Genomic DNA, 217,129 nt, shown 5'->3' on the forward strand with positions numbered 1-217,129 from the left:
CAAGTCCCCACTTCCCATGTGAACAGTGACTTCCATCCAAGCCGCCATCCTGTGTAGTGCAGGAAAGGAGGGGCAGAGGGGTGGAGGGGGGTCACCCTTGGTTTGTGCCCCTTACCTCTCCCAGATGGACCGAGGAGAACCAATCTGGGGCCAGCTGTCCTCTTCCTTCTTCCTCGCCCTCGATGTTCCTGAGAGAGGAGAGGAGAGAGAAAAGCTGCTCCAAGAACTTTCCTGTTGGAGATGGCAGCCAGCTGAAGAAGAACATGGGCACCCAAAGAGATGCTAAGCAAGGATCTCGCCTCCCTTGGGAGGTGGCTGGCAGGGGAACTTCATCAGGCCAGAGATCTCCCAAGTCCAGCCTTTCGTTCCCCACTGAGAAGCCCTGGGAAGTGTTCAAAGGGGGCTTCGAGACAGGAGCCCTCCCCTGCTCCTTCTCCCCAACACCCGCTCATGCCAACAGCATGGGGGTCTCGGAGCTCCCTCTGTTAATAGCCAGCAATAGACTTGCTGGTGTCTGTCTTGCACCTGCTGTCAATCGGCTTCCTTGGGTGAACTCCCCCTCCAGAGTCCTCAGGGAGCAAGTTGGAGGAAACATCCCTCTATGGGGCTCAGACATGGGGGAGCTGCCCCTGTCCCCTGCAGTCTTCTGCTGGCTACGCTAAAAGCCCCCCAGCTCCCTACTGGCTCCTCAGCTGAGAGGAGGGTACCTACCTGGCCGAACTGGGGGTCGGTGGAGAGTCCCACACCTCGTCCTCGATGCTGCTCATATCATGCATCGTGTCGTCCTCGTCTGTCGAGGAGCACTGGGGAGAAGAGAAACGGGAGCGTTCCAGGGCTTGCATTGGCCTTGCGAGGCTTCTGAGAGGAACCAAGCCCAAGGGACACATTGAGTCCAGGCAGCACCCTGTTCCTGCTGAGCAGGGCTTGACCACACTTTCCAGAGGAACAGGTGGTTTGGGGTCATCCATCGTGCTGTAAGGGGCGTTAATGGTTCCAATGAACGGATGACCCTCTAAAACAGGGCTGCACAACTTCGGCCCTCCAGCCATTGTTGGACTACAACTCCCATCATCCCCAGCCACAGTGGCCCATAGTCAGGGATTATGGAAGTTGTAGGCCAGCATCTGCAGGAGGGCCAAGGTTGTGCAGCTGTGCTCTAAAATAAGACAAAGGCATTTGGCATCTCTGCCCGGAAGAGCCTTCAACCGCATTTTCAACCCCATCCCAGTGCCTCAACTGGAGCCCTGAATTTTCTTCACACCCCACCCATCAAAATCCATCCCACCCTGCGGCATCTAGAACTGGAAATGTTCCAGGTTCTGTCTCCTATTGGGGAACAGGGGACACACACACAACCCAGAGCCCGTCCACGTGAAGAAATGGATGATCTTTCCTGACCTCTGCCGAGGACGAGTCTGCCACTTGAGATTTGGCGTCTGGTATCAAAGTGTGTTTATACACACACACACGTATGTAATAGTCTTCAACTGGCTTCTCCTCCATGAACATGTCTAATCATTTGCTGAACCTAGTGGCCATCACCACATCCTGTGGTTGTGAATTCCTTCGCTTTCAATATGTGAGGAGAAAATGCCTTTTCTGGGCTCTGTGCTGCACCTAATGCCAATCGACTCCTTGTGTTGAACTCCTGTCCTTGTGCAGTGAATGGGCAGGGAAATATCCCTCCAGGGTGCTCAGCCTTTTCAGAAATGCTCATCTTCCCCTGCAGGCTTCTTTGGGCTAAACTAAGAAGCCCCCGACCCAACCCCAACGCCCAAGGCTCCCAGGGAAGGTGATCCGCCTCTATGATCCCTGGAGCGGCACTTCAGCTGAGAAAGGTACCTGGGTAAACTGGTGTCACAGTCCCCTTCTGACCCCTCGTCCTCCACACTGGCATGTGGAGTCTCGGCCCCCAGGAAGGAAGAACTCTGTGAAGGAGAGAAGGGGGAGAAATGGCTGCTCTGGCCCTCGTGTTGAGCTTCCCAGGCTTCAGCAGGGAAAAGGCCAGCCTGGCACCTCCCAGCGGTCATCACCGGGTGAGCTGAATGCAGGAAGTGGGCCAGAAATGGACATTTTATGTCCCTGAAGAGCTACAGGGGAGGCCGATTCTGCACGACAGCATGACCGTTTCAGAGGTTTAAGCAAATGGCTGTCAGAAGGTGGCTGCCCACCCGGTAGCTTCTCAAACCAGAGCCATTCCACATTCTCTCTGCTCCTGGGCAACGCGGGGGACCCACACGCCCAACCCACAGTCCTTCCAAGGGAGGGACTAGATGTTCCTTCCTGACCTCTCCAAGGGATGGCTCTTCATCAGCAGCAGTGTTGTGTAGCCTCCTCTGAACGGTGCTTGGCCTCTGGACGCTAAGAAAAGAAAGAAAGAAAGAAGACACATGAGATTGGAACATGAGTGCTTAGAAAGAGCTCTGCTTGATGAGATGAATGAGACATGCAGCTCAGCACCCTGTTTCCAGGAGTGGACAGCCAGATGCCTGCAGGAAGCCCACAGGCTGGGCATGGAGACACCTGCCCCCCTCCCCAGCATTTCTCTAGGCAACTCAGAGATGTGGTGGTTCCACTGATATTGTGGCTAAAACCCTTGAATGGCCCTCTTCTCCAAGAGGATCCCTTCTAAATATTTTTTGAAGTTAGTGTGGCCATCAGCATATCTTGTGGCAATGAATTCCCTAAACTTTGTTATGGCTTGTCATAATGAGGGCCTGCTCTCCTCTGTCCTTGACCTGCTGCCTATCAAGTCCAGCAGGTAAATTTCACTTCCAGTATTGTGGAAGGAGGAGGAGAAAAACAACCCTCCATGCTGCTCAGAGCTTCTGCCCAACCCCGGCTTCTTGCTAAACTAACCACCTCCCCCCGCACCCCGGCATGGGCTCTTAAGGAAGGCTTCTGCTTCCATGAGCTCTGGAGTGGCCCCTCCAGCTGAGAAAAGAGTACCTCGGGGAACTGATGAAGCTCTCGATGTCCAGCTCCTGATCCCTCGTGTTGACCTCTGGGATCTCAGCCTCTTGGATGTCAGGACCCTGAAAATGAGGCAAAGGAGAGCAATGCGTGAACTTGTGCTCACTCTGATCTTCCTAGGGCCTTGGATTTTTAGGGTGGTTTCCCCCTTCATTTTCTTTCAGTTCATTTTTATTTCTTTAAATTATTTTGATGTTTTTTTAAAAATCTTATAAAAAAAAGAAACAGTGTGTTCTAACTTTAACTGTGTGCCAGGGCACAGCCAACACATGCTTTTGGTCGTTTTGTTTCATGGTATGTTCAGCAATGAACCTCCATTGTGATATGATCCATTGTGGTCAACAAAATGGCCACCATCCTTCAAAATGGCCATTGGAACAGCATGCCAAGTAGGTCTCCGAGTTTTCTTTCTTTACCAAAAGAAAAACCGTTATTAAGAGAAATGCCAGTGCATAGGAGCTCCAGAATTGAGTGCTTATTCCTGGTTGTCATTTCTTCTGCATTCCTTTCATGGGGAATGGAAACAAATACGAATGGGATCTACTGGCATCTATTCCCATTGGCTCAAGAAAGGAGGGCACATGCCTGCAAATGTGCCGTTTGGCCCTGAGAGGAACCCAACCCCATCAGTCTTCTTCCTCCAGACATCCTCTCCTCTCCTCTCCCCAGGGAGCAGGGTTAGCTCACCCTTCCAAAGGGAGAGACAAGGTGGGCCCCAGAGTCAGGAGCGAGGGCCATCCCTCCTGCTGTGGAGTCTCTGGGCTGTTTTTACCTGAGGTGACCATAATTGTCTCTAAAGAAATGCCTCTTCAGTCAAGAGACATTGAGTATCTATGCCAGGAAGACCCTCTCATCTCCTGATCCATGTCAGGGTCTTGGAAACATTTGATGCCTCACATCCAAACTACATGAACCCAGAAAGGTGGCCATTTGAAGGAGAGGCAAAGGGGTGCAGAATCCTTCCCCAACCATGACTTCCCCACTGTAATTATCTGGCTAACATGCAGCCACTGGATTGCTTTCCCTTTCTGAATCCGTCCCAACCTCTGTCTGCTGCAGGCGGAGATGCAATCTCCCCTCACTCCTCAACCATCCCATCCACAAAAGTGACAGGAATTGTGTCCTTGCCTCACAAGACCATTCGGTGGCAATGGTCTGCAGGAACCACCCATCATCCTCAACCGTGAAGACACTGCAGGAAGAAATACAATGGCATGAGTACCTCGGAAGAGCCTTGCTGGATCAGACCAAAGATGCATCTAGCCCAGAACTCTGCTTCCAATAGGGGACAGACAGATACCTCCAGGAAGCTATCCTCTGTGACCGTAAATCTAGTGGACATCACCACCACATCTCGTAGGACTGAATTGTTCTACAAAATGTATGAAGATGTCATTTTTGTCTGTCTTGCACCTCTTGCCAGTCAGTTGCACTGGATCCATCCAAGATCCAGACTGGCAGGAGGACAGAAAACCTTCCCTACACAACTTTTCAAGTAGAAACTCTACCTCCTCCGGGAACTGATGGCAACCGCTTCATCCAGGATCTCATTCCCATTGGTCACACTGCGAATCCTGGAGCCGTCCAAGAATGACTTCTGTGAAGGAGAGAGGAGAGAGGAATGAGTCCTCTGATGGCCACTTGATCTTTCCAGGGCGTCTGGGGGCCAAACTCAGAAATCAGTCGTCCCACCCCAATTCCTGGGGAGTCAGGTGAGATCATAGGTATTAGACCAGTCAGGCCTCCTGCTGTATGGGACACTGTGGTTTCACAGTCAAGGGTGGTGCTTTTAAATAAGAAAAGCCTAGCTAAGTTCTTCACTTTGCTGGGAAGAGCTACTGGCCACCTGATGCAGCCTCATGTTTTGAGGGCCCTTCTGATGCTCAACTACATGCTAAGCGAAGCCAGAAAGGGGGCCATGTGGAGCCGAGAAGTGGCAGAGGGGAAGGAGTGCCCAATCTGCCCCAAGGAAGACTTTCCCATTCTAGTTCCCCTCCAGACTGCTCCCTTCCTGGATGTGTTCTGTGCTTGGTAGTCCAGAACAAAAGAGAACTTCCGGACTTGGTAGTCCGGAACCCTGGAGGGAGAAAGCGATTTGGGGCAGGAAAGAGGAATGAAGAAGCAAGGTTGGAAGACAGGTAGAAACACCCCTCTTCCCATCCCAAAAGTTCCCATGCTGCTTCCTCCATAGGGAGGGTCTCCCACCTTTGCATGAGTCACTTGTAGTCGAGCCCGGATTGTCACTCATCCCACCCACCCAATTCACTGCTACTACCACTGCAAATATCGATGCAGATGGCTTTTCCAGACAAGTTCTCTAAACGTTCCTCCAACCTGCTGAGACTGGGTCTCCCACACTCCCTGTATACTAGCTTCAAATGGGGTCTCTCCCGCCCCCTCCCAACCCTGCCCTGTACGGACTGGGTTTCCATCCCTTACCAGTGACCATTTGCTGGTTTCGGCCACGGAGCGCTCTTCATTAGTCTCCTGTGGCTGGAAGTCACTAAGAGGAGAAACAAGACAAAAGACACAAGTGAGTGAGTGTGTCGAAGGAACGCTGAGTACCCAGTTTCCAACAATGGACAGCCAGATGCCTCATGGCAGGGCGTGGAGGCAAGAACCCTCCCCCTCCCTGCAACATTAATGGAATTTAATTTAATTTAATTTAATTTAATTTAATTTAATTTATATATCACCTAGTGTAAAAACCTCTAAAACATCTCAGCTCCCTGGTTGGGGCTTGGAGAGTGGCTGCCGGTCAGAGTAGACCACCATGAACCGAGTAGAGCAATGGTCTGACTCAGCACCACCTGTTCTGAGGGACTGCCATGACCCCCTCCTCTGCCCCCCAGAGGGGTTTCCACTGCTTCCTTTCCCCTGCTACCACTCAAGGAGGCACCAGGGGATCCAGCCCTGAAGAAGCAGCCAGCCACACCCTGGCTCCAGCCTCCCGCTCTGGGTGGCTGCAGGGCTCACCTGGAATCCAGGGGCTGAGAAATGCTGGGCCAGGCACACCAGCCCATGGAGCCTCTCAGCCCCCCAGCCCTCAGAGAGCAGACTAGGGGACCGATCCCCCCACCCCGCCCATCCTCCTTTGAAACCCTAGAAGAGAGCTCAGTGTGCATGAGAACCCTCCCTGGCCTCCTGTGCCTGAACCCCTGGAGCCTCCCCCAAAGCCCAGCTAGCTCAGACTGATGGGCTTTGGAGATCCCTTTGCCTGCCCTTGCTGCCTTTCCTTTCTGTCTGGTGCTTCTTGTGAACAGGGACCTCTTTGGGGGGGGCAGCTTATGAAACCCTGGCAGGGGGCATGCTTCTTGAGAGGGTCCCAAGTGGTCTTCAAATCCAAGGTGCCATAAATCAAGACTGGGCCCAGATAACCCAGGAGGATGTACCTGAGAGGAGCCACAGGAGTAGCCCCATCAAGGCTGCCCACGCCGCGGAGTAAGGGGCATCCTTCTCCCATGTCCTGCCAAGGAGAGAGGAGAGCAGGAGTGAGGATGGGCTGGGCCAGTTTGTTCAGACCCACCGGGGTCATCCCAAAGGGACCAGGAGGGACTCACTTCCTAGATTTCCCACCGTGACTCAAACCGCTTTGAGAACTTTGGTGGTCTTTCCCCCCCATTGAACCTCTTTGGGGCAGAGTGGTGAACCCTCCCTTTGAGCTCCTTGCCAGAGGAGGCCATGTTCAGTGTTCCCGCGTGGCCCAAAATGGACAAAATTTTTGCCAGTGAAGCAGTTTCCCATCTTTTTAGGCTAGAAATGGCTTCACCTGCTCAATCTGGCCAAGCTTTTTCCCAAAGCAGAGGAGCCAGAGGAGCACAAACAGGGCTTTTCCAGGGAAGGGAGAGAAGCAAAAATCACTTCCCTTACTCCCCCACATTTCAGCATTCATTGTGTTGTCCACTGTTTTGGAACAGTTGTCAACTGAAAATGGCAACTGGAGACTGCATTTGGGCTGGACACTCATTGGGTAGAGTTGCACAGTTAACTTCAGAGCTCTACCTGATGAATGGCCAGGCAGCTGGTTCCCCTGAGTCTGAATCATAATAGGTCCATTGAAATCAGTTGAAATCAGAAATCGAATGAATGAATGAATGAATGAATGAAGAGAAGTACAGCTAAAGCTGATTGGTGCATTATTGCTGGTTTCTGCCTTGGAATTGGTTCACCTTCTCTCCCAATGGCTAAGCTTTATTCTGCTTCTGAGAGACTCTCTACTCAATCCTAGAGCCTGTATCGAGTCCTTCCCAAGGACCTAGGATGACTGAATTTTATTGTCAGTGTTGTTGCTGTTGTTATAGATATCATCGCAAAATATAGGCTGTTCCCAGTAAAGTTGCTTTTTGTAATTGTTTATTATTATTATTATTTATTTACACAGTCAGACAGGTGTTATTGACTGGTTTGTTTTATCCAGACATCGAGTCCTTCCCAAGGACCTGGGATGACTGAATTTTATTGTCAATGTTGTTGCTGTTGTTATAGATATCATCGCAGAATATAGGCTGTTCCCCCTAGAGCTGCTTTTTGTAATTGGCTGATGGTGATTTCTGTGGCCCCGATGGTGTTGAGGTGCTCTTCAAGGTCTTTTGGAACTGCACCCAGGGCGCCAGTTACCACTGGGATTATTTTGGACTTCTTCTGCCACAGCCTTTCAATTTCAATTTGTATATCTTTGTATTTGGTGATTTTTTCTATTTCTTTTTCTTCTATTCTGCTATCCCCTGGCATTGCTATGTCGATTATTTTAACTTGTTTTTCTTTCTTCTCGACTACAGTTATATCTGGTGTATTGTGTGGCAGATGTTTGTCTGTTTGAAGTCGGAAGTCCCATAATATTTTTACATTATCATTTTCTTCAACTTTTTCAATTTTATGGTCCCACCAATGTTTGGCTACAGGTAGCTTGTATTTTTTGCAGATGTTCCAGTGTATCATCCCTGCTACCTTGTCATGCCTTTGTTTGTAGTCAGTCTGTGCGATCTTTTTACAACAGCTGATTAGGTTTCTTCTTTATTTGGTGTTTCTAGGTTTCTTGCAGTTTCTCCTTCTATGCTTTGATAGAAAAGTCTCTGATTCGACAGGAATTAGAGATTCTGCCTGTATTGTGTAATTCTGGCTTCATATCTGCTAATCTTCTTGGACACTGCTGTTATTTGCTGCTTTATTATTTCCAGGACTTCTCTAATTTTCCTTGAATCTAGGTGGTATTTTTGGATCAGATATTGTTTGGTGTTTTCATTCTTCAGCTTCTTGTCTTTCATATCTTTCAATTTACTAGCATCTGATCTAAGCCTGGAGATTTTATTTTCTAATCTAATCTTCCATTTAGGTGATGTACTGCTTTCTTTTTTGACAGGTCCACTGATCTTATATCCGAGCTCTTGTGTTGTTATTGTTGCTGCACTGTACATGAGTTGGTTTGTTTCTTGCAAATTCTTGGTTGTTATTTCTGCAAGTGCAGCATTGACATCTTTTAATGCCTGAGCGAGTTGTTTTTTGGCAACTGTTTTTAGAGCTGGAAGTCAAACCCTGGTGGTGGTTTGGTTCATGTGCTCAGTTATTTTTTTGCTTTAGTTCTTGTTGCTTTTCTGTTAAACGGCTTTTGGGTTTTTGAGGTGAAGGCAAAGGGGTGGTTGCCTGGTTTTGATTTTGAAACAGTTCAGTAACAGTGGCATCCTCGATTTCCAACACCTCCTCCACCTGCGCCTGAGCAACTTCTTCAATTGGTGGTAATTCTTCTTCCATATATTGAGCCTGTGTTGCTCTTTCCAGTTCTTCCAGCTCAACTCCTGTGAATACTTTATTTCTTATTATGTATCTTCTCTGGTCTGCTAGCCTTTGTTCTGTTATTTCTGTATCTGGATGCTTCTCTTTTCAAATTTGGTACATTCTTTTTAAATAACTTCTTCTAGTTGGACTAGACTTGTAATAGCAGATCATTATTTCCTTGTTGGCATTTTTCGTATATTTTTTTCGGTTAAGCGGCGTTTTTTCCAGTAACTTTGCTGTCTTCAGCCCTGGTTGCTCAACTGAAGATCCTGAGTCCTGTTGCCCACTTGCCACCAGATGTCCAGGGACTATAGCACCTGGCGCGGTCCTTGTTGACCTGGGCAACGACCAATCCGGTATAGATTTATTAAAGTTACGTCTTACCATATTTTTGATGGGAGAGGCACTCTTTGTCTGGCTCCTCTGGTGAGACCTGTCCAGTATGGTTGGACCTCTGGCATAGCTCTCACCTTCCTCAGAGCACACAAGCCCCACAACCACGCCAAGGTAGTGCTATTATTATTATTATTATTATTATTATTATTATTATTATTATTATTATCTGTAAGTAAGTAATAATTTATTACCATCAATGACCAGTCAGCATACACACCAAAATATAAACCAGCATAAAAACAAAATCAAAGCAGTAAAACTTGATAACACCGTATCAGGTTATGCAAAAATCTCATTTACAACTAAGTTGTTCCCGTCTGAGTTTACAGGCTGATGCCAGAATCTTGCTGTCCCTGCTGTGACAGCTGCATGTTGATCCGCCAAAAGATAGGAGATGATTGACCAGGCCTGTTTTTTAAACATGGTTCGATCCAGATAGTACAAATGCCCCTATAATAGGCACAGTGTAAAAGAACATGTAAGGCAGACTCAATGTCACCTGAACCACATGGACATAATTAGTTCCTTAGGGTATCCCCTTAAATCTGCCATCCAAAATGGCAGAAGGCAAAGCATTAAACCATGCCAGTGAAAAGGCTCTCCTCTTAAGGTGGTCAAGGTATGCAGCTGGCTGGGGGTGGTTTGAAAAACCACCAGGGGCGTAGCTAGGGGAAAGGGGCCATGTTCATCCCTCTCCCTGGCAGCCCCCCAGAGTGAGGGAGATAATGAAGAAAATAGGGAGGGGTGGAGCTGGAGGGCCCTCAGGAGCTGGGGCCCCGTGTTCTTTGAACCCTTTCGCTCAATTATAGCTACGCCCCTGAAAACCACCTAAAGTGCTACTGGTGGTAACCAGACTTAAATCCAATTGCTTCTCCATATCTGCCACACGCTGTTTAATAATTTCTGTGGCAGCACCATGACCCAAAGCCAATAAATGTTGCGATGAGAAGCCATATCTGCCCAAATTGTCATAGAGGCTCTTGCACCAGGATGAGTGAAACTCCTCTTTCAGAACCAAGGAGGCAAGGCCCTGGGGGCAGGCATTAAATGTACGAAGCCACACCTGTGCCTCAACTCTGGTCAACCCTGTTTCTAGATGCAAGATAGCATTTGATATGTATCTGGGGACTTGAAAAATGGCACAAAGAAATCAAGATTGAACCACTTCTAAGGGCTTAAAATTACTGGTGGGACAACATTTGTGCCAGTACAACATTTGTGCCAGTATTTTAGCCTGATCCACCCTAACTGCTGCAGGAATGTAACGTCCCCCATTAGTGTGAAAGAGTTTGAGTACAGAAGATGCACTCCTCTGCGCACTTGCTGCCGCGTATTCACATTGTGGGGCCCACGAACCTTTTGCATGGAAAACTAGACCCAGGTACTTATAGGTCTTCACCTGCTCGACCCTGCACCCATTAATTTGCCATTTATGTTCTTTTGGTCTCTTGGCAAATACCATGACCTTGGTCTTTTGTGTGTTTATAACAAGCGACTCATCTTCACAGAACTGTGTGAGTTTTCATAGGGCCCTCCTCATACCAACTAGCATTTTTGATAGTAAGGCCGCGTCATCGGCATAAAGTAAAACCGAGATGAGTCTACCAGCTAGCTTAGGCTGATGGATGTCAGGGTTGTCTAAGAAGGGGATTAAGAAATTAATGTAAAAATTAAACAGAAAGGGAGCTAAAATACATCTTTGCTTAAACCCCTTCTGCATAGCAACAGGTGGCCTTTATTATTATACTTTACTCTCAATGAGGTGTTTTCGTATAGCATACAGATGAAGAAGAGTAATCGTTGGTCTATGGAGGTACTGGCCAATTTGCTTCCGAGTCGAGATCTACAGATAGGATCAAAAGCAGCTTTGAAATCAATAAATGTCACATATAAGGAGGAGGAATTGCTGGTATACTTTCCCACTAAGTGTCTTAGAACCAGGGCCTGATCCAGTGTAGATCGGCCAACACGAAAGCCAGCCTGTTCATCTCTAAGGATGTTATCTTGCTCTGCCCAATCAATAAGCTTGTTACAAAGATGTCTAGCTTACACTTTGCTAACTATGCTCCGCAAGCTTATTGGGTGATAATTAGATGGGTTGGAGTGCTGACCATTCTTATGAATAGGGGCAATAACAGCTGTGTTCCATTCTTCCGGTATACAACCTACCCGATAGGAGAAGAGATTTGCCAAAACTGGGGCCACCAATCAAGATCTGTTTTTAATAACTCATGACTGGCATGAGACTGGCACATGGGGCTGGCACATGAGCAATCAATTGCTCTGCCAGATTGTCGGGGGTTTCCCCCCTGCAAAAGTCCAAGAATTAAACACACACACGGCTGTGGAACTATAACATTTTTACACTGCTTTATTGCAAACTGCCTCCCCTACACACAAATTACCCCTTGCATTAACCAGCTTAGCTCCCCAACTACCACCTAAATTCTAGCCCTCCTGTTGCTGCTGTGTTCATCATGGTCTTCCTACCGGTAAAAACCATCTTTCTTCTACAGTCAGTTCTTGACATTTTGCTGCAGCCTGTGAACAGCTTTTAGTGGGTCTCTAGCACCACCGTCTGGACAACACCATGACTGTGCAATGGTCTAATCTGCAGCAGCCCAGAGAGGCTTCCTTCCTGCTGAGGTGTTATGCCAGAACAGCCACTGTTTGCCCTCTTTTTGAGGGGCATCTCTATGACATTGTGGACATCACGTGGCTAGCCTGTATATTCCCTGTACTCCAGTTGTGTCTGTTCAGATCACAGGGAATCTCTCTCTTTTTTCGTAAAAGCACATCCAACTTCCCCCCTTTTTAATAACAGTAGCACGGGGATTCTCACCCTTGGGTCCCCAGATGTTGCTGGACTACAGCTCCCATCATCCCCAGCCACAATGGCCTTTGCAGCACAATCTCCCGAGATGCAGATTGATTTAGTGCTACTATTCCACCTTTTTGGAGAGGCAGGGTTTTTGATCAGTATTCCCTGTAATAAGGATTCCCAGGGAGTTGTTGACTACAGTGGCCATCATCCCAAGCTGCAAAGCCATTGCAGCTGGGGAAGATGGGAGTTATAGTCAACAACATCTGGGAATCCCTGTTATAGGGAATACTGGTTTTAATGTGTGCTGTGACAGGTAGCGTATCACCTGGGATCTATAGTTCTGCACCCCTTCACAATTACATTTCTAGTTGGCAGTATTATTTTCTCAGTATGGTTTTTAAAATGATCTTTTAATTGCCACTAATTGTCTGCTTCTCTCTCTCTCTCTCTCACACACACACACACACACACACACACACCACATCTGAATGACAAAGCACTTCTGTGCAAATCAAATCCATTATTAAAGTTTGAAAACCAAATGATTGCATGTGCCATTCCAGTCAGGAGCATGGACCATTAGCCCTGACTAAGCTGCACTTAAATCAAAGTGACAAGCTCAAGGGGTGTGTTGGATGGCAAGGCAGAGCGGGCTTTGGAGTGCCCCCACCCCGGCCGCCTGTCAAACCCGGACTGTGCTCAGGCAAGAAGCGCATCCGCTTTTCCTTTGCTCCAGCTTTGAGTGATTTGTATTGCTGGCTGCGTCTTTTAGTCTCTTGCTATTTTATCGGGTTAATCTTTTATGGTTTAAACGGGTTTGTTTTAGAATGCTGTTTGCCGCCTCAAGGGTCTCTGCCTAAGCGCTGGGATAAAAATATCTTACTACAATCAATCAATTAAGCATTTTGGACTTTATTTTAGCGTGCAGCCAGACACAAAGCATGCAGTTCTAATAATAACTCTTGTGCCATTCAAAAATTCAAGTTAGGGAAAAGTGATGTTAGATGATATAAAAGGCCATGAGAAACAAACTAACCATGAGAAACATTGAGTAGGCATTCCTGGATCCTCTAGAATCCAGACCCTGATCAAGCGGACCCATTTCTCCTCCTCCTGCCAAAAGATGCTTCCATGCCCATTTCTAGTCATCTTTCAGGCCATCCATCCATCCCTTCTTCCTCTTTCCACTTGATCTTCTTCCTGCTAGCTTTCCTTCTAGCATTAGTTATGGTATTTGATATTTTACTCCTCTGAGGCCTACTACTCCAGTTTACGTCTCATGATCGTCTGTATTATTTGTTTGTGTGTTTTTGCTTTCCAAAGCACTTCTTCATTTGTCGTTCTGCTGGTCCATTTAATCTTGAGTATTCTTCTGAGGCACTGCATCTCAAAGGCTTCCAGTTTTTTATGTGCTTCTTTCTTGATGGTCCAGGTTTCACATCCATACAGCAGAAGAGACCAGATATAGTTGTTCTGCCATAGTGCTGTCCAATTCCCAGTTCTGAGGATTATTGCTATTTGAAAACTTTTCCCACTCTGTGGGAACTTGACTTCTATATATCATGGAATCTGACAGTCGGCAACCGAGTCTTTGTGCACAGACGAGGGAAATGCACAGGTGTGTGTGTGTGTGTGTTGTAGCAGTGCACACTGTGTGCCCGAATTGCACTCACCTTCTACTGTGCAGTTCTGAATTTTTCTTTTTGAAATGCCCAGACAGAAGGGCTTTGGCCAAAGTGGAATAGCACCCTTGCAGAGCCTACATTTGGTCCTAGGTTACTCTCCAACGTTTGACAGATGAAAGTAGGGATATGCTCATATGTTGGCTAGGATTATAATGCCTGAACCACCCCCTCCCCAAATACATACATGGGAGTGGACTGTTCTCAGAATGCTTTTTGTTTTTTTGTTTACTCTGCAGTTTATCAATCAATCAAAATATTTGGGAAGCATATTTGCCTGCAGGATATGGACAAAAGTTCAAAGATGCCTCTCCTGCCTCTTAACAGCAGGTCTGCCTGTATGGTGTGATGCCTGGGTCCCAAAAAGGATGCAGCACATTATTCTGGGAGCAAACCCAGCCACACAAGAACCTTCCATGAGGGGATGGGAATCTATTGCCTCTAGCATCCTCTCCTCACACTCCTGGAGAAGCTTGCAAGAAGCACAAGGAAAGAAGAAGAGGAGGCACCTGGCACCCTTCCCTCCTCCCTACCCCCGCCCGGGGCATGCCTGTGGCAGCATTTGACACCTTGCCTCAGACACTGCAATAGCTTTGGCCACTCCCGCCGAGAACGCCTTTGGAAGTCTAAAAACAAGTTACTAGTCCTGATGGTCAGTGGCAGCTCAAGACCTCTGTGCCTGAGGCAGGGAGCCAAATGTTGTACCCCCCCCCTTCTTTCCACAAACCCTCCTCCCCTGCTAACAGAGCAGAGCAAATCCCCTGCTAACAGAGCAAAGAGGCATTAAAATGGTGATCCTCTTTATTTAGCAGGGGGAGAGCAACTGGCCCTCTCTATCCCCAGCACAGCAACCCTCCAGTGGCTGTTGCTGGTGTCTATCTCAAGTTTCTTTTTTAGACTGTGAGCTCTTTGGGGAAAGGGAGCTTTATCTATCTATCTATCTATCTATCTATCTATCTATCTATCTATCTATCTGTAAACCGCTTAGTGAACTTTGGTTGAAAAGTGGTATATAAATATTTGTTGTATTCGTATTTCTCCCTCTCTTGCCCTTTTTGAAAAGGTGGGGGTAGGAGGGCATCAAAGTTGCTGCCTCACTGGCAGCCTCATAATTGACTGCCTGAGGGGTCTGTCTCACCCGGCCTCATGGAAGGGCCGCCCCACCAATTGTTATGAAGGCATGTATGGAGGAGAGGTCTATCAATGGCTACCAGTCGGAGGGCTGTGGGTCACCTCCAGCCTCAAAGGCAGGATGCCTCTGAGTACCAGTTGCAGGGGAGTAGAGAAGGCATGCCCTGAACTCCTGCCTGTAGGCTTCCAGCGGCATCTGGTGGCCCACTGTGTGAAACAGGATGCTGGACTAGTTGGGCCTTCTTGGGCCTGATCCAGCAGCAGGGCTGTACTTATGTTCTTACGTTTGCCAGCATGTGGGTCATGCTGGCTGGAATGTCTGAAGCCAGACTGGGGGGCAGGGCAGGCTGAGTGCGATTTTCTGTGGCCTGGAAGTTTTACGCACAGCAGTTTTACCGCAAGGTTTTTGCTTTTAGCTCGCATCTTCTCCAGAATGGAGAGTGCAAGTGCACATCTCGGCCAGATTTTCCCTGAAGTCCCTACAAGTTATCGGGGAGCAGTCCACATGTATAATTCAGGTTTTCAACGCGCCTGAGTGTAGCCCGATCTATCTCCGGAGTTTAAAAAAAAACCCACTATTTTCAGCGTTTTTTTGAGACAGCTTTAAATTTGCAGTAAAGCCTCCTGGTAAACCCGCAGTAAAATCTGCTGTGCATAAAACCTCCAGGAGGTGGACCTTCAGCACCAGGCATAACTCCTGGCCTTTCCTCATGACTAGTGGAAGCCAAATAATGCAGAGGGGGGAAATAATAAGGTATGTTAAATGAGAGATACTGGGCAAATATCCATTTGTGTCATTTATAGATATTGCAAAGTTCAGCACTTTGTACTGGATTTGAATGACACAGGAGAGCTGGTCTTGTGGTAGCAAGCATGACTTGTCCCCTTAGCACCCTGGTTGCATATGAATGAGAGACTAGGAGTGTGAGCACTGTAAGATATTCCCCTCAGGAGGTGGAGCCGCTCTGGGAAGAGCAGAAGGTTCCCAGTTCCCTCCCTGGCAGCATCTCCAAGATAGGACAAGATTTTATTTTATTTTAGGGCTGAGAGAGATTCCTGCCTGCAACCTTGGAGAAGCCGCTGCCAGTCTGTGAAGACAATACTGAGCTAGATGGACCAATGGTCTGACTCAGTATATGGCAGCTTCCTATGTTCCTGGAATTTTTATTTTATTTTTTAAATGGGCTGCAAACACACCCTCCTGATGGCACAAGGAGGTCAGTCCTCACTTCGGGAGTCTTGCATTTGTATGTTGACACCAAAGGGTGGCACTCTTTCCTTACTCCCATGAATGCAGGGTGTAGAGGAAAGGTGACAGGGAACTGAAATCCAAGGCATAGGCTTGTGTGTGTGTATTTGCAAGTGTGTGTTTACGCGCGCGCGCGCGCGCACACACACACACACACACACACACACACACACACACACACACACACACCCCTAACCTAGCATGACATTTGTGACCATTCCAGGGCCTACTCAGGAAAAACACAAAAACATTCGCAGCAAGTAAAACTATTTTTAAAATAAGATTAGATACATTTCCCGTTGGGGGAGGGGGTAGCGGGTCTCCATGTAGGCCTCATTTATGCAGAAATCGTCAAATGATGTACGTGTTGTGTTGCTTCAGTTTGCGGATAGGAACCCTTGTGACTGAATGCCTTGCTTTAAAAGTCCCTGCACGTAGGAAACTAGCATAGCAGGAGGGAAAGGACTGCAGTCTAGCCTGCTAGATGTCCAGGGGTGGAGATTTTTCACCTACTTTCCTTAAGGAAGGTAAGCCTATGAAATCACCGGACATTGTACGTGTGCGTGTTTGTGTATCCCCCCACCTTTGCGATGCCTGGACCTATATGAACCAAACTGAGTACAGTTGTAGGGATATCTCAGCGTAGTTTGTGATGATGTCATCCACCCCAAGATGGTGGACGCATGAATGTTTGTGCAAGTGGGCTAACTTTTGAACCGCCTGACTGATTTGAACCAAATTTGCTACAGCAGTAGGGGCACATAGAGACACTTCAATGGTGTCATTCGTGATGATGTCATTCACCCTGATCCAAGATGGCGGACATGTGAACGTTGGAGGTGCAAGTGGGAACCGATTCAGACCAGATTTGGTGCAGTTGTAGTGAGTGACACCAAGGAACACCTCAAAGGCATACTTTGTGGTGATGTCATCCACCCCAGTTCAAGATGGTGGACATGAAAATGTTTGAAGCGCAAGTGGGCTAACTTGTGAGCTGTCTAACCGATTTCAACCAAATTTAGTCCAGTTGTAGGGATAGTGAAAGGAAAGAAGGCAGACTTGTTTTTACTATGTTTACCCTGCAAACAGTAGCAGCTCTTCCTAGTGACCAAGTTTGCTCCTCTTTCTTTCTGTGTGCAGACCACACAACTCGGCCAGCCTGCAGCCAGCACAGATCTCAGGCAGGTTGCGAGGGATAGGAGCAGCTTGAGTTGCCAGGAAGCAGACGTAGCTTCACCTCCTTTGGTGGCCCCCGGCTCCTTAGGACAAGTCACTCCTGTGTACAAAGGAGCTTCCCGTGTGAGCTCCCAGCTGCAGCCTGGCATGGTAGAGACACTGGCTTATCACTTCTCTTAAATGCTTTCTAACTATTTTAATTTTTAATTGTGTTTAATCGTTTGTTTAGCTTGTTTTTATTATTTTTATCCATGCGTACTGGCTAGGGCAGGCCTGCAGAACATACGACCCAGGGGCCAGATCCGGCCTGTAGGGACATTTTTGCTGGCCCACAAGTAGCCAGCAACAGCTGGAGCCACAAAGAACTGGCATTTGTGTGGGGCCAGCAGAGTTGGGTACCCCACTGACTGAGCAGGGCAGAGCTTATTTTCTGGCCACTTGGTTAAAATTGTGGGCCCTGGGGGCTGGGGGAGGGACCCACAAGTAAGCAATAATTGCTTTAATTAATACTGATTGATTGACTGTGCCTTCAAGTTTGTTGTCGACTCCTAGCGACCACATAGATAGATTCTCTCCAGGATGATGTCTTCAGCTTGGCCTTTAAGTTCTCTTAGTGGTGGTGCATTCATCACTGTCGTAATTGAGTCCATCCACCTTGCTGCTGGTTGTCCTCTTCTTCTCTTTCCTTCAACTTTCCCCAGCATTATAGACTTCTCAAGGGAGCTGAGTCTTCGCATAATGTGTCCTAAGTTTTAATTATTTTTAATCCTAACTTGGTTTTCAGGGTTTTAATTGTTCTGGTAGTTTAATTGTTTTTTAAGATGTGTTTTAATTGGTGTTCATATTTATATTTCTGTTTTAATTGTTATTGGTTTTAATGTTTTCTGTTTTTAATTGTAAACCGCCCTGAGCCATTTTGGAAGGGCGGTATAAAAATCAAAGAAAGAAAGAAAGAAAGAAAGAGTTTGAGCCTGGTCATTTAATAATAACACCTGTCTGACTGTGTAAACAAGAAATAATAATAATTCGATTTCTATACCACCCTTCCAAAAATGGCTCAGGGTGGTTTACACAGAGAAATACAAACACATAAGATGGACCCCTGTCCCCAAAGGGCTCACAATCTAAAAGGAAACACAAGATAGACACCAGCAACAGTCACTGGAGGGGTGCTGTGCTGGGGTGGAAAGGGCCAATTACTCTCCCCCTGCTAAATAAAGAGAATAACCACGGTAAAAGGTGCCTCGCAGGAGTAACTTGGCATTTGTGCCTCAAGCTTCCCACACATCAAGTCATGGCTGTTTCCATCCCACTGGGGCATTTGAATGGCACACCTCTAACCGAGGACCTCTGGGTGAGGCGATATAGAAATTTCATAAAGAGAATAAATAAATAACAAATAACAAACATGCTGCAGGTTGTCTGCTTCTGTTGGCTCTGGGTTAGGGTTGCCAAAATCCCACTGCCCGAATAAGGGACATGAGGTGGGGAATATGTGGGAATCATTGGGAACCTGGGTGCTGTTTTATTTATTTATTTGTTTGTTTAATGGATTTTTATACCGCCCCAAACCAAAGTCTCGCTGTATATGTATTTACCACTTTCAACTTAATCGACGGAGGTTCGAATCCTCACTGATGTGTTTCCCAGACTATGGGAAACACCTCTATCGGGCAGCAGCGATATAGGAAAGATGCTGAAAGGCATCATCTCATACTGCATGGGAGAAGGCCATGGTCACCCCCTCCTGAATTCTACCCAAGACAACCACAGGGCTCTGTGAGTGCCAGGAGTCGACACCGACTTGATGGCACGCTTTGTCTTTATAAGTTACAACTTGGATTGCGACTCCTCTGCTTATTGCTATAACCATGGTTAGATGGTTGCCTTGAGCCTTTTTGCTGGGATGAAAGAAAGGAGTTTCATTTGCTTGGGCTTCCCCACTCTGCCAGACTGTTGCTGGGCTCTGGCTTCATTAGCAGGGATTTCTCTGCTGTCCCTGCTTCAATGGCATGATGGATTGGGGGGGGGGGATGGTGTCGGTGAGGCAGGGGCTGTGTCCGGTAGATGGGCAGAGCTTGAGAGAGATGCTGCTAGCTGGTCTCCATCTTGGCTCCGCCCAATTCTACTTTTACTACTGATTTCTAGAGTCCTTTATCGTTTTTGTAATTCAATAGCAATCGTTTTATTTTCTCTTCCCATGTGATTGCATTGTGTGACTCACCTCCAGGCTTCTAGTATGTCACTTCTAGTATGACACCGGGAGGCTAAACAAACAAACAAATAAAATGGCTCCCTGTCTCCAAAGGGCTCAAACTCTTGAAAAGGAACAGAAGACAGACACCAGCAACAGCCACTGGAGGGATGCTGTGCTAGGGATGGATAGGGCCAGTTGCTCTCCTCCTGCTCAATAAAGAGAGCACTATCTAACAGCCATCGCTTGCGTGATTTTCATGATCCTGCTACCTGAATAACGTGAAGGTAGCAGGGGCGTAGCAAGGTTGGAGTGGGCCCAGAGACAAGATTTTAAAATGCCCCCCCCCCAAAGTCCAGGGCCTCCGCACACCCCAGGCCCCCAAGGATTTAAGTCTGATATTCCAAAATAAGTATGCTGCCTGCAAATACATTTCACTGAATACACACACACACGTCACAATATATAGTGATATACATTGAGTACTATACATTTGCATTACTTTTAATGCCTAGAACACACTAGAAAGATGAATGATTAAAATGGGCCCCTCGCTGCAGATTAGCAAAGGAGACTTTCAACCATGCAGGGTGAGCCTATGTTTGTTTTCCCAGAATTCTGAACAAATTCAGTCAAGTTTGATTGCAGGAGGTTTTTCACAGGAGGCTTTTAAAGCCCTTTAAGACACATCTCCTCTGGAATGGAGGTGCTGCATTCACATGTTGGCCAGATTGACCCTCAAGTCCCTGCAAGTTATTGGGGAGCAGTTCACACACAAGAAAAATAAAATAAAATAAAAGCACAAGACATGCTTCACAGTTCTCACTCAGACCTTCTGGGTTGCAAAACAACTTGAACATAAGTGCATTTATAAATGAATGAATGAATGAATAAATAAAATTAATAAAATACTGTTCCAGAAGTTTTTGCAATTTTCTGCCATGAAACAAGCCACTTATAGGACTTTTTAGATAGTTTTTTTTAAGCCAGCATATTTTCCAAGCTGTTTCAAAATAAATATTCAGAGACTTCTCGGTCCCTCCCCCCCCCCATATCCAAGCCCTATGGCAAGCAGATCCCTATATATGGGGGGGGGGGGGGCGGGAAAGGTAACCACAAAAAGGAGTTCACACTCTACCTGGCAAATGCTGGTCTGGGTTAGGCAGGGCTTAAGCAGGTCTTCTGCTGCAGAGAACACTCTGGCTGCCTCCTCCTTCCTGGCTTGCTTGGGCCCTACTCGAGTTCAGGCTTCACTGCGGCCTACACGGAGGCCTCCGTGGAAGCCCCGCCCACCCGCCGATCAGCTGAGAGGCGGGAGAAAAGGAGCTCTTGGCAGCCTGCCTGCTGCTTCCATTGCGGGCCAGCAGAACAAGCAGGAGAGACGGCGAAGAGGGCAAGTGGCTGAGAGGCTATGGGGCTGGGCAGGGGGCAATGGGGAGCCACGTGAGGTGCCTCTGGGGGGCCCCTCCAGGCACTGGGGCCCCCAGACAACTGTCTCCCTTGCCCTATCATTGTTACACGCCTGGAAGGTAGCCAATCACTGCTGGCTGTCAATGTTTTTGTTATTATCTGCAATATGGGACAGTTGGCCACACTAAGCCTGGAGCCCATCAGAACCACGGAAGGTACCCTGGAAGGGAGCGAGACAGAAAAGGAGTTGGGGCTCACGAATTGTTTGTTACTTGTGAAAATAAGTGGCTCGATCTGAGCCATAGGCAGGGGCGTCGCTAGGGGAGGGGTGGTGGTCTGTGTTTGCCCCTTTCCCTGTTTGTCCCTCGGAGCGAGCGAGATAATAAAGAAAATAGGGAGGGAATGTACCGGGGGGGGGGACGGCTTCAGAAGTTGGGGGTCCTGGGTTCTTTGAACCCATCTGCTCAATTATCGCTACACCCCTGGCCCGAAGTTTTTCCCATTAGCTGAAAATAAGGGCCACATGGCATCCCGTAAGGGGCAGGCAATTTGGGGCTGAAATAAGGGACCCTTGTTACCTTATTAGCCTTACTCTGGGGTGTCCCCGCCAAGGCGCGAAGGGGCCAAGCCAGCACTCTCTTGCAGAAGACAGGACTTCCTGCAGCGTTGCCTGGAACCTCAGGCCGAGGAGGGAGGAGAGGAAGATACAGCCCGCCTGAGGCCAAACCTGCCCCCCCGCCCAACTCACATCCCTAACTGTTCTTTCCTGCGGAGAGGCTGTCCAAAGGTTACCCTGTCCCAGCACAACAGGAAGCAAGACAATGGCAGAGGCCCTTATCTCCACTGCGCAGCCCTTCCAGGTGCTGCTGACCTCCTCCCGCCGCCTTGGAAGTGGGGGAGCCAGCCACTGGGGTGTGCGGGGAGGGGGTTCGGGGCAGCCGGCAGACACCTCCGAGCACAGCCTCCCAAGGCCAGCGGTACTGCGGTGGGCGGGGAAGGAGGCTGGCCAAATTGGCCTGAAGCTATTCCTGGACATTTCCCTTCCCAATCCTTTCCACGAAATCTCCGCGACTGCTATTGATAGTGGTCTGGACGTGGATGCCGATTGCTGGGGGAAATCAGCCAGTGGGAGGAGAAAGCAGAAGACACAACAAGTGTCCTCATTTGCACTGTCCTTATTTTCTGGTCCTTGTCCCCTGAAAACTACGGCCCCTATTTGTAGCCTACTTTGTGCACGAAAGCAGGCTTAGCTGGGCTGCATGCGCACGCATGCAGGTGTGCACACTCGGCACCAGCTTGCTTGTCTTAAGGAGACGCCGGGGGGGGGGGCAGCTCCAAATGAGGCATAGCTGCCTCTGGTTCCTGGCAGCCCGGCTGCACCTGTTTCTTTCATCCCACCCGGCCTTGCATTAATAAGAGCCATGCTGCCTGCAGGCTGACCATTCATCAGGTAAAGCTGTGGACTGGCCCACAGGGCAACAGGGCATATTCCCGGTGCGCCCCACGGTACTCAGCAGCAGTGGATACTCCCACCCTTAAGTACCCGTTCTGCTCAAAACCCAGCGCCCTCCCCACAGACATTCCACTGCCATCTCAGTGCCCCCAGTCCGCCCTGGAGCTGTGCAGGTGCAATCGGGTTGCCGGGAACCAGAAGCCGCTGAGCCTCATTTAGCCCCCCCCCCCCGCTTGTTAAGACCACCCCCAGCACAGGACCTCCAGTGACTTGCTGGTGTCTGTCTGATGTTTCTTTTTAGATTGTGAGCCCTTTGGGGGACAGGGAGCCATCTTACTTATTTATTATTTCTCTGTGTAAACCACCCTGAGCCATTTTTGGAATGGCGGTATAGAAATCGAATAAATGATGATGATGATGATGATGATGATGATGATGTCTGTGTTGACAGAAGAACACATGCTAAAGTTGCGGTCCAGGGGAGGAGGTCCTAGAGGATCCTGCTTTCGTTTCAATCCACCATCATGAAACAATACGGCAGCCACGCACATTACAAGGACCAGCTCTTAAGAACGTACCAGAATAGTCCCCAATACCTACCCACCTCACAGCACATGGGAGGGAGACTGGAGAGTTCTGATGGGGGCCCTTTTCATAGCAGTCGACCACCTTGAAAACAAACAGGAACATAGGAAGCTGCCATATACTGTACTGAGTCAGACCATTGGTCTATCTAGCTCAGTATTGTCTTCCCAGACTGGCAGCTCCAAGGTTGCAGGCAGGAATCTCTCAGAGATTCTTGGAGATGCTGCCAAGGAGGGAACTTGGAACCTAGATGCTCTTCCCAGAGCAGCTCCACCCCCTGAGGGGAATATCTTGCAGTGCTCACACATCAAGTCTCCCTTTCATATGCAACCAGAGCAGATCATGCTTGCTACCACAAGACCAGCTTTCCTCTCTAAGACAACAGAAGTCCTGTGGTTTGGATGTTGAAAGAAACAGAAAGCAGGCTCAGTTTACTTTCCTTAGAACTTATTTTCAAATTATTTGTTCTTCTTGTATCTTGAGTCTTTGCAATGTAAGCCACTTTGAGAGTTTTTACTTAGACCTTATTTTCACATTATTTGTTTATCTTGTATCTTTGCCATGTAAACTACTTCGAGAGTTTGTTTGTTGGAAAGTGGTGTATAAATACTTTTAATAACATTACAGGGGGATCCTGCTGGAGTTGTCTTGGGGTTTCAGCCTCTTCCTTGGGTCCCTGGGCAGGAAAGAGGCAACTGCAGCCCGACAATAGAGCATCAGTAAGTAAATTGAGAGCCACTGTGGTGTAGTGGTTAGAGTGTTGGACTAGGACCAGGGAGACCTGAGTTCAAATCCCCATTCAGCCATGAAACTCACTGGGTGACTCTGGGCCAGTCACTTCTCTCTCAGTCTAACCTACCTCACAGGGCTGTTGTGAGGATAAACATAACCATGTACACCATTCTGGGCTTCTTGGAGAAAGAGCAAGAAATGTGAAAGCAAACAAATTCATGTGTGTTAACACTATGGCCCTCTGGTGCCCTGCCTGCCAATTCACACGCTGGTAAGGTGAACTACTACTACTATTACGAAGAATATTTTATATTCCACCTTTCAACAAAAGTTCCCAAAGCAGTTTAAAGGTAAAGTGTGCTGTCAAGTCGGTGTTGACTCCTGGCACCCACAGAGTGCTGTGGTTGTCTTTGGTAGAATACAGGAGGGGTTGACCATTGCCTCCTCCCGCGCAGTATGAGATGAAGCCTTTCAGCATCTTTCCTGTATTGCTGCTGCTGGATATAATAGCAGCGGGGATTCAAACCGGCAACCTTCTGCTTGTTAGTCAAGCATTTCCCCACTGCTCCACTTAGGGGGTCTTTAACAGCATCAAAAATGCTAATTTCTTAGCCCTGCAAGAGTGGCTTTGTGAAACCTGGAATCTGGCACCTGTGTTGAAATTAACTGCATTTGTTGGGCTTTGTGATAATGCATTTGGCTTTTTGCTTATTTTCCATACTTCAAACCAGCGTTTTGTTTGTGAATGTCTTTGTCATTCAGAGGTCTCTTTTCTTCCTGATTTGACTTCTAACTCCCTTTGTAATTTAATGAAATGCCTTTGGGAAAAGCTTGCTGCTCTGCAGAGACCAATAGATAAGCTCTCCCATCGCCCTAAACTTGTTGCCACCAGGTCCAGAAACTTTAAATTTCCAATTTGATAATCTCCATTAAAGATGAGGATAGGAGGGTGATGCTAAAATTCAGCCTGTGGTCTAGAAATTGGGTGGGAGGAGAGGCTAAGAAACCAGCCCCAGATAAAAAGAAACCAGCCACGGATAGTTCTCACCAGATGCTTTGATGCATTTTATTTACAAATAATAAAAAGCAACAATAAATATAAAAAGGCTTGCAGAAACACAAAACCCTAGACACGGTAAGGTAGACTGCTCTTGTCTTTAGATACAGACTTTGGAATGTAGGTTGTAATTTGGGGCTGTGTGTGTGTATTTTTTTCCCTTGTCAAGTTTTGTTCCTGTGCGCAAAGTGTCGGCTATTATAGGGAGGGGGAGATGTCCTAGACAGAAACCAAGCCCAGCATAGAGGCTCCACGGGCCTCTGGTCTGGCTCAAGAGATCTGTCCACATAAGCAAGCTTGCCTACATGTGTAAATCAGATGCACGCCCAGGTGCCACGCACAACTGGCCTCCAGGCGTGGATGCTGGCAATCCACGCTGTGTTCACACAGAGTCGGACCCTTTTCCATCTAACACAGTAGCTGATATATCACACAACGCTCTATAAGTATTTAGGGCAATGAGGATGTTGCTGCGACTTAATACTAATGATACATTTAAAGTCTTTTTAATGCAGGTTGCGAAATTGCAACTTGCATAAATGCTGCTATTGCATAAAGAGAGCTGCCCAGTTGCACGGCCATTGGAAATCAGGGCCATGCGGTTGTGCAAGTCTCTTGGGAAATTCTGACACGTCTGCACATGTGCACTTTCGCAACCCACATTAGGAAGACCTACATTGCGCTAAAGGTGCATAAAGCATTGCATGGTATGTCAGTCCATTGTCGACACTGACTGGAAGCAGGATTTCAGGCGGAGAACCCCTGTTTTATGGGGCTACATTGGGTTTCTCAACCTTGGGCCCCCAGATGTTGTTGGACTACAACTCCCAGAATCCCCAGCCACAAAGGCCATGTCTGGGGATTCTGAGAGTTGTAGTCCAACAACATCTGGGGGCCCAAGGTTAAGAAACCCTGAATGATATTATTCTGCACGAAATGTATCTAAGCAGCTTCAAAACCAGTTCAAAGTGCCTGTAACAATTACCGGCCAACTTTTTAAAAGTTAGTGTCCAAACCAGAACTGATCCAGAGTGTTACAAAAAAGATGATGAATCCAAACTCGCATGTGTAATGGTTCCCCCAGCCCACACACACACATACTGGATGGGAGGCTGACTGTATCCTATGGTACGTCTCCATCCTCACTTCAAAACTGGCCAGTGGATGCCCCGGAGTCCTCCTTTCACACACAGACTAAGGCCTTGTTCACTCTGAAGCAGTAGCCAGTGGCCCATCCGAATGAGCCGGGGGGGGGCACCAAAGGAGGTGCAGATGCCTCTGCTTCCCAGCAGCAGCTCCATTTGGCCTCTCTCCCCCCATCCCGACCTGCGCCGGCATTAACGAGAACTGTGCTGCCTGCAGGCTGGCCATTCATCAGGTTAACCCTGCAGCTCTACCTGACAAATGGCCAGCCTGCAGGCAGCTCAGTTCTCATTAACGCCGGGGCAGGACGGGATGGGGGAGAGAGTCCGAGACAGGCCCGGCGGTTGCCATAGCCTGGCTTCCCAAATGCGGGTGCCTGATTTGCACATTATGTACATTGGCTTGAAAGTATTTTTGGAGCCAAATAACCACTGTGCTTTTTGCTCCATAACTCCACTTCTGCAAGGTGGAGTTGTAGATTTATTTGTTTTTTAATGAAAGCTGAAATGAGGTGAATCGGAGTGAGCTAAGCAATCTGGGTGAGATGCTTAAAATCCAGGTGAACCCTGGAATTTCAGGGGAACTGGCAACTCTAGATACGGCCCCAGCCCAGACAGAATTTTGCTGCCTCCGTGAGAACTAAGCCAGCGGCTGGCCGCCACATCAACTCCCCCCTCCCATCCTCCCCCCCTTCCCGGGATCTGCTTTGATCTGTGGCGGGGAGACAAGCATGGCAGCCGGCACTTTCCGGCTCCCCCAATTTGTCCAGGACCTTCCCGGCTCCCCCTCCAAGACTTTGGGGCCTGCTGGTGCTGCAGTCACTTATGCTCAGCCTTGCTCTCTCGCTCAGGCGTGAACGTGCTCTCCGCTTTCCATGCATGTTTTCTCTCTCTGCTTCCTTAACATGAATGGGGTGTTTACACAGCAGCTTATGAAGCCTGAAAAAGTGACGGAACCGGCCGCGACGTCCGGCTAAAGCCCGCTCTCAGCAGCATGGTCCGGCTCCTGACAATGGCCCTGTTAAGCCAGGCTGGGATTAAGCACCCAAAAGGCCCCCCGCAGCATATGAGCTCAGGGGCAGGCGTTAAAACCCCAAAGAAAGGGACAGGGATAACGGAGGGGGCAGAGTGAAGCCAGTGGGCTGGGCTGGGTGGGGGGAGTCTTTCAGTGTGGATCATATACACGCTGGTGCACCCTCCATGTCAGCAGAATTCCATATCTGTAATGGGGCTCATGAGGGTGAATGAGAGAAAGCGCAAAGGGAGAGCAAGCAGTTGAGGAGCAGGGGGTGGCAGCATGCGGGGAAAGCAGGAGAACAGGGTTTTCATCATCATCCCCAGTTTGGAAGAGAAGAAATGGCCCCGGGGAAGGGGAAGGAGGAACCGCGGCCGGGTAGGAGGCTTGCTTGGGCTGGAGGCTGCCTGCAGCTCTTCTCTGGGACTGCCAGGTTCCAACTGTGCCTTCACTTAGAAAAACTTCTTAATCGATCTGAAGTTCTGAACAGAGGGCTAGGCCAGAAGATGACCTCCAAAATCCCTTCCAAGTCTGAAGCTAGAGGGACTAGAAATATGTCCCTGTTAATAAGACTGCAGGTGTAATAAAGTGTTTTAAATAAACAGCTTTTAAATACACATCCTTATAAAGCCTCCACAGGGCGACCCCTCTCTCAGAAGAGGCATGCCCACTCTTCCCTCTCGCAGGAGAGAATGCCTCTTCTATGACACAGCCTGCAAGGACACACATGGCCATCACTGGAGAAGAGAGGACAAAATGGACACTTTTTGCTTCGAAGCTTTTCACACCTATGCAAATACCTGTAATAATTTAGCCAACCAATGAATCGATTCATTGATCAACATTTATTTAATTGGGTGACTGCCCTACTTTCCTCAGATAGCCAGAGGCGATATGATACACAGTCACCCCACTGAGATTTCTATGCAGAGCTGCATGTTATCTAAAAGACAGGAGCCCCATATCAAGACAGGAGCCCCATATCAAATTCCTCCCTCCACCTCCATAACAAGTGGCACAACCTCTCCCCTGCCCCCCAAATTTCCCCATCAGTTCCAATGGACTGCTCCAAATCATTGGCTGCTGTCACCAGGAACCGGGAAGCATCCCACACAGGGATAGCAAACCCCAGGATAAGTGACAGAGAATTCAGAGCAGGGCTGCTGTTTTCAGCAGTGGCCCTGAGTGTCTCGTGTATTGTTTCACAGGGTTTCCAGGGTTCCATCCCGCTTGATCAGAGATGACAGCAGGACCAAGGAAATGAATGTGCATATCATGGACAATATTGACAATATGGCAAGGAGAAAGGGGGTGTTGAACAGAATGGCTTTGGTATACTAGCAGAAAAGATGGAGCTAAATAGGATGCAATGATCTAAGTACTTTGTGCCCCTGTTGGTGATCTCCAAGACAGATGGGGGGAAATATCAAAGCAAAATGTTTTTTCCTTGAAGTTTACAACACTCGCTGAAGAGGCAACCCACCTGAAAATTTAAACTGAAAAGAGGCTTGCCTCTTCAGCGTTAAACACCTTTTACCTCCATGCCACTTTCCTGATGAAAATCTTTCCAAAGGATGCCTAATATAATCTCCCAAATGTGCCATTTTCTTTTAAGCCCAGCAGTTTGCTCCACAAGTCAGGCATGGTATTAGAGATATCTCCCAAGATAAGATGAACTCTACACATGCTTGAGCAAACTTGTCAAGAAAAGCCCACAGCCTTGGATATATTTCTGGATTTGCCCAACAGCTATGGTGTGCTCAGCCAAGCAGTTCTAGAAATGCTTGTCTAAACTGCAACAGACATTTCTCTTTTGTGTTCTCTGTGAGTTTAGATGACTCTTAAAGAGTCAAGCTGACATAAGAACAGCCCTGTTGGATCAGGCCCAAGGCCTATCTCGTCCAGCATCTTGTTTCCCATAGTGGACCACCTGATGCCTCTGAGAAGCCCACAGGCAAGAGGTGAGGGCATGCCCTCTCTCCTGCTGTTGCTCCCCTGCAACTGGTATTTAGAGGCATTGCCTCTGAGGCTGGAGGTGGCCTATAGCCACCAGACTAGTAGCCATGTATAGACCTGACCTCCATGAATTTGTCTAAGCCCCTTTTAAAGCCATCCAAGCTAGTGGCCATCACCGCATCCCATGGCAGAGAATTCCATAGATTAATTATGCACTGTATGAAAAAATACTCCCTCTTGTCAGCCCTAAATTTCCTGGCATTCAGTTTCAGACTTAAAGTTCCAGACTCTTCCATTGCCTGGGTGAGATTCAGCATCCACTCTGCTAAGTTGGATAGGCTGAGGAACAGACATCCAGGAAAGAAGCAGACTTTGGAGTGCTTGAAACATATTTCAAGTTGTGAGGCCTGGTTGCTGCTGCTGCTTCTTTAGTTCTCCACAGGGACTAGAATGCTGACATGTGCAAAGGAGAGCAGCGAGTAAAAGATCCACGCTACCTGAGGTCTGAAGGGGTTTGAGGTGAGAAGCTGCGAACTCTTGGTTTTACAGTGGCCACCACTGACAACACCTGCCCAAACATCTGGAAAAGGACAGGCCAGAGGGGGAAACACTTCCAAAATGTCTCCAGAAACATGGCATGTGAGGGAGAACTTGGATTCCACAGAAGTGTCTCGTCTGCCCTCTGCAGCAGCACGAGGCTTGTCTCGCTTGCCCGAGCTGCCTGACGCTATCCGCCCTCTAGGCAATCTTGGCGTGTTGGTTGGCCATCTGCTCCCAGTTTTTCTGTGGGGAAGGTTCTGGTCTTGAGTGCATGGTGGGCGAACGGGCAGAGAATCCTGCTTTGGCGGGGGGGGGAGGCCCGAGTCGATGGCCTCCCTTGGTCCTTCTTAACTTTTGAAAGACTTTCTTCTGGGCAGCAATTTCATGAATTCTTAAGGGACTTCCAAAGCTCTGCGGCAGGACGACTATCCCAAGCCCCTTACCAGCCCAAGGCCTCTAGGCATCACCCAGCCTTCCAGAGACCCCCGCTGAGCACCATTTTGTTTGGGGATGGACGCAGTCAGCTGCGTGCTGTCCTGTAATGGAGCCAGATCCCAGACATTTGTTTTTTTTTTTCCAGAGAAGAAGAGGGCGGGGGCTACAGAAGGAAGAACGTTCTCTGGTGACCCGGCGTGAGGTGCCCCCTACAACCTCTTCACTTCTTGTGGTGCATGTCTTCCATGCCAACCCGGCCCCAGACGCCCACCACAAAGGTCTCTATCTCGCATTCATTGGACCCACGGGCAATGCGGAAGTAGCCGTCCTCACCCCAGTGCCTGCCCCAGGAGTTGGCAGCGATCTGAAGCCGGAGGGAGAGAGAGAGAGAGAGAGAGAGAGAGATGCAATGAGACTGCTAACTTTAAAGGGCTTCCAACAGAATGCCGCTTAGCATTTATCCAACAAATCTGGGCCAATCAGGGCTGCGAGTGTGGGCCAGAAACGCCCCCCACCCCCTGCGTCTGATGTCAGACACGGGGGGCATTATTTCGGCCCCAGATGGGGCTACACGGCCCCGTTTGGAGCCAAAATCAGCCCGTGCTGCATTGGCAGCGCGGGCCGAGTGACTCCTCCTGCCTTAAAGGCAGGGAGAGCTGCTCCTAGCCAATCAATCTCCCTCCCAAATGGGGCCACGTGGCCCTGTTTTGGAGACAGATGGGCCCACGCTGCATTGGAAGTGTGCCTGAAATGGCTCGGAGAGTCACTCCGGCCCACGTTGCCCAATACAGCGCGGGCCGATCTCCCTTCCAAACGGGACACCTGCATCTGATGTCAGAGGCAGGGGTGGGGTCAGGGGGCTGTGGCAGTGGCCGCACACGGGCCACTGCCAGCCATCCTACGCTGCGGCATCACACAGAACCAGAGTTCAAGCCGGGTTCCATGCAACAGGCCTGGGGGGGGGGCATGCTCTTCCCCCCCACCCTCCCATGTCAATGCAAGCCTTGGGAGAATTCTACTTCTGAATGATTTAGGTTTAAAACAAACGAAGAGCAGTTGTGAGAGCTGATCTGACGGACTAATTGTGGCCATTCACATGGGCGGAGAGCAACTGCCCACCCAACCTGCCAGGGCCCTCCTTTCATCATCTGAGGCCCTGTGAACAGAGACCCGTTGGGCAGGGACTAGAAACAGGGCCTTTTCAGTCATGGCCCCTCGGTTTTGGAACACCCTCCCGGAGGAGCTTCTTCATGCTCCCTCCTTTAGGTCTTTAAAAACACAGCTGAAGACCCAGCTTTTTAGAAAGGGGTTTTAATTTATCTGCAGCTCATATCTGGCGGGTTTTTCACTTGCAACTTTTTAATTTGGTTGTAACGGGTTCTTGTTTTTAGTTAATTCCTATTAGTATTATTAATTTTATCTTGTTTTGTATGCTTGTTTGACTAATTTTGCAAGCTGCCCCAAGTAGTATAAATATTTAAGATAGATCAATAAATAAATTCTATCTATCTTCCCTAAAATAAACCCAGGTATGAAGGCTACTTCAAACCTTGGCTTCGGATCCCAGTGTATTTTAGGGAAGTTGGTTAGAATAAACCAAGATCAGTTGGAGGAGGGGTCACGGCTGATCTTGGTTTGTTTCTAAACTAAAGTGAAAGGAGAATTCTTTGGAGACTCGTTCGCATGAGCAGGGGAAGTGCACACAGCTCAGCTGCATGCTGCGTGCTGGCCACAATCCAACCCAAAGCTATGTATCACACCCCCCATGGGAGGATTGTGCCCACAGCCAGGGGTAACTTTGACATTTCCTGTGCAGTAAACCATGCAGCTCTTCCTTTGGTGCTCCCCTGGATTGTTAGGATGAGCCGCTACTGAAAGTACCACAAGGGAACTTTAGACCATACTTATCTCTTTCTTCTCCATCAATATACCCCAGGCATTTCTGTTATATTAAGCCTCCACCCCAAACCATACCACTGGTCCCCAATTTTGATGGAGTCCCTCTGTATCAGAAGGAGGGCCATGTTTCCAAGAGACAGGGCTCAAGCTTCCTTTAAGCAGGGATCCATTGGGCAGAATGGTCATAATTTTGTGATGCCCAAAAGAATAAGGAGCAATTCTCCTAGAATACGGAGCAATGCTTAAAAACAAGGGATTTATGCTGCACCCAACAAAGTTCTCTGAAAAATCCAGCTAACAAGCAGGCAGCACTCACCCAGTATTTCTGGACTTGTCCACCAGGTGTTCCTTCTTCTCCCCACCTGTGGCAGGAGAGAAAAGGGGCAGTGTTGTTGAGCAGGCCTGCGTTTATCCAAGGGGATCCCAAGGCCAAAATGCTGAGCCTTTAGCAACCTTTCTAGGAGCAATAAACCCACCCTCCTTGCAAGATCAACCCTTCTGTGCCTTGGAACTTCACACTGGAGAGCCCCCAGAGAACTGTTAAATGCCCTCATTTTTTGGAAGAATTCAAGGCAACAATTTCTACAAAATGCGTCCAGGGGAGGAGAGCTGGTCTTGTGGTAGCGAGCAGGAATGGTCCCCTTTGCTAAGCAGGATCTCCCTGGTTTGCATTTGGATGGGACACTACATAGGAGCTCTGTCGGCTATAGGATCAATGGTAAAGCATTTGCTTGCATGCAGGAGGACTCCTGCCTGAAACCTTGGAGAGCTTCTGCCAGTAGGAGAGGAGAGCTGGTCTTTAAAAAAACAACAACAACAGAGAAAAAAGAAATTCCATCTCTTGAAATCAAAGCATACAAAGTTTTACATCAAGAATCAATAGTCAGAATAAAGTAAAAAGAGAAATTAAAAAATAACAAGAAAGACAACTTCCACCAACTGGATTTCAATCACGAAATCATAGATCACAAATCAAAACCAGATCTCAGAAACAAACAATGACCTTGTTGAATATTATATTTTATGAAAGGTTCCTAAATTAATAGAAAGGATTCTGATGGAGAGTTATTCACATAAGCCGAAACTTTGGAAACAGAGGCATAGTCCCATAATTTAATAAACCAATCAGCTAAAGAGGGGATTATAGAAGAACGCCAATTGGATGCGTAAATTGGATGCTGCCGTGATCATATATAGAAACAATTCAGTATACAATTCAGTATACTTTGACAAAATATAAGATTTTGTCAAACTTAAAAGAAAGATTTCTGGTAGGAAAGGAAAGTTGAGCGGAGTGGGATGGATGGATGGATGATAGAAACAGCAAGATCTGCCAAGTGGGAATTACAAGTTATGGAGGATGGGTCTTGTGGTTGGTCGTCTTGTGGTAGCAAGCATGTCTTGTCCCCTTAGCTAAGCAGGGTCTGCCCTGGTTGCATTTGAAGGGGAGACTTGATGTGTGAGCACTGGAAGAGATTCCCCTTAGTGGAGCTGCTCTGGGAAGAGCAACTAGGCTCCAAGTTCCCTCCCTGGCAGCATCTCCAAGATCGGGCTGAGAGAGATTCCCACCTGCAACCTTGGAGAAGCCATTGCCAGTCTGTGAAGACAATACTGAGCTAGATGGACCCATGGCCTGACTCAGTATATGGCAGCTTCCTATGTTTTTATGTAGAACTGTCATTATTTCCTTATCTTACAAGTGAAACTCTCCACACATACTTTGCTTGGCATTTTACTGTTAAGAAGCAGCCAGACTGCAGCCTGTATCCATTAGGACTGTGCTGGGTGGGCGGCTTTAACTCTAGCCCCCTCCCCTGGCTATGACTCCAGGCTGGATCAGGCCCCCAAGCGGCTGCTTGCCACGAGAATAAAAGCTATTATTGGTGCAAATTCCACTCCTGCAGCAAAACGTTAAAGCTGGGTCACTTCTCAGGTGTGTGTGTGTGTGTGCCAAAATCAAACTCCACCTAGGGCGCCAACAATCCTAGGGCCAGCACTGACAGTGGCAGCACCCAAAAACATTTGAAGGGGGGCACAGAAGGGGCAAAGTGCATTTATGGGTAAGCAAACTGTGTCCCACATAATAGATTTCTGAAACATAAATGGGGGCAGGTTGGGGGGGGCGCCAACTACTTGCCCAGGGGGCACTCCCCCCACCACAGCCACCTTGATGGGCGGTCAGGCCCATCTCCATGGGGCTGACCTTTCCGGGTCTGGAAGCAGACTCAGAGGTTGGCAAAGCAAACCTCTTTGCGAGTCTCGAAGGGGTTCCCATTTTGTTCTCCACCGATAAGCTTGGAATCCATCCTGTCATTTCCATTGCTCTCCCCGCCACAAGTGTCCCGAGGAGATAGCATGAGTGGAAAATCCAGCAGCAACTCCCTGGCTGGGGGCCCTCCTGTTGTTTTCTCTCGGCTTGCCCCGCAGTTCTGTTTGTTCCTTCATTCCAGAGGATGCCGGGCGGGAGGGGGTGTCATTGCCCATCGAGTAACTGTAGCAACACGCTGTTTACTTTCAGTTCACGAGTTGAAGGTAACAAGCTCAAAGGGCCACTGGGTGCCAAGTTTCTGTTTAGATTGGTGATGTTTTCCAAGACGGAGTGCATTCCTTAGCCCATGAAGTCACATGTCCCACCCAAAGGGCTCCGAAACTGGTATTTTAAGATTGTCTTTAAAAGGCAGGTGAGTGGGACCAAAGGAGGAGAGCTGGTCTTGTGGTCGCAAGCATGACTTGTCCCCTTAGCTAAGCAGGGTCTGCCCTGGTTGCATTTGAATGGGAGACTAGAAGTGTGAGCACTGGAAGAGATTCCCCTCAGGGGATGGAGCCGCTCTGGGAAGAGCAGAAGGTTCCATGTTCCCTCCCTGGCAGCATCTCCAAGATAAGGCTAAGAGAGAGACTCCTGCCTGCAACCTCAGAAGCCACTGCCAGTCTGTGAAGACAATACTGAGCTAGATAGACCAATGGTCTGACTCAGTATATGGCAGCTTCCGATGTTCCTAGGAACTATAGACAGTGAGATGGGCTGATGCAGGGAAACACAGGATGGGGAAAGATGGGATCCATTCTCCAGAGCATGGGTTCCTCCCAGATGTTGCTGGATCACAGCCACAGGCCTTTAGCCATTGTGGCTGGGGATGATGGGAGTTGTAGTCCAATAGCATCTTTTGTTGTTAAATATCTACAAGAGTAGTTGCTCCTTTCATATCCAAAACAACTGAAAATTTTTCACACCTAGCTTTTAGCTTGCATCTCCACCCAAAGTCTCTGCAAGCTATCAGGGAGCACTTCACACACAATTCAGTTTTTTCGTTGTGCGTTACAGAGTGTAGCGCGATTTATATCCGGGGGGGGGTGTCGCTCCACTTTTTGTGTCAGTTTTTTTAGGCAACTTTGAACTTGCAGTAAATCCTTGTAGGAAAACCACAGTAAAGCCTGCTGTCTGAGAAAGCTTCCGGGACTTTTACACACCGCAGGGCACTTTCCTCATTACATACTGCAACAGTTTTGCAACATATCACTAAGTGTGCTTCCGTACTGCCCGTGATCCGACATCACTTGCAACGAGGTGCCATCCATATGCCCCTGCTCACTGGGCTAAGAGGCACCTTTTAACATGGTGATTCTCTTTATTTAGCAAGGGGAGAGCAACTGGCCCTCTCCACCCCCAGCACAGCATCCCTCCAGTGACTGTTGCTGGTGTCTATCTTATGTTTCTTTTTAGACTGTGAGCCCTTTGGGGACAGGGAGCCATCTTACCTTATTTATTCATTATTTCTCTATGTAAGCCGTTTTGAAAACTTTTGTTGGAAAGTGGTATATAAATATTGGTTGTTGTTCTGATGCCCTAATGTGGATTTTATTGCTGTGTTGCAACACTACAACATTGCATTGGCATTGCAGGAAAGTAGCAGGGTTTTTCCTTTGTAGGAGGGTTACAACGATGTTGCAATCTGTCCATATCGCCCCTTCCCGCTTCAATTTTATTTGTCTCTTTTTATTTTATCTCTCCCCACCCCTAATTTTTTCTTATTTTTACACTGTGCGAAGGGGGAGCAGCATGTGGATAGTCTCTGCCCGGGGCTTGCTTTGCTCACCACATTTCGGGAGCAAAGCAAGGGGGGTTAGCCACACTGCTGTGCCAAAAATCTTTTAGGCCAGGCCCTCTGCCAGGGGCGTGGCCACCACTGGGCAAGGGGAGAGACAAATGTCCCTGGGCCGCCAGGGTCTGGGACACCCCCTTGCCCTGCTCCCACACCCAGCTGCCAAACAAAGCTCTCACCGGCGGAGTGTTTTCTCTCCCTCACTCCAAGGACAACAAATATTTATCTACCGCTTTTCAACAAAAGCTTCCAAAGCGATTTCCATAGAGAAATAATAAATAAAGCGGGATCCAGGTGGGGGAGAGAATGAAAGCCCCAGCCAGTGAATGACCTGCTTTGTGCTGGGAGAGCCAGATGCAGCAGCCCAACGGCCCCTTCCAGCCGGTGAGAGCTTTGTTCACAGGCTGGGTGCTTTTGCTTTCTCTCCTTGCTCAGAGAGACGGATGAAGCACTGGCACTGGCTGCGAAGGCCGGAAGGTCCACGTGCCCCCACCCCCAGTGCCAGCCATACGCCCTGCATCAGTCGACATCAGTTGCCAGCGCAGGGGGTGTGGCTGGCACAGGTGAGCCGGGCCACCCACCTGGTGACGTGCTGCCTCATTCAGCATTGGTGATGTCTTTGGCACCATGATTCAGAGACCAGAGCAGCAGCAGCCAGGCCAAGTAGCTATTGCAGAGCAGCTGATCAATACAGCCCATAGACAGCAGGGAAGACACTCTAGGGAAAGCCGGAGGATCAAGGCAAGGCAGTGAGAATCGGGGCGGGCGGGGGGCGGTTTCTAAGCCACCCAGAGTCTCCTTATTTTCGTCGGCAGACGGGTGGAGCATTTGCAGCTCGGAAGCTGTTCCAAGTTTGCAGGCAGACTCTGTTCACGCTGAGGTCTGAGGCTGAGCACCAGCCTTGGCCCTGCCAGACCTCCTCACCTGGCTAGTGGGTGTCTGACGTCAGAAGACAAATCCCCGCTCTCCCCAGAGAGGCCAGCCGGCCTGATCTGGCAGAAGCTGGCTCTAAGCTGCCGCTCTCCCCGCCCAGGGCCTCACGCCGCAGTTTCCATTCCTCAGTCTACAAGCAGCCGCCGCAGCGAGCTGGCACGGCCCACAGCTGCTCACAGCTGCCCAGTCGGTGCCCATGGAGCCGGGGCGAGATGAGAGACGGCCTCCCCCGAGGCACCGCAGGGATGAAACATACCGCCACGACACAGATACTCCTCCGCTCCAGAAGATGGAGAGGTCAGCCAAAAATTAAAAAAAGCCCCAAATGCTACTATTCTTGCATTTCACAAAACAAGGGAGGAGAGCTGGTCTTGTGATAGCAAGGATGGATGGTCTCATTTGCTAAGCAGAGTCCACTCTGATTTGTATATGAATGAGAGATCCCCATGTGCCCACACTGTAAGATCTGCCCCTTTGGGGATGGGGCCGCTCTGGGAAGAGCACCTGCCTGCTTGCGGGCAGAAGGCTCCAAGTTCCTTCTCTAGTGGCATCTCCAAGATAGGGCTGAGAGAGAGAGACTCCTGCCTGCAGCCCTGGAGAAACTGCTGCTGCCAGTCTGGGTAGACAATACTGAGCTGGATGGACCAAGGGTCTGACTCAGTGTATGGCAGCTTTCTATGTTTCTCTTTCCAAAGGGCCAGAGGAATGCATTGAATTTCCAAATGGTCATTCAGAAATTCGATGTATTCCATGCTCATTTGGAAGGAACCAGGGCTTTTCAGCAGGCATTCCCTGTCATTTATTTTAGTACATTCCCTTCAGCCTCTGCTTTCCAAGTTCCCTCCTTGGCAGCATCTGAGAGAGACTCCTACCTGCAACCTTGGAGAAGCTGCTGCCAGTCTGGGTAGACAATACTGAGCTAGATGGACCAAGGGTTTGACTCAGTGTATGGCAGCTTCCTATGTTCCTAAAGCAGGCAAGGAGAGGGACATCCTCAGAAAAATATTTCTTCCCCACAACACTTACATGCTGGTTATTTGAGAAAACAATTTAGGCCAGGAAGTCATGGTGGGCAACCCAGTGCCAGCAACCCATAGGAACATAAGAAGCTGCAATATACTGAGTCAGACTCTTGGTCCATCTAGCTCAGTACTGTCTACACAGACTGGCAGCAACTTCTCCACGGTTACAGGCAGGAGTCTCTCTCAGCCCTAACTGGAGATGCTGCCAGGGAGGGAGCTTGGAACCTTCTGCATGGAAGCACACAGGCGCTCTTCCCAGAGTGGCCCCATCCCCTTAGCGGAATATCTCACAGTGCTCATATGTAGTCTCTTCCCATCCAAACACAAACCAGGGCTGGCCCTGCTTAGGAAAGGGGACAATTCACCACCAGACCAGCTCTCCTCAACCCCAAACACAACTGCAGGTCTGCATCTCCTACCCAGCACCCAGCATTGCCACCCTTCCCTCCCAATCTCCTCTTACCCTGTGATTTTGACGGAATGGGTGCCGTGCCGTCGGTACTGTTCCGGCTTCCCTGCTGCTACAGGCGCGTGCCGATAAATGCCGCTTCTATACATGAAGAAGTCTTCATGCACCTCCATGATGGCTGTAGGAAAAGAAGGAGGAGACGGCATGAGCCCCACGCCCAGGATGAACAGAGCCATGATGCACCTGGATGCAGCCACAGGTCCCAACCCGCCAAGGAGGCTCCAAAGGATGCCCCAACAGCCTCTCCTCCCCAGAGCTCCGTTTGCTCCTCTCTCTCCCCCATTCCCTCCAGCCCCAGCATTAATGAGAGCCAGGCTGCCTGCAGGCTGGCCATTCGTCAGGTGGAGCTGTGGGGTGAATGCTGGGGTGCAACAGGATGGAAGAGAGGAGAGAAACAGAGCAAAGAGTGAAGCATGCCACTGTACCTGATGAATGGCTGGCTTGCAGACAGCAGAGCCCTCATTGATGCTGTCATGGGGCGGGATGGATGCTGGCGCCTCAGAAAGCCACCCCCTGAGAGGACTCTCTTGCCTTGCCACATGAAACGGCCACCCCGGGCCCCACACCTTCCCTTGTTGCCCGATGGCCCCACAGCAAGACCATCGCAGCTCGTTCTAACAAGCCAGGGGGGCATCCAAGGAGGCACGGCGGCCTCTGCTTCCCAGCAGCGGCTCGGCTTGCTCCTCTCTCACCCACCCCGTCAGAGAGCCACGCTGCCTGCAGGCTGGCCATCCGTCAGGTAGAGCAGTGTGGTTAACCGCACCGCTCTACCTGACGGATGGCCAGCCTGCAGGCAGCGTGGCTCTCGGAAGGGTTGGGTGAGAGAAAAGCAACTCCAGCTGCTTCCTTTGGTGACCCCCCACACCAGCTTTTTAGGAGTAGTCGCTACTGCAGGAAGAGAGAGACCTGCGCGATTTGGCCCCCTCTGTTTGGCCCAGCCAGTCACACATTGCTGCGGGCCCTCAAGCCAGAGTCCAGTACCCTTGAGGTTAATCATTGACACGCTGCTCGTGAAGGCTCAGCCCGCAGTGTGCCAAAACCAGCACCTGCAAACTGGCTTCTATCCGGTGTTTCCGGGAGTTGATCTTTACTGATTATAAACCTGGGGGGGATTTGAAGCATAGCTTCCCTCTGGAGGTCACAAGAACAATGCAGTTTCGTTCTTTAGTTTGCAGTTTAGTGATGCAGAGGTGTGTTTATTGTTCCTACCAGGGAAGGAACTGTGCATCCGGCATGTGTGGGGCACCATAAACAGCTATGTGAATACCCAGGGGAGGCTGCCAAGGCCCTCCTGTTGTGTGAAAACCAAGCAGACTTCTGCTGTTCAACATCACACACTTCCAGCTCCTCCCTCCCTCCCCGGCTGTATTCAGTGACGGAATGTGCTGTACTGTGCTAGGTTTCAGGCAAAGGCCCAATGAGAAACAGTAAAGGTGCCGCTCTGCCTGGCCTGCTGCCCTCACTGAGCCTCTCAGGGAGTTATTCGCACTTGGCTTCATGCTGCGGGGTAAATGTCGAGCAAAGCCACGTCGAATCACACTTGTGGCATTGAGGGAAGCAGCCCCTCCCCTCGGTTCTCAGGTTTTGTTTTGGTGCAAGTTCACATGGTATGCCTCTGTTTTCCTTCTAGCCAATGGAGAGGGGAGAGAGAGAGCACATTTCTAAAGAGAGTGTCCCTCTTATCATGTAAATGATTCTACGTCAGTGCCTCTCCCTATTTGCTCCGGTGTTTTTAAAAAAACCCTCACTTAACACCAGCATTTTAAAAACCCAGAAATACACCGAGATAAGCTAGAAATCGGAAGACATAGGAACATAGGAAGCTGCCATATACAGAGTCAGACCATTGGTCTATCTAGCTCAGTATTGTCTTCACAGACTGGCAGTGGGCTCTCCAAGGTGGCAGGCAGGAATCTCTCTCAGCCCTATCTTGGAGATGCTGCCAGGGAAGGAACTTGGAATGTTCTGCTTTTCCCAGAGCGGCTCCATCCCCTGAGGGGAATATCTTACAGTGCTCACACTTCCAGTCTCCCATTCATATGCAACCAGGGTGGACCCTGCTTAGCTAAGGGGACAAGTCATGCTTGCTACCACAAGATCAGCTCTCTTCCCGACTTGTGTGTGGGGTGGGTCCAAGGACCTCGAAGGGACTTTGGGGTAAGTTTGGCTGGTGTGTGAACACACATACTCTCTTCTGAAGGAGATTCGGGTCAAGAGCCCCATCTGCAAAGCCTCCAGCAGGCTGATCTCTGGCTTTTAATCAACATTACCCATTCATAAGGCTGCAGCCTAGGCTGAGGCCTCTATTACCCCTCCCTACTGACTGACATAAAGACAAGAGGAACCAGTTAACAGCATGTCCACCCACTGCCTTCCCAGTCCACCTCCACCGTCCTTTCCTCCTTTCTCCACACAAGCCTCAGCGCAGATGTAAGTTCTAAAATGGACGGATTGGAGGACTCACCTTGCACCGGCCCGTTCTCCATTAACTCTTTCATAATCTCTTTCTCCTGAAAGCAAAGGACAGAGTTTAGTCCAAGGTGGTGCTTTCCCCTCTCCCCGAAGCCCTTCCACAGGCTTGAAGTGGCCAACTTTTGAATTCCAGCGGGCGCCCCCGCCCCCGGCCCCTTTCATTCTCCAATCTGGGAGCCAGAATCACACAATCCTGCTGGAAGGTCCGGATCCAGGATGAGGAAATTGCCACCAGCCCGCAACAGGGCCTCCCAATAAGGTTCGGGGGGGCATCATGTGCTTGAATCCAGTAGAGATGCTGATAAAAATGGCTTCAAAGGCCAGTTCCAGGAGAGGGGACCACCAGGTACCCATTCCTGAAACAGGAGCTGAATAGGTCTGTCTCAGTTCATTACACTCTCACTGTCCCAGCACAGATGCAACTTGGATGCCAGGCGGTGGCATGGCAAAATTGGTGGTGGCCCATGGCTTGTCGTTTTGGTGAACACCCTGCTGCTCACCAGCACTGTTGCCACCATCTTGCCTCTTTTTGCTGGCCACAACATAGTATTGTGACATCACCACTCCGGCCCCTATTATCGCTGCTGGGATGGGCTCACACCAGGGCTGTGACATCAGCAAAGGGAGGGCGGGTAAGCAGGGTCTGCAGAGGCCAGTGGCAGTTAAGCACAGTGGTGGGCCCCCATCCCTGGTCACAGCAGGTGGCGGCCCGTGTGCAAAGCCCATGTTTGCTCAGCCATAGACCGGCCTCTGATGTTGGGTGAGGTGCAAGATGGGACCAGGTGCAAGACGGGACCAGTGTTCCCTCAGACAGGGAGTCCCAGATGTTGTTGACTACAACTCCCAGAATCTGCAGCTGCAACGGCTTTTGCTTGGGGGTTCTGGGAGTTGTAGTCAACAACATCTAGGAATCCCTGTCTAAGGGGACACTGATTGGGACCTTCTATCGCTAACAGCTGGGCAGAAGGAAGGATGGAAGGGTGTTTTGGAAGAGTGAGGAAAGCTGCTGTTAGTGAAATCTTTTCTCCTGTGTAGTTAGCCACCTAATGGTGCAGCAGGGAAATGACTCGACTAGCATGCCAGAGGTTGACGGTTTGGATCCCCGCTGGTGTGTTTCCCAGACTATGGGAAACTCCTCTATTGGGCAGCAGCGGTATAGAAAGATGCTGGAAGGCATCATCTCAGACTGCACGGCGGGAGGCAATGGTCAACCAGCCTGCATTCTACCAAAGACAACCTCCTGGCTCTGTGGGTGCCAGGAGTCGAAATCAACTCGACGGCACACTTTACTTTAGTGAGCTATTAAAAGGGAAAGCAAGCTAGCCTTCCAATCACCCTGTGAAGGTGACCAACGCCAAGGAAGAACTGAGCTGATCCAGTCTGAGCTGCCGGGGACTTGCTTCTCCTTCCCCCCTCCCCCCTCCCCCCCCACGCTTTCTCCCTCCCCCTCTCTTTCTCCTTCTCACACACCCCACCTCACCCCAGACCCACAAATTGTCCTCGGCAGGCCCATGAAGCGTAACGAGAACTCACGCTGGAGGAGAGGCGGTAGGCAGGAGTGGACTGGTAGATCTCGTTGGAGTGCACCTGCGGATTGGGGCAGCGTTGCATGGCCTGTCTCTTCCCCCTGCCTGTGGACCGGCTGTGCATCATGCAGGGAGGGGAAGGGGGCAGGCTGTCCTTCTGCTGGTTGTTGAAGGGGTAGCATTCATCTGTCACCACCCTGGAAGGCCAAACGGGAGAGGGGGGGGGGAAGATCGTTATTTTGGCAATATCGGGGCAGGGTGTTTGGGGACCTGCCTCCTTGTTAGCTCTTCCAAGGCCCAGACGCATAGGTTCTTTCTTTCTTTGTGTATGTATGTATTTACTTACTTACTTACTTATTTAAAATATTTCTATAATGCCCGAAACTTGTGTCTCTGGGTGGTTTACAATGAAAATCATTTTTAAAATTAAATCAATTAACAATTAAAATCATTTAAAACATTAAAATAGTTCAAACCCAATGTTTAAAATATTAAAACTATAGGTTCTAGTCTCCAGTTTTCATCCCCATCAGCTCCACTGATTCCTCTTGCACTTGCCCCATAGTTTTCTAGTCACCAAGTACTGCAGGAGTCACCCAATATCTAGGCCTGTGTCATATCAACAAGGCTAGAAAGATATCCAGGCTTCATTTCCTACTCCAGGGGTGCTCATACTTGGATCCTCAAATATTGCTGGACTACAACTCCCATCATCCCCAGCTACAAGGGCCAAAGTGAGGCAGCCTCACTTTGGTGATGGGAGTTGTAGTCTCGCAACATCTGGGGGCCGTTTTGAGACACGCACTGGACTAGTCACTTTCAAACTATGTTCATAGAATCATAGAATGTCAGAGTTGGAAGGAACCATGGAGGTCTTCTCTTTGGGGGGAACCTGGGGTTGTTTGGAAGTTTATCATGGATTCCTTAATGGCATTGGTTTGGTTGGTTGGTTGATATAATTTGCATCCTGCTTTTCTACGTCAAATTATATTCAAAGTGGTCTACAGCATTTAAGAACAACAACAGCAGCAGAAATAATGCATGATCTAAACACAGAACAATATTATTAATCAAAAGAACCCAGACTTCAGATTAGCAGCTGAACACAAGCACAATTAAAATGGCCAAACCTCTTAAAAGCCTGTTGGGACAGAACTGGTTTCAGAGCCCACCTCACAGGAGGGGCCGGGCATCCCTCTTTCGGGAGGCCATTCCTCCTTCTAGGAGCCACAACCAAAAAGGCCCCGTCTCTTGGCCTCCCTCTCCATGGGCAATGAGACCGAGAGAAGCCCACAGCACTCACCCAAACCAAGCCCCAGCCTCCATTCCAGCCTCCATTCCAGCATGGAGTGGACCAGAATGGGCGCTTCTGCCCCGACTCACCCTCTCCTCCGCAGAAACCACCAGGCCCCGTCAACTCGGCCCCCCTGGCAGCCTTGCTGGTGGCGGGTGTTGCAGGAGAGAAGGTTCTGCGGGGACAAAGCCGGCTTCAGGTGTCCCATGGAGTGGATGGAAATCCGGTCTGAGGCCACCGCTGGGGAGAAGGCAGGGGGGTCAGATAGGGGTAGATCCCTGCAGAACCAGCACTGATGAAATAAACCCAGGGTCCTGTGACCCGCCCCTGCCTCACCGGAAGACAAGCCCTGTAGCAAGACAATACTTTTGGGCAGGGGTGGGCCATCCAGTTGTCACCGAACTACAACTCCCATCACCCCCAGCCACAATTTATTGTGGCTGAGGATCATGGGAGTTGTAGTTCAACAACAGCTGGTGAGCCCAGGTGGCCCATCCCTGCTTTAGGGTATTCAATGTCCCTCACAAATATCACCTTCTTGTAATGCATACACCAGACCCTGTAAGAGTTAAACTACTTTAACAGGCATTCTCAGCAGGGGCGTAGCTATAATTGAACAAGGCAGGGGTGGGGTGTCCCTGAGTCCCTGAAGGAGGAGGGCTGGACAAGCTGGCTGACCGTTCGCTCTTCACTCTTGATGGTGCAGGAATATAGGAGGCGACTGTAGTTGTGCTTGTTTAAGTTTTTTGTAAACTGCTTTGGGAGGTTTGCCTGAAAAGCGGTATATAAATGCAAAAATAGATAGATAGATAGATAGATAGATAGATAGATAGATAGATAGATAGATAGATAGATAGATAGATAGGAAACATAGGAACATAGGAAACTGCCATATACTGAGTCAGATCATTGGTCTATCTAGCTCAGTATTGTCTTCACAGACTGGCAGCAGCTTCTCCAAGGTTGCAGGCAGGAATCTCTCTCAGCCCTATCTTGGAGAAGCCAGGGAGGGAACTTGAAACCTTCTGCTCTTCCCAGAGCGGCTTCATCCCCTGAAGGGAATATCTTGCACTGCTCACACATCAAGTCTCCCATTCAGATGCAAGCAGGGCAGACCCTGCTTAGCTATGGGGACAAGTCATGCTTGCTACCACAAGACCAGTTCTCCTAGATAGATAGATAGATAGATAGATAGATAGATAGATAGATAGATAGATAGATAGATAGATAGATAGATAGATAGATAGATGGATGTTTCTGAGCCGGGGAAAGCACATGCACAAGTGTGTATGTGAGAAAGTATCTGTATGCTTGTGAGGTAGGGGTGTGTGTGTGTGTGTGTGTGTGTGTGTGTGTGTGTGTGTGTGTGTGTGTGTGTGAGAGAGAGAGAGAGAGAGAGAGAGAGAGAGAGAGAGAGAGAGAGAGAGATTGTTTGCATAGGAGTGAGAGAATATGCTGAGCATATTTTGTTTTCCACCGTGCTTTCACACAGCAAAGATACGAGGTCGAGGGGTGGGCATCTTTCGTTCTTGTCCCAGAGCCCAACCCAAGTTCTGCTATGGTGGCTCTGATTCTCAGGGAATTTGGGGGTTGTAGTTCCAGGAGGAGGGCAGGTTAGGGATTGCTAAAAGCAGATTCTCGGCACCCTCATCCAGCTATTCCCCCTTGTGGGTACCTGCAGTGGAGAAGGCCCAGGAGCCGGCACAGTTGCCCTGGTCCAGTGGCTCGTGGATCATCCCGGCCCATTTTTGTGCAGCATTGAAAGAAGAGGGCAGCACCTCGTTGGCATCCATGTTCATCTATTTAAAAACAAACACACACCAGGGGAAATTAGTCAGTTAGGGAGCCCAAACCATTCCAGGGATCACAGAAGAAGCAGCATCATACACCAAGCCTGCCCCTCACTGCGCCCAGCTTCATTATCACCTCCTTCTGTCCAAGAAAGCTGCTGCACATTCAGTGGTGAGGATGCCAGACCATCTTGTCTCTGCAGCGTCTCCAGGACTCTAATGTCCTCTTCTTGTTTCCGCTTCTTCCCCCTTCTCACTATCAGTCCAGCAGCAAATGAGGGAGGAGGCAGCGGAGCAGGGCTTGACTGATAGTGAGAAGGGGGAAGAAGCAGAAATGAGAAGAGGACATTACAGTACTGGAGATGCTTGTAGAGAGCATCTCTTGTACTTGAATGTCCTTTCCTCGTTTCCTTTCCCACTTCTTCCTTCTCACTTTCAACAAATGAGGGAGGAAACAGTCATGGAGAAGAGGAGGAGGACAGGAGGAGAAAAGCAGCTCCTTGCCAGAAGGAGGCAGATGAGGCATCATGGGACATCTTGCCACCACACTTGCCCCCCAATAATTTGCTGTCTGAGCAAATGGGAATCACCTCACCTTGCCTCTTAGAAGTACGAATCACAGACTCTCCTTTAGATCCTTCCACCATTGGACATACAGTTTGTGGATACTCCAGAGAGGGTTCTCTCAGCGGTGGCATCCAAGATCTGGAGTGGCCTCCCAAGGGAGGTATGCCTGCCCCATCATTACCTGTCTCGACAGGCATACAGACAGGTAGTGCGATTCCTAGAGGCGCATCTGTCCCCCCAAAAGTGACAGCAAACCTTTGCTGCCCCTAAAGGTGGCTTCTTGCCAGCTCCCTCCCAATTCAAACCATGGTTCTCACTTTCTGGCAGCTTCAAAAACTGCAAAATGGGAAGAGAGCTGGACTTGTGGTAGCAAGCAAGAATGGTCCCCTTTGCTAAGCAGGGTCCACTTTGGTTTGCATTTAGATGGGCGATGGCATGTGCATACATTTAGCGGATAGGGCTGTAGCTCAGTCGTAGAGCATCTGATGCCATGCAGAAGGTCCCAGGTTCACTCCCTGGCAGCATCTACAGGGATTTTTACACACAGCAAGCTTTACCACGGGTTTACTGGGAGGCTTTACTGCGAACTCGAAGTTTAAAAAAAACAACGGAACAAATGGTGGATTCTTTTTACCCCAGATATAAATCAGGCTACACTCTTAACATGCTGTGAAAAACCCGAATTGTGTGTGAACTTTTCCCCGATAACTTACAGAGACTTTGGGGTAAATCTGGCCGATACGTGAACCCACCCCCTCCATTCCGGAGGAGATGTGAGTTAAAGGGCCTGATGTGTAAAACCTCCAGGTAGGGCTGGGAGAGACTCCTGCCTGGAAACCTTGGAGAGCCGATGCCAGAGCTGGATGAACGAGGGCTCCAACTTGGTTTAATGGAATGAGAAGGGAACTGGCGTATTCGGGCTGCCTGGGAACCAGCTGCGCCTTGTTTGGTGACCCTCAGATTCATTGGGATGAGCCCCTGCTGCCTCACGCTTCAGCCAAACAAGGCCCTGATGATGGCCCCATCCAGACCTCCCCTCCCTTTGTCTTAAAAAAGGAGCCGAGATCTGGTGCTCTTCCCCACTTGCTTCCTATAGAATTGCGCTCGGTTGTCTTTGTTGGCCTGGTGTTTGCTTTAGGGGGGCAGATTACATCCAGGGTGATGCACCCGTCGTGTTCGTGGCATCCTGGTTCTGCTGAATCAGCGGCCCTGCCAATGTCCGGAGGGGCTGCAGCCTTCCCAGCCCCACCTCCCCCACAACTGCTCTCTAGTGGGAAAAAACAACACGGCCCATAGAAAGAACATACCCCAGGGGCCGACACTGCTGAAGCTGCTGAGGTAGTGTCTGTTTGCGAGCCCCCCCCCTCTTAACAAAAGCACCTGTCTCCCTGCAACGGTCCAAGCGGCCTGTCTTTGATCATGGAGCTCATATGCTCTCCTAACTGGATAAAGGCCTTACGCAGGAGAGCCAGGCAATGATCCAAGGGAAGAGAGCGGCTTGGGGGCGACCACAATGGCAGTAGGGAATGACTCGACTAGCAAGCCAGAGGTTGCCAGTTCAAATCCCCGCGGGTGTGTTTCCCGGACTATGGGAAACACCTATACTGGGCAGCAGCGATCTAGGAAGATGCTGAAAGGCATCATCTCATACTGCGCAGGAGGAGGCAATGGTCAACCCCTCCTGTATCCTACCAAAGACAACCACAGGGCTCTGTGGGTGCCAGGAATCGACACCAACCCGACGGCACACTTTACCTTTACCTTTAATGAGCTAAGCCTAAAGGTGTGGATTTCTGCATGCATCCCAGCAATATAATATTAATATTATAATCTATTATAATCAACTGAGCAAAGAGGCTCCTTTTTAAAGTGGCGATTCTCTTCATTCAGCAGGGGGAGAGCAACTAGCCCTATCCAGCCCCAGCACAGCATCCCTCCAGTGGCTGTTGCTCGTGTCTACCTTCTGTTTCTTTTTTTAGATTGTGAGCCCTTTGGGGACAAGCAGCCATCTTTATTTATATCTATGTAAACTGCTTTGGGGGCTTTTGTTGAAATGCGGTATATAAATATCTGTCGTATCATAGTCATATAATTCACGGTCTGCACATTTATTATACTATTGATCCATAACTATTCTTAGCATTTATGTCGCACTTAAACACAGGAGTTCCCAAACTTGTGTCCCCAGTTGGTGGACTACAAATCCCATCATCCCCAGCACTCAGAGAAGGGGCTTAGCTTTCCTCAGCAGCAGCAAAGTCCTCTTGACCAGGGAGCCGTCATTTTATTTACAAAACCGCCTGGCTACAATCCAGGGAAGAAAACTGAAACAAATGTAATGGAAGTAACAGAAATAATGCCCCAAACGTGTGTGGGCCTAAGTAAAGAACTTTTTAAAATGATGTTTTTAGAAAACAACATGAATGGATTAACAAAAAGACATGAAAACAAACAAACATATGGAAATAATTCACACCCATATGAATGAGGAGAGCTGGTCTTGTAGTAGCAAGCATGACCCCTTTGCTAAGCAGGGCCTGTCCTGGTTTGCATTTGGATGGGAGACTCCATGTGTGAGCACTGTAAGATATTCCCCTTAGGGGATGAGGCCGCTCAGGGAAGAGCATCTGCCTGCTTGCCTGCAGAAAGTCCCAAGTTCCCTCCCTGGCAGCATCTCCAAGATAGGGCTGAGAGAGACTCCAGCCTGTAACCTTGGAGAAGCCGCTGCCAGTCTGTGTAGACAATACTGAGCTAGACGGACCAATGGTCTGACTCGGTAGAAGGTGGTTTTCTATGTTCCTATGTCATTACTTCCAGATGGTAGCAAAAACAGAATTGTCCACAGCTAAGGGAGAACCGAATCCCGGTCCATTCTCAGAAGCCAAAGGGGTGTCAGGATGGGACCAGAGCTTTGGTGCCTGGCATAGCTCCTTGCCCCTCCCGACAACTAGGACAATCATGCAAATGGGCACAATTTATTCAGTGTCAAGAGATGCCCCCAATATATGCATAATGCATGACGCATATAATTGGTACATTCCTCCAGACTGCAGACATTATGTGCAGAATGTACTCAGTCCTACGCGCATTAAGGGTTCTGGGCGATGCCAAGAGAGACTCACATGCAGCTCGTTCATATTCATGACGGCGGTGGGAGGCTTGATGGTGCCCAGCCGGTACTGGATCCCCTCCTCCAGCGTCATGCCCCACAGCTGGCTGTAGTTGGACGCTCTCCAGCTAGAGAGGGTCAGAAGAGAAGCCCTTGAGAAGTCAGAACCTGCTCCGCCTCCCTGCTCACCAAGTGTCTCTTCTCCATCAGGGCAGAAATTCAGAAGCAATTGTCTTTCTTCTCAGCTTGTAATGCTGGAGGCATGATGAGGTGAGCAAGAGTGCAAACTACAATCGATTGGGTGGTGGGTGGGGGGCAAATGTCCCTAGACTGACCCCTAAGAAATGGGCCTCACTGCATAGGTGACAGCTCACTCTTTGCTTTCCCTCTCTGGCCTCCCCGACAACATAAATCTTGTGGGTGATTCATCTTGGCTTCAAGGAAGAGGAGTTCTCTCGAGGAGGGGAAGGGGAGGAGTGTCAGGCAGCACCCCTCCCTCCTTCTTTCCTCCTGACTGGCTGAGTAGTGCTCAGGTTCAGCCGATCCCTCCCTCAACATGACAGGAGGAGGAAGGAGGAGGAGATGGGGCCTGGTGGCAGAGGTCCATCTTCACCTCTTGTCCCAGGTCCCAATCCAGCCTTGCTATGTCCCTGAAGATGAGCTCCCTCTCCTGGTGACCTTCTTCCGCTTGGAGTTGCCTCAAGACCAGGGGTTCCCAACCTTGGGTCACCAGATATCGTTGGGCTCCAACTCCCATGATCCCCAGCTGAATGCACAAATTAGCAGGTCATAAGGTCGACTTAAAAGACATGGGGAATAAAGCCATGTATGAAGGCAAGGGCGCCTCGTAGAGAACAGCATCAGTTGCAGGTTTTAATACTGACTGTGAAGCTTCACATGGGAGAAAGTGGGGCTCAGGCTTCCTCTTGGCTCAAGTCATTGTGGGCCTTACCACAGCTACAAAATGGCGGGCGTGTGGGTCTACTCTGCAAGGCTACTCTGCAGCATTCGGGCCACCCCAGCCACCCCTTCCTCCCCCAGGCGCTGTTCCCCAACAGCAGCTCATCTCTGAGTCTCCTCCGCAACATCCGCCCAATCAAGATGGTGGCTCTTACCCATAATTCCCTCTGTTGATGGCATCAATCATATCGCCATTGATGAGGCAGGCGTGGTTTTCACAGGCCCACTGCCCGTTGCCAGTACAGGTGCTGAGAAGAGAAGAAACGGAAAGAATCAGGAATGGAACCAGAGAAGGTTAGCGATGTAGTAGCAAGAAGGTCTTCCAGAAGCTGGATCTGTCAATCTTAAACTCAGTAGGTGGCCTCAGTGAGATCATCGGAGCTGATTTCCCACATAGCATGCATAATGCATTTCCTTGCATTCAAATTTCTTCACAAACAGACTGTAAGGTAGGTTTGCAAAGGAGCTGGAGACATTTGCAAAGGAGCTGGAGACATTACGATTTTTATGGGTGGAGAACAGGGTGACCTGCAGATACATTGGTTTCACAAACACCTGAAGAAGAAGAAAAAACCTACGGGGGCCAAAAACAAAACAAAACAAAACCACCAAGCTACCACCATGTTAGGCACTGGGACAGAATGTTCATGAGCTCAGACAGTTAAGACAATCAAGTGGACCAAATTAATGGAACTCAAGCAACATAATGCGTACATAGGGCTAGTGCTTTCACACAACCACATCTATGGGCATATGCTTGCATGCAGGCTCTGTTCCACTGTTTTGATGAATGCATGGTGGCCATGAGGCAAGGTCAAAAGATGCCACCATGCTCTCCTTACACATGTTCAGATGCTGCTCTGTTGACTCCCTCTTGGTGATAGCCCTGCCTGGGCTTGGTGACCCCCCCCCCCACAGCCCCACTATAATTCCTTGTCCACTCAAACATGTGTGAAGTGCATTTTTATTAAGACACCGAAATGCGCTCCAGAGTTTCCTATTTACTAGAGACAGACTCAATTCTTTTGGTCTAGGGACAAAGGATTGCCCCCATCTTCAGCTTTTGGAGATTCACATTTGTTTAGGGCAAGTTGCTAGCACTGCAACCGTTCAGGAATGAGCTCCCTCCCCAGGGTCTCTGGGAGTTAACTATCTGAGAAAATAGTGGCTTTTAATGCATTTGATCTGTTGCGCATATGCACAGCAACGTGTGCGCACGAACAGCGGTCCTGTTGACCGACTTTATGCAGCAAGGAATGCTGGATTCTGCAACTTGTCTAAGTGATGCCAGTCAAGAAAGCGGACATAATTTCCCTTCCTGTGCATTTTTGATTCTGCAGTTGTATCCTGTGGTAGCAAGCCTTTGTTGAATTGCCCCCTTTGCTAAGCAGGGTCTGTACTGGTTTGCATTTGGATGGGAGACTCATGTGTGAGCACTGTGAGATATCCCCCTTAGGGGATGGGGCCGCTCTGGGAAGAGCACCTGCACGCTTGCATGCAGAAGATCCCAAGTTCCCTCCCTGGCAGCATCTCTGAGATCGGGCAGAGAGAGACTTCTGCCTGCAACCTCAGAGAAGCCGCTGCCAGTCTGTGTAGACTCTACTAAGCTAGATGGACCAGTGGTCTGACTCAGTATATGGCAGCTTCCTGTGTTCCTATGACTGCCTCCTGCTGATAGTCATGCGGAGAGGCAAGGAGCCATCCACAACGTTGGAGCCCATCCACTGAAAAATTATGTCAATAACACCTTGGCCCTCCGAGATTTAGCCAGGCATAGCCCACACACGATAGCTGTTTGCAGAGGTGAAACGTTACGCTCTTTGTATACATGTACGCACTGTTCAGAAATTATGCTTAACATTTGAGGGGCAGGGCAGTCAATGCTATCCTACTTCTATCCCATCCTTGCATTTAGTCCACCCACATGCAATGGAATCTACATAGGGAACATTGGAAGCTGCCGTATACTGAGTCAGACCCTTGGCCTATCTAGTTTAGTAATATCTGCACAGACTGGCAGCAGCTCTCCCAGGTTTCAGGCAGGATTCTCTCCCTGCCCTACCTGGAGATGCTGCCAGGGATTGAACCTGGGGCTTGTAGGGGAAGAGTGGGGGTTCCGTTCCCCAAATAGCAAAGCAAAATCAGTTTGGTGAGAAAGCAGCAAAGCAAGAGGTCTTGAGACAGTTCTGTAGGACTGAAGAACTGCATGGATTTATTTAAAGAAAAGGTTACAAACAAACGTGAAAAAGCCTGCAGCTTAATTTCAGCAGTAGCTCATGGCTGAAGAGAGAGAGCAAAACAAACAGCCATCTCTGGAGAGACAAAATGGAGACTAACACTGGAAGAACAAAGGCGGTGAAGCCCAGTACTTTTATCCATGATCTTAACCCCTCCCCCACCAATGGTCACTATTTATTTATTTATTTATTTATTTATTTATTTATTTATTTATTTGACATATTTTAATACCTCCCAAAACTTGCATCTCTGGGCAGTTTGCAATTAAAATCATTTAAACCACAAAAACAATTAAAACCATTTAAACATTAAAAGCATTAACATTAAAATCATGTAAAACCGACACTAAAACCGTAAATCTCGTATGGTTAGATTTACAATAATAGATAACAGATAACAGCCACTTTGAGGCATTGCAGCTGAGAGCGGATGCTGCCAGGGTCCGAGCTCCAACAGGACTTTCTGCATGAACAGCAGATTCTCCACCACTGAGCTTAGGCCTCACAATCCCCCCCAAATAGGAGACTGCTGCCTACGGAGTCAGATTATTGTTCCATCTAGCTCCGTGGGCACTAACTGGCAGCAACTCTCCAAGGCTCTTTCCCAGGGACTGAACCTCAGATCTCCTATGCAGGGCATTGACACATTTCTTTGCAGTTCCAAGGACTAGAAACTTGATTTTTCTAGGGCTAGTTCTCAGGAAGCTGAATTGGTCCCCTTTTCTGTGCTTAAGCACCATCCCCTGCTCTGCCCAGAGGGTACCACATAATCCCTTTCATGGAGCCTTCAGGAAACATTGGCCTTGCTGACAGGGAGCCCAGCTCCAACATTAGCTACACTTCATACAATGCTTGGCATTTTCTCTTGGCCAACAACAAAAAAGAAATCCTCTCCCTCCCCCCCACTTCCCATCCCAAAGGCAGAAACAACTTCTCCTTTTACGGATCCTTTGCACTGAAGAGTCAGACTTAGAAAAAAGAATCCATTCTCCGTGGAGCAATGGCATCCTACCATTTAAATTAAGCTTCCTTTCAGTTAGGGCTTGTCTGGAAAAGACCAGATCCACAGCAGAATTGCTGCCAGTACTGCCTCCGACTGGAGGATCAGGACCGGTTAGGTAGGGGGCTGATCTCATTAGGGTGCTGTTCACATGCAGCACCCAGTTCCAGGGACTATACCCCCAAAGGCACCAGCCATAATAGGGCTGACTTGGGTATGCATTTGCTAGTTGTCGATATTTTGGCACCGGAAGCAAACCCCTTTGTTAAGCAGGGCCAGCCCTGGTTTGCGTTTGAAGGGGAGCTTAGACGGTAGACACCAGCAACAGCCACTGGAGGGATGCTGTGCTGGGTTAGATGTGTGCTTTGTTGATCACTGTGCACACACACACAAGCACACAGGTGCGTTAGGGAAGAAAATGACATTCCCCTGTAGGATCAATGCCAGCGGCCCTTTTCAGCAGCCACTTTGTGGCTTTAATGTGCCCATTCCCCAGTAGGTGAATATGTCCTGCAACAACGAAAGATATCCACACAAGAGGTGCGTTGTGCTGGCAGAAGAAGAGAGCAACTTGTCCAGGTGAGCATTCTGGGCTCTGGCTGACTGGGGACAGGAACAGACCTCCATGAGCCAGCCCTGGCAACCTGTCTACAGTACCACAGTGGCCCACAAGTTTTCCAGGAGAGCTGGTCTGGTGGCAGCAAGCATGCCTTCTCCCCTTAGCTAAGCAGGGTCCACCCTGGTTGCAGATGAATGGGAGACGAGAAATGTGAGCCCTTAAAGAGATTCCCCTCAGGGGATGGAGCCGCTCCAGGAAGAGCAGAAGGTCCCAGATTCCCTCCCTGGAAGCATCTCCAAGACAGAGCCGAGAGAGACTCCTGCCTGCAACCTTGGAGAAGCCGCTGCCAGTCTGTGTAGACAATACTGAGTGAGATGGACCTATGGTCTGACTTGGTAGAAGGCAGCTCCCTATGTTCCTATTTTCCCATCCGGAAATCTGCCTGCTTGATCCCTTCCAACCTCTCTGCTGCTCATAGCTGTGTGGTCCCTCCTCCCATGCAGGAGCTCAGACAGTTCACATTCCTCAGCATCAGAAATTCTTTCCCAAAGGCCTACCTCTTTGCCTCCAGCAATACATACACATACACATACACACACACATACACACACCCCTCGCTAAATAGGCTAGCAAAACACCCCAGTCATTTTAACCCTTCAGCCTCCCTGCTTCCATTCCTTTATAGAATTTTAAAAGTCCAGCATGGTCTCAGCAGAGGAAATCCATGGTGGGAAAGGTGGGGAGAGAAATAAAGAGCTTTTTCATTTGCGAATGCCCAGTTATAGCAATAGCATGGCATAGCATAGTCTTTATTTCCGTCTTTGAGCAGCATCACAACAATTGCCCACTTACCAGAGGTTGCAGTTATCTCTATAGGTCGCACCTGATGGAAATTTCTGCCCATCACGGATGCAGGCTAGGAGAGAGAGAGATGAGAAAGAAGATGGAGTGAGAAACTGGCCACATGTGAATGCAGACACAGAGTTAGCAGGCTCATATTGGGGGGGAGGCGCAGAGATGCTTCTCTACCTGGGTAGCTTTTCCTCCTACCTTGCTTCCACACAATCACTTCTGCCCAGGTTTTCCTCTAACCTTGCTTCCACACAATCAAAAATTGGGGAGTACACACAGCTCCCAAACCTGGGTAGAACACAGTTTTCAGCCGCCCCCATAGATGTGTCTGGGCATTATGGGGGCAGCAGGGGTGGGAATCCACCTCTCCAGTAGACAAAAAGGTCGCTGAAGCCCTTAAAGTGCAAGAGATCTCATCTTGTTCAGCAGGGTACATATTTTTTATTTGACGGCTTAGGTGAAGAGGCAGGCATCGGGTCTTAATTTTATGCAAGGCTCTACCCCAAGACCTGCTTTAAAGTTCAGAGCTTAATATTAGAACGTGGGGGTGGGGGTGGGTTTACAAAGATGGCAGTGCAACTGAGCACGTGCAAAGTGCACCCCCCTCCCCACTGAAGAAGACAATGCCGTCTACAGCCAGAAGGGCTCCAGTGCGGCTCGTTTTAGAGGGCATGTCAGAAGCTGCTGTGCAGACCTGACCCCAGAGGATTGTGTCTTCTTCTTCTTCCCTTTGGATCGGGCTTCTCTGGGGTTAACCTTCAGAGCACAATGAGAGGTCCAGGCCCTGGGAAAAGCGGAGGGCATCTCCCCCACCCTTCCTATGATGGGCCCCAGAGAAAGGCCGCTATTGTGTGTGAGCAGATCACATTTTCCTTGAAGGGGGACATTTTCCTGAGCGGGGTCTGCAGCTGCCACGGAAGTGACATTCTCCAGACTGGGACGCTGAGGGCTGTGGCCGTTCCAATGGCACATCTGCAGAATGCATCCACAGAGGCAGGTTCAAGGACCGGCTTGGCCTCAGGGTCCCCAACACCTTGGGTCCCCAGATACTGTTGGACTACAATTCCCACCATTGAGCCCAGGGATGATGGGAGTTGTAGTCCAACAACATCTGGGGACAACACCCAAAGTGGGAGACCCCTTCGCCAATGTGTGGATGCACAGCCAACCTGGACAGCACAACCCCAAGTGCACACACAGAACTCTTAAGCTTTGCTTTGGGGGCCACAACAAGTATCCAGTGAAGCCCTCCAGCTTCCTCAGGGAGCTCACAAGAGGGTGTGGTGGTGAAGGCTGCCCCCCTGTCATTTTGTCCCCAGCACCTGGTACTCATCAGAGGGTAGACTGCCTCTGAACATGGAGGTTCCACTCAGCTGCATCTAACAGCCATTGACAGTTTGATCATCCTCCATAAATTTGTCTTATCCTTTGTTAAGACACCCAGTCATCTGAATCTGGTGGTAGTGAGTTCCGCAAGCCAACTATGTGCTGATCTGTGGGGGCGGGGAGTATGGCCTCTTTCTGTTGTCCTGATAGTTCCAACCTTGGGTGGCTGTGAGTTATGAAAGACACAGCGACACACCCACATGCACACCAGCCTTATGGACAGTGGCTCAGAAAGTTGATGTACCCTCCTAATAACCCAGGAGATCTCAAAGACCATTGAGGCTGGGAACGATCAGAGTTCTAGTCCAACACTATCTGGGGACCCAGTTTGAGAAGAACCCCTGGGCGAATCCATTTGTGCACACGCCAGGCCCACACGCACACTCCCTGTCTGCACACATCTGCCTCCCAGACCAATACACACCCACCCATAGACCAAACCCAGCTAGATGCACCACAGGCCTTCCTAGGACATGCATGCATCTGCCGTCAAGCCATCCCCACCACAGCAACCCACCTCTTTGTACAACGAATGGGGGGTCAATGCCCAGGCAGTAGTTCCAGAAGTCAGGGCAGCAGTCAGAAATGGTGCGGTTGCAGAAAATGTCGCAGTAGCAAATGGTGTCCAGGTAGGGCACCGTGCAGCCATCGTTTCTCCCATGGCAACAGGCATCCTGCCGTTCACAGTAAGAGCCCCCCGCGTCCCGGATCCCCCGCTCATGCAATCCTGGGGCCAGCTCCCTGCGCGTGCGGGATGCCCGGGCAGCAAGCGTCCCGTCTGCCAACAGCAAGATAGCCCAGAGGGTCCAGAAGGCCTTCATTCTCCTTCTTCAGTCTTCTGGAATCCGCAGGGCCTGGAGAAGGATGAAAACAGACCAGGGGGGTGTAGCTATAAGTGAGAGGATGGGTTCAAAGAACCTGGGGGCCCCAGCTCCACCCCTCCCTATATTCTTCATTGTCTCCCTCACTCCAAGGGGCCGCTGGGGAGAGGGGCGAACACAGGCCCCCTTTCCCCTAGCTACACCCCATATCAGGTGACAACCAGGCAGTGGGGGACCCTTTGAGAAGTTTTACACAGCTTACAGAAGGCTTCCCGCATGGATGTTTATGTTCCATTTTGAACAGTCATACTCAACACATCTTAGTTGATTAAGCAAATAGTTTTTAAACCAGTTGGTTAAGGAACCAATTAAATCTGCTCGCAGTTGAAGATGACTAAACCAGTTTTGCAGAGAACAATCCATTTTAATTTTGGATGGTCTGTGTGTCTATGTTGGAGAAGGTAGTACCAACTTAGGAGAAGTGTTCTAGGATGCCTTTCCAAAAGGGACAACCTGCCATCTGTAATGTTTAATAAGTACTTCTATAGTAAAAAAAACTTTTAAAAAAATGCTGTTTCCTAAATAATTAGAGGGTTGTTTGTTCTTAAGTCAATTACTGTATGGTTCTGTTTTGGATACTTCTTTGTGTTGAATCTGGGTGCTTTCCAGATTACACACTACAACAGTGTCACTACGGATCCGCTAAGTGTGCTTCCGTACAGCCGGTGTTTCGATATCACAGTCCCTGCGCGGTCAGCAAGGCGCCGTTCACATTTCTGATACCTTCTTTCAGGTTTTACCCTTGCGTTTTAGTCCTACAACGTTGCATGTGCGTCACAAATAAATAGCTGTATTTTCCCATCGTAGGCGGGTTGCGCAAACTATTTACGTTTTCAAAACGATCCTGCCGAGTTGAAGCGTTTTACTGTTGAACAGCCTGTAATCTGGAAAGCGCCCTGGACTATTGATGGTAATACATCATTGCCTGCCTAGCTTTTTAGATAGGGAGGTTTTTAATCAATTCATGGAAGCCCCAGTTTTAAGCACTGACACATAGAGGGACATTTGATGGGTGTCCAACCTGCAAGTCTGCTCCAAGCCATGGAGCAAATCCTGCCTGTGCCAAAGCACCCCAATCATTTCTGCTGCATCCTCTCTTCTATCTGTCCCTGTCAGGTTTCCCTTCCTGCAGCCCAGACTTTCCTGGTCCACACGCAGCAACCAGGAAGTTAACTCAGGACATTTTCCTGTTTATCCCGCCATCAGAATGGAAAAAGAAAACAAGAGAGTGACCCTAGCCTTGAACTCCTGGACTGTGAGTGGATGAAGGGCTGGGGGCCATCACACCCCCTCACATTCTGTTCTGTTACTTGATGTGCTTTCTGAGAAGATGAACATTTGCATTCCTCCAATGATCTCAGGGCAGGATTTTTAGCCTCGCCATGTGAGGTAGGTTAGGCTAAGAGACAAGCTTCTGCTCAAGGCCATCCAGACAGTTTAGTGGCAGAGAGCAGGGATTTGAACCTGGGTTCCTTCTGTCCACACTAACTCTGTAACCACTAAACCATCCCAATTCTTCTTAAACCATGGGAATCCAGTGGGGGGGGGCAGGCAAGGGGAGGCAGTTGTCCCCTCCTGGATTGAACCAGCCCCATTGAATTCACTGGGGCTTACTCCCAGGTAAGTGGGTATAGGATTTCAGCCTTTGCCCCCCCCAGCCCACAGAAAAGGTTCTGTGTACACCCATGTCTTAAAACTGCATCACAACTGAGGTTGGGGGCAGGTTATACTTTAAACAATACTAACACCTATCTAAAAATGTGATGGGATGGGGGATGGGGGGGAGGGCATTTTTTTCCTGGGGAAAAATAAACCTGCTTTTTTCCAGATCTTGGCGGGGGGGTGGGGGCGGTATAATCTCCCGGCACCTGGTTTCCCCCTCCAGACTTTCCCATCTCTACACATATCCACATAAAGTCAGACTTGGGCCCAATTCAGACATATCTAATTTCTAAATATGTGCCTGAGCTAGCAGACATTTGGAACATACAGAGGTGGAATCCCAAGTCTGCTCCTGATTCGGAATGAACGTTCAGAATGGCCAGTTGCAGACTGCAAGGACGGCTGAGCCTCCTCCATCGCTCCCACTTTGCAAGCGAAGGGTCTCTCTCCTGGGGTTGTCTGCCATGTCCTCCGGCTTGGGTGTCCCCCCTGCCCCCTCCCCCCACTACAATTCATGTCCAGATTAATTAAAAATACCATATTTAACTGAACAGAAGACCCTGAATTTAAAACAACCTGCTTAAAAAACATGGGTGAGATATAGATTATGTACTATTTACCCCAAACAGAAGAAGACTCTAAATTTAAGATGAAAACACACACACACATACACACCCCAATTTCTAACATCAAAGAACTTGGATAAAGCAGTCTGGGATTCAGGTAAATACAGGACATACATTTGATGTACATGCTGGTATGCATTTATTTCTCTCTTCACTGGGGTGGGGGGAGATCCTTCAGACACCATTGCCCTTGTTCTTTTGAACCGTTCTCTACCATGATCAGCATTTCCTCTCTCCCCACCCCCTTGTGCCACCCCCCACGCCCACCCACCCCCCCCCCCCGGCTCATGCTACCTGGAGTTAAGACACCTCCTATGATCTCAGGCTCCAGCAATGCCCGGAGTTCTCCTCCAGCCTCCAAAGCATGCAGCCGGTCTCAGGAGGAGGCTGAGCTGATGAAGGTCAAAAGCCAAGGCAGGAATGTGGGCCTCTTTCTCTGGGCAGCTCTGCTTTCCCTGTCCGGATGCAAAGAGGGACTCCTGCTTCCTTCTGATTAACTGTCACCCTCTCACCTGGGCTGGCGACAGCCGCGCCGAAACAAACACAATGCGGAGTCGCGGATCGCGAGTCGGATCCGAGAAGATCCGAGAAGAAGGAGCATTCCGTGGCTCTTCTTGGGGGATCCCAGGAATCTGGGGCTGGCCTGCAGGTCTGTGTGTGTGGCTGACCTCCCTCTGAATTGCCGTCTTTGCCAGTGGGCTCTATGAATGTTTCGACTTTGTTTTTAATCTGTGTTGTCTTCTTGTAAACTGCCCAGAGATGTGAGTTTGGGGCAGTATACAAATATGCCAAATAAATACATTTCTTTGCCAGTGTGCTTTTTCATTGTCAATATGTCCACACAATTGTCCATTGTGAATATTATCACAGATGTGTAAGGAATTTGTTTTGTATGGCATTTTTTGGGGGGACACTATGGGTTTCTTTGGCAATATGATAATAATCGATGGTGTGTAACCTTTCTATAGAATATATAGACGGTTTATATACCTGTTCCTAAGTATATGGTTTCTTTCCTAAATAAATAAATATGGGGGTGCTCCAGCCCAGAGGTGGGTGCATTCAAGTGAGAGTTGTGTAGGCAGGACGGACATCCCCAACAGGGTCTTAGCGCATAACCAAGTAGCAGCACATCCTAACAAGCCAGGACTCAGGAGGGCAGGGATGCAGCTGGGGGAGAAGGGGCCCGTGTATCTCCCCTCCCTTGGAGATAATGAAGAAAAGAGGGAGGGGTGGAGCTGGGGGCCCCTCAGGAGTTGGGGGCCCCGGATCCTTTGAACCCATCCACCCAAGTTTAGCGACACCCCTGCGGGGCACCAAAGGAGCCGCAGCTGCCTCTGCTTCCTGGCTGCTTGCCTCTCCTCCAATCAGCCCGAGAGCCGCACTGCCTGCAGGCTGTCCACTTTATCAGCTACAGTTGTGTGGTGCTGCCTCGCAGGCTGGCCGTGCACCAGGTAGAGCTGCGTGGACAATCGCTCAGCTCTACCTGATGAATGGCCAGCCTGCAGGCAACGCAGTTCTTGGGCGGGGCTGGAAAAAGCAATTGCCTGAGTGGCTGCTGGGAAGCTACTGGGAGAACCCCATGCCCCTTTGCGTCCTCTGTGAGGTTTCAAGTCATGAACAGCGACACACACTTTTCCGGAGCTGGTCAAAGGCCGCGTGGATCACTGCACGCTCCCCCAGCCACACAGCTTGAGTGGGATCCACGCCCTTGTTGCCACCTGCAACATAAATATCACTAGCACGCTCTAAATTTAACAGACAGCCTTTTCCGGTGCGCCTTTATTTAAACACAATGCTGATAAGGATGCCACAAACCACTCCAGTCTGGCGGCCTTTTCCAGCCGTCAAAACACGCCCTGCCTCAACCGCAGTCCTCCCTAACTCGATGCAGAATTATCCCTCCGGACAGAATCCTAAACGGTGTACAGACCCCAAACTCTCTTTTCTCCGAAGCTAACTGTGCAGCTCTACCTGACGGATGGCGGCCTTGCAAGCAGCACAGCTCTCGGGCGGGGCAGGAGAGAGAGAGGAGCAACCTGAGCTGGCTCCTTTGGTGCCCCCCTGGCTTGTTAGAATGAGCCGCTCACCCTCCAGGAAACAACCAACTGTTCCTCCGCCTTCCCAGTTTTCTTACTGGGCAGAGATGTAGGATGCATCTGTCACCACAACACTCCCGAGGATGCTACAGAGAGACAGATCTGCCTTGATGGGGATTCTCTTGCTCCTGAGTTGCTTGGGCATCTAAGCTTGCAAAATGGGCTGAAGGGCCCTGGCACACATCAGGTGCAGATGGGGTGTGTGTGAAAGGCGTGGCGGAATGGATATCTGCATCCAGCCTAGAAATCTGGGGGAACCAGGGGGCAATGGAGACACAGCCCAGTGGAAGGGATGTGCTCTGCATACAGAAGGTCCCCGGTTCATTCCCTGGCAGCATCTCTAGGTAGGGCTGGGAGAGACGCCTGCCTACAACCTTAGAGAGCTGCTGCCAGTCAGAGTAGACAAGACTGCGCTAGGTGGCCCAAGGGTCTGACTCAATATAAAGCAGCTTCCTATATAAGCAGTCAACCTCTCCTCCTAATTTGGCAAGGCGGTGCAGATGACCAGATGACATGTGCTTCGTGGCAAATGATTACTCAGTGCCCCTTACAAAGTAGACCACCTTCAAGGCTCCAACACAATACAGCCCGAGGCTCAACTGGACCCACAAGGCTCATGCCACAATAAACAAAAGTGCCGATCTGGTGTCACAAACGTTTCTGTGTCGCTTTAACGTATGATTACGTCTTGATCCTGTCCAAAGACCTGTTTCTCTTGCAGCTTTTGACCCTCACGACAACCCTGCAAGGTAGGCTAGGCTCAGGGAGAGCGAGGAGCCCAAGATCACCCAATGAGCTTTGCGGCTGCGTGGGGACTCGAACCCAGGTCTCTGGAGTCCCGCGCTCTGACCACTGCCGCCTCAAGCCCTCCTTTTTCACACCCACCCATCTCATCCAAAGAGACCCACCGGCTTCCCCAACCCACCCACCGGAGGGCCAAGAAGCCAAGCGAAGTTTCCAGACACTCAAGCCTCGACACGAAGAAAAATGAGTTTGGCCCGGGTCCTAAACCCGGTGCTGTGAAGCTCCTGTTCCCTTCCACCAAGTCCGCTCAAGAAAGGGACGGCCAAAGGGAAGGGTGAGAGGAGCAGCAGCAGACCAGAGAGAGAGAGAGAGAGAGAGGTGTACCTGGAGCTTGTTTGCAAGCCGGCTGGGGCCGGAGTCCGGGAGGGTCTGTCCTTGCCCCCTGACGGCGGCTCTGCACTGCTGCGGCTCCTCTCTGAGCAAAGTCAGCCCCGACCTGGCAGCACTCACTCACTCCCTCGCAGCCTGGGAGGCTCCCCCGTTTCCTCGCCGCTGCATTCTTGCACTGGGGCTGGTGCGCGGCTTATGTACTGCTCTGTGGCACCAGCCCTGCACCCTTCCAGCCCCCTGGCCGAGTGATGCAATCCAGGCCCCGGCTCAGCCCTCTCCTCCTCTCCTCCACAGCCTAAGGGGCTTGTCAGGGACAGGCGGCTGTCTGACAGGGGACAAACCTTGGCTCTGTGTGTGTGTGTGTGTGTACGGTAGGTCCGGCCTAGAGCTAAAAAGAAGATTTGGGGAGGATTTCTTCTATTCCAAGCCTTGGTCTTGTGGCAGCAAGCATGACTTGTCCCCTTAGCTAAGCAGGGTCCCCCCTGGTTGCATATCAATGGGAGACTTGATGTGTGAGCACTGGAAGGGATTCCCCTCCGCAGGGGATGGAGCCGCTCTGGAAAAAGCAGAAGGTTCCAAGTCCCCTCCCTGGTAGCATCTCCAAGATAGGGTTGAGAGAAATCCCTGCCTGCAACCTCGGAGAAGCCGCTGCCAGTCTGTGAAGACAATACTGAGCTAGATGGACCAATGGTCTGACTCAGTATATGGCAGCTTCCTCTGTTTCTGTCTCGTTGATCTTTTAGTTGGTGCCATCAAACAGGCTCAGAGCATGTACTATCTCCCAGAAGGAATACGAGAACCAGAAATAAGTGAAGCCAGGAGTTTCAAGCTCAGGTCCACAGACACTGTTGGACTACAAGCCCCATCATCCCCTGTCACAGGCCATTGTGGCAGGGGATGATGGGAGGTGCAGTCCAGCAACATCTGGAGACCCGAGCTTGAGAATTGCCACAGTAGAGGAAGCCAGGAACATACTCAAATGCAATACCCGTGTCTTGGGTTCGAAGTCTACTCCAGGCAAGGGCTCATTCGGTGGGCCTCGGGCAAGCTGCTGTCTTTCAGCCTTAGCTTCTGGTGAGCCTACCTGACAGGGCTGTTGTGCAGATTTTTAAGATACAGGAAGCACTTTGATCCCACATTACTGAAATAAAAAGAGAATGGGTGTCCATAAGACTTTTTCTGGGGCGAAGGGAAGACTGAAATCCTGTACCCACTTACCTGGATGTAAGCCCCCTTGAATTCAATGGGACTGCTTCCACCCAGGGGGGGCAACTGCCTCCCCTTACTCTCACTCCGCTCCCGATGCCCATAAAGAGCCTGTATCTCTCCTCTTCCATAGATTTGCTCCCTAAGCATATAATTGGATTGGGAATGCTGTGAAGAAGAGAAATCTAGCCCTCCTGGTTTTTCTACAGCTATCTGCACAAGATGTTTCACTGGTAATCCAAAAACCTATGGCTTAAGAAAAGAGAAAACACTTTACATTTTCGCTCGTGCTCTAAAAAGAATGGAAATTGTAAATTAAGGTACCCCTCTTAACTTCTATGCCATATTTATTTATGATAGATAGATAGATAGATAGATAGATAGATAGATAGATAGATAGAAGCTGTAAAGACTTTGTACAGTCTGGTAAATTATTATGGCTTTAGAAATGAGCTTCCATGAACCCACACTTTGCCTTGATCAGAGATGCATCAGGCAGAAACTCATCAGGGGCATCTCTAGGAAGTGGTTAGGGAAACTGCACCTGTTAAATAGCTGCCTGGATGCAGCCCTCTCCAGCCCAATGACGACTGAAAGGCCCAGGCAAACTGTGGGTGCGTGGAGCCTGTATTCAGTAGCTACGTTTCTCAGGAGCATGCACAGCTCTGGATGTCTGACTGGATGAACCAGACTAGGCAAACTAGACAGTCACAGAGGGCACCGTGCAGAGGGGGGCGACGACGGGCGAGGTCATGTGCCACCTGGCGCACCAAAAGCAGGGCCAGCCTGTCCACTAGGCAGATCTAGGCAGCCGCCTGGGGCAACCACCTGTTCCTCGGCCCTGTGGGTGGGCAGGCACACCTCTCATCATCTGAGTTGGTGACTGTGTGAGCGACCAAGCGGGAGCTCCCCATCCCTTGGTCTTTCCGTTGACCTTGGGCCAGGGAGGGATGCATCCAGGCAGCTATTTAACAGGTGCGGTTTCCCTAACCACTTCCTAGAGATACCCCTGATGAGTTCCTGCCTGATGCAGCTCTGATCAAGGCAAGGTGTGGGTGCATGGAGGCTCATTTCTAAAGCCATCATAATATACCAGACTGTACAAAGTCTTTGCAGCCTGCATCAGGAGGAATCCCATCCCCAAAGGCAAGCAACCAGAGGATGCATCATAGGAACATAGGAAGCTGCCATATATTGAGTCAGACCATAGGTCCATCTAGCTCAGTATTTCCTACCCAGACTGGCAGCAGCTTCTCCAAGGTTGCAGGCAGGAATCTCGCTCAGCCCTACCTTGGAGATGCTGCCAGAGAGGGAACTTGGAACCTCAGATGCTCTTCCCAGAGCAGCTCCATCCCTTAAGGGGAATATCTTGCAGTGCTCACACATCAAGTCTCCCATTCATATGCAACCAGGGTGGGCCCTGCTTAGCTAGGAGGACGAGTCATGCTTGCTACTAGGAGACCAGCTCTCCTCCCGGGAGTGTCATCTTCCAGCACACTTCTCTTTCCGGGAGAGGAGGATTTCCCTCCTGAGTGCAATTCTCCAGTTACACCCTTGCTAACCACAGATATGCCGCAAAGGGTGCTCCCGGCAGTGTTCCGGGCCAAACCAAAGTGGCAACTTGCCCAGCAGACATGCATGCCTTGCTCACGGTTATGCCAAGTCATAGCCCACAACAATAAAAACAATTCACCGCCGTGGGTGGTGAGAGGGAGCAGGAAAAAGGGAAGAGGAGCAGCTCATCCAAGTGAGCTAGGGAGCGCCAAAGGAGGCACAGCTGCCTCTGCTTCCCGGCATCCCCTTTGCTCCTCTCTCTCTCTCGCTCTCTCTCTCCTGCCTTGTGCACTGCCTGCAGGCTTGCCATTCAGCAGGGAGAACTGTGTGGTTGACTGCCCAGCTCTACCTGATAAATGACCAGCCTATAGGCAGAGCAGCTCTCATGAACGCTAAGGCAGGATGGGTGGGAGAGAGAGGAGCAAATGGAGCTCCGGGAAGCAGAGGCAGCTGTGCCTCCTCTGGCGTCCCTCCGGGCTTGTTAGGACGAGTCACTCCTGGAAGGGAATTAGGCAGGTGAGCTGTGACTGCCTTTGGCTGAGCAGGATGGGAAAGGTGTGGAAGAGAAACTCAGTCCACTTCTGGACAATTCCTATGCTGGTTTCCTATCACTGGTTTCTGGAATGCTGGTTTGGGAATTAAAATGAGAAGCACGGCACTGGAGAGATGTGACCGGCGCTTCTGGTTACACAAGAGCCAGGGGCCTGACCCGCACAAGGGGGCTCCTGTTGCATCAGGAGCGTCCAGATGCGTCATTAACCCTTCCGTGGGGGGGAAAGAAGCAGAACTGAAAGCCAACCGCGGCCAAATGTCAGGGGTTGCCCACGACCCTCCGCTCAAAGCTGCCAAGGAAGCAGAAGGCCGCCTCTGAATAATCTCGGGCTGAGGTTTCCGGAAAAGCAGAACAGGGCACCCCTGAGTCACCCCAGGGGGCCAAAGGGAAACTCAAGGCCTCAAAGTCAGCCGGGGACAAACCGCACGGAGGCAAATGGGCCACTGCCACCCACCACGTGCCCTCTTGTGTCACATAACGTCTCTCGCCAGACGGACAAAAATGCGGGCAGTGGGTCAGGTGGCCCACAATTGCACGGCTGCCCCAGAAGCAGGCATGGGTGGGTGGCAGGGTCTGCTTTCAGGATCTGTGGATGTAATTACTCAGCGGGTAGTGGCTCAGCCAGGGAGCAGCAATGAGGCACAGCTGCCTCTCCTCCCCAGGGCTCTGGCTGGCCCATCCCGCCCTGTGGTTGACAAGCTGTGCTGCTTCTAGGCAGGCCATTCATCAGGTTCACCACACAGCTCTACCTGATGAACAGCCACGCCAGCGTGCGTGACGTGCGTGCGTAACATGTTACGTGTGTAGCGGGTGTGCACACAAGGCAGCCGGCTCACACGCACACAGTACTTCCTTATATCCAGACAACAACAGGGGAAGGGGCGGCAGGGAGGTACCCCACTACCCCATGGATTGCAGGTGGGGATCAGGGGATTGCCCCCAAGAGAAACAGCAGGGACCTCCAAATCCATCTCAACATGCTGAAGTCCAGTGAGCAGGAGTGCACCCCTTGCCCCAAGAGGTAGAGCATACAGCTGTACAATTACAAAGTATGGTGCCCTTTGGCACACTCAGGCCAGTTCTAAGAGCAAAAGGCTACCACTGATCTTCAAGAAACAGACTGACCTTCAGACAAGAACTTTGCTAGACATGCAATTATCTCCCATTTGAGGCAGGCAGGAACCTGGCCCAGCCTGCACAATCCGAGAACGCATTGCAGCATCAACAGGTCAGCAGCCAGGTCAGGAGGAAATTTCCTATTTGTGCAACGCTCTTGCTCAATCGGCACGTTGCTCTTCTCATCAGAAGCGCCCGGCTGGCTCAGAGCTCAGGTCCAGCTGGTCCCACATCCTCCCTCCCTACGCAGACGACTCAGATGATCCTTGTAAGCAGGAAAGGCCCTAGCCCTCCTCTACCATTGCTCCCTCGCCATTGGTATTCAAAGCTACACTGCCTCTGAACAAGGAGGTTCCATTTAGCTACCGTGGCCAATACCCATCAACCGACATTGTCTCTTCCGCCCTCCAACCCTCTTTCAGAGCCACCTAATTCAGTGGCCATGACCACGCCTTGTGGTAGCACAGCTCATCCATTGTGTGTGTGTTTCTCTTGTCCCTTCCAATTCTACTGTAGTTCAACTTCATTACGTGGAAATTCTTCTCCCTCCCTCCACACCAGGCATAATTTCAGAGACTCTATTGCAGGGGTTTTTACAGCCCTGGGCGGCTTCTCTGTGTGTTGGACTACAATTTCCATCATCTCCAGTCACGATGGCTGAAGGCTGGAGGTGCTGGGGATCATGGGGGCTGTAGTCCAACAGCAATATCTCAGGACCCAAAGCTGGGCCCACCTGCTCTGTGGTGCCCCTGTGTGATTGCTGAGAATGTGCCCAGATCTCAGAGGTTTCGATACAGTCAACCCTTTCCACAACGGAGCAGACCCTTTATACTCTGGCGGGACGTGGGAAGATGTAGATAGAGAATTTGAGAGTGTCAGCTCATCCATCCATCCATATGTGGTTATCCCGCCCCATCTAAGTAGCTCTAGGCAGTTTACAATAAATAAAAACAATCAATCCATTAAAATGACAAATTAAACAAACATTTACAACCAGCTAAAACAAACCAATTAAAACCCTGGGAAGCCAGACTGAAAAGATGGGTCTTAAGGGGTCTCCTGAATAAGGGGGAATAAGGGGAATAAGGGGTCTCATCCCTTGATATGAGATTGAGGTCTTGTCTGCACATGAACAGATGTATGCACACACACACACACACACACACACACCCTACTTTGGAATAAGTCTGGAAAAGAGATGTGACAACCTGGGGAAAATGGGGGGGGGCATTTTCCTGGAAACTCCCCGAAAAATCAATTTTTCTGGAAAACCCCATTTTTCTGGAAACCCCCAGTTTTTGTGGAAAGGGGTTCCTGGTCCCCCCCCCAACCCCAACCTTCATCTCTCTAGTCTGGAGTCTTTCCCATCTGGGCTAGATGGACCCATGATCTTTGTCAGCAGTGTGAAGACTGAAAAATCCGGGATGTTGCCAGCTGCAGAAGACATCTGGGGCTGGCGCCCACAGCCCCCTCCTCATTTTGACAATTAAACGTTTCCACGCCCTCTAAAGGAATCCAACATTCTCGTCCCATTTTTGAAGCGCTTAATCCACCAATGGCAGGCTGTACAGAGGACTAGGACATTACAGAATTGATCCAAGGCCATCACAGGTAGCCCATGCCGGACTATGTTCCTGCGGGAAGTGCTTTGAGTCGCCACCTGGGCAGTGGCGGCTCATCCTAAGGAGCCTGGGATGAGGAAGGAGACAGCTGGGGTTGCTCCTCTCTCCCCCACCCCGCCTGAGATCCTCACTGCTTGCAGGCTGATCATTCATCAGGTAGAGCAAGCCTCTCGTGCACCTGGGCCTCGTCTCAGAAAAATTCCGACACACTCGAGAAATATTTATTAGGGAAGTACATGAACCGGTTTGGAGGCCCTTTTACGGACCTCCAAACCGATTCGAAAGTCCGGCGGCTCACACACACACTCACCGGGGATTTCTAGGTACTTCTGCCTCCCCACGGGACTGTTTTAAAGCACAGTGTCGGCGGGGAAAACATGGCGGAGGGGGGAAAGCATCCTCCGCGGTCCTTAAAGCTATTCCCCCCCTCCTTCAAACCGGCCGTCGAATCGGCATGCTGGTTCCGTGCACATCCTTAATGTTTATACACTTCTGAAAGATTCCTGATCCTTCAAAGCTCCGTTTCCTCCAGCAAGCGAAGTCACACATCCTGGTGGGAGGAACCACACCTTCAAGTGATGGGTGTTGGCCTTGGCTCTCAGGAAGCCCCAGCAGGAGTCTCCGAGACCTGTCGTCTCCAGTCTGCATACTTTGGCAGTGACCAAGCAGAGATGGGAATCCATGGTGAGTCATGCGCTTCCCATAAGCCCCTGGGGAGCACTAGAAGGCTTTTCCTCTGACGACAAGGACTCCCTCCGTGTGCTAGCAGCCTCGGACACAGTAAGGCTAGCAGAGTTGCTCCTTCTGGCCATTTCCGCTCTCCTCCCCGACTCTCCCCTTGGATGCCCTTGGAATTTCTCTTTTCAGAAGGCCTGGCATGTATTTCCCAAATGCAAAATAAAGCGGCTGATCTTTCCTGTGGTGCACTTGATGTCCCCAACAGCCTTCCCCGTGGAGAAAACAGCGACATTCCAAAGTGGAATCTTTCCCCACAGCTGTAGCATTTTCCAAAGGACAGGCCTTTCCTTCAAGTTGACAGACCTCCGCTTCTTCCAGCAGTTCTTCAACTTCTTTGCACCGAGGATCATTTTCTTATGCGTTGCTCCTTGAAAGGATTCAGAACCAGTGTTCCCTCGGACAGGGATTCCTTGGTGCTGTTGACTATAACCCCCATAAGCCCCAGTCAAAGGCCATTGCAGCTATGGATTATGGGCATTGTAGTCAACGACATCGGGCAATCCCTCTCCGAGGGAACACTGGTTCCGAATCCAACTCCTTGGCAGTTGTCCTATATATTTATCTCACTGACCACCAGGAGCTATAGGAACAGAAGTAGTAAGTAAGGGAATCCCTCTTGACTCTGCTCTTTTGTCTCTGCTCTGAGCCCACCTGACACGTAGGCTGATATTCTCAAGCTAGTTCCTTCCTGCTTCTTCCTTCTCCATCCCCAGCACCATGAAGTTTTCCATACCCGGCCTTTAGCTCGCATCTCCTCTGAAATGGAGGGGGTGCGTTCACATATCAGTCAAATTTACCCCAAAGTCCCTGCAAGCTAGCAGGGAGCACTTCACACACGATGTGGGTTTTTCATTGCACATTGGAGTGTTGCCCGGTTTATATCCGGGGTAAAAAAAAATCCACTTTTTGCATTGGTTTTTTTGGGGGGGGGCAACTTCGAACTCACAGCCTGCTGTCTGGGAAAGCTCCATGAGGTAGCTAGATGCAGGAACACAGGCTTTCTACCCTCGTTTGTAATTTCCCTAATAAGCCTTTTTTGGACCCTAAGTATCAGTCTCCAGGTACTCTTAATCAGCTGCTCCCTCTTCACACAGGCATCCTCTGCTGCACAAAACTCTCCCCTCCAACATGATATGCTCCAACCAGAATGAATGTGCAGACTGCAGAAGGCAAGGATGCCCGGTCTGTGCATGCTCCACATCGCTGAGACGTTTGCTAGTCATGTCGTGAAGAAAGCGCTATCCTGGCTTATCAATGTTTCATGACACTGCGCTTTCCAGATTAACCTCTACCACCATGTCACACAACGGGTCTGCGAAGTGTGCTTACGCACTTCCTGAGTTGGGACACCACAGTCCCTATGCTGACAGCAGGGTGCCGTTCACATTCCCGATGCCTCATTTTGGATTTCATCACGGCGATTTAGTGCTATAACGTTGTATGTCCATTGCAAAAAAGTAGCTGTATTTTCCATTGTCGATTCTGGGGACCATTTCTGAGCCCTTTGGGGACAGGAAGCCATTTTGTTTGTTTGTTTGTTTGTTTCTGTGTAAACCACTTTGGGGACATTGTAATCTTGCTGTTCAGGTAGCTCATTTATCAGCTGTTCAAATGTTGATAGGTTTAGTTATATGTTTTAATCAAGTAAGCCACTTTACAATTTATTATTTCAATTATTTGTACTCTTAAAGAGGTAAACAAAATATGCTGCTATCCATCCTGTTGACTAGCCCCAGAGGACAAAGAGCAGCAATCTAAAGGAAAGGCAGCCCCCTCCCCACTCCCCCAGCTCCCCAAAAGGGAGGGTCACTCACATTCTGACAGGAGGGGGGGAGGAATTCCATCCCACCCCCAAATATGCCCATGAATGAAACCCATTCACTAAATCATCCCAGGGCATTTTTAACTGGGTGTAATTCAGAGTTGCCAACAAAGAACTTCACCAGTGAAACTCATAACTTTTCCTGGTGTGGAGGTGATGTATTGTAATTGGCAAAGCATCCCCTGTTGAAATTCTGCCTGAACTGTCTGCTTTGTTAATGGAAATAAGAAAAACAACCCACCCATCACATATAATATTCTATAAATTCTAATCTGTTATGAACATGAAAACCACGATTTTATTTTCACTATGTAAAGTGCAAACATGTGAAATCACAATGATAAAAACACTAATCAAATAAAATTCCATAGAATAATTATACTGCCATTCCTACAAAATATATGTTAAAAAGCGCACTGCAATTGTGCGTGTTAGAGCGTGCCAAAAGTCTATGCTCTTATTGTTGGAATTCCTCTGAAGAGTCTGTAGTCAAAGTAGTTCCTTTATGCCAGCCAAACGCGTTTCAATCCTCCTGATCTTCCTCAGTGGCTTTTGGAGCAACCCTTGTATAACTCCTTCCTCCACCACAGCAATGGCATTCTCCAAGTAAAAAGTACTTTTAAATTGTAAGTCTGTGTCCTTTACCTTCTTCAGAAAATAGTACTTACTTACTTAGCCCAAAAGGCCAGGTGGTTCAGTTCAATATCAGACCATCGAACTGAACAGGTTTGATGTCAAACCTGTTCACACATCCCTAATACACAGTCTTATTGAAATTAATTTCAGTGACAGTACTAATGAGTAACTTCATCTAGATAGAAGCCTGTAACTGAAGTAGTCTGTCTCATATCTGTAACATTTAAAGTTGTGTTTAAATGTACACACACACACACACACACACACACACACACACACTTACACTTACTTTATAGAGTATCTGAGCAGAAGGTTTGCAACTGAAGGGGTTGGGATTGGGACCCCTTTCTAGCACATAATCTAGCACATAACTGCAGGGGGGTCGTTTCTCTGAACCACCCTCAGTGTGTGGCTTCAACTTTAAAGTAGCATGAAAACCACACATTGAGAGGCAGTTCAGATGAACTGCCCCATATGAGATAAAATGACAGCATCTGGCGCCCTGGGGTAGAGCAGGAGGTTCCATGCACCCACACTCCTCCTTCCCTATATCTTGAAATGGGCCAAACCTGCCCTCCCGTGTCCAAGACCCTCTCTGGGGAGAGAATGCAGGGGCCAGTTTTCCTGTTCCCAGTTTCCTGTTCCCAAGAGCTAAGCCTGCAGACAGAGAGCAAGTCATCTTTTTCACAAATGCGTTTGCTTTTTGTCAAGAACCTGGTGGGATTCTTTCAAAGCCAAAATAAACGTTTTGCGAAATCTAAAGATCTGTTAAGTGTTTTAATTCCACAGTCTTTTAATGCCAGAAATTGACCTCCACATCTGGCATTCAAAAGTTCATTCTCAGATCTTGGCTGTTTGGATTGGCTGGATGATTGACTGACATTCATACGACGTTTGCTCAATTATATTATAGGTCACCATTCAAAAACATCCGATACAAACCTCTGCTGAATGTGAGCTGTCAAAGCTCCCCCATGGCCACCTCCTGCATGTCAGACCTTGACCATCCTAGTCTTCGGATGCCAGACGCTGAATATCAACTACGTGCCCAATAGCTGCCCACTCAGAGGGCACCACACCCCCGTCACAAAAAGCCAAAGACAGTAATTTTGAAAAGTGGGGCGGGGGCAAAGTCATTTCAGCTCATGGTTTTTAAGTGCTACAGAGACAATAACTAGAAAGACTCCTTTAGACAAATGTTACACCTCCAATAGTATTAGGACTTTCCCCTTGAGATAGTAGTATGCAGGTAAATTACTCATACAGAGAAAGGTAGGAGCAGAGGTCAGAGCAGGAGGCAGGCACAATCGCTGCAGACTGCACTGCCGTTGGAGATAAGAGTGCATAAGTAGCACTCAGCACACGGCTACTCGTCCCCTGGCGTTCCTCACATTACTAGCTCCTGCTCTCATCCTGGTGAATATTTAACTCTCCAGAACCTTCCACCTGTAATCTTTGATTCAGAGGCAGGATGGATTCCACCTGCTAGCAGGAGGAGGAGGAGAAGAGGTCTTCTGCTTTCGTCTCCTGCGTGAGGGCTTCCCAGAGGCATGCAGGTGGTCACTGTCATGGGAAACAGGATGGGCCTCAGGTCTAATCCTGCTGGGCTCTTCTGACATTCTTATGCCATCTAGATCAGAGAATCCAACATAGGAACATAGGAAGCTGCCATATACTGAGTCAGACCATTGGTCTATCTATCTCAGTATTGTCTTCACAGACTGGCAGCGGCTTCTCCAAGGTTGCAGGCAGGAATCTCTCTCAGCCCTATCTTGGAGCAGCCAGGGAGGGAACTTGAAACCTTCTGCTCTTTCCAGAGCAGCTACATCCCCTGAGGGGAATATGAGGGGAATATCTTGCAGTGCTCACACACTTCAGAGGAGATACGAGCTAAAGGCCGGGTATGGAAAACTTCATGGTGCTGGGGACGGAAAAGGAAGAAGCAGGAAGGAACTAGCTTGAGAATATCAGTCTACCTGTCAGGTGGGCTCCGAGCAGAGACAAAAGAGCAGAGTCAAGAGGGATTCCCTTACTCTCTACTTCTACTCCTATAGCTCCTAGTGGTCAGTGAGATAAATATATAGGACAACTGCCAAGGAGTTGGATATCTTGCAGTTGCATCACATTCAGATGCAACCAGGGCAGACCCTGCTTAGCTATGGGGACAAGTCATGCTTGCTACCACAAGACCAGCTCTCCTCAACCTTTCAAACATATACCAAACTACAGGCTTTAACCACCTGGTGGTGGTTTTAAAGAGCCAGCGTGGTGTAGTGGTTAGAGTGCTGGACCAGGACCAGCAAGACCTGAGTTCAAATCCCCATTCAGCCATGAGACTTGCTGGGTGACTCTGGGCCAGTCACTTCTCTCTCAGCCTCACCTACTTCACAGGGTTGTGGTGAGGAGACACTCTTAAGTATGTAGTACACCGCTCTGTGCTCCTTGGAGGAAGAGCGGGATAGAAAATGTAAAATAAATAAATAAATAAATTGCTCTCAGGTTTTGTTTTTTAAATTGTTTATGTTACTCTTAACTGCCCCAGAGGTGGAAGTTTGGGTCACCTTAAGTGGCGCAGCAGGGAAATGCTTGACTAACAAGCAGAAGGTTGCCGGTTCGAATCCCCGCTGGTGTGTTTCCCAGACTATATCGGGCAGCAGCAATATAGGAAGATGCTGAAAGGCATCATCTCAGACTGCGCAGGAGGAGGCCATGGGAAACCCCTCCTGTCTTCTGCCAAATACAACCACAGGGCTTTGTGGGCACTGGGAGTCGTAATTGACTTGATGGCACACTTTACAAATATAACAAACAAACAAACTTGGAAGGCCTCCCACAGTCAGCTTCTGTCCCAACATGGCAGCTGGCTGTCACGGCACCCATATCACAGAGGCAGGATATTGTATTGAAAGTGGCAAGGCGCGATAGAAAGAGCTGAAATAATGAACGAAATGTATAGAACTCGGCGGGCAGAGGCTGGCCATGGGGCACAGGGTGTTGGTTGACAGACTGCTCTGTCCAGCTTGCAGTGGGAACAGAGGGGTGGAGCCCATGAGGTCAGGCACCACAGCCCGGCTGCTGGGAGGCCCAGTTTAAGAACACAGGAACATAGGGAGTTGCCTTCTACTGAGTCAGACCATGGGTCTATCTAGCTCAATATTGTCAACACAGACTGGCAGCAGCAGCTTCTCCACGGTTGCAGGCAGGAACCTCTCTCAGCCCTATCTTAGAGATGCTGCCAGGGAGAGAACTGGGAACTTTCTGCAGGCAAGCGTGCAGGTGCTCTTCCTAGAGCAGCCACATTCCCTTAAGGCAGGGCTTCTCAACCTGTGGGTCTCCAGATGTAATTAGACTTCAACTCCCATAATTCCCAACCAAAGGCCACTGGGGCTGGGGATTATGGGAGCTGAAGTCCAATAACATCTGGGGACCCACACATTGAGAAGCCCTGCCTTACGGGGAATATCTTACAGTGCTCACACATGTCTCCTGTCCAAATGCAAACAAAGGTAGACCCTGCTTAGCAATGGGAGCATTCATGCTTGCTACTGTCATGCCTAGCTCCATGCCACGAAAAGCACCTACCTGCACACCAAACCTCCGCTAAAGCAGCACGTGCAGGCCAGATTGGCCCTGTTCTGGTCAGTTACCGACCCTGTCTTTTTATGTTTGCTACTGTATTTAGAAGTTTGTCCCAGTGGGGATTCTATCAACAGTTTGTGGGTGAGTGTGTGGAACCAGAAAGAAAAGGAAGGGAAAGGAGAAGGGGGGTAGCGGCATTGTTTCTGAAGTCTTCGTTAAACCTACATGATAACTTTGTCTTTACAAGGGAAACAGTTATAAAACCCAATTGTTCCATTCCAGAGACCTTTCTTCCCCAACTGGCACTCCCAAATCTGACGCAAATTTTAGTTGGGGGCTAATTCAATGCCATCTCGAGTTTTTTGCATGGAGCAAGATGGCACGGAAAGTCCCACCCTTCATGGTACGTTCCTGTCGACTACAGCTGCAGAAGAACAGTGCATCTTCAGCCCCATCATCGCCCAAGGCATGTTCCCAAAGGCCGCACGAAACGGGGTGGGGGTGGGTGGGCTCACGCCTTCACCGACGGATGAGAACCGCTCTGTTCTCTTCCTGGGTTCCCAGCAAGAGTTCAAGCTTCCATAGATGATTCGGACAAACCCCACTATTGTTCTCGCATGATGTACATTTTCTTGGGATGTTTCTGAGGGCAGATGGTGGGCGGGAGGATGAGGATGAATAATGTTTTGCCATGCCAAGGAGAGGACAGACCTGTCAGAACTTGGGCATGGCTTAGAGCCGTGGTGGGCTGTTTGCGGCGGCGGCGGCGATGAATATGTATATCCCGCTTTTCAACAAAAGTCCCCAAAGCAGTTTACGTAGATATAAATAAGTAAATAAAATGGCGTTTTAAATAAATACATAGGTGTGGAACACCTGTCTGCCACTTGCTTCCTACCTCCGTGTGTTTCCACTTCATTCAAAAAGAAAGAAAAGTGGAAATAGGAAACGGGCATCTCTGGGCTGCTTGTTCCTGAAATTAATTGTGCACTCTTACGGCCTTTCGCTTGTTGGGTTCCATCTCGTCAACTCTTTGTATTTAAAAAACAGTGCCTCTTAACAAGGCCCTTTATCGGAGGAAATATTTCCTAGGGGACGTCCCCCAAAGTAAACTATAGCAGTTGAGTTTGGAAGTGTTTCCCAGCAAAAACAAGATACCAGACAGCCACACCTTATCTTGAGTCCTGAATGGATTAATTCCTCATTTCTGGAGTGTGTGTATTTTAGCAGAAACCATTTGTGATAAGCAGGAGCGGCTTGTCCTAACAAGCTGGGGATTTGCCAAAGGAGGCACAGCTGCCTCTGCTTCCCGGAGCTCTCCTGTCCCATGCGCTGCCTGCAGGCTGGCCATGCGTGCAGCTATACCTGATGAATGGCTAGCCTGCAGGCAGCACAGATCTCAACTCCGGGTGGGATGGGAGAGAGAGAGAGAGGAGAAAACGGAGCTCTGGGAAGGAGTGGCAGCCATGCCTCCTTTAGTGCATGCGCACACGCGCGCGCACACATACACACACAGAGCTTTTTAGGACAAGCCACTCGGTGTTGACTCCTGGCGCCCACAGAGCCCCGTGGCTGTCTTTGGTAGAATACAGGAGGAGTTGACCATTGCCTCTTCCCACACAGTAGGAGATGATGCCTTTCAGCATCTTCCTATATCGCTGCTGCCCAATATAGGTACTCCCTGTTAAAATCAGAGTTTCTCTATCTCTGGCTGTTTTTAAAAAGACCCTTAAGACACACCTGTTTCCTCAGGCATTTAATTCAATTGATTTTATATCATAATTGTTTTAATCATTTTATCCGGTTTTTATATTGTGTATTAACTTATGTAAACTGCCTAGGAATGCACATGTCCGGCGGTATAGAAATATGATAGATAAATAGATAGACCGACAAACAATCCCTAATATGCTTTATGTAATGTGTCATTTGGCTCTAAGGGCCAGTTACCAGCATCCTCTGTGACATTGCAAAGGATTCTGGGATGCATCTCGGACTGCTTATCAAAACAGCTCAGCCTAGCCCTACTTCTCCCATGGGCAGCAAACAGCATATTCAAAGCTAAACTTAGAACGGCTTCCAGATGTGCCAGGTTGCTTTACGTTTCACTTCAAATATGCTGCCAATGACATCAGAACATAAAGCACTGCTTGCCTTGATCAGACCAACATCCACCAAATCCAACATTCTATACTTTCCTGTATTGTCTCCAGCTCTTTTGGAGTGTGACCAGAACTCTTTGGGGGCAGGTGGGTGGGATGGAGTGACCAGAACTCAGTACCCTTTTTAAAAAAAAGTATATGGCCACACCACAAGAGAACCATGAACAGTGTCTCCAGCTAAAACCCACTCCACACTTCCTTCATGCTAACCGCTTGAAAAGCAACAGTCTAGTCAGTATATGGCAGTCTAGTCAGTATAAGGGAGGAGAGCTGGTCTTGTGGTAGCCAGCATGACTTGTCCCCATAGCTAAGCAGGGTCTGCCCTGGTTGTATTTGAATGGGAGACTTGATGTGTGAGCACAGTGAGATATTCCCCTTAGTGGATGGAGCTGCTCTGGGAAGAGCAGAAGGTTTCAAGTTCCCTCCCTGGCTTCTTCAAGATAGGGCTGGGAGAGATTCCTGCCTGCAACCTTGGAGAAGCCGCTGCCAGTCTGTGAAGACAATACTGAGCTAGATAGACCAATGGTCTGACTCAGTATATGGCAGCTTCCTATGTTCCAGTATAGAAAAAAATTAGTAGGGTGTTGCAACAGCCTTGCCTTGTAGGCATGCAAGACCCAGGGACAAAAGAGGGAGCTGTTCCTTCAAAGATGCCCGCTGTTTGTGGATGGTGAGAGGAACTCCTGACCTCAAACCCTATTTAAGAACATAAGAACAGCCCTGCTGGATCAGGCCCATCTAGTCCAGCATCCCGTTTTGCATAGTGGCCCACCAGATGCCGCTGGAAGCCACAGGCAGGAGTTGAGGGCATGCCCTCCCTCCTGCTGTTGCTCCCCTGCAACTGGTACTCAGAGGCATCCTGCCTTTGAGGCTGGAGGTGGCCTATAGCCCTCCGACTAGTAGCCTTTGATAGACCTCTCCTCCATGAAGTTATGCAAACCCCTCTTCAAACCATCCAGGTTGTTGGCTGTCACCACAACTCGTGGCAGAGAATTCCACAAGTTGATTATGCATTGTGTGAAAAAATACTTCCATTTGCTGGTCCTAGATTTCCTGGCAATCCATTTCATGGGATGACCCCTGGTTCTACTGTTATGTGAAAGGGAGAAGAATTTCTCTCTCTCCACTTTCTCCACACCATGCATGATTTTGTAGACCTCTATCATGTCTCCCCGCACTCGTTTTTTTTCTAAACTAAATAGCTCCAGGTGTTGTAGCCTTGTCTACAACAAGAAAGGTGCTCTAGGGCCCTGATCATCTTGGTTGCCCTCTTCTGCACCTTTGCCAGTTCAACAATGTCCTTTTTAAGATGTGGTGACCAGAATTGTACGCAGTACTCCAGGTGTGACCACACCATAGTTTTGTATAAGGGCATTATAATATTAGCAGTTTTATTTTCAATCCCCATTTGAGTCACTGCTCTCGGAGAGAAGCATTCCTTCCTCCCACTGCGTTTGCTGTGTCTATGCCAATGCCGGAGACCACCCCTTCCTCAGATCCCCCAGAGTCCCTAGACTGGAGCAAGACCAGGCAGGTAAGCGGCAGCCACATATCTGAGCCCCAGCCTTGTCCTGCTGAAACCACCCTGCGGTTGTTCCTCGAGATGGAACTGTTAAGAACTGAGCAATGGTTGGGAAATGTCTTCCGCCGGAAACCTCAGCTGCTTTTCCCAGATACTCCATTTGTGGGCTCCTCCCAGCAGCTGTGGGTGATCCTTTGGGATCACACAGACAGAGAGCCTAGGGACTCTTTTGGGGAGGGGGCAAAATGGGGTACAGATGTGGAGGGGGCGGGAGGCTATGAGGCTCAGGGACAGGGAGTCCTTTTAGTGGTCACTTGTGTACCTGGAAAGTGACTTGAACAGTAGGGAGCGGAGAGGGTTCTGCATCTCTCCCGGTTCCCCCCACCTTGGAGGAGCAGATGCAAAGAAAGATGGCTGATTTCTCTACCTTTAACAGTTGGGTCAAAATTTTCAGTCTTTTGAGATTATGAGGGGAAATGTGATATGTTTTAGTTCATTCCTTGTACCTTTTAAAGATTTTTTTTTAAAATAGCTGAGTGTAGAATCCCAGGATCGGGCAAATTGGATAGTTAGCTTGGTCCTTTGGCGTGACCAGTTTAGGCTTTGCGGCCTCTAAGGAAGCAAATTCTCTCTGTGTGTATGTGTGTGTGCTTTTACCGAACTGACAAGTGACAGGATTTGAGCAGGTGTGGTTCAGTGTACGAAGAGAGTTCAGGAAACATGCCCACCATAATGCCTCTGTGTTTTTAAGATCAAAAGGGAATGCTCTGAAAAAGTTTTAAAAACAATGGCATGGGATACAGTGAAACCACAATTTGTGTAACTTCAATGTTACGGGTGATGTATCTGACCAACTGAAAGGGGCAACTTTGGGGTACCAACCAATCACTGGAAAATAAAATAAAATAAAATAATAATAATAATAATAATTTTATTTGGTAGCCACCCCATAACAAATTGTTCTGTAGGCGGCTCACAACATAGCATTAAAACATAAAATAAAAACACACATTAAATCATAAGAGACCCCCAAAAGGGGGGGGGGTGATACAATACAAAGCAATTTAAAAACTCATTTTAAATCAGTTTAAAAATCAAACTTAAAAATCAAAATTTAAAATTAAAAGGCCTGAGTGAACAAAAAGGTCTTTACCTGGTGTCTAAGAACAAAGCCAGACGAACCTCACTGGGGAGGCTATTCCATAAATCGGGTGCCACCACCAAAAAGGCCTGCTCCTTTCTTGTACAATAAACAAATTAATTATGTGAATGGTTACCCAAGATGGGGCACAAAAATCTGGTGAAGGTGATATTTTGTTTGTTTGTTCTGCCCTTTAGTGGCTCCTTTTTGTTCTTTGTGCCTTTGCTAACTAGCTTTCCGATACTTGAATGAGCCCATCTGACTCCATGACTTAGCGCCAGAATTCTGATTAATCTGGTGTGATCACGAGGCTGTTAACTCCTCCTGTCAAGTCTGGTGAGAATAAAGTTCTTGCCTTTGAAACCTTGTGGACTGACTTCCTTCCTTGGGTCAGTGGGCAACAAACAGACTCTGTGGACTTTTGAATCCCTGTAGGAGAATTTCCCTAAAAATCCCAAACATGGGTATAAAAGAGAAGTTTGACATGCACCAATTGTCACATAGGAGTGAGAAAAGTGACTGCTGAATTTCCTTCCTCTGCACAGTCTTTAAGGAGACAAAATTCCTCCCTTTCAGCTTGACCGGGGGGTTCCCAAGCTTGCGTTCCCCAGATGTTGTTCACCTACTACAACTCCCATCATCCACAGCCACAAGTTGAAGGGCTTTGTAGGCCAACCACAACTGGGGAACCCCCCTGGACTAGCCAGTTCCCCTCACTCACTACCCATTGCCTCAGATTTGGAATTGCAGCCAAAAGTCCCAAGGATAAGGGGGCTCCCATTTGGGGCGGTGTTCAAGCCAGCAGTTCTCAAACTGTTTGCCAGAACAAAGAAGTGCATTGTGGGAAAACTAACACCACACTGTTGGAAATGAATGCAATAAATAATTAGTCTCCTGCGACCCCCAGCCCCCACCCAAATTATTGTTTTATTTACATTTCTGCCCTACCCTTCCTTCAAGGATGGTCACGGGTTTCTCTCCTCCTTTTATCCTCACAACTATCCTGTGAGGTCAGTTAGGTGACTAGCCCAGGAGGATGAAGAAACTTTGTGGATGAGTCGGGATTTTCAGCTGGGTCTCCTCTCCCACTCCTGGTCTGACACTCACTACAACCTGGCAGCCTTTCCCAGAGGAGGGGGCCTTCTGCTTCTCTGCATGATTGAATGCTCCGTTCTCGGCTCCTTTCAAGCTTTTTCTAGTGGGAGTGAGTTACCCTGCCACATTTTTGCCTCTGTGTGACTGGGTCGTTGAATCATTCCCAGTGTAGGTGCAACACAATTACCTGCCTTCAGAGAAGACACAGACAGAACAGTGACTCAAGCAGAAAGCCTGAGTCACTTTGGCTGCATCTGATGACAGGTCATTCTTCTACATGCCCTAAAAGCAAACCTTTCCAACTGTGAGAGTGATGTGCACTTTTGTTTTAATTCGGAAAAGAAAGGACCTCTTCGTTCATGTCAGGAAACACTACTTTGAATCCAGAACTGATCCATAATACCCGCCGCCCCCGCCACATTTTGACTTTTCTTTATGTCTACGTTTTCTCTTCCTCAGCAAGAAAGATTGATCCACCACCCTTGCAGGCTCTGAGAATGACTGTCCCTCGCCATGAACCTTCCTAGATAGCTTTACCACGGTTTTACTGCGAGTTCGAAGTTGCCTCCAAAAACCAGCACAAAAAGTGCATTTTTTAAACCCTGGATATAAATTGGGCCACACTCTAATGCACAATGAAAAACCCAAATTGTGTCTGAAGTGCTCCCTGATAGCTTGCAGGGACATTGGAGTAAATTTGGCCAATATGTGAATGCACAGTGACATCTTCACTCTGGAGGAGATGCAAACTCAAAGTCCGGTGTGAAAAAAATCCCATGCAAGAGTTTGCAGTGCCTCCCAGAACTGCTGGCTCTCAAGCATAGGCCTCTAGCACCACCTAGTGGGGAAGAAAAGCAGCGCCGTGCCAAGAAAAAAGCAGCTTTTGCCATGTCCAGGGGATTTTCCAGATTACACACTGCAACATACTTACGTGTCTGCTAAGTGTCCCTCCATATTGCCCTGGTTTTCACATCGGTGCTGCTGCGTTGTCAGCGAATGGGCCATTCACATTTCCCATGCCTTGATTCAAATTTTAATGGTAGTTTTTGCCCTACAACATTGTAAATGTGCTGCAGGGAAGTAGCTGTATTTTTCCATTGTAGGGAGCCTTTCCCCGCATATTGAACCATGTTGCAGTATGGACAGTTCTTTGCTCCCGCTGCCCATGCTTGCTTCCTTCCTTGCGGCGGGGAGAGTCACAGGCAAGGAGACATCTCGGCTTTCCCCTCCTTTCCGCCCCACAGATCCTGAACCCCACACCTCCCTCCTCCTCCACTTGGAGAAGGGTGGGGTGGGAGATAGAAGAGCCAACGGGGTCACGGTGTATCTGCAAAGTGTGCTTCCACACTTCCTGCATTGTGACACCACAGTCCCTATGCTGACAGCAGAGTGCCGTTCACATTTCCGATGCCTTGTTTTGGATTTAATTGCTGCAATTTATTGCTATAATGTTGTATGTCCGGAGTAAAAAGTTTGCTGTATTTTTTGGTTGTGAGTTTTCATGGGACTGCTCCCCCTGCTGGTAGCTTTGCACAAAAGCCTTTATTTACGTTTTGGATGCGATTTGCCCAAACCGGAACATTTTGCTGCTGTTGAGTAGGTAATCTGGAAAGTGCCCTGCATCAGAGAGGATAACCACACCTGGGTCTAGCAAAGCAGCAACTAGACCCAAGAGCTCAACAAAGAAACTGGCTGCAAATGGGGTCCCACCCCTTCCTGAAGCTCCGGCTGGCCCTGATCCAAAACAGGTTCTGAAGTGGGCCTCCTCCTTCTCCTCCTGAGTAGGCCGATTGGGAAGGAGGCCCCAAGCAGTCAGGTGCACACTTTGCCTTTGGTGTGGGAGCTTGGAGCTGGCATGGCATTGCTTTCACTCCTGGGAGTGATGAAGAAGGTTCAAGGGACAGGATGATGTTGACAGGGGTCCTGCTGGGGGGGGGGCAGATCCCTAGAGCTCCGAAGGGGTAACAGGGTCTGGCTGCTCAGTGTCTGTTGGACTTAGGGGGCTTTCCTCAGGGATGGGATCTTGGCTGGGGGTCTGCTTATCTTCCTCGATGGCCCTCTCAGGGTCCTGACAGAGAAAAAGGGCTTTCCTGAGTGTCTTTTTTGGTGGAATATCCTCCCTGGGGAAATCCATGAGGTGCCAGCATGACTCAGTTTCAGATGCCAAGTTAAGACAATCTTACTCCTCTTTTTAAAAATCTGCTGATGCACCCTATTCGCAAACACGTCGTTAGATTTTAGCTTTCCAACCGGATGCATTATTTCAATGTTTATTTCTTGCTCTGCGCACAGCTTTGACGTGCAAAGTGCCATATGAATCTTTCAAATCCAAATGTTCTTTTTTTGGTAGGCTCCGATTCAGCTGCAGCCACGGCAGCTGTTCCTGGGGATGGCAGGTGAGAGAAGTCTCCCGACTACAGCTGCTTTATGTGATGTGAGCCATTGCCTCAGTGCCACAGATGACAAGGTCAGGGGCAGTTAGGTACAAAAACAATCTGTATTCTGCCCCCTCCCTCCTGTGCAGCTCTGTCCTTGAGAGCCCAACTTAGAAGCCAGGAGAGCTGGTATTGTGGTAGCAAGCTTGAGTTGTCCCCTTTGCTAAGCAGGGCCCATCCTGGTTGCATATGACTAAGAGACTACATGTGTGAGCACTGGAAGATCTTCCCCTTAGGGTGTGGAGCCGCGCTGGGAAGAGCACCTGCATGCTTGCGTGCAGAAGGTCCCAAGTTCCCTCTCTGGCAGCATCTCCAAGGTAGGGCTGAGAGAGACTCCTGCCTGCCGCCTTGGAGAAGCCGCTGCCAGTCTGGGTAGACAATACTGAGCTAGATGGACCAAGGGCTTGATACGGTAGAAGACAGCTTCCTATGTTCCTAAGACCACATGAGGCCGCCTTTTACAGAGCTCAGGTCCATCTAGCTGAGCACTCCCATTGGCACAGGCTCAGCTGGGTTTTGGGCAGTGAGGCCATAGAATGCTAGCCTTCAGAGGGACCTCAGACGTCTTCTAGACCCGAGGAATCTGCTCCAGCATCTCCAGTAAGAGTCTCTGAGGTGAGGACTAAGTTGGAAAGAGAACTAACTGCATGTTGTTTGGGAAAGTCCTTCCTTGGGCAAGCCAGAAGACTGCTGCTTGAAGATCAGTGGTCGCCTTTTGCCATCAGAGCTGGCTTGGACATGCCAAAGGACATAGCCTTTGTACTTGAAATACAGTTAAAAGGTAAAGTTGTGCTGTCAAGTCAGTGTCGACTCCTGGCGTCCACAGAGCCCTGTGGTTGTCTTTGGTAGAATGCAGGAGGGGTTGACCATTGCTTCCTCCCATGCAGTATGAGATGATGCCTTTCAGCATCTTCCTATATCGCTGCTGCCCTATATAGGAGTTTCTGGGAAACATACCATTGGGGATTCAAACCAGCAACCTCTTGCTCCCTAGGCGAGTTACTTCCCTGCTGTGCCATTAGGTGGCTGGTACTTGAAATAAAAAGGGTTTAATTTTTTTTTTAAAAAAATGCATTTCCCCTTAAAGTAAGAACACTCTATTAAGCACATATTATTGAACTATAACTCTTGTTCTTTTGTGCTGCAGTTTCTATCAATATTTGAAATTGGATTGGCTTTTACCAGTTAGTGGAATCCCCAGGACATTTGGACAATTGTTACGTCAAGTTTCTTTTAGAGATTCCTATGTCACCTATAAAGTTGTGAAATTTTGTTTCTAGGACACGTCATATGCTTGTCTAGTCTAGTCTCATAAATGTCAATCAGATCTTCATAAAAACTTCAAAGCCCATTTAAAGAGGAACAATGATATAATCAATGGTAGTCAGTGATGTATGATTTGTATAAATGCCTTTGGTGTTTTGCCTTGCTGGCCACTGACTGTAATAAAGATTGACTTGAATATTATCAAACAAAAACAAGCCATGTGGGAGAAGAGGGCTGTGGGTCTTCTGTACCGCCCAAATGCATCCAGCTTGATGATGATGGTTTCAAATAGTTAGAGGGCCAACAACCAAGTGATATCAAGAGCAGGCAGGCTGGTTAACAGCATCCTCTGTGGCCTTCCTCTCTCTCCCTATCAGAGCCGAGGAAGTAGAAAGAGAAGAGCAGTCCTGCTGGATCCTTGAATTCCACTGAGTTCAGGGGTTTTCAACTTTGGTTCCCCAGGTGACTACAACCCCCAACGATGTGACACTTCCTCAGAGACTTTTGAAGATGAAGGTTGCTGAAGATTTTGGAAGTGTTGCATCATAGGAGAACATCTGAGGAACAGAGGACGCTGCCATATACTGAGTCAGACCACTGGTCTATCTAGCTCGGTATTGTCTTCACAGAATGGCAGCAGCTTCTCCAAGGTTGCAGGCAGAAATCTCTCTCTGCCCTGTCTTGGAGATGCTGCCAGGGAGGGAACTTGAAACCTAGATGCTCTTCCCAGAACGGCTCCATCCCCTGAGGGGAATCTCTTCCAGTGCTCACACATCAAGTCTCCCATTCAGATGCAACCAGGGCAGACCCTGCTTAGCTAAGGGGACAAGTCATACTTGCTAGCACAAGACCAGCTCTCCTCTTATGAAAAAGTCCCCTATGAAGAACATTTATTTCACATCTTCAAACGTCGTCTTCAACATGGGCTTTCAAGTTTTAATGAAGATCTGATTGACATGTATGGGAGATAATATGAACTCATATGGACACTTGACAAAGTAGTTCAAAACAGCTTGATCTGTTTTGGGGTGCTGTCATTCTAATATCTATTACTGACTACTTAGTTCTTAGACTGCTTAGTGTATTTCATGTCTTGTTAGCGTTTTTGCTTCGCACGATCCATTGATATCACCATGTTTATATGACTTCACAATTTTCAATATAGTTCACATTTATCTATTCATTCTTTATGTCCTTTTTTCTAATTGTATTATTGGATCTGTTGGGTTGTGTTTTGGATTCTTGGTTTCAGATCCTTTTACTGCAACCTGCACCATCTCCCATCCCAGTGGTCTTTGGCCATTCTGACTAAGGGTGATGGAAGTGGTAACGAAATCTGGGGGACCCCCCAAGTCGAGAATGCCCAGTCTAGTCCAATATGTTGTTCCCCACCATGCCCACAAGCAGGGCCATGAAAGCAGACCATCCTCTCTGGCTCCATGTCCCCAGCATTTGGTAGACTCTCCCTGTGCATGGAGGTTCCATTTAGCAACCATGGCTAGTAATGGCCAGAGCCCTACCTGATCAGAACAAATGTCCAAGCACTTGGCTTCTACTGGTAACCAACCAATGGCTTCCAAGGACCTCCCCAGCAAGTGGCATTCAGTGGTATAGCATAGCCCCATTGCCATTGTGAGTAACAAGTAGACCTGTCCTTCAAATTCCCTCCTCCTCCACTGCTTCTGCCTAGTTGTCTCCACCACCCACCCACCCTGCCAACTGAAGCAGGCCAGGAAGATGTTTGCAGTCATGATGACCTGCCTTTGCCCTGTTCTGCAGAGGGTCTGTAGCTCCATGGAAGAGCGTCTGTGTTGCATGTAGAAGGTCCGAGATTCAAGTCCTGGCAGCATCTCCCAGTAGGGTTGGGCGAAACTCCTGCCTGAAACCTTCGAGAGCTGCTGCCAGTCAGTGTAGCGAGTACTGCGCTAGATGGACGAAAAGGCCATGGAATGCATTGAATTTCCAGATGGCCAATGGCCTTTCAGAAATTCCATGCATTCCTATGGCCATTGGGGAGGAACCAGTGCTTTCAGTGGGCATTTAGACAATGCTAAGCTAGACGGACCAAGGGTCTGAAGCAATATAGCGGCTCTCATGTCCCGTGCCACCCTGCCCAGATCTCAGCGAGCACACCCTCACTTCCCCCTCTGCCCACCTCAGTTTTGGCTGACACCCAGCCAATTCCCAGGAGCATGCATGGGGTTTGGAGCCTGGCTGGACATCCCTCCTACCCCAGTTTTGGACACACGGATGGGCTTCGTCCATGCCAGTTTCCTCTGCACACACAACCAAGAACCATCCATTCCAAGATGGAAGCCCCTCCACCCTGGCGCTTGCCCCAGTGGGTTCTCCCACATGCAGCTGAGGAGTAACGAGGCACACAGTCAGCCGTCTACTGAAAACTTTAATGAAACAAATAAGTTAATAAGTTAATAAAGTGAGGTAACTATCCATTGTCTCAGAAACAAGGTTTATTTGGAAATCCATCAAAGGGTCCACCTCATTTTGCTTGGTTGGTCAAAGCCATTCCCGGCTCCCTCCCTCCCTCCCCCCGCCCACTGCCAACCAAACCCCTCCCTCCCTTTTGAAGGCGTCTCGTCTTGGATGGAAGACGGGTGTGTAGAAGACGCCATGTTCAGTGCAGCGTTTGGGGGAGGAGGCATGTGGCTCAGTGCAGGCGGGTGGGCAGGTCAAGAACAGATTGAGCCCATTCCTCAAGACACATGCAAGAGCATGCAAGGAGAGAGGGGCTGGTGGCATGCACCCTACGGAGGTGGGGGGTGAAGCGGGGCCTTGCTCCCAAATCTGATCCCTGGGGCCTTTCTGTGGGACAACCCAACCACGGGGGTCCTGGTGGCTCTGAGCAGGAAGGGAAGGGGTGCCCTTCTAGTTTTCACTCTTTCCCCTCCTTTGGTATCTGATGAAGGTGGTGAGTAGAGAAGATGACAGTAGAGACGGTCCCATTGAAAGAGAATGGAAGATCCAACCAAGGGGGAGGAAAAGGTGGCACAATCCAACAGCTGAGCAGAGACTGGGCGGGGTGGGGGGAGGAACCGGAATAAGCCATTTCAGCAATGACTACCCCCCTGATTCAGTGCAAGTAATTCTGAATGGCTCTTGGCTAACAAAAGAGAAGTCCAAACCAAACAAAGATAGCCAAGCGGAAACCAAAACCTGGGTCTGCTCCACATAGGGCGATTCACACAATTGACATTCGGATCGGAGCTGGATGGGCTCCCGATTTTCGATCGTGTGTTAGATGAAAAACAAGGCAGCAGATGGGGGTCCGGATTGTCTGCCACACCCCAGCTGGGTAGGAGAAGCATGCCATACTCAGATTCCATCCCCAGCTCCTGAACAAGGTCGGCGGGGAAACTTTCCTGGGGGAACAGCTGGGGGCCTGACTGATAATAAAGCTCCCTGCTTCCAACCTTGTTTTTATGGGACGCAGGATTGGAAATCGGGACCATGCCCAGCTCCTGAATTAAGGTAGGAGTCTTCTCTTGCCCTCATGTTGGTTGTGTGAACTGCCCTAATGCAGCAGCAAATCCAGGTTTGTGACTGAGTACACATCCTGCAGCCAATTCAGGCTTTCCTGGGAGTACACCTCTATTCTATGTGCATTTCCAAGCAAACCCACTCACTCGCTCACACAGGACAGTTCCTAGGTGTGCCTCTAAGAATGCTTTTTTCTAGGAAAACACCTGAAAACGCAAAATGTGGGGAGAAGGCTTGAGTCACTGAGCTTCCCCAGGAAAGTCCACTCAAGACTGAGGTCTAGCAATGGACGGCTGTTAGAATGAAGATGAAGCAGCAGCAAAAGTCAAGGCGAATTGGCAAAGATTTGGATGAGGGGGAGATCTGGAGACATGGGGTCTGGATGGAACCATGCCCGTGGTGGCAGCTGATAGAGAAAGGATGGATGATGGAGCCAGGTTTCTGGTGAGTTGGGCAGAAGAGTGTGGTTGTAGGGTGCCTTCTGGAAAATGAGAGGTGGGGATCATAGATCATCCATGGCTCATCTGCTGGCAAAGGAGGAGGTTAGGTTGGGTGGCTTGCGGGATCTAAAGCTACACTACAGAGCGCCCTACTTTCCTCCACCAAGGTCCCCACCTCAGAACCAGCCTCCATGTGACTCTGATGCCCCTGGATGTAGGGGAGATGCAACTCCCTTGGGGCTATGACTGGCTCTTCCCCTAAGAGCAGAATGCAATGTTCCACTCAGGTCGCCCGGAACATTCCTGCTCCCGGCCAATCGGATTCCTGAGCAGATCAAGACGAAAAGATTGCCCAAGGAACCTGCCAGTTTCCTAGGCAGAGGAGGAGCTCCTTGTCTATCACTAGAGTGTGTCAGGGCTGATTTCAGGTTGCATATTCAAGGTTGTTGCATATAATGTTGTCCCACCCACAGGAAACAAGTTCCCTGTGTGGAAGGTTCCACTGTGCTTATGATCTTTGGGCCACAGAGCAATGCCCACTACCGGGAGGGTGGGGAGATAAAAAGGAGACCAACAAAGGTGTTTCAAGGCTGCCAAGAGCAGGGTCAGGCATTGCTAGGCCATTTTCTTCGAGAGAATCCACATTCATTCAAGTCGCAATGTCCCTTGTTGAGCACTAGGGAAGGGAGGGCAATCTAGCTTTTGCATAGCTGTAAATAAACATCTTCAACCTGGGTTTCCAGAAGGTAGATGTCCAAAGTCAGTGGCGGACAAGGGACCGAGCCACCTGTGGTGTTTGCTTGACCAGAGGGTCATCACTCAGAGTCAAAGGCCAAGGTGGTCCTACAAAGCTGGAGGCACCCACCCCACCTAGCAGAGAACCAGAAGAGATGTTCCTAGAAGGCTGAGCAGGGAAAAGGATGGAGCCCTCTGCAATTTGCTTTAGGTTAACAAGCTTTCCCGCCCTGGAGAAGGCTGCTTACCCAGGTTAGCGCCTGACCATCTGAATTCCCAGGACAAAACTCCAGGGAGATTTCTTCAAGATGGCTGCCGGGTCCCGCCATTAACACTAATGTTGAAAATGCCACATCAGTGGCCATGGCAACCCCACAGGGGGTGGGTGTTGCATCCAGCTCATCCTTGGCAACGTCCAGTGTTAGTGGCTTTGTCCGCAGTTGGAAGACTTCAAGTAAAGTTGAGGCGATCGTTGCATTGCGTTGAGAGAACAGTCTCCGTTGAGGCCCCACCAACATGGTGAAGCCGAAGAAGGGTTGGGCTTGTCGGGACACTGTCTGTTAGAGCAGTCGGGGAGGTCTGGGGGTACCCACCTTCCTGCCCTGGAAGCAGAAAGATCCCCTCTCCAGTATGGCTGGTGTGTGACGATTCAATGGCTCGACCGGGTACCATCTTAGTCCATGTTGGCGCTAGCCGACCGGGAGATGTTCAAGGTCTGAGCAGAGACGGAGATGTCCTCATGGTCCACGGGGCTGTGGTAGTCCGAAGTGATGTCATGTTCACCCGTGGGGATCGGCATGGCTGCCAGGCTAAGGGAGTTGACGGAGCCCTTCCGCAGGCACTGTGAGTAGACGCCCAGCAGCAGATCCAGCTTGTGCTCAATGGACTGCACCTGCATGAGAAGCGAGAGGCCGAGGAGATCTCGCATCCCCCAGCCGAGTGGGATAGGACACCCAAGGAGAGTGGTCTCCGCCAGCAGAGAAGACCACTCACACATGAGTCTTTCGAGTAAGGGTGGCCAAGCTGAGGCTCTCCTCCTCTTGTCGGACGACAACTCCCAACACCCGCACTCGCAGCTGGAGATGATGGGATCTGTAGTCTAACAACCACTGGAGCGCCTCCGGTTGGCCACCCCTCCTTTAGTTTCATGGACTAATCATGCTGCCAGCACCATCCCATCTTAAAACCATCCTAAACGCTGTAGCCCGGCAGAGCGGATGAAGTATTGGGCTGGGGAAATGCAGGTTCAATTCCCTGCTCAGCCACAAAGCATACTGGGTGAACTCGGGCCAGCCATACTCTCTCAGCCTAGCCTACCTCACAGGGTCATTGTGAGGATAAAATGGAGGGGAGCACCACATGCTACCCGGAGCTCTGTGGAGGGAAGGTAGCATCAACGTCTCGTACGTGAGTTCCAAAGTGTGCAGTGCCCTCTTTTTAAGGTGGCACAGCTGCCACCTTGGTGTGGTTTTTCCACACAGGCAGCATCTCCACAGTGCATGTCAACCCCTGCTAACTAGCAAAGAGGCACCTTTTAAAGGTTTTAAAGAGGCACCTCCCTGCTGAGAGACGATCCTCCGGCAATTTTCAAAAAAACACTTGAAAGCCCATCTTTTGACCAAGTTTTCTCAGCTTCCTAAATTTTTAGGTTTAAACTTCTCATTTATTTTCAAACTGTTAAATTGTTTTTAGTTTTTGTATGTGTTTTTAACTTGTTTTATGCTATTGTTAACCGCCCAGAGACGAAAGTTTGGGGGGTGTACAAATTTGATTGATTGATTGATTGATTTCATTTTAGTCTTTGAGCCCTTTGGGGGTGGGGAGCCATCTCTGAGGGCCACAGGCCACCTCCAGCCTCAGAGGCAAGACACCTCTCGATGCCACATGCAGGGGAGCGACAGCAGGAGAGAGAGGCACGCCCTCCCCTGGGGGCTTCTCAGAGGCATCGGGTGGCCGACTGTGGAGAACAGGATGCTGGATGAGATGGGCCTCCTTGGGCCTGATCCAGCAGGGCTGTTCTGATCTTAATTCCTTCTCCACTGAGAATGTTTTGTTGTTGAAAAGTGACATACGGACATTCTTAATCACATGCCACAATATACCACAAAAAGGGCAGCACCCCTCTGAGACGGAGCGTCATGCTCAGGGGCAGAGCATCTGCTTTGCCTGCAGAAGTGCCCAGGTCCAACTGGGGTAGGGCTGGGAGAGGCTCCTGCCTGAAACCTTGGAGGAGCTGCTGCCAGTCAGTGCAGACAATTCTGAGCTAGATTATTAATTAATTAATTATTCAATTTGACGGGTCGAAAGTCTGACTCGGTACAAGGCCGCTCCCCTAGGTTCCTAGCCTGGCTTGTGCCAACGGCGGGGGAGACGTGGACATGGTCTTCAGGAGCCCTGCCCTGGCAGTGCCTGCAGGCGGGCCATTCATCAGGTAGAGCTGCACATGCAGCTCTGCCTGACGAGCACCCAGCTTTCAGGCTGCACAGCTCCTGTTAACATCGGGGCGGGATGGGAGCGACAGGCGCAAACGGGGCTGCTGGGAGCCAGAGGCAGCTGTGCCTCGTATGGTGGCCCCTTGCTTGCTAGGATGAGCCCCTCCTGCCAGCAACTGTGCTGAGGGGACTGCGTGCACACAGCCTTCCTCTGCCTCCTCCCGACCCGGCTGTACCTGCTTCTCCACTTTGACCACTCGGCCCATCATACTGAACTCGTCCACCAGCTCCACCTCCAGGGACACCTTCTCCCCTTTCTCCCGCACCTTCTTGTCAATGGCGATCGCGCCGCGGCCCACGATCTGATCCACCCTGCCAGGCGGGAGGGGAGAAGAGACAGATTATGCAAGCGGCGGAAATCACACAAGCGACTCAATGCTGGGGATGGCTAAGGCAACAGCACCGCAGACACCAACAATTGCCAGAGAGTTATTATAATACTACTGTTTAGGATTCACTCCAGGACTAGAGAATGTCCAAGCCCCATGGCCTTTGACCATCACCAGCCATTACCACATTCCAGGGCTTCTCAAACATGGGTCCCCAGACGGTGTTGGACTATAACTCCCATCATCCTGAGCCACAATGGCCTTCCCAAGATTTGGCAGCATCTCTAGGAAGGGCTGGGGAAGGGCTAAAACCCCGGAGAGCCACTGCCAGTCACTGAAGCCAATTCTGAGCTAGATGAAGCCAATTCTGAGCTAGATGAAGCCAATACTGAGCTAGATGAAGCCAATTCTGAGCTAGATGGAATGGTAGCCTGACTGGGTGTAAGGCAGCTTTATACCCAATGGCATACCTGTGCTAAGAGAAACCCAGAGCCCAAGTGGGTATCAGCCGCTCCACTCACCGTGTTTGGAGACTCTTGATTCTGCCGAGCATGTCTAGGTGGCCGGCCGAGTACTGCTCGATCACGTCCTTGACGTCATAGGGCCGCAACGTCTCCTTGAACTTCCTCTTAGCCACCAGGAACTTAAGGATCCTGCAAAAAAAAAAAAAAAAAAAAAGCAAGCTTAGAATCATAGAGTTGGACAGGACAGTTGTGTTCTGTCTGGTAGTCCTTTGTGTTTTGTTGATTAGAGGTTTGTCCCAATGGGGATCCTGTAGGGAAGCAGCTGTAAAACAGAGAAGTCTTCTAGAGCAGGGGTTCTCAACGTTGGGACCCCAGATGTTGTTGGACTTCAACTCCCATAATCTCCAGGCCCAGTGGCCTTTGGCTGGGGATTATGGGAGTTGAAGTCCAATAACATCTGGGGACCCAACGTTGAGAATCCCTGCTCTAGCGGAGAGCCCACTGATGCATGAATGATGTAGGCTGTTCCACTGTCCGACAGCTCGTACAGTTAGGAAATCCCCCCAATGGCTAGTCTGTATCTGTGCCTTGGCATTTCAAGCCGCTGCTTCTAGTCCTGCTCTCAGAAGCAACAGAGAACATCTCCTCTCCACCTTCTATGTGTCAGCCCTTCGGATATTTCAGGATGGCTATCGTATCTCCTCTTAGTCTCCTCCACGGTGTTTTTCACACAGCCGGCTTTACCGCGAGTTCAAAGTTGCCCCCCTAAAACCATACAAAAAGTCGATTTTTTAAACCCTGGATATACATTGGGCTACACTCTAACACACAATGAGAAACCCGAATTGTGTGTGAAGTGCTCCCCGAGAGCTCGCAGGGACTTTGGGATAATTCTGGCCGATATGTGAATTGCACATTCACCATTCCGGAGGAGATGCAGGCTAAAAGCCCTGTGTGAAAAACGGCCAAGCTAAGCAGAACCAGCTCAATCAGTTTCACGGGACTTGGTTTCCCGAGCCTTCACTATCTTTGCTGCCCTCCTCTGAACCCTTTCCAGTTTATCGGTGTCTTTAAAATGAAGGCCCAGGACTGGACGCAGGATTCCAAGTGAGGTCTGAGTGGCGCAGAACAGAGTGGGACGTTTCCTTCTCATGATCCGGACATCCTGCCTCTGTTCGTGCAGCCTAGGAAGACATCCACCTTTTCAGAAGCTCTTTCAGAAACCTCCAAAGTGAGGGGTTTGACTTTTACAACTGAATGCATTAAGCTGCTTCCTACTGAGTCAGGCTCTAGTCCAATAAAATCTGCTTCAACTGGCAGCAGTTCTCCTTGGTTGCGAGTAGGGGGTCTCTCCTAATCCTGCTAGCCAAAATTCTTTTATTTTATTTATTTATTTATCTATCATATTTCTCTACTGCCTGACATCTCTAAGCAGTGTACAAAGTTAGGAACATAGGAAGCTGCCATATACTGAGTCAGACCATTGGTCCATCTAGCTCAGTATTGTCTTCACAGACTGGCAGCAGCTTCTCCAAGGTTGCAGGCAGGAATCTCTCTCAGCCCTCTCTTGGAGATGTTGCCAGGGAGGGAGTCCCCAGGACCAGGAGGAGGCCTACCTGACAGCCCTGATGAGAGTTTTCACGGCTGGCATGATGTCCTCAAAGGTCAGGTCGCACTGGTAGGCTTTTTCCTCGTTGCTCTCCTCTGCGGGGCCATCGACTGAAGGCAGAAAACAGCCCTTCATGGAAGGAGAGCCATTCCTTTCTCCCTCACTCAACCCTCCCCTGCACGCTCCCCCTGTTCACACTAGAGGAGGTGCCCTCTTCTACTTTCGCCACTAATGGCTCAGTGGCACCAGGAGACCTTCTAAACAGAACAGATCTATTTGGATCCCCAGTGCCCCAAGACTGCTGGACAGGGCAGGTGTGTGTTCCAAGAGATGTTTCATACCACTGGAAGGGACATAGGGACATAGGACGCTGCCATATACTGAGTCAGACCCTTGGTCCATCTAGCTCAGTAGTGTCTACACAGACTGGCAGCAGCTTCTCCAAGGTTAGAGGCAGGAGTCTCTCTCTCTCAGCCCTGACTCGGAGGTGCCAGGCAGCAAACTTGGAGCTTTCTGCACACAAGCAGCTCCATCTCCGAAGGGGAAGATCTTACAGTGCTGACAGAGTGCGGGCACATTGGGATGTGCTCCCATCCCAATGCAAAGCAGGGTGGACCCTGCTTAGCTGAGGGGACAAGTCATGCTTGCTACCACAAGACCAGGAGCTTGGAGGTCTCGTAGGCCAACCCGTTGGGTCCAAGTTGTGGGGCTTGGCAAAGGAGGATTGGCTGATGGGTTTTGCTTCTTCATACTCAAGATCACCGAATCCTTACTAAAGCATTCAACCCATAGATGCCATGCTCTAGTACAATGGCAAGGAGCAGAAGAGGACCAGAACAGGGTTTGTGGAGACAGGGGCGGGGGGTGGCAACCCATCCTTGCCTGTTCTATGTGTGTTTACTATCCCTGCTTTCCAAGGGCTTAGGTATCCTATCTAGAACTGGAGGGGGAGTGAGTTTTCTCTCCAGGGCCTGACTAATTAATGGCCCCAGAAGATATGGTGGCTTTCCCCAGCAGCATATAGTTTGGCTCACTCACCTGAGACACCCATAGAGCTCTCTGTTCCATAAGCATCTCATGAGCATCTCGGGAGGCACCCCTGGCTTGGTCCTGCTCCCCTCTAAGAGGCATATTGTGGTCTGGGTTGTGTGGGGTGACCTATGCTAGGTGGAGAATTTAAGGGTGCTAGACTGTGTCTTGGAATCAGGGTGGTGCATCATGAAACAGATTACCAGGAAAGTTGGGATCAACAAAGTATTTCTACATGCAACACATAAGCTAGTCTATGGATTTCTCTGGTGAGGGTCTATGGATGTGATGGCCACCAGTTTGGATGGCTCTAAGTGGGGCTTAGGCAAATTCATGGAGGACAGGTCTCTCAGTGGCTAATAGTCTTGATGGCTACAGGCGACTTCCAGGTTTGGAAGCAGGATGCTTCCGAATACCAGCTGCAGGGGAGTCATGGCTGGAGAGGGGGCAGACCTTCATCTCCTGGTTGAGAGGCTTCTCAAGGAATCTGGTGGGCCACTGTGGGAAACAGGATGCTGGATGAGATAGGCCTTGGGCCTGATCCAGCAAGGCTGTTCTTATGTTCTTATGACTCAGTGGTAGTTGCTTGTTCTTTGTGCTTATTTCTTTTAAGAAGGGAATCTTAAGAGTATCCTGCATGCACATGCTTAACTCAGAATAACTCCTTGATAGACATGCTGTTTTATTTGCTGTGATATAAAGCAGCATACAGAATGGCGGTCCCACCTTGCTTGGTAGATTCTCAAGAAGAAGAAGAAACAGAATGAGTACCTTCTTCCTCTTCTTCTTTAAAACCCTCTCCAAAGAAAGAAGTAGAAGAACCCCCAAACCCCTCAAAACCCTTCTCCATTCTCAACCCCAACCCCTGGCAGCTCCGGAGACGTACCCTCCACCGGTGTCCGGGGCTTCAGCCTCAATGAGGCCCGGAACTTGGTCCTGTCGTTGAAGCTCCAGCTCTTCTGCACTTTGGTGGGGCTGGCAGCCTCGTGGACGTTCTCTGTGCTGGGAGAGCGGCGCAGGGGTGGGACCAGATGCTGCTTCCCCCGGCTGCTTTGCCGCTGAGAGTTGTTCAAACGGATGCGGTCCTTGATGCCCATTTTATTGCTGCAAAGAATTCAGGGAAGGAGGGAGATGTTAGCCAGGGGCAGGGAAGCTCGTGGGCTGGGGAGGATGCCAGCAGGCACCAAAAGGGGGCGCTAGACAGACTGCCTCATCGACACCTCTTCACTAGTGGGTCCAATGGCCACTGATCAATGGAGATTTGTGTTTGGTGGTAGCTGGTTCAGCTGTTCCAGAATCCTACAATAACTCCAGAATCATCTGGATCCTTGTCCCACAGAAACATGGCCAGATCTCAGGGAGATAAAAAGGTCAGGGCCAAGGCCCTCCAATTTACTCAGGCTCAGAGGGTTTTTAAGCTGTGCTAATTACTCCTGTCAACATAAATAAGAGATTCTGTTCCCCATCTTAGGGAATCCAGAGCACAACCCAGGAATCTCGTAATCAGAGTCTAGGACTTAGGCCTAGTTTTCATTCCTCAAATTTCCCAGTACTTTTCAAGAGACCCCCCCAGGATTGCTTTTAGTAATCTCCTAGACATTGACGCTATTCTTGTAAACAATAAACCAGTCTTGGGGTTGCTGGCATTCCCAAATAGGCCTGCCTTTGGCCATGTCACTTCAGACGGGGATCTGTGTGACTCAGTGGTATAGCACTCCAGGTTTGAGGGGGCCTTATCATAGCATAAAATGTTGCTATCTATTTTTATGAACTAGTATACGCATCCCAGCCCAAGATGACTATGGTTCATGTTTTCTGTTGAAAGAAAAAATTGGAAAAGGAAAGGGACAAGATCAACGCATGCTACAAACTCCATTCACAATCAGTAGCCTTGTGTGCTACAGAGGTACTTACGGTAAAAGCTGAAAACAACAAAAAGAGAGGAGAAAGAAATGAGGGATTAAAATGATCGACAGAGAAAGACACCGCTGGACAAAGGATGCCTGGAAAGGAGATGTTTGGATGCTCTGGAGGGTTTGGGGGAAATTGTGCAGGTGAACTAACAAAAATGAGGTTGTCCGATGTTCTAGTGAAAGGACCAAGAACATCTCGTTGGGAGGGAATCAAGATCTCTAATCTAAGCAAGAGCAGTTGCAGGAAGAAGATGCTGGCAGCATTTCCCTAGAGATTGCAACTCTTCCACCAAAACGGGACCTTTTGCACACTTCCAGAGATTTGTCTCCCAGTGCGAGGCAAGATTACGGCCCTATCCACACGTAATGAGCATCAGCCGCACTCACGTTTATAACTGCAAACGCAGTGGGGGGAGTTCTGCACTCCCCCAGCCAGCCCATTAACGTTTACGGCCCTGATGGTCTGTATGGGAAGATGCCGTCAGCGTGATGGCTGGCAATTCCGTGAGGTGCAACCTGAATCGCCCACGGCTGAATTGTCCAAAGGGCCAATTCACACCTTGCATTTTGCAGGCAAAAGGTAGTAGCCCAATCCTGGACTCAGAGTCAGATACAAAAGCAACATTCATGCCTAGGCCATATTAAGCCACCAAAATGGTTGTCTGTTTTTCTGCCTTCAGGGAAGCTATTCCACATGGATTCGTTTCCTAAAGAAGCCCTGTGTGCTGCAAAGGATTTGGGGACATGTTCTAGGGTGCCCATTCAGTTCACACAGAATACTGGCTGATGCCTGGCCTTGCCACATCAGCTGAGCGCATACTCAAGGACACAGGCCACGTGACCCAAAATAAGATTGGAGGAGCTGACGGCCAGGGTAAGAGAGCCATACACGCTTCCAATCTGTGGTTGTGTGAACTCAAAAAGCAAGGTAAGAGGAGTGATCATGTGGGAGACGGGTAGCTTAACTTTTCATCTCCCCCCGGTAAAATGCTGGAGAATGTGGGTAAGGTATGCTTGTCCGACTCAGTGCCTTTCTCCCACCTGATCATTCTCTTCTCCTACTTGCTTTCTGAGTTCACACAACTGTGGACCGGAAGTGCGCACAGTTCTCTTGCCCTGGCTGGTGGTGCCAATGACCCTTTTTCGGGCCATGTGAATGAACCTAATGGGGAACCAATTGTCTTTCAGGGAAACTTCTCTACCATTATTGGTCTACTCATGGAGGTTCCCCTGGAAACAAACTGGACATCGTCGACCAGGTATGGACTCAGAAATCAGCTTAACTACTTCCATAAATGTCTGGGAAATAACGCTGCTGTAGCCCTTAGGAAAACTACATTTCCCAGGGGTTATTTGTACCCAGCCCACTGAATAGTAGCATGTCATACATCAGATGGGGGCGGGGCAGGTACCTTCTTCCCTCCCCCCCCCTCTTGCTGCCAGAGTATCAGCAGAGTAAAACAGAGTGGAAGGTGAAGCAGTCTGGAGGACCAGTGGGTGGCAGGCGATTCTTCTCTGGCTCAGATAAAAATCTGGATTTTAAAAGCTGCCCTGCCTGAAGTGGGAAACCTTTCCCACTTTGACTTCTCCTGTGCACTGCAGAAGAGGACTCTGCACTGAATTCTGGGTTGCACTGTCGGTTTGCATGTAGTAATGGTCAAAGGCATCCAGAAGACACCAAAACATTCTGCCTGCAACGTGCAGCTGTGGGAAGATGGGCTGTTATGGGCATGCTGTCTTCCTGGGAAGCTTGTCCACCACTAGCCATCTTCCCACAGGCGAAGCCCTGAGAAGCCTCCAAGGAAGCCCAGGGCTCCTTGGCACAGCCTGGGACCCGCGGCCTCAGGGAGCCCTAACTCGTAGGCCTGTTTCTTGGGTTGTCTGGATGAAGCAGGCTTCTGCTCTTTGGCCACCCCAAGCCTCCACTTCCCCCCATGCATCTCAACTCCAAAGATCAGAATAATAACTTCAGGGCCAGTCTGTATGCAACGTTTGCTATGTGCCCAAGCTCTTTCTCCAAGTGAAAAATCGGTCCATCCATCCACAATGGCCAACTTTGAATTTCAGGGATGCAGGCCTAGAGGAAGCCAGAATCGGGGCCATGCCATTGCCCTTGCATGCCGCTCTTTTGAGGTCTTCCACATGACGGAGGTCCTGCCAGGCAAACAAAACCTACACAGACTCCACCCCTGTTGCGATATCCAGCAGGCTTCAATGAGAGGCAAAAAACCCAGCCAAAGGGCCAGGCTGAGCCGGAGTCCACACGCCCATGGAAAGCAGTGACATCACCGTGCTAATGCAACCACTTGCCCTGGGGAGGAGTGGGAGAGCCACCCAGTTACCACTGGCCCTGAGAGTTATTCCAGAACCAGTCTGTAGTCAAGCACCGGGCAGGCAGGTATATCTCCAGCACAGCTTTGAGAGAGCTTCGCTAGAAGCGGAGCTTGAGGAATCCCCACCTTCCTTCTTTTAATTTTGCAGGTTTGGGGGACGAGGGGGTGGGGACAAAGCAGGCACCTCAACTGATTTCTGGATTTGGATTCAGGGTTTTATTAGCAACTGGACTGCGCGTGGAAGAGCTGCTATGCTCCCGTTGTTTCAATGGCGATTACATCAAAGCTACCGTATACCAAGTCAGACTCTTGGTCCGTCTAGCTCAGTATTGTCCACACTGACTGGCAGCAGCTTCTCCAAAGTTTCAGGCAGGAGTCCTTCCCAGCCCTACCTGGAGATGCTGCCCAGGATTGAACCTGGAGGAGAGGGGCTTCTGGGTGAATCATTCCCTCTAGCATCCATGGCAGAATACTTCCTTTTTCTTTTCTTCCATCCTTATGTTTTTCAAAGTGTGGGATGGACCCGGGGGGGCAGAGAACATCTAGGATGGGTGCTGGTGGTGACTAAAGTTTCAGGCAAGAAGAGCCAGGAGTCTCCAGATGTCTTTGGACTACAACTTCCATCATCCCCAGGCAGCCACAATGGCCAAATAATGATCGAAGTTGTAGTCCAATGATGACGACATCTGGGGACCCAAGGTGAGGAACCCGGGCTTAGAAGATGCAGCGGGGAAGGATTTTAAGAAGCTTGAGAAAGAGTGCTTGAATCCCCATCACCTTCCCTTTCCCAACATGTGTTGTCATATTGCCAGCTAGCCAGGTTTAAATCATTCCCCCCCCCCATGTGATTCTCATTTCATCTTAAAGCTGCCCTGGAGACATACCATCTGGTTACAGGAGAGCAAACGTATCTCCCGTCCATGAAGGGCTTCATCACAAGATACAAAAGCAGAGGGCATGCACATCTCCACTGTGCATTTAGGTGACATGCCCCACCCCAGGATTTCTAAAAAACAGAACGAGGCCGCTAGAACTGGATTGATTCAACCCCCAAACATCTCCTGGGTAGCAGATCCAAAGCCTCGGTACCTCTGTTTCCAGCCGGTGTGAATCCGAAAGAAATTCCTCTTACTACTAAAGATCTGGCTAAAGAGATGGGAAGAAAAACAACAGAAGGGGGAAGGCAGGGAGGAAAAAAGAAGAAAGGAAATGTTAGTAAGGAGGGGGGAGAACAGAAAGAAAAGTTAAGAGGATGATGCAGGAGGAAGGAAGCCGTGCTGAGGCTGGCCTACGTGGAGAGAACCAGTGGGAGGAAGACTCATCCAATGACCACGGAAAGGGAGACTGAAAACTTAAGTCTAAATTCCTATTCCCAAGACCTAGTTAACGGGGCCATTTTTTCCCCACCCCTCCATGAAGCAAGCCATCATTAACAGCAGCCTTGGTGAAATTCTGCTTTAAAATGCTGAGCATATTTTTAAGATGGAGCCAGGTGGAGTGATAAGCAAGTGCATAAAAGGCTGTTCTGAGAAGTTCTCTCCTCTCCATGTGGAAAACCATACACGGGCTTCTCCTGAGTCTTTGCAAGAGACGGCCAGAACAATCAAGAGAATGCTTCTCCACTATTGGCTGCATGTCAATCGGCAACATTTTTGCTCTGAGGGGTAGAGGAGAACAGGCCAGCGCCACAAAAAATCATGGCCGTGGTCAGCGACTAGTTTTGCTGCAAGGCTGCTTAGAGAAAAAATCTGGTGAGGCGGGGTGTGTGTGGATAACTGGGTCAAGACTCTACAAGCTAGCCTCAAAGGTGGTCTTAGCCATCAGTTCCTGACCCCTACATTTATGGATTGCCATCAATGCATTTGAGAGATGGTTTAGATCTGCCTGTTCTGGGTGGGGTAACACTCCCCCGAAAGATCAGGGACGTAGCTTGGGAGTGTTCCTGGACCCAGCGCTCTCCCTGGTTTCTCAGGTTGAAGCAGTGGCCAGGAGCGCTTTTTATCAGCTTCGGCTGATATGTCAACTATGTCCATTTCCAGAGGTGAATGGCCTTAAAACAGTGGTACATACACAGGTAGCCTCCAGGCTTGACTAATGTAATGCGCTCTCTGTGGGACTGCCTTTGTACATAGTCTGGGATCTACAATTGGTACAGAACGCAGCAGCCAGATTGCTCTCTGGGACAACACGAAGGGGACCATAAAACACCGGTTTTGAAAGAACTGCATTGGCTACTGATATGTTTCCAGGTGAAATAAGAGTGCTGGTTATTATCTATAAAGCCCTTAACGGCTTGGGTCCAGGCTATTTAAGAGAGTGCCTCCTTTGTCATGAACCCTGCTGTTTTTTATGATCTTCTGGAGAGGTCCAGTTATGGTTGCCACCAGCTCGTTTGATGGTGAACCAGGATCAGGCTTTCTCTGCGGCTGCCCCCAGGGCTTTGGAATATGCTCCCTGCTGAAATAAGAGCATCTCCTTCTCTGTTTGTTTTCAGGAAGACCTTCAAGACTCTCCTGTTCTCACAAGCTTTTAATTAGAATTGATTTTAATAATTTTAATAATTTGTTTTATATTGTTTTTATTGAAGTACTTGCAATAGAAAATAGTAAGCAATTTCTGGAATGGTGGGCGGGAGATGTCTCCAGTGTTCACTAATGGGAATCGCTCTATAAAGACTTGAGTCTTCCAGAGAGGCAGGTAGTACAGGAAAGGGTACTTTCCTGGTGCCCAGCATACCCTCCAGTCATGTTTCACTGAGGAGGCAACTCAACCCATCCTGGGGCATTCTGAGCTACCAGACAGCAACTGACAGCTCCCAAGGCTGGTCCAGTAGAAGGATCGCTCAAAAGAACCTCATCTCCTTTCTGATCCCAGGAGATGCTAACTCCTAAGCCCAAATAAGCTGCCTCCTAGGTGATTTCCATATAGCGAGCCTTACATCGCAAAAGGTGGTGTGAACTGCAACGTATAGTGTGCTGAATTCAAAACTGCAGTTAAAATCCATTGTAAGCCACAATGAGGAAATACAGCTACATTCCTACGACGTATATGCAACGTCATAGGGCTCTAATGCAGCAACAAAATCCGAAAGAAGGCATCGGAAATGTGAGCGGCATCTTGCTTACAGTGCAGCGACACCGCAGGCAGTGCGGAAGCACACTTAAGAGATACGTTGCGCTACTGTGGTAGTGTGCAATCTGGAAAGCGCCCTAGAGAAGGTTCTGTTTTGAACCAGGTGTGAGCAGGAAAGCTGGTTTTGCAAGGATCCTTTTTGAAGCCAAAATATGCTCCCCATTTTTCGATGGCGCATGTATGCGTCATGGCCAGTACATTGTGAAAAAGGGATTTTCCTCCTCTTATTAATATTTATATAACATTTCCCAACAAAAAGGGTTCTCAAAGTGGTTTATACGGGGAAAGAGATAAAAAAATTGCCATGGCTGATGCCTATGAAATAAAGATCGCAACTTACTGTTGACTAGGTAGGGGGGAAATATACAGAGAGCTTCTTAGTTCTTCACAGAAGTACATTTGTGGGATCTACTTTACTTCTTATATCTTCTTATACTTCTTATGCCTGCCTCTCCTACCAATTTTCCTCCTCCTTTTTGCCCGCCCCCCACCTATTTTTTTAAGATCTAAAGAGGAAAAAGGCATTAGCATTGCTGGGAGAACCCATCTCAGGTTAGGAAGAATCCCAATTGAATATCTGTAGGCTGATACATTAAACTAAGGAGTCCCAGTCCTGGATGCGCAGTAGTTGGACTGCAACTTCCATCATCCCCAGTCACAAAGGCCAAAGGCTGGGGATGATGGGAGTCGTAGTCCATCACCTGCTGACCCAATGTGGGAAACCTCTGTGTTACATGAAGATATAGTTTTCAACCAAGCAATATTCCCACAAAACAGAACTACCTTGTGTTTTAAACACTGGGCTCAACAACGTGATTAGGTCCCTCCTCCATAGTCTCTCTGTACCATCTTGGATGCTCCCCACCCCAGAAGACACAGCCCCCGCCCCCGCCGAATACCTCTCTCCCAGGATTTGTTGCAGATAAAGGAGTGCTTCGGGAGAAAAACCTACCGTGCCAGTGCTTCTTTTGGTGGGGGCGGGGGGAAGGAGCTGACCCAGCAGCCCTAAGAGAAAGGTTACCTTAGGCGTAAACACTTGTGGGGTGGTGGGGCTTCATCTTCTTTCCAGCTTCCGGAAATGAATTGGAAATGGTGACGTGATGGGAGGTGAAGAGGAGGCAGAGGAAAAGGAGTGGAGGGAGGCAACGGAGAGGAGAGAGAAAAGAGAGGATGAAATGAGAGAGGCAGAGTCTGCAATGGAGACGAGGTGGGGAACCTGGACAGGGCCAGCCAACGGAGACCCTGATCACCGCCAACAGAAATCCCGTTTGTTGTATCTGCCATTAGGTCTACCTTTACCGAGACCTGCAGATTATTATTTTGTTGAAGTCTCAAGACTTTTTTTTGGTAATTTCCATTTGTCATCATGGAAATGTCAACATACAATTGATTTTCACTGCACCAAAACTCAGGCATCCAGGATCGACTGTGCGCCCTGCTTCCAGCCCCACATATTCTCAATCCCTGCCCCTTCTTCTTCCTGCCTGTTTTCAAAACCCACTTAGTCCTTTTTGTATTGACAGCTGAAGCCCTTCTCCGCCTGATCCCGTCACCTGTCTAGATTACGGGACCTTCCCTCCGGCCGTGTCGTGTGTCACTTCCCTTTGGACGATACGCAATGCATGAGAGGGCGGGACAGAAAGAGGAAGTGGCCTTTGCTTCCTGTTCTCAGAGTGTCTTTGGCACTAGAAAACAGTTGCGTGGAGAAGTCCAATTCTCCCGGCTTTGTGGAGGCTTCAGCACAAAACATCCATGGTCCATAACTATCCCTTCTATGAAGCCCAGCAAAACAGGCCCTGAAGGCTCTGGTTCTCAGGAATTGGAAGAAGGCTCCAGACCCTGCTGTTTGAGAGGCTACTGCACATATGACGACTGGCTGGAACTGTGACAATATCATTTGCAGAGACCAAATCTCTCAGTCAAGAAAGCGACACCCACTAAAAATGCAACAACAGCTACAGGATGCATGGAGTAGAGAGAGTAGACAGAGAAAATTTTTTCTCCCTCTCTCACAGCACTAGAACCAGGGGTCATCCCATGAAACTGAAAGTCATGAAATTTAGGGCCAACAAGAGGAAGTACTTTTTCACACCGTGCATAATTAACCTGTGGAATTCTTTGCCTGGGATGTGGTGATGGCCACTAGCTTGGATGGCTTTAAAAGGGGCTTAGACAAATTCATGGAGGAGAGGTCTATCAATGGCTACTAGTCTGGTAGCTGCAGGCCACCTCCAGCCTCAGAGGCAAGATGCTTCTGAATCCAAGTTTCAGGGGAGCAATAGCAAGAGAGAAGGCATGCCTTCTTCACCTTTTGCCTGTGGGCTCCCCAGAGGCATCTGGTGGGCCACTGTGTGAAACCGGATGCTGGACTAGACAGGTCTTGGGCCTGATCCAGCAGGGCTGTTCTTAGGTAGCAGCAGACTCCAAGAAGGGGAAATGCCTGGCTGTGCCATTCATCCAACAAGAGAGCCAAGGAAAGACGACAAGAAAAACAAAGAAACCAGGACGGGCAGCAGCACAAGCAAGACAGAGAGCTGACACACCAGAGAGAGGACACACACTAGGGGCCACAACACTTGCACGGAGGAAGCGTCGACCCTACCTTTCCCCTGAGCAATTAGGAGGACTGACGGCTTTCGGGCCAGAGGTGAAGAAGTGATACGGCGGTGGAGCTCCTTCGGGGAACTTCCTCACCTCAGAGTTCCTGAGCCCTCCGTTGTGAGCTCGGTGCAAGGGCTCAAACATAAGGACCAGCTCTCTAGGGGTGGGTTCAAATAAAAACATGGAGAAATTAAACCTCTCGAAAGAGGGATTGCGGGAAACCAAAAAACCAAAGCCCAAACCATATCAATGTAACAGACAGGAAAGGGAGGGGAGGGCTTAAAAGGGGGAAAAAAGAAAAAAGAAAGGTCGCTCACAATCCTTCCGGTTGCTTGGTTGGGTGTCTGCCCTGTCCAAGTCATGGATCGCCCAATAGCATTTGCCCAACTGCAGTCTGTGGGCGCTGGGTTAGGGCGCCCCAGCTTTGGAACAACAGGCCCAAAGCTGACAGCAGTGAACCTTCAGAGTGTGGCCTGAATGCTGCTGCTTGAAGTGACAGGGAAGGGAAGCCATGGGCCAGTTCACCCCGGAGCCTACCGAGGGCAAGAGAGCTAGATGCTTGCAAAACTATTACTGCCTGGAATGGCAGAAGCAAATCCCAAGCTATATTTGTGTGTGATGGCAGGAGAAGTGTGTGTATATTTTTTTGATATACTCTGTGTCCACACAAAAAATATCTTGAAGCGCTTTACATAGGCTAAAGATGGACCTCTGTCCTAAAAGGATTCTCGGGCTAAAAAGAAACACGAGGGAGACACCCGCAGCAGCCACTGGAGAACTGCTGTGCAGGGGTTGGATAGGGCCAGTCGCTCTCCTCCTGCTAAATGCAAGAAGACCACCATTTTGAAAGGAGCCTCTTCTTCAAAAAGGCACCTCTTTTGTATTGTATGCTAGTTAGCAGGGGTAATGCTGAGGGCCGCATGAAAGCGGTTGCCCTTGCGGCACTGCCTGCTACAGAGCAATGCTCACAGAAGACCTCTGAGGCAAAGCCTTTATTACTTCCACATGCAACCCACCTCACAATATGCATGTCCTGCAGGAGCAGCTCGTCCTAATAAGCCAGTGGGGTGGGGGTGGGACCACCAAAAGAGGCACAGCTGCCTCTCCTTCCATGCTCCGTTTGCATCGCTCTCTCCCATCCTACCCCTTCCGGTCCCAGTGTTAAGGGGGCCCTCGATGAATGCCTGCAGGCTGGCCATCCATCAGGTAGAGCTGCGGGGTTAACCTGAGTAGCTTTGTACCTTGCAAGAGTTTGGCTTCCAGAAGTAGTAGAGGTGGCGAATGGTCACCGGGTCACCATCACAGATGCATGGACTCATCGGTTTAATATCACATCACACTCCCCACTATGGACTTTATCAACCCTCCAGTGTTACACATTTAGTTTCATTGATATGTTTCTCGATCATTTTTGTTTTGTCTGATCTTATGCTGTAAATATTTTCTTTGGCTTACTTTTCATGTGGCACAGCAGGGAAATGCTTGACTAACAAGCAGAAGGTTGCTGGTTCGAATCCCCACTATATTGGGCAGCAGTGATATAGGAAGAGGCTGAAAGGCATCATCTCATACTGCGTGGGAGGAGGCAATGGTCAACCCCTCCTGTATTCTACCAAAGACAACCACAGGGCTCTGTGGGCGCCAGGAGCCGAAATCGACTTGACGGCACACTTTACCTTACCTTACTTTTCATTATATGGTTATTGTAGAGTTTGATAGGGATTGCATTGTATACAGGAGAGGAGAGCTGGTTTTGTGGTAGCAAGCATGACTTGTCCCCTTAGCTAAGCAGGGTCCACCCTGGTTGCATAGGAATGGGAGACCTGATGTGTGAGCACTGTAAGATATTCCCCTCAGGGGATGGAGCCGCTCTGGGAAGAGCAGAAGGTCCCAAGTTCCCTCCCTGGCAGCATCTCCAAGATAGGGCTGAGAGAGATTCCTGCCTGAAACCTTGAAGACGCTGCTGCCAGTCTGGGTAGACAATACTGAGCTAGATGGACCTATGGTCTGACTCAGTATATGGCAGCTTCCTATGTTCCTATTATTTATTTATTACATTAATTAATTAATTAATTATTACCTATGTGTCTTGTTGGCCTGATCTTGGAGATCCCAGCATGCATTATTTATCTTCTACCTGACAAATGGCCAGCCTGAACCTGTGCAGCTCTATCTGATGAATGGCCAGCCTGCAACCATGCAGCTCTACCTGATGAACGGCCAGCCTGCAGGCAGTGCAGCTCTCGGGCAAGGCGTGAGAGAAGAGCAAACGGAGCTCCAGGAAGCAGGGGCAGCTGTACCTCCTTCACCCCCCCCCCCCAAAAAAAACAGGCTTATTAGGATGAGTCACTTCTTATTTCCTGCACCGGACACACATCCGCGCTCTCCGAATCCTTTGTGGCACCCCTGCCATCCACTCACCAGGTGGCTGCCTTACAAGCCTCTTCGCCTCAGTTTGCCCCTCTGTAATCTAGGGATAATACTTACTTATCTTACAGGTTTCTCGTAAGGATAAGAAGAAGATAATTGAGGCGAGGTGCTCTGAACGCTCAAAAGCATCAGGCAAATATGAAGCATTATTATTTTTGCTACTACATGGACGTGGTGCAACGTGGTGCAACATCTTTTGGCACAAGGGGGGTGGGGCTGGAATCACCTCCCAGTCTCCAATCATCCGGAATCAGCCGGAATCAGCCTCCAGTCATCCTCCAGGCTGGAATCACCCCCCAGTCTCCACTGCAGCTTCCACAGACTACACATCTTCACAGCTCCATGTTTCCAGCTCCGATGGTGTGGGGGGGGGGGGCGGATTGCATGTCAAGGGGGAGCATGGATGGAATGAGGATGCATTACGAGGGTGTGGGAGGTGAAGGAATCGGCACACGCAACAGCAGACGTTCCTTCTGCCTCTCGAGGGGCCCCGAGAAATGGACGCTGCGCCGAAACAAATCTCCGCCTGGCCAGACAACTCTGCCTGCCATGAGAGACAGCAAGGCTTGCTGCGTGTCGGAGAGCTGCGTCATTCAGCCGCCACCAAGTGCAAACCTCAGCTTTCCTCCTGAGCTAAAGGACAGCCGCTCCCCACCTCAGTGAGGGGAGTGCTGCACTTGGGGGGTGGGTCAGTGTTGCCTTGGGGTGCAAAGCACAGAGATGTCCCTCCCCTCCCAGCAGGCCCTGCAATCTGCCCCTCGCGCCCCACCGTGACAATGGGCGTTTTGACGAGCACATGTCTGCAGAGAGAACAAGCCGCCACAGAAGCAAAACAGTGGATTACTGCTGTGTGGCAGCGGTGGCATTTCCCCTCGAACACAACGGCCATCGAATAAACTCACTTGGAGAGAACAAGGGCATCTTCCCCAGTTCTGAGCTACAGAATATCGGCTACCAGATGCCAGATGAAGGCACGGCGACCTCAGCCGCACAAGATGCCGCCCCCCGCAGTTCAGATTAATTGCTTCGCCCCATTCTTAGGACATGGGTGGCGAAGAGAAATCCATACATTTAATCCATCCACTTTAAAAGGTTTGCGTGCAACGGGAGCGAGCAAATGCCAAGGAATCAGGCACTTCCGAAAAGTCTCTGTTATGCCAACCGGCTTTGACAGGCTGGCCCCGTCAGACAAAAAACCTTTGCTTCCGCCCCAGCTCCCAAGAAGGGCAAAGCAGGAGGTTATCATCTAGTAGCGTATGGGTAGCCAACTTGGGACTCTTCGGTGGTTGTTGGATTACAACTCCCATCACCCCCTGTTGCAATTGTGGTGGGGCGATAGGAATTGTAGTCCAATGACAACAGGAGAGCCTCAGGTTGGCCAACCCTGCACTACGGCTTCCGGCCTCTTAGCCTCCAAAAGGGCCACGGCATCCACGGAAGCACCAACACACCCAGACACACGCTCTCCCCCACCCCTTGGACTTCACGCCTACCTGAACGATGGGAGGATGCTGTCATAGTAGCACCAGGTGGCCGTCAGGTAGGCCCGGGTGATGTCTGTCGAATAGAGCCGCCATGCAGCCTGGACCAATCAGGGTTCGGCATGGGTTGAGGAGAGAAGAAAAAGGGAAGAAGAATGCGATTCAGGGATTCTTTCTCTCACAAGCGCTCTTGTGCCTCTTGGAGTGCCGGTGAAGCTTCGTTTGAACAGGGGAGGGGGCAACACCATTTCTGGACCCTACTTTTTTGTGATGGGAAGGGGCATTCACAATGGGGGGGAGCTCAAAACGCAAAACCTTGCGCCTTCCAAAGTTCCGCCCCATTTCAAGCCAGGCCTGGACCCGGATGAATTTCAGTCCAATCCAGTTACTGCAGTCAATGGACCAGACCGTTCAATGCATCAGAGGAACCACCTTCTATTCTAGTACAGAAAGTAGAATTCAACCGTGCTACATCTAGCAGAGGTCAAGCAAGGTGACCCCCAAGCCCAAACCAAAGAGAGCCAGCGTGGCGTAGTGGTTAGAGTGCTGGACTAGGACCGGGGAGACCTGAGTTCAAATCCCCATTCAGCCATGAGACTTACTGGGTGACTCTGGGCCAGTCACTTCTCTCTCAGCCTAACCTACTTCACAGGGTTGTTGTGAAAGAGAAATTCAAGTATGTAGTACACCACTCTGGGCTCCTTGGAGGAAGAGCGGGATATAAATGTAAAATAATAATAATGTAAAATAATAAAACCTCAACAAGCTCACTTCATCACAAGGGAAGAGAGCAGGTCTTCTAGGAGTGAGCAGGAACGGTCCCCTTTACTAAGAATGGTCTGCCCTGGTTTGCATTTGGATCCATGACTATGGCTTGGGCCCTGGGTATTTCAGAGAGCATCTTCTTCACTACGTGCCCCACCGCCCATCAAGGTCATCTGAGGAGGTCCGTCTCCAGTTACCGTCAACTCGTTTGGTGGCTACACTGAATCGGGCCTTCTCGGTCACTGCCCCGGTACTGTGGAATGCACTCCCTGCTGAGATACGATCCTCCCCATCTCTGGCAATTTCCAAAAAACACCTGAAAACCCATCTTTCCGCCCAAGCTTTCTCAGCTTCCTAATTTTTTTTAAGGTTTTAAGCTCTGGTTTATTTTTAAATTGTTAAATTGTTTTAAGCTTTCTGTATATGTTTTTAACTTGTTTCATGCTATTGTTAACCGCCCAGAGATAAAAGCTTGGGGCAGTGTACAAATTTGATAAATAAATAAATAAATAAATACATACATAATAAACACGTGCAAGTGCTGTCTGCCGAGAATATATTCTCATTAGGGGATGGGGCTGTAGCATCTGCCTGGCATGCAGAAGATTCCAGAGGCTGGGAAAGACTCTAGCCTGAAACCCTGGAAAGCCGCTGTCAGTCACTGTAGACCAGGCCTGCTCAACTTAGGCACCCCCGCAGCTGTTTTTGAACTACAGCTCCCATAATCCCCAGCCACAGCAGCCAATAGCCAGTGATTATGGGAATTGTAGGCCCAGGTCTGCAGCAGGGCCAAAGTTGAGCAGCCCTGGTGTAGACAATACTGAACTAGATGGACCGATGCTCTGACTCGGTAGAAGGCAGCTTCCTAGGAACCATCCACTGTTTCCTGCTCCTCTCTACCACTACCAGGAACTTTGCCACCTCCAACATGACTTTATGGACCTTGTCTGCTAACACGCAGCATATGCAGAAGCTGGCTAACCTACCAAGCAAAACAGACAGCAGAGGAGCTAATATTTGCAGTGAATTTGAGTTCAGATGGAAACCAAAGCCACATTGGCACGTTAACACAGAACCACAGTTGAATGGGCCAGAGGTTCCATGGGTGCTACGTCCAAACACGGGGAAATACGGTTCAGTGTGGTGACGAAACGAAGGGTTCAGATTTGGCACAACAATCTGAACCCTCGGGTTGTATTGAGCGTTGTCGCCACAATCCGAGGCTAGACACAGCCTGTGTGTCGTGCAAATTCAGAACTGCAGGCTGCATCTCCTGGAACCGGGGTTGAGGAAGGAAGGCCCTCCCTCAACTCTAGTGTGATTGGCTGTGTGGGCTGTCCTTCATGGAAGAAGGAAGCCTGCATGGCCAGTTCCTCCTGCTCTCTGCAGTCTCAGTGACTGCAGAGAGGATGCTCTCCCTGTTGTTTGAATGTGGACAGGAGAGCAAGGTTGGGAGAGAGGAACCACAGGTCCATTCAACCCGCTTTTCTGCGTGATGTGCAAATGCAGCCAGAGTCTGTCCCTATCACTCACCAGTCCTCCTGCTAATTCTCCCAGGCAAGATTCCATTAGGAGGCAGAGGAAACTCCAGTTCCCAAGGTCCTCAACAAGAAATAATGCTGCTGTCTCTAGAAAGCCCTTTCTGGACAACCTTCTCCTTCTCAAAGGAAAGGGTGTTTTGTTTTGTTTTTAAATTCTTTGGACGAGTGCATGTGCATATAGATTGGCAGGGTGGCATGTGTCATCCTCCTTTTTCTTTTAACTTTCTATGTTCAGATCCTGGTTTATGAACTCACTGTGGTTGTCATACATCATCATTTCCTGGACATAACAGGAAGCTGCGGTTTACTCTAAAGCAGAAGTGGAAGTTCTCAGTTCTGCACTCCTGTGCATGTGAGCTCCAGCTTTGGGGCTGCTAACCCACGGTCTAAAGGTCAACCTAGTCAACTGCAAAGTTCTGTATTTAGCAGTAGCGGCTTGTCCTAACGAGACCGGGGAGGGCACCAAAGGCGGCACAGTGGCCTCTGCTTCCTGGCAGAAGCTTAGGTTGCTTCTCAGTCTCCTGCCTCAGAGCTGTGCTGCCTGTAGGCTGGCCATTCAACTGGTAGAGCTGTGTGGTTACCGTGCAGCTCTATCTGATGAATGGCCAGCCTACAGGCAGTGCCTCCTTCCTGCCCCCGCCGGCTCATTAGGACAAGCTGCTACTGGCATTTGGGTAAGAAAAATCAAATGCACAAGGACTTGGTAGGCGTGCATGTGGAAAGGTTCTTGGCATCTTAGTGGAACACAAGTTGAATTTAAGCCAGCAACGTGATGCAGCTGCTAAAGTAGCTAATGCAATCTTCGGCTGCATTAACAGAGGCAGAGTTCCCAGATCACAAGAAGTAAAAGTTCCACGTCATTCTGCTCCGGTCCAATCTCACTTGGAATACTGTATCCAGTTCCAGGCACCACATTTTTAAGGAGGATACTGATGAACTTGCACAGGTTTAGAGGTGGGCAGTGGAGATCGGGGATCTGGAAACTCGGTATGCTTAGCCTGGAAATTTTGCACACAGGGCTTTTAGCTCACATCTCCTCCAGAATGGAGGGGGTGCGTTCACATAGCGGCCAGATTTACCCCGAAGTCCCTGCGAGCATTCGGGGAGCACTTCACACACGATTCGGGTTTTTCACTGAGCGTTAGAGTATAGCCCAATTTCTGTCCAGGGTGAAAACATCTACTTTTTGCAATGGTTTTTGGGGGGCAACTTTGAACTTGCAGTAAAACCTCGCAGAAAACCGTGGTAAAGCTGTCTGGGAAAGCTCTTGGAGAAGAGAAGACCGAGGGGAGATGTGTGACAGCCAGCTTAGAACAGCCAAAGGGCTGTTGCAAAGAAGAAAGAACTGACCTGTTCTCTGAGGGCAGTATCAGAACCACTGGGCAGAAGTGACAAGGTAGCAGGTTCAGGTTAGAAAGAGGAGGAATTTCCTGACTGCAAGAGCTTTTTGATGGGGGTGGGCAGTCTGCCTTGCTCAGTGGTGGGCTATCCTTCACTGGAGGTTTTCACACAGAGGCTGGATGGCCACCTGGCTGGAAGGGATGCCGCAGCAGTTCCCTGCACTGAGAAGAGGGCCGAAGACCTCCGAGACCCTTTTCAAGGCTAAAGCTTTATGATTCTACTCTAATGTAAGCTTTATGATTCTACTCTAAGTGCAATAGGCCAAAAATCACACGAGACTGGGACAAGGGATGGGGGAGAAAGACGATTAAGACCCCTGCTAACTGAGCAGAGAGACACCTTTTAAAGTGGCGATTCTCTTATATTTAGCAGGGGGAGAGCAACTGGCCCTCTCCATCCCCAGCACAGCATCCCTCCAATGGCTGCTGTTGGTGTCTACCTTATGTTTCTTTTTTGATTACGAGCCCGTTGGGGACAGGGGACCCTCTTATTTATGTATTGTTTATTTTTCTATGTAAACCACTTTGAGAACTTTGGTTGAAGAGCAGTATATAATATTTGTGGTAGTAGCTGAGTTGGGAGCAGCCTTGGCTTATTTTATTTTATATCAATATTTGAAAAACTCTGTCCCTCCCCTCTCCAGGGCGCTTTTCACACCTGGCTTTTAGTTTGCATCTCCTCCGGAATGGAGGGTGTAAGTTCACATATCGGCCATATTTACCCCCAAAGTCCCTGCAAGTTACCGGGGAGCACTTCACACACAATTCAGAGTTTTCACTGCACATTACTTAAAACATAGCCCGATCTATGTCCAGGGTTACAAATTCGACTTTTTGCGTCAGTTTTTTGGGAGCAACTTCGAACTCACTGTAAAGCCTGCTGTGTGGAAAAAAGCCCAGGAGTTCTCAAATGGTAGCAGTTCCACATTTTGAATTGTTCCTCCCTCATCTATTCTCGTTTGTAATGGCGGTGGGGCGGGGGTTAGTATACATGGAATTAGTTTCTGGGAGAAAAGAAAGTGTGTGGCCATCTCCCCATCTCTCATCTGCTTCGGAGAACGGGGCCTTCCAAATTGGCCGGAGTTATCAGATGGGGAGGACAGAGGCGTCTTGCCGGGATGCAGTGCAGAAAGCTGTGTCTCTGCGATTGCTTTGTGTGCCAGAAATAAGGGCCCTTGTCCTCTTTGTCTCCCCCCTGTCCGTTTTCAACTGTTCCTGGTTGGCCTTTCAGCAAGAGGATGAAAAGCAACTTGAAGCCTCAGGACAGCGGGCGGGCTGGCAGGAGGAGATAGACTGAGGGGGGAGCACCCTTTGTCATCGGAGTCCTCTGAACCAGAGAGATAAGGATGGAGGCAGAAGTTTCACCTCTCCAACTACAATAGCAGGGAGCCAATCTAGACACGAGGCTGATATGCCAGGATCTGCCCAGGCGCTGAGCTCCAGATAAATGCCAGGCTGAGGGAGAAACAGCCAGAAGAGTTTGTCTCCAATTGTCTGCGTGTGTGTTGGGAGGAAAGAAACAGCCGTCAAAGATGGACGGAGCAGCAACGGGAGGGAGCGTTCAAATTGTTCCGAAAATGTTTTCTCTTTAAAAGACACCCTTCACACATTAGTTAGGCAAAGGGGTTGTTCTGTGGATGGGGTCTCCCTTGGGTTTCTTGGGGCAGGGAGCTATCTTGAGGCTTTCTTGTGGCACACAATTTGGGAACCAGCCCTGCTAACTGCACAGAGGCCACGAGCGTCTGGGGTCGGGGGCAAGGGGGAAGTCCCCCCCCCCAACAAGTGAGCCAGTTCCCATTGAGTTCAATGGGGCATAGGAGGGCGGGATTGGATTGTGGGCATCCCCCCCCAAAAAAAGTGTCCTGAGGCCATTTGGGGTGTTAGAAACCCAAATACTGTTCATGGGAAATTCCAGGACATTCCAGAAGCAGGGGAAGGACCGTAGATACAAATCTGAAGCCCTGCATCAAAGATCTAGCACCAACTTATTCATTCATTCATTCAATTTCTGTACTGCCCTTCCAGTCACTGGAGGTCCTGTGCTGGGGGTGGAGAGGGCCAGTTATTCTCCCCCTACTAAATAAAGGAGAATCACCACGTTAAAACGTGCCTCTTTGCCCAGTTAGCAGGGGTTCACTCTTATGAAGCTATTTGCTGAGTCTGGCCATTGGTATATCTTGCCCAACGTGGTCTGCACTGACTGGCAGCAGCTCTCCATGGTTTCAAGCAGGGAGAGATTTTTCTCCCAGCCCTGCTCTCAGAGAACATTTAGTGAGAGATGCCAGGAACTGAACCTGAGGCCTTCGGTATGCAAAACACATGATTTGCCACTCAGGCGTGGTTCCTCTCTTGTGCCAAGAAAAATCAATCAGTTCTGGGCCCTCTGTAAGATATACATGTTTGCACAGTTTCTCTTATTGGGCATAATTTATTCTCATATTGTTTGACATGAGGAGGCTCCATCATCCACTGGGAAACAAAAAGTTGGGCAGTTTTTGCCTTGGCTCCCAACACATCAGTGGGTACTGCCTCTGTTCAACCATAAGGACTAGCAACTTGGTCTCTTTGAAAAACGAAAACCCAATGAAACCCCAGCCAGCTAAAGGCGCAGTGGGGAAGCAACCTGCCTAGAGAGCAGGAGGCTGTTGGTTCGAATCCCCACTGGTGTGTTCCCAGAATATGGGAAACTCCTATATTGGGCAGCAGCGATACAGGAAAGATGCTGAAAGGCATCATCTCATACTGTGCAGGAGGAGGCAATGGTCAACCCCTCCTGTATTCTACCAAAGACAACCACAGGGCTCTGTGGTCACCAGGAGTCGACACCGACTCGATGTCACGACTTTCCCTTTCCCTTAATGAAACCCCAGGATATGTTCAGCCCTAGGCAAGGAGGTCTTTGGGCCAAACCATCTCCCACCTGGATCAAGTTGGCTGCCGGCGTCCTTCTCTTCTCAAAATGCTTCTGCCGATGCTGCTCTTGGACTTTCAGAGCAAACCCTGAGCCCAGAATCCCCTGGAAAAGAGAAAACATCATCATCATCATCATCATCATCATCATCATCATCATCATCTATTCGATTTCTATACCGCCCTTCCAAAAATGGCTCAGGGCGGTTTACACAGAGAAATAATAAACAAATAAGATGGCTCCCTGTCCCCAAAGGGCTCACAATCTAAAAAGAAACATGAGATAGACACCAGCAACAGTCACTGGAGGGATGCTGTGCTGGGGCTGGATGGGGCCAGTTACTCTCCCCCTGCTCAATAAAGAAAATCACCACGGTAAAAGGTGCCTCTTTGCCCAGTTAGCAGGGGCATTCTAAGCATGAGCTCCAAGGTGCTCTTAATTCCAAGGATGTCTCTATTCCCTGAGACAGAAAACCAGAGCAGTGGGGCGGAAGACACAATCGCACGCCCTCTCTGAGCCTGATGTCTCAAAGACACAGACACAGGCAAAGAAGAACCAAGTTTCCCCCCTCGGGATTCTGGTGATTTGTCTGGTCCCCCTGGAGGCATGCCCATCGCCAGGGGGAGCTACGGTGGGCCTGCCCCCCTAAATGTCCCCCCCCCATTTTAACAAACAGATATTTTTCAAATAACGGAATATTGCTTGCACTTCGGACTTTTGGGGTCAGATGAGCTCCCTGCCCAAATGCTAGGCTGGCTACAGGCAGCCCCGCCGCCCCGGGTCTCATGGGCACGACTCACCGCAGGCAGAGCAAAGAAGGAGATGCCCAGCAGGGCAAAGCAGGCTGCCAGCACCCTGCCCAGCCACGTCTTGGGGGTCTTGTCTCCGTAGCCAATAGTCGTGAGTGTGATCTGAAGGAGAAGAGGAGAAGAGGCCCCGTGAGGGCCATTTGCTTCCACACACCTTTCCATCTTCTGTTGCAAGCGCTGTACAGGGAAAGCTGCCGCAGACCGAGTCAGATGGTTGGTCCATCTTGCTCAGCATCGTCTGCTCTGACTGGCAGTGGCTCTTCCAGGTTTCAGAGGGGGATCTCTCCCAGCCCCACCTGGAAATGCTGCCAGGGATTAGGTACTTAGAACGGTCTGGGTGCAAGGCAGATGTTCTACCCCCGCGTTACAGCCCCATCCCAGCAGGGAGGGTGCAGGCAGAAGATCCCAGGTTCAATCCCAGGCAGTGCCTCCATGGAGAGCTGGGAAAGATCCCCGAGTCTGAAACCACAGGTTCAATCCCCGACATCTCCAGGTAGGGTTGGGGGGGGGAACCCCGTCTGAACTCTGGAGAGCTGCTGCCAGTCAGTGCTGACAATACTAAGTCAACCTAATCAACTAACTAAAAAGAAAATTATAAACACGTGTTTTTAAAGAGGCTTTTTAATGTTTTATCTGCTGCTTATATCTGGTAAGTCCTCTAGTTTTTATAGTTCTCAGTTTTTCGTTCTTTATCAATAACTTTTAATTTGAAACTTCTTTTTTTTAATTTTAAAAAAAGTCATTTTAAATGTGGTTGCAGCCTGGTCTTTTCACTTTATCCATCTTTTATTTTACATTGTATCTATTGTATTAATGTTGTGTGAGCCACACTGTGCAGCAGTGTGCTGGAGGGGCGGGGTATAAATATTTCAAATACATAAAATAATAAATAAATAGATAGGTAGATAGTCAGACCCAGGCTCCTGCCCCAAGGGGTTTCCAGTACCACCGGTTTCCATTTCTGCACGACATTCCAACTCCCACCACTTCAGTCTCTGTGTCCAAGGCAGCACTGCAGCTCTCAAATCATGCTTGGCCTTTAGAGCATCATCCCCAGATCCTGAAGGCTCCCCTTCCACCTGACAGGTGAAGCATCTCACCCACCAACTGACTCGCACGTCTGCTCACTTTTCCTCTCCTTGCCCTCCCCCGAGAGCAAAGATCCTTGCAATGACCAGGCCAGATCAACGAACGGAGTCAAACTTACTGTGCCCCACCACAGAGAGTCTGCATAGGTGAGGAAATCGGTGTTGGCATCTTTCTCCGCCAGGTAGACGAGAAAGGAGGCAAAGATCAGGACCAGGAACCCAATGTACCAGGCGGTGATCAGCTCCTGCCCAGCATGAGAAAGACCAAAAACAGTGAACTTCCGCAGGGAACACAAAGGCAATCTGGTGCAGAGGAACCCTTGCTCAACCTCATTAAGGAGGTGCAAAAGGTTTGACTAAACCAATTCAAATCAGTTTGACTCGATTCTGCTTGTACAGAATGAGATTCATTCGAATCGATTCAGATTCACCTCAACTTGAATCAAATTTGCACAAATTCGATTTGTGCAAGCAGATTTGAGTCTGTAGGTTTATGTAGGTATTTCAAAAAATTTTTAATTAGATCTGTTTTTATATTTTAGCACAATATTTTAAATGTGTAATTTTTATAGCCCTGTTTTAATTTCCCCCCTATGTGAATTGCCTTGTGATTGTTTTTAATGAAAGGCGGTATATAAATTTAACAATAAATAAATAAATAAATAAATAAATAAATAAATAAATAAATAAATAAAATCAATTAGAATTTGAATTGATTCAAATTTGATTTTAATTCGAATCGATTCAGTCAAATGTTTTGCCACATCCCTAAAGATCATTATTACAACTGCTCACATTATATTGTACCTTTGCTCCACGGAGATTTCACAAGTGAGAACAGGAGCAGAATTGGAAAACAACTGAATTCTCATGTGAGGGTCACAACCGGAACCCCTTCCATGTTATGAGAAGTAGCTCTGTCTTCTGTATGCTGGATCCTTGGATTGCACCATCTCCTCCACTGGCTTCAAAGCCAGGACAGGGTTTGCCCTCTGAGTTAAACTGGCTGACGCCTTGACTAATGGTGCACTTGCAGATGGACACTGCACTTGCACAAGGACGCTGTACAGGAGTTCTGCAATGTCAGGGGTTTGCCCAGATGAGTGATGCACAAGAGTAATGCTGTTGTGCTAGTTTAAGGATGTAGCACAAGACACAGCTCAGTGGAAGAGCCCCTCTTCGCTGGCAGAAGGCCCCTTAGCGGCATCTCCAGGTAGGGCTGGGAGAGACTCCTGCCTGAAACCATGAAGAGCCATTGCCAAGTAGGGATGTGAGAATCGGTTCGAGCTCGAACCCGGTTCGATTTGAACCAGCCCATTTGAGTGGCTGAAGATCAAACTGGACCAGCCCTCCAAAAGGGGGGGCCAGTCAGAGTTCGAGCTGAACTGTGCCAGGTTCGACTGGTTCTAGTGCTTGCAAAGAGGAATCTGGTGAGGATTCCCCTTTACAATCATAGCACTTGTCCCTCAAGACGTTTCCACAGCCCTGCCTCTTCTGAGTCCCAAGGAAGGTCTTCTGCAACATCACAGAGCACCATCCCTCCATCCAGCTCTGCAAGGTTCTTGCACAATCACAGCTTGGTTTGTTCTGCAAGTGCACCATTAGGATTTTGGCCTGTGTCTGATAATACGCTGGTGATGTCCACTATTTTCCAAGTGGGGGCCACTATGGCAAAAAACCCCCCAACAACCTTCAATGTGAGGGCTGTTTCCCACTGCGCTGACCTCTGCAGAGTACTGGACCTTTCTCTAGGAGGAAAGCGCCGAGATGGACTGCACTTCTGAGCCCTCTGTCCATGCCTTGCAAGATGCTGCATGGGCTTAAAGAAGCCCCCCTCCTTTGCCCACACTGGGCAAAGTGAGAATGGTCATCTCTGCATGGACCCTTTCACCAGCTGGTCCCAAGACAGTACATAGCATTCAATATCTAAAAGACCACCATATATCCACACACACCATCCAACAAAAACAGAAAGAATAAATCTGTCAAATCTAACAGCAGCTAAAAATACCCGAAGTCTCTTAACAGACAGGCAAAATAAAAAGGCCACCCTCTACCCAAAAAACTTCTCCGACGCACACTCGCTGCCATTAGAGACTGATGCAACAACCTCCTCCCCAGCTCCCTCCCTGAACTCCAAAGAATGACAATTCTAGAAGCTCACTGGGACAGAAATTTAACCAGACATCTCCGAAAAGCAAGGCTGTGACAAAATGGTGAGTTATCCCAGATGAGAAATAACCAAAAAGGATAAAATAAGGACAGCAACAAATTCCAGAACGATGAGACCCCCAACACTGCAGGCAATTCTCTGGGGCAACTTCTTTTTTTAGTTTCTCCAGAGAACTCCCAAATCCATCCACAGACAATGATTATTCTTTGTGTTCTCTTGAACGTTTGCCTTCAGAGAAGCTGCTCTGTATCTGACCTGTCTGTCATGGCAGCCCCATGTATTGGCAAGGAGAGGGGAAGAGGGTGAACACACAGTTCACGCAGCATACTAGTCAGGCTGCATAGACCTTCTTCACTGCCCCATGTGAACAGCCTTGAGTTGTGGGGAGGGTCGGGGAGAAGGATGCAGGCCAGCCGTCTCCCAGGGAGGATGGGGCATCATCACGATGGACCTTTTCACAGTGGAACCCCCAAACACAGAGGGAACATCATTGCCTTATTCCAGGATAAAGCAGGCGAGTGAAGAGTCCCTGATCTTGCCAGGGGTGGTGACTCCTTCCAGCCTCGAATTAACCCTCCAAAGGTTGTGTTTTTAAAAAATAAAACCAGAGGTTTAAATGAGTCCAAGAGCTGGAAGTGGTCTTCTGCCGTGGCATCCCAAACACAGCCTTCCCGGCCCCTAGGCCATGCATGGGCACAAACTCACCTTGCTGTGAGCATAGACCACCGAGCCCAGGAGCTTCCAAGTGCCACCACGGCGGTCCATACGGACCATGCGCAGGATCTGCAGGAAGCGCATGCTGCGCAGTGCCGAGGTAGCAAAGATGTTCCCCTGGGTGCCGGCGGCAATGACAGCCAGAGAGGCGATGAAGACGATGAAGTCTGAAGGAGAGAGAGGGAGACTATTGTCCAGGGTCAAGGATAAGACCGGCTAAAGGCTTCCGGTGTGCAGCTTGCTTGCTTTCTTTCTTTCTTTCTTTCTTTTCTATGCAACATTCAATATCTAAAAGACCGCCATACACACACATGCACACACACACTTTTCCAGGTGCATATGCAAAGGCTCTGCTTCTTAAGGACCTTCTCAAACTGGGGGTCCCTGGATGCTATAGGACAACAGCTCCCCTCAGCCCCCAGCCACAACAGGAACCCCTGGACTATGGTCGGATGGAGCCAAAGGCCTTTGTGGCAGGGGATGGTGGGAGTCATCGCCCAACACCTTCTGGGCACCAGCTTTGAGAACCCCCTCCACCAACCCCTTCAAGAAGGGTTCAAACTTGAGCCAGAAAAAACACACAGAGGAATTCTGCACTCTTCCTTCAAACACAAAAGAGAGAGAAATGTGTCAGGAAGCGTTGTTTCTGCAAGGAAGGGGCAGCTCTGGGTAACTTTTTTTTCTTTTTAGAGGATGCAATCAAAAACCCTAGTGGCAAAGCAGGTAAGAATGAGGAGCAAGGGCTGCAGTTCTGGGGACCTCCACAAGGTGGCATTCGAGGCCTCCCCTGCTTGGGAGAAACCTGGCACATCAGCAGAAGTTAAAAGCGTGTTTTTGGGTCTCCAAAGGACAAAGCGAGGCTGGAGACAAGGACAACCCAGCTGCCTGTGGGCGGACAGTTGGGTGTCTCCGGCCTCCATGCTCCAGCCCACGTCTCTTTCCTGACGGCAGACAAACGGATGGGGGCCTCGAGTAGGGATGTGCACGAACTGGAACTCAGCCAGTACGGTGGCGGGGAGGGGGTTACCTTTAAGGAGCAGGAAGGGTGTTAATCTCCCCCCGCCCGACATTTCCCCCACTGGTGCTGTCTGTCTCCAAAACCACTTGTGCGAGGCGGCAGCATCCCTCCTTGCCACCCCAGTCACTGTTGGACCAAAAGTGACCGGTGCGCAGTCCGACGCTGAGACACGCCAGCAGTGGTGGGATAAGCACCCTCCCTGCTCCTTAAAGGTAACACGCCCCTCTCCAGTGAACCGGCCCAAACTCCGGACCTCCGAACCGGTTTGTGCACATCCCTAGTCTCTAGTTCCATCATGGAATAACAGATACCAAAAGCGCCCAAGGAACACACTCATAAGAGAAAGTGGTTCAGAGAAGACCCCTAGGTCGAATTGACATGAGGGGGAGTGACTCAGAATCTGCCTGGGCCAAGGGCACCTAGCGAGCTTCACGGCTGAGGGAGGGAGGGCACAACCTTGGGCCTCCTGCAGTCATTGACTACAACTCCCATAATCCTGATTACTGGCCACTGCAGCTGGGGCTGATGGAAACTGTAGTCCCAAAACAGCTAGAGGGCCATGCAGTTCAACCCTCTCATCACCCCGCTGCACTGATCCGCAGCCCTTGAACGGGCCTGGCGGCCTGGCAGTGGTTCTTCTTGTCCTTTTAGAGCAGTAGCAGCCTGTCCTAACGGGCCGGAACTGGGGGAGGCGCCAAAGGAGGTGCAGCTGCCTCTGCTTCCCGGTCGCTCCTCTCTCTCCTGCCCTGCCCAAGAGCCACGATGCCTGCAGGTTAACCGCGCAACTCTACCTGACGAATGGCCAGCCTGCAGGCAGCGTGGCTCTCGGGTAGGGCAGGAGAGGGAGAGAGAAACCACCTAAGTTGCTGCTGGGAAGCAGAGGCAGATGTGCCTTGATCGCACCCCCCCCCCTCCGCCGGGCTCATTAGGACAAGCCCCTGCTGCTTTAGAGGCATTAAGGAAGGATTTGGCTACTGCGCCTTGCGTCTTGCCTGTCCGCCTTTCGCGTCACCCACCAGCCTCTCTTGGCTATATGGCGTCCAACCAGAGTCTTCCCCTCCCTCCTTGGACAGGTACCTATGACACAGAAAGGTTTCCGGGCGAATCGGAAGCGTCCCCGCCAGCCTCGGTAGCGGCAACAGCAGCCGGCCGACCAGACCCGGATGATGTATTCCATTCCGAAAACCACAATCATGACGAATTCCTACAAGGATTGGAGAGGGAAAGAAAACGGCACGTGAGGAGGAGGGCCGCGCTTCGGACCACCCCAAGATGTCACAGAGGCAGCGATCCAAGTGGAGCAGGGGAATGCAAGCAGCTTGGAATTCCGTCTCCCTCGCAACACTAGAACCTGGGAGGGACTAGCGACAGTCCCCTAAGGAAATCTGTAGCTTCTGGATGACAGAAAGTAGACAATCCTTCAGGCAAAAGGCAACTGATCTGCAGAACTCACTGCCACAAGATCTGGTGATGCCTGCTAATTTGGATCATGTTAATAAAGGATTAGACATATTAATGGAGGATAGAATTTGTCGGTGGTTAGTAGCTAGGACAGCTAAATAATACTAACTCCACATGCAGAGGCGCTGTCCTCTCCAGATAACAGCATGGGAACAGCACATGTGCGCTTCCCAAAGACATCTGGCTGGTGGCCAGTGGGATAGAGGGTGCTGGCCAAGACAGACGTTTGGTCAAACTGAACAAGGCAAATGTCTTGGGCATATCCATATGGAGAGGAAAGGAGAGGTATAAATTTTTATATCAATAATTTTTTTTTAAAAAGCAAATATATCCTTCCTTATGTTCTCATCGAACACTCCTATTAAATGTCTGCATACAAGGTTGCCTCTTTCCCCCGCTTCCGCAGTCTCTTCCAGAGCCCGACCGGGCCACCTCGACAAGCCCCCGTGGACCCTGCAAGCGGAAACGAGACCTCGCAAAGGGCAGGGGGTAGGGGCACAGGGACGTGTTTGCTATATATAAGTGTCCTCATTACAAATTGTTACTCCCTCTCCAAGCAAAGGCTGGACCTCCGATAGCAAAGGATCTCTTTGGAGGAGGGAAATGGAGCTTGGTTGTTACTGTGAATTCACTTCCAAACAGATGTTTTCGGGGGCTCTGCATGAAAACCCTGCGAGAGCCTACAGCTCACCTGGGTGCCCAGTGCAGGAACACCGCTCAGGTGCCTGCCCCATAGGGCCGACTTCTCTAGAAACCACCTACACATTGTCAAGCTATCTGCTAAAATGGGTAGCCACTTGTCAGCAGAGCCTCCAGGAATTGGTTCGAGTTCCTAGGAGGCCATGGAGAAGACCGTGCACATGAACTGCTCAAGGGGAGTGTGTCAGCAACAGACACATTGCAGATCCAGCAAGAGAAGCAAAATGTCGATTTGGCTGAGAGGAAACCTTCCTGGGGAGAGGATACCCTACTGCAGGCTGATCTAGGTACCTTGGACAGCTCCATGGGGGGAAAAGGAGCTCAGGACCTTGGATAGTTCCAGGGAGGTAAGCAAGAGAGCTGGATACAGTTAGGATGAGATGGATGTTGCTCCAGCAGAGTGCCGGGTTTTTTTACAGCCACTGTCCAGGTAGAGTGGATTGGCCCCATCCCTTCCCCTGGGAAAGGCTCTGGTATTTAAAAGGGCCCTTGACCAATTTTCTAAGTACTGACCTGGGCAGTGCTGGGGGACCTCTACTTGGACTTGAGGGACTCTTCCAAGTCAGAAAATGAAGGTAGGGCCTTGTTCTCAAGTTATGGTAAGGTAGATGCTGGGGGGGGGGGGGGTGATCCTACTGACATGGGGTCACCCAGGGTCTAAATCATAGGGTCTTCCCACCCTATCTAATTCCTTCACCTTTCACCTCATTTCCAAAGGGGGGGGATCCTGGATCTAGGGTCATGATACAGAGGCGCTCTATGACATGGGCAAAAGGCAGGGGCAGGGAGACAGAGGGCTGGGACATTCAATGGGTAGAAGATCCAGGAGGTCAGGGGCCAAAAGTCTGAGAGATCAGAAGTCAGGGGGGGCTGAAGAAAGGGGGGGATAGACTAAGAAATGGGTCAAGAGAAGGGATTAAAGCAAGAGAGTAGAAGAGGGGGTTGCAGAAGAGCTGAGAGGAGGAGAGAACAACAGAAGAGCAGATGGAGATAAACCTCACATAGGGCCGAGGGATGGAAGTGGGCAGAGGAACATACGAAGCTGCCTTATACCGAGTCAGACCCTTGGTCCATCTAGCTCAGGACTGTCTACACTGACTAGCAGCAGTTCTCCAAGGTTTCAGGAAGGAGTCTTTCCCAACCCTACCAGGCAATATAGCCAAGGATTGAACCTGGGACCATCTGCATGCAGGCATGCATATAGATGCTCAACCAGTGAGCTATGGCCCCATCCCCGGAGGCAGTGGTTCTTAATGTGGGGGCGGGGGGCAGATGTTGCTGAACTCCAACATCCCCAGCCAAAATAAATTGTGGCTGGGGAGCCTGCGAGTTGTAGTTCAGCAACATGCTCGGGGGGACCCCACAATAAGCAACACTGCCCTAGGGGGAATATCTCACAGCGCTCCCGAGCAGTCACCCATACAAATGCAAACCATGGCAGACCCTGCTTAGCAAAGGGCACAATTCGTGCTCGCTACCACAGGACCCGCTCTCCTCCATCAGTGGAAGCTTTGGAGGCACAAGGGCCAAAGGCGACGGAAAAGTCAAGAAGAAGTTCCACGTGAACCGGGCCCAACAAATTCCCCTCAGGAGGATTGGCCTGGATTTGGAACAGTCGCTATTCGGTTATAATACCCTCTTTTGCTTAATTCTCGCTTTGTAAATTGCTTCGAGAGCTCCGGATGGGATGGACGCGCAGAGGAGAAATGCTGCCAACAGAGCAAGCTTCAAAACAACCTGACCGTTCAGGTCTGAAGAAGCCAGCTCACCTCTGGCTGGGAGTCCCACGTCACGAAGCCCAAAGGAACCAGGCTCTGAGCACCTGCTCACTTCTCCTCTGACCATCGCAGTCCCAGCCCAAGATGCCCTTCCGTCCCCTTGGCTGGCAGATCTCTTTAGTGCTGGCAATAAATATTTGGTATCCTGGCTTGGACCGCCCCACTCGACCCCTGGTCAACTTCAGGAGGGACACACACACCCCGCACACACACACACACACAGCACAGAAAACTGGGGCATGGATGACCCTCCTGGAGGCCCCTCCCCTTCTCTCACTTGACCAGGGAGTCAGCGCAATGTTCTGCCCCGGAGCCCGTCCCAACGGCCCTTTCCTGTCCCTTCCCGCACCCTCTGAGCACGAGTCAATGAGGGCATCTTTTCCCGCAGCGTCAGCTTTGTCCTGCCTGGTCGCCTCCTTTCCCCCCCTTTTCTTTCTTCCTCTTTCTTTCTTTCTTTTCTTTTTTTGCACAAACCGGACCCTATTTTGCTTACTAGAGGGAAAGTCACACGGACCTTCCTAATTTAGTCTCCATCTCAGTCGGAAGAAATCCAGTGTCAGCCATTTCTGACAGTTTGGGGGAAAGTTACTTTTTTAAAAAAAGATTGTTGCTTCCCCCTGCCTCTGGTTTTGTCCTCTCCATGCCTTTTCCCTTGTCACCATTTGCTTCTTCCACACAGGAAGACCAAGCTTGCTCCAGAAGCAACAGAAACCCCAAGAACATAAGCCTTGTGGATCAGACCATAAGATCTTTCTGACCCAGCATTCTGTTTCCAACAGGGGACAGCCAGATACCACTGTTCCCTCTAAGGCATGCGCAAGTGCGCACTCTCACAAGTTTTCTGATGTCCACTCAGTTCATTTTAGATCCTGCTCAGGTTGAACTGGGAAGGCCCTACTCTGAATGCACATGTGTGCACAGTTCCTTGATATTGCCGCCCAGAACAAAACTCATTCTGCACAGAGACGAAAAAAATTAGAGGGACCACTGCCAGATACCTCCAGCAAGAGCACAAGTGAGGCATGTAGGGGGTCAGTCCATCACCACCCACTATTTGACCTCAGCATCTCACATTGGTAGCCTGCCTCTGAACATGGAGGCTCCATTTCGGTGCCACGGTGAACAGCTTTCGACAGATTTATTTATCTGTTATCTACATTTAGATCCTGCTCTTCCTCCAAGGAGCCCAGAGTGGTTGGGTTCATCCTCACAACAACCCTGTGAGGTAGGTCAGGCTGAGAGAGAAGGGACTGGCCCAGAGTCACCCAGTGAGCCTCACGGCTGAATGGGGATTTGAACTCGGGTATCCCCGGTCCTAGACCAACACTCTATCCACTACACCACACCAGCTCTCCTCCAAAAATCCAACCCCCTTTGTAAAGCCAATTAAGCTCTGTGCCCATGGGCAGAGGTATGAGCTCACCTTTTTTTTCTTTCAGGGAGATGGACAAAGAAGGGTCCCTACCCAACCTATCCAACAATCCAACCTTGCTGTGCGCTGAGATAATATCTAGAGACTCCCTACCCCCACCCATTTGAGGCAAGGTGGGCGGCCACTGCAGAGAGAACTTCTTGGTGGTGGCCCCTCATTGGCAGTCCAGAGGGATGACTGGGCTTCCTGGCCACGCCGCCTTCCAAACGTGGCAGACCTGCAGAAGTCCTTTGCAGAGCTAGCTCCACGTTCTCTGGGCCCTTTGGGGGAAACGGCATCCGTCGGTCTGTCCTACTTCCACGTCGCCCTTTGGCATGGGGCCACAGAAAAAAGCAGAGAGTGCCCCTGAGGACATACAAAGTGCTTTGGAATTTCCAAATGGCATTCCCATGGCCACTGGGGAGGAACCAGCACATTTCAGTGGGCATTTCCTGTCGTTCCTTTTAGGACAAGGCTGTAGTCAGAGCATCGGCTTGGCATGCAGAAGGTCCCAGGTTCCATCCCTGGCAGCATCTCCAGGTAGGGCTCTTGCCCGAAACCCTGAAAGGTTGCTGCCAGTCAGTGTAGACAATCCTGCTGGTTCGGGGGGCTCCAGCCTACCCAGCAGCTGCACGCAGCTCAACCGGTAGCTCCTAAATGAGGTAGGAGGGAAAGCCCCCCTACCCAGCAGGAGCCTCGCAGGCAGACAATCACTTTCCCCGCTTCCTACCTTGTTGTTTTTAAGCACACAATCACAAAAAGAGAGTGTGCACAGCTACCCTATAAAATATAGTGTGAACAGTGTTCCCTCTAACAGGGATTGCCAGACGTTGTTGACTACAACTCCCATAATTCTTCATCATCATCATCCCCAAATAAAAGCCATTGCAGCTGGGGATTCTGGGAGTTGTAGTCCACAACATCAGGGAATCCCTGTTAGGGGGAACACTGAGTGTGAACCAGTCAAATTAAAAGCAAGGTGGTCTCACTGGGTCTAAGGCCGCTTCCAATGACTCTCCCCCTCCACCGCGAATGATCCCTGTGAAGGAGCAACGGCAAGTTTGTAGAACTGGAAAAGGTGCAGAAGAGGACAACCAAAATAATCAGGGGCCAGGAACACCTTCCTGATGAGGCTAGGCTACAGCATCTGAGGCTCTTTACCTTGGAAAAGAGGCGACTACAGTGAGACATGATCGAAGTGTATAAAATTATGCATGGAGTGGAGAGGGTGGACAGAGAAATTTTCCTCCCTCTCTCACAACACTAGAACCAAGGGTCACCCTATGAAACTGACGGTTGGGGAATTTAGGACCGACAAGCAGAAATACTTTTTCACACAGCGCATAATTCATCTATGGAATTCCTTCCCATGGGATGTGGTGATGGCCACCAGCTTGGATGCCTTTAAAGGGGGCTTAGACAGATTCATGGTGGACAGGTCTATCAATGGCTACTAGTCTGAAGTCTATGGGCCACCTCCAGCCTCAGAGGCAGGATGCCTCTCAATACCAGTTGCAGGGGAGCAACAGCAGGAGGGAGGGCATGCACAGACCGCTTGCCTGTGGGCTCCCCAGAGGCATCTGGTGGGCCAATGTGTGGAACAGGATGCTGGACTACAGAGGCCTTGGGACTGATCCAGCAGGGCTGTTCTTAGGTTCTTATATAAGTTATGAGGAAAAGGTTTGCTAGCCTGCTTCAGAGAGAAGAGGGAGGCGGGGATTGAGGGAAGGGAGGTGATCTGTCAGGAGGGGAGGGCAAACGGAGGTGGACAGGCAGAAGACGAGAGCCGGGGAGGAAGTCGGGGAGCCCCCTTACCAGGATGAAGAGACACTGATTGGCAAATTTCTGGTGTTCTGGGATGGTTGAAAACACAGACAGGACGAGACAGCTGAAGACCAGGAGAAATCTGGAACAACAAAAGGAGGGGGACACAGGTTAGCATGTGGATACTTCCCCCGGATACTTCCGACACTGGACTGCACTTCTTCGAACCGGATCCACAGGTCAGGGTGCCCTCCCCACTTTCTCCGGTGGCAGCCAAACCTGGGGCATTGCCAACCTGCAGTGCTGCTGACTCCACTGGTTAGGAGTGTACCTCTTCCAGGGTTTTGTATTTGCTTAAAAAAAATTTTTTTTAATTGGTTCAGGGGCTCAAGCATGGCTGGAAGACATGCCGTGGGCTATTTCTATCCCACTACGATGAGTATTTCTATCAGGCTTTTCAACAGAAGTTCTCAAAGTGGTACAGAGACAATTGTCCCAACAGGCCTCACAATCCAAAAAGGAAACACAAAGCTACACACCAGCAACAACTGCTGGAGGGATGCTGTGCTGGGGCTGGAGAGGGCCAGGTGCTCTCCCCCTGCTCAATACAAGGGACCCACCATTCCAAAAGGGGCATCTTGCTCAGCTAGCAGGGGTTATCTTGTGCTTGACTTGTTCAACAATGGTTGAATTCTGTCCAAAGGCAAGTGGACAGTAGGGTTTCCTGAACCTTGAAGGCAGAATGGACACCTCCAGAGACTTATAAAAGATAAAGTTGTGCCATTGAGTCCATGTCGACTCCTGGCGAAACAGAGCCATATAGCTAGCTTTTTTAAAAAAACCAATTATATCCAGAGCTCAAGAAATCCACTCATCTACTCATCTGTGACGAGTGAAAATGATGCTCGACGAGTGAAAAAAATCCTGACAAGTAACGTACTAATATAGCTCAAGGAACCGACAGACGTTTGGGGTAACATACAAATTTGAAAAACAAACCATGTGATGTGCAAAATATGTTGTCTGGCTGGTTAACTGAACTAACATTTCTTGACCCCATATTTATATCCCATATTTCTTCAATAGCTTGCTTGGGAGGAAAGGGAGGCCAGCTTAGGCCCCTTCTTTGGACTGGGGCCGGCCTGAGCTTACCCCAAATTGAGCCAAAAGGCACCCTTTAAAGTGTCAATTCTCTTATATTTAGCAGAGGGAGAGCAAGGGGCCTTATCCAGCCCCAGCACAGCATCCCTCCAGTGACTGTTGCTGGAGTCTCCCTTTCGGGATCGGGAACCATCATCTTTATTATTTGTTTTTCTTTGTAAACGGCTTTGAGAACTTTTGTTGAAGAGGTTTCATTTCAGATTGGAGACATCCTTGGGGCAGAGAATCATCTTCTCATTGCTTTTGCTCATCGAATTTAATTTTAATTTTTTATATATATATATATATATATATATATATATATATATATATATTTGCTGCAAAGTAGTGTGGGCAGATGCTCAAGGAATAATAAATGACTGCCCCCCCCGCCGCCAGGCAAAGTTGGATTTGTTAAGGTGCCCCCACTCACTGGCCAAGAAAGTGAGCATCTTCTACAAATGGCAGTTCTCTCTCTATAATTGGAAGAGAGCAACTGGCCCTATCCAGCCCATCACAACATCCCTCCAGTGGCTGTTGCTGGTGTCTCCCTTGGGTTTCTTTTTAGATTCTAAGCCCCTAGGGGACAGAGCACCATCTTTTTTCTACATCAACTGCTTTGATAACTTTTCTGTTTTTTAAACTGTATATACTTGTGCTGTCAAGTCTATTTCAATTCCTGGCAACAAGAGCCCTGTGGTTGTCTTTGGTAGAATACAGGAGGGGTTGACCATTGCCTCCTCCCACGCAGTATGAGATGATGCCTTTCAGCCTGTTCCTATATTGCTGCTGCCCGATATAGGCGTTTCCCATAGTCTGGGGAACATACCAGTGGGAATTCAAACTGGCAACCTTCTGCTTGTTAGCCAAGCATTTCCCTGCTGCACCACTTAAGGTGATTTTTTAGCAATATATAAATAATAAGCTGTTCCTTTCTAAGCTAGCTTTCAACTTGCAGAAAAAAACAGAACCTTGAGCCATTTGTAATCAAGTAATTCACCTTAAGTGGCGCAGCAGGGAGATGCTTGACTAACAAGAGGAAGGTTGCTGGTTTGAATCCCCACTGGTACTACATTGGGCAGCAGCAATATAGGAAGATGCTGAAAGGCAGCATCTCATACTGCGTGGGAGGAGGCAATGGTCAACCCCTCCTGCATTCTACCAAAGAAAACGACAGGGCTCTGTGGGCGCCAGGAGTCGAAATTGACTTGACGGCACACTCTACCTTTAATTCACTCTAGTGCCTCAAGATGTGACCTCTCCTTATTCCCCATCTAATTCAACTGCACGCACAGATCAGGCCTGAAACATGATGACCACACTGGAGAGGAGAAATTCCTTCCCGCTCACTAGTAAAAATCTCAGCGGTGTCCAACAAAGAGCCTTTCGACATCTGAAACTAGTTTCTCTTTTCTAGGAAGTGAATTGTTAGTATTATTACCGTGTATATCAATGCTGCCCTTTCCAGAGTAATGTAAGCAAAACCCAGAACCTCTCCCATGGAGCTAACAATTGTACACTTAAATTGAAAACACATTCAGCTATTCCAGGTGGTCCCCAGATGCTGTTGGACTGGATGGGGATGCTGAGAGTTGTACTCTAACAACATCTGGGAACCCAAGTTTGAGAATCCTTGGCTTTATTCCCCAGAACATATACCCATCACTAAAGCCTCATCGAGATCGCTTTTATGAAATGCTGTATAGACGATGTGAAGGCAATCCTCATCTTGCACGAAGATCCACAACTCTCCATAAAGTATTAATTTTGTTACAGTAAGTTTGCAATGGAAAGAATTCTGAATGCAGAATTCAGCATTCTGAGATATTCTCTCTCTCTCTCTCTCTCTCTCGTTTCTAGTCCTTATGGCAGTAGTCAGAACTATGAAGAGCTCATTGCCTCATTCTCCTTCATCATGGCTTGCAAAAGCAGCATCAATTATGCAAATACAGGCAGTTATTATGATTAATTTGCATAAATGATCCAGGTTACAGAATTCAGCTTTTCTTGGCACAGAATGAGAACGTACTCACTATACACAATCTAAAGGAGGATAATGTTTTTATTGGGACCAACTTTAGAGACACAAATCCAGATCTTTTCAGGCTCTCCAGGACTCATCAAGCAAGGAGTAAAGAAAAAAGAATTCAGGAAGGGGAAGAAAGGGGCATGCTGGAAGTGCCCCCAAATTCTGCAGTTTGTAGAATCTAAATATTGAAATTGAGGTGCTCAGTTTCAATGTGGATTGGCTTCCAATAGATGCGATTAGGGTTTCCCAGACTGGGGGCTTTGCTGTGGAAGGAAGTGGCTTAATTTAGAAGGAAAGCCAGAGGTTGTTGGTTCGAATCCCCGCTGGTATGTTTTCCAGACTATGGGAAACACCTATATTGGGCAGCAGCGATATAGGGAGATGCTGAAAGGCATCATCTCATACTGCATGGGAGGAGGCAATGGTAAACCCCTCCTGTATTCTACCAAAGACAACCACAGCACTCTGTGGTCGCCAGGAGTCGACACCAACTTGATGGCACGTTTTACTTTATAAGCATGTACATGTGTAAATAAGCATAAATCGGAGTAGATCAGGGCCATCCACACTGCTGGTTTTTATTATGGTTCATTATGTTCCATTTCTAGCCACCTAATGGCGTACACAGTGGGGAAATCTTGCTTAGCGAGCAAGAGTTTGCCGGTTCGAATCCCCGCTGGTATGTTTCCCACACTATGGGAAACTCCTATATCAGGTAGCAGCGATATAGGAAGATGCTGAAAGGCATCATCTCATACTGCACGGTATATGGCAATGGCAAACCCCTCCTGCATTCTACCAAAGACAACCACAGGGCTCTGCGGTTGCCAGGAGTCAAAATCGACTTGACGACACATTCTACCTTTACCTTATTCCTCAATTTATTCTTTCTCCAGATGGCTCCACAAATGTGCCAGAGTATCACACACAACTGTTTTCAAAGCTCCCCCAAACAGAAACTTTTCAAAGACACATATGTTATGCATGAAGGGCCAATCATTGTGGAAAAGGCTGAATCATGCCACTGGGTTTATGAATGGCAGCTTGCTGTTGCTTTATCGCAGCCACTGTAAATCCTGCCCCCTTGTCTGTATTGCCCCCAACCCTAATCATAGCGAAGTCGGAGTAAATCGCCCTTTGGAAAGCTTCCAGGACAAGCAAGGAGTAAAGAAAAAAGGAAGGGGAAGAAAGGGGTACACAAGAGGCACCCCGACATTTTGCAGAACATAGACTCTAAACATGGAAAATAAATGACTGGCTTTCAATAGGTGTGACATGGTTTCACGGTACCCCAAGGCCTGCTGAGACAGGGACGTGCACTCTGTCTCCTTAAAAACTCAGGAATTATTCAGTAATCATAATCACAATATAAAATTTTGTCAGGAGAGGAGAGCTGGTCTTGTGGTAGCCAACATGACTTGTCCCCTTAGCTAAGCAGGGTCTGCCCTGGTTGCATATGAATGGGAGATTTGATGTGTGAGCAGCACTGTCAGAGATTCCCCTCAGGGGATGGAGCCACTCTAGGAAGAACATCTAGGTTCCAAATCCCACCCCCTGGTGGCATCTCCAAGATAGGGCTGAGAGAGATTCCTACCTGCAACCTCGGAGAAGCTGCTGCCAGTCTGGGAAGACAATACTGAGCTAGAAAGACCAATGGTCTGACTCAGTATATGGCAGCTTCCTATGGTGCTATGCATGTTCCTATGTTAGCTGCCCTATAACAAATTGTTCTCTGGGAGACTCACACTACGGGTTAAAAAAAACAACCCACAAATAAACAAGACAAATGAATTACAATAGAAAATTCAGAATACAATATAAAACATCTTTAAAACTTAAAAAAAAAAATAGCCTGAGTGAACAGAAAGGTCTTTTACCTGGACGCTTTCCAGATTACTTGCTCGAAAGCGGCAAAATGCTTCAGTTCAGGCAAATCTCATTCAAAATGTAAATAGCAAAGCGCCCAGCAGGGGGAGCAGTCTCAAGAAAACTAACAACTGGAAAATACAGCAACCCTTTTACACCGGACATACAACATTATAGCAATAAATCACAATGATTCAATCCAAAACAAGGCATCCGAAATGCGAACGGCACCCTGCTGACAGCGTTGGAGCTGCAGTGTCACAACACAGGAAGTGTGGAAGCACACATGGCAAATACGTCGTGACCCTGTTGCAGAGTCTAATCTGGAAAGCACCCTGGAGGTTGAAAGAACAAAGTGACCACATCAGGCAAGCCTCCCTGGGGAGGCTATTCCATGGACAGGGGGCCACCGCTGAAAAGGCCCTCCAGGACAGTCCTGGGTTTATAAAAGGTCTCTGGTCTCTGTCTCTGGTCATGTCTCTGGTCTCATGAGGCAGGTGTTAGGCAAAACACACCAGATTCATCCAAGATGGAGGAAGAAAATGAAACATGGCTGGAAGTCAATAGAAGCCAAACTAAGCGGCATTCCCAAATTAGGTAGTACTCAAGGATTCCTTTCCTCGGTGGCTAATTACAGTATTATTCAAAAAAAAAACAACCCAGACTTGTAGGTAGATTGGTTGGCCCATTATACACACACAAACTCCTTGTCCCCAAAGGGCTCACAATCTAAAAAAGAATCCTAAGAGAGATGCCAGCAACGGCCACTGGAGGAATGCTGTGCTGGGGATGGATAGGGCCAGTTGCTCCCCCCTGCTAAATACAAGAGAACTGCCACTCCAAAAGGTGCTTCTTGCTCAGCTAGCAGGGGAGTTGTAGTCAACAACGTCTGGGGAGCTTCCGGTTGACTAGCCCCGAGTTAGACAGGCCTTGGGTCTGATCCAGCAGCTCTCTTCTGAACATCTGGCCCCCTTTCAAACCCCACTCCTGGGGAGCGAGGAAACATCCTCATCATCATTCTCCTCCCACCTAAGGGACTGAAAGCCAAGCCAAGCTGTTCTTTTACACGTTTTCCTCTCCCCCAAACAGCAACCCGGGAAATTGCTGATCTCAAACAAGCAAAGAGAGAGAGGGCGGGAGGGAGGGAGGGAGGGATTGACTGTAATATTCCGAGGGCTGTGTAGAATGGTCGGAGTTGAGCCAGAATTGCAAATATTTAATTACCCCCCTGCCCCCCCCCAAAAAAACGCACCCAGAAAAGAAAGACTTGGTGGACTTTCTCCAGGGACCGGAGCGAGAAAGCATTTGCACTGTGGCAAAGTGCTTCTTGTTCCATTACTAACCAGCACAGGCAGGGACGGCCAGCAAGGCTGGTGGGGAGACAGGGGAATGGGCAGAGGAGTGGGCCTACAAGAGTGGGCCTGCAGGACTGTGGGTCGAGAGCCATGCTCCTTGTACCAGGGGTTCCCAGATATCGATGACTGCAACTCCCATCATCCCCAGTCAAAGGCCACTGCGGCTGGGGATGGTGGGGGTTGTAGTCAACAGCACCTGGGAATCCCTGGTAAAGGGAGCGCCAGTCTAGGGGCCTCTCCCACCAGAACCAATCCTGCCTCGCTAGTTGACAGTAGTGCAAGGCTCGGACTTTAGGGGGTGCTGCTAAGTAACTCTGGACTTCCTTAGAGCAGGGTTCAAATCCCCATTCAGCCCTGGAAACTCGCTGGGTGACTCTGGGCCAATCACTTCTCTCTCTCAGCCTAGCCTACCTCACAGGATGGTTGTGAGGCTAAACACAACCACGTTCACCGCTCTGGGCTCCTCAGAGGAAAAGCGGGATAGAAGTGTAAAAATAAGTGACGATCAATATTGTCCACATTTACTGGCTCTCCAGGGTTCCATCCAGGAGTCTTTCCCAGCCCTTTCCTACAAGATACTGGGAGGAATTGAATCCAGGACCTTCTGCATACCAAGCAGATGCTCTACCCCTGAGCGAGGGCCCCATTCCCAAGGAGAGCAGTGAAGAGCACAGGTCTGGAAAACACGCCCTAGAAGGAAAGGCTGAAGGAACTGAGCATCTTTAGCCTGCAGAAGAGCATATGAAGCTCCCACTTACTGAGTCAGATCCTTGGTCCATCTGCTCAGCATTGCCTACTCTGACTGGCAGCAGCTTCTCCAAGGTTTCAGGCAGGTGTCTTTCCCAGCCCTACCTGGAGATGCTGCCAGGGATTGAACCGGGGACCCAGGGGTGTAGCTAGATTTGAGCAGATGGGCTGGAAAAAAACCCACCCCCCCTCAGCTCCACCCCTCCCTATTTTCTTCATTATCTCCCTCACTCCAAGGGGCTGCCCCCCCGGGCCCCATCTCCCCTAGCTACGCCCCTGCTGGGACCTTCTGCATGCAAAGCAGACACCCAACGACCCTATTCCTTTAGCACTGAGATAAGACTTTCGAGTATTCAAAGCACATTAGCTCACCCCCCCCCTTTTTTTGGCACCCGAAGTAATCCTAAAACTTCTGACATATTGGAGACCTCTCACATTGGGTTGGAAAGACAGAACTCGAGTATGGAAAAGCAGGTCCCGGAGAAAGCATTTGACACTCGCACCATGCCGAGTCCCAGGAGCAGGCGCCTGTAATGCAAAACCCACCGGATCTCAATAGTGCCGATGCAGGTGGTTTCTAAAACTGAATGAATGGAAAGAGAGAAGGGAGAGATCAGGGCACGATCTGTCAGCCAAAGAGACTGATGCTGCACTCCCTTCCCGTGAAGGAGGGATCCGGGGCTTGCAGGGTCTCTGGTCTGCCTAGAAGGAGAGAGTGGGCTAGTTCCGAAGTTAGCCCATGGGCCAGCTAGGGTGGCTGGCAAAACCAGCGGGGACGAAGGTTTGCTGTGATCGCCAGTATTGGCTCATCCGAACAAGCCACAGGGACACCCAAGGAGGCAACTTGGGTGGCTTCTCAATCTCCTGCTCTGCACTGCACTGCCTGCAGGCTGGCTTTCATCAGGTAGAGCTGTGCGGTTAACCTGACAAATGGCCAGCCTGCAGGCAGCGCGGGAGAGAGAGGAGCATCCAAACTGCCTCCTTGGGTGCCCCCTTGGTTGAATGCTGAATATCAATGCCCATGGAGTTTTTCACACCTGGCTTTTAGTTCGCATCTCCCCTGGAATGGAGGGTGTGTGTTCACAGATCGGCCAAATTTACCCTGAAGTCCCTGCGAGCTTTCGGAGAGCACTTTGCACACAATTTGGGTTTTTTTTTAAATTGCATGTTGAGAGTGTCGCCTAATTTATATCCGAGGGCAAAAAAAAAATCAATTATTTATGTCGGTTCATTGGGGCAACTTCAAACTCGCAGTAAAGCCTTCTGTCTGGGAAAGCTCCATGCAAACCAGGTAGTATTGAAACAACACAACGGCTCATGTATTGTTAAACTGTAATCTTTACAAAGACATTGGGGGTCATTATTTGCTGCGATTTTTAAAAGACTTTCCAATACGGTCAGAAAACTTTTATGTAAATTCCCTTTTATCAGATCTGAATGATATGATATCCCTAAATGTCGCCAAGTTCAGCTTAATAGCAAGCAAAGTCCAAGAAAAGATATGTTTTACCAAGGTGGTTTCCAGACAGTGAGTTTTACACCACAAAAAGTGGTGTAAACTGTGACGTTTTGTGGTGCCGATTTAAAACTGCAGTTGAAATCCATTGCCTCCTACAATGGGCAATTACAGCTATTTTTATTTTTGCATTGCAGATGCGATGTTATAGGGCTACAACGCAGCAATTAAACGCGAAAGAAAGCATCAGAAATGTGAATGGCACCTTGCTGACAACGTAGGGACTAAAATGCCAAGACACAGGCAGTCTGGAAGGACACGTAAGGGATACGTCGTGACACTGTTGTAGTGTGCAATCTGGAAATTGCCCTGAATAGATATAGAATGAAATGGGAGTGGGTTCTAATCTGCTGCAAATGCTATTTTGTTCACAATGTTGTTTGTTGATTGGTATACAAGGACAATATTGATTAACATTTGTTTTGTTATGATTCTGATCAGCGATCGAAAAAAAGATTCATTCATAACAAGCTAAGGGGCCACCCAAGGAGAGCTCCTCTCTCTCCGGCCCTCCCCAGGAGCCGTGCTGCCTGTAGGCTGACCTTCATCAGGTAGAGCTGTGTGGTTAACAGCACATCTCTACCTGATGAATAGCAGCCTGCAGGCAGCGCAGGAGGAAGAGGAGCAGTCTAAGCAGCATCCTTTGGTCCCCCCTCCCAGGTCATTCGGATGAGCTGCTACTGCACACCCCTAGAGATGGAAAAGAGATGGTAGTATTAGAAGACTAAGTTTTTAAAACACAAAAACGACTATACAGTGTTATTGATGTCAAGAGGATTGGAAATTAAAACGGGCAGGAATGTCCTCTAAGACAGAGTGCAACAATTTGTTTGTCGTGACCCTGACCTTTGCTCTGTGCAAAAATGACCACAGTTGTGCCCTACTCATTTGGGGTTTGAGATAAAGAAGGGGTGATAACACAGAGAAAACTGCAAATGCTACAATGCTATCTCCCATCTCCAGGGGCGTTAGATGTTGTCAAAAATCACTCTGAGCATTCTTCCCCTGACATGGAGCCAATGACCAAAATCTGTGGGCCTGTCATATGCTAATGGACCCAAACAGAACGCACCACCAGTGTTCCCTCTAACAGGGATTCCCAGATGTTGTTGACTACAACTCCCAGCATCTCCAGCTGCAATGGCATTTGGCTGGGGATTATGGGAGTTGTAGTCAACAACGTCTGGGAATCCCTGTTAGAGGGAACACTGCGCACCACCATATAATAACCTAAAAACTTCATTGTTTTATTGGCTGCTTCTTACTGCATCTTAAGCAGACAGGATGCTAGAAGTGCATACAAGTGCCTGTACACACGTACATGTTTTTGTGCAAATGACGATACATGTACCCAAAGCAAGGGAACTGGGGTACAGACCTTTGAAGTTAAGGATACAGAAAGGACGTGTACTGCTGTACCTCTGTTTACCACAGCCCGATTCAGACATTATGCTGAACAAATGTACAGATGTCTGTACACTTGTACAGGTGTTTGTGTGAATGACTGTACCTGTGTTCATTTTAAAAGTGAACTTGGATACAGGCCCTTCAAATGCATGGCACAGATAGGAAGTGAACCTATGTACCTGTGTTCAGCATAACATGTGAATGACTGTACCTTTGTCCACTGTACACTTGTACAATGAGTGTGAAACATAACGTGTGAATGGGCCTTATAACATGAATAACTGTATCTGCATACAGGTCAGTTCACTGTACACATATTCAGTACAGTGTGTGGATCGGGATTTAGGGTTCTAACCTGAAGCTGCCTCAAGGCCATCTGGGAAAAGGTGGCATACACGTGCTATATGTAAACAATAACTTTGGATCTGGGTCAGGTTACCTGCCACAAGCAGCTGAGCCCGGAGATGGTCCCAACATGGGTAATTGTGGCACTCAGGATTGCTTGTAGAAACTAGATTGGAAAAGAATATTTTCCTGAATTATTTAGAACTAGCTGGGCCAGGCGCAGATCATTTGCGCCTCTATGTTCCACCCCCCATCCACCTGCCCGCCCACCCAGCGCCACTGCCAATTTCCCCCCCATCTGCACCACTGATTTCTTCTCCCGCCTGCCACCATTTTCTTCCTCCGTCCACTCACCCACCGCTGCCGCAACCAATTTCTTTCCCTGTCCACACCGCCATTTTCTCCCCCCAGCTGCTGCCGTTTTCTCCACACACACACCCCGGCTGCCACCATTTTTCTCCCCCCCCCACTGCTGTTCTGTTTCCCGTCTCGCCCGCCTGTCCACCAGTGTCGCCGCTTTCCTCTCCCCTTGCCAGAAGCTCGCTCACAAACTCTTGAGAGAGTTGCCACACATGGGATTAGCGACGGATACGCCTTAGAGAAATATATATATAGAAGATAGGGGAGAATATTTCGGAAAATTATTCTCCCCATTCTGTGAAACACATTGGAGAATATTCTTTTCTAAGTCTAGTAGAAACATCACTAAGACTTCGAAATATTGTTAGGTAGAAAATGCCACCCTTCTGACTCATGAGGAATCACAGGCAGCTTGTTACCTTGATAATTACCAAATCTGAGCAGTGGAAGTCTCCGTGTACAATAGGAACTCTGTGTGAAAGAACCATCTCTCTCACAAAAGCAGCTATAACCTCTATAAAGAGGGAGGGAGGGAGAGGTTTGAACGAAGCTATTTCAGATCTCCCCTTTCTTTCCCCCTTTTTACTCAGGCGTCCTTAAAACAAAGAGAGGCTTTGGCACAATTAGTGAAGAAAAGAATAAAAAGCAAAACAAAGATTGCTGAAGACAAAGGAATAGGATGTGTGCTGAAATATTTTTCCCCTGATCCAGCAATTCTAAATATGGAACATGGAAAGACTGGGCTACAGGCTGCATATTATAACTGCATGCAAAGACCATCCATCTCCCAGGGCAGCGTTCTGGCCCCAGGACCCAGAGGCAACAGAACTAGGTACATGCGTCCTACGTGACCAGTTGGCACCACTTGCTTTAAGAAAGAAAAGCAAGGGGGTGAGGACAAACACACTGCCCGCTCAAAGTCAATCTAGAAGTTCCTGGCTACGGAATTTTACAGGTTAATGCAAAACCAAGAGTAAGAACACTGGAGCACGGATTCCCATCCTTAGGTCTCCAGATGTTGTTGGGCAAACACTCCTATCATCCTCCAGCTCCAAAGGCCATTGTGGCCGACGATGATGGGAGTTGTAGTCCAACAGAGCCAGCGTGGTGTAGTGGTTAGAGTCTTGGACTAGGGCTGGGGAGACCTGAGTTCAAATCCCTGTTCAGCCATGAAACTGGCTGGATGACTCTGGGCCAGTCACGAATCTCTCAGCCTAGATGGTGGTTGTGAGGATAAGCATACCATGTACACCGCTCTGGGCTCCTTGGAGAGAGAGTGGGATATAAATGTAAAAATAAATAAATAAAATATAAATCTGAGAACCCAAGGTTGGCAAGCTCTAGTTTAACACACATGTATTTGTCGTATTAATTGAATGGATGATGATGATGATGATGATGATGATGATGATGATGATGATGAATGAATGAATGAGTGTTATCAGTGGCCACACCGTTTTACAGAATAATATGTGAGGAAGGCCATTATAGTGGAGGTGACATGAGTTGTAGTCCAACAACATCTGGAGACCCAAGCATGAGAACCCCGGTATAACTCTCACACATGGAAACACTCAACCATGATGATACCATATACCTAATGGCGCAGCGGGGAAATGACTTGCCTAGTGAGCAAGAGGTTGCTGGTTTAAACCCCCGCTGGTTTACACTTATATGAGGCAGCAGCGATATAGGAAGATGCTGAAAGGCATCATCTCATACTGCATAGGAGATTGCAATGGTCAACCTCTCCTGTATTCTACCAAAGACAACCACAGGGTTCTGTGGGCGCCAGGAGTCGAAATCGACCTGACAGCACACTTTACCTTTACTTCCTCACGGAAACGCACACACACACACACAGAGATTTGTTAGCTGGTCGAGTCACAATGGACATCTTGCCAGAGCTCATCTCCCAACATTTTAATAGACTTGGACTCTTAGGAAACATAGGAAACATAGGAAACTGCCATACACTGAGTCAGACCATTGGTCTATCTAGCTCAGTATTGTCTTCACAGACTGGCAGTGGCTTCTCCAAGGTTGCAGGCAGGAATCTCTCTCAGCCCTATCTTGGAGAAGCCAGGGACGGAACTTGGAACCTAGATGCTCTTCCCAGAGCGGCTTCATCCCCTGAGGGGAATATCTTGCAGTGTTCACACATCAAGTCTCCCATTCATATGCAACCAGAGCAGACCCTGCTTAGTTATGGGGACAAGCCATGCTTGCTACCACAAGAACAGCTCTCTTCCTTGCAGGGCTGGTCTTGCAGGGAGCTGGTCTTGGATCTAGCCATGTGGCTTTCACAGTGCACGGTCCGGGGTGCCACAGGAGTCAGAGATGAACTCCGGGGAGACCCAAGTTCAAATCCCCATTCAGCCATGAGACTAGCTGGGTGACTCTGGGCCAGTCACTTCTCTCTCAGCCTAACCTACTTCACAGGGTTGTTGTGAGGAGAAACTCAAGTATGTAGTACACTGCTCTGGGCTCCTGGGAGGAAGAGAGGGATATAAATGTTAAATGATGGTGATGGTGATGACGATGATGATGTTTGCTGCACCCAGCCCGCCGATGACTCTCAGGCCCCCCTCGCGATCCCTTCTCCAAGTCAGCAGAGAGAGAGAGAGAGAGAGAGAGAGAGAGAGCTCAAAACAGCTTCCCCAACAAAACAGACCCGCCAGGATGAATCAATCAGCTTGCTAAAGATAGTGCAAGGCGAGAGCAGGAGAACTGCCTTCGCAGACGCCCCTCTGCCGAAAGAAGAGCGATCCCTCTCGCGGCTGACATTGAGAGTTTTCTCTTTTGTTGCTGACTTGAAGGATTACAGTCGGATCAGCTGTAAAGAGAGTCTTTGGGGCCTGAAACTAATCCCGGGAAAGCAAGCGGGAGTAGTGTAGGGAGCCTCTCTCCAGGGGCGGCTTCTTTGCTCCCTGCTCTTTTCTCTGCCTGCTCGGTGACAAGTTAGTTTCCCCAAGAATCAGAAGAATCCCCAGTTTGGCTGCAAGACCCCTCCCTCCCGCTCAGTCGCAACAAGTTCTGCCAAGGTGCTCAGGCATGCGAGAAACAGGTGGTCTGGTTTTCTTTCCATTGGGCGCTCCTTGGGGGCAGACACCTGCCCTTTCTGCTGTAAAGCACCAAGTAGACCAAGCCAGAGGCTGAGGGTTCAAATCCCCGCCGGCATGTTCCCCAGACTATGGGAAACTCCTATATTGGGCAGCAGCGATAGAGGAAGGTGCTGAAAGGTATCATCTCATACTGCGCGGGAGGGGGCAATGGTAAGCCCCTCCTGTATTCTACCAAAGACAACCACAGGGCTCTGTGGGTGCCAGGCATTGACACTGACTCGACGGCACACTTTACCTTTACACCCAGGGTGGCATATAGATAAGAAATAACAAGCATCCTCCACCTTGATTGTCACTATGTGTGTGTGCACTCCCTCCTCCTAAATTGCTTTTCTATCACTGGTGGGCAGGAGGTGGGAAGAGAGCTGGTCTTGTGGTAGCAAGCAGGACTTGGTCCCCTGAGCTAAGCAGGGTCTGCCCTGGTTGCATATGCATGGGAGACTAGAAGTGTGAGCTCTGTAAGATATTCCCCTCAGGGGATGGAGCCACTCTGGGAAGAGCAGAAGGCTCCACGTTCCCTCCCCGGCAGAATCTCCAAGGTAGGGCTGAGAAAAATTCCTGCCTGCAACCTTGGAGAAGCCGCTGCCAGTCTGTGTAGACAATACTGAGTGAGTTGGACCTATGGTCTGACTCAGTATATGGCAGCTTCCTATGTTCCTATGATACACACTGTCTGAAAGCTAAGAAAGAGCAGAGGTTATGTGGTCAGGAAACCCACAACCTTTTCACTTGGGAGAGAGCTCCCCCTTCCAATGGCCTCCCCCCCCACACACACACAGACACACACACAGACACACACACACGAACTGCATAGGGGGACATCAATTCCCCCCTTCTTTCATGAGCCATCATATTCTTGTTCTTTCAGGAAGCATTACACCAATCTCCACCTTTCAGACCTATGTGCATGGCTAGCAACCAACAGAGAAAAGAGGAGGAAAACTGCTTCCACCTTTTAGGAGGAACCTGAAAGAGAATGAGGAAAAGCAATCCAAATCATACTGAACATAAATCTGCAAATCTAGCGGACGTTGCTAGATTAGCTGATTTATTTTCAGCATTAAGCAAACTACGTACCTCATTAAAAAAAAAGTTTTTAAATGAGAGTGAAAACAGGACAATTGTGGAGGGGCTCAATGATGAAAATGCAAAATAGATCTGTGTTAATAGGTTAAAAGTCTGGCAACAACGGATCTGCTAAAAGCCTTTGCCTTGGTCAACTCTACACAAGCACCCAGCCCCGGCTGAACTTTGAAGAAGGCGGATGCTCAGATCTAGGTAGCAACCCAGCTGCAATCTCAGCAACTAAACTTAGCTTAGCCCTCAGGGGATGGGACTTTCCACCTTCCCAAGGCATTAGATTTCAGGACAAAAGATGCCAGCGGGCTGGGTTCAAGGGTGAAGAGGCTCATTGCCACTCGCCCCTCCCTCTTCAAGCCAGGCTCCCCACACACACTGCAGAAGGAGGAGAGGAGGCAAGAAACTGGTTGTGTCCTTCTTTTCACAACCTGTCAGCAGAACACGAGAGGCATTCCAGGGAAGGGAAGGCTTGCATGAATTGGCGGGGGGGGGGTGGGCACAGGGGGAGGTGAAGCCGTGGGAAAAGATCTTTGATAAAGGATGACACATAACCTTAGAGAGGAGAGCTGGTCTAGTGGTAGCAAGCGTCCCTTTAGCTAAGCAGGGTCTGCCCTGGTTGCATATGGATGGGAGACTAGAAGTGTGAGCACTGGAAGATATTCCCCTCAGGGGATGGGGCCTGCTAAGAATTTCTGTTGGCCCTGGCAGTGGGTCTGGCCTGTGTGTAGGTTACATAGGAACACAGGAAGCTGCCTTCTACCGAGTCAGACCCTTGGTCCATCTAGCTCAGTATTGTCTTCACAGACTGGCAGCGGCTTCTCCAAGGTTGCAGGCAGGAATCTCTCTCAGCCCTATCTTGGAGATGCTGCCAGGGAGGGGACTCGGAACCTTCTGCTCTTTCCAGAGTGGTGGCTCCATCCCCTGAGGGGAATATCTTACAGTGCTCACATATCAAGTCTCCCATTCAAATGCAACCAGGACAGACCCTGCTTAGCTAAGGGGACAAGTCATGCTTGCTACCACATGTGATGTGTTGGTGATGGCTTAAAAAAAAAATTCACAGAGAAGAAGGTAGTTTATCAGTGACTATCACCTACCAAAATGACACTGAGCCTCCAAGTTCCGAGGCAGTGTATCTCTGAATACTAGGTGCTTGGGACGAAGGAAGGGGAGGGCTGCTGCCTTCATAGTCTAGACTAGGGATTCTCAACGTTGGGTCCTCAGATGTTATTGGACTTCAACTCCCATAAACCCCAGCCCCAGTGGCCTTTGACTGGGGATTATGGGAGCTGAAGTCCAAAAACATCTGAGGACCCAACGTTGAGAATCCCTGGTCTAGAAAATACCAAAAGGTATCTGGATTTAACATCTGGCTGGACATCACTAAAAACAGGATGCGGGACCAGAACGGCACTCTGATTGGGCACAGCCGCAGGGCTCACACAACTGTCCGAGACGCTTGAGAAGTTTTCTTTCTGAGACGTCATCGGAATGAACTTAACTGCACTACACGTGGGAGAAAAGTTCACATGCCTCAGGATGCTGGTGAAGGAATTAAAGATGGATGGAAGGTGATGCTTTGGGCCACCACTTGTCTAAGAATCTGAAACCAAAGGCTTTACTGAATTCGGACTAAAAGCAGCAAAGATAGAAATTGCAATCCACGGGGAAAGTGAGGCATCCCTACACCTTGAGCTCCCAACTCCTTACACCAGACTCTGGGAATTTGCATTAAATGGGCACATTAACACAACAGTCACAACCCTCTTCCAGATTTTCTCATTCAGACACTTTTATTATTTGCTGGTTCCCACTGATCATTTCTGCCAATTATCACCATGATGTTTGCCATACCACAAATGGTCATTATGTATTTTGGAAACAGGACCTTACAATATAACCCCACATGGTGTATGTATGGTTTTGTTTTCTTTCACTGTGTCTGGGAATGTAATTTGTTTCACAAAATACCTAACCATAAATAAACACATAAAAGGAATCTGAAAACATACTTCCAAATCATTCAATATCCAACAGTCAGCCCCGACTCCCTGCTGAGTTGCAAATGGTTTGAAAGAGGGATTGCTGCTTGTGGTCTGTAAGAGTCACAAACAGTCATGTAAACCGGTAAACAGGTCAGGCAGGATTTGGATAGCTTCAAAAACCTGCATGCCCTATTTGACCAGAGGACATGGTGAGGCTAGGCAAAAGAAAGATGGGACATGACACTGTTATCCCTGGATATAAATTCTATAGAAAGGACAGGGAGGGGTGCCTTAGAGGTGGAGTAGCACTGTATGTTAAAGAAGGCATAGAATCTAACAAGCTAGAAAACATAGGTGGACTGGAGTCCTCCACAGAAACCCTTTGGGTGAGTACAAAGCCTTGAAGGAAACGTTCTACTAGGGACGTGCTATCACCCTCTGGATCAAAATGCTGACAGTGACTGGGAGTTGCAGCAGGAAATCAGGGAGGCATCAAGGAGAGGCAGGACAGTAATAATGGGTGAATTCCATTACCCACACATAGACTGGGTAAATTCACAGTCAGGTAATGACAAAGAGGTCAGATGTCTAGATACGCTAAATGACTGTGCCCTAGAACAGTTGGTCTTGGAACCAACCAGAGAGAAGGCGACCTTGGACTTGATCCTGAGTGGTACCCAGGACCTGGTGTGTGATGTTAGTGTCATGGACCCCGTAGGGAACAGTGACCACAGTGCCATCAAATTCAGCATACATGCAGGGAGAGAATCACCAAGGAAGTCTAACACAGACATTTTGAATTTCAGAAGAGGAAACTTCTCCAAAATGAGGAGTCTGGTGAAAAGAAAGCTGAAAGGGAAAATCAGGAGAGTCACTTTGCTCTAGAGTGCATAGAGTTTACTCAAAGCCAAAATACTAGAAGCCCAGTTAGATTGTATACCCAAAAGGAGGAAAGATACCACTAAGTCCAGGAGGATGCCAGCATGGCTAATGGGTACCGCCAAGGAAGCCATAAAAGAGAAGAAGACTTCCTTCCGAAACTGGAAGGCCTGTCCAAATGAAGAGAACAGAAAGGAACACAAACCCTGGCAAAAGGAATGCACAGCAACAATAAGGGAGGCGAAATGAGAGTTTGAGGAACATTTAGCTAAAAGCACCAAGAGGAAAAACAAAAACTTCTTTAAGTACACCAGATGCAGGAAACCTGCCAGGGAGGCGGTTGGACCATTAGACAATGAGGGAGTGAAACGGATTATTAAGGAGGATATGGAGGCTGCAGAGAAGAAAAATGAGTTCTTTGCATCGGTCTTCACGGCAGGGGATGCTCAGCATATACCTGTTCGTGAACCAGACTTTTCAGGGATGGATGCTAAAGAACTGAGTCAGAAGTGACAAGAGATGATATTCTAAACTGTCTGGAAAAATTAAAAAACTAGCAAATTGCCAGGGCCAGATGGCATCCATCCAAGAGTCCTTAAAGAATTCAAATGTGAAATTGTCAACCTCCTTGCAAAAATATATAACTTATCCCTACAATCAGGCTCTGTACCAGAGGACTGGGAAAGTAGCAAATGTAACACCCACTTTCAAAATGGGATCCAGGGGCAATCTCGGAAATTACAGGCCAGTTAGCTTAATGTCTGTTCCAGGCAAATTGATGGAAAGCATCCTCAAGGAAAAAATTGTAAAGCACATAGAAGAACAGGCCCTGCTGAGGGAGAACCAGCATGGCTTCCGCAAAGGTAAATCTTGCCTCACCAAACTTTCGGACTTCTTTGAGAGTGTTAACAAGTGTGTGGATTAAGATGATCCAGTTGACATAGTCTACCTGGACTTCCAAAAAGCTTTTGACAAAGTTCCTCATCAAAGACTCTTGAGAAAACATAGCAGTCATGGGATAAGGAGACAAGTACATGTGTGGATTGCTAACTGGTTGAAGGACAGGAAACAGAGGGTAGGTATAAATGGAGAAGGAAATAAGAAGTGGGGTCCCCCAGGGATCTGTACTCGGACTGGTGCATTTATTCATAAATGATCTAGAAGTAGGGGCAAGCAATGAGGTGGCCAAATTTGCAGATACTCTTTCGGGTAGTGAAATCCAAAACAGATTGTGAAGAGCTCCAAAAAGATCTCTCCAAACTGGGGGAGTGGGCAACAAAATGGCAAATGTGGTTCAATGCTTGATAGACCTGTCCACCATGAATCCGTCTAAGCCCCTTTTAAAGCCATCCAAGCTGGTGGCCATCACCACATCCCATGGCAAGGAATTCCATAGATTAGTTATGTGCTGTGTGAAAAAGTACTTCCTCTTGTCGGTCCTAAATTTCCCAACCTTCAGTTTCATAGGGTGACCCCTGGTTCTAGTGTTGTGAGAGAGGGAGAAAAATTTCTCTCTGTCCGCCCTCTCCATTCCATGCATAGTTTTATACACCTCGATCATGTCTCCCCTTAGTCGCCTCTCTTCCTTTTGAGGCAAAGCTACAACACCCGGGGCTTTTCAGTTTAGAAAAACAGATAACTGCAGGGAGACATGATAGAGGTCTATAAAACCATGCATGGTATAGAGAAAGTGGATAGAGAGAAATTCTTCTCTCTCTCCCATAACACTTGAACCAGGGGTCATCCCATTAAACTGATTGCCAAGAATTTTAGGACAAACAAACGGAAGTACTTTTTCACACAATGCATAATCAGCATGTGGAATTCTCTGCCACAAGATGTGGTGACAGCCAAAATTTAAAGTATTGGAATAATTAAAGTATAATAAAGTATTAGAAAGTATTGGAAGTTTGGATAACTTCATGGAAGAGAAGTCTATCAACAGCTACTGGTCTATGGGCCACCTCCAGGCTCAGAGGCGGGATGCTTCTCAATACCAGTTGCAGGGGAATAACAGGAGGAGAGGGAAGGAATCTGAAACACCAGGAGAGGGAAGGAATCCCCCTCAAATCCTGCCTGTGGGCTTCCAGTGGGATCTGGTGGGCCACTGTGTGAAACAGGATGCTGGACTAGATGGGCTTCCTTGGGCTTGATCCAGCAGGGCTGTTCTTAGGTTCTTATGACCACTTTCACCTCTCTCAGAAACTGCCTGTCTCCAGCCTCACTAAGACTACTTTATTTTAAAAGTTTCCTGCTACTTGAGAAAAGACAGCAATTTTCCCTCATCACCATCGCTGCTGCAAACTGCTTGGCCCGAGCTCCAGGGTGGTTTCATCCTCCCCCTATAAATGCCGAAGGACCAGAGAAGAGTCTCTCCCCTTCTGAATTATTAACAAGCCCCCTTCCTTTTTCCCCTTCAGCATTTCTGCCGTTAACTCTTTCCAAGCAACAGCCCAGAAACAGGCAGGAAATGTCATGCGGACTTTGAATGGAGGGTGGGTGGGACGCTGAATGCAGTGGGGTTTGGGGGCGGAGAAATTTTATTTGCAGGTATGCAACTAAGAATTTTGGCTAATTAAAACCTTTTCGGGTTTATTATTTGAAGATCTGTATATTAAAATCTTGCACTCGGGAGTTCTTTTTTCTATCACACGCCACAAAGAATGACAGGAATACAAGTGAAATTATCCGATGTCCGCCAAGGATAAAGCTGAGGCAGGGATTGGGGAGCTGGGATTCTAGTCATACCACCTTCTGCCTATATATTATATATTATTTATTCGATTTCTATACCGCCCTTCCAAAAATGGCTCCGGGAGGTTTACACAGAGAAATAATGAATAAATAAGACGGAACCCTGGCCCCAAAGGGCTCACAGTCTAAAAAGAAAGATAAGATAGACACCAGCAACAATCACTGGAGGTCCTGTGCTGGGGGTGGAGAGGGCCAGTTGCTTTCCCCCTGCTAAATAAAAGAGAATCACCACGTTAAAAGGTGCCTCTTTGCCAAGTTAGCAGGATTTTCCAAGTTAGCACCGGTTAGCATCTAAAAAACAGAACCCTCTGCATTGCCTTTCCATCCAGGGATCCCTCAAGGATGCTTGCGACGATGTTACAGACGACAATCGGAAAAACAAGACACGTTAAAACAGCTACAAATGCCAACAGAGCAGACTAAAATGAATTCCTGCTTAAACAGGACCAAATATTTGCTGAAGCGGGCCGTACAGAACACCATTCCATATACACACAGCTTCACCGAGGAGAGGGCAGGTCCCTGTCCTGAGGGGCTTACAATCTATTTCTAGATTGTAACACAAGGGAGCAGAGAAAAGCGGAGGGAACTGGAGGCGGGGCAAATGGAGGAAGGACACACACTGGCTTCATACAGGTTCTTGCTGCTCACCAGAAGGCAGGGAAGGGACGAAGGCAGAAGTGCAGTGGTTTCCAACCAGGGTTCCTCCAGATGTTGCTGAACTACAACTCCCAGCATCCCCTAGTTGGAAGAGGCACAGCTGCCTCTGGTTCCTGGCAGCTCTGGCTGTGTCTCTCTTGCTATCTTTCATCTTACCCTGACCAGGGCATTAAAAAGAGCTGACAGCAGACTGGTAGGTAGAGCTGGGGGTCTGGCCCATACAGCTCTACCTGATGAACAGCCAGCCTGCAGCCCGCTCAGTTCTCGTTAATGCTAGGAAAGGGTGGGATGACAGAAAGTGAGAGAGACGCAACCGGAGCTGCTGGGAACCAGAGGCAGTTGTGCCTCATTTAGCATTTGGCTGGCCTGGATGCTTAGCTCATTTTTAAAAATGATTATTAAAACAAAACACAAGGTTCTAGTCCTTGCAGTTCTGGCAGTATTAAGGAAAAGAAACCAGGAGGCTAATCTGCTCCCAGCTCCCAACATTCTGGTTAATGCACGCAAGACTCCCTTTTGAAGTGATGTGCAATTGACCAATGAAGAAGAAACTTCTTCATTGACTTCTCCATTCAGTAGTAAGAAATTGGCGGGGGGAGGGGGGAGCGTGTACGTGATATTGGTCTTTTGATAATCAAGGCTAAACCCTCAAAATCATCCTGGAGGTTTTTCAAACATGGCTGTATGCCTGGGGTATCTGAAGAGCGAATCTGCTTCGAGGGATGAGATGGACCATTCACATCGCCATCAGCACCTCCATCAACACCTTCAGAGAAAACAGAAGCCCCGGAGTTTTTTTTCAAAAGCTGCTGGAAAGAGAGGATTTTTTTGACCCGGACTTATGGACATAACTCGGGCTAAGCCCGAATTCGCAGCCTCCCTTGTGGGGGTGAATGTCTGTCCTGTCTGTCCTGGTCCCTGATAGCTGGCAGGGAGGTCGGGTTAAATCCAGCGAATATGTGGACTGGCACACTCCAATCAGGAGTGGATTCAGGGGGAAAGCCCTGTCTGTAAAACAAGTCGCCCCACCCAAAAAAATGCAAAAAATGTGCATTTTGAGGGTTTAGCCTTGATTATCGAAAGACCAATATCACGTACACGCTCCCCGCTCTGCCAATTTCTGACCACTGAATGGAGAAGTCAATGAAGACGTTTTTTGCCACAGATTTAAATTGGGCTACACTCTTAATGTGCAATGAAAAACCCGAATCGTGTGTCAGTGCTCCCCAATAGCTCACAGGGAATTCGGGGGGGGGGTGGTAAATTTGGCTGATATTTGATTGCACACACTCCTCCATTTCTGGAGGAAGTGCGAACTAAAAGCCGGGTGTGAAAAACTTCCTGAAGGTTAAGGATAACATTTCTGGCAACATCCACAAAGCTATCAAAAGACTGTATTTAGAAATGTTTGAAACTACTTTTCTAGAGTTTTAACACCCAACATTTAACACAACAAATTGATTTGTAAAGCATTAAGGATTTTAATAAAACAGAAGCACAGAACTGGTCACAGTTCTAAAAAGTAGTCGACTAGTATTTGCAGAACAAAAATTTGAATTATGGAGGTGAGGAAATAGCAATAGCAATAGCACTTACATTTATATACCGCTTTATAGCCGAAGCTCTCTAAGCGGTTTACAATGATTTAGCATATTGCCCCCAACATTCTGGGAAAGAAGTAAGATGGGGTCCAGGTTGCTTCTATTATGGCATCACCTGGCTGGAACGTCATCCCTATGAGGGTCACCTGGCACCTTTATGGTTGTGCTATGCAAAGGTCATTTTGGAGTGGCAATGTTGAGGTTATTCTTATAATTATTTTCTGCTTTGTTTTGCCTTTTTACCATCAGCCAATTGGATCATCCTTGGGAAAGCACGCAGGATATAAATACTTTAAGTGTAAAAAAAAGGCCGGGGGTGGTGGTCAGCTGTTAATGCCACAGAAGCCTATAACAGAAAGAGAGAGTTGGCAACCTCGGGTCTTTGACTCTGGTTGATGTTGATCTTTGCTTTATGTTGCTCCAAGCCTTCTTGCAACAGGAAAAGCAGGGCATAGCATTTGCTAAAATGACTATAATTAAAACTCTGGACATTTGGCACAGTTGATTCCAGTGAATCCTGGCCCAGAAAGTGAGATATGGCAATTCGGCAGATCTTATCAAAGTGGGAGCAACAATCCAGCAGATGAAGTTTCTTTACACCCCTTCGGTATGTACCTGCTACACTTCCAATGTTGCACCTGCGTGTGTAGAAACACATCATGGATGCTTGTCCCCAGTGACACGTGCAGGATTGAATGCCCTCCCTTTCAGCTTAAGCTGTAGCCCAGAGGTTCTCACAACCTTGGGTCCCCAGGCATTGCTGGATTATAATTATCATCCCCAACCACAATGATTGAAAGCTGGGCATGATGGAAGTTGTAGTCCAACAAAAGCTTAACATGCTTAAGTGAACCCTTGCTGTAAACCGGGGATAGGCAACCTTGGCTCTTCAGCTGTCGTGGAACTACAACTCCCATCATCCCCGGCTGCACTGGGGATGATGGAAGTTGTAGTTCATCAACAGATGGAGAGCCAAGGTTGCTTACCCCGGTTGTAGCTCATACCCAACATTTGGCCAAGTCATTTAAAGTAGGATCATCACGTAACAGTTGTTAGGAGGAAAACTCCATTCCCTCCTAATAAAATTTAAACTTTACAGGATGGTACTTTGGTTTTAGTAGAGGAAGCACCAACGTGCTGAGATCTGAGAGAAAACGGAGCTGCTCCTCCTCCAAGTAGGTGTTCCTTCGTTCATGCAAAGTCATGCATTTGCTAAGGCAAGAGAAGCAGGGACAGGAACGTCAAGCAGAAGCCCATCACCTCTTCCCTCCCTGCCTTTTACTAAGGTCTCAGATGCAGAGAAGACTTAACAGATGAGAAAGACCGCTAGTGCATGCAAGGCACCCAGCTGTTTTTCATGGCCCTTTCCCCAACCTCTGAGTTACCTAAGTTAAAGGAGCAAGACACAAAGCAACTGGTAGAAAAATTTCTCTTTGCCCGGAGACTTTTGTGATCGATGGTTATTATAATGCTTGGAAAGATTGTGCCTTGGAAAGGAAAAGATTGTGCTGTTGAATCGATGTCGACTCCTGGCACCCACAGAGCCACGTGGTTTTCTTACAGGAGGAGTTTACCACTGCCATCTTGTGAGATGATGCCTTTCAGCACCTTCCTATATCCTTGCTGCCCAATAGAGGTGTTTCCCATAGTCTGGGAAACACACCAGCGGGGATTCGAACCAGCAACCTCTTGCTCCCTAGGCAGATTGCTTCCCTGCTGTGCCATTAGGTGGCCTTGGACTGGGCCTATTAATGAAGCTTTTATATACCAAGTATCCTATGTGTATCCAACAGGAGGTTGAAAGCGTCCTATTGCTGCATTGCTCCTCTAGGGATAACATTAGCCCTTTTGCTGGCTCTTGTTTGATGCAATCCATTAGCAGACTGGATCTTTTTGTTCTGAATGGGTCAATTGAGGGAGATACAGTTGGGGAACTCACTTACTGGGGGGGGGGGAGGAGAGGGGCGAGAATGATAGATTGTTTTATAGTTTCTAGAAATGTGTTAGATTGTATTTTTCAGCCAAAGGTTGGATTTTGTCTTGTTAGATTTGCCTAAATGAATGTACTTGAAGGGCAGAATTACCCAGCAGCTTGATTTGTGGAGGACAGAGATGGCAACACCCGTACAAGAAACAATCACCCAAGTTGCTTCATGGCATTTCAATATGCTGGACCATAAGGACAGAATCAGCAAAACAATGAGATATTTCATATTTCTATGCAATACCTGCTACACGTTCTCCTGAATCCTAATAGAAGCCCTGAAAGGCACGGCTGTCCAAACTAGGGTCCCCAGAAGTTGTTGGACCACAATGTCCATCTTCCCCAGCCACAATGGCCTTTGTAGCTGGGGTTGATGGGTATTGTAGTTCGACAACATCTGGGGACCTATGATGTGTGAGAACCCCTGCCATAAGGCATTTCCCATATTGCAGATGTCTGCAGTGAAACTGACAAGCCAGAAAGGTTACCGAGGCCGCCTTCGGATGTAACGCGAACCCGGAGATGACCATAAGAACATAAGAACAGCCCTGCTGGATCAGGCCCAAGGAGGCCCATCTAGTCCAGCATCCTGTTTCACACAGTGGCCCACCAGATGCCACCGAGAAGCCCACAGGCAAGAGCTGAGGGCATGCCCTCTCTCCTGCCATTACTCCCCTGCAACTGGTACTCAGAGGCACCCTGCCCTTGAGGCTGGAGGTGGCCCACAGCCCTCCAACCAGTATCCATTGATAGACCTCTCCTCCATGAAGTCATCCAAACCCCTCTTAAAGCCATCCAGGTTGTTGGCTGTCACCACATCCTGAGGCAGAGAGTTCCACAAGGTTAAAAATTTTGGTCGTCTGAATGTGTTAACCTGCAGTTTTGTCACCAAGTCACAGGTCAGTTTTAGCCCCCCAAACTGAATCTGAACCCTCGGTTGCAATCCAGTTTCACCACTGAAACCTTGAGTCCAAAAGGGGCATTGGGTTGTCAGGATGCTGCCAGTGGGGCCTCCGTTTTGTGCAAGCTGCACAAACCGGAGTTAAGGGTAGTAAGCCTCTCCCTCTCTTCTTCTTTTATTGGCTGCTGCAGCTTTCCTTCATGCAAAGGAGGAATCCACCCGCACAGGCAGTTCCTCCCCTCTTGTAGTCTCCCAGACTGCAGATCGGGCTCACCGGGGAGCAGGGGGGAGGGGGCGAGGAATGGAGGCAAAAGGCGGGTTCGTTGGGCCCGCGGTTTGCCATGATGGCCGAGTCAGAATTTGAACTGGAGACTTCCTGGGTATCAGCTCCGTCTCTCAGCTATGACACAACACCAGCTCACTGGCAAAGCAAGTCAACATTCCTCACGTCTTGGAGGGCACTCACTGCCTGGGCCTGGCTACACGGAGAGAGTGCCGGCGTCTCATTGTGCCTGCTCATCTTGCTGCACAGGCTTGCTGGAAGCGAGTTGCTCTCAACCGCGGAGCCGTTACGCTTCCGCTGTACCGATGATGCCCACACAATGGCAATCTTGCCTTGCAGCTCCGGAGGGGTAGCTGGGCCAGTCCTGCGGCAGCAAAGATCATACAGTATGAAGTGTTATCTTCAACTGGCAGATATCATTTTCTCTATATGTATCCACACTTTATGTATACATCTGCCAGCTGCTGATAACGTTTCCATGCATTTGATGAAGTGGACTATCATCTCCCAAAGCTTATGTTGCATTGAATGTGTTTGTCTCTCAAGGTGCCACAATGTTCTCTGCTATTTTTGGATTGGTTCCATAGGAACATAGGAAGCTGCCTTTTACCGAGTCAGACCCATGATCCATCTAGCTCAGAACTGCCAACACTGACTGGCAACAGCTCTCCAAGGTTTCAGGCAGGAGTCTCTCCCAGTCCTACCTGGAGATGCTGCCAGGGATGGAACCAGGGACCTTCAGCATGCAAGCAGGTACTCTTCCACTGAGCGATGGCCCCATCCCCTAAGAAGAATACTTTACAGAGCTCACCTGTAGTCTCCCATCCAAATACAAACCAAGGCAGACTCTGCTTAGCAAAGGGGATAATTCATGCTTGCTGCTACAAGACCAGCTCTCTTCTCCAGACTGGATTACCATGCTGGTACATACAGTGTTTTGAAAATGAACCGGAAAACCAACAGTCTGGCATCAGTATCAGTATCAGTCTGTCATCAGTATCAAATTTGTGCAAAATTTCAATTTTCACTTCAGAAGACAGAAAAACACCCTTGTCCTTTCAATAAGATAGATCCTTTCACCAAACCACGTCAATTATGCAAAAAAACCAAAAAAACCTTAGTTTTTTCCATAGCAAAATCAAAATAACCCATATACTGTTTCAGCTCAGCTCTAGTACAAAGTACTTAAAATAGAAATTCTCCCATTATATATGAATAACCTGTAATTCTGAAAGCATTTCACAATCTTAAAAAAGCACACACAACAGCCCTGCAAGGGAGGGTCCCTACAGTAGAAATGGGGAACTGAGGCTGAGAAACAGCGAATCACCTGAAGTTCAGATCTGCCACCTTTTCACAGATAAACACAGAGAACACATTAAAAATGTCTGTACTCACACCAAAGGTCATTGCCTTAAACCATCTGCCCGCATTATCCTTTGCTGAAGGCTTATTTCCCCTGCATGGAGCCTTAGCGTACATGCACATGAATTCTGATGCATGTGCAAAAGAACATAAAATCTTCCAACTTTGAGACCAAACTTCTAGAGACCCTAGGGAGGGAGCTGAATGCTTTAGCCTGACACTAGCAAAGCAACTCCCACAAACAAACTTTTAATGAGGGATCTCCAAGAAGCGAAGATAGGGGACAGGAACCAATCCCGGAAACAGGGATGGTTGAGGATGTTGGAAGTGAAGGACTCTGTGCTGTCTCATGTTTCAGTGCCAGTGGAGGACAGACTAGTGAGTCAGAGGGCTAGAGGGGTCAAGACACTGGTCATCCCTTCTCTACTGCTCTGACACGCTCCCTTTGATATGTGGATTGCTACTCTCAGGGACTTCCTTCCTGTCGCTTCCTCTTCCATTGCTTCTCCCTTGCAACACACACGCTCCTCTCTCTCTAAACCATGTGTGCAGAGGTGCAGAATCCATCCCTTTGCATCCAGCTAGCTAGCTAGATTAGAGATCCTATCTCCCCACTTTCCTATCTAGAATGGAGTTCTCCAATAAAGACTCCTTATATTGATTTGAAACTATGAAGTGGCTCCAAGTTTCTTTTACTCTCAGCAGACACGCATGCCTCAGGGCACTCTGCTGAAATAGAAGGGTATCTCTTACCGAAGAGAATTCCCAACAGAGGAAGTGGGGAGGGGCGCTCCTGGGCTCCATCTGAGCAAGTCTTTCTTCAAAGAACCTATGTCCGAGAGGTTGGACTGGGAGGCACTGGAGAGCTCTCTTGATCTGGAGAACACTCAGCAGTTCCAGAACCCTGGGCTACCTGAAGGGCGGCAAGTAGTGAGAATAGGCTGTAGGTCCAAGAGTCCAGCCAGGAATTACCGCTGGGATGACAGCCCCCAAAGTCCTTACCTGCATGAAAAAGGGACAACCTTGCCGTCAGCCCGTCTCCAACTCATAACTCACTGGCTGGCCTGGAGCCCAGGTGAAGAACCAAAAGGGCCCTTTCACAATGGACAAGGAGCACCTGAAGGCCGCTTGGAAGAACTTAATGCTTTTAATAAATTCGGAGACGGAGCTGGATTGTTTTAAGATCTGCACTAAGGGAGGCATGAATTGTTTATAGGAGCCATAACTCTTTAATACTGGGCTGGCGGGGTGGGGAGAGGCAGGAAGAGAGGCCTCGGCTGATTGGGCGTGCCAGAAGATTTGCCAGCCCAATCCGGGGGCTACATTACCCAGCCTGCACCCTGGGAGAGCAAGGGGGGGCCCTGAGAGAACATGGTTGTGTACGGCCGGGGCTTGCCGTCAAACTCTGGTGGATGCTGGACAACAGTGATCTTCCCTATTTTTCAAGCAAGGGCCACGCTGGCAAAAACAAACAAACAGTGCTTGGAGGGCCCTTTAGGAGAGAGGGGGCCCTCTCTCAAGAGTTCGAGCAGGAAAGTGCTGGGAAGGGCGACACTTCCTGGCACTCCATGCACGCCTTCCAAGTTGGCGCCGGGGCTCAAGAGGGCTCCGTTCCCCTTAAAGGAGCCCCCTTCCCCACGCTGGGCAAAGCAAAGGAACACAGGAAGTGGCCTTATATCGAGTCAGGCCCTTGGTCCATCGTGCTCAGTATCGTCTACACAGACTGGCAGTGGCTTCTCTCAGGCTGCAAGCAGGAGTCTCTCTCAGCCCTATCTGGAGATGCTGCCAGGGAGGGAACTGGGAACCTTCTGCACACAAACATGCAGGTGCTCTTCCCAGAGCAGCCCCATCTCCTAAAGGGGAAGATCTTCCAGTGCTCACACATGTAGTCTCCCATTAGGAACATAGGACCATAGGAAGCTGCCATATACTGAGTCAGACCATGGGTCCATCTAGCTCAATATTGTCTTCACCAATCAATCAATCCTTTATTATGGACAGAGACCAGCATAAAATTAATACAGGTTAAAAATTACATGTTCTCTCAGCCTAACCTACTTCACAAGGTTGTTGTGAGGAGAAACCTATGTAGTACACCGCTCTGGGCTCCTTGGAGGAAGAGCGGGATATAAAATAAATAAAATAAAATAAAATGTTATGATGATATGATGGTACATATCATGGCAAGGTTAAAATTAAGGATGATTGCAATTTTTAAAAGGCAAGTTAAAATACATATTAGTACATATCATCAAAAGGCTAAAACTAAGAATGATTGCAGTTTAAAAGGTAAAATTGATAGAACACACACTTTAATGCTAAAAAAGCTAAAAACCTAAAATTACTAAAGCGAAAAGAGAATATTGTCTTCACAGACTGGCAGCTTCTCCAAGGTTGCAGGTAGGAAGAACCTCTCTCAGCCCTATCTTGGAGATGCTGCCAGGGAGGGAACTTGGAACTTAGATGCTCTTCCCAGAGCAGCTCCATCCCCTAAGGGGAATATCTCACTGTGCTCACACCTCAAGTCTCCCATTCATATGCAACCAGGGTGGACCCTGCTTAGCTAAGGGGACAAGTCATGCTTGCTACCAGAAGACCTGCTCTCCTCTCAAACTTAGGAACATAGGAAGCTGCCATAAACTGAGTCACATCATAGGTCCATCTAGCTCAGTATTGTATACATGGATGCGCAGCGGCTTCTCCAAGGTTGCAGGCAGGAATATTTCTCAGCCCTGTCTTGGAGATGCTGCCAGGGAGGGAACTTGGAACCTTCTGCTCTTCCCAGAGCAGCTCCATCCCTTAAGGGGAATCTCTTCCAGTGCTCACACCTCAAGTCTCCCTTTCATATGCAACCAGGGCGGACCCTGCTTAACTAAGGGGACAAGTCATGCTTGCTACCACCAGACAACTCTCCTCCCATGACACGGCACTGCACAGTGATAAAGATCGCCTCCACATGATACAGGCCCAAGGCCTCACAGTGAACACCCCTGCTGTAAAGTGTCTAGGGTTGGCACGGGGCTTCCCAGTCCTGGTCCCCGGCTGTCTCATGCCAAAGAGCTCTACAGATGCCAATGAGCTCTACGGAAGTACTTGGTCATCTGCAACCTCGCCTGCACGCTGGCCATTTGTCTGGTAGAGCTGCATGAGACACGCAGCTCTACCTGACGGATGGCCGGCCTGCAGACAGCATGGCTCTCAGGCAGGGTGCAAGAGAGAGGACCCCCCCCACCACTGCCCAGTTCCTTGGGATAAGCTGCTACTGCTTTTTGCTTCGGCCTTATAATCCCCAAACAGGATTAGTTTCCCAAGAAAAGGGTCATATGAAGGAAAGCATTCGAGAAGAATGCCTCAGAAACTGGATCACCTGCTAGGAATTAGTGTCTAAAACCTTTGCTGAAATTTTAATTTTAAAACGCACCCACCCACAGAAACATGCCTTTTCTAAGCTGCTTACCAAAGAAAATCTCATGCCACTATGGCTAATTGGGAAAAATGGCTTTACAGTGGGGGAAGGCAGCAGAGTTGGAAGAAGAAAAGTCAAAAGTGTAGCAAATATGGATGTCAGGAGCAGCAGCAGCGATTTCCCACTCCAATGCAAAAAGCAAATCTTTGCCACTGAGGAGAAGTTCCCAAACAGGCAGCAGGTATGAGAATGGCTGGCTCTGTGAAGCAAATCAAAAGAAACAAGAAACAAAGGAGAGGGGAGTGGGTGTGGTGTAGTGGTTAGAGTGCTGGGCTAGGACCAGGGAGAGCCGAGTTCAAATCCCCATTCAGCCATGACACTCACGGGGTGGCTCTGGCCCAGACATTTCTCTCTCAGCCCAACCTAGCATTTATATGGTACTTTGGAGCAGAGGTCCCAAACCTTGGATCCCCAAATGTTGTTGGACTACAATTCCCATCACCCCCAGGCCCCATTGCAGCTGGGGATGATGGGAGTTGTAGTCCAACATTTGGGGACCTAACTGGGGACCTAAGGCTGGAGACCTCTGCTTTAGAGGATTCAAAGCACTTTGCATATATTGTATCACTATTCCTTCAAAACACACACACACACACACACACACCACACACACACACTAAGCTGGGCCTGTATTATTCACTGCAGACAGAGAGCTGAGGCCAGCTTGCCAGTAGGTGAAAAAGCAGAAGAGGGCAACACCGCTTTTTAAAATTTATTTTATTTGAAATATTTATACCCCGCCCCTCCCCTACTGCACGGGGCGGCTTTTAGTCTGTCCCTAGTTGCAGCTTGGGACTGGAGGAGAGGGAGGCACCATTTCTCTTCTCACCTTCCTCTTCCAATTAAGAACTAAAAAGAGACAGGGAAAAGTGTTGGGTGTGCAAAGCAAGACCTCTCTGGCATTCATCTTCATTAGCACAGTTTTAACCAGTTAGCAGCAGATGTTTGCTCAGAAGGAGACAGGCGCTCTCGAGCCCCCCCACACAAAGACGAGAGCCTGACGACTGGAAAATACCCAGAGGGCATACAGTCCAACCCTCCCTACTTTACCAATTGGGATCCAGGTCCTTTCCACATGAATCCCTCATTAAAACCATGACAAGACAGTTTTGAGTCTCAAAGGCAATTCCTAGAATAGTGATAGTATCTTCTTAATGTGGATAGAGGGGAAATAAAACTAAAATTGAGCCCTACAACATGTGGCATTATCGTCCACATGTTTAGTTGAATGTGTGGAAGAAACGTCTAATTTGAGATCTCCGTGCCATCCAGAGCCCTAGGCCTGGGGGTGTGGGGTGTTCAAACCTGGTTCCCCAGATGCTGTTGGAATTCAACTCCCTGCAACATGGGAATTGTAGTCCAACAACATCTGGGGGGCCAGGTTTGAGAACCCCCGCCCTATGCAATCGGGGCTCTGGGTCACTTGGAAGCCTCTAGGAAGCCCCTTTCACACATTCAACTGAATGCACAGATATTCTCTCTGCTCCCCACGATACATGTTCGCTGAACACCTCTCACCTATGAAAGAAACCTACAGCAGGTCTGATTCTACTGCAGAACAACATGCTGCACAGAAGCCCTGTTTGGGCATTACACTGTATGTGCACGCAGGTCCCCTGTACACATGTACATGTTTTTGTGTGAATCACTGGACACTAATTCATTTTCAAGCTGAACTTAGGTACAGGCTCCTCAAATGCAGGCTACAGGCAGGAAGTGTGTCAAATACAACAAATGAATACCCATATGTGTGGACCACCCAAAGAGAATGCAAGTTAAACATGCAAATACTGTAGGGTTAGGATCTGATAGGTCTAGGAATTTCTTTCCAACAAGTTATTGCAGTTTTTCTCCTGACTGTCAGAGTCCTCACTCCCTTCCCTTTTCCCACCCAGATTAAAGTATTTTCAAGGTTTAATCACACCAGCTGGGACCCAGATCCTTAACAGCAGCTCTCCGTCTGAAGTCAAAAGGTGCTGGTGATTAAAAACTAAAATGCCAAGATACTGACATGCCCCTTAGCAGACCGTCCTCTTAGAAACACCCCATCAACTCGGCCTGCTGTGGCGATGAAGAAAGACAGACACGCAGGCATGTAAGAAACAAGCGTCAGAGGATGAACAGACCACAGCATAATAAACCTCCGAGAGTCTTGCAGCAAATGCATCAGAATCAGGATGCAAGACGCAGCCATCTGCAGACCCCTGTAAGGTTTTAATAGATCGGAATTCCCTTCTTCCCATGGGAAAAAGAGCATTCAGAATTTTTCCCGTTGGAAGAAGGGAATTCTGATATATTCCCTGCTTCCAATGGGAAAAATTCTGAATGCTCTTTTTCCCAATGGAAAAAGGGGGATTCTGATCTATGAAAATCTTACACCTCCTCCTACCAACAGGGCAAAGACCTTGCCGTCCAGAGATGTCCTACAAGGTTATTTTGCCACTTCCCCGCTGACTTTCTGCTCCCTGCTGGGCCCCAGGCATCTTTCTTTCCATCCCCACTCTAGAATACCTTTCAACATTCACAGATGAAAAATAAGAGACAGCCCAACAGATGAAAAATAAGAGACAGCCCTTGTAGAAAAAGAAAGGAAAGATTTTGCCACCGAGTCAGTGTCAACTACTGTCGGCCACGGAGCCATGTGGTTTTCTTGGCAGAATCCAGGAGGGGTTGACCATTGCCTCCTCCCGCGCAGTGTGAGATGATGCCTTTCAGCACCTTCCTATATCGCTGCTGCCCGATATAGTACCAGTGGGGATTCAAACCGGCAACCTTCCGCTTGTTAGTCAAGCATTTCCTCGCTGCGCCAAGCTGTAGTAGTACACCCCTATTTCCACACGAGTTCCTGCTTGAGCATTCCCTATGCCATATTGCTTAAGGCGTGGGTCCTCAAACTGGCGTCTCCCCAGATGTTGTTGGACCACAACTCCCATCACCCCCAGCTGAGGATGATGGAAGCTGTAGTCCAACAGCCTCTGCGGAGACCCAAGTTTGAGAATCCCTGACTTCAAGCTCTTTTCTGGATGCTGTATTCGTTAACTCAGCAGTCCTTCGCAGACTTCGATGCGTTTTCGCAAACTGTAACCACTTCCTTTAACACTGAACAGCATTTAATAGACTGATCAATGGCACAATGGATCTGGCTGTATTTATTATAGGGGAGCTGCGACTCGAGAGATGTTCAGCGACATTTACAGTCTGGGCCGGAAGGGGATGGCTGTTGTACACACTGGCACTGTGCACATTCATATGTGTGCATATCACCAGGCCTTAACAGGGGAAGAACCGTAGCTCCCGGATCAATCCCTGGCGGCACCTCCTGGGAGAGACTCCTGCCTGAAACTTTGCAGAAGCCGCTGCCCGTCATAGCGGACAATACGGAGCTCCGTGGACCAAGGCAGCTTCCTAAGTAACCAGGGTTCTGTTATTGGTCGCAGGGCACTGAAACAAGCCAGCAGCTGAAGTGGGAAAGGCCGAGGCTGGAACGAGCTGAACAGGGCCGGAGGGGGGGCAGAGGAAGGGGAGATGAGAGGGCCAGGCTGAGAATCAGACAGAAGACAGTCAGGTGAGGCAAGTCCACGGCTATTCCTCACAGAGACGAGTTGCTCAGACTGATGGGCCAGCGCCAAGGAGACCAAGCCTATATAGGCCTAGGTGAGCTGGGATTGGCCTGTCGGGATCAGCTGATGGTTACTGCCACCTAGATGGCACCCTTGCACTGGAAAACTTTGCAAGGGGAGGCAGGGCGACAGCACAGGAGGCAAAGTGGACACATGATCCCCCCCCACACACACACACAAAATCAGATTTTTAAAATTTTTAAATACATAGCCGATTTGTTAGAAATCTCTACCCAGAGGTCCGTTCTCCAGAAATTTACAGTATTATTCAATAATGGATCCTAGGATAATGGGGGGGGGAAGAGTTCCTCCCTTTACGATGGCTTTATCTAAGACACTTGCCAATTACTCTTTAAAAGAAATAACAGGTGCATTCGACTCTACTCTTATTGTTTGTGGTTTCCTCTCTAAACTTTAATTCATTTGCAATGACTTTTAATCAGATTTTTAATTTTTTTTTGTTAAAACACTTTTTGTAAAAATAAAAAAGTCAACCTGTACAAAAATATTTTAAAGGAATACTGTTAAAGCTCAAAGATATCACCACAAATAGGGATTATAGCTTCTAATTATATACTAGAACATGCTTGTTAAACAGATCAGATCACTCCTCTTTCTCTCTGCAAGAATGCACTTTGAATGGAAAACAATGATTAAATTGGGTCTTCTGACTAGCGATTAAAATCACGGTTTTAATCAACCTGATTTAAATCAAGTCCACCCTGACAGAAGGGAAAGCACAGAGTTGGGATTGCTGGGTGCCCTGTTTCCAGACGCACACATGCCCAACACCCTTAACCCTACACAAGTCCACTAGAGGCATGCATGTCTGGCTGCATCTGATCTCTCACCTCCCAGAATTAACTGCTCAGAACCCAGAGGATGGGACCCTCTAGCACAGAGGTTCTCCAGCTGGCATCCCCAAGTGCTGGACTACAACTCCCATCAATCTCAACCACAGAGAATGATGGGAGTTGTAGTCTGACAGCTGTCCCCCTGCTAACAGAACAAAGGGCAACTTTTAAAAGTGGTGATTCTCTTTATTGAGCAGGGGGAGAGCAACTGACCCTGTCCAACCCAGGCACAGTATCCCTCCAGTGGCTGTTGCTGGTGCCTGTCTTGTGTTTCCTTTTTTTATTGTGAGCCCTTTAAGGACAGGGAGCCATTTTATTTACTTATCTATTCATTTATATCTATTCTATCTTCAAAGTCCCCACTCTGGGGACTTTTGTTGGAAAACGGTATATAACCCCTGTTAACTGGGCAAAGAGGCATCTTTTAATGTGGTGATTCTCTTAGCTCTAGCACAGGGAGAGCAACAGGCCCTATCCATCCCTAGCTGGTTGTGGGCTGAGCGGTTCTCTGGGTAGCCCCTGCCTTCTACCAGCTTTGTGTGTGAATCCAGAGCTGAAAACCAACAGTCCCTTTGCAGCGAGGATGAGTCTAGATTTCTTGATGATTTCCCCCTAAACATTTGCATTAAGGGGAATTTGGAGATTCCTACTCAAGGGAACAGGGGAAAACATTCAAGAAGCTTTACAAAACGTTTTAATAAGGCTACTGAAATTCTCAGAGAGGGTCCCCACACTCAAGGCACAAGTACAGGAGAGTGAGTTTCTGGAGAACACTGCAGGTCTTCAAGGGGAACCCCACTAACGGCAGCCAAGCTTCCCTGAACCTTAGCTCACCCAGGACTGCCAATCTGCCCCAACAATGGAAGGTGCTGGGTATCTCTACATCTCATCGGGCAATGGCAGACCAACCTACTTAGCCAACATATGGAGACAGGCCGATGAATATTCTCCACAGAATATCAAAGATGTCCTCCACAACACACAGCAGTTCTTTGACCAGGCTCCTGTGCAGACCAGTTGATAGGGAAGGATTCGCCAAGAGTAAAGTAAAGTAAGCCATCGAGTCGGTGTCGACTCGTGGCGACCACAGAGCCCTGTGGTTGTCTTTGGTAAAATACAGGAGGGGTTGACCATTGCCATCTCCCGCGCAGTATGAGATGATGCCTTTCAGCACCTTCCTCTATCGCTGCTGCCCGATATTAGTGTTTCCCAGACCAGTGGGGATTCAAACCAGGAACCTCGGGCTTGCTAGTCAAGTCATTTCCCCGCTGCGTCATTTGGTGGCCAAGAGTAAAAAGACTGAAAAGTCACCGATGGAAAGCCACAGCGGCTGAACGGCAGAGCAGTCACTCCAGAGGTCCTGCCAAGAATTGAATGCAGCAACTCACCCTGAGGTCCCTTGCTAACAGAGCCAAGAGGTATGGGTGTGCAAACTGGTTTGGAACTGAACCGGTCCCACTTCGAGCCAGTTCGGTTCGACAGTTCAGGGTTGAGCCGAATCACCCCCAGTTCAGCTCAACCCCGGACTGAACCTCCCCTGGGCATTCAGAGGGTTCGTGGACCAAAAGGTTTTTTTTAAAAAAACAACACATGCAGGCCACACAAGGGCTATTTGCGCACGTGTGGCAGCCTCCAAAATAGCCACTGTGCCAGGAGAAAGACCCGGAAAGGGCCGAAGACTGCCCAAATCAGGCAATGGGTGCATAACGGAGGCCGGCGGGGGAAGGAGGAACCTCTGCAGACTCCCCGGCCTCCTCTGAGAAGCCCCCCGGAGGGGATAAATTGATTTTTTTTTAAAGTGTTGTTGTTTTTTACTTTTTGGTCTGCAAACCCGCCCGCCCCCGGACCAAATCGGTCTGGTCCAGACTCAAAGAGAACCAGGCCTGGCGGTTCCATACACAGCCCTACCAAGAGGCACCTTTTAAAAGCAGTGGTCCTCTTTATTGATCAGAGGGAGAGCAACTGGGCCCCATATATCCCCAGCACAGCACCCCTCCAGCGGTGGCTGCTGGTATCTCTCTCATGTTTCCTTTTTGCCCTTTGGGGACAAGGAGCCATCCTTATTTATTTATATCTTTGTTAACCACTTTGGGGACTTGCGTGGGAAAACGGCATATAATTATCCGTCTCGTATCGTAGCCGTATCGGCACCTCCCCTTAACTCTCACAAGACCGGTGGGCAGTTTCTCCCGAGAGCCTGAGATCCAGCAGGTCTTCCAACTTCTCCCAGGCAGAAAGGCGGCCGGGGGCGGGAGTGTGTCTGCTGGCTGCCTCAAAGGCAGAACTCCGCTCCCAGGAGGACTTGAAGGGCTGCCTGCCTCTTGTATAAACAGCAAGTCTTATAAATCCAGCCATCCCTCGCTCTGCCGACCTTTATGAAGAGCAGGAGAGGGCGGCCGATCTGCTGGGGAGGATATAAATACCCTTGCTGCGGAGTGGCGTTTGTTTTCCCTCGTAGCCATGGTGAGGGCCGAGGGGGCCCGTTGTTTATTCGGCTCTGTGTTACACTCCAGGCCTCCTCCTCTCCCCATCTGTCAGGGCACGGAGGAGTCCAACACGCTCAAGGAAACCTGGGGCACGCCGGCCCAAGAGCGGAGAGCCTGCCTTGCCGGGGTGAGGAGGGGTCGTCCCCTTGGCGAAGCAGGGCTTGTCTTGGTTTGCATGTGGATGGGCGACAAGGTGTGAGCTCCGTCTGCCGCAAGATGTGCCCCTTTGGGAATGGGGCCACCTCTGTTTTGCATGCAGACAGTCCCAGATTCAGTCCCCATCAGCATCTGCAGGTAGGGCTGGGAAAGACTCATGCCTTGGAGAGATGCTGCCAGCTAGTGCAGACAGTTCTAATCCATCTGTCAATACATGGTCCGATTCGGTATAAGGCTGCCTCCTACATTCCTGCAAACATATAGGAAGCTGCCATATACTGAGTCAGTTAGAACATGGGTCCATCTAGCTCAGCCTGTACAAATATAAAAGCAGAAAATGCACTGAGAAGATGCTACTTTTCACAGAACAGATCAAGGGCTCCAGGGCCTTCCTGTGGGCCAGCAAAAAAGTCTCTGAAGGCCGGATCTGGGGCCCCGGCCATTTATTTATTTATTTTATTTGTTTACATTTTATATCCCGCTCTTCCTCCCAGGAGCCCAGAGCGGTGTACTACATACTTAGGTTTCTCCTCACCACAACCCTGTGAAGTAGGCTAGGCTGAGAGAGAAGTGACTGGCCCAGAGTCACCCAGCAAGAATCATGGCTGAACGGGGATTTGAACTCGGGTCTCCCCGGTCCTGGTCAAGCACTCCAACCGCTGCACCACGCTGACTCTCTCATAGGTTGCGCAGGCCACACAGCGACACATGAGACATGGCGACGTCGACACAGTCTCAACCTCAAGACACCTAGCAGGCCCACACAAGGGGTGTGTGTGGGGTGTGTGTGTGTGTGTGTGTGTGTGTACACCCCTGGTGCACACAGATGGGACACACTTTGGCACATCAGGCTTGAATGGGGCTTATGAAAAGTTACGAAAAGGAAAAGTTGCCCCAGGAGCCCCCTGCGTCACCTGCTTCATCCTGTCGGCTGCAGTAAAACCGGCTGGCTCAAGACTCCTTTTTCCCCCTGTAGCATTCCTGGAAGCTGGAACAACACCCCCTTGACAGCAGCGGGATGGATGGCCTGCCGCCACCATGATGGATCGCTACGAGCAAAAAGCAAGGAGACGCTGTGGACTAACCCGGGCCGTCTTTTCTTCTTTGGGGACCTAGGAGCCGGGGAAGGGACGCTGGAGCAAATTCCCAGACTTAGAGGTGGACATCGGGAGTGGGGAGGGGGTACGTGGGCTTCTCTTTACCCCCTGCACAAGTAACGTATGTAGGACCGAAGCTGGGCTGCCTGGGACAAATAGTTTATGGAGTAACTCTGAGCTCTGAATATAGGGAGCTGCCTTCTATGGAGTCAGACCATTTAGCTCAGTATTGTCTACACAGACTGGCAGCGGCATCTCCAAGGTTACAGGCAGGAGTCTCTCTCTCTCAGCCCTATCCTGGAGATGCTGCCAGGGAGGGAACATGGGACCTCCAATGCTCTTCCCAGAGCAGGCCCATCCCCTAAGGGGGATCATCTTCCAGGGCTCACATGTGGTCTCCCATTCAAATGCAAAGCAGGAAAGACCCTGCTTAGCAAAGGGGACAATGCATGCTTGCGACCACAAGACCAGCCATTCTCTCTCAGCCCCATCGTGGAGATGCCACGGAGGGAACTTGGAACCTTCTGCATGCAGAAGCCCATCAGGGCTTAGTACCTGCTTACCTGCAGGACCGCCTCTCCCGGCCCATCCTGTCCCATCCTGGGAGATCTTCTCAGGTTGCCCTTCTTTCGGTCCCTGGTCTCAGAGAGGTCCATAGTACTAGGGCCCGTGGAAGGGCTTTCTCTGTTGCTGCCCCTTCACTTCGGAATTATATCCCCCCACCTCCGAGATTGGTCTGCCTCCTTCCTTTCAGCCTTTAAAACCTTACTGAAGACATTTCTTTTCGACCAGGCATTTGCCCTTGGCTGCTATCCCCTGGTGGGAATATCTGATAGTGCTCACACATCGTCTCCCATTCATATGCAACCAGAGTGGACCCTGCTTAGCAAAGGGGACCATTCGTGCTTGCTACCACCAGACCAGCTTTCTTCTGCCCCATCTGCATTTTCCCCAAGGCCTCGAGGATCACCAGCAGCCTACAGGCCACAGTTGAAGAATCACCGATCCAACATGACAAGGCACAGCAGAAGTGGGTCTCCAAAGGGGACAAGATTTAAAAACACAGAAATACATACAAATAAGCTAGAATTCAGAAGATAAAGCCTGGTTTGTGTGTGGAGTGCTTTCAAGGATCTTGAATGGTCTTTGGGGTACGTTTGGCTGGTGTGTGAACGCACACACTCTCTTCCGAAGGAGATTCGGGGTAACAGCCCTGTCTGTAAAGCCTCCCCCAGGTGAAGGCAAAGCCATGCCTAGAATCCAGTCCAGCCTGTTGGCTCTGACCGGAGCCCCAGAAGCCCCTCCAGAAATGCACATGAGATGGTGAGTCACCTAGTGCACGAGGCATCCTGTTGAACAGCTTTTGAAGTCAGAAAATTTCTCATAATGTCTAGCCTGAACCCACTTCCTTGTCATTTCGAAGAAATTCCGTTTGCAGCCTTGTGGATTTTGGAGGATGCAGAGGAAAGGAAAGGTATAAATATTTTAAGTAGAAAAGTTAACCTCTCCTTCAGCCACAGAGTACTAGCACACCTGAGCACCTTCATCCATCCATCAAACGGCATTCCCTGACAAAAGTCTAGTTGAAAGGGGCAGCCAAAACTCAATAATGCTCCCCGAAGTAACTGCAAGCAGATGTAAATATTTCATAGCGAGTGTTCCAGCAGACGCATCAGACACCCCCTGGCCCCATCCATCAAAGAGCCAGGCCCACAAGCGAAGGTAAATGTTCCCAGAAGAAGGGCAGACACAATTCTGTTGTGCTCTGTCGAAAGAGTCAGCCTGAAATGCTGGCTTAGGAGTAAGGGGGACAGGGATGTAGACCCACCCACCACTCCCCATGCCAAGTTGGACATTAAATACGTATACGACAATATTTATATACAACTTTTCAACAAAAGTTCCCAGAGCAGTTTCCATAGATATAAATAAATAAAAAGGTCCCCTGGCCCCAAAGGGCTCACAATGTAAAAGAGAAAAAGAAAACAAACATAAAATAGATACACACAAGACAGACATAAACATAAGATAGACAACAAGCACCGCAACCAACCTCAGAATGGACAATGAAGACATTGAAGTGGTGGGTAGTTTCTACCTTTTAGGATCGACCATCAACAGTAGAGGATCCAGAAGTCGAGAAATACACTGCAGACTAGCACTTGGTAGGGTTACAATGAAAGCCTTGCAAAGGATATTTAGATGCCATGACGTGTCTATACCTACAAAGATCAGAATTGTCAGGACAATGGTTTTCACCATGACACTCTATGGATGCGAAAGCCGGACTTTGAAGAAGCAAGATAGGAAAAGTATTGACGCTTTTTAACATTGCTGCTGGAGAAGACTTTTGAGGATCCCATGGACAGCCAGGAAAACAAACAAATGGATCCTAGAACAAATCAATTGAGAATTTTCACTTGAGGCACAAATGACCAGGCTGAAACTATCATACTTCGGACACATTATGCAAAGACCTAGCTCCCTTGAGAAGTCCATAATGCTGGGGAAAGTTGAAAGAAAGAGAAGAGGATGACTAGCAGCCAGGTAGATGGACTCGATGATGACAGCAATGAATGCATCACTAAGACACCTTAAAGGCCAAGTTGAGGACAGATCATCCTGGAGAGAATCTATCTATGCTAAGAGTTGACACTGACTTGACAGCACTTAATCAATCAAAAGAGACACCAGCAACAGACACTGGAGGGATGGTGTTCTGGGGATGGATAAGGCCAGTTGCTCAATAAAGTTCTCCCCCCTGCTCAATAAAGAGAATCACCGCTTTTAAAAAGTGCCTTTTGGCTCAGTTGGCAGGGGATTGTGATAAAGTGTGCTGGCAATGCTTAGTGAGATCCCGGAAGGCAGGCAGGATCTCAGCAGGATTCTCAAGGTTTTGAGAACCCTGCATAGCTCACTGCTCCTTGCCGGTGACTAGCGGAGGCAGAATAATTCATGCAAATGAAGAGGGCTAATTTGCAGGAATGAATACAGGTTGCAGAGTTCAGCTTCAAGTGCCGAGGGCACACAGCCCCGAACAAAGACCATCCTGGAGAGTGCCACCAAGGGGAATTTATGTGGGCACAGCTCTACCCTGCTCAGCATCCCATCTTGACTTGAAGCAAACCTTGACAAATTCACAATCAGGGACATTTCCAGAGGGGGCCTTTAGCTCAGAATGGAGGGTGTGTGTTTGCACATTGGCTGGATTTGTGAAGAAGTCCGTGTGAGATATCGGGGAGCATTTCACACACAATTCAGGTTTTTCACTGTGCAATAGTGTAGCCCGATTTATGTGCAGGTTAAAAAAAATCCACTTTTTGTGTTGGTTTTGGGGGGCCAAATTTGAACTTGCAGTAAAACCTCGCAGTAAACCTGGAGTAAAGCCTGCTGTCTGGAAATGCTCCAGGAAGACAGGAGAGAACCATGTTCCTGGATGAAATTTCCCACCAGTCACCGACACCTCTCAAATTCAGGTTTGAGAGGAAAGCTGGTCTTGTGGTAGCAAGCATGATTTGTCCCCTTAGCTAAGCAGGGTTCACCCTGGTTGCATATGAAAGGGAGACCACATGTGATCACTGTAAGATATTCCTCTCAGTGGATGGAGCCGCTCTGGGAAGAGCAGAAGGTTCCAAGTTCCCTCCCTGGCAGCATCTCCAAGTTAGGGCTGAGAGAGATTCCTGCCTGCAACCTTGGAGAAGCTGCTGCCAGTCTGTGAAGACAATACTGAGCTAGATGGATCGATAGTCTGACTCGGTATATGGCAGCTTCCTATGTTCCTAGGGTGGGGGCGGGTGGCTTTCTGCTGACAGCCCCGGTTTTCTGTGGTTCTCTCAAGCCCATTGCACACCACACCTCTGCGATAAATCAGCACAGCACCAATTTTGCAGCTGCTTAACCATCAATTTCCAACAGCTTCCATATCCCTTCAAGTGGTGTGTGTGTGTGTGTGTGTTTGAGAGAGAGAGAGAGAGAGAGAGAGAGAGAGAGAGAGAGAGAGAGAGAGAGTCAGAGAGTCAGCAGCTACTCTCTTTCTAACACATGTGGGGGCTGGTTTTGCTTTTGACTAGGGATGGGGTGATGATCCTCTTCCTTCCGCCCAAATGGGATTCCAACCTGGGTTCTCTCCCAATATGACGTGAAGCCGCAGTCACAGTGTGGAACCTTTTGAGGGCAAAAGTGGCATTCCACATGTTAATAGCGCTGCTTCAGAAGTGAAAGCCCTGGGCTGGCTTTCAGGGTCCTGCTTCTGGCTACCTTTCCCCCACTGCCTTAAAAAAAAAAAAAAAAAAAAGCATAAGTGCATCCCTGCTGGATTGGATTGGAAAATGTTTGAGAAATCCATTGATGTTGCTGTGTAAAGATCCCAGGGACGTTTGTTGAGTATAATTCTTTCCGTTCTCAAAATCTCAGCTGGAGAACATTTACAACGACTCTGTACAGCAAGCTTCTTTACTGGTGGTAAAAGCTTGATCGAGACCAGGCCTGCTCAACTCCACACACACACACAGCCAGCTGTTTTTTGGACTCCAACTGCCACAATCCCCAGCTACAGTAGCTAATAGTTGGGGATTATGGGAGTTGTAGGCCAACATCTGTATCAGGGCCAAAGTTTAGCAGGCCTGTGCTAGGCATACAACAGAGGGACATGTTTTCCAACCAATTATGTAAAACTTGCAGTCCTTTTTGTGTAGTCTCAGCTGCAGCTGACTTAGCTTGTGCCTAAGTCCGGCCCTGATATTACCAAGTTAGCCCTGCTAACTGAGCACAGAGGCATCTTTTAAAAATGGTGATTCTCTTTATTTAGCAGGGGGAGAGTAACTGGCCCTAACCAGCCCCAGCACAGCATCCCTCCAGTGACTGTTGCTGGTGTCTATCTTGTGTTTCTTTTTAGAATGTGAGCCCTTTGGGGACAGGGAGCCATCTTATTTGCTTATTTGTTATTTCTCTGTGTAAACCTCCCTGAGCCATTTTTGGAAGGGCAAAAATGTGTGTGTGTGTGTGTGTGTGTGTGTGTGTGTGTGTATCTATCTATCTAACCCAAATCTAAGACAAGCCCCACCTCCTTGCCTGTTAAATATGGCAGGGGGATGCATTTGAGTCTTCTTTCAGTGGGGGCTGGATTCAGAGTCTTCTTTCTTTGGAGTAAATACAGGCATAATCTGCATTTAACCTCTGTCTTTTAAGCTATTGCCTTCCATTCAGAGACATCTTCTATTTGGGTAAATACGGTATCTGCACACAACATAGTTTCTGGCTCGAGCTTGTAAAGGTGAAAGATCCAAGCTCTTTCTGCACCATCTCCGTGCTTGCCTGAAGGGAGTCGCCTGCCTGCTCTCTGCCTTGATTTCCCCCATGCCAAAAGGGCGACGGTTGCAGAAGCTGCCTCCGGGACTCGATCTCTGCCCCTTGCTTTGCGACAGCAGGGTGGAAAACAACTGTATCAACTGGGGGGGGGGGCAGGGGGCTATTTGTGGGTGCCGGCAGGGACAGGACATGCTGCATGGCACTTGGAGGGAGCGGAAGGTTCCCACGTCACACAGCCCGGGAGCATCTGCACGCAAGTCCCCAGGAAGCTAAAATTACGCAAGGGCTTTGTCAGCAGAAATGCTTCCAAAGTGGAACAGCTTCTCCCACATCTACAGGGAGGCACACCGGCAAGCGTCTGAGGAGGAGGAGGGCGTCAAGGTGCCGGGAGCTGCGGTGGGCTGGTGTGTGTGACAATAATAGCACAATGCTTAATTATGAAGCGCCACCTGGCAGCCGGGCTGCCAGAATCATGACAAATGGGGCTTGAAGCCCCTTCTGAAATAGCTATAAAAACCCTTGTTCTCCTGCATGTTGGGGAGATGTTGTGCAATGCAATGGTCCCATGGTTGCAACTTAATCTAAGGCAGCGGGGACCCAGAAGGAACATAGGAAGCTGCCGTATACTGAGTCAGACCCTTGGTCTATCTAGCTCAGATTGTCTTCACAGACTGGCAGCAGCTTCTCCAAGGTTGCAGGCAGGAATCTCTCTCAGCCCTCTCTTGGAGATGCTGCCAGGGAGGGAACTTGGAGCCTTCTGCTCTTCTCAGAGCGGCTCCATCCCCTGAGGGGAATCTCTGACAGTGCTTCTAGTCTCCCATTCATATGCAACCAGGGCAGACCCTGCTTAGCTAAGGGGACAAGTCATGCTTGCTACCACCAGACCAGCTCTCCTCTCAGACCTGAATTTATCCTGGAGAGATCAGAGAAAGGCTCAACCTCCTGCCTTGCCAGGCTCATCTCAATGTATAGGCCCAACCTGGAGGGACAGGTAACCCAAGCGGTCACTTAGGACCCAGGAAGCGACAGGTATTGAAGGGATCACTTTCTTCGTTATGAACTCTGCCACCTAGTAAGAACTTCAGGGGAGGTCATCTGAGGCTGCCACCAGCTCGTCTGGTGGAGACTCAAAGTTGCCTTCTCTGTCGTTGCCCCAGAGCTGTGAAACCCACTTCCTGATGAGCTTAGAGCTGCTCCATGCCTGTTGGCCAGGGCTGTTCCACTTCAGCCCTCCTGCAGATGTTGGCCTACAACTCCCATAGTCCCTGGCTATGGGCCACTGTGGCTGGGGATTATGGGAGTTGAAGTCCAGAAACAGCTGGGGACAGGCAAAGTTGAGTAGGCCTGCTGTTGGCTTTGGGGAAAGAGGCATCTGTTCAGCCCAGCTTTTTAGCGGCTTGGTAGTTTTAATGGGTATTTTAATTTAATTTTTTTCATGTTTTAACGGTTGAGATTACTTGATTTCATTGCACTAAACCGCCTAGATATTTCGCTAGTAGGCGGTATACAAATCTGTCAAATAAATAAATTAAATTAACAAAGAAACCTGAGATCCCACTGGCGTGCTCCTGAACTCCTCCCAACTTTGCAGATCACAGGTGGAGGCCAGGGGCGTTACAAGGCTGGAGTAGGCCCAGAGACAACATTTTAAAATGGGCTCCTCACACACACACTTCACAATATATAGTCATGTGACTTGCCTCTGGGGGGCCCCTCGAGGCATGGGGGCCCCCAGGCAGCCGCCTCCCCTTGCCTAATAGTAGTTACGCCCCTGGTGGAGGCATAACACAACGCACAAACCAAGAGCTAAGCCCAAGTCACCTCAGATACTGCAAAGAATGCCGGGAGGTGACCAACCTGAGCATCACCAGCTGTGGTTGGACTACAAATCCCATCATCCCTGGCTCAAATATGACTGAAGCAGGGGGTGATGGGAGTTGCAGTCCAACAAGCGCTGGAAGGCCTCCCTCCTCTAGCTAGAGATACTAGGAACTGAACTGGAGACCTTCTGCATGCAACGTGGGTTCTCAATCCGAGTGAGAGCCTCGCTCTCTCTGCCGATTTAAAAAAAGCCTCAGGCTCAAAGGAAAGGACCTTCTTAACTTCCTCCTCCAGTTTTCACACACTGCCAGGCCTGCCATATGTCCCAGGTCCAGGAACATCCCTTCGGCGAACAGTCAGATCCAGGCAAGTGAGTCGCAAAAGCAGAGCCTCCCAAACGGTGCTCCTGTCCTCTCTGTAACAAACATAAGTCACAGACAGTGCGGAAAATTCTCCCGCGAAAGTCCTGCTGAAACGGACAGAGTTACTCTCTTCCACAGCTCCCCGCCGCCGATGGGGTGTGTGAGCGCAGGAGAACTTCCCAGCAAATTGTGGGACAGATCTGGGCTGGATGTGTCCGCTTTCCACCCCGTGGCTTTTAATATCAGTCCAAGTTCACCCCCCCCCGCCGAGGGGACCGTGATGGCCAGCCGACCACCCTAGGAACTGATTGCTTCAACCAGCAAATGCAAGAAAAGAGCCGAGCGAAAGTGCTGAATTGCTAGTTTCTGCTGCTTGGGGCAGAATTCATTTCTCCAGCCCCCGGGTGCTCAGGCCAATCTTGCGGGGGGGGGGGGGGGGGCTGCCGCTTTCATTAAGCAGCATAACAGATGTGCCAATAAAGCAATTCCCCCGCGGCCTCCAATTGGCTTGCTCCCTTCCCAGCACACCCTGAACTCCCCATCCAAAAGGTGAGCTTTTAACAAGAGGTCCTCCCAACAAGCATGCATCAAAGACGGCGCTAACAAGGGGGAAGAGGAAAAGCAAACAGGCCTCCAAACTGCGGTGATGGCGGGGGGGGGGGGAATTCCGTTTCCAGAAGAGCAGGAGTTGCGATTGGGAGGGTAGCAGAGAATCATCTCTCTTCTGCCTGTAATTTGCTTCTGGTCAAATTGCTCTCGCTCTCTCTCTCTCCTCTCTTTTAATGAAACGCTCCTCCAGGAAAGGGGCGATTCTGCTGAGGTGACTCTTTTCTGGACCCCAGGGTCCAGCCGCTTCAGAGCCATTAATAGGGAAGGCTGCGAGAGGCTTTGCCACCAGAGCAATTGCAAAAGCAACAGGTGGACAGGCGGAAAAGAGATCCGGGATCCGAGGGAAGGGACGGGAGGGCAGGTCAGCACAAATGGAACCTTTGAAGAGGCAGCATGGTGAAGCAAAGAGGGCGGTGGAGTAGGAATGATGGAGTATAGGATGCTGCCGCATACTGAGTCAGACCCTTGGGCCATCTAGCTCTGTATTGTCTACACAGACCGGCAGCAGCTCTCCAAGGTTTCAGGCAGGCGTCTCTCCCAGCCCTGCCCAGAGGCGCCTGGGAGCGAACCTGGGACCTTCCGAGTGCAAGCATGCAGATCCTGTTCCACTGTGCTGCAGCCCCATTCCCAAGGGGAATATCTTACAGCACTCACAGGTGACCTCCCATCCAAATGCAAACCAAGGCAGACCCTGCTTAGCAAAGCAGTTCATCTGTGCTTGTTGCTACCACAAGACCAGCTCTCCTCCCTGGTTTGCATCTCAACACAGCCATGGAAAACTCACTGGGGGATTCGGAACCATCACTCAAAAGGCTCACCTATGGCACCCCGGTGAGCCACACAGCTGGCTGGTGGGCCACAGGTTCACTTGCAGGTTAGAAGAACTACTAGTGATGCACGCCTTTGGGGGGGAAATGTAGTGAATAAATAGAGCAGGGTGTGGGGGAGAGGCCCCTGGGGATGGGGCAGTCAGGCATTTGACAGGGTCTGGAGACTGGTGCGGGAGACCCTACCCCAATAGGAACATAGGAAGCTGCCATATACTGAGTCAGACCCTTGGCCCATATCGCTCACTATTGTCTACCCAGACTGGAAGCGACTTCTCCAAGGTTGCAGGCAGGAGTCTCTCTCAGCCCTATCTTGGAGATGCTGCCAGGGAAGGAACTCGGAACCTAGATGCTCTTCCCAGATCGGCTCCATCCCTCTTCAGCGGGCAAGTTCCACGGGGACGCAGCAGAAGACACAAGGAGGGCCATCTCCCTTGCTATCCACCTGACACTCTGGACAAGGGGTTCCCAAAGATGCTGTTGGACTACAACTCCCACAATCCCCAGCCACAATGGTCTTTCACTGGGTAAGGCAGAACTTTAGTCAGAACTGGCAAATTCTTCCCAACTCAGATTTTAATCCAAGCTTGGGAAGAATTTTGGAACTTGCAAAATTCAACTCTCCTTTGCAGTGAGCTTTAAGGAGTTCCCAGCGTTTCCCACCCCCACCGCAAGCCTGGCACAAGAGACCACCACTGGCATCTCTCTCATTTTACATTCTACAATCCTCATCTTTAGAAGACTGATCAACCAGTTTAAGGCACTGTGGAGGAGGAAAACAAACAAACCACAGAAGTGACTAGCCCACCGGAATGTCAGGAATGTCTCATGGGCTAGCCATTTGTGATCCGGGCCACCACCGGTCAGAGAGGCTGCAGCAGTTTCCTACAGTGAGCGGGGTGTGTGTGGACTAGATGACCTTCAAGTTCCCTTCCAGCTCCATGATCAGCAAGACCCTGGATCCTCAGAAGGAAAAAGGGAGGGGAGAGAACCAACTTTTGTAAAGCATCCCAGCACAGTCTGGCTGGAGGCGATTATGTTTCACCATAAGGAACCAGGTGAGTATCTGTTTTCAAGCCTGAATTTAAATGGAGACAGGGGAGTAGATACATGCACGTGCATGCATGTGTGCCCACGCACACACACAACACACACACCCCTTAGTACTGCCACTGCTCACATCTGCAGGTGCCGAAAAGCCTCCCGACTCAGGTGTGGCTTTTTCCTACCCCTCTCCTTAAATATCACAGAAGAGCTCATCCCCTTTTACCCACATTAACTCTTCCTGCAGACAGGCCTACAGGGAGGATACCCGGCAATGTCTTCCCTGAGACAGAGATCAAGGAGAACAGAAGGAACGGGAGGTGCTGGCTGGTGCTATCGATTCCCAAATGGCAACGGTATTTATAGCAAGGTTGCCACCCCTAGAAAGGAGAACAGTGCTTATGCAGCAGGGCACGGATGCCACCTTCCTGCTTGGTAAAGACAGACTCAGAAGACACACCGCCCAGGGGCTATGCGGCTAAACTGCTGGCCGTCCAAAGAGCTGGAGAGGCAGGGCGTCCCCCAAGAAGTCAGGAGTGTTTCTACAGGGAGGGGCAGCATTTAACAGAAGGGCATCAGCAAAGGCTTGTCATGATGGAGAGGAGAGCTGGTCTGGTGGTAGCAAGCATGACTTGTCCCCTTAGCTAAGAAGGGCCCACCCTGGTTGCATATGAATGGGAGACGAGAAGTGTGAGCACTGGAAGATAGGGGATGCAGCCGCTCTGGGAAGAGCAAAAGGTTCCAAGTCCCCTCCCTGGCTTCTCCAAGATAGGGCTGAGAAAGATTCCTGCCTGCAACCTTGGAGAAGCTGCTGCCAGTCTGTGAAGACAATACTGAGCTAGATGGACCAAGGGTCTGACTCAGTATATGGCAGCTTCCTCTGTTCCTGTGATAAGACCGTTGGCAAGTTTTCCAAACCTGCTGGCATTCTTTGAAATAGCAATAAGCCAATAATTATGAGCTGCAGCTGAATGTCTCAGAGACCAAGTTCCAAAACTACAGGTCCCCAGTCCAAAGCTGGTCTCTGCCACCGGCTTCCCAGGCAGCCTTGGGCAAGCCAGTCTGTCTCCGCTTTGGACCGCCCCCCCCCCCCATATCTGCAACATAGGGGCAATACCGACCCACCTTTCATGTTGCTGCCCTTACAACAACCTTGCCAGTGTACATGGAGTGCTGTGAGCATTCTACAACCTGACATAAATGCCAAGTATTAATATTTATGACAGCAATAATGTAGTGCATTGCAAGCAAAGTGTAGGCATCTCCCTTCCACTTATGCTACAGTCTTTGGACAAAGCAAGTCGAACTGAATGTGCTTTGCAACAGGTGAGCCAGTAATTAGCATTAATGTGCACACCGGCATCTTCGACCTTTTCAGATTCAAGGCCCACATTCAGCTTCAACCTGCAACACAGGGCTTGCTTTTAAAAGAGATAGAGAGGAAGGGAGGGAGGGAGGGGGAGAGAGAGAGATCCCCTCCAATTCCAGATATGTTATATACCACCAGGGGTTCTCAAACTTGGATCCCCATTGTGGCTGGGGATGGTTTAGTTCAACAAATTATGGGGCCCCCATTTGAGAGCCCCTGGTATATACAGCGCTTCCTTGTCTTTTTCCTAGTCTTAAAAAAAATCCTTTTTAAAATGAAGAAACAGACCAGAAGAAGAACCGCACAACCCTCGTTAAGTCAAAATGCAACTTACCATCTGAAGTTGAATACTGCATAAGTTAAGATCTTTGCAAACCAAAACTTAATTTCAAACAACAATTCTCTCTCTCTCTCAAACACACACTTAAAAAACAAAACAAATCAGGTTTTAAAGAATCCACAAGCACATACTTTGCATATAGCAAGCTTCTGGTTCAATCCACAGCCACAGTCTCTCTGGCTGTAACACTGCAATGATGCCCCAGTCAGTAGAGACGCATTGAGCAAGATCGATCAATGGTCTGACTCATATACCTTTAGACATTCAGTTTGGAAAGCAAACATTACACATTGTTGCCTTTATCATCATTCCCAGTATCTATATACTGCTTTACACACACACACACACACACACACACACACACACACACACACCGCCCCACAAAAAAACCCTGAAAGCAGTTTACATAACAAAAGGAAGGAGGAAATGGTTGTAAGCCTCTCGAGAACAAAGAACCAGAAAAAGAAAGAAACCACTGGAGGGATGCTGTTGGGGAATGAATGGGGCCAGTTGCTCTGTCCACATGGCTCTTGAGTGAAAAAAAAATGTTCTCTAAGCAAGTTCCATAGCAAAAGCAATGAAAAGATGGTTCTCTGCCCCAAAGATATTCCCAATCTAAAATGAAATCCAAGGGAGACACCAGCAATAGCCATTGGAAAGGCCCTGTGTGGGTCTTGGAAAGGGGTGGTCACTCTCCACCAGCTAAACAGAAGAGAACCACCATTTAAAAAAAAAAAAAAAAACCCACCTATTTGCATCTGCTTTATAAAGGTGTATCTTTGCTGTCTCGCTGTAATATATTACTCAAGTCCATATTTCCCGAGAGTACCCCTCCGTATCCAATGCTAGAAATGTTGTTTCCACTGTACCCTCTAAGGTGTGTGCATGTGCACACGCTCACAAGTTTTTTGATGCCCGCTCAATTTTAGATCCCGCTCAGATTGAACCAGGAAGGCCTCACTCCGAATGCACATGTGCGCACACACTGCCTTGATACTGCGTCCCAGAACAAGACTCATTCCACACAGAGATGGGGAAAAACGTAGAGGGAGCACTGGTTAGTTCCCACCCACCTTAAAAAAAAAGTGTGTTGAATTTAAAAGCATGTGTGAATTTCTGTTTCTGCACCAGGCTCTCCAGATCTGCACAATGAGAAGAAAATCTTTGTAGCGTGACAGTCCTCAACAGTCCTCCGAGGTCTGTGGGGTGGCTAACACAACCACCTCCACCACTCAACCGTTGAAGCATCAAGCAATAACTGGCACATGCGGCATCTCACACCCAGGTCTTGCACCCACGTTCACCCTGCATCACCTCCAACACAATGCCTTTCAGGAGTCTGTTCACACACACTTAGTGGCTACTCCGAAAGTGTCAAGAAGCTGTGTGTGTGTGTGTGTGTGTGTGTGTGTGTGTGTGTGTGCATCCAAGTCAGCCTCCTGAGACCTCGGCCATCTGAAATGGAATTCAAAGCATGAGCACCTAGCTTCCGTAACTTCATGGGACACTAAGGGCAGAAAATGGTCCTATTTGCATCGCCCTGTATTGGTAGCATTGACATCATAATAGATATAATCTCCAGGCCACAGAAGAGCAGAATTCTTCCTTCCACATTCAAGGAGCAAAGGCAACTCTTAACCGCTCTTGACTGGGCAGAAATTTTGTTACGCTTGGGAAGTTTGCTCCCAGCCCTGCCACACTACTAATCTCTTGCTGGGATTTCTCATTTTCTAGCACAATATTTGCAAACAACTAACTAAACAACTCTGGGGACATACACACAATGCAGTCTCTCCCTTTTCCTGGAAGGGAGGGAGGAGGGAGGGAGGGAAGCCATTCCCAAAGGCAAGGAAGCCAGCAAACCTCCAGCCACCAGCATGCCAGGCTGGGGTTGGGGGCTTCTCCCAGACACCTTTCCGTTCAGATGCTCCTCCAATCAGCCCCTCCCTCAGAATTGGCTTGCCTCCAGCCTGGAGTGGCTTTTTATTGTCTACAAGCAGCTTGCCTCAAGCCAGGGACTGCTGGTGACTCTTCAGAAGAAGACGGCACCTGACGGAGAAGCAAGAGGTGCTCACAGAAGAGGCAGGGTGTGACCCAGCTGGGACCAGCACATAGGGAACAACCTGATCCCAAGACAGACCCCTGGTCTATCTAACTCACATTGTCTATAACAATTTGAGGTATTTGAGGGCCCGCCTGCTCCCAAGGGTTGCTGCCCGCTTGACGAGGACATCTGAGGGGGCCCTGCTCTGGATGCCGACAATGAGGGAGGCCCGGCTGTTGTGCACTCGGGACAGGGCCTTCTCTGTTGCTGCTCCTAGACTCTGGAATGCTCTCCCAGTGGCCATTCGTTCCTCAGACTCCATCATGGCTTTTAGAAAGCTTGTAAAGACTTGGCTTTTTACCCAGGCTTTTACATAATCGTTTTTACTGCTGCTTCTGTGTGTTTTTACCTGTTGTATTGTTTTTATGCCTGTTTTTGTATGTTTTTTATATTTTTTAGTTTGATGTTTTTATTGCCTTTTTATTGTATGTTTTAACTTTTGTAAACCGCCTTGGGGTTGTCTTTTAACGAAAGGCGGTATATAAATGTAAAAATAAATAAATAAATAAATAACCAGAGTTCATATTGGTTTGTCCTTTGTTCCCTTTCTGTGGTTAACAGCAGGCTGTGGGTGGAGGGAGAGAACAGCTCTTCCTTCAAAATGCTCACACACACACACACCGCAGCTGCTTTTAAGCAAAGCATGAGACATCAGACTATCCAGTCACTGATCTCCTGCTCTCTCTACCTTGGCCCCCCTCCCACAATCAAGGACTGCTCCTACACTTAATACCCCTCTGCTGGATGCTTTCCAGCATAGCTGCTCAACAGCAGCAAAATGCCTCTGTTCAGGCAAGTCACATTCGAAGCGTAAGCAGCAGGGGGAGCCGTCTCACGGAAACTAACAACCCGGAAAAAAAAGCAACTTCTTTACGCCAGATATACGACGTCCTAGCTCTATATCGCAGCGATTAAATCCGAAACAAGGCATTGGCAATGTGAACGGCACCCTGCTGTCTGCTTAGGGACTGCGGTATCACAATGCAGGAAGTGTGGAAGCACACTTCCGAGATACAACGTGACCCCGTTGCAGGGTGTAATCTGGAAAGCGCCCCGGCGGGCAGCAATTTCCTGACCATCTCGGCCAGGAAATGTGCCTTGGGTCAAAGATTCTCCCATCCAGATGTTGCCCTTTATTGCTGAAGGGATATTGGGACAGTTAGTGTATGATTTCTCAGCCTTACCAGCTTGAATCAATTCTTCTGACATTAGCTAATTTGGTTAGGGGGATCCTCGGCCCAGGACATCCAGGACTTAAGATTGCATCCACATTCACAGGAAGCCCAGTGCCAGTTCTCCCCGTCAAATACGGTTACTTCATTTTTCTGGAGCACAGGAACATAGGAAGCTGCCTTCTACTGAGTCAGATCATTGGTCCACCTAGCTCAGTATTGTCTTCACAGACTGGCAGCAGCTTCTCCAAGGTTGCAGGCAGGAGTCTCTCCCACACCCAGTCCTATATTGGAGATGCCAGGGAGGGAACTTGGAACCTTCTTGCTCTTTCCAGAGTGGCCCCATTCCTGAAGGGAAATACCTTATAGTGCTCACACATGTAGTCTTCCATTCAAATGCAACCAGGGCAGACCCTGCTTAGCAAAAGAGGACAATCCATGCTTGCTACCACAAGACCAGCTCCAAACACCCAAACAGAAAACATTAAGCCGGCAGGGTTATCTCACCTGGGTATTGCCTTCCCAGGAGATACAGCGTCTTTTGAGTCAGGGATTCTCAAACTTGTGTCCCAGATGCTACTGTACTACAATTCCCATCATCCATAGCTACAACTGCCTTCAGTCACTGTGGACGTTGTGCGTCGTAGTTCAGCACCTGGGGATGCTGGAGTACCCCTGCTTTAAGGGCTATCAAACTATGGATTAAGCCAGGGCTGTACCATTTTGGCCTTCCAGCTGTTGGACTACAACTCCCATCACCCCTGACTATTGGTAACTGTGGATGGGGATGATGGGAGGTGTAGTCCAACAACAGCTCGGGGCGGGGGGTGGGGCAAAGTTGTGCAGCCCTGGATTAAGCTCTTGAATACAGATGGGGATAGAAACTAGAGATGTAAAATTTCTGGAAATTTTGAAGTCATGGGGGGTTAGGGTTGTGTGTGTGTGTTTATAAAAAATGGAAATGTTGGGAAAAATTGAAAGATATCCAATACCTTTTTCTAGCACCCTTTATGGATCTAAAGTCACATGGTTTCCTTAGGAGCATTTATTATATATAACTTTATTTGCTCATAACATTGATCATGTTTGGTATATTACATTTAGAAGCACTGTGTCACGATCAGTAGTTTCTGCTGCTTCTGAGCCTTCATTTTCATCACCTTAATGACTTACGACAACTGAATTGCTTGTATTGAGACAAGCCTCTCTTCCCTTCACATGCTCCTTTATTTCTTGACCTTGTATATTTCCAAACATAGACCATGCTATATTCTTTCAATTGCCATAGAAGATGGGAGGAATCTGAAGCAAGCCAGAATCCTGGAAGAGCAAAGGACAGAACACCTTTCCTTATATGAATATATCCGAACACCTTTTCTTCAATATTTTATTCGTGACTCCAAAAGAAAATATTTTATAATCCAATTTTTCAGGTGGTGGTGGGGACAAATCCATCCTTCAGAAAAACACACACAGAAGAAACCTGCCCCCCACCCCAAGGTTTTCTGGGTTTCCCCCCTGCACATCCCTCTATAAAACATCTGGCTGGAAAAATATACTGTCCCAGGGCTGAAAACCGCCAATATGGGGAAGAAATCACAATGGCTCCATCTGCTGTAGGGACAGACAGGGAAAGAATAAGGCCAGATGTACCACTCACAATGAGCATTAGTACCATGAGAAGAGTTAAAGTAGAAACAAAGTCTTTCAGAAACCGAATACACCACCCGACACCCAACCACACGTGGAATTCTGAGCGGGCATAATGGGAAGAGATCAGTAGCAATCAGTGCGCCATATTTCCATTTGCATATTTGTAGCTCCTACTCAATCTACTTATCCTGGCTAAAATAACCCAGTTAGGAGAGGCATCGGGGGCCGGGGCGGAGAGGAGAAAACCAAACACAGAAGGGGAATCAGCACACCTGCACTTTGATTTATAGCCTTCCTGATTTTCTCTCAACGCTGCCGCAACCCTGATGCGCAAAGAAGATGAGCTCTCTAATTAGGTGGAAAAGTGGGCAAATCTGTTCAGATTTTGCACAGCACTCCAGCCCCCCCCAAAAAAACCCCCAAACCCCTCACAAATTAACGTGATCTCTCTAGCACCCCACACAGGAGCGTCCTGAAGTTCGCCGGCCTGATGGCCCCTCTTTTGCGGGGCGTAATTACCCTTCCTGCTGAACCCAAGAAACCCTGCCACCCAGCGCTATTGACTCGCAGCTCATCAGTGCTTTTGTGTGCTTTACAACACAATTAGAGGCCCAGGCTGCTCGCCACTAACCCAATCACTCTTCATTCCGGAGCTCCCTGGCGCGCACACTCACCCGGCCGTCTCCCTTCCGAAGGCCCAGCTTGATGAATGGTGCTGTCTTCCTTCGGCTCTTGCCAAGAACGCAAGTTTGTTAATTTCATTAACAAATTCAGATGAACATTGTATGAGGCATGCCTTGTTTGGTGGGGTGGGGAAGTGGGGGGGGGGGTGAGAGGGCAGCAAGGGAGTAGCCCAACATCTCCTGGTTTAAATAATAAGCAGCATTTATACAGCAGATTTTTTAAAAATCAGATTTTTTAATATAAAATCTACAACAACCCTGCAAGGTAGCTCAAGCTTATAAAGACTTAGATGTGAGGCGTGGTTGATGGCAGATAGCCAAGGCTACCCAACAAGTTTATCGCTAGCCAGGGTCCTCCCAACTTACACGATTTGCCACCATATATTCATACAAGAAGTCGGGCATAAAAACGAACCAAGGATTCTGGGATTTACAGGAAGCTGCCTTATACAGAGTCCAAACCTTGGTCCATCAAACTCAGCATTGTCTGCCTTGACTGGCAGCTGCAGCTCTCCGTGGTTTCAGGCAAGAGTCTCTCCCAGCCTGACCTGGGGATGCTGCCAAGGATTGTACGCAAAGCAGATACTCTACCACTGAGGTGCAGTCCTTCCCTAAAAAGGGGTCTTTCCCAGCCCTACTTGCAGGTGGCAGGGATTGAACCTGGGACCTTCTGGGAGGAGAGCTGGCCTGGTGGTAGCAAGCAGGACTTGTCCCCTTTGCTAAGCAGGATCCACCCTGGTTTGCATTTGAATGGGAGACTACATGTGTGAGCACTGTCAGATATTCCCTTTAGGGAATGGGGCCGCTCTGGGAAGAGCATCTTCTCCAAGAAAGGGCTGAGAGAGATTCCTGCCTGCAACCTTGGAGAATCCAATGCCAGTCTGTGTAGACAAGACTGAGCAAGCTGGACCAATAGTTTGACTTGGTATATAGCAGCTTCCTATGTAAAGAAAATAAGAATATGCAGAACAGCCATGCTGGATCAGGCCCAAGGCCTATCTAGTCCAGCATCTTGTTTCCCACAGTGGCCCACCAGATGCCTCCGAGAAGTCCACAGGCAAGAGGTGAGGGCATGCCGTCTCTCCTGCTGTTGCTCCCCTGCAACTGGGATTCACTGGAGGTGGCCTATAGCCACCAGACTAATAGCCATTGATAGCCCTGTCCTCCAAGAATTTGTCTAAGCCCCTTTTAAAGCCATCCAAACTCGTGGCCATCACCACAGAGAATCCCATAGGTGAATTATGTGCGGTGCGAATAGACGCTCTGTAGTTTTTATATATGGGTTTTATACACACAATTACATTTTTATTTTGACAGATGTGGTTACCAATCCAGAGTCTTCAGGAGTGGAGAGAAACAGCCGTCAAGCAAGAAAGCTGGGACTTGAAGGATTGGAACTGGCCAAGGAGTTTCAAAGAAAAATCTTAGACAGAAACATCCAACTTCCTTGCCCCTGAACCAAAGATGAAACCACAGTTTGGGGCGTGTGTGTGTGTGTGTGTGTGTGTGCGCGCGCGCAATCTGGACTATTTCAACCCTTCCAGAGAATTAAACTGAGGTGGTTTTAGGCAACTATTTCCTGATTTTTATATAGGAATTTCTAGATCAAGAAGTGCTACTGGGCACGACACCTAGAAGTCCATTTATCATCCCCCACCACCCCTCTGCTACGGAAGGCCATATACTGAGTTCATGACAATGGTGGGAGGGAGCAGAACCAGCAGTTCCTCAACTCAGAGCGCATACCTCTCCCACACCAAGATTATCTATCTATCTATCTATCTATCTATCAAATTTGTATACGGCCCCAAAATTTCGTCTCTGGGCGGTTTACAATAACATAAAACCAGATTAACACATATACAAAAACTTAGAAACAGTTTAACAATTTAAAAATCACCAGAAATTAAAAGCCAAAAATATTAGGGAGCTGAGAAAGCTTGGGCAAAAAGATGGGTTTTCAGGCGTTAGATGGGTTTTCAGGTGTGCACAACCTGTGTCCAAAATCCAGCCTTGACGTCTAGGAAACTCAAAACAGCAACCAAAGCATAGAGTATTTTAGTGTACAGAGCCCTTCTATTTGCAAAGGCAAACCAACACAACGTACGCAAAAGCCTCCATTCTGAAGAAATATTTGCAGCCTGAAGACCACAAGGAAAAGCCAAACAGGGGGACTACAACTCTCCCCAAACACTGGAGCCTTAGCTAAGGCGTTGTTTCAATTGATTGTTTATTTACATTATTTATATCTTGCCTTTTCAAAAAGCACAAGGTGATTTGCAACATTCAACACAAACACACACACACACACACACAGTAGTTTTGCAGAATACAAATACGCACTCTCAATATCTCTCTCTTCCCCTTCCCCAGCACATTGCATAGATAAGGAACTTAAAATTTTCTCAAGATACTGTATTTCATTTTTTACAGGGTACTATAGGACAGCATGGACCGAGAGAGAGAGAGAGAGAGAGAGAGAGAGAGAGAGAGATGATCCAGAACCGAGAGCAAGTTGAATCTGGACTCATGATGTTACCAAACCAGAAGTCGGATTTTCATTTAAATTTTAAGAGGAAAGCAAGCCCCAGCCTTCTTACTGCTGTCAACAGGGAGAATGCTGTCGAATGCCATGCCCCCAGTGACTTGCAGTCCTTGGAGAACATTGCAAAATATTTTTTATTTTATTATTTTATTATTTATTATTATTATTATTATTATTATTTCTATCCCGCTCATCCTCCAAGGACCCCAGAGCAGTGTACATGGTTATGTTTACCCTCACAAAAACCCTTTGAGGAAGGTTAGGCTACACCCAGCATACTATATACTGGGTACAGAGACCTATATCCAGTCTCAAGTAGTTCCACAAATCACCTATAACTCAGCAGCCACTTCCATAGATCCCTCTCTAAAATGCAATTTAAATTTTGTCCAGTGTTCTTCCACTCTCCTGATAGATGAACAGGAGAACAGTAGCTCCCGCTCAGCCTTTTATTAGCTTGAATGTTTATTATAAATGTGAAAGCAAAGGGGGAATCACCACAATAATATATTTCCATTTGCTTCCCAAACTACCTTGAAATCAAACTCCTCCCCATTTTTTTAGAAAAGATCTTGACTGTCTTTGGACTGTGCTTTAAGGCTGCAATCCTAACACACATTTACTAAGGCGTAAGCCCCACTAGGTACAATGGGCTCCACTTCTGAGTAAACACACAGAGAATTGCACTGTCAAGCTTCAAGATGACATATATTTACTCCCCAGTAAACCCCTCTGAATACAGAGCCCAGGAAACATGCAAAAAATCAGACGGAATGCCTACAGAATCAAATTAAATCTCTCGTCAAGCCTGCCTCGTCTTGCAGTGTGAAAGAGATTAAGAGTTAAACCTCTTGTTTCCTCCGATGTAAATTAAACTAAGGAGCCGCTCTCTAAAGCCCATCGCTTGCATTAACATAAACAGCATTAGCTCAAGTTCTAAGTAGACTTTTCACCAATTGCTTCCTTAGTTGATCCTTAGTGCTTATTTTTTACAGTTCATAATGCCAAGAGGAACTTTTATGCAGAGGAAAGAGACTCTTTGTGAAGAGTCTTTGTGAAGAGACCCAGGAGCAGCTATGGTTTTGGCTCTTGGTCTCAGGCTAAGAGCCTGTCAAATCCTCTTGTTTGAACAGTCAAACAACTTTTTCACATTCTAAGCAGGAAGCCCATCCTCTTCCATCCAAAAATGGAAAGGCGGGATCTCTTTCCCAGGACTAATGGGTTACATCTGAAATCTGCAAATACAACATACCTTTTAAAACAACAAAGATAAAAGGAGAGATTCACACAAAAGGCAGCATTGAGAAGCTACAAAGAAACCGGCAGCTCCATAGTTGTGGGAACTAATCTTCATAAAGCATTAACTGGTGAAAATGAAAGCTTAGGAGATGCGAAAAGTAGCTTAAAATATAAATAATCAATCAAAAAGAAAGAGAGAGGCAATCTTGGATGTTCAGAAGTTTTGAGCCATATTTCTACAATAATATACCCAATGCAATGTATAAAACCAAAAATCAGAGAAATGAGATCAACAAAGAGATGGGAGGAGATTGTTTGCTTTAAATAGGAGCCTCTTCTTAGGATCAGACCAACAGCCCATCATGCAAACAATTCTGTTTCCACAACAGCAGTCAGCCAGAAGCCTCTAGAAGCTCGCAAACAGGGCAGGGAAGTGATGGCTTCCCTCTATTGTTCAACTTCAGTAGGTGGTATTCACAGGTATACTGCTTCAGTAGATGGAGGCTCCATTTCTTAAGCATAGCTAATTGCAGCGGATAGACTCATCCTCCCGTGAATGGGATCTAACCTTTGAACACACACCTTAGGATATGTTTTATTTACACATGTATTTATCAATCATATTTATATACTGCCTGATATATACATCTCTATTTCTATCCTGCTCTTCCCCAAGAAGTGTACATGGTTATGTTTATCCTCACAACAACCGTGTAAGGTAGGTTAGGCGGAAAGAGTTGCACAGAGTCGCCCAGTGAGTTTCATGGCTGAACAGGGATTTGAACTCAGGCCTCCCTGGCTCTAGTCCAACACTCTAACCACTACATCGTGCTGGCTCTCCATATTCCATAAGTTAACGGAATGAAGCAGTCCAGTCTTTTGACAGCCTTGAATCTACTGTGCATCAGTTTCAGATGGTGAATTTGACTTCTAGTATACTCCTGTGTTCTACCAAAGACAACCACAGGCTTCTGTGGGTGCCAGGAGTCAAAATCAACTTGAGGGCACACTTTACCTTTTATGGCACAGTGGGGAAGTAACTTGCCTAGGGAGCAAGAGGTTGCCGGTTCCAAGCCCCGCTGGTATGTTTCCCAGACTATTGGAAACACCTCTATTGGGCAGCAGTGATATAGGAAGGTGCTGAAAGGCATCATCTCAAACTGTGAGGGAGGAGGCAATGGTCAACCCCTCCTGTATTCTATCAAAGACAACCACAGGGCTCTGTGGGCAACCAGGAGTCAGCACCAACTCGATGACACACTTTACCATACCTTTATATTACAGAGGAGTTGTTCTGTTTTTTAAACCGCTACCATGTTCCCCCACCATGTTCTCTAAGCCAGGGGCCCACAATCTTGGTTACCCCAGATGTGGCTGGACTACAACTCCCATCATCCCCGGTGAAAGGGCCAAAGGGATGACAGGAATTGTAGGCCAACAACATCTAGGGACGGAAGCTTGGGAACCTCTCAACTAAACTCAACCCCAAAGCCTTTAGGTTCTCCCTATAAAGAAGATACTCCAATACCGTTGTCATTTTCAAGGGTCCCTTTCTGTAACTGCCCCAGCTCTCGTGAGGTTGAGTGGCATACCTGCCCCATGAGAAAACGAAGCCATTAAACTGGGCATTTGGGGGTGGTTTAGAGCAGGGGACAGCAGACTCTGAGCCTGAAGGCTCTACTCTGGTTTTCAATAGAACCTCAGGTGCCTTCTACCGAGTCAGACCCTTGGTCCATCCTGCTCAGTATTGTCTACCCAGACTGGCAGCGGCTTCTCCAAGATTGCAGGCAGGAGTCTCTCCCAGTCCTATCTGGAGATGCTGCCAGGGAGGGAACTTGGAACCTTCTGCATGCAAAACAGACGTTCCGGGGAATGTACTAAAATGAATTATTATTATTATTATTATTAATTCAATGTCCACTGAAAAGCTCTGGTTCCTTCCAAAGGGCCACGGAATGCAATGAATTTTCAAATGGCCAAATGCAATGCATCCCATGGCGATTCGGAAGGAGGATCGTAGGAAGTTACCTTCTACAGATTCAGACCCTTGGTCCACCTAGCCCAGGATGGTCAGTATTACTCTGACTGGCAGAGGTTCTCCAAGGTTTCAGAGAGTCTCTCCCAGCCCTACCTGGATCTGGAGAAACTGCTGCCTGTCTGTGTAGACAATACTGAGCTAGATGGGCCAAGGGTCTGACTCAGTATATGGCAGCTTCCTGTGTCCCTATGAGATGCTTCCAGGGAGTGAACCTGGGACCTTCTGCACGTACCATCAGCAGCAGAGCTCAATGCAAAATGGGGGCTCAGGAGGTGGCACGGCAGCAAATACAGCCTGCACCCCATGAGCCATACAGTGGGATAACCCGCAAAGGCATCCGAGTCAAGGATTCAACTACAAGACACCAAAACCAGCCGGCAAAGCTGCACACACATCTGGTCAGAGGCAGACCAGTGAAATATTCCCCTTTTCCACAAGTGACAAAACATCAAGATAGAGGCCAGGGGCAGGAAACACTAAGAGCAATTAGCAAAGACCAGCCAAGGGTTTTGCTTTTAAAATTGCACCGGCACTTTTTAAAAGTCCCATTTTACAGATAGGGAAATGGAGGTGCGGAGATACAGAGTTAGCCTATGAAATGGGCATGGAAGTGTGCTGAGGGCATTAGCCTGACAATCGCTGCCATTATTCAATAAATGAGAATCAGAAACCCTTGCTGATCTACAAGTCACACAGGAATCCAGCAGCAAATCTACCTACTGCCCGCCTCTGGTTTAGAGCACATTTCTGGAGGCGCTGAGACTGCAAGTGGTGAGAGTGTGCAAGGACTGACTGGAGAGAGAGAGATTCAAAAGGATTCTGGTTAGGAGCAGGGAAATCCGAGCTGGAAAAAAGTAAAAACCCAAAGAATCAAATCGGTGTAGAATGGGATGGCAAGAGAAGTGTGCCAGCTACCCTGGTTTTCCACTGGGATGAATGGTCTACACTGTGTAGCCTGGGATGATAGGAAAATAAAGAAGAAGAAGAAGAAGAAGAAGAAGAAGAAGAAGAAGAAGAAGAAGAAGAAGAAGAAGAAGCAGCAGCAGCAGCCAGTGTGGTGTAGTGGTTAGAGTGTTGAACTAGGACTGGGAAGAAACGGAGTTCAAATCCCCGTTCAGCCATGAAACTCACTGGGTGATTCTGGGCCAGTTACTTCTCTCTCTGTCTAACTTACCTCACAGGATTGTTGTGGAAAGAAACACACCTCTGGGCTCCTGGAAGGAAGAGTGGGGTCCAAATGTAGTAAATAAAAGTAGTAAATAAAAACAAGTTGCAATTCACGAAGTATCTCTGGGTGCACAAGTTTGAGAGACACCTAAATCCTAGATTACAGGGATCATTCTGCTACAGCCATTCTTGTGACACACTTTTGGCCCTATTCTTCAGGACAGGAGAATTTTACTTGAGGAGACCCACAAGGGAATTCTTTAGGTCTACAGTCCAACAGGAACCAGCTGAGCAGTAACTGAAATCATGTTACTTGCCTTTCAAAGTATTGCATCACGAGACAATACAGCAGACAAGTTTCCAAACAGCCTCACAAAGTAAACAGAAAGAGGGGGGATGCCAATCCAGACGTGACAAAGAGAAAAACCAAAATGATGTAGCTGGACTGCAGCGTCTTGTTGACCTAACTGAGTTCGAATGGACATTCTGCGTCACGGGCATGGCTGAAGCGCAGCAGCCTTTGATGTTAACTCACTGTCGGAGCCTTCAATAAAGCCACATTTCCATCCACAATTGAAGTTTCCTCTTCTGTGGTTTTTACTTAGAAGCCCTGACCAGACTATTTTTGTACAGAGGATTCTGAAGCAGAGCATGCAATCAGGGTTGTCCCCCAAGGCACAAAGGTTGGGCCAAAGCACCCTTTTCCAAAACAGCATCCTCGACCTCAATGCACAGAGGAATATGGAAGCGTTACTAGGAACCACCGCCATTAAATCCCTGCTCAAGCCAACCACAGAACAGAGAACAACAGAGGGGGAAAGGACTTCACTGGCTGAAACTAATGCAGGAATAGAATCACTTCTCCTTTAAAAAGGGAGGTGCACATGTACTTTAGTACCGAGCGCAGGGCATGCCAAGATGGTCACACACCAGTGAAGCAGAGAGAGAGTGTTCCATTTCACAGGCTCTTTCCCTTACGCTCTATGTAGTGATGAAGAAAAAGTAGTTAGTACACCCCAAACACAATGCAGATCTGGGAAATGGAAAGGGGGGGAAATGCAGTGGGGCGCCAAGATTAAAACCCAGAGAAAGAGCTTTGCATTTAAGATGGGGTTGCATCCTGCAAAGGAAAAGGACTTTTGAAGGGAGTGGCCGGAAAGTCGGTGGAAAGGAAGCCAGGATGCAGGGAAGGAGGCAGAAGCAGAGTGACCAACTCCGTTGGGCCCGACTGAAAGAAAGAAAGAACCCCTCTCTGCAGTGGATCTCAGCTTCACAGAGCAGATCCCCTAATCCAGACCTCGCCTCTAGGACACCCCACCACTTCATGTCTTCCTGAAAGGTGTCTGGCCAGCCTAGGATGTGTGGAGAGCCGGTGAAGACTACACGGCAAATATGCATCTGTGGACTCACAAGGACGGCACAAAGGCTTTCCCGGCTAGTCCTCGGCACCCGAGTATGGAGAGGTAGCCTGCTTCTGTACAAGGAGGCTCCCTTTAGCCAGGAGCAGGCAACCTTGGCTCTCCAGCGGCTGCTGAATGGCGGGGGATGGTGGGAGTTGTAGTTCAGCAACAGCTGGAGAGCCAAGATCACCTGCCCCTGCATTTAGGGGTCGTGCTCAGTACCAACCTCCACCCGCAAACATTCTGGGAAGAGAGGTGCCCAGAAAACAAACTCTCTGATATCGTCATTGTTGTAGAGATGCTGGCTGTGGTCGCTGATGATAACACTCTCTGATATAATCACAGTTGCAGAGTACTGCTGTACTCCACCAGTAGCGGCACATCCAAGCCGGGGGCGGTCGCCAAAGGAGGCTGCCCGGGTTGCTCCTCTCTCCTCTGTGCTGCCTGCAGGCCGGTCATTCATCAGGAAGAGCCGTGCAGTTAACCGTGCAGCTCTACCTGACGAATGGCCAGCCTGCAGGCAGTGCAGCGCTGGGGTGGGGCGGGAGAGAGAAGGGCAACCTCTGCTGCCTGCTTTGGCGCCCCTTTTAGAACAAGCCCCGACTGCACTCCATACATGCTCAGGAGCGCCTTCTGCTCTTTATCGCAACTTCACGTGTCCCAAGGCTGGCTGCAGCCCTGGAAAATGAGTCCTCGGGCAGGAGGGCGGGGGCACTCCTGAGCTCAGAGCCCCGCCGTCAAATCCTGGCTAAAATTAAGCAGGGGGTGGTGAGAAGAGCAGGACCCTCAGGAACGGCACCATCCACATAACCCAAAATGTGACGCCCCCACAGGGATCTCTGGGTGTCAAGAAGGTCTATAGTCCTTCGGGAGGAGCGGAGGCATTTGCGGCATGTTCCCTTTCTGGCTAAAATGCCAAATCAATGCGTCTCTAATGACCTCAGCTCCAGAATGCAGAACTGGTTAAATGGGGCCAGTTGTTTGGAGATCGGAGCTGTGGGGGCTGTCCTTGGCTACAGCCCCCAAGAAGCACAGCTAGGTCCTAATCTGCTGAGAAGACCTCAGAGTTGTGGCCCTTTTTCCATGGCTGGTGCCAAAGAAAACCTATTAGGCGGTGAGTGGACCTAACTTGGCAGTTCAGATTAAAGGAGCAGCCGGCCTGCATCACAAGAGCTGTACAAATGCAGCCCAAAGTTAGACTTTGGTGCCGCCGAACTGCCTTTGCTCCCCTTCATTCCTCCCGACCCTAATCTCACCCTCACTATCAACCCCTTGACTGTAAGCTCCTCAGGGCGGGGGGCTTAGCTTTTGTGCAATATTACTTAGCAAAGCACCCAAGAACCAGAGGGATGTTTTAAGAAGACTCCATTCTCCTGCTTTCAGATCCCACTCGTGAGCGAGGGGCTTGGTCACGCACACACATACCCGAACATGCACTGTGAGGTCCCAATCCACCATCTGGAAACTCATTAAGCGGATGGAAGAAAAAGCAGGGAGAGAGCTTTGAGAAGGCGAGTTGATAGAGCTGGTGGCCACAGATCATGGCGCACGGGCCAGGGTTTTCTCAAGGCCACCCACATCCTAACTATACACTTCCCAGTCTGGTTTCATATCTGCAGTCACCACAAGAGAAAAGAATCCCCACCCCTAACATAGGAAGCTGCCATATACTGAGTCAGACCATTGGTCTATCTAGCTCAGTATTGTCTTCACAGACTGGCAGCGGCTTCTCTGAGGTTGCAGGCAGGAATCTCTCTCAGCCCTGTCTTGGAGATGCTGCCAGGGAGGGAACTTGAAGCCTTCTACTCTTCCCAGAGTGGCTCCATCCCCTAAGGGGAATATCTCACCGTGCTCACACATCGAGTCTCCCATTCATATGCAACCAGGAGGGACCCTGCTTAGCTAAGGGGACAAGTCATGCTTGCTACTACAAGACCAGCTCTCCTCTCCCTAAGAAACAAAGGAGGCCAACCCATTTGCCATTCTTTAGCCATCCAGGCTGCAAGTGCACCTTGTGCTCAGTTACAGGCAATTAATCCAAATGAAGTTATTTTGGCTACAGGGTGCAGCAGTGGATGGTCCAGGAGAGTAGCAGATGGGAGGTCACTGCACGTCTTAAAGCAACCTTTAAATTTCAATTTTGAATCTACAAGGAGAGCTGGTCTTATGAAAACAGAAATATGCTCAATACATAAAATAAATATGGCAGCTTCTTATGTTCCTATATTCCACCCTAGGTCGGGGCGGGGGGAGGCAGGGGAAAGTGGAGTTGCTTTCTCCCATCCATCCATCCATCCATCCGAGTACTCTCTCCACTATCTGACAACAGCTCACCAGGTTTCAGACAGTGAAGGATCTTTCCAACCACTACTTGGAGATGCTGCCAGGGACTGTCTGTCTATCCTGCATCCACCAGCTGAAAATTATTGGGACAGGACTTCAGATCCAGACAGATAAGGCGCAAGAGCCAGAAAACAGGCAAGACCGCACTCCTTCCTGACCCAACAGCTATGCAAGCTTCCGCATTACACAGAACCCGCACCAAGTTGCAAAGGACAGAACAGCATTGCTAGGCGATCAGGCAAGTCACACATGCAAGATACTTTCCAGGCCTTTTTGCACAGATGCACTTTTTCAATTAACTGCAGCACCAACTTGCATGTATGTGTGAATGCACCATCACCCATATTTAACATAGATTTTAAATATCCAATAATTCCTCCACAGTTGTAGGCTTGAATTTTGATGCTCCACATGTAGACTCCACCCTTCTTCCAAGGAGCTTAGAGAACCATACGTGGGGGCTACCCCGTTCTATCCCGAACAACATTCTAGCAAGGTAGGCCAAGCACATGCAACTATGCTGCATCACTCCAAGAGCTTCTCTGCCACGAAGATTCAAACCCCAGTCTCCCCTCTCCAAGCCCAACACAGGACCACAGGAGTTTCTAAACTTGGGTCCCCTCGAGGACTACAACTCCCATCATCCTCATCCACAATAGCCAAAGCCCTATTGTTTGAGAACCCTGGCTCTATCATCTCTGCTCGTGCCTCCAGTGCAGTACTTTCTTTGCTATCAGTATTCAGCTGCTCACAGAGCTACCAGTCACCCAAGGTGGAGAAATCAAGGCACGGGTGAATCAGCCCCTGGAGAAGATGGGATGATGACAAAACAGACCCGCCAAGCCACAAAGATCTCAGGGAGGCGAATATAATGGAACTGCAGAACTGAGTGAGAGAGAGAGCGAGCCAGGATCTGTCCCGTACCCTTTCCCGAGAGCCAGGGAGTCGAAGAGAAGCTGGATCTCGGAAAGAGAGAGCCAGCCCTGACTTGCCTTGTTTAAGGAGAGGGGGGCAAACTTTGCCCATCCCCAACTGATCGAAATGCACAGAGCTGGGAGGCACCTCAGAGCTCTTCAAGTCCACGCCGCGGCTGGATCCAAGTTGTGGGGCTTGGCAGAAGCGAATTGGCTGGACGGGTTTGCTTCTTCACTTCGCGGACCCTGAGGAGGAGCTGCAAGACAGGAGGAAGGGGGCCCCTGCTGCCTTCTCCTGCCCCAGGCGTCCTGCTCGTTGCTGCCGCTAACCCGCTTCGGCAAGCGGAGCGGAGCGGAGCGGAGCTTCGATCTGTTGTTGGGGGTCTTCTTCTTCCCCGGGGGCGCAACTGAAGCACACGGGCTAAAAGCAAGGATTTCGCGACTCCCGGGGCCCCCGCTCTCAAGGGATCGGATCGGGCCCAGCCTTGAAAGGGCTCTGCGCTGCGCATCGTGTGTGGCAATGCCCTCCTGGGCTTCAAAGACACCCCCTCTGCCCCCCACCCCGCATCCCCAAAGCATCTTTACTTATTTCGCGTCGAAACGGTCCACGGGCGAGAAAGGTTGCTCGTTTGGCAACCTGGCGCGCCTTGGTTCATGTTTGCGTCTTTCTCCACTCCTGGAGAAAAAGCCAGGCACACAGCCCGGTCTTAGCCGCGTTGACTCGGAAGGAAGTCTCAAGGAAGACGGCGGACCTCTCGGAAGTCAGGGTCCCCCCAGCCTGCAACATTGCACCGCTTCCCCAAGCCTCAAACCGCAGGAAGACGAGCGAGGACCCCGCGGTGCGTCTTAATTCTCCTGCGAGGAAGACCCCTCTACCCGGGGGCGGGGGGGTTCCAAATTTTGAGCCAAGCGCTGGGCCTTTGGGATGGATCAGGTGGCTCACCTTGAATGGAGGTGCTGATTAGTCGCCCAGACACACCTCTCGCTTATTGGCTGGCAAAGATGGGGGATCGGGTCGCTTTGGGGGGCGCACGGCTAAGGTGGGGGTCTGGAGGGGCACACAGTACTCACATGAACGCGTGATAGATGAACGCCCAGCCTCGGGGTCTTTCCAGCACGTTGTAAAGACAGTTCTGGAGCCGGCGGTAGCGCTTGTGCGACGCGGATCGGGCCCCGGAGCCCCCCGGGGGAGCCGGCAAGGGCGTCCCGAGGAGCCCCAAGCGCCTGGGACTGCCGGCGGGAGCGGCCCCCTCGCTCTTCTCCGTCTGCACGGCGGTGAGAGCGACGAACTCCACCGGCTGGGCTTCGCAGCCGCCTGGGACGGTCGGCGGAGAGAGCATGGAGTTGGACCGATCCCCGCCGGGCACCCCGGCCATGGCGCTAGGCGCAAAGCGGGGGCGCTCACGGCATGGAGAGGGGCGAGCCCCGAAGGCGATCAGCCCGGCATGGCCCGCCTGCGGGGCGCTGGAGGGGCTCGAGGCGGCGTGCGGCAGGTGACGGTCTTCCTAGCCGGCCCCGGACATGGGGAGCCCCCTTCTGCTGCCCCCTCGTCGGGCTCTTGGCCCAGCGGCACTCCAGGGCGCGGCGTCCTCTCCCGGCGCCCCGGACGCGCCCGCGGGGGACCCTCTGGGCGCAGAGCGGAGCGCTCGCCCCCTCGCCCAGCCGGCAGCAGCTTCTTCTTCAGCCCATCCGGGAAGGGGGGCGGAGGGCGGGAGGAGCCGGAGTGCCCCCCCTCGTCCGTCCCCGGCTCGGGGCTGCTTCTCCGCCTACCGCCAAGTTTAGAAGAGTTCCAGGTTTCCACGGCGCTGCGCTTAGGAGAGCTGGAGATTGTCAAGGCGGCGCGGCCGGGCTGGGCAGGCTCGCGGCGGAGGCTGTTTGCGCCGCGCTGCTGCTGCTGCTGCTGTCCCTCCTCCTCCCTCGGCCCCTCTCCATCCTGCTGGCTTCGCCACCTGCCTTTTGCTCGCCCGCCGGTCTCTCCTCCTCCTCCCCCCCCTCCTCCGGCCTCTCTCCGCCCCTCCTCGCCTTTCCGACGGCGGGGCTCGCCAGGCGCCGAGGAGCCACGCCCTGCCTGCCTCCCCAGCAGCCCCGGCCAGCCTCCGCCCGCAGCCCGCTTGGAGTTTTTGCCAGCTGCCGAAGTCCGCCGGAGCCACTTCGCCGCCGCCGCCGCAGCAGCAGCCTCTCTCTGTCTGCGTCGAGGCAGCCCCCGGCCAACCGCGGAGGCCAGGCCGACGTCCCCTGCTAGACCAAACACATTGTGTCTTGTTGTTGGTTGTCTGCGGATCAAGCTGCGGGGAGAGGCACAGTCAGGTACAGTGGCTGGTGGAGACGTTGGCAGCCTTAGTGTGGTTTGTTTCGCAGGGGGCGGGGTGTCTCCATACTGAAGGGTATGGTTTAATGGATAGATTAATCAACAAGAGATTTAGCTGATTAATTGGGAGGCGCCAGGTTTTAGTCGCAAAGGGTCGGTGGGACTCCGCATTAAAGATGTCCTCGCTTGGCTGGGGAGTTTTGACTGGTGCATTCTAACAGGGAATTGCAGAGACACTAGATAGAGTCATTGGGGCAGGCGTTCTCAAACTTGGGTCCCTAGATATTGCTGGACTACAAATCTCATCGTCCCCTGCCACAATGAAGGTCATTGTGGCTTAGAACCCGTGTTGTAATAGGCTGTGTTTCCTAACTCTCTGGCCCCACTGTTCCCAATCGAACCTCCACTCCCATACACAAGTGCAGAGAGCTGGTCTTGTGGTTGCAAGCATGAATTGTCCCCTTTGCTAAGCAGGGTGCACCCTGGTGTGCCTTTGAGTGGGAGACTACATGTGAGCACTGCCAGGGAGGGAACTTGGAACCTTCTGCAGGCAAGCATGTAGATGCTGTTCCTGGAGTGGCCCCATCTGGAGCCAGCGTGGTGTAGTGGTCAGAGTGCCGGACTAGGACCGGGGAGACCCGAGTTCAAATCCCCATTCAGCCATGAGACTTGCTGGGTGACTCTGGGCCAGTCACTTCTCTCTCAGCCTAACCTACTTCACAGGGTTGTTGTGAGGAAAAACTCAAGTATGTTGTACACCGCTCTGGGCTCCTTGGAGGAAGAGCGGGATAGAAAATTTATAAATGAATAAATAAATAAAAATTTAAAAAGTTGAGCAGCACTGGTGTAGAAAGCACTGAGCTAGATGGGCCAAGGGTCTGACTCGGCAGAAGGCAGCTTCCGAAGCTCCCAAGTGTCCACAGAGCTGAGGATTCATGCATCTGATGACGGGTTCTAGTCCATGAGAGCGGCAATAAAGTCCGAGTATTTACGATGCTGCCAGACTCCTCCCCGCCCCCAGCAGCCTAATCCGACTACCCCTCTGGCACCTTTTAGAAGTCCTTCCAGGAAGCACCACAAGCCGTCAGACACATGCAAAGGAGTCAAACCAAACGCATGCAAACCAGGCCAGCAACAGGCTGCTGTGAACGGCCAGTCCTGAAACAAACAAATAGTTCAGCCTACTGCAGGAGGAAGCTGTAGCCTCCTAGAGCACCTGCCTTTCGCGCAGAAAGTTCCAGGATCCGTCTCCCGCTAAGAAGGTGCCAGGTAGCCAGCCAGGTAGCCAACCGTCTTAACGGCAGACTTGGAGAGATGCTGAATCCCGTGGGCCCTTTTGGGAGCTTGATCCGTTTAAAGGAACTGCCTGCTCCAGGAAGCCGGCCTGATTTCCATCTCTTTCTGCTTTTAGAGATCGTGCAAAGACGGCTTCCTTGCATCGAGTCTTTTGGCCATTGTGGCAGGGGATGATGGGAGCTGTAGTCCAGCAACATCTGGAGGGGGCCCAGTTTGGAGCAGGGTCAGGTGGCGCCGGGATCGGGAGTGATCACACGAGCAGCCTAACCCAGGCTGGGCTGCTTGTGAGAATAGCCTGTGAGACTTGCAGCAGAATAACGAACTCTCGGGAGGCTGCCCGTTGCATCTCTGCATGAGTACACACGCTGGGCTTGTTGCCTCCCCTCCTTCCAGTCAGGAGCCTGCATAGGTCAGCGATGCATGCAGAGCGAGGAGGGTGGGGCTCCTCTGTGGGTCAAGCGAGATGTGGCTTTAAGCACAAGGCAAAGACACTTTTCCTAGATCGCACTCTCTCCAAAACATGTTTAGGTATAACCCACTTAGGAAATTAAGCGGGGGGGGGGAATAAAGGGGAGATGCTGGGGTCCGAGAGAAGGTGTTTTTCTCCTTCTCCCTTACTCGTCTAAAGAATCCTGAAGTATGAGTCCCTTGAAGAAAGCCTGCTTTTGAAACCAAAAAACAAATTCTGCAAGGCAGATGAATCACACTCCTCAAAAACCTTTAACACAATTCTTCGTGGAAACAGATAACCAGGAGAGCAAGGGAACTTGGAAACAACCTTGCAAGCCAGCCATGTAGCATAAGGAGGGGCTTATTTCCCTATATGTGGGGCTCCCCATAACAGTGGGGCACAAAGGCGTAAGAGCATAGTGTAGGGGTTAGGGTGTTGCACTAGGACTGGGAAGACCCGAGTTCGAATCCCCATTCAACCATGAAACTCACCGGGTGACTAGGCCAGTCATGTATCTCTTAGCCTAGCCTACCTCACAGGGTTGCTGTGAGGATAAAAATAACCATGTACCCTGAGCTCCTCGGAGGAGGAGCGGGATATGAATATGAAAAGAAAAGAAAAGTCCATGAACCAGTCCCACAAATTTTGACCATTGGTACCGTTCTCAGGGGATGAGTGCTCAAAGGGCTTTCTGGCAACATCGACTTCACTAGAGATGGAGAACAGAGGATAGCCTTGCTGCGTTTACAGCTTTCCCAGAGTTATCATCCCTACCTCCAAACAACTAGGGTAAAATTGCAGTCATAAGAACAGCCCTGCTGGTTCAGGCCCAAGGAAGCCCATCTAATCCAGCATCCTGTTTCACACAGTGGCCCACCAGATGCCGCTGGAAGCCCACAGGCAGGAGTTGAGGGCATGCCCTCCCTCCTGCTGTTACTCCCCTGCAACTGGTACTCGGAGGCATCCTGCCTTTGTGGCTGGAGGTGGCCTGTAGCCCTCCAACTAGTAGCCAATGATAGACCTCTCCTCCATGAAGTTCTCCAAGCCCCTCTCAAAGCCACCCAGGTTGTTGGCTGTCACCACATCTTGTGGCAGAGAATTCCAAAAGTTGACTATGCGTTGTGTCAAGAAATACTTCCGTTTGCTGGTCCTCAATTTCCTGGCAATCAATTTCATGGGATGAGCCCTGGTTCTAGTGTTCTGCGCAAGGGAGACGAATTTCTCTCTATCCACTGAACAAATGGTTGTCCTCTCTCGAAGGAGTCATCTTTGGAGGACGTTCCTGCCCACTGTCATTTCCATTCCTCTGACAACACCGATAAAAGTTTATAGTCGTTTTTGTGCGTTTCTGAAAGCTTTTAAAACATCATTGCATATATGGCCGCAGCGGGCCCAATAATCAGGACTGTCTCAAAGCATGATGACACAGTGGATGTTCTCATGCCTTGCAATGCTGACCCACCTGTTTTTTTTTTCTAGGGCTGTAGACCTTCCTCAAAATGACAATAAGCAGAAGTACGGCTCCATTCCCCCTCGCTGGTACCAACCGCCCCAACTGGTTGGTGTCCTAATTCCTGTTTCTAGTAAAGTGTCTCCATTTACAGTGAATGAAGACAAAAGCTGTTAAAAATAAGAGGAGGAGAGCTGGTCTTGTGGCAGCAAGCATGACTCGTCCCAGTTGCTAAGCAGGGTCTTCCCTGGTTTGCATTTGAATGGGAGACTACATGTGTGAGCACTAGGAGATATTCCCCTCAGGGGATGGGGCTTCTCTGGGAAGGGCAGCTGCATGCAGAAAGTTCCCAGTGCCCTCCCTGGCAGCTCCAAGATAGGGTCGAGAGAGACTCCTGCCTATGCCAGACTTCCCAGAGAGACTCCTGCATGCTTGCATACAGAAGGTTCCAAGCAGGGTTCTCTCTAAAAAAAAAATCATCTCTGTGCAGAATGAGTCTTGCTCTGGGCGGCAGTATCAAAGCGGCGTGTACACATGTGCATTCAGATGGGGCCTTCCTGATTCAACCTGAGCGGGATCTAAAATTAACTGAGCAGACATCAAAAAACTTGTGAGAGTGCATACATGCACACGCCTTAGAGGGAACACTGCTTCCAAGTTCCCTCCTTGGCAGCATCTCTGGATAGGGTTGAGAGAGACTCCTGCCTGCAACCTCAGAGAAGCCGCTGCCAGTCTGTGTAGTCAGTGCTGAGCTAGATGGACCAAGGGTCTCGGTATCTGGTGGCTTCCTTTGTTCCTATATTCCTAAAACTGGCCAGTGGCAACTCATCCTAAGGATGGCACAGCTGCCTCTGCTTCCTGGCAGCTCATACAAACATAGGAAACTGCCATATACTGAGTCAGGCCATTGGTCCATCTAGCTCAGTATTGTCCTCACAGACTGGCAGCAGCTTCTCCAAGGTTGCAGGCAGGAATCTCTCTCAGCCCTATCTTGGAGATGCTGCCAGGGAGGGAACTTGGAACTTTCTGCTCTTCCCAAAGTGGCTCCATCCCCTAATAAGGGGAATATTTTACAGTGCTCACACATCAGGTCTCCCATTCAAATGCAACCAGGGTGGACCCTGCTTAGCTAAGGTGACAAGTCATGCTTGCTACCAGAAGACCTGCTCTCCTCTCAAACTTAGGAACATAGGAAGCTGCCATAAACTGAGTCAGATCATAGGTCCATCTAGCTCAGTATTGTATACATGGATGAGCAGCGGCTTCTCCAAGATTGCAGGCAGGAGTCTCCCTCAGCCCTCTCTTGGAGATGCTGCCAAGGAGGGAACTTGGAACCTTCTTGCTCTTCCTAGAGTGGTTCCATCCTCTGAGGGGAATCTCTTACGGTGCTCACACATCAAGTCTCCCATTCGCATGCAACCAGGGCAGACCCTGCTTAGCTATGGGGACAAGTCATGCTTGCTACAACCAGACCAGCTCTTCTCTCTCCTGCCTCACCCAAGAGTTGTGCTGCCTGCAGGCTGGCCGTTCAGCCCCCTGGTTGGCTCGTTAGGATGAGCTACTACTGAAATGGGCTGACATCCTAACGAAGCACTCAAAGAGGGACGCAGCACTGGCTGCTTCTCTTTGGTTTGGACTTTTGCACAGTTGCGCAAATCCTGGGGTTTTTCATGCAGGTCTGCGTTCTTCTTGTGCTAGCACCACTTTGCTCGTTATGCCCACACTTCGTTAGTCGGGATGTCTGCTGCTGCAGCTAAGAAGTCAGCAGGGAGGTTCATGCAGGTAAAGAGGCAGGTGAGGTTCATGCAGGTAAGGCTGTGGACTGGACATTAGAGAAAGCTTCTTTGTGGTAAGAGCGATGGAGCCAACGCGTGAGCTGGGTGGGCTCTTCCGCCCAACAAGACTTCAACCACAGGTTGAAGGGAGCCCTCTGCTGGGAATGCTGGCGCTCTGGATGTCTTGGATTGAGCAGGGAGTTGGGGAGTAGAGCTGACCTTGCAGTATAGGTAAAGTAAAGTGTGCCGTTGAGTTAATTTTGACTCCTGGCGCCCACAGAGCCCTGTAGTTGTCTTTGGTAGAATACAGGAGGGGTTGACCAGTATGAGATGATCCCTTTCAGCATCTTCCTACATCGCTGCTGCCCAGTATAAGAGTTTCCCATAGTCTGGGAAACACACCAGCGAGGATTCAAACTGTCAACCTTCTGCTTGTTAGTCAAGCATTTTCCTGCAGCGCCACTTAAGGTGGATCAAGCATGAATTGTCCCCTTTGCTAAGGAGGGTCTGCCCCGGCTTGCATGTGGATGGATGACTTCATGTGAGCATGGTCTGCTGCAAGGTATTCTCCTTAAGGGATGGGGCCATAGCTCAGTGGTGTAGCAGAAAGTCCCCGGTTCCCTCCCTGGCAGCATCTCCAGGTAGGGCTGGGAAAGACTCCCATCTGAAACCTTGGAGAAGCCACTGCCAGTCAGTGTAGACAATACTGAGCTAGATGGACCAAGGGTCTGACTCAGTATAAGGCAGCTTCCTAGATAACCTACAAGACCTCTTCCAACTCTACGGTTCTACTGTGGGTGGGAATTTGGGGCTCTCAGGAGTTCTGCAGGGTATTTCTTTCGATTTGGATTTTACAGTGTGAAGAAAATTGAATCCAATGGGACATGCCAGTGAGATCAATTGGAAATGAATCACAACCACACTGCTTGTGGATATGGCCCCAAATCTTAATTATTTTAAAAGCAGCGAGATCTTTAACCATCTAAATAACTGATAGGAAGAGACAGAAACGCTAATACATAATGCAATAACAGAAGCCCATGACTAGAATAAATGGATAGGCTACAAATAGAAACCAATGTAAATGTTGCAGAGTCTTAGCAAGGGACCCTGGGAGTTGTGTTCCTGTGCAGAGCGAGGAATTGTGAACCAAGAAATTGCAAACACCCTCATATAACTTCAGTTGCCAGCGTCCCTTGGGATTAAGTGTTTAAAACATGTCCGTTTCAGAATCCAAGACAAAGCAGGCATCAAAGATCATGCAATGACGTCATTCACACAATCAAAAACTGTGTTCTATCTGGGTTTGGGAGTTGTGTGTGTTCCCAGATTTCAGTTGTGTGGAAGCAAGGTGGGAGGAAAACCTGGGTAGCTTTTCCTCCCACCTTGCTTCCACACAACCAAAAACGGAGAGCACACACAGCTCCCAAACCCAGATAAAACACAGTTTTTAATTGTGTGAATTACCTCAGTATATTGAGAGGCATTTTAAAAATTGTCTCTTTTCAGTACAAATCACTACAATCTGTGTACCGTGTACAAATGTACCGTTCTGAAATGTAAGCACTGTTATTCACCCATTATGTTCAACACATGCACAGTAGTATACTTCCAAACTGTACCCTGCATTTGAGGGATGGGAAATGACTTGATTAGCAAGACAGAGATTGCCGGTTCGAATCCCCGCTGGTATGTTGCCCAGACTATGGGAAACAGCTATATCGGGCAGCATCAATATAGGAAGATGCTGAAAGGCATCATCTCATACTGCGTGGGAGATGGCAATGGTCAACCCCTCCTGTATTCTATCCAAGACAACCACAGGGCTCTGTGGGCGCCAGGAGTCGACACTGCCTCAAGCACTGCCTGATATTCCCCTGAGGGGATGGAGCCACTCTGGGAAGAGCAGAAGGTTCCACGTTCCCTCCCTGGCAGCATCTCCAAGATAGGGCTGAGAAAGAGATTCCTGCCTGCAACCAGGGGCATAGCAAGGTTGGAGTGGACCCAGAGACAAGATTTTAAAATGGCCCCCCCATCACTGAAGCTCAGCTCATGAAGTAAAGAAATCTTAAATAAGGCTAAATAGTAGTAACAAAAAGCATAGTGTTATATATATACCTATGTGCCACAATAGAACGTCATCCTAAATTATTTTTTAAAAGGTTTTGTAAATTGTGGACGATGCAAGTCATTTAATGGTACTAGAGAAAGACATGCGGTTCTGGTCGCTCCAGGTCTTAACGCTCACGTCAATTTCGGAGGATGAATACAACTGAAGGAAGCCCAGGCGGGTGTGTGGCTGGGGGAGTCAGTCATGTGACTTGCCGGGGGGGGCCCAAGGCAGTGGGCCCCCAGACAACGGTCTCCCCTTGCCCTATTATAGTTACGCCCCTGCCTGCAACCTTGGAGAAGCTGCTGCCAGTCTGGGAAGACAATACTGAGCTAGATGGACCAGGGGTCTGACTCAGTATATGGCAGCTTCCTATGTTCCCTTGACACTGTGGAAGCGGAGCATAAACGGGCTTCTCTTTATCACGTTTCCAAGCAACATACTTAGAACCAGTCAGTCAGTCATTTATTGTTACAGTCACAGACCAGGACGGTATGAACAGTACATTAGATAAAAGATTAAAAGAACTTAAAATACATTTGTATCCAAGATTGAAAAAGTTCAGACAACGATGATTTCTTATTAACCAATCGCCGACGAGTATTAATAGCAGCGGCATGCTTAGAACTGGAACCAGGCTGCCTGGAACAAATAAAGATGGTGTTGAGTAGCTCTGCCTCTGAAGAGCCTCGTCTAGGCACCACGGTTAAAAAAATTTCTAGGTGCCACGGACGGTTCCTTGGTGTCTTGGCTTACACCTGTCTCTTCCTGCTTCTGTCACTGTTTCTTTTATTCCTACACACACACACACACACGAATGCTTGGCACCATCAGCCCCTTCCCCTTGGCCTTTATGGGGGGCAGGATATGTCCCCCTTCCCCAAACTCGGATGGCTCTCCCTTCCCAACCATGCTCAGTGTCAAGAAACCCCGTGCCAGCATGAAACCCCCCTAGAGAGATCTCTGTGCCGACCATTACAGAACATCAGCAGATTCTGGACTGCGTTCAAGTATTGCTTGCAGGCAGGCCGGACTTCTCTAGCGTGGGTCCCCAGAGTTTGAGGGGCCCCAGAGGCCCAAGAGTGCTCGCCGTGCTCACCCTTTGGGCAATAAGGTGATCACCTGCCCAGGCATAAGTGTGATTGGTTGTCTGCGGCCCTGGCGCTGAGCCAGGTGAGACCCTGCTGGGCAACCCTCCTTTCCTTCCGCCCCTGGAACCGCTTCCCCCCCGCCGTGGGTTAATCCCAAGGGAGGCCGCGCTTCCTTCCGAAATGGGTTGTAGCTCCTCCGAATGCGTTCCCGGGGATCCCACTCGCCGCCAGCCAAGAGGAACAGGGTTGGAAATTAAAGTGCGTTATTTGATGTGTGGTTGAGGGGTCTGGCACAGGTGCCCAACCCTAACAAGCATCGCTGCGTTCGGAAGGCACTTAGAAAGGCAGGCCATAAAAACATCAATAAGTAATACTTCTGCCACCTCCGTTTCTCTCCCAGCAAAGGGCTCTCTGGAGGGAACAAATTGGAGCAGAAGCAATCCTCTGGCATCCTGGAGGAAGAGACCCAATGTTGTGGTGGGGTTGTATTGTTGTGTTGTTTTAATGCCTGTTTTGATATGTTTTTATATTTTTTAGCTTGATGTTTTTACTGCCTTTTTATTGTATGTCTTAACTTTTGTAAACCGCCGTGGGGTTGTCTTTTAACGAAAGGCAGTATATAAATGCAAAAATAAAATAAATAAAATGGTAGGCCAGGGTCCTAATTGTCCCTCTGTACTAGGCCCTCTGTTTGAGTACCTGTTCCTATAAAATCAAGGGCTGTCCCTATTTGCTTTGGCTATTCCTTGTTCACTGGGAACATAAAGAGCCAGCGTGGTGTAGTGGTTAGAGTGCTGGACTAGGACCAGGGCGACCTGAGTTCAAATCCCCATTCAGCCGTAAGACTTGCTGGGTGACTCTGGGCCAGTCACTTCTCTCTCAGCCTAACCTACCTCACAGGGTTGTTGTGAGGAGAAACCTAAGTATGTAGTACAGCACTCTGGGCTCCTTGGAGGATGAGCGGGATATAAAATGTAAAATAAAATTTAACAATAAAATAAGAACATCTAGTGGTGTCATTTTTCAGTATTCACCTCCCTCCCCAGACTATTTAGGTGTTATACTTTGGGGGGTGGGGGGGTGTCTGGAAGGGATGGGCAATGCATCTACATCAGTGTGTGCACATGAGCACTAAGGCTTCATGCAGGGCATAGCTTGCCGGTACACACACTGAAGCTGGAGTGTCAGACTGGGATCTTCTAATTTTTTTCCATCTGTGTGCAGATTAAGGTTTTGTTCTAGGCAGCAGTTTTAGGGCAGTGTGTGCACATATGCATCAAAATATGTGTAAGCCTGCGCACACATGCACTCCTTAGAGCGAACACTCGTGTCAGACTAGAAGTGGGGGATCTGGGTTCCAATCCCCACTCGGCCATGTAGTTCACTGGGTGACCTTGGGCCAGTCACACACTCTCCCTCTCAGCCTAACCTACCTTGTCAGGTTGTTGTGAGCACACACGAAAAGTGGGGAATGCCATGGATACCACTCTGAGCTCCTTGAGGGAAGGGCAGGATATAAATGTGAAACTCATAAATATAGCTCAAACCATGATAGTAGATGATTATGTTTTTCTAATATGCATTTAACCCAAAGAAGAAACACTATTGTGCTTCTTTTAAAAGTCAGCAGCCGAGAGGCAATCGGAGAGTCAATGCATATGGGGCACCTTGGAAAGTGGGGGCTCTCATATTTAGCAGGGTGAGAGCAACTACCCCATCCAAGCCCCACACAGAGGCATTCCAGTGGCTGTTGCCACTGGGTTTCATTTTGGACTGGGAGCCTCTTTGGGGCAGAGAACCATCTGGTCATTGCTTTTGCTGTGGAAGCCACTGTGGGGACTTTTTCAGTTGAACAGCAGCGTGGACAGATGTGCAATAAAGGGGATGAGTGCCATCCCAGGCAAAGAGTCAAGGGGGACACCTTTGGAAAACGGTGGCCCTCTTCTGTTTACGAGGGGGAGAGAACAGACCCTATTCAATGCCAGCACAGCATCCCTCCAGGGGCTGTTGCTGGGGTTTTCCTTGGGTTTTTAAATTTTTAGATTATGCACCCTTCTGAAACAGGGAATAAGCTATTCTTTCTTGCTAACTAGGCAAAGAGACACCCTTTAAAGCAGCCATTCTCTTCTTCCCTTCTAAAAGGGAGTTGCTGATTTCCCTGTTAACAAAGGCTCAGCATCTCTCCAGTGACTGCTGCTAGCTGGGCTCTCCTTTAGGTTTTATTTTTAGGGTGTGAGCCTTTGGGGGGCAGAGGGTTATTTCATTCCGTTTTCTATAAAACCTGCTTTGAGAACATTTTTGTTGAAACGGGACATACAAATAAAGTAGTAGAACATGTTGAGTCGCGTAGAAGGGATCCAGCCCATGATCCCTAGTAGGATATGAGAACTGGGTGTCTTAAGGTATATCCATATTATCCTTTGTGTAATGTAGAAAGGCTAGGTATTGCTGGGGGTTCCTCCTCCCAGAAAGCCAAAGGCTGTCTGGCATGAAAAGGCTTCTTTTATCCTCCTCAAAGGGCCTAACAGCAGGGTGGGTTCATATGTGCAGAATCTGATACTCCAGTGAACATAGGAACATAGGAAACTGCCATATACTGAGTCAGGCCCTTGGTCTATCTAGCTCAGTATTGTCTTCACAGACTGGCAGCGGCTTCTCCAAGGCTGCAGGCGGGAATCTCTCTCAGTCCTATCTTTTGGAGATGCTGCCAGGGAGGGAACGTGGAATCTTGATGCTCTTCCCAGAGCGGCTTCATCCCCTGAGGGGAATATCTCACAGTGCTCACACATCAAGTCTCCCATTCATATGCAACCAGGGCAGACCCTGCTTAGCTATGGGGACAAGTCATGTTTGCTACCACAAGACCAACTGCCAACCTTCAAACCTCCCCAGGAAGTTTTCCACACATGGCTCTCTGCCTCGGGGTATCTGAAGAGCAAATCTGCTTTGCAGCAGATTCGAGGCATTTTAATTCCCGGGATGAGATGGACCATTCACATTGCCATCAGCACCTCCATCAACACCTTCAGAGAAAACAGAAGCCCCGGAGTTTTTTTCAAAAGCTGCTGGAAAGAGAGGATTTTTTTGACCCTGGACTTATGGTCATAACTCGGGCTAAGCCCGAATCTGCAGCCTCCCTTGTGGGGGCGGGGAATCAAAGCCCTGTCTCTCCTGGTCCCTGATAGCCGGCAGGGAGGTTGGGTTAGATCCAGCGAATATGTGGACTGGCACACTCCAATCAGGAGCGGATTGCAGGGCGTGGGAGCCCTGTCTGTTAAACATCCAGCAGAGTTTCTTTCAGGCCAATAAATGACTCCAGCCTTTGGTTGTGTTTTTTCTGGGAGTGGGACTTTATTTATTTAGTATTAGTATTAGTATTAGTATTAGTATTAGTATTGCATTTATATCCCGCTCTTCCTCCAAGGAGCCCAGAGTACTACATACTTGAGTTTCTCCTCACAACAACCCTGTGAAGTAGGTTAGGCAGAGAGAGAAGCGACTGGCCCAGAGTCACCCAGCTAGTCTCAAGGCTGAATGGGGATTTGAACTCGGGTCTCCCCGGTCCTAGTCCAGCACTCTAACCACTACACCACGCTGGCTCTTCTTCTAAGACTTCTCCTTACTGTGGGACGCTGAACAAGTGAGGATAGCTGCCTTTGCGGGGCATCTTGCTGTTCATGGAGGCGTCTTCAGCCATGTGTGAAATCACTGCGGACAGCCACCCCTTGCTGCTATCCCGCCTTCAGAGAGCTTTTCCTGAGCACCGGGCCTTCCGGAGAAGGACCGTCCAGTGATCAAGACTGACAGCTGTTCTCTCTTTGCCTCCGCTTGGTGGTGCCTCTTTTGAACCTAGGAACCTCCTTGGATCGATTTCCTAGCCGAGAGTGTGTCTTGCTTGTTTTTTGTCTTTGGTCCAGAGCCAAGGAGTCTAAATCAATATGGCACCAACGTATCCATCAGATCTGTCATGGGTTTCGGGAACTTGGCCTACCCGCCTCGCTCCTGGACCAGCTGCCACAACCTAGGCCGCCTGGGCTGGGCGGCTTGAGAACTGTGCTCTTCCTCCTCCTCCTCCTCCTCCTCCTCCCAATGAAAGTTTAAAAAGGTTTTCCAAGGCCTGCGCTAATAAGAACAGGGAGTCCTCGTGCCTGGAGCCCACTGCTCTCCGGGGAATCCAGCCTCAGTTCCTGGCATGGTGCTGAGGACAGAGATGGCATCCGGAGGGTTTCCTGTAAGACTCCAGGCAGGCAACCTGAACGGCTGGGGAGGGGCAACATTCCTGCTGCCCCTCCAGGATGAGGAGCTGCGCCACCATAAAGAGGGAGGTGGGTTATGCAAGGGAAATGTTGTATGGAAAACTCAGTATGCCTCACTCTTCAGGGGCTGGGGCTGTAGCTCAGTGTTAGAGCATCTCCTTTGCATGCAGAAGGTCCCAGGTTCCCTCCCTGGCAGCATCTCCAGGTAGGGCTGGGAGAGATCGCTGCCTGAACCCTTGGAGAGCTGCTGCCGGTCAGTGTAGACAAGACTGAGCTAGATGGCTGACTGGGTCTTCTGACTCGGAATGTTCCCGCATTCAGGGCAGCTGACAATTCAGCCATTGTGGCTGAAGATGATGGAATTTGTAGCCCAACTACAACTGGGGACCCAAGGTTAGGAACTCCTGCATCTGGATGTCCTGCAGCAAGCAGGGGGATGGACTAGATGGCCTCTAAGACACCCTCTAACCCTATGATTCAATTGGTCTAGGGAGTGTGGCAGCCACTCAGAGCCATCCAGGTGCCGTGTATAAGGTTTCATACAAGCCATGAAGTGTGCAAGAGAGCATGAGGGGAAATGCACGTACTTAAGACCTACCCTGCTGGATCAGCCCACTATCCATCTAGACGGGAATGCTAACAGGCTCATGGTTCTCCTCTTCTGTCGATCTCGAGCATCTATTCTTCCTTCCTCTGAACATGGAGGCTCCATCTAACCATCACGGGCGACAACTGGTTGGTGGACCTACCCTTCTTTTAAAAGAGCTCTCCCAGACAGCCGTGGTCACCACTACACCTCGTAGCAGTGAATTCCACAGGCTAATTTTGTGCTGCTAAACACAAAACACAGAGAACTTGCGTTTGGGGTGGTATAAAAATGTGTTTAAATAAATAAATAAATAAATAAACACACACACACACGTGTTACAGCTACATCATGGGCAGTTTGCCTGGAGATTACAGGCCGGGGCGGGGCGGGGCGGGGTTGGGGGGGCAGGACCAACCTGCTGCTGAAGGTTAGGGACATGCCAGAGGTCAAGCCAAGCAGACGGTCAGCCAGCAGGGAGCAAACTGGGAGCTGAAAGTCAGAACCCCACACCAGAAGCAAGGTCTTGGGGGCTTGGAAGCAGCTGTCATGCAGAATCCAAGGCGCAGAATTCCGACAGCAAGAGCCAAAGATTTCACTGCCTTGTCCTGGCACAACCAGAAGCCACGGTCTGCAACTACGTCACCCTGTAGCACTGGGGAGGTCTGCAGGGCTGGTCTAACCATAGAGGCAAAGCAGGCAATTGCCTAGAGTGCCAGAAATCCTCGGACATGCCCCCCCCCCCCAGCTGTATGCTTTGCTGGGAGATAGGACTACTGTTGTGTTTGTTTGTTTGTTCATCACATTTATATACCGCCCCAACTTTCCTCTCTGGGCAGTTAACATAAAACCATTAAAACACAGATAAAAGGTTAAAACAATTCAACGATTTAAAATCAATCACAAAATTAAAACCAACAACTCTTAAAAGGCTGAGAAAGCTTGGTTAAAAAGATGGGTTTCTAGATGTTCTCTAAACATTGCCAGAGACGAGAAGGATCGTCTCTTGGTGGGGAGTGCATTCCACAATCTTAGGGCAGCAACTGAAAGGGCCCGTCTTCCGCTGCTGCTGCTGCCGCCACCTTGACTGCGGCAAAGGTGCATAACAGCAGCAAAGTGTTGCCGCTTGCCAACGCGTGGACCGAGACACGTGGCGCCCCAAAGGATGCAGTCCTTTGAGATGCCACCGGAGGATGCCACATCCCTCTGGGATGCCCACAGGAAGAGAGCTGGCCTTGTGGTAAAGGTCAAATAAAGTGTGCCGTCAAGTCAGTTCCGACTCCTGGCGCCCACAGAGCCCTGTGGCTTCCTTCTGGTAGAATACAGGAGGAGTTGACCATGGCCTCCTCCCGCGCAGTATGAGATGATGCCTTTCAGCATCTTCCTATATCACTGCTGCCCGCTATAGCGGGGGATTCGAACCGGCAACCTTCTTGTTAATCAAGCGTTTCCCTGCTGCGCCACTTAAGGTGGTTTACGGTCTTGTGGTAGCAAGCATGAATTGTCCCTTTTGCTAAGCAGGGTCCACCCTGGTTTGTATTTGAATGGGAGAGGCCACATGTGAGCAGTGTAAGAGATTCCTCTTAGGGGATGGGGGCCGCTCTGGGAAGAGCACCTGCTTCTGTTTGCACCCAGAAGGTCCCAAGTTCCCTCCCTGGCAGCATCTCCAAGATAGGGCTGACAGGGAGTCCTGCCTGCAAGCTTGGAGAAGCCGCTGCCAGTCTGTGAAGACAATACTGAGCTAGATAGACCAGTGGTCTGACTCAGTATATGGCAGCTCCCTATGTTCCTGTGCAGTCAAGAGCCCTCTGATCTCCAGCGGGTGCCTGTTGCAAAGGGAAAGGAGGAGTTGTTTCCTTTTTTTAATTATTATTAACAAACATTAAAAATGAAAATAGTTTCCTGGCCAATTCTTAATGCGCTGCTGTTGTGCTGCTTATAGAGCAAGACTTAAGAGGGGCTCACATTTTAACTCATGTGGGGCTGCGAAATGCTGAGGCTCGCCAGTTGTCGGACTACAAATCCCAACATCCCCTGCCACAAGTGAGGTGATGAGTGATGGGAATTGTAGTCCCACAGCAGCTGGAGAGCCTCAAGCTGGCCATCCCTCATGTAAGACATGGAACGTGGCAATCATAAACCTTAAAGAGCTGGAGTCCCCACTCTCCGATGACTTGACTACTTACGCCACAGCAAAAGTAATGCCCAGAAAAGTACGGTCGATATTTTAATATTTGCATTCATTAAGCTCATATCCCAAATGCATGCTGAAAGCAAAAACATTAAGTCTTAATGATCAGCATCTGAATGATTAAAATGTTTCATGCTGCATTGTTTTAAGGCTAAAGGGTGGATTTAAGGCTTTCTTGTTCTCTTCTCTTGGTGTCTCTCAGCTGGCTTCGTTGCTTGCAAAGGGGACTTTTAGCACATGCATTCAAAACAGAGGTCTTGCAAGGCCTTTGCTCTGGGCTCACTGACAACTGAGGTTCAGCAAATTCCATCTTAACTGGCAAAGGGGCAGTGGGTTTTAAAGGCATGCAGCTGTTCAGGTTCCAGCAAGGCTGAAAACCATTTGCTTGCAGAGGAGCTTTCTTGCAAAGTACTTTGCACTGATTTTGTACATGCTGCTCTCAGACACCTTTTTCTCAGTTCATTGCCTATAATGTTATTTATATTACATTATAACATCATGTTCTTCTCACATCTTATTTATGTATTATTTCTCTGTGTAAACTGCCCTGAGACATATTTGGAAGGGCGGTATAGAAATTGAATAAATAATAACACATAACATTCCCTCTCACATCACACTAGAACCAGGGGTCGTCCCATGAAATTGATTGCCAGGAAATTGAGGACCAGCAAACGGAGGTACGTTTTCATAAAATGCATAATCCACTTGTGGAATTCTCTGCCACAAATTGTGGTGACAGCCAACAACCTGGACAGCTTTAAGAGGGGCTTGGATCACTTCATGGAGGAGAGGTCTATCAATGGCTACTAGTCGGAGGGCTGTGGGCCACCTCCAGCCTCCAAGGGGGACATGCCCTGGGCATGTAAGAGAGGGCATGCCCTGAACTCCTGCCTGTAGGCTTCCAGTGGCATCTGGGCACTCTATCTATCTATCTATCTATCTATCTATCTATCTATCTATCTATCTATCGTGTACACCACCCCAAATTTTTGTCTCTGGGCAGTTAACAATAGCATAAAACAAGTTAAAAACATATACAAAAAAACTTAAAACAATTTAACAATTTAAAAATAAACCAGAGATTAAAACCTAAAAAAAAAAGTAGGAAGCTGATAAAGCTTTCCAGACTAGACCCTGCAACGGGTAGGGATGTGCGGTTCGGTTCGGATCCGAACCGGTTCAGATCCGAACCGGTTCAGATTCGGCGGTTCGATCCCGGACCGAATCAAGCCCTTTTGGGACCGATCCAGACCGAATCCGAGCCGGTTTGGATCCGAACCGTTTCGGATTTTCTGAACCGGTTCGGGTGTGCCAGAGGCTTCTATGGACTGTTTTCAGTGTCTCTGTGAAGTTAGAAGTGTGTCCTCCATTTTGTGGCTCATTCCTGAAACTTTTGCTCCTGGCATCCATTTTGTGATGCTATTTTCAGGCATTGTATTGGCTGCGCTATTGATCCTATGACTGGCCAGAATGAGTCCTTTGGTCTGGTAGGCTGCTTGGCTGTTGCACTGTTGAGAGCTGGCACCCTGTTGGCCGTGGGGGGAGTGCAAAGGTGGGGGCTCCCAAAGGAGGGAATTTCAAACCTATATAAACCCAAGCCTCTTGCCTAGAAACTTCTCTTGGCTGCAGTTGTGGGATCATCTCTGAGACCTTGCTCTTTTGCTGCTGGTGTCTGCTGTGAGTCCCTGACTGTGTCATATTAGTGTGTGTCTGTCTGTCTCTCCGCTCTCTCTGTGTGTTGTTGTGTGCCACCTTCTTTTGTCCATCCTCTCTCTGTCTGTCTGTCTGTCCAAAGTTACCTTCTTTACTTTTCCATCAACTTTCCCCAGCTTTTCCTGTTGTTTTTTCTTCTGTGTTATCCCCACCCTCCCTTTACCCTTTCTCTCTCTCACTCATTCCTCCCAAAGTTTTGGCTTCCCCTACCCCACCCCACCCCACCCCACCCATCTGCATTGCTCTCAATCATTGCTGTTTTGTGCCTTGCCTGTTTGTTTTTGTTCAGCTTTTTGATTTTCATTCAATTTGATTGTTTATTGCTTCTGTGTTAATTTATATATTTGCTGCTGTGGTTGGTTTGATTGTTAATTAATAATTTATACCATTGCCTGCGTTGTTTTTTGTTGCTGGCTGCCTGAGTTCTGCTGCTGCTGCCTGTTGAGTCTTGCCTTCCTTTGTTTTTTCTTGTGAAAACTTCTTCTGGTTGTGGTTTTGCCCACTCTCCCAGTCCCCTTCCTCCCTGCTGCTGGTTGTTGTTGTTGCCCCCCCCCCCCACCGAGACTTTCTGCCCAGTTTGGTCCCAGGTTTTCTTTTTTGGACTTTTTTGCATACTGATTGGTTTGGTTTGATTCATTGATTGTTCCCCTGTGTGGCCCTGCTCCTAGCTTCCCCCCTCCCTCCCATCCAGAAACCCACTCCCCCCACCGCCACCTCCCCTCCTGCCCTGCCCCCTCCCATCCAGATTCTGCCCCCTTGACACACACTAATCCCCCCAAAACACACCCTGCCCTCTGGTCTCTCCCCCTCTTGCCCCCCTGACTCCCTGCTACATACCCCAGACCCCCTGAAGCACACCCCACCCACCCCCAAACACCCTCTGGTCTCTCCCCCTCTTGCCCCCCTGACTCCCTGCTACATACCCCAACCCCCCTGAAACACACCCCATCCCCCAAACACCCTCTGGTCTCTCCCCCTCTTGCCCCCCTGACTCCCTGCTACATACCCCAGACCCCCTGAAACACACCCCACCCACCCCCAAACACCCTCTGGTCTCTCCCCCTTGCCCCCCTGACTCCCTGCTACATACCCCAGACCCCCTGAAGCACACCCCACCCCCCAAACACCCTCTGGTCT

The 217,129-nt window shown here is 49.3% G+C and overlaps 2 protein-coding genes across 6 annotated transcripts; both read right to left on the minus strand.

The window, feature by feature from the left end:
• Positions 1-24,615: 24,615 nt before the first annotated feature.
• TINAGL1 (tubulointerstitial nephritis antigen like 1) lies at positions 24,616-62,565 on the minus strand. Of its 2 annotated transcripts, XM_053268384.1 has the most exons (13): positions 62,294-62,565; positions 56,415-56,751; positions 54,512-54,575; positions 50,019-50,111; positions 48,917-49,031; positions 45,113-45,236; positions 43,527-43,677; positions 42,151-42,340; positions 40,610-40,655; positions 38,140-38,263; positions 31,938-31,983; positions 30,056-30,086; positions 24,616-27,337 (listed from the first exon to the last, which is right to left on the minus strand). In XM_053268384.1, exons 2-13 carry the CDS (start codon positions 56,716-56,718, stop codon positions 27,240-27,242), a joined length of 1,386 nt encoding a protein of 461 aa, XP_053124359.1. In that variant the 5' UTR covers positions 56,719-56,751; positions 62,294-62,565; the 3' UTR covers positions 24,616-27,239. The 2 variants fall into 2 exon arrangements, with proteins under 2 accessions (XP_053124359.1, XP_053124357.1); XM_053268382.1 differs by having other exon boundaries at positions 24,616-30,086.
• Positions 62,566-87,330: 24,765 nt separating this feature from the next.
• On the minus strand, positions 87,331-198,673 carry KCNQ4 (potassium voltage-gated channel subfamily Q member 4). 4 transcript variants are annotated; one of them, XM_053268856.1, is made up of 16 exons: positions 139,524-139,654; positions 139,264-139,335; positions 128,816-128,906; positions 122,729-122,855; positions 120,625-120,800; positions 117,866-117,991; positions 116,650-116,760; positions 115,859-115,954; positions 109,245-109,333; positions 105,323-105,478; positions 103,742-103,789; positions 96,229-96,446; positions 94,321-94,423; positions 92,762-92,893; positions 92,088-92,223; positions 87,331-90,311 (listed from the first exon to the last, which is right to left on the minus strand). In XM_053268856.1, exons 2-16 carry the CDS (start codon positions 139,299-139,301, stop codon positions 90,093-90,095), a joined length of 1,866 nt encoding a protein of 621 aa, XP_053124831.1. In that variant the 5' UTR covers positions 139,302-139,335; positions 139,524-139,654; the 3' UTR covers positions 87,331-90,092. The 4 variants fall into 4 exon arrangements, with proteins under 4 accessions (XP_053124831.1, XP_053124828.1, XP_053124829.1 ...); XM_053268853.1 differs by lacking the exons at positions 139,264-139,335; positions 139,524-139,654 and adding an exon at positions 197,834-198,673; XM_053268854.1 differs by lacking the exons at positions 103,742-103,789; positions 139,264-139,335; positions 139,524-139,654 and adding an exon at positions 197,834-198,673.
• Between the last annotated feature and the right edge of the window lie 18,456 nt (positions 198,674-217,129).

Source organism: Hemicordylus capensis, chromosome 7 (genome assembly GCF_027244095.1).
Source record: "Hemicordylus capensis ecotype Gifberg chromosome 7, rHemCap1.1.pri, whole genome shotgun sequence".
NCBI classification, from domain to species: domain Eukaryota; kingdom Metazoa; phylum Chordata; class Lepidosauria; order Squamata; family Cordylidae; genus Hemicordylus; species Hemicordylus capensis.

Bases quoted from the DNA above. Each gene is read 5' to 3' on its own strand.
- TINAGL1 (XM_053268382.1), bottom strand. From the start codon at position 56,718: ATGAAGGCCTTCTGGACCCTCTGGGCTATCTTGCTGTTGGCAGACGGG. The intron at 43,678-45,112 runs GTACCCACAAGG...CCTTCTCCCCAG, and splicing joins CTGGGCCTTCTCCACTGCAG to CGGTGGCCTCAGACCGGATT. The intron at 30,087-31,937 runs GTGAGTGCTGCC...CTCCGGCTTCAG, and splicing joins GACAAGTCCAGAAATACTGG to ATCGCTGCCAACTCCTGGGG.
- KCNQ4 (XM_053268853.1), bottom strand. From the start codon at position 198,138: ATGGCCGGGGTGCCCGGCGGGGATCGGTCCAACTCCATGCTCTCTCCG. The intron at 128,907-197,833 runs GTGAGTACTGTG...TTGTTGTTCCAG, and splicing joins TTCATCTATCACGCGTTCAT to ATTTCTCCTGGTCTTCAGCT. The intron at 105,479-109,244 runs GTAGGCGTGAAG...ACCCACCCCTAG, and splicing joins AGCATCCTCCCATCGTTCAG to AGAGCTGGTCCTTATGTTTG.